At 36.5% G+C, this 288,358-nt stretch overlaps 1 protein-coding gene across 1 annotated transcript; it reads left to right on the top strand.

The window, feature by feature from the left end:
- The first annotated feature begins 55,094 nt into the window (after positions 1-55,094).
- Positions 55,095-155,503, top strand: CDH19 (cadherin 19). The gene is made up of 12 exons (XM_042911188.1): positions 55,095-55,168; positions 81,767-82,006; positions 85,562-85,856; positions 101,411-101,530; positions 102,917-103,081; positions 110,078-110,259; positions 110,816-111,069; positions 116,696-116,817; positions 125,647-125,768; positions 148,749-148,866; positions 151,110-151,361; positions 153,974-155,503. The coding sequence occupies exons 2-12, from the start codon at positions 81,803-81,805 to the stop codon at positions 154,462-154,464; spliced, it is 2,325 nt and encodes a 774-aa protein (XP_042767122.1). The 5' UTR covers positions 55,095-55,168; positions 81,767-81,802; the 3' UTR covers positions 154,465-155,503.
- Positions 155,504-288,358: the final 132,855 nt, after the last annotated feature.

Genomic DNA, 288,358 nt, shown 5'->3' with positions numbered 1-288,358 from the left:
GAGGGTTCAGAGCTGATGGCCAAGAATGAATTCTTGAAGATGTCTTTGGTGCAAATAAGTGATTTTATTTAAGCACGGGGACAGGACCTGTGGGCAGAAAGAGCTACACTGGGGTCATGGTGACAGGTAACTGATTATATACCCTCAGGTTGGGACGGGGTTGGGGATAGAGTAAGTGTCCAAGGAATTTTGGAAGCAAGGTTTCCAGGACCTTGAGGGACTAGGTTAGGAAAACGCCATTTATTACCATTTAGTAAAACCTCAGTCATGAGACCCTTAGGGTGTATATCAGGGGGCTATAAGCTTGGAGTACGATTGCCAGCACATGTTTTGGGGCAGCTGAGATAAAGGAAGTAGACTTACAGGATCTTTGAGGGATCAGGATAATATTAAGCTAAGATTCTCTTTTGCCCCTAGCAAAATGTCATCATTGAGGCAGCTGAGCTCTTAGAGCGGGGTCACTCTGCCTGTTTCAAGGACTTGCCAATGGGCTGTAGGCAGTAGGGGGATTTAATTTTCATTTGCTTTATTTTCCCACATCACCGTGGCAAGCACTTAAAACCCTTTCCTTTATTCTTGGGTAGCCAGGAGTATCCAAGGAATATCACACATATTCCACCTGGGGGGTGGTGTGTGTGCTAGTCTGTACATTGCCCTCCGCTTGCCCCACACTCCCTCATCAATTCTAGAAAAGACAAAATGATGGAGACAGAAAAAGATCAGTGATTGGCAGGTGTTAAGGGTGAATAGATGAACTCTAGAGGATTTTTAGGGCAGTGAAACTACTCTGTATGATATTATCATACATGTCTTTATACCTTTGTCCACACCCACAGAATATGCAACACTGAATGAACCCCAATGTAAACTATGGACTTCAGATGATAATGATGTCAATGTACATTCAATTTGTGGCAAACATACCACTCTTGTGGAAGCTGTTGATGTTGCAGGAAGCTGCGGGTGTATGGGGCAAGCAGTAGATGGAAGTTCTCAGTGCTTTCTACTCAATTTCGCTGTGAACATAAAACTTCTCTAAAGTGGGGTAGGGGACAGGGAAGAATTTCCAGAATAGCAGAGTAAGGAGCTTCATTGTCCTTCTCGAGTTCTACCTCAGTGCTCTATTTGGGGCAGGAAGCCAAGAAGATCGGATTACATTCCCCTCCCAGCATTCAGCATGAGACCACATTTACCTTGTGAGGGCAGGCTGCCCACTTTCCTCATTCACCCAGCCCTCTTTGGCAGACTTCATGTCAATCAAGCGTGATTGAAGATTGTGTTTCCATTTTTCCACCAACGCTGCCAGATAGACCTTAAAACATTTACTAGAGATAAAGAAGGGTATTTCATAATTATAAATATGTCAATCGTCAAGAAGCTACAATTATAAACAAACATGAACCTAGAAATGGAGTCCCAAAATGCAGGAAGCAGAAACTGACAGAACTGAAGAAAGAAATATACAATTCAACAGTTACCACTGGTGACATCATACGACCATTTCCAACGATGAATAAGACAATGAGGCAGAAGATTAAAAAGGTAAAAGAAAGTCTTAACACTATAAACCAATAAGGTGTAAGACACCTATGGAATTCACCACACTCAAAGCAGCAAAACTCTTTTCTTCACAAGTGCCCATTGAACATTCTGTAACATAGACAAATGCTAGAACTTAAAAGTAGCATAAATAAATTTAAAAGGGTTGAATTTTGCAAAATATGTCCTCTGAGAAGAATGGAAATACATGAGAAACTACTAACAAAATGATATTTAGCAAATTCACATGTATGCAGAAATTAAGTGCACATCTAAATAACTAAGGGACCAAAGAAGAAATCATAAGGAAAATAAGAAAATATTTTGAAGCAAATGGAAAGGAAAATGCAACATACTAAAACATATGGCATAGAGAGAATTCCTTTCCCTGAAAGGAATTTATGGCTCATAAACATCATATTAAAAAAAGGAGAAAGGTCTCAAATCAATAACCAACCTTCTAATTTAAAAAAAATAGAAAAAGAAGAACAAACTAAACTCAAAAGAGACAGACGGAAGAAACTAATAAGGATTCAAGGAGAAATAAGGGAAATAAAACAAGAGAAGCAATAGAAATAAATAAAAAGTCAAACCTTTGTAAAAATCAACAAATTGGCCATCCTGAGATTGTGCAAGAAAACAAAGGAGAACACTCAAATTCCTAAAATCGGGAATAAAAGAGGTGACATCACAATGGAACTTACAAAATTACAGAAGGTAATAGTATAATAGTAATAATATAAGGTAATAGTATGGACAACTTCATGCCAGCAAAGCAAAAGCAAATTAGAACAGAAAATCACATAAAAAAAGAACAGATACATAATCATTTGAGTCGGGCATGCAGGTTCTGTTTTCTGTTGCCTATTTCTAATAACTAGTTAGGGAAATTGCATGTAAAAATATAATATTTGGTCCTTGATAAATTCCACCTCTGAATGTCTACAACGACTATACCGCCACTCTGCTCCCTCTGTAGACTTAATTATTGCCCAACTCACATCGACTAGTTATTGCTAGATGAACTTGCCATAAGTGAATATACGATTGTCATTGAAACAAGGGCCTTTTTGAGGGTGTAGAAGTTGTTATCAAAAGTATGTGGATACAACACTTAACAATTACCATTCCAAGCACACCTACCAGCAATAAGTTTCAAGGCAACTTAATCGTGTAATATTTAAAGCAAGTCCATGCTGCATGTTGAATAAAAAAGAATTAGGGGCACCTGGGTGGCTCATTTGGTTAAGCGTCTGACTTCGGCTCATGTCATGATCTCGTGGTCCGTGAGTTCGAGCCCCACATCGGGCTCTGTGCTGCCATGTCGGAGTCTGGAGTCTGCTTCGGATTCTGTGTCTCCCTCTCTCTCTGCCCCTTCCCTACTTGAGCGCTCTCTCTCTCTCTCGCTCTCTCTCTCTCTCTCTGTCCTTGCAGAACAAATAAACATTAAACAAAAATTAAAAACGTATACAAAAGAATCATATTAATCTTTTATAAAGCTCGAGAAATGTATACACAGTCCAGCATTTCATGTCCTGTGCTTGGAACAGAGTTATGGATTCAGAGACTATCAATCTCAATAGCACAAATAGACACAGACCTTTATGTTGCAAAATTGGTGAAAGTACCAAAATATTTCTTAGCTTTAACTTCAAACAAAACTACCTTCTATCTGCTAAATGCCAGGAATCTTTGAAATTCCTAAAAAAGTCAGAAGTCCTTTCAAGCCTGCATACAAAAATATTATCTTTAAGAGATCGTTTTTCACAGTCCTGAATCCCCCAGTGAGATGCTATCTTCTTCAGATAAAGGCTTGTTTTTTTTCTAATGTGTCCTTGACCTTAAAATTAGCTTCCGTCTTGAAATTTCCTTTAACTAATTGTACTAAACAAGGCACAATGAGAACAGACGTGGACCATATGTGGTCTCATATGTGGCTTGTAATTTGTGCGAGACGGATGTAAGATAAATAGAGCATACCTTTTTTCTTCTCGTATATGACCCATGCATTTTCCTCCTAGAAAGCCTGAAATGTGCTCTAATACCTGGTTGTATCTTTCCGAACACACTTATGAACGAAGCTGGAGCCGCAAATCTTTAAAAACAAACAAATGGAGAAAAACAGACAGAAATGTTCCTTAAAAATGGCATGGTATTACCTATTTTTACTTTGAAATTCCTTGAAATTTGTAAGCAAGTTTTATCAGCCCCTCACTTTCATGTTAGGTGGGATATCCATTGTGAAGGGGTTTGTGAAAGCATGTGACATTATTGCTGTTTATAAAAGGGTAGACATCTCTTTGCTATTTGGTATTGTAGTCATCTTGTGATAACAATTTTTTTAATGTTTTTATTTATTTTTGAGACAGAGCATGAGCAGGGGAGGGGCAGAGAGGGAGGGAGACAGAATCCAAAGCATTCTCCAGACTCTGAGCTGTCAGCACAGAGCCTGATGCAGGGCTCGAACTCACAGACTGTGAGATCGTGACCTGAGATGAAGTAGGACACTTAACCGACTGAACCACCCAGGCGCCCCTTTAGATAACAATTTTTATTTTGGGGCTATATATAGCATAAGTTTAAATCATCGAAATAAATCTTTACCTTAGTAAAGATACCTTATTTATGGAATGAATACATTGAAATATTTAATATTTAAATGTTTAATTGAAATATTTAATATTTAAATATTTAATTGAAATATTTAAATATTTCAAAGATGAGCAGGCCGTACTTACTACTTTTGGTTGAAGAACCCACATTAATGACATGAGTGAAGAAAGATTCGACATCACTTCATGTTAGTATCTCATCCATTTATTGTGTATTTACCTGATGCTAGGGACAGTTTTTAGGCATCGGGTATCTAAAGCCAACCACCGCAAATTACATTTTAATTAAGAAAACAAACAATAAGTAAATCTTTATATACATAGATACAGATATAAACATAAGTTTAGGGATAGACCTAAACCATGGAAACACATAGAGATAGATGCAAAATAGAGACATGCCTTTAGATAATGGTCATTATAGTAAGAAGTCAGTCTGGGAGACTGGAGACATATGGAAGCTAATTCTATGATGCTTGATAATCTTCCTTCTCACAGAAATGTTTTCTTCTTTCTGAGGTTAAGTGTTGCCAAGTTGAATTACGAAAGAGAATTTCTAAAAATCTTAACATTTCAAAAATAACTGAATCTGTCATATATACATTTGTCCTTTTTTTCAGACTGTGCAAAGATGATATATCCCTGCTTTCTGAAAGTGGGTGTGTCGCTGCCTTTCAGTTAGTCTTTATTAAAGATTATATTCATTTATGTCCTATTCCTCTGCCTGCTTCCAAGCCATAGGGATTTTTTGACATTTACGCTTCATACATTTAAGGTCTTACCTTATATCTAGATTAGCACTGGCCATGTTTTATACCCAATAAATACCTGATGAATGTAACCAAAATGATTTTAATTAATTCCAAAAGCCTCATTACTTGAAATGTTAGGAAAAACAATTATAGTAAAGTTGGAAAATATACATATATAATTTGGTTTTTATTAGTTATGTAAAATAATACTTTATTGAATTATTAAGGGGGGGTGTAAATTTAGAAGTAATTTTAAGCAGCAGCAGCTTCCGATTAGTCCCCAAATTTATGTCTGAAAACATGGTAACAGATTAGGCTATGCCTTTTCCATCCCATAAAATAAGTGGAGAAGCTTGTCCTTTGACTGCTTGTTTATTAACTTGGGACACAAAGCCTGGAGAACTCAGTCTGTAGAGCATTGGATTCTTAGTCTTTAAGATGTGCTGGCACTACTTTGGTTAATCAGAGAAGTCAACAATATGAAGGACCCAAGAAAACTAGCGACCATAATATCATTGAAGGTGAAAACAATGGGATCTTATGTAGTTACTGTGTTTACTATTCTGCACTTGATCTTAGCCAAAAGGTGGAGAAGCCATGTGTGTTCACCATTCTGGATTTAAAAGATAGTTTACAGTTCTTTGGAATAACATCCATCCATATCATCTTTCCTGGCAGTGGAGAGGTGGAATGTCCAAAAATTAAAAACCCAATTGTTACTGGAAATCAACAGGCATGGATAGCATCCACCAAAAGGAGAGACTCAGGCTAAACCCAGAGTTGGAAGAAATAAATATCTGCACAGATTGTTAATGTTTGTTATGAAATATGTTAGCAATATCCTATATTTTGCTTAATATTTATTGTTTACATTTTTGAGGACAACAAATAGAAATAGAAATGTTAATGAAGAATTTGAATTTGAAATATTTTTTGGAAGATAAGTTGTGTATAAAGCGTGTATTGGCTGAAAAAAGAAAGACAGAACGTGTCGTTAAATAGATACCAGTATTTTAGGAAATCATGGAAAGACATAGGAAGTGCCTCTACTTTTTCTTTTCAAAAATAGAGCTTGCTTTTACTAGACTCAAATTTATATTTCAGTGTTGCTTTTATTTTGAAAACTATGACAATAATATTGATTTGACATCTTGCTCAAGAAGTTCAACTTTATCCCCCAAGTGGAGGCAATGTTAAAGCAAAGTGATCCCATAGTAATTTAACACTGGGGAATTTGGGAAGGGAAGGGAAGAAAAGGACTGGAAATTGAAAGACAAAGAGTACAGAGGGCTGAACGTACCAGTTGGTCACGTTCATTTGTAATCTCATGATAGATTTTGCGTCGGAAACGGAAATCCTAATGAGGCAAAAAGCAAGCAAAATAACTAAAGCGAAAGCCACACACATCTCTCCTTTGACTAACGGAAATGCATCTTTCCTTTACAAAGTTTATAAATCGCCACTAAGATATAAAGGCAAAATTGATACGAAGGGATGCTTAAGTGACAAATGTGACTTAATCATCATCTGCGCACGAGTAAGCGGCTCATGTACCTTTTGTAGTTTTTGAAGACTGTCTTACACACGAACACTGCAGTGACAGAACTGTATGAACGTGTGAACGGTTCAAGAGCAACGTGATGTGTGGCGTCAGGAAGCCTTAATATCTGTACTGAACCCCATAGTGCACTATTTAAATTGTTGGCCTAGTAGTACTGATCGGAAACATGAAACAGAAGACAGACCTCCAGTGAGGAAAAAAACAAATCTGTAATACTGAAACCAGGATGTTAAGGGAAAGTTGTACTTCTTTCTTTAAAGAGAAATTAAAGCATTTATCTAGGATGATCTCTGCCTACGACCGATCGCCTCGCTTCAGGGAAATAATCCAATGTCAGCAAATAACACTAAATCATAGTCATTGTCATCTGTATACTGAATATTTCACAGGAATTATTTAAGATAATTGGATATACAGCGGCATTGTTTCCAATTAGTATCTGGAACTGAATGTGATAGGTGCAAGATAAATACTACTTCTCAAATAGCTTAGAAATGAAAAGTTGAAAAGTTATGCAAACTAGCTGGCTTGCCTGACATGTAATAGACGCTTACTGAATGTTGGTCCCTTCATGTTAAATGCTAAATGTAGCAAGAATCTCAAACTTCATAATGTCTCCTTCAGTCTTCTGCCCTATGCTCTATTGGCATAGTCCAAAATACTGAGCTGCTTGCATCTGTTCACTTGGGTATTTATTCAATTAAAATTATGGAACATTCATGTGTCCGAGACCGTGCAAGGCTCAGAATATAAAATGAACTACCCTCATTGTCTTTAAGTTCTCATGATCTTTTTCTCTCTTTTTAATTTTTTTTCTTTTTTATTGTTTATTTTTTAAATGTTTATTCAGAGAGAGAGAGAGAGAGAGACCGCTCGCACTCACGTGCACGAGTGGGGGAGGGGCAGAGACAAAGAGAGACACAGAAATCGAAGCAGGGTCCAGGCTCTGAGCTGTCAGCGCAGAGCTTGATACGGGGCTCGAACTCACAAACTGCGAGATCATGACCTGATCTGAAGTCAGACACTTTACCCACTGAGCCTCCCAGGCGCCCCTAAGCTCTCACGGTCTTGATGAGGGACCACAAGGCAAGCTGAGGACAAACCAAAAGCTAGCACCCACCCCACCTCCCCCTAAGTGGGGTATGTGTGATATTCCTCAGGCACTCCTGGCTGCCCAAGAACAAAGGAAAGGAAAGGAAACAAATGGTTAACTGATAGAGATCACAGCCATACAGGACAGGAGTCTTGTCAGTTTACAAAGGTCTTAGTCAATTATAAGAAAAAGGCAATCTGATCAATAGCCTAATCTCCAGAAATCTATAGACTCATTTTCCTGGAGCCCCTAATATCACCCTCCCCCCTCCATAGTGACGTGGGGAACAAAGGCAAGAAGGAAATGGCAGGTAAAATTAAAATTCCTTATCACCTGCAGCCCATTGACAAACACTGGAGGCAAGTGTAAAGTATTAGCATTTCTCCAGGAACCCCCTACCGTTAGTGCCTTACTAGAGGAAGAAACCTTAGCTTGACAATAGCAAGGCCTCAGGTATCTTAGGAGTCCTCGTTAGCACATCAAAGTCCTTCTGGAGGCCTCCCTTGTGCCTTCACCTCCCCAACTCCACAGTATATAACCAGACACTCTTCACAACCCCAGTGCAGCTCTTTCTGCCCAAGGGTCCTGTCCCTCTGCTTTAATAAAATCACTTTTTGCACCAAAGATGTCTTCAAGAATTCTTTCTTGGCCGTCAGCTCCAAACCTTCTACCGCTCCGAAACTCCATCGATTGGATAAAAATCTGAGGGGAATTATGATTTCCGGTTATCATTATTTGTACGTGTATTATTTATTGCATTTATTGTTACTAATTTACTATTTAAAGAAGAAACTGAGGGAATATGTTGAAATGAGGAAAGCAGGAGTTGAATAGGTGGATTGAGGAGAGGTATGGACTTTGTAAGCAGTGAGAGGGCACTAATCATTAAGAAGAATTATACCTAACAATGTAAAGCCAATTAGAATGAATAAACAATATTTTCTTCAATGTAGTCATTTGCATTTATAAGCTCACTGGGTCAGATTGGTATGAAATCTATTAGCTTGTATGTGATTGGTAACTATGGGAATTATATCAGAATAACAGTGAAGTATGTTGGATTTCAAGTGATTTTCACCAGGCAGGATTAGCCAGCATAGGGCCAAATTATAATTTCCATTAGGGCAAAAACCACACAAACAACCAAAACACTTTTAGCGTTATGTTGTGGCAAGGAATACCAAGTACCTTCAAATGAATGCTCTCTTCCAGATCGGGCACCCATGCCTTGTTGGTCTGATACGTGCTTCCTTTAATTTCAGCCCCCCATCTTCGAGCTTCATTTAATTTGCCTTGTCTCGGGGCTCTAAGAAACACATTGCCAAATTTTCCACATTTTGCATCGTTTAGTTTGAATATCTGTTCTAACATTCTCTGCCGTCTTGGAGAAGTTCAAGTTACTTCTCCATATTCCAGTTTTTGGTAGTGTTTTGGTTGGAAATTTTCAGAAGTTTGAGAATGCAAGTTTCCCACATCAATTCCGTTTTTTACCAGAAGCTTTGCAGCCCGAATAGCAAACAGGGTGCATCTGAATTGCAAACAGCAGTAACTTTTGATCCACACTCAAAAGTGATTTAGGGGTATGTGCCACTTGTACTCACAAAGATTGGAGCTCATAACAAAAGCCTGTGGCTCTGCTAAATATCTCAGCAGAGATATTTAGGATTTTAGAGCAGAGTATGTCCAGGCACAGTGGTGTGGCCCAAGCCATTTGAGAGATAATTATTGCTATCGATCATTAATTGAAACTACTCTTAGGACTGAAAGACATAATCTTGAAACCTGAGGAATGCATAGAGTCTTGGGTAGTGCTAGAGAAACAGTCGAATAAGAAAGGTGGCTCCCCAAAGATCTCCAGAATGAAATGGAATTGGTTTATACAGGAATGTGCTACAGGAGGAAGGCAACGAGGTACTCATTGTATATCTGAGCAGGCTGCCTACTTTGGGACCACCTAAGGAGCTGACTGCTCCCATTGCCACAGTGGATTGTATTTCTCAGCTTTTCAATTGAGAGATTTTTTTCAGGAATTTATTTCACAGCAAAAATGGCGGTATCCTTAAGGTAGAATTAAAAAAAATACTTAAAAATATATATTTATACCTCACAGACTTACTATTCTAATATATTGTTCTTCATTGAACTTTGGAAATATCCTTTCTTGAAAGACATCTTCTCCTTTATTGTCTTGTATCATCTGTGTATTAACCCTCAATTCTGTCCTTCACTGTGGCTTACTGTTACATTTCTTTTTACTTATTAACAATAATGGGATGCCAGGGGGAAAAAGACAGACGTTTAATGTCTCCCAGTGGAGCTTATAATACCATCTACAGCAATTGATAGTCACTTGAAAAGCATTTTGTTAGCCTCATGCACTCATATGAGCCCTCATTGTACTCCCATCCTTTTCCCGGGTCACTGCTCTCCACCCTCCAAAGTAGCCAGTCTATAAATCGTTCAATATGAAATGTAGGGATTACAGGGCTCCTGGGTGGCTCAGTCGGTTCAACTTTTGCTCAGGTCATGATAGCACGGTCTGTGAGTTCACATCCTACCTACATCAGGCTCTGTGCTGAGAGCTCAGAGCCTGGAGTCTCCTTTGGATTCTGTGTCTCCTTCTCTCTCTGCCCCCACCCCACTCTCTGTCTCTTTGTCTCTATCTCTCTCACAAAAATAAATAAACATTAAAAAAAATTGAAATGTAGGGATTACAGATAAACAAGGGATAAAACCATTAATTTAATTATTCATTGGACATTTCCTATTGGATGTTGGGAATACTGAGAGGTTAAAAAAAAAGAAAACACATTGGCCATTAATATTGACAACTGACTTACAAACATACTGTGAATTGTGGACCTTAGGATCAGTTTCACCTGCTTCAGTAATCTTGCATTCTGTGACATGCAGAGGCTAACAAATGAGCAGTTTATTTTTCTCAAGCTGCCACATGCACACTGGCAAAGAGTATTTGCCAATATTCTTTCATTTCTTTTTTTCGATTTTCTTTGCATACATAGTATCAAAGGAGATATCAGAGCTTCACCAAGAGTTCATTTTTTTTTTCCCCCAGAGGAATAAGACAAAACAGAACTTTTCTTAACATTAATACAATTACAAATCTAACTGCTTTGATACAGTTGGGCAGGGCAACTGAATTGTAAGATCCTACCAGAACTGTAAGAAAATTAAATAGTTTTATATGTTGATGACTGTCCAACACATCCTGTGACATGGAACAGAAAGATCCATTTGGGAAAGAAAGAGATTCTTCAGTTATTAGACACACTCTTTTTTGGGCAGAGAACAGACTCATTTTTGTATGTGATATTCATGAACGTTTCCAGAAAAATTTAATAGGATAAATCAGTGTATTTTTTTTCTAATTTAACTTTTTTTTTAATTGATTGTTTTACCTGGAAGTGAAATTCATGTCTTTGGTATGATTCGTCTGGGATAATACATCTCCAAATGTAGTATATTTTGAAAGTCATCTATTTCTAAGACCTAGTTCTCAGAGCATTAGCTACCAGAGAGGCATTTCCATCAGAGTCTCATATGGGTGCTGTTCAAGGCACCCGGGTAGCTGATCTCTATGTCTGGTTCTGTTTTTATAAGGTATGAAATTTTGCATCAAACATGCGTCTTTAAAGCAGCCACACTTCGTCCATGCATTCACTGCTCTTTTATTGGAATGTGTATAATATATTTCAGGGAAATTTAATCAATAACATGGAAAATAGCATTTTAATGAATCGTCCAAAATACTATGTTTATATTACACAGAGTTTCTAGAATACAGTTAAAACTTCTAGTTAGTACCTACAAACAATTTAGGGATTTGCGTAAAATTGTATTTTTATTTTCTTACACACGGTAATACAATAAAACCACATTAATGGGGATTATATTACCTTATAACTCAAACTAATCTGAAGCTTACTCTCTGGACTTCTTCCCTAAAAAATAATTGGGAATCTAAACTCTGGGAATATTGAGTTAAAAAAATTCGGGCACAGGGGCGCCTGGGTGGCTCAGTTCGAGCCCCACGTCGGGCTCTGTGCTGACAGCTCGGAGCCTGGAGCCTGCTTTGGATTCTGTGTCTCCCTCTCTCTCTGCCCCTCCCCCGCTCATGCTCTGTCTCTTTCTCTCTGTCAAAAATAAATAAACATTAAAAAAATGTTTAAATCTGCCACTATTAAAAAAAATTCTGGTACATCTTTTTATATTTACTCTTAATTTTTTAAAGAAGACATTATGGTTAAAGATCAGAAGCAGCAAATGATGTTCTTTTAATAAGAGCTTTACTGACTTATATTCCAAACAGTGCATAATTCTCCTACTTGAAGTCTACGATTCAGTCTTTTTTTTTTTTTTTGTAATTCACAAGGTTGTGCAACCATCCCCCAAATCAAAGTTCAGAACATTTCTGTTTGCCTGTGAGGAAACTCTTTACATTACAGTAGCCCCCATTTTATTTAGATTCCCAGATCCAGTCCTTGGCAACTAGTAATCTCTTGGCAACTAGTAGATCTGCTTATCCCGACCATTTTACCTAAATGGAGGGAATCCTCCCTCCTGCCTCTCTCTCTCTTCCTTTCTCTCTGCCCTTCCTCTGCTTATACTGTCTCTGTCTCTCTCAAATAAGCTTAAAAAAATAAAATAAATAATACAGTTTATTGCATGTCAATTATACCTTGGTTAAAAATAGAATAACAAAAAAAAAGCAGAGGAACATGGGACATTTCATTAATGTTCTCCTTGATTCTGAACTCCCTCTTTGGCTAGAGACAGGCTATGGAATTAACCAAATACCTCGTTTTCTGGCCCCTAACAGAAATGGAACTGTCCTCTAGTTTCATAATCTTGAAATAATCCTGTCTGCAGAGTGTGGTGTCGTCCTGTTCTCTTGATTTTGCATAGGCCAGGTGACACAGAGGAAGGTTAGTCAATGACAAGAAAGCTTGGGAAGGTCTCACCACTGCAAACCACGGAACACTGGTTGTCAAAACAGAGAAATCAAAAAGGTGGAAATGAACCTTTGGCTTTTTCTCCTTCCGGCCCTATTCCTGCATACGAGAAAGCTACAACTTGGACAAACTCATTATTTTAACCAGTATCACGGAAGAATTTAGACTTGTTAACACCCCACACTTCTTGTCCTGGGACACAGGTCCCTGTCCATATAGGTGAGGGTACTGAGAGGATCACTGCCATCAATTTTGTGCTATCATTGATGATGTCAACTGCCAGCCACCATGCCCTTCTATAAATAAGAGCCGTGTTTTGTTTCCATCAATGAAAAGGAATTGATGGTGTTGAGTTACGTGGGGAAATAGAAGGGATTTGGAGTCAGAAAGTGCCCTGAAAAAAAGTGGTGAAGAAGAAATGAAGGAATAGTTGGAGTTATCAATACCGTGTCCAGAGGATAAATGAATGTTTCATTGAGGGGCCTGACCAAGACTGCTGAAGGACAGATGATCAAGTTGAAGCATCCCACATTCTGAAACCCTCTGAAAATTCTCTTTAATTTTCTGGGTCTTGACCTGATCCATCAGACTTTGGAAGTTATAGATGGCCCTGCCAAGTAGCAGTCTATAGACTCTACATCCCTCGATGTTACTTGAAAAAAAACCACTGTCCCCTGAAGGACAAGCATTTGATGAAAAACTTTGACTGGTTTTATGAAGTGGAACACAGCTCTGAGAGACCCACACTTCCTTCTTCTTTTACTTGATGCTGATCCATGGGGAGGCATCTGAGTCCTGGGAAGGCTGTGTTTACGTGCCAGGGATCCTGCAAGATATACAGGGGGTGTGTGCTCACCTTAAACGCCTCAAAAAGCATAGCAAAACTGTGGTTGTAACACAATTATTTGGCTTTCAATATAATTTCATATAAAAATAGTGTATTCAGAATGAATGTTCTAAAAGTATATATATTTTTCCATGTTTGGAAAATTGATCTAAAAAGGAAGAAATCTTTAATTAAATAACTATCAGCTCTGAGAAAATGTTTGTCACCTTCTCTTATCTTGTATTTATTACTGTTACCCTAATAATATGGAACAACAGAGATTTTAAAAGTATAATGGGGGAATTCTCACAAACTCGCTACTGACTCAAGCATTTCAATTGTATTTCCCACACACTCAAAGTGAAGTAATTGCTTGTTTCAATAACATGATTTAGTAATGTCTAATGATTTTGTTGTTGTTTGTTGAATTGTTTCTGTAAAATCAAATACCAGTCAAATCTTCCTAGTTAGCTATAGGTTTAAATTTCTTGGAATCTTAAAGAATTAAAATTATATCATGCTTTCCTTCGAAGCCTTGGAAATTTAATTTGTAATCTGTAGACACATTTGTAGAATATGCAAATCAGTGTTATAAGTATATGTGCAAATAATATACATATGGTTATATAGTAAGATAAAATAAAAATTAGTCACATGACATTTCATTATCAGAGATAGATTTCATTTTATAAAATTTAACATTTATCTACTACAAATCAAAAACTTCTACAGTAGATTTAGGTAAACTTTAAATTGTTTTAACTGAAAAAAATAAAACCTCACCTAATGAGAAAATATTATACGGAATATTTGAAAAATTAATGGAAATATCTAATGATTTTTACCACCATAAAATATGATGTTTTTCTCTAAATAACTGAATGTTATTCTGAGAGAGTTTATTCTTATTCTGGGAGAATTTTTTTTTTTCATTTCATCTGTGGATTATGTAAAGAACACATAAAAGGATATAAGAGGCATTTTCCATCTTCTTGCAGTCCTAGACCCAACTAGTCGAGCATTTAACAGATACAAGCAACAACAGAAGGAGACAACAATTATCCTTTAAAACTACAAATGGAGTCTGAGAAGGGAATGCAGACCAGTCAAAGCCATTACTCAATCACTGTGTACACATTTCAGCACTGCCCAATACCCAAGAGATTCACAACAATTGTAGTAGCCAGACTATTTATCATCTGTCTATAGTAGAGAAATCACTGCCTAGTAAGTCAACAAATTGGCCATGCTACATTTACATACATACATGTACATACATACATACATACATACAACAGTAAATAAATAAAAAAGTTAAAGACAAAAATTATTGGTAAGGCATTCAACGCTCACCATTTTTTTTTTCTGCCTCTTGTGTCTTGAGTCTTTTGCTTAAGTTTAAGTACAGAAGTATACTTAAGTATACTTAAGTATAGAAGTATCAGTATTTGGATTTCTACACGTAATTCTAAAAAGAGCATTTAATAGCCCTGGATGGACCATGGAATTTGCACTAATTAAGCATAGATGATCACAGTGTTTGAGTAGAGGAGACAGATAATTGGTTGTTTTAAAATTAAATTAATTTATATTCTATTGTATAGAATGTATATAGAAAAAGAGAAATTGTGATCATTAATGATGAATACACATATGTGGGTTTAGGTAGGCATATCGATGCATATTAACATATATCAATGTATCTTATATGTATAAAATCAGTAATGGAGAATTAGAGTTCTAAAAATATGTTCACCCTGGCCACTGATTAGAGAAAAACCTACTCTTATGGCTTAAAATATTCAAGATTGCCCCTGGGTGGCTCAGTCGGTTAAGTGTCCGACTCTTGATCTGGATTCAGGTCATGATCTCAAGGTTCATGAGTTCGAGCCCCGCATCGGACTCTGTGCTGAAAGTACGGAGTCTGCTTTGAATTCTCTCCCCCTCTCTCTCTGTGCCTATCCCACTTGTGCTCTCTCTCACAAAATAAATAAATAAACTTAAATAATATTCAAATACCTGTCAATGACTGGAAATATATTTTTTAATGTTTTTTAAATATATCACAAAATCCTTTTACGCACGGTATCCCATTCTAATCCACCATGTAGTGACTCAGACCTGTGCTTTGAATGCTCAATGTTATAAAATTTCAGATGAAAATCGAGCATGGTCAATCAGGTGAGTGAATTACTCAGAAATTTAGCGTCTATATTTCATGCGAACAATATTGCTACTCCTTTTCTGTGTGCAAATCTCTGGAACAGTTAGGACTTTTTTTTTTTCCTTAATAAGAATATTTTAAAGCATGGTGAATATTACTTCAGAAGAGGAAAAAAACAAAACAGATATTAAAGGAGCATAGCTACTCCCAGTGAGATTTTTGGATCTGAAAAAGTCAAGAGGTATTTTGAGAAGACAGCCGATACGTGTGTGATAAGGAGAATAGGAATAATTAAATAGGAGAAAGGCCTGTTTAAGGGATGATTTGTGAGTGGCCTACAGGAAAACTCTGGCATTCCAGGAGCATGAGTTGAACTGTTGGATTTTTGTAATATTTCCGCTGACGGATCGTCTTCTCTCTTGATAAAACAAACAAAAACTTGTACGTTTATGTTTAGACTTTGATAGTGGGATTCTGCGCAGCATATAGGGTCTCGTATTACAATGAGATGACCATTTAGTGGAAAGGAATCACTATAACTGCAACTCTCTGATAGGAAGCATCTTCTTAACTGCATTTCCCAATGGGCTAAACTGCAGGTCGGCAAAGCCAGTGTCCCAGACTTATTTCTATGGCCGCCTTGTTTTGAGCCTTAGTCCTGGGTTCACAGTGATGACTGAGAACAGGAAGTCCCCTCCTCCTCCGCTGCTGCCTGGAATTGCTCTAATTTGTTCTGGTAATGGGCACCAGATGTCAGAGTATGAAAGGAAGCTGGACCGGGCGAAGAGATTGCTGTTCTGACCTTCTATTGAGTTCCAGAGCTCTTGCCCTTTTTTTGTCTTCTGTGAAAATCAAATAGTCACAAACGTACGGAATGAAGTGGGGACAGACTGTCTCCTGCTGCAGAAGCTGCCACGGCAGAAGAGAGACAGCTGCTCCACCCTGCAGGGGGAGGGTGGCATCTGATCTGTCACACTTCTCTCAGCTTCCCCCCTTTTTTTGGGGGGTGCAGGAAAAAGAGGAAGGGGGGAAGAGAAAAACCTGTAACCTCCACATCCTCAGACATATGTCCTGTGTCATGTGGCCACGTCTTCAAAACTGCATTCACTCAACTGGGTCTTTTGTGTCTCATTTTTAGTAAAGATGAGAAATGGGTCTGAGGTTTTGTTTTCCTTTGCCTTTTATTTTTCAATAACTAGAGGGCTAATTTTTGTTCTTTTTTTGCTCATATAATAGGTATGTAATTTATTGCATTTGTCACTCCATTTGTCCTGGTAACATGGTGTAAATCTGAAAAAGTCTCCAGGGAGTAAATCAAAGTGAACATAGTCTGATGCCTGTTGCCGTTGATAAGAGTACAAAGTGGTGATAAAGTCGATCAGCTAGGACGAGATTTACAAGTCGGAGCATTTAGATCTCATTTTATTTACTGATATGCTACAGGTTCACAGGGTTCCCTGCTATTTCTTTTCTGTTTGTAGTGAAGTTTATAATCCAAAAATTTTTAAATGGTAGTGTTTTTGGTTTTGTTTTTTTTTTTTTTTTTTTTGGTACAAAAGAGAAATTTCTGTTTCCAAGTAATGTTCCTACAGCAGGCATCTTTGTTTTCTTCTATGAAGGTTAAAATTAGAGGAGAGAAATACCATCCTTTATTGAGGGAATAAAAAAAAAAGGTATCTTTGTCATCCAAACACCATTTAATGTCATTTGAAATTTTAGACAAAGATCTAAAATTATTTTAAAATGTATTTATCCACTATGTTCTTGACAGTGTTAGGAGGAATAGAATTTAAGCTTAGCAAGAAATGTGAGGCTTATGCAGAGGTTGCTGTCCATATAAAATACTGTGCACCTTCGTTTAATTAGACTCGTCACAGTTGCTATTTTCCTCTTTGATTTTTGCCCCCAAAATATGAAAAGATCCAAGTACATTTTAGTTTTTCCTGAGGTTTTTCATAATTTTATAATGTGATTTTTTTTCTGTAGTATTTTGTTCTATTTAGGATTTCTCTGAGAAGAACAAATATTCTCTAAAGAAAGATACTAAAAGCCTCTAGAAAACACAATTATCCCTGTAGGTAGCCCTAATTCTACTCATTAATGTTGCAAATGTTATAAACTTGTAAATGTTAATTTACTCATTCAGTGCACCCCCATGGCATCCAGAAGCATCTTCTATGGTTTGCTCTGCATGATCCCTGTGGGAAACTAACCCATGTGCAGGGAAACACGATGGAGTATCAGGTCCCTAGCAGTAGGGACAGAAGGAAAGACGGTTCTCAAACCATGGTTCCCTCTATCCATGTAGCTTTCTTGATCTCTTTGACACTCACATCTTCTCATCTTTAACACAAGATTAATGTTTTCCTCAATATTTCCTCAATATTTCCTCAATATTTTCCTCAAATATGATATATTTGAGGAAGCCCTTGGAACATAATAGACACCCTAATTTTATTGGAAAACAATTGTTAGATTTCAATGCATTAGAGATTAGTGATCTCAGCCTGTTAGCTGGATTTGTACCATTTTGTGAACTTTATGAAAGTTTTATGGCTGTAAATGTTATGTATACAGTTACTTATGAACAGTTTCACAGTGTTACACCATGTTTTGACATCTCTTAAAACATATTTAGTGGACTGAATGTAAATGTCCACACCAGCAGCCACATTGCCTCTTTGGAATGCAGAGGAAAATAGAAAAAAAAAACAACTGATATTTCTTCAGATTAAATGGCAGACAGAACTTCCCAGGTCCAAATATTTTTAATCGTATGGCCATAAGGGGAAATCGACAGGAATAAAGTTAACCTGTGGTATTTCTTTCTAGGCTTTCGTTTGGAACATTCTACTTTCTCTGACTTAGCCTCCACACCACCTCTGTCTTTAAGCACCACCTCTACCTTTAAACAAGGCAGCACTCCTGGAACTGACCATTCCCCATTCCATGGTTTTCAGGTTTTGCCAGTACTGGCTTTTGATGAGGCAAAGGGTGCTCATTACCCTGTGTTGTGTTGTTTTGTGCCCTGTTGTGTTGTACTGTATTTTGTTACTTTCCTGCTGTTATTGTTTATTTAATAACTTAATTTTTTGTTCTTTTGTTTTTCAAATTTTTATTTAAATTCTAGTTAGTTAACATACAGTGTATTATTGGTGTCAGGAGTAGAATTTAGTGATTCATCACTTACATACGATACCCAGTGCTCATCCCAACAAGTGCCCTCCTTAATACCTATCACTCATCTAGCCCGTCCCCCACCCACCTCCCTCCATCAACCCTCAAATTATTCTCTGTCATTATGAGTCTCTTATGGTTTGTTTTCTCTATCTTTTTTCCCCCTCCCATATGTTCCATCTGTTTTACTTAAATTCCACATATGAGTGAAATCACATGTTATTTGTCTTTTTCTGACTGACTTATTTTGCTAAGCATAATACCCTCTAGCTCCAGCCATGTTATTGCAAATGGCGAAATTTCATTCTTTTTGATTGCCAAGTAGTATTCCAGTGTGTGTGTGTGTGTATCACATCTTTATCCATTCATCAGTTATGGACATTTGGCTTTTTTCCATAATTTGGCTATTCTTGGTAGTGCTGCTGTAAACATGGGGGTGCACATGCCCCTTCGAATCAGCATTTTTTTTCTTTTATTTTTAAAAATTGTTTTTTAATGTTTTATTTTTATTTTTGAGACAGAGAGAGACAGAGCATGAGCAGGAGAGGGGCAGAGAGAGAGGGAGACACAGAATCCAAAGCAGGCTCCAGGCTCTGAGCTGTCTGCACAGAGCCTGATGCGGGGCTCGAACTCACGAACCGTGAGATCATGACCTGAGCCGAAGTCGGACGCTCAACTGACTGAGCCACCCAGGCTCTCCTCTATTCAGCATTTTTGTATGCTTTGGATAAATGCCTAGTAGTGCTGTTGCTGGTTCACAGGATAGTTCTATTTTTAACTTTTTGAGGCAACTCCATACTGTTTCCCAGAGTGGCTGCACCAGTTTGGATTCCCACCAACAGTGCCAAAGGGTGCCCCTTTCTCTGCACGCTTGCCAACTTCTGTTGTTTCCTGAGTTGTTAAGTTTAACCATTGTGACTCGTATGAAGTGGTATCTCCTTGTGCTTTTCATTTGTATTTCCTTGGTGATGAGTGCTATTGAACATCTTTCCATGTGTCTGTTGGCCATCTGGATGCCTTCTTTGGAAAAGTGTCCATTCATGTATTCTGCCCATTTCTTCCTTGGACTATTTGGTTTTTGGGTGTCGAGTTTGATAAGTTCTTTATGGAGTTTGGGTACTAACCCTTTATGCAATATGTCATTTGCAAATATCTTCTCCCATTCTGTTGGTAGCCTTTTAGTTTTGCTGATTGTTTCGTTCCCTGGAAAGAAACTTTTTATCTTGATGAGGTGCCAATAGTTCACCATTGCTTTTGTTTCCCTTATCTCTGGAGAGGTGTGTAGTCTAGACGTTGGTGCAGCTGAGGTCCAAGAGGTTGCTGCCTGTGTTCTCCTCTAGGATTTTGATGATTTCCTGTCTCACATTCAGGTGTTTCATTCATTTTGAATTTATTGTTGTGTAAGGTATAAGAAAGTGGTTCAGTTTCATTCTTTCGCATGCCACTGTCCAGTTTTCCCAGCACCATTTGTGAAAGTGACTGTCTTTTTTTCATTGGGTGTTCTTTCCTGCTTTGTCAAAGATTAGTTGACCGTATAGCTGTGGGTCTTTTTCCGGGTTTTCTATTCGGTTCCATTGATCTATATGTCTGTTTTTGTGCCTGTACCATACTGTTTTGATGATTACAGCTTTGCAATATAGCTTGAAGTCCAGAATTGTGATGTCTCCAGCTTTGCTTTTCTTTTTCAGGATTGCTTTGCATTTTGGAGGTCTTTTGTGGTCCCATACAGATTTTAGAATTGTTTGTTGTAGCTCTGTGAATAATGTTCATCACCTTCTATTTTAGACTCTTTTTTTTTGCTTTATTCTCAGGTTATGAATATTTTAATCATTTCCTCCCCATGAGAGGTTTTGTCTCCCAGGTTTTTCTCACTGCAACAGACAGACTCTCTTCAAGTAGCCCTGTTTGTTTCTGTGAAGAGAATATTCATATATGGAATATGCTTTTACAATGTTCGTCATTACAATTTTCTTTTTCATATTTTTTTTATGATTATATTTTCTTTCCCATCAGCAATCACTTCTGTTGGGAAGAAGAGAACCAGAGGAAACGAAACTCTTATAATAAATTTATTCCAACTAAATCCGTCTATTTAGAGAGAAGCCATGGATCTCCAGGACTGACATAATAACACTGGAATACAATGCATAGATTTACACATATACAGATATGCTAATCTCACTTGGTAGTATTGGGAAAGTTTTAAAATAACATAAGGTCATTATGGTAAGCAAGCACTTGGGAGATGGCAGAAGGTCTTTCATTTAGAGAGAGTGCTCTTATTTATCACCTGCTCTACTCCCCCAATGCCATTTAGTTCCAATAGCAATCACGAAATGAAAATTTTGTCCGAAAATTATTAACCATTGTTTCTCTACCCTGTCTCATTAGAGTCCTTTAGCTCTTAGTTAATTGAAAAAAAAAGAGCAAATATAGAAGAGCAGTAAAAATAACTGATATGTGAAATTGCATCTGCATAAGACTGACAAAAATACAGCCGTTTCTTCTGCCTCAGCTTCATCTGGTTAAGCAGAGAAAGATCAACCATCAGCACTGAGTCTTGAATTCTTAAAAAAATAAAAAGAGAATACTTCTAAAAATAGAATCTTGTTAAAATTGAAAACACACTATATTGTGTGTGTAGGAGCAGTCTGATTCAGGAATTTTCTCTTATAAATAATGTACATAGCAGAAGGCATTGGTACAAATAAGCAAAGTGATGGAAATTAACTGCCATTAATCTTGGGTAGTGGAATCAACAGTGGGTTCAACTATAAAAACCACTAAGCATATGCTCTTGAACACATTACTCAAAATCCCTGGTGAAAGTTGCTTCCTATGATAAATGAGAAGGTTAATAGTGTTAGTATCAATTTACATAATTGATGCTTTAGCATTCTAAGTTTTTAAAAACTAATTTGGTTTCTATAGCAATACTAGTTTTCTATAGGGTGATATATTATTTGTGGATGAGTTTGTGATAATGCACTTAATTATAAACTAATTTATAACTAAAACTGTCATAGGGAAACCTTTTGTCAGATAATCAGTAGATAAAAAAAATCAATTTCTCTATTTTCCTTAGGAAAATGTTTTCCAGTTAACCTGTACTTGACAATTACCATGTTTTCTTTCATATAATACTTCTTTTTAAAACCCGTTCCTCATTGCCTTAAATGCTTTCCTTTTACCCTTTCTTCTCCTGTATTTTTTTAAGTTTATGTATTTATTTTGAGTGAGAGAGAGAAAAAGTGTGAACGGGGGAGGGCCAGAGAGATAGAGCGAGGAGAATCCCAAGCAGGCTCCATGCTATTAGCTCAGAGACCCACAAGGGGCTCAAACTCACAAACCATGAGATCGTGGCCTGAGCCGAAATCCAGAGTCAGATACTTAACCAACTAAACCACCCAGGGCCCTTTCATTCTCCTTTCTTAAGGAAAAAAAATATATTTGTACGATTTGAGGACTTTCTCTAAACAAACACACATAAAGAAATCTTTCCCACTGAAGAATAATGATGGAAGAAATTACTACCATTGGGTAAAGACATTTTTCCCCTCTCAGAAGGCTTAGTTATAATATACTTTTATCATTATGAAGAGATATAATAATCTATTAACATTTACTAATAATGGCGTTATAATCAACTTAGATAAGGCATTAAGATACAATCAGAAAATAATCTAATACTGCATTTTGGCAATCACTTTGACTCTAAGACAAATGCATGGTTTTAAAGGAAGATGAGAAACATGGTCTATACCTATGACTATAAGATGGACCCATGATATAGTGGAGAATAATAATGCCTCTTCCCACCAATCACCATGGAAATAAACACAGGAATGGATGTGTAAGAGTTGCCTTCCTTTTCCAAGATTTTCTGGGTTGAGTTCCTTATGAAAAAAAAAAATTGATTTTAACTGTCTTGCAATGACATTATAAGGTTAACATGGATGTTGTCTGTGGCAACTTTTCATACACTCATAAAACCTGCTCAGGCACTCATACACACACACACACACACACAAAAACCCCACACATTCCTACCTTCAACAAAAGAAAATGGACATAATGTCTGTAGAAACAGAAATAAAATAAACTAACTTGGACGTCCCAAAGAAAGTCAGCTTCACCTCTTTCTTTCCCTTATGAGTAAATAAATTACTTAAACTTGTCCTAGTTGGCTTTCAGTCACTAGACAAGGAAAGCCCGAATAGTTCATTTTTAGACAAGAAACTCTGCTGCATTTTGGATCAACAAATAGAAACAAATATCAATGTGACTTCTAAGTGTTTTGTGCTCATTAGAGAGATTATTTACAAAGATCACTTGACAGTATATATGTTCCTGTGTAAGAGATAAAGGGAATAATTTTCATGGTGGTTCACAGGAATTAGAGAAAGCACTGAGTCCATCAGGAGCCTCCGTGGAAGATGCGGGATTTTATTTAAACTGAAATGAGGTCAAATATTAAGATTGGATAAAAAAGGAAAGACTTATTCTTGAAGTCGGGACATTTAGGAGTACAGTCTATTAATAGTATAGTAGGATTAGGGATACTTTACAATGATTCCATGACAACCATGGCATCTGCTGTAAGGAAAATCTGAGGGATAGAAACCAAATATTCTTACACACATTTGAGGTCATAGGGCTCCTTCCCAGAAAAAGATGGGCATCTGTGGAGTCCTGAGGCTCTCTGTATAGCCAGGGAGCCATGGATATTTACCTTAATCATGAAAGAAAGGGGACTGAGGACTATCTCCTGGAAAGGTACTGATGATTAAGGCACTTGGACAATCTTCACTCTCCTTGAATATGAACATATAGCCCAAATTTGCCTTAATGAAGGACATTCAGGATCACCATGGTGCAAAGTCAGAGTGCAGGCAGAAGTTGATACACATTGGTTAGAATAGACCAGTCAGTCCACAGGGACCCACGTGCGACCTGGTACATTAGGACCAGCTGAGGGATTGGGACTACAGAATGAGATCAGCCCTTTTGATTAGTCCACTATACTAGCCATGGTTATGCCACTGAATTACTGAGTGTCAAAACCGGTTATAACTCAGGTCTCTAATTTCAAATGGGAGACTCTGAACTTAGTGTTAAGTCAAAGAGGTACATTTGTAATCTTTGAAAATATTAAACTTTCTCACAGCATATTCCCATTTGTGAATATGCTCACATGTAACTACTGACATGACATATACATGATTTTAGGTGTGTTAATACATAGAATCTGAAAGTCTTTACAAAAATATTAATAGTAGTAGTCTATGAGAGCTGGACATATGGGTTGTTAGCATTGTATTCATTCTTCATAGTTTTCTATAAAAAGTAAATATTTATGGTACGTACATATTGTGTTTATAGGCAGGAAATATTTTCTTTTCCCATATATGGAAATTAAATGAATCTTTCGGTAAACATAACCACAATTAATGGTGTGCAACCTGATGTCTTGAGTTTGCATTCATCCATAGCCATCCATAGCTATGTTTCCCCAAACTTGAGAGTGGGGGTTCTCCAACATCTCACAATAACACTATATATAAAATTCCAGTGTGTTTTCTAGCACGTAGTAGGTCCTAAATAAATATCAGTGAAATCTATTTCCAAATCAACTGTATTTTTAGATATAACACGTTACCTTTTTCTCATCTTTAGGTTCACAGCTTGAAATTGCATAACCAAAAGCGATATGTCCAAAATACACGGAATCCATTTATTCCTTCTATGTTACTTCACGCAAAATTATCGCTCCCAGTCTCTCTGTGGCAGCGACTAACATCTGGAACAGGCTTTCTCTATCTTTTTGCATCATTGGAGCTGCCATTTCAAATCCCATCTAAAACCCTATCTTTTTCTTTCTACTTCCATTATTGCATCCCATAATTACATTACTTAACTCTGTCAAAGGCACTGGGATACGGTTTTCTACGAAAATGCCTTGCACACAAATACAATGCAGTCACATACTGTTTTAAAATTAATTTCCTAGAAACGACTGTCCCCGAGTGAGAAATAATCTTGTGTTTATTAGCTTTCAGAAAACCAGCCATATACCAGATAAAATATTTTTAAAGATAGACAGATTTTTTAAAATGCTGGAAGGGTGAAAGCAAAAGATACATTGCTTAATCTGTAAATGTTCTTCATACAGTATTATGCTGTGTCCGTGTTCTGGCCACATGTACCAAATATTCATTTGGTACAGAAAAAATACATCGTCTACTTCTGGGCTGAGAGTACTTAGTTCGGAGAGAAAACACAGAGAATAATAGAATCTCCTTGTATTCTTTTTGTGGCTATTTTTACCAAACTGTATGCATTTCATCCGAGATAAAGAAATTCTTTTCAAATAATTACATTTGTAATGTGGAAATAAAGATGATCCAAGTGAGAAAAAAAAAAAAAACAAAAAACAAGCAAACAAAGGCCATTCATCCAGAGTTTATTATATATATATATATATATATAGGAAGGAAGTCAGCCACCATCACTTGCATTCGGCAGAGAAGCCAAGGCAGACAGGGAAGTGTGTAAGTTTCATAATAGAATAAATGGAAGGCTCAGGTATGCTCTGATTCGCAGTTGTGGGGAAGCTGTTGGCACACCAACCAGAGGCAGGGTGGTCCCTGTAATTGGCTTGGGCAGCGTGTTTGACTTTCTCTGGTTGGCCCTCAGTTGGAAGCAGGAACGCACGTCAGGCAAGCTGTCGGTCATGGGCCAAGTTCTAACCTTCTGGATAGATCACCTCCAAGGTGGTTTGGCTTCCTGACTGGTTGCTGCAGAAACTGTGGGTCAAAGTTGTCACATCATATATGGTCTGCCCATTTGTGCATTAGTGTATTCAGCCTTTCAATTAATTCAAAATCTAAGTGAACGTAGGAACTTTGAAAATGAATATTAATGCTTATTTTTTAAGTCTATTTATTTATTGTGAGGGAGATCGTAAAAACATGGTAGGGACAGAGAGAGGGAGAGAGAATCCGAAGCAGGCTTCATGCTGCCAGGGCAGAGCCCCATGCGGGACTCATTCCCACAAACTGTGAGATCATGACCTGGACCCAAACCAAGAGTTGGGTGCTTAACCAACTGAGCCACCCAGGTGTCCCAAAATTAACCTTTAAAGAAGGTTTTTCTTGAGGACGATATATTTCAGTTCACATTTGAAGGAAAAGCAAGAACTAGCAGAATTAAAGGAATTGGGTTAGGGAATGGAAAAGAGCTTTGGAAACGAAGTGAGGAGATTTTGCGAAGACTGTAAAATAGGAACATGCACAGAATGTGGATAAGCAGAAAAGCTTCGTGGTCACATTCACAGCAACTCATATCTGTCTCCAGTGAGTCGGCTGAGGTGTGCTCAAACTAGAACACATACGGCCTTTCAGTAAGAGGGAGGGTCATCCACAGTTAGGGTTGTGAACCTAAGCCTAAGAATACTGAGATGGCACTAAAAGGATTGGTCAAATTAAATCTCTTCTTTTCAAAAGAGACTTATTTCTACTTTTTCAAGAGTGGACTGAAGAGGAACACGAATTGAAAGCATTTAAACTCTTGCAGAACCTTCCGTAAAATATAAGGATTAAACCATTACCAGTGGAAAAGGAGAGAAGTAGATAAATTAAAATAATGCTTCTCAAATACCAGCATATATATGAATGAACTACAGATGTTAAAATGCAGATTCTGTTTGGACAGAGTCTGGCGTAGGGTCCTGATAGTATATGTTTCTAGCAAGATCCCAAATGATGCTAATACTGTTAATTCAAAAACTCAACATTGGTATCTGAGCAGCAAATGTTTCTGAAACAAAATTCGCTGATAAAAGAATCTATTGAAACATGCACAAAATTTTAAATGGGTCAGTAATATGCCCTTATAAATTAAAGGAAAGTTAATTATAATAAAATATTAATTTCAGTATGAAAGTATTTGGATATGACCAAGATAGAAGACAGATAGTCGTTTTGCACCAGTATTTAAAGTCAATGCTATTGTTAGCTGCAAATAGAGGCAGAAATAAACATGCTGTTTTTGTAATAAAGAAAACCGGCAGCGTTGCCATTGTTGACCTATCTTTGCAAAATGTTCAAAAATTGTGAAGGCGTTCTAAAATAAAATGCATTATCATCTTCTCTCCATTTACACTAGATTTCTATTTCTAAGGTATGTATGCATCCCGTGCATTTAAAGTCATGCAACACTTCGTGTTTTTTCTGCAAAATGGAGTAAGGTTCAAGACTCAAAAATTATAAACATGTATAACAGGTGTGAGACATTCTACATATTGTGCAGGGCAGAAGAAAATTCTTCATTCTTTGCACTGCAGACATGGAATATCCATGGCCCTAGTCAAATATTCTATTATTCTCTATTCCATCCCTAGCCTTATTTGCGGAGACTGTTTCCAGGCCTTTTTTGCTAATACAAACAACATCGCAAGGAAAATTGTGAGCACTTATTTGCTTGTAGCAAAAATTGCCTTGTGAATTTGACAGATATTGTCAAATTATTCCCACAAAGTGGTACCAATTTACACTTCCATTATCAAACACTTTATATTTAGAGGACAGCCTTTAGGGTGTTTTCTATGTTTCCTGCCCCTGTAGCAACCATGATGATCAGGACTTGGGACAATTGGGATACTGAGCCATGAGAATATCTAGAGAAAGAACATTCCAACAGGTAAAAACAACAAACACAAAGACTCTAAGGTGGAAACATGCTTGTTGTGTTTGAGTAACAGCAAGGAGCTAGGACTAGGCTGAGTGAGAAGGAGGGAGCATGGCAGGAGTGGAGGTTATCAATTAGGCAGGCCAGATCTCTAAGGTCTTTGGAGGGTTTGAAAACGAGTGTGGAATTTGTTTCTGCACGTAATGGGAACCTAATAGTTTTGGATTCTCCTCATCAGTCTAAGAACCTCAAGTGCCAGTCTTAATATGTTTTTTTCTAAAATCGTCAAGAGTCTCTTCAGCATTTTGCTTCTAATTCTGAAGGTCTATATTTTTCTTCTCAAATTAACATTATTTACAATTACAAAATCTCTTAATTTTATTATTAAAAGCAAATGCAATGTGGCAATATTTTTGTTGACTCCTGGTAATCAACAGTTCAGCAGAAAACATAAAGACTCTTGATAATTTCAAATGATGTATTTTTTTCTTTTTTTTCCCCTTTGGCACGTGTGTTCACACAGTACTTTGCTGAGTTTGTACAGAGTTAACATAAACCTATTCCATCTATTATGAACATTGTTTTATTTACTTTTTAAAAATAGAATATTTGATACAAATATTTGAAAGCCTATTATTTTTATAACCTTTGAGAAATGAAAATAAAATGAACATCATCAATTTACTACATAAATTAAGAGTATATTACTGATATTCACCAGGAGTTCCTTCCAATTCTATTGTTCATTGTAATTCTTTTAATGTCTTTATTAATTTTTGAAAAAGAGAGAGAGTGAGTAAGTAGGGGAAGGGCAGGGAGAGAGGGAGAGAGAAAATCCCAGACAGGCTCTGCGCTGTCAGCAGAGAGCCCCACGCGGGGCTCGAACTCACGAATGGTGAGATGGTGACCTGGGCTGAAGTGCGATGCTCAACCGACTGAGCCAACCAGGCACCTCTGTTCATTGCAATTTTTTTATCATTCCATATTTTCCTAATTAGATTTACAACAAATAGGTTATAGGTAATAAATATGCTTTTTAATAATGCTTACAGTGAACTTTTGGCAATGTGCTATCATACTGCATTTTGCTTTTTCAACTTAGCATTAAATATCTAAGATTCAGCAACGGTACGCAGTGAATTGACATACTGCCAGGTTAATTTTCACCGATACAAAAAGTTCTACACACGCATCAGCAAACGTGTTCCGGAAAGTTAGGAAGGCCACTTTCAAGAAGTTTTCTGCAACTTTTGTCTGTTTTAGATGGTCCAGACATACCAAACACCTATCAATCAGAAAGCTCCTTTGTCATGCCTTATTAAAATGAAGGAAGTCCGATCTGCATACGTGAGGGGGGGCAACAATTTTAACTTTCATTCAATGTCAATTTAATTTCAGATTCCTTCCCACACCCAGTTTATGGTTTGTACAAATTGCAGCATTGATGTGTTTGCTAGGGTAATGGTGATGATATGTCATTAATTCCCCAGAGCGTATCATATTTTCTGAACACATGGTGTAGGAAAGGTCACATTGAATTCATCCATTTTGCTCTACTAAAAATAAGCTATCACCACCAAGCTGCTATAATAGAGGAAGGATACAGAGCAAAACTGTGAGCATATTATCATGATAATTATATTTATGTCTTCTATAACTTATCACAACTGGTTTGCACTTAGATGATAACTTCATAAAATGTCGTTGTATTAACTTTTGATAATTAAAAACGTAGGAGAAAAATAAAGAACACTGACTCATAAATTTTTCTCACTCTATTAGAATTTCTCCATCCTTGGGTAAGAAAGACAAAGCGGCCTTTGTCACTTGGGCTTTCGTTCCCAACAACAGCAGGTTTCCAGCTATGTCCACAGGACTGCTAAGATTCTCTACCGGTCAGTCTAAGTAACTTAGGCCTTAGACATATATAATATATTGCAAGTCAGGAACTTAGGAGGTCCTTGTTGACTCAAACATAGATCTGATCTAAGTTCAATAAAGAGAATTTCTAATGGAATAGTCACGTTAAGGTGTCCCACGGACATATGTCACTGCAATTCTTAAGGGGTCATAAATGTGCCCCTGCTTCCCCTGGGGATTAAGTAATAAAATTCTTACTTGGATTTCCAGTTTAGGATTGAAGTGTATGACATGGAGATTGCTTTGTTTCTCACATCAGAAATTTCAGTCTTGGCCTCCAACTTACTCCTCCCTCACTCAACTTCAGATTTCAAGGATTTTCCAAACGTGACAATTCCATCCCCCGTTTTTGAGAAAATGGAGTTTATTAGATACAACCAAATGAGTATATAATTAATTGGAGACTCATTTTAGGTGTGATGCTATAGCTTCAAACTGTACTTCTTTGTGACTGTTGGGGTCCGTGCGGTAGTCGTGGCCCCCCATATTCCTGTTGTTGTTGTCGTATGTCTTTGCTTCTCATTATTTGTTCCGGTCTTCCTTCATATGAGAAAGCAGGTAATTACACCAACTCAACACTGTTCTACTGTTATCCATGTGGTGTCACCGTGGGTGACACCGTGGGGAGATGTGATGGCTTCTGCTTGGTCATGGGTACTGTGGACATAAACAGTCCTTGGACTCCGGTTTTGTGATAGCCAAGTTTAGTTTCATGCTCAGGTTTCCCTGTCTTGGCATCAGCATGACTTTGGGTGCTCAACCAGGGAAAGCCTACCGTTTGCAGATAACACTTGTGCAGATAACTCCTTGATTCTCAAGGAGACCCCAAGTATGACCCAGAGGTATGGGAAAGTATCTGTTGAGCCACATAAGCAACAAAAACCAGGCAGAGACAAAGAAATGATTGAAATGGTGCCTGGTGTTTGGAAGACAATAGAGTGACTCAGATAGAAATACACTTTATCTCAGAAGACCCTAGATGATAAGGTTATTTATCACCCAGGTCCTAGTTTTGAGCTGTGGTCAGATATGGAGGCTTAGGCAGTGGAGACCATGGTTAGAGCAGATCAGTACTTACATTTACAGTTTTTAGATAGGACCAAAGAAGCTTTCAGTAAAGGATAAAATGCTAATAAGCAAACTATACCCTATTGGGTACTCTATCCACATCCCATGAACTATAAGTTTTCTACTCTGACTGCTGAGGATGCAATATATTCCTGGCCCTGTGTGAGTCCTTTGCTCCTTGAGAGTGATGGTCTCTCCGACATTAAGAAGTTTCAGCTCACATATACTCTCATAAGTCCTGAGCTAAAGATGCATGAGACCCTCCAGTCATAAAATTGGGGAAGTCTTAGGCTCACCTAAGTTTTCCCCCTCTGTTTTGCCTGATGTCTGATATCTGAAAACCTTTGTTTTACAGATTTGTCCTTTATTTGTAGTTGTTTCATAAGTTATAATCAACCCAGCTTCTGTTACTTTATTTTGAAAAATATCCTAGAACAGAGTTTAACATATTGCTATTTTGGCTTTAAAGCATTCAAACCTTGCATTTTCCCCAAGTTTAATAATCTATGTTATAAATACATCCAAGAGCAAAACATATCATGCCTTTGGAAAAGAAATGGAAAACACTGTCCAAAAAATAATTTATCTCTAGTACCTGCTTTTCAACATATATTTATTTCCAGTTCCTTCATGTTCATTTTACGTTAATTTATTATCATTTTCTTTTTAAAATATATGACTACATATATTTAATGTTATACATTTAACTTTGACTAATATTATTTCCTTCTTTGTTTTGTATACAACGTGTCCATTTAAATCATTACTGTTAATAATTCATGCATATAAATTAAATTGGTAAATAAAGCAATAAGAGGTAGTCTGAAACTGAACGTTTTTAATCCTCTTAACTATCTATAACATGGAATATCAATAAATGGTTTCCAATATTTTATATAATATGTTGTTTAATTTTTTTTAACATTTATTCATTTTTGAGAGACAGAGGTGAGTGGGGAGGGGCAGAGAGAGAGGGAGACAGAGAATCCAAAGCAGGCTCCAGGCTCTGAGCTGTCAGCACAGAGCCCAACATGGGGCTCAAACTCACGAACAGTGATATCATGACCTAAGCTAAAGTCAGATGCTTAATCAACTGAGCCACCCAGGTGCTCTGGTGATGAAATATATTTAAATAAATGAGTATGATCAATATTGTATTGATTGATATTGTCTCCATGTTTATTCTCACATATTTCTGTGTGTTATATCATAGCCCTCATTATCTAGCTTCATTTACAATTATGTTACAGTTGTTGTGTGAAAAACATGGTAAAAAATTATCCAACTTTCCAATTTTTATTATAGTTGGCAGAAATAATATTAATGATAAAATACGTAAGTCCAAAACTGTACATCTCTGGTTGAAGATCAGACATATAACTAAAGAAAATCCTGTAGTAGAAATTCATTTCCTTAGACAACCTGACACAACAGTGATAGCAATGTTAATAAAAACATAAATGAGATCAGCAATTCAGCCTTCCTGGTTTGTGAAAATTTGCATTTTCTTTCTACATTTGGAAAAATCTAAGTCATCTTCAGACTATTATATTGGTTTCTGGTAAGAGGCATTCAACTCTTTAATTGCCCCGCTTTCCAAAATTGTGTTATATTACCCAGTGCAACTATAGGCATTCAATTTTCCTCATTCTCTGAAAAAAAAATACTTTGAGAACTCTGCATACCACAAGGCCCCTATCATGGTTGGGTGGAGAATGAGAAAATAAAGACACCTAGCAAATTTAGGAAGACGATTTAAGAAAGAACTGTTGTGCTATTGGCTTGTAGATCTAACTAGAAACAAGCAGAGCATGGGCCAACTTGGGTTTTGAGAGAACTGTAATGTGAAAACATCCACCATCACTCTCAAGCCAGCATAAACTGTGATTGTGGAAGACAATCTCCAGGTGACAAGAGGCAGGAAATGGGGTGAGAAAGGGACTGAGCCCCGTGAAAGTATCTTCTCCAGTCCAGTTTAGACATAGTCCAGGAGAATAATGCATGAGAAGAGACGGTCAAAATACGATGCCATCATCTACAGGGAAAAGCTGCTGGGTGATATCCTTACCTAGAGGACAGAATTAAGATCTAACCCTGGAGCATCTGCCGTCTCCAGGGTTAGGGCTCTTGCCATGCGCACATGTTCAGAGTTGCCGCGTGTTGTTGATGCTCTGGGCACCTGGTATTCTTTCCAAATCCAAGAATGTATTTATGGGCTCTATATCTGCTGATCATTGAGTATTGTTTCTTTAAGTTTTGAGAAGGCTTGTCTTTCTGGTATGCAGGTGTCCAGACCAAGAGGAGTCAAATTTGAACGTGATTAAAAAAAAAAAAAAAAAAAATAGATGTCACTTAGAGTTCCTAGAATTTGAACTGAATCACAGTAACTGGATAAGAATTTTGCAGTGTCTCCTGGAGGAACGAGGGAATGTGTCTGCACATAGCAAGGAGAGGAACCCGATATTGGGAGGACAGGTAGACAGCCTGTGGTCGTCATTAAGGCTGTCCCTCTCACATCGCTGGCTCTCCTTCCAGGAATCTAATATGATTTCAGTGTCCTGCTCTATTGAAGGCCCATAAAATGTAAGCAGAAGTGACATTGTTAGGTCCAGGTGGAAATTTAAAGAACCAACAGACAACCTATCAGTCTTTCTTTACCCAGCCCTGACAGCAGTCATCAATTCAATATAGTGTCTGCCTTGATAACTTCAGTTCTGGAGTAAATACATACAAAGCGGAGTCCCAACTACTCTTTATAAAACGTAGGCTTCAGAGGAAACATCACTTGTTTTTAAGACACTAACATAATACAGTTTTTGTTTTTTAAAACTATAGCCTGTTTTAATCTCGATAGATACAACCATTTACTGAAAATTACTCAGTTAACACAGGAAAATTAAACAAAGTGAATAATTTTCATCCAGTGCTATTTTCCATGTTAATTAATTCAGACATTAGTCATAGTCCAGTATGACTTTTTTTAAGCCAGAATATACCTCTTTCATTACTATTGCATGCAAAAGAAACTGTTACCATAGGACCCATTATTTTTGTGGTCCATATTAGGGGAAATACAGTCATAGTCAAGGGAAAATTTCACTATAAGAGGCAGGACAGCCTGGCACACTGTGAACTGGCGTAGAAACAATCCGGCACACAAATATTGAGGTAATACACAAAATATTGAAGTAATACATTTTGCATATTTTTCTCCCAGTGACAATGTTTTTTTTTAGACCCAGAAACTACATAGGTAGTGCATTTCCCATTTAAGTGTGTTTCCCAGTGAGAAGCAATCAGGGAAGCAATTGTTATCTTGTTGCAAAAATACCTACCAAGAGAGCACAGAGCAAAAAATATGGCTTGCATTGTAGCCATCAATTTTATTGGTGAAGAAAACAACTACTATTCATTGGTTTAGGTTAGAAATACTTTTGCTACAGATTTTCCTAACATGAAAATGTTCTTCTTGGGATTTTCTAGAAGATGTATTGAAATGGAAACAAAGTAAGTGTTTGGACGTAAATCAATCTCTACAAGTTAAGTTGCTTCCTAGGAACTGAATCTATTATTTATAATATATAGTGAAAGCAAAAATTTAGTAAGACAGATCAAAACAGTTTTGGGCAGTAAAGCTAAATTTACTTTACTGAGAGAATACCGGCTTTTTAATTAAAATTATTTTATGTTTCTCCAATAAAAGCATATACCAAATAATATTTGAATCGACCAGATATTTAACATAAAAATTCTTCAACTGCCCTTCAATTAGTGTATTCTGGCTATATGTGAATGAGGCTGTGATTCAGTGGCATGACATAAATTCACTCCCATGAATGTAATTATATGTTAGATTTCATTTTTTTTTTTGCATAGACTAAACATCAATTTTATTTGAATGTAAATGAGAAATATGCTACAGTGTTCTTTTCCTCACACCTTTGAAATAATTTTCGGAGAATAATTTTTATTTTGATCTTGAATATTAACGTGAGGTCTAACGTTAATATAGGAATCCTTAAAAGCAAACCCAGAATGTTCGAAAGCCTCAGAGTGCCATGGGTCGGATTACTCTGTGATGTTTCCCCGTATGAATGTTCACGTGGCCCACTGCCAATCTTATAACAAGTAGTGTTAGCGCTTGTTACACAGAACTGTCTTTATCGTGTTTTATAAGCTTTCATATTTTGGATACTTTATTGAATACAAAATATCCAACTAAGTCAAGTGCCTCTTGTTTAGTGTAGAGTTCAAGTGTAAACATGAAAACTAATGGATTAAGACATTCATTCTCACATGCAGAAACTTTGGTTTGTGTACCTTTGTGAAGTGCACTGTAATCATTTTGATATGAAGTGCGAGTTAAGTTGATGAAAGTACCATTGATTTTAGAATGAGGGCTTTCAACAGGGCTTGCTGGCAAACAAAATTACAATATACATACAATTGCAACGCAGGCACAAAAACCTGAAAATAAAAGAGCTAGATCCGAAGTGGAAGAAGCATAAGATGGCCTATTTAGGAAAATCTAAGTGCTCATCTTCCCGAGATTCAAAGAAAATTCTAAGATTTTTAGATTCTTTATCATTCCAAAATTTTAAATCCAGAGTAAAATTTCCCATAAAGGCATACTCATAGCTTCTGCATCTTTTCTTTCAGTTTTAAATTAGGCTCCAGAGGAAACAGCCTTTACTGCATATCGCCCTCATGCTTCAGCAGAAAAGGTGTGTCAATCCCATTGATGCACTAGAGGGTGGGGTGGAAGTGATGATCTCTCATAGCAGAGAGCAGAGACCATGATGGCAGAAATTCCCACTCTCCTGGTGGAGCTTTCAAGGGAAGATAATGTGTCAGAGAGACAAGGATGAGAACAATGGTGGTTTCCCTTTTTTAGTTCATGCTACTCAAATCCTAAGTCAAAGGCAGATGCAAGTAAATGACTTGATTTCACAACTATCTACCATAAATCATACTTGATATTTTAATACTTGATTTATGAGTCTATACATTTTTTTATTTATTTTGAGAGAGAGCGTGAGCAGGGGAGGGGCAAAGAGAGAGAGAGAGAGAGAGAGAGAGAGAGAGAGAGAGAATCCCAAGCAGGCTCTGTGCTGTCAGCACAGAACCCATCGTGGGGCTCTATCTCATGAACCGTAAGATCATGACCTGAGCCGAAATCAGGAGTCAGATGCTTAACTGACTGAGCCACCCAGGTGCCCGAGTCTATACATTTTTGGTAGGGAGGAAATAATGGTATTTCTGCCAACTCCATTTGGTCATTGTGGTGGCCATGAAAATCCCCCATATGATCTCCTGCTGTAGGGAGCACAGTTGACTGCCAGCCCCCACTAAGACCCTCTGAACTCTGGATCCACAACAATATGTTTGCCAGCTTCATGATTCCAAGAGGCTGCTCCCAGCCGTGATTGACAAAGACAAAGCTCCTAGCACAGGCCCATTTTTATGAGATTTCATTTGCAGACTGTTCTGAGTCAAATACCTCCCATAAGCTCGACCAAAACTTTACCAGAACGGTGCCACAGTGTTAAATCTTTACCATTACAGTGGTTTGGTAAATGTTATCTGCATGAATAGAATAATTATGACTGTGGGCAGCTGAAAATAATAGAGCTCACCAAAGGGGAAAGCTAAGGGACTTAGGGAGCGTGTACGTAATCAATAATATGCTCTAGAGGTGTTGAAAATTATCACTGAGAAGTCTGCGTAGGAGCATGGGGAAATATTTTGGTATATTATTAGGTTAGAAAATGCTATTTAAATTTAGATTGCAAGTAGGTAAAGATACAATTCATATTGCCAGAAACTTGAAGTGAACAAATTTGGAAACTTGCTAGGGTAGTAGGGATGATGGGGGTTTTAATTTTTACTCCTAAAAAAAAAAAAAAAAAAAAAAAAAAAAAAGGTAGTTTTCGGTCACCGAGTTTGGAGTGTTGTTTTATGCAGCCAAATAACTGGAACACTAGGGTAATATTTCATTTATTGCCCTGCCTGTGTTAGTTCTGGTTCTAGTGTACTGGAAGAGAATGAAAAGAAGTTGGTCGTTAAAAGAATTATTTTCTCCTACTATCCCCGGTGGGTGTAGTAAACAGAAATGGAGCAATGTATTTTGTACTTTTTTGTACTTTGAAAAATTCATAAAACCCTGTAATACACAATCTGGAAAGGGGAAGGCCTCATTCTGGCCAATGCATGGTTTTCTCCATTAATTCTAATTTGGGCGTTGTTAATATAATCAGCATAGTTAATCTGGACACTGAGTGACAAGGCTTCATGTCCTGGCTGAATTCATACGAAGTTTCACATCTGAGGCATGACATACAAACTGAAATATGGAAGTGTGTCAGAAATCGGGAACAACATCTTATTTTGCAGGTCCTGAAAATATTGAAAATGAAAGTAACTTACATGGCTTCTCACTATAAATGACATTATGAATTTTCAAGAAAATAAGAACAAAGCTTTAGCTTAAGCTGGACATGGGTGGACTCCATACATCATGGCCCCAGTAGTGAGAGATTTCACTTCTGTAATGCACGGCATGTTAATAGGGAACTTCCATGTGACTTACAACACAAGAAGTTCGTGATTGAGGAATTGAACTCGTTGGAAAGAGAGATCTCAAGTTCCAAGGGGCTCGTATCTTTCTACCCTTTAGCAATGTAACTCAGACCTGCTGAATCCGAACTATGTTAAATGATCGTTGTGAGGAAGACAGTTTCTATGGATATGTTTCTCTTCATCTCTGAAGGCGTATTCCTGGATATAGAGCAGATTTTAAAGGAAGGCCCTACAGTATAGTGGATGTCGTTAATCTGTCAGTAACTGGCACTTAACGATTTAACTCGTAGTGAATCTCAAACATTTCCATTATAAGTACATTCTCCTGGTGCCAAAAATTATGAGGAGCCTCACCCGCAGTCCAGTCCATTCTATGCTTTCACTATTATCTGTTGAGTGACACCTCCCTTTTGCTTCACATTCTCTTCAAGCCACCCATTTCTTAACTCTGCAGGCAAAATTTCTCAAAAGACATATTTATATTGACTCTTCTCTTGTTCAGTTTGGTTGGGCTGCCAGCCCCACTCTTCCATGGAACTATCTTTTGACATCAGAAGTACTTTTTAATTTATGTTTACTTATTTATTTATTTATTTTTGAGAGAGATAGAATGAACAAGAGAGAGGGAGAGGTAGAGAGAAAGAGAGAGAGAGAGAGAGAGAGAATCTCAGGCAGGCTCCCCACTCAGGGCGGAGCTCGACTGGGTGTGCCTCCCATAGGGCCAAGATCAGGACCTGAGCCAAAAGAGTCAGACACTCAACCAACCGAGCCACTGAGATGACCCAAGAAATGCTTTTGATATACATAGTCTATCAATAGCATTTGACACACTGTTTTGTCATTCAATGTACACTCACAGCCCCACCTTTTTTTAACTTCTTAAAAATTCACTGGACACTTGCCCTCAGTATTTTTTGCTAGTTCCCCTAACCATCGTAAACTCTGTTGTTGGAGAGCCCCAAATACCCTGGGTCTCTTTTCTTGTCTTCATTCATTTAAAAATACATCTAAACTAAAGGAAAAAGTCAAGTCAGAATAGGTTGCAAGAGGGTAGAGGAATAATACTGTTTGAATCGTGGTTTACACAATATTCATAAGTCATGTTTTTTTTCTCTCCCTTGTCAGTTGTCTTCCCGCCAATGTGGTCACGAATTGGATTTGAGGACTGAGCGTGGGGACTCAAATGACGGACGGTGCCTGGAACTAACTCTTCTTCACCAGAGAGCTTCAGGAACATGGAAACCCAGCCTTACTGGAAGGTGCCAATTAGCTTGTGTTTTTGTGTGTGTGTTTTGAGTAGAAGACAGTTCTAGAAAAAAAAAAAAGGTTTACCTAATGGGTTGCAGATTTCAAACAGCAAGCATTTGGAGAGTCTCATATACCTCATATATAATGAGTACATCATGAATATTGAGGTTTCTGGTGTCTCAGGTAGGTGCTTATTGGTCTTTACATCTCTTTATATCTACGTTCAGCACATATTCATATTTTCCTTACCTTATCTCACGTGCCAGGTCTCAAAAGTGACTATTTTATCATGTCTTGCATCCTCTACAAATTATTCCAATAACTCATAAGCAACTTACTCTGTTTACTTTCATGCCTGCCCTTATTTTCTTGTCTTCCAAAGAAATGAATAGTTTCACATACGGCAGTTATCACATATTAAATCAATACTACCTAGATTTTCAGATACAACAAAATACAATTCCAAAATGATGTGTTTTTTTCTCTCTCTCTCTTTAACTCTTCTGTTTCTTTTATAAAACTTTCTAAGTTGGAAGCAATAGGAATGATCGTTTTGAAGTCCTGTCACTATGTTGTATGCTGTAAGTTTGGCTAAGTGAACATAAATGATAAAATTTTCAGGATTCCTCAAGGAAGTTCAACCCCTAGATTCATTGAATCATCCATTCAACAGATATTTGCTTAAGTCCTGCAATCCAAATATGTGGCTGAGATATTACGAAAGGGAAGAAAGTGAATTGGATATCTTGTCTCCTTCAAGTTTGGCAGAGGTTAATGCATGAATCAACCACATCGGTCTCCCCTTCCTACGAATACAGTGAGATTATGTTTCCCAACCTTCAATTATGCTGGGGCCAAGGGACCAAATCCTTAACAATGAATCATGAGTGAGAGTGATCTGAGCTATTTCCAGGCCTTGACCTGAAAAAATATTCTGCAAAACTGTATATTTTCTCTTCCTCTTCTGCTCTACACTTAAGTTATTCAAAATTTCCAGAAAGCAGAGACGCAAGATGGAAACAACTTGGATTCTTGAGTCAGTGCTTGGGGAAGAACTTCTTAGGAGAGCTGCGTGGGAGCACAAAACAAATCCTCCTACCTTCAGAAGAGCCTAGTATTAAATGCTATTACCAATAGATATTCCAATGCAGTGGAAAATTGATATGAATTCCTGGGAAGAAACAATGCTAGTGAATTGAGAGCAGGGAGACGTCTCTTCAAGACAGGAATCTGATAAGAAGACATAGAAAAGATGTCATTGAGGAGTGTGTTTGGCAGATTTGAACACTAGAAATAGGGTAAAAAGAAATGAGGACAGGTAACAGTATACATAAAAACAATATCCTGGAAAACATGAAGCTTTTAGAAGTCAATTAGGCAACTGCAAGCAGCTATGTGTGGAAGTTGCAAGTGTAGTATTGAACCCTAGAGTGTACTTTTGCTTTTCTAAACGTGTTTAGGATTGTATTGAGAATGTTCGAGCAAGAGAGTGAAGATATCAGAATTATGATTGGTAAAATAGTCTAAAACTCTCAGGATTAGTTAGGTGATTTGTGGGGCCCAGTAAAAAAGGAAAATATGGGACTTGTTCAAAGATTTTTGAGCCAGTACCATACAGTCTTTGTGATTCTGAAATCCCGAACTGTGATGCCTCCAGCTTTGGTTTTCTTCTTCTACATTACTTTGGTTATTTGGCATCTTTTGGGGTTCCATACAAATTTTAGAATTGTTTGTTCTAGCTCTGTGAAAAGAATGCTGGTGTTATTTTGATAGGGATTGCATTGAATGTGTAGATTGCTTTGGGTAGTATCGACATTTTAACAATATTTGTTCTTCCATGAGCATAGGATGTTTTTCCATTTCTTCGTGTCTTCAGTTTTTTTTCACAAACTTTCTATAGTTTTCGGCACACAAATCTTTTACATCTTTGGCTCGGTTTATTCCTAGGTTTCTTAAGGTTTTTGGTACAATTGTAAATGAGATCGATTCCTTGATTTCTCTTTTCTGCTGCCTCATTATTGGTGTACAGAAATGCAACTGATTTGCATACGTTGATTTTATATCCTGTGACTTTGCTGAATTCAGGTATCAGTTCTAGCAATTTTTTTTTTGGTGGAGTCTTTCGGGCTTGAAAATTTAAAGATGGCTACAGTAGAACGTTGCACTGAGTGTGGGGGTCTAAGAAAAGACCCTCATGAGACTGCATGGGTCACATGCTCATGGAGCTGTGTCTGCATACCTTAGCTACTAGCGATGATGGGAAGGAGAATACGATGTGCTTAGATGGAATTGCAGGCAGCGTCAATGTATATATGAAGAAACAGTTCACAGTTCTCAGCGAAAGAACAGTATTGGTGAGTAAAAATTATTTGCTAAGCCACTAGGCATGGCAGATGTGGCAAACAATATGAAAGCCAGTGTCTACCCACGAATATTTACTATAAGCGTAAAAAAAACAAGTTTCTGATCTATACATATATGTTCTCCCTACTGTGGAAATGAAATCCATGGCTTTCATATGGGGAGAATAAGAACTGTGTGCTGCAGGTATAAAAGAGAACCTGTAGTTTCACTGTATTTGGAGCTTTCTGTTGAATTACATAGTTGATTACCTGACTACTGAAATCCATTTCACTACTGTTTCCCATGATTGTCTCAACTGGGTTCTACTAAATGGGAAATTCTATACATTATTAAGCTGGTCAGAATTGGTGAGAGGAGTTACTTTGATACTCACGGATGTTCTAAAGATAATCCTCTGATGCCTTGAATGAAAGCTTCTATGATTATCCCTTCTATTATTATTATTATCCCAGATCAATTTGTGGGGCTAGTCATTCCAACACACAAAATCTAGCTCCATTACGAAAATAAAGTATTGAGAGGGCAGCATACATATCCATAAGAGTTTCCTTTGTGCTTTGTGAGAGAATATTTTATTCGTTTTTGTTGTTGTTGTTGCTGTTTCTTTCTATATTAGTCTTGCAAAATTGCATTAGGTGTGAATAATGCAAGAACTTAAAAATATAACTTGAGGTAAAATAAACATATAATTTCTCCATATAAATCCATCATAAAAATAAACATAAGGTTGATCATATAAATTGTTAAATGTACAAATCAGTTCAGAGGAAGCATGCTTTGGGCAGAGAAAAACATTATAAATATTAATATTTTCTATTGCCATACTGAAAAGGCTTACATTAGCATAAGGTCCCTTATTTTGTTACATTTTAATTCAAAATATACTTAGAATAGTTTTGTGTTGTCTTTTATTTCTATCTCATTTTTCTTATTTCTGTCTCAATCCCTAATACACTGTCGTTCTTTGATAGTATTATGGCACATAAAAAATAGAGAAGCCAAAGGCTGAATGATTGCCATTTTTCCCCCAATGCCAAACTTCATGGTATATAAAAATAAAAGTTCCAAAAGCCTTGCATTTCATTATGATAGATCCTGTGGAACAATAATAGTGACATTTTTCTTAACATTGCCAACACTTATGAATATGACTTGATAAAATTGCCATAATAGGCAAAATGTTAGCCTTTTTAGTCCTTTTATTCCAAAGTACAAGTCGTCTTACCCACAAAGTTACTTCCAGTGAAATGTGTTTGTCTCCTCTCCAAGGGCCTCTGACACAGCACATTTATGTCATCAACATTGAGAGTATAGTACTTGGGTTTGGTTGGTGATATTGACTATTTGCTCTTTTTTTTTAAAGACTATATTTTTATAGCAGTTTTAGTTTCATAGCAAAATTGGGAGGAAGGTAAAGAGATTATCCCTATTCTCTCTGCTGTTATAAATGCACAACCTCCTCTGTTATCAACACCCCCCTCCCACCCTCACCGGAGTGGTACATTTGTTAATAGACAAACCTGCATTGACACATCATAATGACCCAATATCCACAGTTTAAATTAGAGCTCACTATTAGTGTTGCACATTCTATGAGTTTAGACAAATGTATAATGACATATATCTGCCATTAGAATATCATACAAAGTATTTTCAGGGCTCATGGATGGCTAGTTGGTTAAGCCTCTGACTTCAGCTTAGGTCATGATCTCTTAGTTCGTGGGTTCGAACCCTGCATCAAGCTCTGTGCTGACAGCTCAGAGCCTGGAGGCTGTCTTTGGATTCTGTGTCTCCTTCTCTCTCTGTCTCTGCCCCTCTCATGCTCTGTCTCCCTCTGAAGAGTAAATAAGCCTTAATTTTATTTAAAAAATATTTTCACTGATATATATGTATATACATATACATATATATATATATCATATATGTATATACATATATATATCACATACACATATATCACATATATATGTATATATTTGCTTTCTTAATGTGACTTGGGAGAAATTCTAAAAGAGGACTGTTTTTTCCTTATTTAGAGTTTTTTACCACTTTTTTACAAGAATATTGTATTTTACTTTCAATGTTAATCAGAAAAGAACATTGTTTTCTGTCCCTCCTCTACTCAGTTTTATTTTGTTAAACTTTTAGGACATTGTTTTTTCTTCGTTTTTACCAATATTTGCAATTAATCACAGTAGTATGTCATCCTTTGCAATATTTGGAATAACTGAGAATACTTTCTTATCTCATTACATCCTCCACTTGTAGAGTCCTATTTTTATAGGACTTTGTATTTGTGAAATACACAAAGCCCCCAGAGGGGACAAAAGAGAATGAGTTTTTCTGAAAACAAACAACAAAAAGAGTTTTTATTCTTTTTGAAATAAAACATACAAAGCACTGATGAGTTAGATGAGAGAGATTATATTAAAATCTAAGGAAATGCTAACAAAGGCAATTAGAGAGAGAACCAGTGGCATCTGATAATTGAACAACGCTTCAACCAGATGATACGCTCATACTCTTATGCCAGATATGAAAGAACTAGGATTTATATTGTCAAATTGGAAAAAACAAATCCAGCCTAGATTAGGAGAGACTTTATTAAGAAGGAAGATGATAGTAGGAGGGAGCACGCTCTGATACCAGAAATTTGCCAGTGTCTCAAAATCAACAAGAAAAAGACCTTTAAAAGAGAAAAAAAAAAGTAAGAAGAAATAAGCAAATATTAACAGATAATTTTCTGGGAAAGTTTGCCAGCCAAGGGGTAATGACCTGAGAGGTATGACATGAAAGCATCTTGCTATGGTCAGTCCCTTTTAAGGAAAAGCTGATAAGGGCGCATGGCCCACTTTTTAGGCTTGGGGGCAAAGAGAATCAGGGACACGAAGGTAGGACAGAAGTCCGACTGAAGTTGGGTCAAGGTAAAATAGAGGGCCATAACTGAGCAGTTGTGAACATTTGGTCAAATGGTATTTTATTATCTTAGTGAAATAATGAACTAAAAATTATTTTAATGAAATCATTAGTTTCGAGGAAGGAACTTCAACGGTAAGAGTTGAAAAGCTATCACTGCTTGACACTGTCACATGGTATCCCCCCTGAGCCACCTGCCCAGGCCTTCTAATCTCGGGGCCTAAAAAAGGGGACTGTGGCTTTGAGTCTCCTTGGAAATACTATCATTGTAGAGGCTCCATGTACTCTTCCTTATTTTCTGATTTTGGCTGGGTACATACACTAATCTGTCAAGGTGAACACATCTGATGTTTTTTAGAGGAAAGTGCTTAAGAAAAACCACAATCCAAGTCATGTTTCGATATTTGTAATAAGGGCCAGCATTGGAGTTTGACCGCCCAGGGCTATAGAGAATCCCCACCATACACATCACGAGAGGTATTCAGAGAACGTTAGTGTGAAAGTGGCCCCAAAGTATTTATTACACAATCTGAAAAGCTGTGCACAGTTGCTTAGCTTTCTCTAGAGCTACCTGAGAGGGAGTCTGTGTTTAAAGCAATGAAACAAGCTTCAAATGTATGTAAATGGTATTTAAAGGGTGTTTATTATCATTGCTATGATTATTCCACAATTTACATATATTATGAATATTTATATCCAGACTTGTCTCCTATATGATAATTTAGTTGAGTCATTTGATAGCAAACCACCTATGTCCGTTCTATTCACGCTTGCCTACACGTGCACGTATCTACCTCCTTAGTCACCCTCTACAAAATACCCAAAGGTAGCAGACTAAGATCACTGGCTCAGGTGTCATGCTTCCGAAGCTTGAATTCTGATTCTGTCACTTACTATCTGTGAAGCTTTGAGGGACCTGCACTCTACCCAAACGTAGCATGGGAAAAACATCTACCTAATGGGGATGTTATGCTGATTAATTGAAATCCTTACATGGAAGGAACACATAAAAGCAGTTAAGTTAAAATAAGTATCAATTTATGTCTTCCCTACCTACAGGCTTATGTCATTTAGTATACACATACAGGCAAACTTCAAGTAACAGGTTTCTAGTAATTTAATCCCAGATTAAATGGCTGGGAGAAATCTCCTACAAATCACAACTATTAATTTCACAGTTAGAATATAGAAGGTAGATAGATAGATAGATAGATAGATGGTAGGTAAAATAGAAAAGCATAATATATGTGCATGTCCAATTTTGTTATTTATTATTTACATAAACTGTTCAAAACGTGTGTATAAATGAGTGGGTGTATGCATGTGTGGGAGTGTCTATTGATTTAAAATTTTAAAATTCACTAAGACATTCGGTGCAACATATTAGAAAATATTTGGAAATGAATGATAATGAGAAACATACCCAAATGTTTGGGCAACTGCTAAGGCAGAACTTACAGGAAAATTAATATAGCATCAAATGTTCATAATGAAAAAAAATGAAGGTCTAAAATTCATGATGTAAGTGACCTATTTAAGAAATCACCTCCAGGGGCACCTGGTTGGCTGAGTCAGTTGAGCATCTGACTTCGGCTCAGGTCATGATCTCACGGTTCGTGAGTTCAAGCCCCACATCCGGCTCTCTGCTGACAGCTCGGAGCCTGAAGCCTGCTTCAGATTCTGTGTCTCCCCCTCACTCTGCCTCTCCCCTGCTTACATTCTCTCTCTCTCTCTCTCTCTCTCTCTCTCTCTCTCTCTCTCTCTCTCAAAAAATAAATAAAACATTAAAAAAAAGAAGAAATCACCTCCTAAAAATGGCAAACCAAACCCACAGTAAGTAGAGAATAGCAACTAATGAAGTTAAGAATGAAAGTCAATGAAATAGAAACAAAAGCTTGTTTTAAGATTGGTAAAATTGATAAACCTCTATTTATAATGTGAGAAAGAAACAAGATTGCAATTTTTATTACATTAAGGAAGAAAAAGGTAGTGAAAAGATAAGGAGTGTATCATGAAAAACTCTATGCCAATAAATTTGGCAATTTAAAGAAAAAAAAAACTTGATGGATGCCTCAAAGCACACAAAGTATTCAACCTAGATTCAAAGGAAATACAAATTGTGTGTAGTCTTATATCCACTCTTAAATCAAAATTTACCTACAAAACACTTCACACTTATATAGTCGCCAAGTGATTGGTGACTTTTATCAAACATTTAGGCATAAATTTCACCACGTATGGACAAATTCTCTCATGAAATAGAGAAGGAAAATAAATTGTCCATTCCTTTTTTAAGATCAACATTCCTGTGACCACAAAGCATAAAGATAAAAATCACAAGAAAATAAAACTATCTGATGCCATCACACCCAAAATCCTTAACAAACTGTTACCAAATCAAACCTCCCAGTACACACACACACACACACACATGCACACACACACACACATCTTAGTCCATAGTGAACAAGAGGGATTTGTCCTGAGTCTGCAAAGTTTGTTTTACATTGGAAAAATCAATCAATGTAGCTCATCATATTGAATGAGGGGTTTGGTCAAACTATCCTTTCCCAAAAGACTTGCAAGTATTTCAAGCTAAATCAAACACTCCATGTTCCTGCTCTGCTTATACATTCGTACTCAACTCCTAGCATTTCTCAGTATCCGCCTTAAAATCCGAGTCGGCAAATTTTTACACGCTCCATGAAGATGTTATTCTTTGTCATGGTATCGCACATACGGTTACCTTCCTTGAGGTAAGTCGACCTACTCGTTCATCAAGCTCAATATGAGCAACGTCTCTTTTGGAAAGCTTTCCTGACTGCCTCCGTGCTCCGTCTGAAAAAACATCAGCAGATTCGGCCATATGCTTGTTGCTCTTGTAGTACTCTGTGATAAATGTATCACAACACTTATCAGAGTATGAGAAATTCAGGGCCCTTTAACTAATGGATGCCATGATTCTTTTTTACAATTTTTTAACCTATAGTGTTTTATTAGTTTCAGGTGTATGATACAGTGATTCAGCAATTCTATACATCACCCAGTGCTCATCACAAGTGCACTCCTTACTCCCCATCACCTATTCATCCATCCCCCAGTCTCCTCCCGTCCCTTCTGGTGACCACCAGTTTGTTGTGTGTAGTTAAAAGTATGACGCAGGTCACAGTTGAATCACTATATTTTACACCTGAAACTAATATAACGTATGTTAACTAACTGGAATTAGAATCAAAACTTACATTAAAAAAGAGTCCATTACTTGATTTCCCTCTCTCTCTCTCTCTCTCTCTCTCTCTCTCTCTCTCTCTCTCTTTTTCCCCCTTTGCTCATCTGTTGTGTTTCTCAAAGCCCACATATGAGTGAAATCATATGATATTTGTCTTTCTCTGACGGACTTATTTTGCTCAGCATTGTACTTTCTAGCTCCGTCCATGTCCTTGCAAATGGCAAGATTTCATTCATTTTATGGCTGAATAATATTCCATTATAATACCACAAATTTATCCATTCATCAATCAATGGACGCTTGGGCTGCTTCCATAATTTAACTACTGTAAATAATGCTGCTATAAATATCAGAGTGCCTGTATCCCTTTGAATTAGTGTTCTTGTATTCTTTGCGTAAATACCCAATTGTTCACCTGCTGGATCATAGGGTAGGTCTATTTTTGACTTTATGAGGAACCTCCATACTGTTTTGCAGAAGTGCTGCACCAATTTGCATTCCCACCGACAGTGTACAAATGTTCTTTTTTCTGAGCATCCTTGCCACCACCTGTTGTTTCATATGCTGTTGATTTCAGCCATTCTGACAGGTGTGAGGTGATATCTGATTGTGGTTTTGACTTGCATTTCCCTGATGGTAAGTGATGATGAACATCTTTTCATGTGTCTGTTGATGGCATGATCCTTGGAGGGAATGGCCATACAGGAGTGAGTATATATGTATGTACGTATTTATTTTTTGTTTGTTTGTTTTTATCTACTTACAGCACAGTGCCTCATGCATAGGAACACTCAGTAAACATTTGTACAATGAATGAATGTTGTTTATCACTTGCACTCACAAATATGACGGTGTAATAGAGTGGAAACTGTATCAATTCCGGCATCAGATAGAAGTTTGAAATCTGGCTGCAGATCCTTCTAACTGCATGATATTCCCTGAGTTTTAATTTCCTCATGCCTTATGTGAGGATAAAAAGAATAGCGGCCAACATATATCACGATGCCTGACAACCCCATGTCACCTAAAAGTGCCACAGCATCCTTTAACTACTGCTGGTGGAAGACGAGGCCGGGAGAACTACTATTCATTGTGTACAACAGCATCTCCTCACTTTATAGAAAGTCGGACAAGAGATGTGAATCCAAAGGCAGGATTCACATAGGATCTTTGATGACATACAGAGAATACTTTGTCCCCTAAGAAATTTTATAGTTCACATATTGTAAGTTTTCTTCAGTAAAGATGGATCGTGTGACAATAAGTACAACACACACTTTGTCATAAAAAAATCTCTGATTTTTCAAGACCTGACTCTATTTGTCTCATGTTTTTCTCAAATGTAAAAAAGGGCCGACCTCCACCTGGCAGAGATGTCATAAGGATTAAGTAAGATTATGTGTGTATTTCTACCCTAGTACTACCATCCCATATGTACTATAAAATGGAATAGCTGGGGCTCTCCATTTCTTCTGCAAAACCGAACACTCTGAACTTGACACGCCACCCTCTAGCTCATGAGCACATTTGGCTCTTAAGCAGCGACATTTGTTTGCTAAGCTACTTGTGCCAAGGTTTCTTATTATTAAAAATATGGATCTACAAAATTTAACAAGTAAAATCTGCCTGAAAGTTACAAGCCATTCTTTTCTCTATTAACTCTAAAATACATTTTGCAGAAATGTTTATTAAAAGCAAGGTGTTAAAATGCTGTGGAAGGACACGGATGAAAACATTTAAAAATAGATACTAAAAATCATTAAAACCAAATAGGGAAAATTTATGTCCATGCAAACACCTGTACATGTATGTTTCTGGCAGCTTTTTTCTTAAATGCTAAAACTTGGAAACAACCCAGATGTCCCTCAGTAGGTGAAAGGATAAACTGTGGTCCATTCAGATAATGGAATGCTATTCAAGGATAAAATGAAATGAGCTATCAAACCATGTAAAGACATGAAAGAATCCTAAATCCATATTGGTAAGTCAAATACTCCAACTGGAAAGGTTTCATACTTATGATTCCAACTCTATTACATTCTGGAAAAGGGAAAACTCTGGAAACAGTGAAAAGATCAGTGGTTGCCAGGGGTTATGGGGGAAGGAAGGATAAACAGGCAGAGCATAGAGGATTTGGGGGCAGGGGGCAGTGAAACTACTCCATATGATACTGTAATGGTGGATACATGTCATTGTATACTTGTCCAAACCCAAAGAATGTCCAACACCAAGAGTGAGCCCTAACTTAAACTACAGACCTTGGGTAACTGTGATGGGTGAGTGTAGGCTCATTGATTGTAACACATGTGCTACTCTGATGGGGGATGTTGATAGTGGCAAAGGCTGTGCATGTGTGGAGGCCAGAGGAGTATGGGAGTTCTCTGTACTTCATGTTCAGTTTGCTTTGAACCAAAAATGGCTCGAAAATAGTCTATTAAAACAGGATTTTGTACCTATATGTCTGCATTTTTTGAATTATCTCTCCATTCTTAAGACACAAAGTGGAAAACAGATACATGATAAATGTGTTTTATGGGAAACTATACAAAGACCCATTCTGAGGATAATATCTCAAAGAAAATGCCTTGACACTCCATTTTGCTATACACACACACATATCTACACATTTATATATGTATATACATATATACATATATACTATATATATATATATATATATATATATATATATATATATATATGGTTTTTAACTACATAGAATATGTTTAAACTATTTAAAAAACTTTTTCACCTATATTCATTTACTGACTCAGTGACAGACAGGATAATATAGAATAAGATGATTTCTGCTATATAGATTTTTATATATTTACATGTGTATTTGTACATACATTCATTTATTTTTAATTTTTTTTTTATTTTAGAGAATGAGCGGGGTAGAGGGAGAAAGAGAGAGAGAGAGAAAGAGAGAACGTTAGCAGGATCTACTCTCAGTGCATAGCCTGATGAGAGGCCTGATCCTACAAGTATGGGATCAGGACCTGAGACGAAATCAAGAGTCAGACGCTCAACCAAGTGAGATACCCAGACACCCCGTATACATACATTTATTTACTGATCAAATATGCATAATTTAATTTTCAAAGAAACTGGGGCATAAACATTTAAAGTCACAATGTCACATGAATAGAAAGCAGGAGTTGGTAAACTTTTCCTGTAAATGGCTGCAAAGCAAATATTTTATGTTTTGTAGGTCAAAAGTCTCTTGCAAACACCCAAACCTGTCATTATAGCATGGAAGCAACCATAATTTGGGCAATTTGTAAACAAATGAAAATGACTGTATTCCAATAAAAAACTTTCTTCTCCTTCTCCTTCTCCTTCTCCCTCTCCCTCTCCCTCTCCCTCTCCCCCTCCTCCTCCTCCTCCTCCTTCTTCCTCTTCTTCTTCTTCTTTTAATGAAAACAGAAGGCTGGGTAGATTTGGCAAATGAACTTCTTAGTTCACAAATTCTGATATGGAGAAAGTTTGTCATTTAATTAGTATTAAAACATTACAAATTTCCAATGAGTACTTTTCATTAATTTAATATATATTTTATTATATCATCTTATATCATCTTAGATTATATCATCTAAGCAGGATTGTTATTTTCATAGCCATATGCAAAATCTTTCATAAGATGCAGAAATGTATTAGGGATAGTATTATATTTCAGGGAACTTAAGCAACACAAAGACATGTAGTAGTGCAGTGTAACTCAGTCTGCAAACAAGATGTTATGTTCTAGAATTCTCCATGATCAGCTCTTGACAAATAACATATATTTCACATTTCATCACATACCCATTGAAGGTTGACATCCCTATCTTACCATGTGATTCTATTGGGTTTTCATCTTGGTTTCCTCCTTTTTGATGCTTTAAAAAAGTATTTGTGCTTTTCATTTCAAGAAATGGTTTGGCCGGAGTCTTATTGTCCCTGTATAACTCTAACCTTAACTCAACATCTTGCAAAAGTAAAGATTATAGATGATTGATTAATAGAGATCTAAAACTAGGGGTCAAGGGTCACGATTCTACATTTCTGGGGTTATATTTCTGATTTCCAGTATTTTGAGTTGTTTATGTATTGCCAATTAAATATGTTTTTATAGAATAGGAATTTTATTATTTATGTACTTATTCATTTGCCACTTTCCTGTGTCATGGGGTTTATGGGGTTTATGATGGTTTAGTCAAACAAAATGATTCCTTGGATGCAGAGCTCCAGAGCAAGATCCACTCACAGAAGAAAACAGTAACAAAATAAGACAGAAAATACGAGAAAAATAAAAGAAGAAAATATGGATACAGATGAACAGATAGATTTTAATTATATGAAACTAAGAGCTGCTGCAACTATAATTTAAAAGATAAATCTTCTAAGACACTACACATGTTACCATATTCAGTAAAATATTTCTTTACCAGGAGCCAAGTTTTACTGAGCTTGACAAAAAAAGAATTTGTTCTTGTTTGAAATGTATGGAATAGCTAATGTTTTGTTTACTGTTGTTTTTCTTATCATTATTTTAGTTTCTCCTATTTATCATTGTGATATATGCATTCTTTTTTTTGATGTTTATTTATTTATTTGAGAGAGAGAGAAAGAGCAAGTGGGGGAAGGACAGAGAGAAAGGGGGACAAAGAATCCTAAGCGCTGTCAACACAGAGCCTGATGCAGGACTCGAACTCATGACCTGTGACATCATGATCTGAGCTGAAATCAAGAGCTGGAAGCTTAACCAACTGAGCCACCCATGCACCCCATATGTGTGCATTCTTAAAACAAGTAGGAAAATATAGCAAATTGGACTTTTAGTAAAGAATAACATCTATAAATTGTACACAGCAGGAATTATTATTTTTAATTTCAACTTTTTACACAACGTTTACAGTGAATACATTTGGTTGCCAACTAGATTCAGCTAATGTCCCCCCCCCCCATATTTGGGAAAATTAATCTGTTCCTGTATGAACTAGTTCTTACTCCTGGATGCATGAATGGCTTCATGTTTCTCAACATTTCTCTTTGGCATAATTTGTTCAGAGATGGAAACAAATAGTCATTAAAACACAAGTGAAGTGCCTTGGGGTCTCTTGGAATAAAATTATTTACTCTTTAGCACAAGAAGAGAGAATGAACCTCGATAACAAATGACAATGTGAAGACACCAGATCAACTAACCCTTAGCCTACTTTATCTTTCTATGCATGTGTCACATTTCTTTATTGTTTAAGCCTTTTTGGACATTTTCAATTTTTTCTTTTTTCTTTAATGTTTATTTCTTTTTGAGGGAGAGTGAGAGTGAGCAGGGAGGGGCCGAGAGAGATGGAGACACAGTATCCACAGTAGGCTCCAGGCTCTGAGCTGTCAGCACAGAGACTGATGTGGGGTTTGAACCCATGAACCATGAGATCATGACCCGAGCCAAAGTCGGACGCTCAACTCACTGAGCCACACAGGTGCCCAACGTCTTTGAATTTTTCTACCTTCACACATCATGCATTTTTCTCAAAACCATTCGTGAATATAATTTTAGAGAAATCTATGCTCCAAGACTGTAGTGATGAGGATGTAGACTTTATGTGCTATCCTTCTGACCACAGTTGATTAGACTATGTCTACGTATCTAATGAAGGCACTAAAATAGTTTATGCTGTGAAGTAAGTAGACCTAAAGTTTCTGATTAAAGGTTGATCTTCTAGGGGTGGGTCAGAACCTGAATAATGGGTGGTTTTCATCTTCTCTCCACTATTAGATCTGAACATTAGCTGCTCCAGTCTTCAGTTAGTCAGTAGATTTACATTCCTTAATTATCTGGTTTAAAAAAAGAAATCAGGGTGCCTGGGTGGCTCCGTTGGTTACGCGCCCGACTCTTGATTTCAGCTCAGGTCATGATCTCACAGTTTGTGAGATTGAGCCCCCACTGGGGGCACTGTCAGCGTAGAGCCTACTTGGGACTCTCTCTCCTTCTCTCTTTGCCCTTTCTCAGCTCGTGTGCACACACACTCTCCTCTTTAAAAAAAATCAGTAGTTCTTTAGGGCATTGATGAATTGTAATATTTTAATCCAAATCTTTCTTTTAGAGTAACTCAATACAGTCCTGGCTAACAACATCTGGAACATCATGCCGTGTTCCTCAGACCACTGGCAGAAGACATTTGTAGCATCTACCCAGGCGGCATGGAAAAGCTGACGGCTGTTTACCAGAATGTTTGTCTATAGTTCTCAGAATGTTTCTCTGTCTATGAAACAGCATCAGTGTCTCAGGAATTACCGCCCTCCTTCATGCTTATCCTGTGGTATGGAGACCTCCCACCATCCTAGTGTAATGGCTTTGACTCTCGTCTAGATAGTAATGTACTTAATTCTGAGACGTTCCTTTCTTACACAGCCATGTTCCATTCACCGTTCACAATTTCATGCTCTTTCTGCCTCTGAAAAAGACTTCATGTACTTTTCCTTCTGATACGAAGAAAATGCTGTAGAGCAATCCCTGAGCTTATACGGTGACTAGTCTACATTCTTAGTTGTGTCATAGGTGTGGAGCCTGCCGGATTCCAGGCTACCTCCGGAGAGGACAAACGTTTCGTAAGTAATTTAAAACACTTTGTGTCTATGTTAAAATTGAATCTAGTTTGTCACTTTGCAGAGATGTTTTGTAACATATCTCCCACTAATAAAATCACCAATCTCTATTCATGGTATTCCACTTGAAATGTATTAGTTCAGAACCCTACATTCTTTACAAAATTTACTCCTGTCTCAGTGTAACTTCCACAGTTGTGATTATCCTTTTACTGTGATTGAAGAATTGGGCTGACCTGTGTTTGCTCCCTTATGTATAACATAAGCCCTGGAACTTGGTGTTGAACATACACTCTCAGGTCGCACCAAGTGCAGTTGTGACCCAAAGTGGAGGTCAATGTGGTACCAAGACAGGAAACAATATCCCATAAAATGTTAGATTCCTACATAAACCCTGGAACAGGGATGAGTCTAGAGGATGTTGTGCCAATGGCCTAAGTCATTCACAGAAGGACGAGTACTGGATGGCCCCACTTGTATGAAGTATCTAAAGGCGTCAGACTCCTAGAAGCAGAGGAGAATGGTGATTAATTAACAGAGGGCCCGGGCGGGCAGAAATGGAGAGTTGCTCGATGGGGATAAAGTCTCAGCTATGCAGGGTAAATAAGGTCTAGACATCTGTGTTTAAAGTACATACTGGGTATTGTACTTTAAAATTTAAGAAGATAGATCCTAAGTGTTCTTAACACAAATTTTAACAAATGCTTAAGGAAAAAAAAGTTCATTTTTGCTTTTGACCCACGTTGCAGAGGCATCTAAGTTGTTTATGTAGCAAAGGGGAACTAGTAAAATATGTTGCTTATGAATTTACACATGAAGTAAGCATAAACCAGGCATCACATAATCGATTTAGTTATTACTGGCATTAGTTGTAATCCCTTTCCTACTGTCCTTCCTTTGTTATGATAAAAAGCAACGAACATGCATACAGTCCCAATACTGGAGAACACAAGTATCTGAAATCTGTGTTTGTCTCCTCACAATAATTGCTTATGTAAACCTTAACAATATTACTTGTTTCAGACATCAATTATAGTTTTAGCACTGTTTCGGCCTTAGGCCCTGTTCCTATTTTCGGACCTCTCTCATTTGGTACAAAAATACTTTAGCTAAAAGCAGCTTTAGGAATCAACAGATAGCTTATTATTACGTACTTCATAATAAATAACAATAATTATAACAAAATCTAATCATGAATTTAACACAATAAGTATATTTAGGTAATAAACCGAGGAGAAGAAAGGGATTTTAATTTAGACATTGCCCTCTTTCTGTATTTTATTTGATTCCTGAGCAGAAAGACTGACTAAAGGAGCAGCCAGAAGGCACAGACACAGATTGGGAAAGCTCTTCTGTGTTTAGTAACTTTTGTGCATGTTTTAAATCGATCATTTGTTTCATCGGCTAATCCTCAAGTGGAGGGCATGTCCTTTCCTCTCGCAGAAGTTGAATTCCCTCCTTATCACCTCCAGCCAATGCGTACTTTATTTTCCTTTTGCTTGTTGTTAGGAAACGGGAGGCGGGGGGTGGGGAGGGACTCTTCATAGCACTTGCTGGAGCTGTGTGCATTTTCATCCAAGCCTATGCACGGACGTCAGAGTGCCCTTATGGTACTTTGCACAAAAGGCTCAGTGTTCATGGCTCTACTCAGAGAACCCAAAATAGCATTGAGTAAGCAGCGACATAGTGACATAGTGGTACGAAAAACGCAGGCATCCGTAACTCCGAGCAGTAACCCAGATGTCAGGTTGGGCGAGAAGCTGGTGAAGCAAAATAAGAAGCCTTCCTCCTGCTGTTCCTTCTGCGTTCATCACGAATTTGGAAGCTCAGTGTTGGGAGACCTCCTAGGACTGGAAGATACACAGGTAAGAATGTGATAATTAGGCATATTTGACTTCTGTGAATTATCTCTTAGTGGAGAGAGGGCCCAAAAGTACTTGAAAAGCTCTTTGCTAGTTTATGGTCCATAAGGGGAAAAATGTTCTACAATATGTGAAACCATGACACGTATATTGCACTTTTTCAAAGCCAAATATTTGTGACAATATTTGCCATCTCTGCACTAGAGATTTGAGGAAAAATCTAGAACATTAACACATTAAATTTATTGGGGGGAGAGCATCACTGCTGCTTCCTTCCCTTTCTCCAGGATTTTGTTTTATCATATGTTTATCTCTATACTATCAGATGCTATAAACCATGAAAGCACCTTAAAGGGATGAGAAAAATATAAAGTAAATATTTTAATTAAATTGTTGATTTAATTAAATCAATTATTTATGATTATCAGTATGGAGCTTTCCGCGTATCTGAATAAAACTGAATGTTTCTTTAAAGGACTGTCGATTCTCAAAGTTGACATATAATGATTTTATTTTCTTCCCCTTTGCCAGTTGTTTTGGGTATCAAACTTTGTACCGACTCTAGAAAAATCTTAAAGCAAAAAGCTTCGGTGATGAAGAATATTATAATAATAATACTAATAAAAGGAATCTGTTGGGCATATTATCAATACAGACACATATTCTGGAATGTGCACATATTAATTTCAATAAATTATATCCATTACATGTGATAAAACTAATTCATCAAATGTGAAAGACTAGAAAGTCTAAATTAAGAATATATAAATTGTAGGAGATACTTAATATTGTTTCAGTTTTAGTTTATAACAAGCAATTTTTAGTAGGGTTACTAATTTTAATGAAACATTTCAGTGTAAATTTGCCTGAGGAATTTAGTAAATCTGTAACTACAATATAAGAAACACACAAAGAGCTAGCAACAAAAATATCTAAATAGAATGGCAACTGTTTTCTTGAAATACATTTCCATTTTAGTTCTATGAATTCATTTTTTGAATTAATATATCTGTAGAGAAGACATTATTAATGTGAAATATTTACAACTTTAGCAATATATATTTATATTTTGGATCCATTTGCAATAACAAATAATGTAATAAAATAATATACATTCATATAATATCCTTTATTCCACAGTTAAAAAACTTTAGATGTTTATTACACATATGCACGTATACATACTTCTAAGTTTTAATTTAAAATATTTACATTTTAATATAAAGTGTACGTTTCTGTTTTCCAAATTTTGTAACTAACACAACTATTCCCAAAAAGTAATATTATAAAATTAAAAGTGTAAAATTATTCAATCTTTACAAGTAACCAGTTTATGAAATCTAGAAGTCATCTGATCTCTTATTCTTTACACGTGTTTTAACAATGACCAAAATGTCTCAGATCATTCTGTAAATTATATCTGTATTTTCCATTGTCAATTTTAGTAAGTTCTTGTGCCTTAATGAAATATTGAAATATTTATACTATTAGTGTATCTCTCTCTCCCTCTCTTTCTCTCCTCTCTCTCTCACAGACATACACACACACACACACACACACACACACACACACACACGTTGTAGAAGTCTTAAAGGATATATTATCTATTTATATTTTTGGTTTTGTTTTCTCCTCTGGAATCTTTCCAATATACTTATCCCCAGGGAGCTTTTTTTTTAACAAATTCAGTCAAATTATCATAAATTAAGATGCATTAAAATTTTTTAAATGATGTGCACACATGCTTCTCAAGCATTCTTAAGATATCTGGCTCATCTTTCAGGAATTTGTCATAATGAAGACATATACAATTTGATAAATGATAACCTATAGCTAAATATAAATTGATATTGAATATTTTTGACACACTCTTAACATGTTATCTTTAAATATTATATTCAAAGTGTTACTGAGTAGTATTTAACACGTTATTGGGTAGTAATATAGTAGAAATAAGTGTATCACATGATTTAAAAGGACATGTTGGTCTTTTCATATACCTTTCTTTAGGTTGGGATTTATTGCTCCTGACCTAATGTTTGAGAACAATGATAATAAATATGAGAAAAATGGAACGTTTATATTTTGTTGTCATGACAATTTCCTCCTACTATTTATAATCTTCCAGTACCTATGTCTTTGCTTTGGCATAATAGGTTGAAGGTGAAAAATAAACAAACATGAAATATAATAACCCCACATGAATCCTTTCTTTCTAGCATTGCTTTTGACAGCTCACAGACTTGAGAAATGAGTTGCTTTTGCCAAAGTGACCGGAAAGATGTTTGACACGTGCTTGAAAAACCCATACTCAAAGAGTTTTCAACTCTCATCACCACTCACTTGAAAGAATCAACTTAAATGTTCTAAAACCTGCTTTTCTGCAACTTACAACAAATCAATGTCTTTCTGAAATGATGCATGCTCTGAGATGATCCAGTAAGAGCATTCTGGTCTCACTTTAAAAACCATTTTAGAATTGGGAGAGCAGAAATATTTTTGTCAGAAATTCATTGCACTAATTACTCATTAAAAAGACATTCAGAATCATCAAAGAATGTTTTAAAGTTAAGACAAAGTATCTAATTGTTGGAGGCTTTGCTTTGGCACACCAAGTCGAGTTTGAAATGTTAGTATAGGACAGTGACTTAACAAATTACAAGATCAGTACATCCACATTTTATCTGTTCCTTCATTCTAAGAACTTACATGATAAATGAACTTTGTAAATTTATAGGATAGTATATTAAAGTGGGAAAAATTCTGGCACATCAGTTATAGCTTAAAATAACCTAGGTAATTTTCTCTAAGTGCAAAATTTAGAAATGTCATTTCTGTGGAAATGAGCAAATTATACATATAAATCATAGAAAAGGAAAATGCCACCATTTTTTTTTCTGTTTTTAAACTGGATTATAGCTAAATTGTTTCCAAGGGTTTGCTACCATTTTTTAAAAAATTTCTAGTAGAGATTGACCTTTTTTTGATGAAGAGATAATGCTGCTAAATTCAGAGACAAACATAAAATGTAACAAGGAAACTAAAGAGATAAAAAGAAAAGGGTATACATGCATCTTTCTAAAAACTTTTTAATGGTATTGTTCTTTGTTATTAAGTAAATACTTCATGACAATGCTTGAGGTTGCTTTTGAACCAGAAAGGCAAAATATAATGATTTCCCCATAATATTAGATGAAAAAGAAAGGGGTCATAACATCACTTTTCAGATAGAAGTCTCTCCCTTCTAAATAGGGCTTTTGTCTTCAGGTCCATAGAGGACATTGGTTACTCTTTGGTTATTTTCTCTCTTGTATCCAATGTCTGTAAGATATGCCAATTCTATAAGTATATCAGGATTTGACTCCAAATTACTGGTTAATAATAAATAGCATATGTGTTTTCGTATACACACTTATACATGTGTCTATGTATTTGTTTATGTATTTATATATATACATTTTAAATATTCATAAATTTGAAACATACACATGTGCACACACACACACACACACACACACACACACTCATTTGATAATTTCAAGACCACACAAATTATTTGTTAAAATTCTATGCCTTTTCTTTTCCCCTCATCTTTTTTTTTTAAATTTTTTAAAGTTTTTATTTTAATTCCAATTCATTCACATACAGTGCTATACTGGTTGCATGTGTAGAATATAATAATATAACACTCCCATACATCATCCTGTGCTCATCACAACTAGTACACCTACTTAGCACACCCATCACCTACTAAACCCATTTCCACACCCGCCTCCCCTTTGGTAACCATCAGTTTGTTCTCTGTCGTCAAGAATCTGTTTCTTGATTTGCCTCTCTCTCTCTCTCTCTCTCTCTTCCTTTTGCTGATTTGTTTTGTCTCTTAAATTCCACACAGGAGTGAAATCAAGTGGTATTTGTCTTTCTCTGACATTTTGCTTAGCATAATAGTCTCTAGCTCCATCCATGTCCTTGCAAATGGCAAGCTTTCATTCTTTTTCGTGGCTCAGTCACATCCCATTGTATATATGTGCCACATCTTTGTCATCCATGCATCAGTCAGTGGACACTTGGGCTGCTTCCGCAGTTTGGCTGTGGCAGGTAGGGCTGCTCTAAACATTGGGATGCATGTATCCCTTTTGAATTCATATTCTTTCGTATTTTTTGAGTGAATACCTAGCAGTGCAGTTGCTGGATTGTAAGGTAGTTTTATTTTTACCTTTTTGAGAACCTCCACACTGCTTTCCAGAGTGGGTGCACTAATTTGCATTCCCACCAACAGTGCAAGAGGGTTCCCCTTTCTCCACATCCTTACCGACACCTGTTGTGTCTTGTATTTTATGTCATTTACATAATGGATTATGTATAAAGTTACTTCTATGAAATTTAAATTGAAACCATTTTAAAGATATGGAGTAATGTTGTCATTGTGTGTGTATAGTAAACGAATGTTTAAGACACACAGCTCTTAGGGGCGCCTGGGTGGCTCAGTCGGTTAAACGTCGGACTTTGGCTCAGGTCATGATCTTGTGGCTCATGGGTTTGGGCCCCACCTCAGACTCTGTGCTGACAGCTCAGAGCCTGGAGCCTGCTTCAGATTCTATGACTTTCTCTCTCTCTCTGCCCTTCCCCTACTCGTGCTCTGTTTCTCTCTCTCTCTCTCTCTCTCTCTCTCTCAAAAATAATAAACATTTTAAAATAAAAAAAAAACCACACAGCTCTTAAATCATAAGTATAATTTTGATGAGATTATGTGACATTGTATTAATAATGATATTATTGAGCATTTGCATTGAGAAGAGGAACAAGCAATACATTTTTAATGCTGTGTATGTGTGAGTTAAGTATCACAAATTTTAGTAAACTATTAATTAGCTGCTTTCTACATATTGTGAAACAAAATGATGTTAGGATTGCCGCATTAAGAAAATAAGGTGAAGGATTATTTTGTGTAAGAATATCATCCCTTGGGGCACCTGGGTGGCTCAGTCAGTCAAGCATCCCACTTCAGCCTAGGTCATGATCTTGTGGTTCACAAGTTTGAGCCCCTTGTCAAGTTCTGTGCTGAGAGCTCCAAGCCTGGAGCCTGCTTCGGATTCTGTCTCTCTCTCTCTCTCTCTCTCTCTCTCTCTCTCTCTCTGCCTGCTCCTCTCCCACTAGTGTGTGCTCTCTGTCTCAAAAATAAATAAAAACATTAAAAATTTAAAAAAATTTAAAAGAACATCATCTCTTCATAGAACATATTAACTTTTTACCCATTTATAAATGGAGCGGCTCATAATCTAGAGAACTTAAGTTTTAGGGAGAAAAAGGAAATTTATTCACTCATTAATTAATTCATTAATTAATTTGTCAGATTATACTGAATGCTTCTACATTTAAACACTGAAAGGAAGCATGTTTATCTTCTCTGGCATAAAATGCAGAGGAATCAAAAACTTAAAAAATCTATATCATCTTGCTTTTGAAATCCATTTTGTACATCAAATTAACTATATTCATGTTGATTTTCCTTCTTGAAATCTATATGTATTTTTAACTTATCCCATCTCTTGGAGGTACACTTTTAGCATTTTCTAGTTCTAAATATGTATCTCTTTTAATTTTTCCTATATACATTTTATTTAGAATTAAAATGATGTACCCAAATCTCTTATTTTGGGAATCATAAAGTAGAAATTTATTTACTCTGTAAGCATGATATTCATGTTAAAAGGATTTAAAAATCTCCCTTGAAAGGTGTTTCCAATATTGTATTTACTAAAATACATTACTTTGTCATTTTTTGTACATAGCTAATAGCACATAGTTGGAAAATGATATCTTCAAAATGTAAAATAGTTGTGTTAAACACTCCACTAAACTAGTCCATCTGGTTTCAAATTTTGTCTTGAAAATTAATTTTCATGACTATGTACTCTGGATAAACTCAACAAGATAAACTAAAAATGTAAGCTACTAAAAAAAAATTGTGGGCTAGTCATTAAGTTATTTGAACTTTGTATTTAAAAAACAAAACAAAACAAATGATATAGAATTTTTGGCTTATATGTTTTATATGAAGAAACTAAAAAAAATTGAGTTTTTATTATAAACTTGAAACTAAAATAGTTATTTAACAAAATGTACACAAATATTTTGTACCAAAATAATTATATATTCTCATTTACTTTTTAAAACTAGTCCTTTGAAATATACATTCCATACTGGGACTCAAAATTTATTATAATTTTAGTCCAAAATTTTTGTGGATGAATAAATACTAAATTAAGCTCTTAATCAATTAATTTTTTTTCAGTTTTGAAATTGATTTGAGTATCATCTTAATACATGGAATAATCTGAGAGATTAAAAGTTGAATTTTCTGAATTTCTTTTTTTAACTCTCAAATCACAGAGAAGTGTAAGGAAACGATTATAATTATATTACTATTATTTACTTATATATTGTTATTACTCATAATAAACAGAATTTACTGAGTGGTTACGTTGGTACTCGGTTTATTTTTTTCTTTGCAACATTTTTGCTTGTTATTGCTCATTTATTTTTTTTTTTTTAATGTTTATTCATTTTTGAGACAGAGCATGAATGGGGGAAGGTCAGAGAGAGAGGGAGACACAGAATCTGAAACAGGCTCCAGGCTCTGAGCTGTCAGCACAGAGCCCGACGCAGGGCTCGAACTCACGGACTGTGAGATCATGACCTGAGCTGAAGTCGGCCGCTTAACCAACTGAGCCACCCAGGCGCCCCTGTTATTGCTCATTTAATTGTCCCAAAAATGGAATCTCAAACACTACATTTTCTATCTTAAAGCATTCTTCTTTAACTCCAAACTTCCCAGGGAAGAGTTCCCACATCTCTGCTTTTCCTCTATTAGCATCTACTTTGAATGAGTCATCCACTCTTGGAAACCAGTTCTAAACTCTAGTCATTCTTAAATCCACTCTTTTCTGATTCCTGACAATCACTCCAAAAACTTGTCTTTAGCTATTCATGAAGACGTACCACTTTTTAGTTCGCTTTTTAATTGACAAACGGTTTAAGAAACCTAATCTGGGCACTTTGGGTGCATGTTAGTTTTGGCGCTGGGTAAATTACTGCTCATATTGATGTGGCTTCCTTTGGTGACAAGTTAAGAGAGATTTCCGTTTTCATGTTCAGCTGGTAACATTGATTTTTCCAATTACATACAACTCACTATAGAACTCTACTTATTAATACTGTGAGTGTTGTCCACTACTAAATCTTTCTATTATCCAACGACCCAACAACTATCATTGTCATCGTCCTGTCTAATCTCTTTAAACATTTGAGCATATGTGTCAAAAGTTACTTAACTAGCTTTCACAAATAGATTTATATTTTTTACACAATAATATATTGGTAAACAATGTTTTGCACCAAAATTTCTAAATAACAATTTGCTTCTTTAGGATTGTGTCCAGGCATGAGTTTAATAGATAAAATGGTGTGAAATACTTAATACTCCTGAAATATATTTTCTAATTTTTTTAAAAAATATAGTTTCAGCTTATTTTACTTGCATGAAAAACAATTCATGACAAAAAGTTATGGATTAATAAATTGGAGGTTATAGGAAGTAAGTGCATATATTTGAGAGACTTAAGAGGTAGAATTGACCATAGATGAAGCTTGAATATGTGTGGAGGTAAAGCATATGTGGAAGGGGGATTCTTTATTCACTTATTCAAGTGCCAGTTTTTGAGCGGGTACTGATTTTGTTCAGTGAGAGACAGAACATAATAATAAGATGAACAAACAATAAAAGATAACGGTTTCTATGTGGGTCATAGACTTTGAAATGTCTCTTAGAAAGTAGGTCTATAAATTAAGAAAGAGATAAATATGAACTGTTGGTGATCCTTTGTGATGCTTTGGTGTCTAGATGTTAATTGAAGCCATAAAATCCGAAGATAAATTATCTCATGTATAGAATAAGCAAAACATTTCTTAAGAATGGGACACTTGGGTGGCTCAGTCGGCTAACCATCCAACTCTTGATATCCACTCAGGGCAGGATATCACACTTTGTAGGATTGAGACTCGCTTTGGGCTCTGAGCTGACAGCATGGATCCTGCTTGGGATTCTCTCTTTCTCTTTACCCCTCCCCTATTTGTGCATGTGTGTTCTGTCTCTCTCTTAAAGAAAAATGGAACTCGAGTATTTAGGGAAGAGGACAATCAAATAAAATAGAGATTCTTGAGGTGAAAGAAGAACTTGAAAGTGTATAGAGCTTTGCAAGCCAAAAAAGAGAATTTTTAAAAAGGAGTGGGGTTATGATGAAGGCCACATTGTGCTGTACCACTAATTTCAAAAAAAAAAAAAAAAAAAAAAAAAAAGTATTTATTGAAGTTTGTTAAAGAAATAAAGGGGATCCTTCTCACCCTGGATGGATTGGTTGCATTGTAGTATTGGGAGAAAAGCCAGATTGCATTTTTCTGTAGATTGGATGAGAAAATGTGGAGACTGCGAATGGCCACTTATTCTGTAATAATATTTGCCTTCCATTTCTTCCAGATCTACTTTTGTATGTTGTGCCTTTTGAATTAATCTTTTCAGTCTTTTTTTATCCTATTTTCTATATCTGTGCTTTGTTTTTGTACTTTCTTAAAGATTTTTTTTTCCAAATTTATCTTTCAAAATATCCTCCTACATATACCTTTAACAAATAGCCAGGAATTACAATTCCTGTCTAAATACTCTTATTAAGAGCAAGCTATGATCCTTTCCTGGAGGATGGAGGAAGTTTCTTTTATTTACCTAAGGAGATTTTGATCTGTCTTTCCTTTCCTTTCCTTTCCTTTCCTTTCCTTTCCTTTCCTTTCCTTTCCTTCCCTTCCCTTCCCTTCCCTTCCCTTCCCTTCCCTTCCCTTTCCCTTTCCCTTTCCCTTTCCCTTTCCCTTTCCCTTTCCCTTTCCCTTTCCCTTTCCCTTTCCCTTTCCCTTTCCCTTTTCCTTTCCCTTTCCTTTGTCCTCTACCACTCTTGGCATTTGTTTCTGCTTCTTTTCAGCTATATTTTTATGCTTTGTATTTGGTTTGAACTTTTTCTTTCAACTAGAGTCTTGCCCCAAATGGGACTTCATGTATGTATAAGAATAAGGAATGTAAAAATTGTTTGGGAAATCTCTTTTTGTATAAGTGAGGAATGGAGTCTAAATACTGCCAGACTTTATGAAACATTTTTCTGGCAAGACCAAGGTGATTGATTTAGAGATTCTGAAATATCATTTCGGTTTTTCTCTTGAGGATATATATTTCTCCATCAAAGAAAGTTGAAAGGGGGTGCCTGGGTGGCTCAGTCGATTGAGCGGCCTACTTCTGCTAAGGCCGTGATCTCACAGCTCATGGGTTTGAGCCCCGCATTGGGCTTGTGCTGACAGCTCAGAGCCTGGAGTCTACTTCGGATTCTTTGTCTCCCTCTCTCTGCTCCTCCCCTGCTCTCGCTCTCTCTCTCTCTCTCTCTCTCTTGCTCTCTCTCTCAAAAATAAATAAACATTAAAGAAAATTTTTAAAAAGAAGGTTGATAGGAGGCAGATAGGCAGGGGAGAGAGAGACAGAGAGAGACTTCAACTTACAAGTTGATAGAAATCAACTTTTGTAAATCTATATTTGGAAGTTACAATGGAACTATATGGTAATGGTTTTATCCTTCTGATATCTCTGGAGTTCTTAGGTTCTGTGACTACTTATACGCATTTCTACTCCCGTCTCCTGCCAGATCCTGGCATTTCACATAATGTAAGCTGGACGCCATTAGCCTTGGGTGTAAAAACCTGAAATTATTTGTAATCTTTAGGATGTATTTCCCATTGTCAATTGCTGTGACATTGAACAAGCTCTTTCCTGCATGATTTAAACAGTATGCATATTGACAGTTACTCCTCAGATTTTTTATTCTTGTAGCAATCGGGACTTACTAGTGATTCTGTTTTGTACTTCAGGAAGAGATTAATGAGAATTTTCCCAAGAAACCTGGGAGTATCAATATTTAAATAAATGGCATCTATTTGTGACATAATTATTACTATCTTTATTGAATATTTAAAGCATAAGCTTCAGGTCCAGCTAATTATTTTTATGCGACTTATCACAGCACACCTAGAAGTTAGGTATGTTATCTCATTTTGCAGTTGGAGAAACTCAGTCTGATAGTGTTTAAGTACTTTGACTGGTGTCATGCAACTATAATATTATAGAGGCACAAATCTTTACATTTTATACCGATTCTCCTTAACGGTCAGCATTCATTTAATAGTAAAGGAAGATTTAAGTAATATAATTAAGAAAAAGAACCAGCTGGAAATTATACAGTTCATTTGACTTAATTCCTTATTTCATAACCTACCTTTGTCTATCCTCAATCTGTATTACTTCTCATAACCATCTATTCTAGGTGTAATTTGGCAGCCAGAACGTTACTACTGCATGACCAGGGCATAAAGTAAAAGTTTGAGGACCCCTGCAAATTGTTCTCTTGAAGAAAGAGAAAAGCAGGATAAGGTGGGCGATATGGACTTGAATATTCAAAATGGCCACGTTTTCCGTCTTGCAGAGCAGTCTCCAAGGAAGTGACTCCCTGATAGTCTCCTATAGGTAACACAGAGTGTGCCCAAGAGTGTCAACTCAACTGTGACAAAATATGAGAAATTCTATTGAAGTTTTACCTCATACCATTGCATTTCAACTTTGAGAGTATTTTTTATGAAATATCTAGATAGTGGTAAAAGTTATAGGAATAAATGATTAGCACCTAAAAACGTATTACAACATTGGAGTTTACCCTAAGTATTTTTTTTTTCTCATAGGAGAATAGGGAAACTGCTCTAGAAATAAATCCTGGCCAGTATCTCCACATATATTTATGTTCTAGAATAGCATCCATATTTGGAAAATGGCTCCTGCAAGTTTAAGGGTACCAGCTCTGGAGGAAGTAAATTGCTCGGATTTAACTCTGGCCTGACCAATTATTACATGGCTAAGCAAAGCTATTTCTATGGGTTCACTATCTGCCTTTATAAGATAGCAATAATAATGGAACATACGCCATAGAATTGTTGTAAGATAAATCAGTTAAAGAATGGCGTACTCTTTGTATAGTAATAACCATGAAGTAAGTACCCAGTGTATGCTGGGTAAGATGTTGACGATGATAACGATGATGGTGATGATGGTGATGGTGAGGATGAGGATGATGGCCGTGGTATCCTTGAACTATCTGCCTTAGAATCATGCTGGAGCTGTTAAACACACCTAAATGATGAATCTGAATCTGTGGAGTGTGGTATCCACATTTCACTTAGCTTTTCAGTTAATTCTAGTGTGAATAAGGTGAGTACATCATTTTCCAAAAATTGAGTGATGGAATCAACCAAGTTATTGTTTACTTTACACTTATTTAAAGAACAAGGGATCCTTTCCATACGTAATAAACGCTTTAGGGACACCTGGGTGGCTGGGTCAGTTGAGCATCTGACTATTGATTTCAGCTCAGGTCATGATCTCGTGGTTTGTGGATATAGCCGTGCATCAGGCTCTGAGCTGACAGTGCAGAGCCTGCTTGGGATTCTCTCTCTCCCTCTCTCTGCTTCTCCCATACTTGTGTGCTCTTTCTCTCTCTCTCTCTCTCTCTCTCTCTCAAAATAAGTAAGGAAACAGTAAAAAATACTTTAGGGGGTGCCTGGGTGACTCAATCAGTTGTGCATCTGACTTCATCCTACGTCGTTATCTCATGGTTCTTGAATTCTAGCCCAGCATCAGGCTCTGGGCTAACAGGTTTGAGCCTGAAGCCTGCTTCAGATTCTGTGTCTCCCTCTCTCTCTCCCCCTCCCCTGCTTGCATCCTGTCTCTCTTTCCTTCAAACATAGATAAACATTAAAAAGAAAAAAATTTAGAAAATTATGATACTATTTTATAAATGTTTAAATTGTGTATTCTACACGCACACACATACACACACACACACAATGAAGTATATGGCTTTAAATTTTTTTCCATTCACTAAGATTTAGGTCTTTAAAAAGTCATGTTTATATTATGCCTTTTTCAATACAAAATTATATTTTCCACACCATTTGGCAGTGGTGCTTACTAAGTATTGCTTTTGATGGTAGAATACATTTATAGCTATTATAGTGATAAAAAATATGTACTGAAAACAATTGATAATTGAAGAAAGGAACATTTAGATGATATATTTGACCATGTGTTATGTAGTTACTAATACAACATCAGCAAAAAAATGTCAAATAGAGGGTAACTGTCTTTATTTACTGTAGTAAGCAATGGCTAAAAATATTTTCAACAAGTGAAAAACAAAATAATATATACTTAATGGAAATTGAAGACAAAATAAATAATTTTGTAATACATTCTTGGGACAGTAGAATGCATTGTTGGTAAGAAAAATATTTTTCCTTTCCTTGTTTCTATGGTGATACATACATTCAATTTGCCAGATATTATTTATGTGATGAAAATAATGAACTCGTAGTGTTTCATATTTATCCAAACAACGTTTTGGGGAAAAATGTCTCCCTTTGCATAATTTTATGATTGTGGAAATTCTCATGCTTTACATGCATGGTAACTGGTGATTTTGTTAAACCATGATTTATTTCATGGTTCAAGAAATCTTCAAAAGTATACTTTGTTCATCGTTCTATGAAGCTTTTATTTCCTAAATTTGTTTTTTTAGTTATTTTTACCATTGAAAGTCATTATTTATTGGTTCTATACTATCTGAAAGCTGTATATTCATTAGAATTAAACTGATAATAAAGGAAATTGGGGATATGTATTATATTTTCTAATCGGTGGATCAGTGGCATATCTGCATGAATAATAGTATTCAACCTGTATAGAACTACACACACACACACACACACACACACACAGACACACACAGCAGAAGCCTTTAAAAAAAAAACATTCTGTTTGTTTAAATTTTTTTTTTTTTAACATTTATTTATTTTTGAGACAGAGAGAGACAGAGCATGAACGGGGGAGGGTCAGAGAGAGAGGGAGACACAGAATCTGAAACGGGCTCCAGGCTCTGAGCAGTCAGCACAGAGCCCGATGCGGGGCTCGAACTCACATACCGCGAGATCGTGACCTGAGCCGAAGTCGGACGCTTAACCAACTGAGCCACCCAGGCGCCCCTCTGTTTGTTTAAACATAATTTTTGTTTTTGTGTGTAATGAATGCAACTTTGATTACTTTTATTCACAGAAACTAAAAATGAATCAGATTCAACTAATTATGAAGATATAATCTACTTGGGATCAATTAAAAATAAATCTACTCTCTAGAATATTGTATGGTGATCCAAATCACAACAGTTCCTCAATTCAGTTTATATAGGTATAATATCCTAATGCCAAAAAAGACAGTGTAGGAAAGAACTAGTAGAATCATTTTTCATATGATATTAGCTGGAAATCATCATATGCTATATAGTCTATATTATATATCTTAAAATTTATATTTTGTGTAACATCTATATACTGCCTACAACATATACCATAGGTAGTTTGTAATATATAACATATATAGCTTACACTTTATAGATTAAGTATTAAGTTTTTATTATGTATTATATACATACAAAGTGGTATGTATACATTAGGAATGCAAGAATGTCTCAATATTATTGAAACTATTCACTCTATTCTGTACCCTATCAGACCAAATCGAAAGAAAGAAACCACCTGGTAATCTCAATTCATAATCTCATTTTATAAAAAAAAAAAAAAAAAAAAAAAAAAAAAACACACCACATATTTATAACAAAAACTCTTTAAAAACTAGGAACGAAAGTAACTTTGTAGCATATTAAAATATATGACAAAACCCTCAATATTTATCTCACTTAATGTTTAAATACTAAAAGCCTTTCCCTGTGAAAATGGGGAAAAAGCAAACATTTTGGAATTTTATGTGTGTGTGTATGCATGCATGTAATGTACTTTTAGATTATTGGTTATTAGGTATTGTGAGATGAGCAAGACCTTGGCTATTTATTGCCATGTGTGTCCCATGTGCCCTTGGCTTTTCAAATTTTTCTCTCTGGCACTCAACTCAAGCATGTGGTTATAGCCTCTGGGCTTGAAACTGGGAATAGAAATCTACAGGACTGAACATCCAAGTGTCTACGCACAATAATTCAATTAATTTTTCCTGAAGTAAACAAGTTGAATTGAATCCATCAGTCAGATAATAGTTAGGAGGGTCAGATTTAACAGTTGGGCTAGTGGGCAGGAGAGGTATGATTAGAAAGGAAGAAATATAATTACTACTATTATTGGAGATTTAGGTATACCTAAATATTTTACTGTCTAGAATATCAACATAAATAAAAGGTTAATATTTGAAAGCAAAAGAAAAAATTAAACTCAGTATGAAAGAGTTTAAGTATTTGCTTCAAAAATAGTGAGGAAATGGCCAAATAATTAATTCAGTACCTAAAATTGTGGAGAAAATATCCTAAAAAAATCCAGACTGGGTTGGGTTCAACTAGAGAGGCCATGGCTTGACATATACACAGGAAGAAATTAGCTGAATTATACAGACTCTGGAGATTTGTACCCTATTCAACTACCCTTAATGTCTTAACTTGGAAATGGCTTAACTTGGGCCGCTGTCTGAAATAATGTTTTTGAAATTAATATGCAAATGTACTTGTCCCTGGGCACATCATCTTTCTCCCCCACTCTGACCCTATTCAACTTCTTGTATTCTTTCAGGTCAGGCATTTTTATCTCTTTTATTACTCTGACAAGACTTGATTCCAGCTACTATCTATAGCTGGCCTTTGTGACTCCTTTTTTTCTCATTAGTTTATATAACCCCACTTTGGCCTTCTTCCTTCTCTTTTTAAACGGAGGTTTACAATTAATATCTCACTGATTACAAAGAAAATTAACAAGAGGAAACACGAAGTACCTCGTATGGTTCCAGGAATATAGTTGGGGGTTTTATTAAGGTGCTAGGCTATGTAGTCAAGTAACCTCGTACCACAAATATTTAATGAGACTCATGGGGGTACAATATTCAGTTCCACACAGTTGCCAGTGCCCCTGCCTTGACTGAGGTTCTATCATCTCATAACTACAGCATCTGATTGCCAGAGAAGGGAGAGAGAAAGACAAAATAATTATTCACAGGTCTTTCACTGCTCCAGGTCTGAAGTGATAAGCCATCACCTTTATTTATAAATGGTTAGAAAGCTAATCACATAACCCAGCCAAATTGTAGGAGAGATATTGGTATACAATAGTATGTGTACCACAGTGACCAAAAGATGTTAGTTCTTTTTTTTTTTTTTTTTTTTTTTTTTTTTACTCTCAGGTCATGTTCTCCTCCTAACCATGTCAGCTTGCTAATCATCCCGGGGTTAGGGATGGATTACGTCATCCTAAAGAATTAAAAGTAAGCCTTTCTTACAGCAATGGAGTGAAAGGAAACATCCCATGACAACAATTACAATTCTGAGTATGGAATCCCCAAGTGCCCACTTAGAATCTTCACCTGTAAGTTTTGCAGGGAGATACCTTAGTATTTCGAAGCCTACCTTTGACATTCCCTAGACAGTCTCTCTTGAAATCCAGTCGGTCATCAAACGTTGTCAATGCTGTTTCCGTATTACCGATTCTGTGACTCATCTCTTTTTCCGCAGACCGTGATTAGTCTGGGATACACTGGGATACACTGGCACCTTGAAGTGAGGGACAAACAGTCATGGGCCTGAGTCAGTAGATCCAGGGAAGCAACATCCCAGGGTCTGGAATTGCAGATGGCCTTGAAGCACTGATTCAAACATTCAAAATATTTAATTAAAAGCTAATATCATATTAAATGATTAATTTAAAAAGGATTAAAATAAAAATATATATGTATGTGAGTTAAATATAAAGGCAGACATTAACATGGGAAACAACATAATAGACGATACAGATTTCCCAAGATTTTTCAGCTGAAAGAGTACAACAACCTAACAGTTTCAAGATAGTTGTTTTTGTATTTCAGTAAGTGGACAGGGGTTAAATAGATTTCCACAAATATACAGTACCTTTTTTTTGGAGTGAATATTGAGGTAGTGTTTGACAAAAAAAATTCGAGTTCAAGATATAGTCTATAACCTGTCACCAACCACCCATGCTACTGCTCTAACAGTAATTATAAAGGTACTTATGGAATAAAAGGGGACTGTTAATAGACATTTCAAAGTCTGCATTTTTCCCCCTTTTATAAACACATAACTCCTTAAATTAAAAGAAAGGTGGGGGAGCGCCTGGGTGGCTCAGTCGATTAAGTGCCTGACTCTTGATTGTGGCTCAGGTCATGATCTCATGGTTGTGAGCCTGAGTCCCGCGTTAGTCTCTGCTGATCGTGAAGCCTGCTTAAGATTCTCTGACTCTCTCTGTTTCTGTCTCTCAACCTCCCTCTGCCCTCTCCCCCACTTGTGTGCTCTCTCTCTCTCTCTCTCATTTTGAGAGAAAGGAAAAGAATACTTCCCCTGTAATAATTTAACTGCTCACAGCCCTAAGAGCTGTATTTTATTATTTGTTTCTCACTGAGGTTTTATAAAATTTGCTTACTTAACACATTTGGATCTTAATATCAGAAGTTAGACATGCTTAATTAAATTGTGGGAGAGAAGTGTTTTATCTTACTTTTATTAAGTAGCATTTTAGAAACCATGATTTTGGGAATTTTCCTTTCTCCCCTAAGCTTCAGGATTTCCTGACCATCGCAAATTATTAGGCTTTTGATATATCATTTTGACCAAGCCACTCAACGGTTTTCTAAAGATGGAGACATTATATTAATGGCCATCTGTTTTTCCCTATGAGGAGCTGGCTTAGTTGAGCTTAGTTTTTTAGCTTTCCACAAGCCTTTCAGAAGACATTATATTTTTATAAGTTTTCACAGATGGAATAATTATCTTTATGTAACTAAGACGAGGTCATAGAAAAGACAATTCATAATTAGATTCAGTTACCAACTGTATAAGTGCATAGATTATAATATTTTCCATCCCTTAAGTCATAATTAGTCTTCTTTGAAAACATAATTGTTCTGAGTCACGCTGGGATTGCTTTCTGCCCGTATACATCCATACACTATCACATACTATTGCAAGCATGACAATGTTTATTTGTCAGTCACATAGCCATGTTCCAGAATAAAAAAAAAAAAAAAAGACTTTCAAACCATTTGAGAATACATGTAGAACCCATGCATTACGTGCCATGTATCCTACGCATTTTGTGATGGCCATTTATAACGGCTTTTATTTTCATATGTCTGTCTTGTTTGAAGAAATAACAGCTGAATATTTTGAAGTTGAGAAATAGATTGTCATCACCCACTTATAGGTAGCTACTTTTATGTAGTTAAAATCACTTACATAACAATAGGTGCCGGACAATATCTAGGCACATGGACCCATTTAATCAAGATGACTCCATGGGAGTGTCGCTGGCGTGGTCTTCGTTTTTCAAATGAGATGAGTAGGCAGCCAGAGTTTAGACTTCTGTCAAGACACACAGCTAGTGGTACGGCTGGTGTAGTCATTCAGTCCTTCCTTGGCTCGTCAACCCACCAACCTGCCTCTGGAGAACAGCCCCAGAGACAGCCGATAGTGGTCTCTTGATCGTCACGATGGTACTAAATAAACCCCAAATAAACTCGTGTAACATGTTTGTTTGTTTGTTTGTTTGTTTGTTTGTTTGTTTTTAAAGAGGCTCCCAGCATGGAGCCACATATGGGACTTGAACTCATGACCCTTAGATCAAGACCTTGAGCTGAGATCAAGAGTCAGATGCTTAACCGACCTAGCCACCCAGGCGTCCCAGTCTTATAATTTATTACATAATTATAGGTAGACATGTAATAAATATTAAAATGTGATACACATGAGGAAAATTTTAATTGATCTATAATTTCTCAGTGCAGATATGATTACTACCTGTATTTGAGGGCATCGTCTTTCAGGCTCCCTCCACTGAATTTGTCAACATAAGTTTTTCCTAAATTAATGGATTCATTTTCTTTGCATTTAACTTATTTCCTTCACCTATCGAAGCATTACAGCCATATTTCCATATCATTAAATGACTTTACAGCACCATATGTAATGGCTGAATAGCATGATGTTAATATGAATTTTGAAATTTGTTTTTATTCACTTGTTTCTTTGTTAACTGTGAGACCAATTTTATATATCTCTCCAAATGAATAGATTTAGAGTATTCAGGGAATTCCCAGTGTTTTTCAATTACACAGTGAAACTGAAAGCATGGATAAATATGTGCAGTTTTATCTCCTCGAATAATGTAAGTGATATTTTGTCAGATATTGGAAGTAAAGTATTGCTTTCTCGTTCTTGTTTTTTTTTTCTTTTTGCTTTGTTGTTCTATGTTATATATTTTCACAAGAACATTAAGAGAAAAAAGAAACTTCACTAAAGAAAATATTTTACAGGTTTGACTGCAGCCACACAGAAAAGTAAGTGTAAGAAATAACATATGTACATGCAGTGACCAAATTAAAATCACTACAAATATGGCAAAGATATAATTAAGTCCCATGCAGAGTAATTGCATTGGCAACGTGTAATGAAGGACACGGTCCAAAAATGGTTTTAGGCAAATCTTCGGTGCGCAGACATGTAGCAATTCAGCCTTGAAATGATGAGACATCATGTTTTGGTAGCTTGTGGAAGGTGGAAAAATGTGGGATACCAGATTTTTTTAAAACGAGAGTTTGCCAGTGGGTGTTTCATCGGTTGGAATCTGTCTCTTCTCCTTCTAGAATGTTTTCACATTCAGGCTCAATCTTGTCATTGTTTAACACTGAATATGGTGCTCAAGAATCCACAGTCCTCTCCACTGCTGAGAACAGAGTTCCTAGAAGCCAACCCAGGGATGAAATGGCTCCACAACTCAAGACATGACACAAATAGTGAATGGGGAAGGCCGTGATGCCAAAGAGGGCTTGAGAGACTCTTACACGGGCACTCTGACTTCGTATTGCTTTACCTGTAGCAAAATGCTTTTATTTGTGCCAGTCAATATGCAAAATATGTTTCACGAGAGTTTATAAATGTGACAAAGAAAGACCTTTTACGTCTACTTCTACAGAGAAAGAGTTGGCACACGTTTTATTGCAAATTTGGTCCAGAAATATCGCTTCTTCTCACTTACGTATGCAAGCTATATCCACTTACATTTCTTTCTATATTTCCTATTAGCGGTTCCGAGAAAGCCCTTCGAAAGCCTTTATGGGTGGTGTCACTCTATGAAGCTGCCAAGTTTCACTTGATTTTTAAAAAGATCACAAATAGGATCAAGTTTCTACATTTATCCAATCCACATTCTTCTAGCGTCAACTTTTATCTTCTCCCACACAGACACCAAATCCATCATTCTGACTTATTCTTCCCTTTTTTTGACCTCAATGATCTTTAGAAGAAGCGGGGAGAGGTACTCTAAAAGGAGATAACGGAAAACATTTTATTATGTCTAGTTTCAAGATTGGTCCAGACGTTAAAATGCAATTTATAGATATTTAGTTAATTCAAATACGGTGAACTATCACTGACAGATGTCACGCACATTGTTAGGTATCTACGTGTTTTCTTTCTTCCGTTCAGTAAGGCACAGTATATACTCTGTGCCCTTAAGATTACATTTCCAGTCTTATCTCTACCGGTAAATAATTATTTGCTACTGGACAGGTCACTCAAAATGTCTCGATATAAATTTCTTCATATGGGGATGCAATACATTAGAGAAAATACAGTTTCTAATATTCAAATTATATGATCCTACTTGGACATAATATGTTGATACTTACTATAATACTGTTATTCAGAGATTAGTATCATTTTATTATGTAATTTTGTGTTAATAGCAATGTCATTTACTTTTTATACATTATGTATTTTGAAATATAGTTCATTCTACTTTTTACTTAATATTTATAAATATGCCTAGGGACTGGAAATGAAATTAATCTAAACAAATTACCAGGAGACACAGTATTAGCATTTTTCCATATTGAAATATTATGCGGGTTTTAACCCCCACATTCACCTGACTGGAAAATATAACAGGACTGCAGATTTAGGGCGGAAATGTCACTCCTTGTTTCTCTAGGACCCATTTCAGACACACTAATTGATAACATTTTTCCTTATTAGCCCAGACTCTGCCTTGAACTTTTCTCAGTCTGGCCCTGCTGACAGCTGTCAACACTCTTCAATCAGAAGTGGACCATTATTTGAAACATTTTCCCTTCCCCTGAAATGTGTGACCATTACAGATAATTTGGCATCTAGAAGAGTATAAACAAAGCCATAATATTTCATAATTCACACATACCTACTGCATTTCATTATTGTATTTGTATAGTAAGAGGCTCAAATAAAAGTGTATTCATGTCTGTTTTATTATGATTTAGGACTATGAAATAAGATAGTTTAACTTTTAACTTTAAATTTAGTTGTAAAACACTTCAGTCATATACTTTATCTGAAAAACATATAAGATAGAAATTTAATGAGTGTTATTATTTGACATATTTACTTGAGATTATTTAGAGGGAGAAAAACGTGACAGAGATTTCTCAATTTCTTTAAACCCGTTTCTTTTCCTACTGTCATGGTATAAATACCATAATAAATCTTGCATATCATTTTTCTTTTCCTAGACTTTACAAAATCCGTGTATGACAATAGTCTTTTAGGGCATCATCTTATAATTTTGAAACACTTTATAATTGGTATCATATAATACCCTGATTAGAACTTTTTTTTTTTTCACATATCCTTTTTCCAAATTAATCCAATTTGTATTTGCCTCATAGTGGACAAATTTGAAGGTTTCTCTATGTATAAAGCAGTAAAAAAAATAGCTGTTAGTTTATACATTCAACTATTTTTTAATGTTTATTTTTGAGACAGAGACAGACCATGAGCAGGGGAGGGGCAGAGAGCGAGGGAGACACAGAATCTGAAGCAGGCTCCGGGCTCCGAGCTGTCAGCACAGAGCCTGACAGGGGGCTCAAACTCACAAACACAGGCACCCCTAAACTAATTTTTAAATATAATAGATTTGGCCAAACTATTCCTCAAAATGATTGCCCAAATTTTCAGTTTCATCAGCATTGTATTGGAGTCTGTTCTTCATGCATTTTCATCAATATCTGATATTAAACTGTTTAATGATTTTTGTCCACCATATGGATTTAAGAAGTACAGAATAAATTATTATTGTTGTTTTAGTATACAAATTTTAAATACAAGTGAAGAATAAAATAATAGCTATGCCAATGCTCATGACCCAATTTCAAGAATTAATTATCAAGACTGTGCTTGGTTTTACCTGCTCCTAAATGCTCCTACTCTTTCTGAAATGCTTTAAAAAAAATTCTAGATGTCATGTTATATCCAACACCAACATACTTCAGTATACATGACATGACCAAAAATAGGGTATGTTTTTATATAACCACAAAGAAACTTCCGCAACTAATGAAATTCACAGTAGTTTCTCTTTTATCATTTAAAGATATTGAATTATCATGAAATATTTTCACAGATTGATAAAAAAATGTAACTATAAAAATAAGTTTGTACAAAAGAAACAGCAAATGAAGCCTAAAGCCTAAAGCCAGCAGAAGAAGTGAAATAATAAAGACGAAAACAGAAATAAATGATATAGAAACAATACTGTAGAACAGATCAATAAAACTAGGAGTTAGTTCTTTAAGAGAATTAGTAAAATTGATACACCCCTAGACAGGCTTATCAAAAATAAAAGAGAAAGGGCTCAAGTAAATAAAATCATGAATGAGAGAGGAGAGATCACAACAAACACAACATAAATACAATTATAAGAGAATAGTATGAGAAATTAGGTGCTAACAATTGAACATTCTGGAAGAAATGGATAAATTCCTAGAAACATATAAATGACCAAAACTGAAACAGGAAGAAATAAAAAATTTGAACAGAACAATAACCAGCAAAGAAATGAAATCAGTAATCAAAAATCTCCCACCAAACAAAAGTCCAAGACCAGAGGGCTTCCAAGAGGACTTCTATCAAACATTTAACAAATTAATACCTATTCTTCTCAAACTGTTCCAAAAAATTAAAATGGAAAGAAAACTTTCACAGTCATTCTATGGGGCTAGATTCCCTTGATTCCCAAACCAGACAAAGACCCCAAGAAAAAGGAGAATTACAGGCCAATATCCCTGATGTACATGGATGCAAAAATTCTCAACAAGATACTAGGAAACTGTACCCAACAGTACATTTAAAGAATTATTTGCCATGATCAAGTGGGATTTATTCCTAGGCTGTAAGCGTGGTTCAATATTCACAAATCAATCAGCACGATACACCATATTAATAAAAGAAAGGGTAAGAGCCATCCGATGTCAATAGATGCAGAAAAAGCATTTGACAAGGTACAGCATTCATTTTTAATAAAAACACTCAATAGAGGAGGGATAGAGGGAATATACCTCAACGACATAAAGGCCGTGTGCAAAAGACCCTGTATGCATTAAGACCCACAGCCAATAGCATCATCAGTAGGGAAAATTGCGAGCTTTCCCACTAAAGTCAGGAGTAAGACAGGGATGTCCACTTCCACCAATGTTATTTAACGTAGTACTGTCAGCAGACAACATAAAGAAATCAAAGGCATCCAAATTGATGAGAAAGACGTCAAACTTTCACTATTCAAGACAACATGTTACTCTATATAGAAAATCCAAAAGACTCAACCAAAAAAAATTGCTAGAATTGATACAAGAATTCAATAAAGTCGCAGGATACAAAATCAGCATTCAGAAATCTGTTGCATCTCTATACACAATAATGAAGCAGCAGAAAGAGAAATCAAGGAATCAATTCCATTTACAATTGCACCAAAAAACCATAGGATACCTAGGAATAACCTAACCAAAGAAGTAAAAGATCTGTACTCCGAAAACTGCAGAACACTTGTAAAAGAAATTGAAGAAGACACAAAGAAATGGAAAAACATTCTATGTTCGTAGATTAGAAGAAAAAATGTTGTTAAAATGTCTATACCACCCAAAGCAACCTACACATTTGTTGCAATTCCTGTCAATATAACACCAGCATTTTTCACAGAGATAGAAGGAATAATCCTAAAATTTGTATGGAACAACAGAAGACCCCAAACAGCTAAAGAAATATTGAGAAAGAAAGCAAAGCTGGAGGCATCATGATTCTGGACTTCAAGTTACAGTACAAAACTGTGGTCATCAAGACAGTATGGCACTGGCACGAACACAGACACATAGATCAATGGAACGGAATAGAAAACCCAGAAATGGGTCCACAACTCTATGGCCAACTAATCTTTGACGAAGCAGGAAAGAATATCCAATGGAAAAAAAGACAGTCTCTTCAACAAATGGTGTTGGGAAAACTGAACAGCAACATGCAGAAGAATGAAAATGGATCACTTTATTACACCATACACAACAATAAAAATGAATGAAAGACCTAAATGTGAGACAGGAAATCATCAAAATCCTAGAGCAGAACATAGGCAGCAATATCTTTGACCCTGGCCACAGCAACTTCTAACTAGACACGTCTCCATAGGTAAGGGAAACAAAAGCAAAAATGAACTGTTGGAACTTCATCAAGATAAAAACTTCTGCACAGCAAAGGAAACAATCAACAACACTCAAAGGCAACTTATGGAACGGGAGAAGATATTTGCAAACGACATATCTAAAAAGGGTTAATATCCAAAATGTATAAAAACGTGATACAACTCAATACCCAATAAACAAATAATCCGGTAAAGACATGGGCAGAGGACATGAATAGACATTTTCCCAAAGAAGACATCTAGATAACTAACACACGTGAAAAGATGCTCAACATTGCTCATCATCAGGGAAATACATCAAAACCACGGTGAGATACCACCTCACACAAGTCAGAATGGCTAGAATTAACAACACAGGAAACAACAGGTGTTGGTGAGGATGTGGAGAAAGGGGAACCCTCTTACGCTGTGGATGGGAATGCAAACTGGTGCAGCTACCCTGGAAAACAGAATGGAGGTTTCTCAAAAGGTTAAAAGAACTCTGCTACGAGCCAGCCATTGCACTACTAGGTATTTATCCAAAAGATACAAAAATACAGATTCAAAAGGGCACATGCACCCCAATGTTTATAGAAACATTATCAACAATAGCCAAATTATGGCAAGAGCCTGAAGGTCTATCCACTGATGAATGGATAAAGAAGAAGTGGTATATATATACAATGGAGTGTTACCATGCCATCAAAAAGAATGAAATCTTGCCATTTGAAATGGCATGGACAGAGGTAGAGTGTATTATGCTAAGTGAAGTCAGTCACTCATAAAAAGACAAAATACCATATGATTTCACTCATATTTATGATTTAAGAAACCAAATAGATGAACATAGGAAAAAAAAAAAAAAAGAGAGAGAGGGAGGCAAACCATAAGAGACTTTTAAATACAGAGAACAAACTGAGGATAGCTGAAGGAGAGGTAGGCAGAGGGAGGGGCTAAATGGTTAATGGGTATTAAGGAGGGTGCTTGGGATGAGAACTGGTATAACATGTCAGTGATGAATCACTAAATTCTCCTGAAACTAATATTACACTATATGTTAACTAAAATTAAAACAAAACCCTGAAATATTAAAAAAATAGGTTTGTGCAAATCCGGTTCTAGATAATGTCCTTTTTTATACTTATTCTTGTGTGTTTTAAATATCTTTGAATCTAGTACAGCATGTTTCCTAAAACCCCTCACTTTTTTTTCCTAGATGAATGAAAATATAATAACATAAAGTTGACATAAATGTATTTACCCAACACTATAATTATAACTTCACATCACTGTTAGTGATACTTTTCCAAATTTATACGAAATAGCATCCTCATTAGGAAACTGAGCTTGTTCTGACTGCTTTCATTATTTATTGGGTATCAAAAATATAGATTCACAATTTCTAAACAATAGACATTATTATTTGGATTTCAAATATTCAACATTAGGATGAAATCCATCTTTAGTTTTCACATCAGTTGAATTTCATGACCTTCATTAAGTAAATATATAACGAAGAATGCATCTGCTTGAAGGAGAGGCACCACAGAATGCCCATTTATGACAATGTGTTCTGTCTTAATTAGGTGTTTTTTAACAACTCTTCTAACAAGAGCCAAAGCCCTAAAATATCTCTCAAGGGTTGTTCAAAAATATGTGGAGAAGATTCAAAGTGAAATCATACAGGAAACTCGTAACAGAAATAGGGACTCTGAATTTTCTGTTGATTGTATAGTGTTAAACTCTTTGTAGGTTTGACAAAATTATTTTTCTTCATGAGTCCCAAAGAAACAAATCCAATTTGGTTATATCGAGGTGCTGTGTCAATGTGGTAAGTGCAAAGATATTCCATTTCCTATAAGGGTGAGAATTACCAGTCATTTCAAAGAGAATTGCATGATCAGTATCCATTAAATGGAAAGTTTTACCTGTAAAATTCAATAGTTTAGAGTTTCTCTTTTAATATTTAAATAATAGAAGATATCTTTCTTTTTTTATTATTTTGAGAGAAAGAGAGACAGCTCAAGGAGGACAGGAGCAGAGAGAGAGGAAGACCGAGAATCCCAAGCAGGCTCCACTCTGCTAGTGCAGAACCCGACATGGGACTCAATCCCATGAACCTGAGAACATGACCTGAGCTGAAACCAAGAGTCAGATGCTCAACCAACTAGATGCCCCTAGAAGATATCTTTTTTCTCCATCTTCTGTATCATAAATAATCAGACATTTGTACTCAGACACAATATTTTTGTATTTATTTTCTAAAAATAGCATCGTCTCTTTGTTAAGATGAAAACCATTTCATACCCTTCATAATATAAAATGGTAAATATCTTGCACGGGTTTTCTATTCACAGAGTGTTTTATAACTTCAGCATAACTGATTATGAAATCCTCCAGGTTTCAAGATGAGTTGTCATTTTGTCTAGTTAATACTAGATAAAATGCTATAACTTGGGAAATTGGGTAAGAAAATTTATTGCTATTGAAAAAGGGGAGTAGAAGATTACATTTTCCCCCTGCCTTGACTTGTTTTAATGGGGTAGTTTGAGTTTTACGGAGATAGAATTTTTAAATTAAAGAAAAAAAATCTAATTTCAGTATCAACTGTCAATCAAGGAGATTGCCAGATCAACTTTTCAACCTTCAGGCAGATTTATGACTACAGCTTAAAATGGACAGTGCTTGGGCAGAAGTTTCTAATTATGCCATTCAAATTATTGCTGAGCTGCAAAATATAACAAGCGTAATTGGATGATAAATGTATATTGTTGTTCCTACTTTTATGGATGCAAAAGTTCTATCCTTTCTTTAGCAATTATGTGAGCAAATGTTATTTTAAATGTAAAATTTTGTTGTGTTTCTTGTTCTTTCGGAATATGTAAGATACCTAATGCGTAAAAAGATTCTAAAGGAACACACAATTTTTGTTTGCAGCTACTGTTTCCTCCGAAGAATACCAGTTGGAATCAAATGAGCAGAATGGATTATTGCTTATTGCTGCCTTTTACGTTGGGAATTTCTCTCCTATGGCCTTGCTTTATGGCAACAGAAATCTCTCAAACAGAGGAAGTTAAGCACCCAGTGGATTCTCATTTGAGAGTGAAGCGTGGTTGGATGTGGAACCAGTTTTTTGTACCAGAGGAAATGAATAAGACTAATTATCACATTGGCCAGGTACTGATTTTATCAGAGTGTTACAGGAAATACTATTATGTAAATCTAAATGGATGGGTTGAGGAAGTTTTAAGGCATTTGATGCGTCGTACATTTTCTCAGTGGAACCCTTAGGAAGCTTTAGCCATCGGCCTAATTAATTGTTTCTGATTTTCAAGCACCTAAAATACCTGGAAAACTTAAGGAGGAAGGAAACCTCTGATTTTCGAATTTCACTTTTGTCTCCCATATGAAAATAGAGCCCTCATTTATCAACATCTGGAAATGTGATGGTGTTATTTTTGGTAATGGATCAAAGCAACCACACTGAGAATAATAATGTTTACCAACAGTATTTAGCCTGAGTTTCTACTATGCTCAGTAGGTGTTGATTTACCCATCATTAATTTTTCATGAAGCAGATTAATACCAAGCCCTTTTACAGTTAAGTAGCTTCAAGAGCATACACACTTCATTTGATTATGAAGTATAAAGAATAATTATTTTTTACTTTCTTGTAGGATATATGTATATATCTTTAAGATATATATATATTTAAATTTCCTAATGAGAAAGAATGTTCCCTATTTATGTTTTTGGTTTTTATTATCATTCAATATTCTTTAAACAGAGGTAATTACAATACCGTGTCCTTTTTCTAAGGATCTTTCTCTAGATGAATGAACTGAAATAAGTTTAACCACTAATTAACTGGCACTAAAATTTAATTGGGCCCAAAGGGTGAAGCACTCAAAATTCATGAACTCCCTTTCCCTGGCCCTTTCAGGAAAGCTTCAGCGTTAGCACGATGTCCAGATTCCAGAGGAGTTCGTCTATCACCTCTGGTGAATGTGTATGTGTATACTCTACCAATGGCTTAGGTTGGGATCTTATGCAAACAGATTTCAAACGTTTGTGCATGTATGTGTTCCTGCTGTGAGTCAGATTTCTCATCTCTTTATTCTCTAAGATGACTCCAGGTAAATCACAGGCAGGATGGCACAAATGAGGTCCATAGTTAAGTGTCTGCTGGTTAACTGAGTCTCTAGTCGCATTTGCGGTGGAGCCCACGGAGTACCATATGCTCTGCCATCAGTGAGTGGGGTGACAGACTCACACAGACGGGGAACTTTTAGTGAATGAGACTCTGCAGGGAAGTGCCTCAGTACAGTCAGAGCAGAGACTACCTCCCTGGCTAACTGTCACATTTTCTAGTTTGTGTTTTTGTGCTCCCGGTGCTCCCGGCACATCTCCTGTTCCGTTCACGTGGTGGTTGGTTTTGCCTATTTTTTCATTCTATAAAAATACTTGTGAAAATATTCTAATGGATGTTTTGCCTTGAAACACTGTCATTCGACTTAAATAACACACAGGTAACTGCTTTAAAAGAGAGTAATAATGAATACCTAGGTGTTGTCATTAAAGAGCTGGTGAAAATAAAATGTAGCTGATGTGTCCAAGATGACTTTCTTTTTGCACTATTTGTTAACAGAGATTAGGTTTGGAAAGCACAATTAAGTAAAAATGTAAAGGCATACTGATTTGCCAAATCAATGGTAATTGCCTGATTGAAAAAAGTAGTTTTGAATAGAAATATAGAAAATATCATGACACTGGAGGGGCGCCTGGGTGGCTCAGTCGGTTGAACGTCCCACTTCGGCTCAAGTCATGATCTCCCACTTTGCGGGTTCAAGCCCCATGTCAGGCTCTGAGCTGACAGCTCGGAGCCTGGAGCTACTTCAGATTCTGTGTCTCCCTCTCTCTCTGCCCCTCCCCTGCTCACGCTCTGTCTCTCTGTATAAAAAAATAAATAAAAACATTTAAAAAATTAAAAAGAAAGAAAATATCATGACACTAGAATTCATGAAATTGAAATGTCTTTAACTTACGAATTTTGTGACCTTAAAAGGCAGATACTTAATATATATTCATGTATATTTAAGTAAATATATATATACATATTTTTTTTTATTTTTATTTTTTTTACTTCAAATGGGTCCATGAAAGGACCAAACTCACTGATCTATGAAAATTATACTGTGCAGATACTTGGAATACATTTACTCATTACTAAATTTGACTTATCATCATCCTAATATTGAATCAAATTTTCAAATTATATTAAAATGATACCTGAAAAACATAGGACATACGTAACTTTCCTTTGATATAATTATTGGAAAGGACACTTGTTTCCCTTAATCTCTTATCAGTAAGGCATGGAGACTTCCTTTTTATCTTATGAGTAGTGAAGAAACATCACATTAAAAGAGCTATAGATCTTTTATTATAGCATTATTATTACTATTCCCAATCTGTTTCTTTCATTGAATAGCCGTGTTATTCAACACATTATTAAAATTACTTGTTGTAGCTACCTTCAGGTATTCCACACAATCACATAGAAAAATATTAATTAGTCCACTGTACCTTGAACTATCAGAAAAGTTATGAATTTGTTTAAGATTGTGTTTCTTGGTTAGCTTTGTAAATTTTCAGGAAGCTCTTACTGTAAAGAAGGGCTTATTTGTAAATGATGAATCAAGAAAACCAGGGATTCACAATAATTTCAGGATGATGGCATACTTCTCTTTATGTAAAGGTAATTTAGATATGAACAAGCAACCAGCGTTGCCTATATCATAATAACCCTTGTTTTTATATAGCAAATTCAGAAGTCCATTAACATTATGAACGAACAAATTCACTTTGCTTTTAAACATAAAAATAATTAGGATCCAAGAAGAAAAGACATATTTGACAATTGAATAGAACATGTTGGGAAGAAAGAGTTAGATCTAATTTGGCAAAACTCAAGCCATAAAAGACCATTTTACCTAGTGGTTTGCAGGAGAGGCTCTTGGGGTCAGACAGACCTGTTGTCTAAATCATAAACTTATACAAAACCATGACTCTGTGAACGCTTAAACATTTTTCAGTCTCTCTTTCTCTGTAGAAATGATTATGTCAATAGTTTTTATCTCATGATACTATGAGGATAAATTGGGAAATCATATAGAAAACGATGTGTACATTTTATAGCATGTTGTAAATGCCAAAATGGATGGCTCAGCTATCGTTACCTTCCCAACATGCTCCCTTATTTTCTTGGTAATATTTTCGTATTTCCTACATGTTTTTAGCCTAGAGATAGAATACCACTGTTTATCTAGACTATTATCTGCCTATCAGTCTCTAGGTCCCAATCTAACGCAAATATTTGAGAGCATGGTTTTAGTGACTCAGAATGTAATCATAGAGTAAACATGAGCCACCAACTTTGGTGTGCATCATTTATGAAAGGCACTTTGTTTTTCAATTATTAGTTTCTAATTAGAATAATCTATTTAGAGTAATAAGATTTGTACAGTTACTTATACTGAAATATCAGACTCCTCTGCTTGATGACACAATTTAATCTTAAAATTAATATTTCACCTGATTTAATATCCCATGGGAATTGCATGGGGTTATTAACATGGGGGAAAATGAACAGACAGGAAAATAAAATCATTAAAATTAATTTGTCCATTTAAATATGTCTGGAAACTAAATTATCCCTCTTTGCACTTGCAGCTAAGATCTGATTTAGACAATGGAAACAACTCTTTCCAGTACAAGCTTTTGGGAGCTGGAGCTGGAAGTATTTTTGTCATTGATGAGAGAACAGGTGACATTTTTGCCGTCCAGAAGCTTGATAGAGAGGAACGATCCCTCTACACTCTAAGAGCCCAGGTAATAGACAGCACTACTGGAAGGGCTGTGGAACCTGAGTCTGAGTTTGTCATCAGAGTTTCGGATATCAATGACAATGAACCAAAATTCCTAGATGAACCTTATGAGGCCATTGTACCAGAGATGTCTCCAGAAGGTATTGCATATTAATTTACATCAAAGATATATTAACAATTACAACAGATTGAAATTTTTGAGCTAATGTTTTGGAAGCGAATTAGTTAAAGTTCCACACTCGTACTTCCTTCTATAAACATGTTAAGTCAAATAATTTTAAAAATTAGACTATCATTTAAATTTTGTAAACAATGGTACTATATTTTAATACATTAGTTGTCTTGTTAAAATATCTCAGTCTTCAAGGCAATAGAAGAAAAGGGTTAAATATGTGGTTTTTAGTGATTTATAAAATTCTTTAGCTTATTCACTTACTAGTTTCTCCATTACAAGAAGGTATTTTCCAAAACAAGATATAATTTTGTCTCTGAAAAAAAGTATGCACAGCCATCTGGAAAGATATGCACGTATAAATCATAGAATCCAATTTATAAGACAAAAGTACTATATGTTTCAAAGTCATGGAACATAAAGACTAAAAACAAAAAAAGGGGTCGAACGCCTCTGTGCAACTGTATTTATTTTCAAAGTTCCTTTCATACCTACTGTTATTTTTATAAATATCTTCAATATAATGCCTGTAGAAGCAAGTGGTTTCCATAAGATATAAGAACTGACTGCACTGAAAATCAGAAATGTCTTTCTAATAGAGGGGAATTATGGTGTGGCTGTGCAAAGTTTGTCCACTCATTCATTCATTCAGAAAATGTTGGCAGCACAATATATAGTAAAATTAAGTTCATAAAATTTTCTTAAGTGTGATAAATTCTATTCAGTAATGGTCATTTTAAGTTATACTAACATGCTTTAAAACTGCTTTACCTAACCACCTGATTGATTAGCCAACAATTCCAAAAGTGTATATTCTACTGTATATTTTCCTGATTCTTTGTTTTTTAACAGTCCGGGAAGCAATTTAAAGACTTCTTTCTACGTGCATTCAGAACATAGGTCTTTACAACATAAACAAATTTAGCTGTGAATATGTATCAAGACCGATTATTATTAGACGTAAACGACACATGAATATTGCGTTTGGTAGCCAGGCAGTGAAACATTTCATTTCTCCCCTCCCCCTCCTCCTCCTCCCCCCCCTCCTCCTCCTCCTTTTTTTTTAAACAGCATACATTATGGACCTAACATTTACTAGCAAATTTTGTGAAATATAATTTTGGAAGTAATTGCTAGTATGAAACCTATATCTTAGTTCTAACACAGCGAACAATAACTATTTTAAATAAGGTGACCCTTGATGCTTTCCATTATGAAAGTGTTAATTATGAGTGAAATATGATGATGATTAATTGACTGGAGAAGGTGGGACTTTTAGGAAATGATATTTGAAGTGGATTACAAAGAATACAGTCATGCCGTATTCTAGAAAAAGATTCACATTGCAGTAGGATAAGAATTGCCTATATCAATATGGGAGTGATTGATAGAGCGAGTCTGTAAGCATGACGATGGGTGAGATCCCCTTGGCAGAGAACGTAGGTAGAGAAGAGAAAAGCATACTAGGTGAGCAGATTAAAAAGGGGGTTGACTGGGAAATTAGAATGAATGAGATTGGTCAGTGATAGAGGACAAAGAAAGACATGAAAAGAGGAGTTACAAAGGAAGAGATCCTCCAACTCTGTTAAATAAAATCAAAGTGTACTGACTGTAGTGACTTTTGATTTGGCAAGTAAGAGGCTCCTAGTGATTTTGGTTGAATTGATGCAGCTGCAATATTCTGAAGATTATTCTATTGCGTGAATGAGTGGAGAAGAGGAAGTTACAGCGAATTTAGCCAACTTTAAAAGATGTTATGCCACAGGGAAAAAATAGAGATGTAAGGCACTAGGTAGAAGGAGATAAAGGTAAAGAGGATTTTGTTGTTGTTACTTATCATTATTTAATCATTTATTAAGATGGGAAATTTAATATCACAGTGATATACTATAGGGAATGATCCAAAGAAGAGTATTTTTGAAGAAAAATAAGGGGGCTTTAACTGCTGGGAACCTATTCTCTTTTTTTTTCATGTTTATTTTTTTTATTTTGAGAGAGAGAGAGAGCATGAGGGTGAGGGGCAGAAAGAGAGTGAGAGAGAGAATCCACCTGTGCTGTCAGCACAATGTCTGATGCAGGGCTCTATCCCATGAACCATGAGATTGTGACCTGAGCCAAAATCAAGAGTCAGATGCTTACTGGACTGAGCTACTCAGGAGCTCCTGGGAAACTATTCTTGGGAAAGGAAAGACCCATGGAATCCAGGGCAATAATAGAGGAGACAGATTGCAATAGGTTAACACTTTGGTTGATATCAAACCAGTTCATAAGTGATTTTTTCTATCCATTAAGTATGAGACAAAGGCAGTAATTGAGAGCAAAGGATTGCAGTGTGTGCATACAGTATTTGCATCATGACATCAAGTGTCGCCACGAGGCTGGTTGATTCAACAGAGATCACAAAACTTTGGTTTGTTCTATATGGTATTTGGCTAGTGCATATCTCTTTGCTTTGAAATTCAAGGTTAATGTGCATATTAACTTAGTTCATCTGTGTAATTCAGTATATCCTGTGAGAGTGCCAGTCAGGGTTCAGACCCGGTATGGAATCATACTAAAATCAATGAGCACTTTTTATTCCTTTCTGTGGGAGGAAGGGACAAAGAGAACAATAGTCAACTGTTGTCAGAAATGTCACCTACTATGGAGAGAGAGGAATATCCCCATTGTTGTGTCAACTGTTGTGTAGATGGTTTCCCTCTGAAGCATTCCTGTAATTCTTAACTTTGCCTTGAAGAAACCACTTAGAAGTATATGCGATTTTTTTCTGTTTTTCTCAATCTCAATGCTTAAATAATGAATAATATGAATGATTTTACCTGAACCTATACTTAGTTCTTCATGTTCGTTCCATATCATTGCCATTTTATAGGTTCTTGAGTTTTGATCTTGCTTCCAAATTCCCTACTCACCTATTTCATTCTTTACAAAGCAACAGGTGCAAACATTTTATTATCTGTTGTCTTAACTATTTAGTATTGTATTATAGTCATTTACCAATTATTATATTTGAATCTGTACTTTGAATTTATTTGGTGAAGCACTGAAAGGAATCCACATTTGAGCATTGTCATCATAAGGGAGAACCAAGAAAACTACAAACTACTTGTTGCTTATTAAACACATAAATAAACATATTTATTCACAAGTAACAGTGGACTTTTACTGATTACATTTCTATTGGAAATGCAATTACTCTCAAAACTAGAACTACCAAGTAGAATTGAGAAAAAAAAACATGGTTTTTCTACTTGTCGGTCTGGAATTATAAAATTATTATCTTTCTTCCACACAAAAAATACAAGATCTAATAGGCTAAGAGTCCCACAATACCTTAAGTTTAGGGTGATTGAGTAAAAGAATGAGTACATGGATAGGTGAAAATCCTACAGAAGTGAATAGATGAGGTTTGGAAGATGAACAGAGGATATTGGTAGATATAAAATCCAAGGAGACTCTGTGGGTGTCAGTTGAGGCACACAACGATCAAAAGTGCTGCAGATAGCCTTCGGATAGTGATGACTCCATTTTGAAATTTCTTAGTGCAGAATTCCTAGAAACATACAACCTACCAAGACAGAATCATAAGAAATAGAAAATCAGGGGCACCTGGGTGGCTCCAGGTTAAGCATCAAGCTCTTGATTTTGGCTCAGGTCATGATCTGATGATTGTGGGATCAAACCCCATGTTGGGCTCTGCACTGGGTGTGGAGCCTACTTAAGATTCTCTCTCTCTCTCTCTCTCTCTCTCTCTCTCTCTGCCCCTACCCTACTCATTCCCACTCTCTTGCTAAAGGAAAAAAAAAAAAAACAAGAAAAAAAAATCAGAGCAGATTATTAGTAAGATTGGATCAGTAGCTAAAAACATTCCAACAAACATAAGTCCACCATAAGTTGGCTTCACTGGTAAGTTCTACCAAACATTTTAAGCAATAATTGATACCAATCCTTTTCAAACTCTTCCAAAAACTTGAAGAGGAGGGAACACTCCCAAACTCATTTTACAAGGGTGGCATTGCTGTGAGACCAAAACCAGGTAAGGGCACCACAGGAAAACTACCTGTCAGTATCTCAGGTGAACATTGATGCAAAAATTGTCAACAAAATTCTAGCCAGCCCAATTCAACAAAACATTAAAAAGATGATATGAAGATGATATAAAGATGAAGTGGGATTTATCTCTGGGACGCAAGGATGGTTCAACAACAGCAAATCAAATATGATATACCAGCTTAGTAGAATAAAGTATAAAGATCATATAATCCTCTCAACAGATGCCAAAAAAACACTTGACAAAATTCAACATTTTTTCAGGATGAGAAAGGCTCTCAGTAAATCAGTTACAAAAAGGACATACCTGAGCATAATAAAAGCCACATATGACAAAACCCCAGTGAAAATCATACTCAATATTGAAACACTGAAATATTTTCCTCTAGATCATGAAAAAGACAAAGATGCCCACCCTACTTTTTTTGACATAGTATTGGAAGTCCTGGCCAGAGCAATACTCTCTACCTAAGTATACTCAGTGGGGAAAAACAATGGTCATTTCAACAAATAGTGTTAGTGTTGGGAAAACTGGATATTCACATGCAAAAGAATGAAATTGGACCCTTATACTACTCATAAAAATGAACTTAAGGACTGGGGCGCCTGGGTGGCGCAGTCGGTTAAGCGTCCGACTTCAGCCAGGTCACGATCTCGAGGTCAGTGAGTTCGAGCCCCGCGTCAGGCTCTGGGCTGATGGCTCGGAGCCTGGAGCCTGTTTCCGATTCTGTGTCTCCCTCTCTCTCTGCCCCTCCCCCGTTCATGCTCTGTCTCTCTCTGTCCCAAAAATAAATAAAGAACGTTGAAAAAAAAATTAAAAAAAAAAAATGAACTTAAGGACTAAAGATTGGACATGAAAGCATAAGAAAAAATGTTGACATTGGTCTTGGAAATGATTTTCTGGATTAGATACCAAAAATAGAAGCAATAAAAGGAAAAATAAGCAAATTGGACTGCATCAAACAAAAAAGGCTTCTGCACAAAGAAACAATCATCAAACTAAAGAGGATACTTCCAGAATGGCAGAAAATATTTCTACACCCTCTATCAGTTAAGAGGTTAATATCCAAAATATAGAAGGACCCCATACAACTCAATAGCAATCCCCCAAAATAATCCAATTAAAAATGAGCAGAAGGTATGGATAGACATTTCTCCAAAGAACAATACATATGGCCAACAGGTACATGAAAAGATGCTCAATATCACTAATCAGTTCAGGGAAATGCAAATCAAAACCACAAGAAGATATTACCCCACACCTGCTAGAATGGCTATGGTCAAAAGGACAAATAAGTGTTGGAAAGAATGAAGAGAGAAAAGAGAAACTGAGCGCTGTTAGTGAGAATGGTAATTGGTGCAACCGCTATGGACAAGAGTATGGAGGTTTATAAAAATTAAACATAAAACTATCATATAATCCAGCCAACTCACTTCTGGGTATGTATCATAGGAAATGGAATCACTGTCTCAAAGAGATATCTACACCTCCCTGTGCATTCCAGCATTATTTACAATAGACAAGACATGGAAACAACTTAAGTAAGTGTTCATCATGGATGAATAGATAAGGAAGATATGGTATACACACACACACACACATATATATATATAAAGAGAGAGGGATAGATATATATACACACAATGGTATATTATTCAATCATAAAAAACATGAAATATTGCAATTGGTGACAACATGGATGGACCTTGAGGGCATTAAGCTAAGTGAAATAAGCAAAAGAGAGAAAGACAAATACTATATAATTTCACTTATATGTACACTTTTTAAAAAAATTTCAATTTGTACAAACAGAGTAGAGTGATGATTGCTGGGACTAGGACTTGGGAAAATGAGGAAGCATTGGTCAAACTGTAACATTACAGTATTACATACTGGAAGGTTACCAAGACATTAGGTCTTAACTATTCTCACCGCAAGAAAGTAAAATTGTAATTATGGAGGTATTAACTCACTTTATTGTGATAATCATTCCTCAATATATTTGTGTATATCAATCATCACATTGTATGCCATAATGACACAATGTTGTATGTCAATTATATCTCAATAAAGCTTGTAGAAAAAGAAATTCACTTTAGTAACATTTACCATCAAAATGACATAAGTATGTTACCCACTATCAAAAAAAGTGGTTGAATTCAATTTAGATAATTTTACTCCTTGACCTCATAAATTATAATAATAAATTTCAACACGTAGCAGAGAATTCTCAGAAACACAAACACCCTGATTTCTTAAAATATATCTAATTTGAAAATTAAACTGTATGAAATTTATATCTTTGGACATGTGAGTTTGAATGTGATTGATATTGGGATGGATTGCTCTTTGTATGCTCTCTGAACATATTGTTTGCTTTCTTAAACACAGTTTATTTATTTGACTTAAATTTTCTAACATTATGAAAAGTAGAGGTGTCAAAAATACAACACAAGAATAATAAGAATGACCTAATTTTCAGGTTCTTGTAGACAGGAAAACGAAAAAAAAAATATTTGAAGAGTATTTTTCACATTTAAGGTGACAAGTGGGAAAATATCTGTTTTTTGAGCTTCACTTGGAGGTTCTAGATTGTAAAAGTAATTGCATCTCAAATATAAACACAAGAGGGATGGGCCAATCAGTCCCTGTAAATAAATAATGATCCTCATACTAATAAAATAAGTTCCCAGTGTGAAACAGTGAGCACATCCACGATTAGAACATTATTTCTATCATGAATTTGAATTCTGAACATTATGATTTGACTAAGTTATCTACTGTCTTATCTGTTTTAATGTCACAAAAATCACAGAATCAGAATGTAGGTCAAAATATTATCACTTTGGTCTTCTTTAAGATTGGCCATTATGCAATTCAACATCCTGTCAGTAAATTTGCTTCAGAGTAATCAAAGTGTGCTCGTACTAGAACTGCATGTAAAAATAGCTTTCCTATTAGACAATTTATATCTTCATTCTAAGAAAAGTCTGCTTAATATTTTTACCACTGAACTTGACGCACAAAAATTACACACTAAAATAAATGAGTCATTTTGAAATCTACCAGTTCAAATCTTAGCATTCAAACATATATTTAACTAGGGCACACTGTTTATTGAGTATTCTAGAAAAAATGGAAACTTTGTATATAAAATGTCCTTGTCACAAGTTGCTGTCTTTTCTCCTGCCTACATGATATCTCAATTAGCCTGCATATCAAAATTTATCACTTTTACATTTTTATGGATATCTCCCATAATCTCTATAAAGAAGATAAAGTATTCAGTGTGAAATATGAGATATCATCTAATAAAGTTTTGTTACTAATATTAAACTACACTTTTGAATGAGAATCATTCAGTCCTCTGTAATACCTCTGCTTAAGACTGAATTCCACATAAATCAATATTGATGGAGTTATACTATTCTTACATTAGGTTTTACTCTTGATGGGAGAATAAGTCTAACATGTCGAGAAATCGTATTCATGCTGTCAATAATGCTTTTGACCTTCAAAAATTTTATATAGACTTGTAAGTTTTAGCACTTATGAATAATTACAAAGTGTCATTTCTATGTAGGTTCTCACATACAATAAATATTTTGTCTTACGTTAATATGCCATTATCTCACCATAATTTTGTAACTTGTGTCACAGCAAATGAAGCATATTGGCAAACTGAAGTATATTTCCAGTTCCCACGGTTTAGGCTACTAAACTATGATTTTCCTCTCAAGAATTTAGTACAAGTTTATGTCCTGTGTTACCTATGTAATAGTATGTTTTTGCAATATAGTATTGCTGAGAAAATGGGTAAAGTCAAATATTGTGTTAAATTTTTCATAAAGTCCTTTTGCAAAAAAAATAGCTTTAAAGAGTGAGGATTTTAAACATGCCTGATTTTCTATGGAAACTGCATCTGGCTTAACCCAAGATTTCCCTGGTCACTGAGTGAGCCAGGAGATTAGAGAAGCTGAGCATTGTGTATGAATAGATAATGATGAAGGGCCACATTTCAAAGGTCATGATATGTAAGACTGAGCAAAAGGACATGATATTGAATGGAGGTTCCATCTCCCCTGTAGTGCACAAGAAACGGTGAGAAGAAAAAATTGAAATATAAAGCAGCAGATGAAACTACTAACAAATAAAACTACCTTGGCCAAGTAGACTAAAGTCATGACCCAGACTCTAATAGATTTGAATGACCCATCAGTAGGGTCTGTTGCCCCGTATGCCAGACTGGGGGATCCAGCTAAGGCAGCCAATGCCCCGTACCTTAAAGGTATGGAAGTCAGGGGACATAGCCATTGCCCCAGTTCTCACCTTGAATTAACATGCTGTGCTTCTGAGAACACCAAACCCCGTCATGCCTAAGGAAAGAGTTGTTTACTGGAATTTGCCATGAGATGTCTCACCAGGATGGGTAAATTACTCCACCCCTCTGGTTGAAGGAAACGATTCACTCCTCACTGGGATCCCATTGTCCTGCTGCAAGCCGGACCTATTGAAACAGAATATCCCTGGAATGGAACACACACCATTAAAAGAAAGGGAAAGGTTAGGGTCCTGAGCTGGCATATCCCACCCCCAACTCATCTCCTTATACCTGACGGTGATGCCTCCCCCCTCCGTTGGCCTCAAGGACGTTATGACACATAGAAGCCCCTACTAAATTTACCCAGCAAGCCTGGAATGATAGCCAGAAGAGTCTGCCCTTATTGAATACTAAAATGTCTCTGATGATAAAAGCTTCCCACCCACCGCCCCCCACAGTAAAACAGCCGTGAACACTTACAGCCTCGCAAGGAGGCACCTGTGCCATTATTCAAACAAATGTTAGGTGCTCATGCCTGATGACTCTTGTGAATGTGCCATATTCATTAAATCACATGAAGATATAAGTGTTCTGACCCCAGCTCAGAGGACTTAGTAAATCAATGGTTCAGGTCATGGGATTCTTGGTGGTAAGAGCTGTCACTTATTTGGGAATTATTGTCTTAATCAGTGTTTTTCTTGAATGTGCCTGTATTACCTGCCTTCGGTGCAGCCAGAGATGCCAAATGAGCCACCTCCATGCTAGAGAAGCCCCTTGCTGATGGCTGAGGACACGCTACGGAAGAGGGGAGCGTATAAGATTGCGAGAATCAGTCGTGAGGTTGTGGACAGTTGAGGGAGGTCACTGAGAGGATGTGTCTGCCATTCGACCTGCATGCTGGACATGGGAGATCGGAGGCACCTAAGCCCCTCCCCTGTCCTTGAAATGTGACTTCCACTAGTGTTTTCCTCTCCCAGAAGCTACCCCAGGATTCCAGCTTTGAGATAGAAATGTGGTGTTGTCACTGTCCGAATATTACATAGGACTGAAGCTATATATGACTGACTAAAAGCCTTTATGACTTTCAAGACTTGGTGGGCAGGTCCAAAAAACTACTCGTCTTGAGGACACCCAAAACAAGCCTCAGGAATGAGTTCTCTTGCTCAATACAACTACCACCTGCCAATCTGGAGTGGCATGTGTCATGTTTGGTCTCCTCCTGTCCTCCTTGTTCAGGGGCCGGTTTCAGATTACAGCTAGGAAGATCTGGAGGAGTTTGTGAAACTAACAGTGACCAGATGTCCAATTTTACCCAGGACAACTCTGCGTAATCCTGTTTGGTTGTTGTTGTTGTTGTTGTTGTTGTTGTTGTTGTTGTTGTTTTCCCTGGCATTTTGTCCGGAAAGCACTTGGCCCAGAATGTTTTTTTCTTTTATTATTATTAGTAGGTGCATCATAATAAGCCAGAGTGAATTTGGGAGACATTGACTTTGTGCTTGTACCTCTTAACATGGGGTGTGACAAGTAGTGTCCGAGGCATATGGCTAGTGAGTAAAGTGTCTCCTTTTAAGACATGATTAAATCTGAAAGGCGGCTAGTGATAACCCGGGACACTGTTCATAAAAACACAATTAAGCCAAGAAGCTGATTAAATAATGCAAATACATGTGAAGAATATCTATCTGGTGATATATTTAATGTGAAAATAATCTGTATAAAGCATTTTTCATTAATGTACATATATATATATATCAGTTGTCCTTTAGAAATAACTTTATTATGGGGCGCCTGGGTGGCTTGGTCGGTTAAGCGTCCGACTTCGGCTCAGGTCATGATCTCCCAGTCCGTGAGTTCGAGCCCCGCGTCGGGCTCTGTGCTGACAGCTCAGAGCCTGGGGCCTGTTTCAGATTCTGTGTCTCCCTCTCTCTCTGCCCCTCCCCTGTTCATGCTCTGTCTCTCTCTGTCTCAAAAATAAATAAATGTTCAAAAAAAAAATTAAAAAAAAAAAGAAATAACTTTATTACTAGGATATACTTTAAAGAAACTTTAATTAAATTTTTGTAATGTTTCTGTGTTTTCCAGAGGAAGAGAGACAGAGAACAAGTAGGGGCGGGGCAGAGAGAGAGAGGCAGCCACAGAATCTGAAGTAGGCTCCAGGCTCTGAGCTGTCAGCACAGAGACGGATGCAGGGCACAAACCCACGAACTTCAAGATCATGACTTGAGCCGAAGTCGGAATTAACCGACTGAGCCACTCAGGTGCCCCGAGAAACTTTAATTTTTGATCCATTAGTGTAGTTAAACTGACTTTGTCAGGTTTTAGTGAGAGCACAGTAAAATGTTGATGAAAGGAATGGAGACGCTAAACAGGTTGGTTCATACGTAGGGCATGCACCAGGCTTCTTGCACTGATGAATAATGAATGCGCTGTTAACAACAATATTCTACTGAATTCCATTTCGGTAGGGTAAGAGCAACCTGTGCAGGCTGGGAGAAAGGCATCAATGGGTATGTCTAAAGACATAAAGAATTTGTGCCTTGAGACAAATATCAGGTTATCAGTCACCCAATCCTAATCAAGAAATGCTGGCTTTTGTTTTCTTTTTTCCCTGATGTTATGCAAAATAATTCCCATCTTTATGGAAGTTTCATTATTCTATTTTTGTTATATACTTCTCACCTTTATATCTAGAATTTATTTTAAGCCGATTTTTGTGAATGGTGTCAAGCAAGTGTCAAATTCTAGATCAAAAGAGAGATGACTGATGGATGGATGTATAAATGGACGCAGATACCCAGGGGACCCTGTAGCATTTATTGAAACGGTTCTCCAGTGCTCACCTGTGCCATCCTTGCATGAGTGAGCTCTCCATATGTGTATGATTTTGTTTCTGAATCTCTAGTCAGTTTGTCCTCTTTTGTTCTTCCAGGGGCTAATGTTCTATTGTCTTTATCGCCACAGTTATGTCATAAGCCCTGCTCCCTGTTAGTACACGTCTTCCAGATGTTCCTTATCAGAGATGTCTGTCTTGCTTAATCCTTTGCATTTCCATGTATATTTCAAGTCAGATTTTTAATTTATCCAGTAAGACAACTTGCTAAGATTTTGATTAGGATAGCATTTACACTATGGATCTGTCTGTTGGTATTTCTAGATGGTCATTTCATAAACCCAGTATTTTGGTCCATGTTTGATCATTAATGTCTCTTTACTTTCTTTGTTGAGGTCTTTAACAACTTTTGTTTAGATATTCCTGAGTATATTTGTTTCTTGTATATATTAGGTATTTAATTGAACTATTTTAGAGATATATATTTCTGGTATAAATAAAAATGGACTTTTGTGTACCTTGTTGTGTTCCTATGACCTTCCTAATGTAATGATTTAATATTCTCTAAAGTTTTTATATGTATATTCTGCTTGATTTTCAAACAAAAATATTGTTTTTGAATCACTAAAACATTTTTTTAATGTTTTGGTTGTTTTGGTTTTTTTTTTCATTTTTGAGAGACAGAGAGAGACAGAGTGCATGCGGTGTGAGGCAGAGAGGGAGGGAGACACAGAACTGGAAGCAGGCTCCAGGCTCTGAGCTGTCAGCTCAGAGCCTGATGCGGGGCTTGAACTCACGAACCGCGAGATCATGACCTAAGCCAAAGTGGAATGCTTAACTGACTGAGCCACCCAGGCGCCCGTCATCATTTTTAATATTCATTTCTGTATGCATGGCATTGCCTCATTTCATTGTCTAGGAGCTTTCCTATAATGCTGCCCAAAATAGCGTGATAATAAAGTTGCTTTTTAACTACCTCAGAAGGAAAAGTTTTCACATTTCACAGGTAAATATGATTGCTGTCAAAGTTTAAAAATGCCCTCCATCAGACTTAAGAAGGTATCTTTTTCTTGTAATTCCCTGAATTTTTATTGCAAATGGAACTGGGATATTTTCAGGTGTGTTTTATGTATCTAATGAGAATTTTTGTCTTATGTTTTTCTTTGTTAAGCCTTTAATGCCACGAATTATATAGGTTCATTTTCTAATGTTAAAACATCCTTGAATTTTTGTAATGAAAAATTCAAAATGCCTTCTATGAAAATAAACATTCTAGGGGCGCCTGGGTGGCTCAGTCGGTTAAGCGTCCGACTTCGGCTCAGGTCATGATCTCGCGGTCCGTGAGTTCGAGCCCCGCGTCGGGCTCTGTGCTGACTGCTCAGAGCCTGGAGCCTGTTTCAGATTCTGTGTCTCCCTCTCTCTCTGACCCTCCCCCATTCATGCTCTGTCTCTCTCTGTCTCAAAAATAAATAAACGTTAAAAAAATTTTTTTAAAAAAGAAAATAAACATTCTAAAACAGTTCCATAAGCATGCTGACTTGGGTCTCTCTGAACTATGTTCTTATCTAGAATAGTCCCCGTAATATTTTAGAATCAACTTCAATTTATAGTGATGGGTGGGTTGTTGTTGAGAAACGGGATGGCCGGGAGACTGGAGCCACAGTCTTCATAAAACAGACCAGAGCGATTCTTGCACTAAACAATAAGCATGTCATAAAAGCAGTGATTATGTAAGCCTGGCAAAGCTGCTCTATGCGAAAAGGGCATCTTGGTGCTATTCATTTTGATTTCAAATGTGAGTATGCAGCTCTACGATTACTGACAGATACAGGAAGAGTTACACATGTTTGTATGAGTAGAAACTGAAAAGCTATTTGTTTCAATCACCCAGTGTCCCTTTACCTATATTTAACTGGTAACAGAAGGAGGAGGGGACAGGGGGACTTTGGAACAATTTTGATTTTTTTCACTGAAGGACACGTTATTGGTCTTATAGTGATATTTTGCTTAAATTTTGTGTATGGCTAATTCCTAACTGCAAGTGAATGTACACACGTGTTCTCTTACAAATGACAAGGAAAATATAAATGGAAAATATATATATATATATATATATATACATATATATATATATATATAACATATCAATTTTTTTTTAATTTCTTGACTACTCTGACATTTATTTATTATTACAGTTTATGTTACTTGACTATTTAGTGAAGATTTCTGCGGTATTTAAATTTCTGATTAGGAAAATATGTAAGCTTCTCTCTTTTGACTTTATATTTTTTTAATGTTTTATTTATTTTTGAGAGGGTGAGCACTAGCAGAGGAGGGGCAGAGGGAGGGGGAGAAAAAGGATCTGAAGCAGGCTCAGGGCTGACAGCAAGGAGCCCATGTGGGGCTCGAACTCATGAACCAACCCTAAGATCATGACCTGAGCCAAAGTCAGCTGCTCAACCAACTGAGCCACCCAGGCACCCCCTCTTTTGACTTTTTTTTTAGAAAAACCTTTTAGAAAATATCTAAGAAGGTTTAAAGTGGTTTAACCTGTATTTAATGAATTGTGATGTCATTGAAAAAGCAGCAACTAAAGCAAATAAAACAAAATCAGATAATTAGAATGATATTAACACTAGATAGCGTTGATAGCATCTTCAACACATCATATCCTTCTGTGTGTGTGGCCGGGGAAGATCATTTAAGATCAAGTCTTTTAGGAACTTTAAAGCATACAATACAATATGGTGGCCTAGAGTCACCATGCTGTGCACTTGCTCTCCAGAACTTGATTTCCTAACCGCAACTTTGTTGGCTTTGATCACCATTTATCCAGGTCTCCCAGCCTCTGCGAGTCAGCAATTTACCCTTTGTTTCTAGAGCTCAGCTTTTCTAGATTCCACATATAAGTGATATCTTTGTCTTTCTCTGTCTGCCTTATCTTGCTTAGCATAATGCCCTTAAGGTCCATCCATGTCATGGCAATAGAAGAGAACGTATTGTAAAACACTTGAACCTAAGGTGTTTACATTTTGAGTGGTTATACAGTATAAAGCAAGTGCTAAATGACTAATAAAATACTACCACATACCACAAATAATACCACAAATAATACCACAAAGAGCAAATGCTACATACATTTGAGGGCCACGGTAAAAGTTTCAACAACTTTATTACTGACAAGTAGAAGGGCTTCCCATTAGAATGTCTCGGTTTACAAAATAAGATTGTAATGGAAACGTGAATGATGTTGGTAGTACAGGAAATCGCATAGACTATTTGATTCTGTGATATTCATGTTGCCATTCTTACTGACCCAGAACATGATGTTTCCATAAATGCAGATTTTCAACAAGACCTATAATGCTATCCCAACTTTACATAAAGATGATTAAAAAGCTCAATACTTTTAAAGGAAGATGTTTAATTTAAGCATTAAGTTTAAATGTACAGATACTTCTCATTGTGTTTTACTGATTGTTATTGAATTTCAATTAAGAACATTTTATGTCATCAATATGTGACAGGGTTTTGCTTTGTACTATACCAAAAAAAAAAAAAAAAAAAAAAAAGAATTCTTCAACGTAAGTATGTTACAGAAGGGAATTAAATAAGGAAGATACTTGTGCCCACCCTCAACTTGATACTATTGCAAGCTCATTTCAATTTTATTCACATTTTATCAGCATTCTGTGACTTTGAGTCACAGTTCACAGAGCGATTTTTAAAGTAAACTGCTTCCAATTTCCTTTTGATTCTTCCACTAATGATATAACAAACTTCTGAAAGATCGTGAAATGGACATTGTAATGGATTGTTAAATAATTATATTTCATTATAGCTTAGATCTTTGTTTAAAATTCTAAATTGTATATAGAATTCATATATACGTATATATAGATATGTATATATACACATATCATATATATATATACATATCTATAGATATGTATATGTATCTATATATGTATATAGATATGTGTATATATACATATCATATATATATATACATATCTATAGATATATATATATGAATTCTATATACAATATAGAATTTTAAACAAAGATCTAAGCTATACACACACATACACATACACACACACACATATATATATATATGAATTAGGGCTCTTTTGTATGAGATTATATTCTCTTGTCTATGCAGAATGATATCAGTTTTGTAATTCTGAACAAGGAGGGCTAGGTTTTCATTGTATGTCTTCACCTTGCTTGCTAAAGAGAAAATGCCGTATAGAACTGAATTCATTGTTCGATAAGACCGCAGTCTTAATTTCTTGTTACTATTCATATTTTCTTCAGGAACATTAGTCATCCAGGTGACAGCAAATGATGCTGATGATCCTTCAAGTGGCAATAATGCTCGTCTCTTGTACAGTTTACTACAAGGCCAGCCCTACTTCTCCATTGAACCAACAACAGGTATTTCTAAATGAAACAAAGTGCAGTTCAGCGGGATTCTAAGTAGGCAAATGGCAGAGCAAAAAAAACATCTGCTTCCAAACGTGCTGTACAGTAGACCTGAAGTTTCCAGAAATAAATGGGTTGTATTTTAGACACTTAATTCTTTTTAGTCCTTTAGCTGATTTTTCTAACTTTCAGAGATTGAATTTTCCAAATCCACACTACAAATCACTTGTATATAAGGTATAAAACATATGCAAAGACTATAACAAACCACTTAGAGAAAAAAAAAAAACAGTTTAAAAATAACGGTGAAAGACCTTTAAAGCAGTTGACCAAAATTTGATGTACAGAAAGCCTACAAGCATATTAAAAATGCTCATCAACCGCAGTAGTCATGGAAATGCGAGCTAAAACCACAATGAGATTCACCTTCACTCCCAATTCTCTCTGGAGTCAAACCTAGGGAGAATACTGGCAGTGTCTCTTTCAGACATTCTGTGTTTTCTATAAGGATTCATATAACAGATTACAGTTATAAAACACTTCAGTCCACAATTCAAATGCTATCATAATATGGTCCAACTTATCTGTTTTTGTATTTACGGGTCTCACAATTTTTAATGAACACTTTTCCACAGATACATTGAGGATTGGCCATTCTCTTTCTTATGTTTGTGTTCATGGTCCCCAAATCTTTAGCCCAGCATCCTGTTGTCTTCTGTTCTGCCCTTTCCTAGTTTTTTTTTTTAGTGATAATAATTTTTTTACTAAGTAATTTTCTAGAAAATTTTCTATAACATTTTCTAAAATGTAGAATTTTATAGAATAAATTTACAGAATATTTATTATATTTATTATAGTCCATCTTGAATTTGAAAATCTGTTTATAGTTTGATCTGTATCATGAACAACCGTCGGTCAAAAACAAATCCTTCTTCATGTATCATAACTTAAAATAGACTTTAACATCACAGGTGCACAATATATCTTGCATAAATTTGGTGTTGTAATGTACACATTTACTTATAATTAACTTCTTTCAAATTTAAAAGAGAAGTTAACTGTAGCACACTAACATTATGTTAGAGAAGATAGCAGAAAATCGTTTGAGGTAAAAATAAGACATTCCTCTTTTTTACCCAAGAGTATATGAACATAGCATTTTATTAGGGGTCTACTAGTGTTCTTAGTATTGTGTTGACTACTCTAAACTCCAGGCAGAGTTGGTGTTTAATTTATTATTTTATTGTTATTTATGTTCTCCAGGGCAGTGTCTAGCACATTGTAGTCATTTAAAATGTATCAAAAGAATGAGTGTATGATGGAATTCTTAGGAAATTAACTGGAAAGATGCATGGTTAATAACGAAATAATAATTGAAGTTTTATTACATGTTTTAAGGAATCATAAGAACATCTTCTAAAATGGATAGAGAACTGCAAGATGAGTATTGGGTAATTATTCAAGCCAAAGATATGCTCGGTCAGCCAGGAGGACTGTCGGGAACAACAAGTGTGTTAATTAAACTTTCTGATGTTAACGACAATAAGCCTATATTTAAGGAAAGTAAGTAGAAAACACCGTGAATTTTCATTACAATAAAACTATACATGCGCTAAATACACACAGATGTTAGGGTTTGCATCTAAAGCACTGCCACAGCGCTATATAAAATAAATGTATTAATTATTCGAAGGTGTGATTATTTTCATTAGTGTGAAAAGTCAAATACAAATGAAAAGGTAATGTGTTTTTTTTTTTCTAATCGCTTTCGTAACAATTTCCACAAACCTCGTGCCTTAAACAAATTGTTACCTTAATGAAATATGTCACAGATGTCACCAGATTAAGTTCAAGGTGTCTGTAGGGCTATTTTCCTCTCTAGAGGGTCCAGGGGAGAATCCATTTCTTTGGATTTGGTTATTGGCAAAATTCAGTTCTTTACGTTTGTAGGAATAAGGGCTCTGTTTCCTTGAAGGCCGTCAGCGGCAGGACACCGTTAGCTCCGTGAGGCGTCTTTCTGGTTCTTGAGTATAACTCACACACCTCAGACACATCAAAAGGTGTCAAGTCCTCCACACGTCGCCGTCTCTCCAACCCACACTTTGCCTCTTCTTCACTTTTATGGAGTCATGTGATCAGATCCAGTCCCCTTGGACAAACCAAGGCAATCTCCACATCTCAAGGTCAGCTGAATAGCAATATGAATTCCACCTGCAACCTGGATTGCTTTTTGTCCCTTTACATAATATATTCATAGGTTCTGGGGTATTAGAACACGGGTATTTTGAGGAATTCATTTTTCTACCTACTACAAGTGATGATTTCAAATGATAATTATTTTTTATGTTTTATGTTATCTTTATTCACTATATTCAGACTAAGAACAGAAAAAAAAATTGCCCATTTCTATATTCACCTATGATTTATATTACATATACGTATATGAAATTTCACATGTAATAGAGATCATATGGTATTTGTCTTTTTCTGACTTATTTCACTTAGTATAATGCCCTTGAGACCTGTTCATGTTGTTGCAAATGACAAGATTTTATTATTTTTTGTGGCTGAGTAATATTCTAGTGTGTGTGTGTGTGTGTGTGTGTGTGTGTGTGTCTGTCTGTCATAATTTCTTTACCGTTTCATCCATTGATGGACACTTAAGTTTCCACATCTTGGCTATTGTGAATAATAATGCAATAAACATGGGAGTGCAGCTATCTTTTCTAATTAGTGTTTTCATTTTCTTTGGCTAAATATCCAGAAGTGGTATTACTTGATTGTATTATATTTCTATTTTTAATATTTTAAGACACCTTCATACTGTTTTCCCTTACTCTTTTCCGTAATGGCTGCACCAATTTACATTCCCACCGACAGTGCACAAGGGTTCCTTTTTCTCCACATCCTCACCAACACTTGTTATTTCTTGTCTTTTGAATAGTAGCCATTCTAACAGGGGTGAGGTCATATTTCATTGTGATTTTGATTTGCATTTCCCTGATCATTAATGATATCAAGCATCTTTTCATGTACCTGTTAGCCATCTGTATGCATTCTTTGGAAGAATGTCTATTCAGATATTTTGCCCATTTTTAATATTATCATTATTATTAGTAGTAATAGTAGTAGCATTTGATATTGAGTTGTACGAGTTTCTGTATGTTTTGGATATTAGCCTCTTATCAGATGTATGATTTTGCAAATATTTCCTCCCTTTCAGTAAGTTGCTTTTTCATCCTTTTGATGGTTTACTTTGCTGGGCAGAATTTTTTTAGTGTGTTATAGCCCACTTATTATTTTTTTTTTTCTTTTCTTGCTTTTGCTTTTCGTATCAGAATAAAAAAAGGATCACCGAGACTATGCTGAGGAGCTTGTTGCCTATGTTTTCTCCTAGGAGTTTTATGGTTCCAGGTCTTAGTTCAAGTGTTGAATACATTTTTAGTTATTTTTGGGGTATGGTGTAAGACAATGGTCCTGTTTCATTCCTTTGCATTTGGTTATCCAATTTTCCTAACACCATTTATTAAGGAGACTGACATTTTCTTATTGCATATTCTTGGCTTCTTTGTCATAAATTAACTGACCATATATGTATAATATGTGTAGTTATTTTTACTTATGTATTATGAATATGCCATACCTGCTCTGATAATTTAAGTACTGAATACAAGCTAAGTCATTTGGTATGCTCCAGAAGGGATTTCTTCTGAAATTCTTAGGAGAAATTCTTTTTTTTTTTTTTTAAAGAAGTTCTTCCCACCCCTTCCCCAGGGCATTCTGTCCTACCTACAGAAATACATTTACAAGCAATTCTGGAAATCATGACCAATTATCATGATAGGAAAAATGCATATACATGTGTCAAAGAGAAAAGTAGATCAAACACACACATACAAATGCACACCCACCCAACACCCCCCCCCCCAACACACATACACACACACACACATGCAGATACTGTTCAGTTCAGCTATTTTGTGCCAGGCCCAGAGTTAGCAGATATTCTGAATTTTCAAGAAATATTAGAGAGGCCCCTGGGTAAAAAGACGATGAGCATTTTTTGTGTGTGACAAAAATCTTAAAGTGTGTAAATGTGATGCACCTTTTGAAGTGTCTGAAGACAGGGGCACCTGGGTAGCTCAGTCAGTTAAGCACAGGACTTTGGGTCAGGTCATAACCTCAGGGTTTGTAAGTTTGAGCCCTGTGTTGGCCTCTGTGCTGACAGCTCAGAGCCTGGAGCCTGCTTCAGATTCTGTGTCCCTCTCTCTCTGCCCCTCCCCCACTTGCACTCTGTCTCTCTCAAAAAATGAATAAACATTAAAAAAATTAAAGAAATATTGCATATCTGAATGCTTATTTGTATGCCATTTTCATATTTAACATTTTCAGTATAATGCCATTTTTAAAAATAAAAATCATATATATTTATTGTATACAGCACGATGGTTTTTCTCACGTTCATTTATTTATTTGAGAGAAAGAGTGTGAGTAGGGGAGGTGCAGAGACCGAGGGGGGTACAGAGGATCTGAAGTGGGCTCCACGCTGATCGCAGAGAGCCTGACATGGGGCTCAAACTCACGAACCATGAGATCCTGACCTGAGCCAAAGTCAGATGCTTAACCCACTGGGCCAACAGGGAACCCCAGCGTATGTTTTGATCTCATATGCATAGTGACATAATTATTACAGTCAAACTAATTACCCATCTACTCACCTCATTCCCTCGTGTGCAAGTGTGTGGTAAGAGTGCCCGAGGTGTTCTCAGAAAATTCCCGTTATACAGTATAGTATTATTGGCTATAGTCACCTTGCCATATGCTAGGTTTTTTTTAATACACTAGATTTTTAAATGTATTCATCCTTCATACTTGCAAATCCAACCATTTGAGCAGCACCTCCTCGGTCCTTTGAGTCCATGAAACAGCTCCTCCTTAGATGGAATTTAGGCAGCAGGGCAGTAGTTTGTGACTTGCTTCTCCCTGTTATGAGAGGTATTATGTACGTGACTATCTCTACAAAGTGTGCGTCCTAAAGACAAGAAGATCGTGGGTAATTCTATTTGAAATACCCAGGACTTGACAAAAATGATTCTCAACTAATAAATGTAGAAAAATAGTAGGTTAACGTGTGGAATACATCTCGTCTGTGTTTTAGCCAGATGAAGGGAAAATCACAAGTTCAAGACTCCAGAAGGCAGAACTCACAAGGGATTTTTATTGAGACTAAATGCCCTTCAAACTTCTCTCGCCATCCTTATTTATTTTAATTTTTCTCAACTTTAATTTTGTTTATATATATATATATATATATATTTCGTTGTGCATATGTAATTATATAAATGTTATATATAATATATAACTATATATTATACAAAACAATGTGTATATATATAACCGTATATAACCTCTATTAACATCGATAAACATAACATAAATAACAATGTGTATATATACGTATAATTTATATATATATCCAAATGAACTAGAACATTTGAAATAGTTTTTAAAATTTTTGTAGATACCCAGAATCCTCGTGTAAGATGATAGCATCACTACGTTCACATTTGAGTGTAGGTGAACATGATTCTAGCACCATAAAGTTACCTCACTCTTTAAACAGCTTTCTCTATTTCTTTCCCACACCATACTCATGCGAAAATATGTGTGTTGACTACGCTTCCATTATCAGAGCATGCTGGTCTCCTTACTCTTGTTCAGGCTGCTTTCCGTAATTGGAATCCCATTGCCCTCGTCTGAACGTAACTATGTCATATCTCCTCTGATATGCCCAATCTTCCCTGACCTTTCAGTCAAGGGCGTCCACTCGCCCCACTAATTACTGTCAGCATTCACACTGTGATGGGTGCTGTTGTTTTCATCTAAAAAACAAAGTAAAATAAAATAAAATAAATACATTATTGACTCCACTGCCGTATCCATCTAATCATGCTTCATTTTCTTTCCTTTAGAGAAGATAACTTTTAAAGAGTTATCCAATGCATCATCCTATTTACTGTCTTTTAAACTCTCTGGAGCCCACTCCAGTCAAGGCTTTACCTGTACTACTTAGCCTAACTGATCTGGTCAATTCTATCAATATCTATGTGCAACTAAATCCAATCAATTCTCAGTCCTAATATAGTTTGATTTCTCAGCAGCATTTGACAGCGGTTGCTCTTTCCTTATATGCTTTTTCTTCTGTCTTCCTAGTCACTTTTAACAATCTTCTTTGCCTTCTTTTCATCTCTGCATACTTTAAGCTTTGGTGTATTTCTGGTACCAAGCCCTAGGGCTTCATTTCTCTTCCCTTTAGAGTCACTCCTTTGTGTTTCCCTATAGCCACCTGACTTTAGATGCCGCTTCTATGCTGACAACTCCCAAATATATAACTTTAGTATGAGCCTCTCCTGTGAACCCCAGATTTGTATATCCAACTATCTACTCAATATCTTGATTTATAAGTTATATACATTTAAACTGGGCATATATTTGACTTCCTGGTCATACCTGCCTCCTCCTCTAACCCTCTTTTTACAGATTTTCCCCAGCCTTCATATCGCTCAGGGCAAAATCTCACCCATTCAATTCTAATTCAATTCAATTCAACTGATCCAACTCAGATTGCACTGGGTCAAATTTAGGTCAATTCTAATTTCTAACCCAGAGTGAAATGATGATCAATCCTGCATGATTTTCAATATTCTGTGACTGCGCGCGCACACACACACACACACACACACGCACGTACACACATACATTATCTCCTGATAATAGAAACTTACTTTGTTTAAGATTTTGAAAGTCACCTTCCCTTCTGTTCTTTCTCATATCCAAAACTCAATCCTCTGCGGATCCTTTTGGCTCTACCTTTTAAAAATATCCATAATCTGAACATTTCTCACCAACTTCCATTTGCAACCTTCAATCATACCACCCTCTTAATCTGGCCCCCATCTAGCCTCTCTGCTTCTACCTTTGTTCCCCTCTGCTCTACTCTCAGCACAACTTTAGTGATCTTGTCGAAATGCATACCAGATCATAGCACTTAAACGTTTTACCACATCACAAAGAAACAGTCAGAGGCCTTCATATAACCTCCATTGTCCTAAATAATCTGCCATCATCCAGTCTTGTTCCATTACGTCTGGGAGCTCCTGTGTTAGCGCTCTAGCCCTTGCTTGTGGACAAACCAACACGAGGCAACTGACCTACTCTCGGTCACTGGCTTGGTGGCCTTTTGGCTTGCTCTTCCCTCTTCCTGAAATTATATTTTCTCAACTATACATTTTCCTGCAGTGGAGGGGAAAAAAACACTGCAGCACAATTAAGCTGTTACTTCCTGAAAATAGTAAAAGTATTGACACCTTTTAAATCACATTTCTCCCATGCCAAAAAATAAAAATAAAAAAGGAAGGACAATCTCACAAGGCAATCTGTGAAGTGACTTGCTCTATACGTCTAAAAAAATCAAGAATCTGTTTTTTTTATTTTTTTTAACGTTTATTTATTTTTGAGAGGGAGAGAGAGGACAGAGCACAAGACAGACACAGAATCCGAAGCAGGCTCCAGGTTCTGAGCTGTCAGCACAGAGCCCAAGGTGGGTCCTCAAACTCACAAACTGTGAGATCATGACCTGAGCCTAAGTCGGACACCAAACCGACTGAGCCACTCAGGCACCCCCAAAAAGCAAGAATCTCTTTGAAAAAACATTCTATTACATGCTCTTTTTAAAATTCTACAAAGTTTCATTCTTTAGAATATAGACATACATGATTATTTCCCACATTTTAACAGAAATCACAAATAATAATTTACAAATAGCTAACTCCTTATCAGTTTTATGCAAGTCAATTCTGAAAAATAAACAGAGCTCAATTATTTATATTTATATCTATGTATTTCAAATATAACTGCCATTGTTTTCACATGGCCAAAACAATAGGGTCATGTGATTCCAGCACGGTTGTCTTACCACATCCACTCACCGACTCCCATGGATCTATCTTTTTTGTTTGTTTGTTTTCATTTCCACTATGGCCAATGCACTCAGGCTCAGAATGTAAAAATCAAACTATTACACTTAGAGTTCACTTATTTGTTTTAGGCTTTTCCAACTTTAATCCACACTTACATTTACTGATAACTTTAGATATCAGAGAATGAGTGAAATTAAAAACTCTTTTTATCAATTCAGATGGTTGAAGGATATAATAAAAAAATAAATTCAAAACTATTGACGAAATATGCATGTGGATAGAAATTTGGAAATTATATGTACTGGTGATAGGACTTCCAAGGGTATATTTGAGAGAAAATAATAGACGCTCAAGTAGGATATTAGGGAAAATAAAATACAGATTACAAAAATAAAGAAAGTATAGATAGCCCAATAGATCGATCGATAGATATCGATTTAAAAAAAAAAACAAAAAACAAGTGACTGGTGGAAAGTGAGGATATGGGTTTTCTCATAGTCCACACAAAAAAACGGTGCTATATTTGGGAGTTTCTTATATTTATTATTTGTGTGATATCTCTTGAATTTTACTTTTAAAGGTTTTTACCGTTTGACTGTCTCTGAAGCTGCACCCACTGGGACTTCTATAGGAAAAATCATGGCATACGATAATGACATTGGAGAAAATGCAGAAATGGATTACAGCATTGAAGATGATTCTCAAACATTTGACATAATTACTAATAATGAGACACAAGAAGGAATAGTGATATTAAAAAAGGTAGCTGTATGGACAATATTTACTTTGCAGCATAACACAAATTCAAATCAGAAATACATGAAATCATTTTGTTTAGCCAGTTAGTTATCGCTTTATTAAGTAATTGAAATGAGAACCTGTGATTTATGATTTAGGGAGCAAAGGAGCTGAGAGATGAGAGAGAGTTATTGCAGACTCTCAAATTACTCAAAGAACAGTCTTTTTTTAATTTTTTAATTTTTTAATTTTTTTAAAGATTTTTAAAGGACAAACTTTTGGGAAAGATTTAAATTAATTCTCAATTCCGTAAGAAATTTATGAACAGAAAAGTATAATTTTAATCCTAAATTAAAAATAGAGCTATTATTCCAAAACATTAGATGTAAATAACAAAACACGTGGCAGGATTTGCTATGCAGCTGCTTAATGATACTATCAGAGGGATCCTACCAACTACCTAAAGAGCAAAACCTAACTAAAAAACAACTGAGACTTAACAACCCAAACTTTTTTTTTCCAAGTAATGACTTAGGTTACTGAAGCCATTTCTTCTTGTGTACACTGTATTTCTTTGTAGAAAGTGGATTTTGAGCACCAGAACGACTATCGTATTAGAGCCAATGTTAAAAACCGCCACGTTGATAAGCAGCTCCTGAAATACCATGAGGAAGCTTCCAGCACCCTCATTAAGGTCCAGGTGGAGGACGAAGATGAGCCTCCTGTTTTCCTCCTCCCATATTACCTATTTGAAGTCTTCGAAGGCGGACCACAGGGATCATTCGTAGGCACGGTCTCTGCCACAGATCCGGATCAGAGGAACTCTCCTATCAGGTATGTTTGGAAGGCTAGTTCTGGCTTCCTAAATGAGTGAATCCAAGTTAGCTTGAAGATAAAATTTCACACAAATGTAACAGAGATGAATCTCTCTTTCTCTTCTTGGTAGTTTTCAAACTCGCAACAGTTTAACCTTGTGAAAACAGGGAGCTCACTATTGATAAAGTTGCAGTGAAATAAGCAACTGCAGTTGTGCAAGCAATAGGCAATCCCCAACCAAACTTCAGTGCGATCAGCTCTATTAATTGGGGGCAAGTAGGTGAGGGAAAAGAAACCATTGACTGCATCAGTTCAGAAGCAAAGCTGATGACCTATGGTCCATTCAAATACTATTTAATTTGGGACGCCTGGGTGGCTCAATCGGTTAAGCATCAGACTCTTGATCTCTGCTCAGGTCATGATCTCACAGTTCATGAGATCTAGCCCCGTGTCAGGTTCTGTGCCGACAGTGTGGAGACTGCTTGGGATTCTCTCTCCCTCTGAAAATAAATAAATAAACATAAAAAAATAAAAAATATTATTTAATTTATATTCCAAAATTGAGAAAGCCTTCACAGGATACCACTTAAAGTAGTAAAAATGAAATCAGTCCAATCAGTTAGAAATAACTATTAAACAGTATTTGCCATCTATTAAACTAGTCTATTTTCAGGTACTATACCTTCATTTTTTTCCCCAGTATTTGTGCTGTAAGCCTCATTAGACAAAACAACAACAACAACAACAACAACAACAACAACAACAACAAAACCTGTTACATGTTTCCTTCCACTACCTTCCTTTACTCATCTGCTTTCAACTCTTCACAGTTCAGAGAATTATACAAACTTCCATGTACTTAGTAGATGCTGGTTACTGCTTTGCACTTTGTAGGGGCTATGATACAAAGAAGAAACTTCTTGAGAAAGAGGAATGCTCCCACTTTTCCACTGTAATCCCTAACACTGCCTTCTAATATGTCGATATAGTTCTTATTTAGTAATAGTAGTTTGAGTTATAAATGTAAGTATATATGTGGTATTACTTATATGTGTATACAGTTAAACCCAGTAAAGGAATGTAGATGTTTTTAGAAGTAATATATCTCTTCACCTACATATTGTTCTTTTGAGAATACTGAAGAATACATAACTCTAGAAAATGCTTTAAGGATCAAGATATTTATATATCATAATTTATTTTTTATTTATTTATTTTTTTAATTTTTTTTTTAACATTTATTTATTTTTGAGACAGAGAGAGACAGAGCATGAACAGGGGAGGGGCAGAGAGAGAGGGAGACACAGAATCTGAAACAGGCTCCAGGCTCTGAGCTGTCAGCACAGAGCCCGACGCGGGGCTCGAACTCACGGACCGTGAGATCATGACCTGAGCCGAAGTCGGACGCTTAACCGACCAAGCCACCCAGGCGCCCCTATATATCATAATTTATAATAATAAAGGGTTGGAAACAATGATCTAATTGTAGTGGTATAATTAAGGCAATGGATGATCAATGCTTGACAGTGATGCTTATGAACATAGCTAAAAACATTGCATGTGGGAGAGGGGCAGAAAGAGAGAGAGACAGAGGGAGGGAGGGAGGGAGGGAGGGAGGGAGAGAGAATTGCAAGCAGGCTCTGCATTGATAGCATAAACATAAAACTCGATCTCACAAACTGAGATCATGACCTGCTCCAAAATCAAGAGTCAGATACTTAATTGACCGAGCTAGCCAGGCACCCAAAAGGACTATCATTTAATGTCTCTAATGGATATTCTTTCATTTAGAGGTACCTTTTAAATAAGACTGTTTTTCATATGTTTGTTAGGATGAAAATAGCCCCTTGAACACATTTCAGTTGGTACTCATCCTTTCTTTCTTTCTTTCTTTCTTTCTTTCTTTCTTTCTTTCTTCTTTCTTTCTTTCTTTTTTTGGAAGCACAATGTCCAAAAAAATGTTTGAAATCAAATACTAAATGATTTCAGTTTGAGTTTTAATGGGGTACATCTTCCTTAATACTCATTCCATGGCAAGCCATATGGATACCAAAGGAAATGATAGGGCATTCTATTTTACCCTCAGCAGTGTTCCATTGTTTGGAGGAAAGAAATTAACACATAGTAAACAGATTAAATTATACATAATTCTAATAACTCGTATTACTTAGTTTTTCCTTCCATATAGGAATTACCTGTTATTTCTCTGAAGGGTGGAGATTCCCAGGCCCAGTTTCAACAAGTATTGGGTGAGATAACTGGCTTAACAGCTTGTTCTTGCCAGGTTGTCATTATTAAGGACAGAAAAGCTTGCGAAAATGTGCCTTGATATAAATTACAATAATAAGTTATGTGGTAAATGTTTAAGAAAAACCAGGGTGCACGTATGAAGAAAGAATGTAAAAATTAGACCTGAAAGGCAGGTGATGCGGTTGTTTTAAGGGGCCTCGTGTGCTAGGAATTAGAGTCCAGAAATTGTCTGTGATAACATTTCCACCCCAAAATTAATGAAGAACTTCATAAGGAATTTCCCTTAGGATTTTCATTTTTATCCCTAAGACTATGTATTACTGTATTGTTTAGGGTCCAGATATAGGGAATGTACCCTTTTGCCACTTCTGTGTATGACTCATTCTTTGGACATTATTGAAGTTTCCTTTTAACTGAACCCATGGTCAAAATTTGAAACATTTTATCAATATCACAATGACAGTATATTCTTTTCTGATAGAAAAACAAAAGCAGGTTCAACCCAAAGCAAGCGGGGGTCAGAGGGGAGCGGTAGTGGTGAGGAAGGAAATAAAACACAGCAGAAGCAATGACTTTAAAAACAATAGAGAAATGCAAGGAAACCAAAAACTGATTCTTTCAAGTGTTTGTTTTTTTTAATTAACATTTATTCATTTTTGAGGTGCAAAGAGAGACAGAGCCTGAGTGGGGAAGGGGCAGAGAGAGAGGGAGACATAGAATATGAAGCAGGTTCCAGGCTCTGCGCTGTCGGTACAGAACCCAATGCAGGGCTTGAATTCATGGACCCAGAGATCGTGACCTGAGCTCAAGTGAGAGGCTTTACCGACTGAGCCACCCAGGCTCCCCTAGAAACTGATTCTTTCAAAGCACCAATACAATTGATCAGTCTTTAGCAAGACAGCCAAGTGGGAAAAAAGAAAGAATGGACAAAAGTTACCATGATCAGAAATGAAAGAGGGAACATAACTATTGTTCCCATAGACACTGAAGGATACTATAGGGAAATACTCTGAACGACTCCAAGCCCCTGAATTCAGACCCATTCCTTGAAATCCCTCCGAGGAAGCTACTGAAATTCAAGTAAAGAGGAAGAACAATCTGAGAAGTTATGTATGTGAAAAACAGGGAGAAACAGGAAGAGCTTTGGGGGTATCCAAGTGTCAGGGGTGTTCTCCTGTGGAAGGGGACTGTCTTTCACGTTTCAGCTGTGCACTAATGGGAGCACTTAATCCTTGAGACACCCAGGGGAGCTGTAGCCTGGTTGGAAAACTCTGACTTTTGTGTATGGGGTTGGCTATTATGTGTCTCAGTTGCTTTGTCTGTGACGTGGGGGTAGTACTTCTGTAGAGGTGCCTGAGGATTAAGGACGAGAGACACAAGCATCTGCAGAAGTATGCATGGAACGGGCCATTTGTTTATTCCATGTAGGCAAGAGCTGTTAGCAATGGCAAACTCATGCAGTGACATTTTATTCATTCAGCACTTTTGTAGGAATAAAGAGTTCCATAAAAAGGAATTCTGAAATGAACCAAAGATTGATCTTTTACACATCAAATCTTCACATTTTAAGCTTTTTTAGCCCCAGCTCTTTCTAAAATCCCTTGCACACATCTTTCCTTTCCTGAATGGTATGTATTGGCTATTATTTAAAATGTTCCTGATGACTCAAGGTCATCATTTTTAAAAACTTTTATTTGAAAATTTTATTTCAAACATTTAATCGGTTTTATTTGGAATGCATTATTATAGAAACAGGATATTCTAGATGATTAATACAAAATATTAACTGTTAAACTACGGTTGCTTTTTTTTTAATGTTTATTTATTTTTGAGAGAGACAGAGATAGAATGAGAGTGGGTTAGGGGCAGAGAGAGAGGGAGACACAGAATCCAAAGCAGGCTCCAAGCTGCCAGCACAGAGCCCGACGCGGGGCTTAAACCCACAAGCTGTGAGATCATGACCTGAGCTGAAGTCGGACACTCAACCGACTGAGCCACCCAGGCGCCCCATACGGTTGCTTTTTGTCAGCAAATCTCTTAAGGAGGAAACGTGACCATTTGGGGATATGTAAGTAAATTGCTTATTGAAGGTTTAAAAATGAATAGAGTTAAAACCAAATTCCTCTAAAGCTTAATTCTCTGTAATTTCTATTTTAATTCTCCCCTGAACACTAGTCTACAAATCAGTGTGATATTTTTAGAGACCTGTCAATTCGAGATTAAAATATTCTCATCTCTTGCCACATAATTATGGAAAAACTTACTGATGTCTCATCAAAGTCTTCAGAAATATACATGCAATGAGAAGTCATCACTGAACCCAAGTTATTACTCTTCTTTAATTTTTATTATTAATCATTTGCAAGCAGATAAGACATGCTGAGTACTTCAAAGGCTTCTTTCATTGTGGAGTTTGAGATCATTTTCCAGGCTTTGCATGAGGGAATTTTATCATCTGGCTTCTTTCCATGCATGCTCTAACAATAGCATATTCCATCTATTATCATTACTTTATATGTGTGTATAAATATATGCATATATATGTGTATACATGTATATGTATATATACACATATATATATTTTTTTAAAAAGTATCAGAGTGTTTCCTTTAAACAAACAAAACCAAACATTTCTCATATGTCAGCAATCAAGTAATTAAAATATGACACACACATTTAGCAAGCCACTGTATGGTGTAGGAAAGAGACTCAGAGCAGCCTAGGGTGAGGATATGCTTTACGTGGCTTCGAGGGAAAAAACAAAGGTTGGCAAGCATTCATCTTTACCCATTTATTTGGATTTGTTAATTTTGCAAATGACATTTTCCCATTTATTTATTTACTTTTACGTTTATTTATTTATATTGATAGGGAGAAAGAACAGGGGAGGGACAGAGAAAGAGAGAGAAAGAAAGAGAGAGAAAGAGAGAATCCTGAGCAGGCTATGCACTGTCAGCGTAAATCCTGACACGGAGCTTGGTGCTGGTCTCGAACCCATGAACTGTGAGATCATGACCTGAGCAGAAATCGCGAGTCCAATGCTTAAACCAACCGAACCACCCAGGCGCCCCCTTTTACCATTTATGTTTAAATAAGTCATTCACATATTAAAGTTGTCTTTTGGGAATAAGAATGAATTACATGTGTTTAGATTTAGCGTACATAAGCTCGAACCTCAGACTATTTTAGTTTTGTTTTTTTTTTTCTTTTTTCCTCTCTGAGTTAAATCTTAACCATATTCATGTACCTTTCTAAACACCGTTTGGCATTATGTCATTTAGCTATATGGAGCATGCATTTAATTTGTCTTATTGCCTTAAAATAGCTTAAATATCACAGTTCCCTAGGCAAAATAATAAAATTAAGGAATACTTTTTTGTTGTTGTTTTTGCAGGTATTCTATTACGAGAAGCAAAATGTTCAGTATTGATGACAATGGCACAATAATCACAACCAATGCTCTCGATCGAGAGATTAATGCTTGGTACAACCTAAGTATCACAGCCACAGAAAAATGTAAGTACTCATTTAGGAACCACACAGTGGTTCACCGAATATTGTAAACCATTCGGTAATCTCCAAATGTAGGGGGAACAGCTAGTTTAAAACGTTGTTGGAATTGGACTTAAATGATACATAATATGTCAAAATTCATGTATGTGTATTTTATTTTATTATTTTAGATTACCAACGTCTGTCTATTCCTTTTACAGCTTATGTGTATAGTTACCACTAACTGATTGATTAAGCTTAGCATAATACCCTCTAGCAGTCAGAGAAAGGCAAATACCATGCGATTTCACTCATATGGGGAGCTTAAGACACAAAACAGATGAACATAAGGCAAAGAAAAAGAAGGAAAGGAGGCAAATCATAAGCCACAAGAGACTCTTAAGAAAAGAGAATAAACTGAGGGTTGATGGAGGATGGTGGGGGGAATGGGATAATGGGCAGCAGTCATTAAGGAGGACACTGGTTGGGATGAGCACTGGGTGTTACACGTAAGTGATGAATCACTAGAATTTATTCCTGAAACCAGTATTACACTATATGTTAACTAACTAGAATTTAAATTAAAAATATGAAAAAATATACATATATTTGCCACTAAATACTTTAAGACTTTTTATTATGACAAATTGAATATAATTTTTACAATTTTTTAAATGGGATATAGTTAATATATATTTTCTGTGGGTCCTCTTATAAGTTATGAGTTTAATGAAAATAGAAAGTCTTATGTACATTCCACACAGAAAAAAAAAAATCCACCCTTAAAAAAATTCTTATGGGTGGAAAGAAGTTGGAATTTTATTGCGTAGGAATCTTTCCCTTAGAGCAAATTTTTTTAATTTAGAGAAATGTTTAATTAATGTTCTACATTATTTTACTACTATCCAAGGAATAGTAAACCTAATGAGTGGGAATTAAAATTTTAAATTTAATGTTATTTAAAACTGACTAGTAATATCATTCCATTTAACCATAATCAGTTTAAACTGACTCTGTTAGTTCACAAGGGGACTATTCTAGAAGTCACATACAGGATGCCCGCGCCTTGTTCTATTTCTGGAAGAAAATGTTCGCTATACTCTTGGACATTAGGGACAGGATAACACTCCAACACAGCCTTTTAGAACTTAGGCATTTAAAAATAATCATATATCAATGAAATTATGAGAAAGAATATGAAGGATTCCAACAACAAATATCCATTAGTACATTGCAAACAGTAACATGTTTCCAAATTAAACACATAGTGAAAGTCGTGTTGATAATCACATCTTCAGGAATTGGCGGTGACCAGTATTGTTTGTGGTATGGCGTCGTCGTCGTCGTCGTCGTCGTTGTTGTTTTCAGGTATAGGTAGATGATTCCATTTTCAGGTTGTAAAAATTAGATAAAATCATCCTAATTTACTGCTTGGATAGTGTCTTCGCGATGATCAATTAATTTGTTATTATTAAGTCAACCATTTTAATTCAAGCTCAAAGGAATAGATATAACACAATATAAAAGACTATCAAAATCATTACTTTAATCCAATTGATAGGTTTCCTATAGTTCAGTAAAGAATTAAATTTGTGAATATGAAATGTTCTAGAATGCATCCTTTAACCTGTTTTGCATAATTTTTAATAATCTTGTTTGCCTCTGTGGCTTGTTCTTTTTGAAACCTTTAAACGTATATCTGATTCCTCACTTTATTGAGCACTTGGCAGGTGATATGGTGGAGTAGAGAGTGGAAAGCGTCTGTTGCATATTTTTTTGTCTTGCATTGAATAGCTCTATGGCAACACAGCAGGAGAACGGAGTCTGGGTTTTGAATTTTCCATTTAACTTAACAACAAAGGATGAGAAGCAAATGTTACAGGGAATACAAGTCTGCTGCAACAAAAGAAATGCCAAGGCTCTTGGTGTCAGAAAACACAAAGATGCTTATTCTAAACCAAGAAACTTTTATTCATTGGGCTTTCTGAGAACAAATTATTTATAATATCACTATTTACCAAACTATTGAGGAAAAGAATTCAAATCAGTTCAAGGGAAGAGTGGATAGCTTGGAAAAAATGTGTTTCTCTATAAAATAGTTTTTTTTTTTAGCTATTATAAGAGCATGTTTTAACAAATTGGTAGAACCTGTAGGCTTATTTTATATATAAGGGATAATTTTTGTAAAGATATATCATTTACTTTTTGTTAAATTAGAAGTGATGCCATGTGAGTTATGAGAAAGCAGAATCTTTAAAATAAAACGTATTATGTGTATTCTGAAACACAAAATATTCTAATATTTTATGAAAGAATACAAAAAAGGATGAATGAGTGATGGATATGAAAAGTTTGCAAAATAATCCAATTAAACCAAACCCATTAATTACATGGTTACTTTTTATCAAAAGGATGCCATGAAGATCTCTAAGGAGATATTGTTCGATGTAACTTTTTTGTTGCCCAACCCCCCCCCCCCCGCCCTTTTTTTAAGAACATGGAAGTAAATGGTAGCATTACAAAATGAAGCAAAAACAGTACACAAATCTCTGGGTTGCAAGATCACTGCTGTCCATAAAAATTATTAATTCAACAAATATATGTATATTTACATATATACTACAGAGTATATTATCTAATCAATTTAATTATGTCACGGCATACATACTGTGTTCAGAGGTGATATCCCAAGATTCAGTGACCAGCACAACGGAAGTAGTCTTATAAACTGTTCCTCCTTACCAGCTTATCAACAGGCTTCACCTTATTAAGGAAAACAGTGGCTCCAAATGTTCTATGTAATGTACTTTTATGTATGTGTGTAGGTGTGTACGCATTTAATATTCTGGCAATAAAACTATTTCAATTGATAGTTTACAGTATTACTTATCACACAGGTTTACACTAAGGGCCGTAGATATTATAATAGTGTGTGTGTGTGTATATATATATATATATATATATATATATATATATATATATATTAGGGAAAATAAAGAGGTAGTGACAATGGCTATAAAAACTGAGTACCATTTGTGATTCACAAGAAAAAAAAATGATAGCTTTGTCATATTGTATCTTTAGATATTTGTTTATAAAACCTGTATTTTGCAAAATGGTTGTGAGTATTGTTGACTACTCAGGAATTATATTTTATTAAATACGTTACTTTTATAATGACATATGCATATACACCTTGTGTGAAAGTACATTTAGTAGCACTTTTACGGCTCTTAATAAAAAATTGAGGCCACTTTATTCCTATTTCACAGAAGACAAATCTGAAACTGCAGTTTATTTGCCCAACTGCTAAGTGATGAATCCAGGGACCGATCACCATTAGATCTTATTCCCAAGCCTATGTCTAAATCTCATGCCACACTAGGCCACACTGTCTCTTACTGAGAACATGAAAAATGGTACTTGCTCTCAGTATTTTCTGATGTAAATATATGCACAGTAATCTCGATCAAATTTGATTTTTTTTCATTTTTACTCTTAAAAAATAAAGTTTAGGGACACATGGGTGGCTCACTGAGTTAAGGGTCTGACTTCGGCTCAGGTCACGATCTCGTGGTTCGTGGGTTTGAGCCTCGCATCGAGCTCTGCGCTGACAGCTCAGAGCCTGGAGCCTGCTTCAGATGCTGTGTCTCCTTCTCTCTCTGCTCCTCCCCGGTTCATGCTCTCTCTCACTCTCGCTCTCAAAAATAAACATAAAAAAAATAATTTCAATTACTCAAACATGGGGTTTAAGTCTGTTTGTGTTGTACGACTTCCTCAGGGCCACCCACTGATCATCTCCATCAGTATGTTAGCCAAATTCTCCTTTGATACTGATTCTGACCGTTCTCTGAGGTTTGCTCATCTCATTCTGTACTGTTGTTTCGGCCATTTGTTGTTTCATTTGTTGATGAAAGCATGTGTGGTTGGTAATTGATGGGCTGGTCATTGAAATGTGCGGTACAGTCATTAAAAGGGAGTTTGGAGGATGAATAATTTTTTGAATACATTTTAAAGAACATTGTCTTATTGGGCAAAAGTATGTTAAAACATATTTTTTAAAATAAATTTGCTCTTGGAACATTAAAGTCAGAACCTATTCATATCATAATAATTGTTTTAAGTTTGAAGATGGCAACATAAAATACATGTGACATTTAAAAACAGTAAGTTAGTGTGGGCTTGAAAACATTTTAATTCTGTTGAGGAAAAGCAAGTAAATAGGGTTTCAAATAAATTCAGGTAAAAATAGAATAAAACAAAAGATTTATTAGATATGTAATTTTAGATACAGATATTCATAAAATATGATTAGATCAACATTGAAAGCTGATCACTTGATGCAAAAAGTACCAATTTATTTAGTAAATTTTTACACTTAAAATTTTGTGGATCATAGAATATTGTATTAAAACAAATAATTATAAATAAAAGAAGATTAAAGTGCAGTCAAGGAAAACAAAGTTGTAAATGCCTGTGAAAGGCAAACTGAATATAAACTGAATATATTTATTTTACACAGAATTTAATACTTAGAAGTTAATCACTGTTTCAGAAATAAGTGATTAGAAATGTTATCAAGAACAGGAATTATACAGTTCATGCTGATCTGCTCTTGGCATTTTAAATCAGTTTCTTAGACTAAAATATATACATATACATATATATATATGTATATGTATATATTTTAGATAAAAGAGACTTGATAGTCCCACTGTTATTTTTATTATAAAGCTAAAAAGTTACACGATTGGGAATAAAATGTCAAAATAAAATATAATTAGATAAACCTTTGCAGAACCCCAAAGTTAGTGTATATTTAATTCATCCTTCAAGACGTGTTTGAATTTTTTTTTCATTTTTTTTAATTATCTAGAAGGAACTTTATAACCCCAAGTAACCAATTATCACATACTTTTTCTCTCTCTCTGGTATTTTTTTCTTACTCCACACAAACACATGTTACACAATTTTGGAGAAAATGTTCATAGGTGCCAAATTCTTATCCATCTAAAGACAACTGTTTGACCATATAAGTCTCCACAGTAATATGAACAGAACACCTGAATGTTGGAAAACCGGGAAGTCACAAAATCGTTACCGAGAACATTTGCTGTGCAAGGTATACACCATAAAGCTTGCAATGTAACAGTTATGCTGATTATAGGAAAGAGATGTTCCATTTTAACATTTGTTTCCCCAGCAAATGAAGGTCATTGTGCTTAGTCTCTTTCCTGGAAACATTCCCAAATTAAGCACCAAGCTATTTATCAGTATGCCAGCTAAGTGAATAAAAGTCCTAACTACTCTTAAATGAACATATATATATATATATATATATATATATATATATGAATATATATATATATTCATAAGTTCATATATATACATATAATAGTAGTTATACCAATTACCAATTATACCAATTTTGTAGTTATACCAATTTTAAACCTAAGTTTAAACAGAATTTCCAGGAAAAAAAGATAAAAACCTTAAATGAATTTCTTACTACTTTAAAAAAAAATGTAGCAGAAGTAGTTTTTCTGTTTTACTTAAACAAAAATTTGTTCTGTGGCTATATATATTACATGGTTAAACCATAAAAAAATGTAAGCTCTATTTTTTTAAGTTTATTTATTTTGAGAGAGAGAGAGAGTGAGAGAGAGAGAGCGAGCCCAAGCCGGGGAAGGGCAGAGAGAGAGGGAGAGAGAATCCTAAGCAGGCTCTGCACCGTCAGTTCTGAGCCCAAGGAAGGGCTAGATTCCATCAACCATGAGACATTGACCTGAGCTGAAATCAGGGGTTGGAAGCTCAACCAGCTGAGCCACCCAAGCACCCTAAGCCTTAATCTTTGAATAGTTCTATCTTGAAATATCTAGAAATAACTATATCATAATGTTTTATTTATTTATTTTTATCCTGAGCATAACAACAACAGAGAAGAATCTCAGTGATAATTCTTAGGGTAAGCCGTCACCATCCTAAGGTGATAAATGGTAGAGGCTGGATTTTTTGGTATGTCATAAACCTGGCAAATTATAATTTTAATTAATTATAAGTTACACTTTTTATCATAATTGCAACTGTCATTTATTGGAAGAAATAATTACAGACTCTCATCCCAATCCAGAAAGCAATCCATCATAACGGAATAGAGAGAAACCAGTTTTATCGTTGAAAAGCATTAAACCAGGAATTTCATGTGCATTAGAGAAATCTGCTGAGATTTCCAAGACCGGAAGAAATTTCGCCCTATTATAGAATCAGACATCATGCTCTCAAGATAACCAAGTACTAGCCTTCAAGTAGGAAGACTTCACACGACGTATCACACATTGTTCCCTCTATGTTCACCGGGTAGCTGGCATGACCATCTGTGTTTGCTGCCCGGTTTTATCCAAAAGAAAACTAAAGTTCTCATACTTTGAGGACAAGAGGGAGTTTTGGACTTGGGTCAAAGCCTTTGCTGAAATTAGTTAGGCTCCTACCCTCCAACAGAAACTGGGAGTGCTATTTTCCTCTATAATTATATTTTAAAGAGTTGGCTCCCACTGCTTACGAAGATAGGCCTGAGTTGTAAAGTTGGCAAGACATTTATTTAATAGCTTTTAAAGGGTTACGTACATTTCAAAGAACACAAAACAACACAACAAACAAACAAACAAAAACAGAGAACACAAATTACAAGTTTCCTAAAGTAAATACTTTAAGAAGAGGAAAGAGGGAAAGTCTTTCCCATTATTTTCAACTGGAAGAATTAAGCCTCATTTTTGTTTTTTAATGTATTTGTCCTTACAAATGACAACTGCAAATATAATGCTTTTCAAATAATGAACATGATATTACAAAGACATTAAAACAACAAAGATACCTTCCTCCCCTTGTTCTTTAATTATAGGTATCTTCCCACAGCATTAAAAAAACATTTAAGATAATGATATGCAAATATACAATATATCATGCTGCAATTTGCTTTATTATTATTTCACAAAATGTGGTGTCTATCACTCCTGATTAGTAGATAAATAAAATAATGATATTTAATATTTACTGCTTATGTATATCCTAAGTAATTTTATAAATACTTTATATCTTTTAATTAATTTAATCTTTATAATGGTTCTATAAGGTAAGTTACTAGTATCTTTCTCATTTTACAGAAAAGCCACTGAGACAGTGGCTTTTTCTCAAATTGAGAATCAAGATTAAAATCTATTTTTATAGCTCATGGACACTGATACATTTATTACATTAACTCATCCATTTTTAATAAGCACACACAATTTCATAGTATGGTTGTAATTTATTTGTCAATTCCCTTTTGATATGCATTTGGATAATTTCCAGTTATTTGAGATGCAAAAATAATGTAGAATAAATGAATCGGATCCCCTACTCTTTCTTTGTATGTATTAGTACCTTGGACCATAGCACAGGTTTCCCTAAGGAATTATGAGGTCAAAGATACCTGTAGTTTAACTCTTACCATCTACTGCCAGATTAGATTCTGGAAAAGGTTTACATCCTTGTTATTTTTCAGTACTCCTCCAGCACTGTCTCTGTTTTCCACATTTAACATAGAACCCATGGACTAAGGCATCATTGTCCTCACTGCTGGTGAGCCAGAGTGTTTGTTAATATTACGATAGAGCAGTGTTTCAAATGTGCACAGTTTTGCCTCCTAATACCTTTGACAATGTCTGAAGTCAACTTTGATTGTCACAACTCGGGGCATGGATGCTACTGGCATTTAGTTAGTGGAGGTCAGAGATGATGCTAAGCACAGGACAGCCCTCTCCCACCCTCACCCCTGCAAACAGAACTGTCCAGTCCAAAATATCAGCAGTGATGAGGTTGAAGAACACTGGCATCGATTATTTGTATATTCTCATCCACAAATTTCTGGTTTGTGATTATTTCCCCCCATTTTTTTTCATATCGACTGTCAGAATTTGAAAATTAGAGCTATTAAAATTTCACGTTATGATGCAAACCTTTTTCCAGATCAGTGGTGTTTTGTTGTTGTTGTTGTTGTTTTTACTTTTTTTGGGGGGGGGGGCACATTTAAAAAATGTATTTAACCATATATTTCCATCCCTTCATAGTTTCTGTATTTCTTGACTCCAGAAAATCTTCCCAATTCAATGTATACATAAAACTTTACCTAGATTTTATTGTAATTATTTTCAAATGTATTTAGATCCTTATTCTTTTTTTTTTTTTTTTTTTTTTAATACTTGACCAAACAGTGCTATTTAGAGACCTTACTGCTGGCTTTTTTAACTGCCTATTCTACATCAGCTATAACCTTAGGCCAGCCATTTAACTGTAATTTGTGGAACAAAATTCTCAATGTTTTTATCAGTAAAGTTGGGGACGATTATATATATATATAATTATATTTAATTTACATTTAATTTAATTTATTAAATTTAATTAATTTAATTTACATTTAATTCTGATATAGTATATATATAGCATATATATATATATATATATATATCAGAATTAAATGCATTGATATACATACGTTCAACAGTTGCTAGAGTTAGGAAGGTGTTCCTATACCTGCCCATCTTTTTCACTACTTTTTCTCATCAGCTCTAACTAGAGTCCTTGGCAGGTAAAAGGTACTTGATTAGTATTGGTTGAGTTGAATGTGTTGAGGACATTTTTTCCTCGGCTACTATTGGTAAATATATGATTGATAAATAGATCGTGTGCTTGGATGTCTTTTATTCAAGGAAAATAAAAATATACCATCCAGTCTCTAATGCAATTTTCATAACCATTTTTCCCCCCTAAAGAGAGCATTAACATTCTTTATTTTCATTCTGTTTAATCAATTTGCAGACAATGTGCAACAAATTTCTGCAGTTCCTGTGTATGTGCAAGTTCTTAATATTAATGATCATGCTCCCGAGTTCTCTGAATACTATGACACATATGTTTGTGAAAATGCAGACCCTGGTCAGGTAAGGACTTGCAATAAATTGCTAATGTCTAAACATTGCCATATATTATATATAATAGCTTTTGTCACTATTCCTCCCATTTTGAAATGATAAAAGTAAGTTTTATTTAACTGTATGAATTACATGCTCTTATGTCATAAGTTATGTATAATTTAAATTTCTTTTTAAAAACATAAAATGTAACCTTCAAGCTTTCCACTTCCAGATTCCTCAAACTTTTGAAAAATCTGCTAACACTGGGAATTCGTAGTAAATCTTTTACATTTTGTCATTGTGATAAAGAAATGTTCTTTTTTTTGTAATTCTATAAAATAAATAATCACATATTAATTAATTTTTATTTTTTCATTCATCATGGCATAAAGAAACATGATATACAAACATAAACATGAAGAGAAAGTGCTGGGATTTTTCTGTAGCTTATAACTATTATGTCAGACATATTAATCCCCCCAAAAACCTAATTTCAATTTAATTGCTAGCTATGTAAAGAATAGAAAGCATACTTAGTTTGAGATATATCACCGTTACTTCAAAGTCCTTCCCTCCCTCTTTCTTTCGTTCGTTCATTCATTCGTTCATTCTTGCTCGTTTATTTTTACTTCACTATTTATTTCACATATTTTCTCTTGTGGAACTCGCTCTTTTCATTTGCAAAAAGTAGAGCTAAAAACAGATGGTTCTTTGTTTTCAGTTCCACTACACAATAACCTTAAGTATCGTTTGCAACTGTGGGAGCTTATTAAATGTCCTAAAACATTTTTAAAAATATATAAACTAGTTTTCAGAATACTGAATGTATGTACGTATGTGTACATATGCATGTATATATGTATGTAAGCAATTATATGTATATATATTTAGTATAAAATCAATTATTTCAGTAGATTCAAATTTATCAACAAAGCTAGTTGAAGACAATTTGGATTTTACAAAGATCGAAATTTTAATTTTCTACCAATAAATAATAATAGCCAACATTATGCTTTATATTCAGATACTTAATATTGTAAGAAATAGACATATTTTAAGAATTAAGCTTTTCTGAATTGTTATGGATTGTTCAACGGTAACATAAAGGAAATCATTAGTAGCTCTTAAAATGTGTTCTGAAGTTTATTTGGCTATGTTTATTTTAGAATATGTTTTATTCCAGAAATAATTCTCAAGTCTTGCCTAAAGCATATCCTAATTTTAAGATAATAATAAAATTATAATAAACATACAAATGAATTTAAACTTGAGCTACTTGTTTTGAATTGGTTAGGATCCAGGGTTTTTGATAAAGTAGAAGGTTAATATAAAACTTTCAGAGAGACCCTGCCCCCAGATCCAGAATCAAACTAACTTAGAAACTAGTGAACGGACAGCATAGTTTAAAATGAATCACAGAAACAGAATGCAAATGACCTGCTTGCTACCCATGACTCCTATAGAAACTGAGTTTAGACAGTTCTTTGAACTTGGCATTATAAATAGATTATATACTTAGAAATTTAACATATCTGCTTTTCTCAGACTTTTCAAACACATCTGTCTAACTGGACACATCAACACATATCATAAACTCAAAATTAAAATAATATTGGAAATAATATATCTTATAATTTTCTAAATCTCTACATCTTACATTTCCATATTTAGGATAACTTATATTTTTACAATTATTATAAGCACGATTACAGTTTGTAGTTACTGTAATATAAGTTCTTTAAAGTTTAAATATTTTATGACTTTACATAAGTGCACATGTGTTCAGAGTGTCCCCCTGATTAGACAGCTATTTCCAAACTTAAAAAAATAAGCTTCACTTACTGCATTTTCTGTACACTTATGTCTATAAATGTCCAGGGTGGTAACTCCACTTACCCAGTAAAGCTGCGTGTTCATTGATCTCAGCCGGGCTGAGGTGGAGGGAAGATTTGGGAGATAACACAGTTCACATCACAAGAGACTTGAGACCAGCGCCCCAGCCTTAGGTGATGAACACGTCTAGGGTGATGCTACTTAACTCTGATGATGACACCAGCGCCTTTATTCTTACTCCTCAACTGTTGTTTGTAACAACTGTCATCAGTCACGTTTAGAACAACCTTTTCAGTTTTTGCATCATGTGAGAAGATGGAAATACACATTGCTAGTAGGAACTGGCCCCCCCCCACCATTGCATTAGAGTTTACTCGTGTCTTTACTCTTTGCCCAGATTCTGGCTCAGAAGCAAGAACTCAGAAGTCAGTACACTTGTAATATTGTGGAATACTCACCTCTTTTGAGAAGAGTATTTGTGGTTTGGTTTCGTTTTGGTTTCTTTTTTTTTTTTTATTTTTTTTAATGTTTATTTTTGAGACAGAGAGAGACAGAGCATGAACGGGGGAGGTGCAGAGAGGGACAGGGGAACACAGAATCTGAAACCGGCTCCAGGCTCTGAGCTGTCAGCACAGAGCCCGGCGCGGGGCTCGAACCCACGGACCGCGAGATCATGACCTGAGCCGAAGTCGGACTGAGCCACCCAGGCGCCCCTTGTTTTGTTTTCTACTCACTGCTCAGGGACAGTGGCGCCATCATCACAGGAGGCCCCAGGCATTAGGGCAAAGACGAATTCACAGAAAAGGGCAGAGCAGCTGGAATTCCCTACAGCAGTTTTCTGACTTCAGTGCTTACAAATTTCAATGGATTTTCCAATACCGGCACATAGAAGTGTAAAACTCACTGGCCTGGTATTTAACATTCTCTTTGATTTAGCCACAATTTATCTATCTTGCTTTGTAAAAAAAAAAAAAAAAAAAAAAAAAAAAAAATGTAGATACTTTCCTCTTCATACTCTGAATTGCTTGTCATGCAAAATAGAAATTCCAGTTTCTACTTCAGAGTTCTTTTTCGTATCAAATCTTCTTTCTGGAATGCCCCTGTCTATTCCTATTGGAATTTTAACTGTACTGCAAAAGTGAACTCACATGCCACATAATCAAACTGTTTTAGAGAAACCAAACAGATAAAGATAGGGGAAAGGGAAAAGAGAGACGGAGAAACAAAGAGAAGCAAACCATAAGAGACTCTTTTTTTTTTAATTTTTTTAATGTTTATTTATTTCTGAAAGAGAGACAGAGCATGAGAGGGGGAGGGGCAGAGAGAGAGGGAGACACAGAATCTGAAGCAGGCTCCAGGCTCTGAGCTGTCAGCACAGAGCCTGATGTGGGGCTTGAACTCACAAACCATGAGATCATGACCCGAGCTGAAGTCGGTCGCTCAACGGACTCAGCCACTCAGGCGCCCCAAACCATAAGAGACTCTTAACTATAGAGAACCAACTGACAGTTACTGGAGAGAAGGTGGGTGGGGGGTTGGGCTAGATGGGTATTAAGGAGGGTACTTGTGATGAGCACTGGGTGTTATATGTAAGTAATGAATTACTAAATTCTACTCCTGAAATGAATATTACATAATATGTTAACTAACTAAAATTTAAATGAAGATTTGAGGGGTGCCTGGCTGGTCAGTTGCTTAAGCGTCCGACTCTTGATCTTGGCTCAGGTCATGATCTCTCCGTTTATGAGATCTAGTCCCACACTGGACTCTGCACTGATAGCATGGAGCCCACTTGGGATTCTCTCTTTCTCTCTGCTCCTCCCCTCTCAGCTCTCTCTCTCTCTGCCCCCTTTCTCTAAATAAATAAATAAACTTAAAAAAAAAACTCTTTAAAAAAAACTTGAAATACTATAGTAAATAAATACATAAATAAATAAATAAAATACAAATAAACAAGTATATATTTACAATGTCCCAGACATGATTCTAACAACATTATAAACATTAAACCAATCCTCAAAAACTTGAAAAAATGTGAGGGAAATATATCATTTTCCAGGTGAAAGGGCCCAGAGAAGTTGTTACTTCCTAAGAGAGAGAGATTTTATCCCAAGTGTTGGCATCAGAATAGATGCATAGAACCATTATATTTTGTTGCCTCTCTATTCCTAGTTTGAATAGACCTTATATATTTGTGAAATGTGTCATCTCTAGTTTAGCATGTTTCCTGGATTCCAAGTTACTTGTGAACAGTGAGTGAGTTTATTTTTGTATTCTCGACAACATGCAGTGTGGTTCCCAATAATAACTACTTGAATAAATGAACAAAGCATGAAGACAATAGTTCTTGAAACAAAGAGTATTTTTTCTATAATTCTCTGGGGATATACATTTGAATTTATTAGCCTTGCATAGTATGTTTAAAACATTGCAGTATGATGAGATCCCTTTAGGAGAGAGTATGGACAGAGTCAAGAATCAGTCTAAAGACTGAAACCTGAATGCTCCAATACTGGTGTTTGGGGGTCGGGACGCACTAGAAAATGAAATTTGCAAGGAGCAAACCAGGAAAATATGATAACATCGAAACCAAAAAAAAAAGTGTTCTAAGGAGGAAAGTGTTATAACCTGTTTTATTTTCTGCTTACAGTTCAGGTAAAAGCAGAAAAGAAAAGATCCCATTGAATTTAACAGTAGAGATTTTAGACTTACTAGAATATTTGTAGTCAATATTTGTCACGTGCCTAATGACACCCAGGAAGAAAATGTAAAGTGAGAGTATGAAAGAACATAGGGCAGAGCCTTTGGGAATGGCAATATTGAAGGATTCAGTAAAGAAAGAGAAGACAACAAAGTAGACTGAGTAGGCATGACCCGTCATGTAGGAAAGAAACAAGACTGTTGATGCAGAAGTGCATGAATGCAACATTTTTTGAGGAGGAAGTGTCAGTAGACTTCATTCCCACTATTCTAGGAAAGAAAAAAAAATCATCCTCATAGTTTACCATATGGTCAAATTTATTCTTTAAAAATATGTAATTTGTATAAGTAACTCACAGCTCTATAAATAAAATGACAGTGCAAAATAACTTTATTAAAATGTGGCAAAGAGAAATCTCACTGGATGCTTGTTAGGAATGCAAATCATGACAGAATTTAATGGTAAATCATATTACTGCAATAAAGGCCAAGACTATTGGAATAGGGGAGACAGATGCACTTAACTTTGAAACAAAACGCAGGAGAGTTTTTAACACTGGGCTGAGTTAGTGAAGAGAAGGACTAGGGGACACATTGGGGGAAGGGGAGGTTGGCCCATGTGATTAGGCCATCTGTGTAATTGGCTCTTACAGAAGTTAACTTCCCACGCTCCCATAGAGACTGAGAGATAGGGGTCCTATCTTAATGGATGTCTACATTTCAAAGGGATGGTTTTCAGGGTGTTAAGAAAGACCAGCCTGATTTCTAAAATTGGAAGTTTGGGAGAAGATTTATCTACATTACCAAGGGGCAGAGAAAGAATCTGCAAAAAGAAAGAATCTATTGTAATTGGTCTAGGAAAATGGAGGGCAGGAGCCCCTAGTCAGGAAGAAATGTGTCGAAAATTGAGTCAGGCTGAAGGCAATGCTATGGTCCTCTTGGTCAATGTTAACAAAATATAAACATGATAAATATGCATTTGTGGGTATGTAATATTTCAAGAAATTTAAAATATCTTTCACAGCTCATATTTTTGTTGAAGAAAGAATGGCTATATTCTTTCCTCCATGATTGCAAAGCATTTAATCTTTAGATTTATAAACAGCAAATATAATAATCACTCTAGTTAAAGAAAATTTCCATTGCATTTCCGTCCTTCCGGTTACATTTAGATACATTCTGCCTTCAGTAGTTTTCCATTTGCAGGATAAATCAAGTAGATTTTGGTGCAAAACACTTATAAAAGACGAAAAACTACTGTCCTGTTTATTTTTAGCAAAAGAGAACGGCCCAGATTCTTATCACAAAATATCGTGTGATGAAGTCCTTCCTGTTGAATGACTAAAAGGATGATTACTATATTTTCCCTTTATCCTTAAATTCATATTGTTCATTTGCTGATTCTTGATTTTGGAATATTCATCTGTTTTATCTTCATCTGACGACTCAGTCTCAAACACTCTTTTTTAATACGTGATCGGTTTCTCCATCGTCTTGTGTCTATAGTGCTGGTTTCTGCTTTTGGGTTTCATCTATTCACAAATTACTGTGAGATGACTTCCTCTGTCAGTTTTTTCCCTCTGTCATTATAAATGTAAAAGGAAGCATTTCGAATTTTCAACTGTTTAAAAAAAAAAAATAAAATCAAACTAAGAAGATAGTGTATAAGTTTTTTGATGCCTTTTTGAGCGATGATGTAAATAAGCAACGCATTTAAAGAACAGGAAGGAGAGAATGATACAATGGGGAAGATTTATTTCATTATTATATCATCCTTCCAGGCCATTCATCTTGCAAGTTTCATGTAAGTCTTTTAAAAGCACATTAGATTAGGAAATATTTATGAGTAATGATGAAATGATTTGCAAAGATGATGAAATTGCAAGATGTTCAAGGCATCAAAAGGATCACTAAGTTCCTTTAATGCATTCTTGATTTACCAAAGTGTCCAATGTACCCCTTCAGTAATGGAAGGTAAGATTAGTTATTTATTTCATAATAAGTTAATGTTTCCTTATTATTAGGAACAGTTCTAAATGAAAAAAAAAATGAAATACCAATCTTTAAAAACTAAGTAGAACTGCTCAACAAGAAACTCGAATGCTAATTTTTGCTGCAACAAACTTGAAAGGTATGTTGAGAGTTGAACTCTGTGGAGGAAGAAATATGTCTGTCGGATGTAGCGGCATGGAATTCTTATGTGACTTGCTAGGGGTTAAATGCTATATGGGAAATCTACGGCATGCTATACTTTTTTATAATTTTACAGATGTATAAAAGTTTGGTAACATTTTCAACATCATGTAGCCTAGGAGAGATTGAGCAAGGATTATAATTTGTGTCTGTGTCCAAGAATGATGCTTCTATTAACGATGCCCAGATAATTATAGAGACTAGCTATCCTTAGATTATTTGCACAATAAAAAAACCAATAGAAAAAAACGTGGTTTTTTTTAAAAAAATTCTGTACTCATAAATCATTACACCTCCAATTTTAATGACAAAAATAAACGTGAAATCAATACAACTGAATCTCGCCTCCTTTCTAGGATATGCATAGTTCAAACTCAGAATAAATGACACTGGTCAGTGCTATTTCATAATCAGTTTCCTTTAAGGAGGAAGGCCGGGAATCATCAAAGAAGTCAGGAGACTCCCATATGTCACTATTGGATTTAGAAACTTGTCCAAAGTCTTTAAGTACCTGAAAGAATGATACACAGCATGGCTACTTGCAATGGTCCTCCACTCAAATCTAAGGGGAAGCCAAAGCCCCCCACCCCCAACATTGCTACACACACTGTGGTTTATGAATTGAAATCAATGTACAGATTACGAGTGCTGCCGATATATCCAACAGTACCATAGATATTTTCTTCTTAACACGTGGTGGGTGATGCCTTATTTAATAATGTGGGTGTTAGGGCGCTTATGGCTCCTGAATAGTTATCGTTTGTGCCACGTTTACTCAGACATTACATGTGGAATCCGATTGAGTTGGGCTCACATTTCTTGTTTGAAATTGACTTGGTAGGCTTCCTTCAAGTACAGTCGAAGCCAAGCACCTAAGATCAATACGTACCTCCCTCTTTCAAAAGTGCTCTTAATCTCTTACTTGTTCCTAAAAAATCAGATAGCAATGTGCGAAACTTACAACTTAATGGAGTAAGCTCTCAAAAAATATTTGCTTTAACAGATAATAAAGCATATCCTGTGTAACTGAAATGATTTGTATGCAGACAACATAATTATTTTTAACTTAATAGTGTTTATAAGCAAAATAGTAGAAGCATTCAGTTTATTTTTTTATTATTTTTTGACGTCTATTTATTTTTGAGAGACAGAGACAGATCATGAGGAGGGGAGGGGCAGAGAGAGGGAGACACAGAATCCGAAGCAGACTCCAGGATCTGACTGTCAGCACAGAGCCCGACACGGGGCTCGAACCCACAAACCGTGAGATCATGACCTCAGCCGATGTCAGAAGCTTAACCAACTGAGCCACCCAGGCACCCCAGCAGAGGAAATGCATTTTACTCCATTTAAAAATAAAAAGAGTTGATTAATAAAGTAAGAAAGCAGCTACACCATCAAAACACAAGTTGGAAAATATACGTCACATAGTATGAATTCTTGACTAAGCCAAGGAAAGACGCAGGAGCAGAATGTACTTCTCCAGACTGCAAACAGGAAATTGGGGTGTGGAGGCAGACAGGAAAGAATCTCTTCTCTGGACTCAGGAATGAGAAAGTGAATGGAACGCAAAGAAAAAAAGGAACCATCTATGATGTACCTCCTGACCTGAGATACCCCTAAGTAACTTCCAAAAACTAAGGTGGCATAGAATGAAATATGGAAAGCATAAAATTTGGAAAATGGAAAATTTGGAAAATTATGAAGAGGTAACCTCATAATAGCAAAATTTGAGGGAGACTTTGTGCCAACAAAGATGGAATGTGGTGTGAATTTGTTTACATTAAACATCCCAAAGTGAAGTTCCCTCTTTCTTCTCCCACTCTCTCCTTCCCCTCAACACTCTTCACAAAAGAGCAGGCCTCTGTGATGGTCAAAAATCCCCACACGGTATAGTTTAGAGAATGCACACCTGCGCTCACCTATGTGTACACACATACACACGTGGAAACGAAACAAGATGTAAGCAACCTACATCACAAAGAGAATTATAAATGGACCAAGAATGGTACGACAAACAGATCTTCAGGCATTCGTATCAGTTTCTGTGTACTTTAGACATGACCCGTTAGTCTTTGATTGCTTTCATCGTTTCTGGTACAGAAATATGTTCTAGGCTCCGCCATTTATTAATTTATTGCTTTGTAGCTTCACAGTCATCCTTCAGTACCTGCTTAAAAAGTACCTGCACTGTGATAGTGCGATAATGAATTGGTCCCTTTAGAGCATTTCTTCTATTGTGAATGCAACATTGAGCCTTGTCAAAGGAGGGCACTGAATGAATGAACACCGCAGAAGAAAAAGGGCCGCTCTTCCTGGCTCCCGTGTACAGCATGTTTGGGTTTCCCTCTCATGCTGCACAGTTGGCTTTGTCCAGCCACAAGTACAGTCCCAAAGGTCCCGAAGGTATATTCCCTCGGCAACCATACAAGTCTTTCCCAGGCCTGATGAGTTCTATGCTGCCCTCCCAGCGCGGATGCCGTGAGCTCTAGACCTTGCACCTGCAGTGACCTCCCGGCTTTTTCTGCATTTCTGCCCACCGGCATACGTGTACCCTGGAGGTTTGTTCTGCTTGCCTGGAGAATGTGGACTAGCTCTGGCCTCGGCCACCCAGTGAACTCCTTTGTCCTGAAAGCAAGACGCTGCGAGCATACGTTCTCCAAGGAGACCTAAAGCTTGTTTTGGAGACAGGCTCCCTTCCATACTTGTCCATCTGGATAATTTCACTGAACTTCCAAGGACCCTTTGGAGTTATTCTATCTTTATAGTTACTCTCGTATGGTAGCTTAATCATTCTTTATATTAATCTTCCTCCTTTTAAGTTGCTGTGTGCTTCCTGTCCCTCAGTTGGACCCAGACTGATACTTAAGCTCGTCTTTTTATATTTCCTGCCTCAGATTCGGAAGCAGTCATTTTCCTAAGATTTTGTGATATGGCAGTGGAGTGCTGCAGCACATACAGATAGAATGGGCAGTAAGTAAAGCTGAGATACCCACCCCAGAAAATCAGGAAAAATCCTGCTTCCTCTTCCTCTCTTGCTCTCACTATGTAGCTCCCCTATTCTCTGTCTTTCAACAATGTGGAAGATCACTCTAAAGGAAACTCTCCCACTGTTTGCTCTTTCTTTGTTCACTTGCTTCAGTTATTTAAAATCATGTACTTTCGAGGGACACAGATATGATAACTTTCAGAGGGCTTTCTTTAATTAGAACTTTTATAAGTATTCAGAGGTAAATAATTTTCACTCAAATTGCAAATCATAAGCCCACCCATCATTCATGAGTTGGGATAGTTCTGTCATACGTATGTGCATGTGTGCATAGAGGCACATATATATGTATGAAGCTATGCAACACTGTGGCAAATGATGCTTTTTTTTTAACCAAATACTTTGAATTTCTAATACAGACATGCATCCTAGGAGTATTCCAGGACTCATTACCTTAAATATGATTGAATTAATGCGGACAATATTTATTTATTTAAGTTTATTTACTTAGAGAGAGAGAGAGAGAGAGAGGGAGAGAGCACACAGGGGAGGGACAGGGAGAGAAGAGAGAGAGAATCCTAAGCACGCTCCACACTGTCAGTGCAGACCCCGACATGGGTCTCAATCCCAAGAACGGCAAGATCGTGACCTGAGCCAACACCAAGAGACAGATGCTCAACTGACCGAGTCACCCGGGTGCCTCTAATATGGACAATATTTAAAGGTGACAATACCAAAAAGAGGCAAGCAACGATTTTAAACATCAGAAGTGTCAGAGAAGACCGAGGATGCCAAAACAAATGCAATAAAAAATATAATGCTTGAAAGCAGTGTCGAATTTAGTAAGTCTTTTTAATGACCAATAATTATATTCATAAACTCTATACCTTTTTCTTGAGATCAGTAAATTTTAATGAAATATAAAGCCAAAATATAGATGGGGAAATAACTACTTGCAAAGATCTGAAAAAGTCATTCTGTTATTATTATACAATAGCTCTTGCCGGTTGATAAGAAATCATCTTGTTTAACAGCTGGTTCCTTGGTATTGATGTAGTAAGTGATCTTTCAGAAATACTATGAGTGAGCTTGCCAGTGAAGAAATATTCACCTCCATTATACCCATTATAGATGACACCTTCATTATTTCTGACAGTGAATTTTCTCTAGTATATGTTGATCCTACTGTGTTTACCCAAATCATTTTCTATAATTTGCTTTTCCTAAAAATTGCATAATTTTTATTTGTTATCAAGTACTGAATTCTATTAGTCCTTTAAAATAGAATGTCTACTGCTTATATTCATCAAGAGTGAGCATTTTTAATGAATTGATTTATAGAAAACATATTTATGAAATTATTTATGGGTATAGAAATACAAACAAAGTAAGTAGGTGAAAAATGAGTATAAAATAAAATGTGCACATGTAGATGATCTTACTTAAGTTAGGAATAACAACCAGAGTAAAAGGTGTTTGGGGATGCCAATTATCCAATAAAGCACCTTAAACCCAATAAAGGAAAAGCAGTCTTTCTTTTATTTTTTTTTATTTAATGTTTACTTATTTTGGGGAGAGACAAGAGTGTGAGTGCGGGAGGGACAGAGAGAGAGGGAAACAGAATCTGAAGCAGACTCTCGGCTCTGAGCTGTCAGCACAGAGCCCGGTGCAGGGCTCAAACCCACGAACCGCGAGATCATGAACAGAGCTGAAGTTGGATGCTTAACCAACCAAGCCACCCAGGCACCCTGAGAAAAGCAGCCTTTCAAATTGGCTCCTAGATTAGTAGAACAACCAGATTAATGAGTCTTGAAATCACACAATTTAAGGCAATTAGATTCCAGAATAATCGATGTTATTCTCTAAAAGCAACATTCTCCCTCATTACCTTCATTTTCGCACCAAAATTATCAGATTTTTTAAATTTGTATTTACAAATAATTAGGGTGAGACACTTTGAATTGTGACACTTGTTTTTTAAAGCTTGTGATGTGACTATATGTGTGAGACTTTATGAGATTGTCATGAGCTAAGCTGGTTCACTTTTATAATATAAATCTATGAATAAGTGGGTAGGGCAAAAGTGTAGCATTTTAAAAACTTTAAAATTTTCCAAATGCATTTCAGTGAGGATCAGTATGTCTTAAATCAATGTTCTATTATATACAATATTGTTTTAGAATTATTTTAGATGGGATTTTGCTTGTTTCTTCCTAAAATTTTAATTTCCTTTCTTTTTTAAACTCCAAATAGTAATTTCTTAATGACAAAGTTATTTGGGAATGTTGGAGATTGACTGCTTGACTTCATTAGAACATTAGAAAACTAAACAATAAGTCACTTTTTTCTACTTAGTTATCATTCTTGACACCAAAGTGATCAGAGTTAAGGAAAAGATAGGCATTTGGTCTTTCTCTTTCTTTCTCTCTCTCGCTCTCTCTTTCTTTTTTTTTTTTTCTAGTGATATTATCTATTAAACCTTTAATGTAGTCTTAAGCAATACAAAGCACACAGCTTTCCAATGATAACTGAATGTATCTGTGTGAATTTGATGAATTTGCCTCTTTACCATTTGAGAAAAATTGACAGAGGAGGAAAATAATTTTCCTCCCCTTATTTGTTCTTTAAATCTTCCCCTTGTTTTTCATCTGTCTGGTTTTGTCCCAATTTTTAGAGAGACAAAGGGTACTTTAGAGAGGAATGCAATGAACGTTTGCTTTCTGGTATTAATTTGGGGGCATTTCGTGGGCTAATTGGTATTCTTCATTATTGTCCAAAAATCACGTATGTAGAAAACCGTGGTTTTTAATTCAAATATGTTTCCCCTCGTGTGGGAGTGAAACCTCAAAAACAACAGTAAACAACAATGGCAGAAAGATTGCCTGATATAATAGCAAGAGAATTTTACTAGCTCACACACTCCCCAGATTAGATGATGATCTCACCACACTGACTACCGATTTCCTCATTTGAAAAAGAAACGCACGTTGGCCCTATAATTCCTATCGTGTAAGAAGTTAGTAAGGATAAAATATTATTAAATGAAAAAATGGGTAGCCCTGGCCTTTGTTAAAAAATAATTGTGTTACTATTAAAATGAACAGTTAAGAGTAGTTTTAGAAGTTCTTAACATGGGGCTCATTTTCCTTCTAAAGAGATTCTAAATGAGCTGTAAGGTGTCTGCGCACATGTGACATTACCCAGAAACAAAACTGCCAATGTGGATTGCTACATGAGGGTGCGAACAGATTAATAGTGTTTCATTCCAGGCTTAAAGGAATCCGTTATTTAGAAACTAAACGTTAAAAAGTTACAAATTTCAATATAAACATTATTGTGGTTGGTTTGGTTTGGTTTATTGGAGTTTTGATTTTGTCAGATTCTTGATTTTTTTTTTTGATTGGTTTGAAACAGATTAAGTTGTTGCTTTTTAAATCTTTGGAGCAATAGCTCAATAAATTGCATTTGCCATTTTTTTTTCCTTAAAGTAATTAAATACTTCTTTTTTTGTTGACCAGATTATTTATTTGTAGTACAAGAAAAATGAAGCCTTTGAGTATGCTAATGAAAACAAATGAAATAATAATTAAATCAATAGGGGTACAGAAAACCCATATTTTATAATACAATATTTGTGTGTTCTAAAAAATGTGGAAATCTGGATCACGTGAACACTATTGCAGAGAAAATGCATAGATACATATAAATTCTCTAGTCTTTTCAACCAATTTTGCTGAGCCAATTAGATATTCATAGGAAAGAAATAGAAAAATCCACCTAAACCTCATACCTTATACAAAAGTTATTTCAAAATGTATCATACATTTATATGTACACCTAAAGCTGTAAAACTTTTAGAAAGAAGTAAACACATGAAAAAACTATTCTCTATGGCTACACAGAGTTCTTAGATATAGCACCAAAGGCCCAATCCATAAGAAAAAAAAAAAAAGTATTGACTTTGTAATAATTAAAAAAAAATGTGGAAATCCCTGTTAAAAGGATTTAAAAAAACAATCTACAGATTGGAAGAAAATATTTGGAAACCAAAGATTACTCAACGGATTTATATCCGGACTATACAAATAACTCTTAAAACTCATCAGTAAAAAATTAAATAACACAATTATAAAATAGGCAAAAGACATGACAAGACATTTCCCTGAGAGGTTATACGGAAAGCAAAAAAGCACACGAAAAGATGTTGACCATCATTAGTTATCTGGACAACGCAGTTAAAAATTACAATGAGATGTTACTACACACCGACCCGAATGGCTACAAAAACAACACCCGGTGACATCATCTAATGCTGGGAGGTGAGGGGGTGGACGTAAAAAGTGAATTATAGTTTGACAGTTTATTATAAAACTGAGCATGTACTTACCGTACAATCTAATAATCACACATTTGGGCGGAGTGTGGCACACGTCAGAGAATTACTGACATTTACATACAAATATTCATGGCAACTCTATTCATAATACAGCCGAAACTGGAAATAATCCACATGTCAGTTACCCGGAGAACGATTAAATAAAGTGTGATACATCCATAAAATGGAATACTACCTGGCAATAAAAAGGAACAGATAATGAATACATGCAGAGCACAATGGATCTCAAGGGCATTATGTTTCATGAAAAAGGCAATACCCTAAACCTTATGTGCTTTATGATTCCATTTATAGTACATCCTCCAAAAGGAAGGAGTGGGGGTGTGTGACAAGAAAGAGGGGTACAAAGGAGTTCACCTGTGGTGACAAAACTCTTCTGTATCCTGATTGGGTGTGGTGACACTGGTCTTTACATGAGATCAAACTGTTTGAGTTACTCACACTCATGCCAACACACACATGCACAGGTACATGGATGTAAGAACCAGTGAAAACCGACGAAATTTTCTCTTTAACACTATTGTACCCATCTGAATTTCCAGGAATTGAAATTGTACTACAGTTAGGGAAGATGTAACCACTGGGTTCACTGCAACAAGTATTTAAAATACTCTATGCGGGGTGCCTGGGTGGCTCAGTTGGTTAAGTGTCCGACTTCGACTCAGGTCATGATCTCGCGGTCCGTGGGTTCGAGCCCCGCGTCCGGCTCTGTGCTGACAACTCAGAGCCTGGAGCCTGTTTCGGATTTTGTGTCTCCCTCTTTCTCTGACCCTCCCTTGTTGATGCTCTCTCTCTGTCTCAAAAGTAAATAAATGTTTAAAAAATTTAAAAAAATAAAATAAAATACTCTATGCACTGATTTTGAAATTTTCTGAGAATCTACAGTTATTTCAAAATGAAACTTAAAAATCATTTGCTGGAATGAAAGATAAAAGACAAAAGAAATGATGTAAGAAAAATAAGAGTTTCAAAGAATAATCATTAATATTATTGAGAATACTTGAGGCCAAGAAATCCACGAAGTTGAATAATATCAAAATTATAAATTACAACTAATCCCTATGCTATATAAACTTTCCCAAAGCATCCAAAACAAGGGAGGCTCCTCAGGTTACTTTAAATAACTTTACTCATAGTAAAAAAAAAAAAAAAAAAAAATGGCAGAATTAAATACCTGCAAACATAAAATCAAACACAAAACAGTTAAGAATACGGCTGTCTGTAAGCATTATATGTGAATTTCAATTAAAAACAATTTATTAATGTATAGTGCTGATACACAGCACAGAAATGATATCCTTAGGAGAATAACAAAAAAATGATATCTATGAATATTTTCCATTATATCAATATCTCAAAGGAACAAAAAGATACACACCAACTTTTCATTTGATGATGCTAAGAAGCCCTTTGATAAAATTAAACTTAAATTCTGGGTAATGAAATGCAGCCATAATAAGTATTGCAAAAAAAAAAAAAAAAGATAAAACTAACACTCAAATCAATAGTCAAGATCTCAATATTGAAACAAGTGGGGTACCATACTTTAAAACAATGATGGAGGGCACCTGGGTGCCTCAGTCGGTTAAGCGTCCGACTTCAGCTCAGGTCACGATCTCGCGGTCCATGGGTTCGAGCCCCGTGTCGGGCTCTGGGCTGATGGCTCAGAGCCTGGAGCCTGCTTCCGATTCTGTGTCTCCCTCTCTCTCTGCCCCTCCCCTGTTCATGCTCTGTCTCAAAAATAAATAAACGTTAAAAAAAATTAAAACCATGATAGAGAAGAAATGTCTGCTTTCACGCTGTGATTTTTCATAGTGTTCTGAACCTCAGGTCCATACAATAATATGTAAAATATATTTTAAAAATTACTGAAAAGAAGGACATCTGTTTGAGGAAGTGAGATCTAGTGCAGGACTGTAAGGAAATATGGTGGACTTTTAAGCACTTGAAGTCACATTTAAAAATGTAAAATCGGAGAGTTGCTGTTCAACCGGTATAAATTGTGGGTTATACAAAATGAGTAAGTCTGTGCCTGTAGTTAACAATGTGGTGTTGTGTACTTAAAAATTTTTAAGAGCATAGATCTTAACAATGTTCTTAGCAAATTAAAGTTTAAAAAATTAAAAAAAAACAGATAGAAATAACTCACTGTGTATTTCTATGATATATACCGAATGCTATCATTTTCACAGGTAATGAATTAAAAATCATTAAGGAAATATTTTATGTGTTTTCTCATACTGTGAAGATCATTCTTGGTCTTATTTTCCACAGGATTAATTTCTGGACAAGATGACAAACTAAAAAGTGTCTATGTGCTTTGGATAGGTCATACATACATTGTAGAAAATCAAAATGACAGAATAGGTGCCCTCAATTCTGGAGAAAATCAGGCATTTCCTTGATGATCCACATGGCTCTGTTTTTGTTCTTGGTGTGTAAATGCCCAGGGTGGGGAGCAGAGGAGGGAGAGAATACTCAGTAGTTTGCAGAATATGAATATAATAAATGAGCTGACATTAGGGCAATTTGCCTTTCCTGTTTGGTGGAAATAGTTCTAATTTTTCAAATTAATGATTCCCATTATCTTGACTGATACCAAATATCTTTTTGAGAAGTAAAGTATAATATCAGTGATGTTAGATTCTTTTATATCAATATTCTGTCTAATGTAAAGACATGTTGTCTCCATGTAAAAACTTTCTGCTGCCTAAATTTCCATGATCCTACATTATAATCTGGTTTTCTTCTCACCTTCCTTTCTTTCTTGTGTCCCGTCCTTTTAATTTTTTTTTAAGATCACTCTTTCATGATAACTTCTAGATCTTTACTCCTGTTCTTTCTCCTGTATTTCAAGCTGTATGCCCAGTTAACTAGAGAGTTCCGCCTGTATGTCCTAAGGTTACACCACATTTTCTTCTAAGCCTGCCCTGTTTTTTTCAATATCCCTTGCCAAATGACCATAACTCACCAAATTGTGCAGGAAAGATGGACGTGTGGACATCATCCTTAATTCAGTCTGGTCGTTTCTTCTTCATATTTAATCCGTCATTAATTCTGTTGATTCCATCCCCGGAGTACCTCCGTACTTTAGCCTCACTCACCCTACCAGAGACCTAACATACCTTCTGGAGTGAATCATGGATGGTTCTGCTGAAGGACCGTCCTATAAAATCAAATTTCTCTTCCAGTCTCACAGCTCACATGCAGGGATACACCACAGTTGTTGCTGTTATCAGTTAAGTCTGAGAGCATGGAGACAATTCCACGGCAGTTTTTAGTGGTGGGAAAACAGTCAGAAGAATACATCCTACGCCCTCTTGGAAAGGGTGAAATGTTACGTTGATGATGTCAACATTCCCTATGGGAAAGTTGGAGTCTGGGAAACCTTCACCTGAGAGCATGCTGTTACCATCTTCAGCTTAGGCAAACACTTCAGCAATCTCCATATAATTTCTCATTTAAAATAACACGTTCTGTAACTGTGGATGTTGTTGTCTTTATGTATCACATCAGGAGGTTTTGAATACAAACCAAATGCTCCCCTGGATCATGGCAACAGCTTGTTAACGAGGTTCCCTGTTTCCAGATCCACACTAAAGGTGTCTTCAGAATGAACATTCTAAAATGCAGAAATTTCCCAAACATTTGGATCATGGGATCTCAGATAAAAAATAAAATCTTTTTTTTTTCCAATTTATAACTTGTGAGTGGACCTCGGTATAAAGTACAAACTTGGTGATATGCCCTTCTAGAACATTCATGGCATCACCACTGCTCACCTCTGAAGTGTAATCTTTTATTTTTAGGTTAGATGCCAGGTCCTCTGACCCCCAAATGTTTAAGCATTATGTGCTTTGGGTGTTTTATTCTGCACTTTTGTTCTTCAGGTATTCTGTCCCTCTTCTCCATTAGAATGTAAACTGTGGTGACAGAGACACTTGATCCTGGCCACTGTTGCACCCCCAGGGCCTGAGATGGCTTGGTGTGTTCCAAATGCCAATGAATTATTTGCTAAACAGATACCTTTGGGATATTAGTCAAATATGTTTATACATTAATTTTTTCATTTATATATTATGTTATATGAATTTTTAGAAAGTATGTTTTTAAAATTCATTTAACAAAAGGAATATATATATATATATATATATATATATACTGATATACAAATTTAAGAAAGTACAATTTTTAAATGAATATAAGTAGATATCTATAAGTAAACGTCAAAACATTATATATCTACGGCATTTAAATGCATATAATTTTGTTAAAAGTCCTTTTTAGAAACGTAGAGTATCTCTGTCTCTGTCCAGTACCAAAACATTAGAATACTATGAGCTTCTCAACATTTTCTCCTAATAACATGCTAAACAAAGAAAGAAAACAGACTATCGACTAGATTTTCTTGTTAGCTCTAATTCTATTACTGTATTAATTAATACTTTGGCCTTTTGAACAGATATTCAACAACAATTTTGAATCCTTTATTTTCTCAAAACAAGTCTAATTTGTAATCATGTTCTCAGTGGAGTGGTACAAAAAGTGACAGTCTTACACAAATTTGTTGACTATATTTCCAGACAGTGGGAGAAAGAATTTGCATTTATAGCTTGATGCAAGGTACAACTACCTAGGATAACTAAATAAGCAGCAATTTAATTGAAATTTTAAAAATCCTTCCATGTATTCATTTATTGCAGCTCTCACTTTTTGTTTAATGTGCATTAATAGAAATTGTTTATTAAACACATTCCAAGGAATTCAGAATTTATATCAATACTCAATACCTGTATTTTGATTCATCATTTATTTTTTTAATTCATCATTTATAATCTTATTTGAAAATTCCTCAGCTAATCCTGGAAGTAGATTTCACTGAGATCTGTTCAGGTAACGAAACAGACTCAAATGTATTAACTGTTTGCTCCAAATCCATGTATAATACTTACTTCTTTGCCTAGCTATCAAAAAATTGCATGTTTAATAAAGGCCATACCTATATTCTGTGTCAAAAATGAATGTTGTACTGATTTTTTTTAATCAGAATAATTAATCTAGGAATGGCATTTTAGTAAGTTGGCCCATGTGTGCCTCTTTTTTTTTTTTTTTTAAAGAAGTCATTATGCATGGTCATTGACAGGTGCAAAATGATTATTTTTTTTCCATGATTATCTTTAAAGTCAAATACCATTTGTAGTTCTATAAAATGATTAAATGGAAACTTATGCCAATTTTTAACTACCTTTGACCTGTAAATGCAAATTTCTTTCATTTCTACCTAATAATATGTTCTCTGTCTGCATTCAGGGTTTTCACATGGTATTTCTTTGTCTGGATCACACTTGCCCCATTAATTCATGTTTTTTACTCAAGTATTCGTTCACTTCCACCTTGGAAAATCATTTTCTTTCTCCTACGTCAATACTCAGATTATTTTCTTCTTTTTTCCCTCAACCGTTATTTTTGGTGTCTCTCTTTTCTATAGGAATTATATTACTTATTTCTGTGCATGTGTCTGTCTTGTATGAGACTTCGTTTTGTTTGCTTCTTGTATGCCACATCCTTTACCGTGTTTTTGTTTTTGTTTTTGTTTTTTTGTATGCAAACTTCAGGAACAAGAACAGGTCCAGGGCTTGAACAATGTGTTCTGTGGGGGAATAGAAAATGGTGGCCAGGGGCTTGGGGGTGTGAGATAGAGGGAGAGATTGGTAAAGGATAAACTTTCAGTGATAAGATGAATCAAGTCCAAGGATCGAATGTGTAACATGGTGCCTATGCTGATAAAACTCTATACATTTGCTAAAAAAGTAGAACTTTGAAAAATGATAAAGAAGTAAGGTGATGGATGTGGTAATTAATTCCATGGAGAGAATCTTTTCACAGCGTATATGTGTATCAAATAATCCTGATGCACAGTTTAAATATTTTCCAATCTTATTTTTCTCAATAAATCGGAAGAAAATGTGCTCTGAGGCCCACGTTCGCTACTCATTTCACGCTAGTGGTAGCGTCAGCTTGTATTCAGATTCTGACCCAACCGTTTTATTTACCTGAGATCCTTAGGTGACCTGAAGCGAAATATAAATAAATATCAAACGGGGACAATAATAGGATTTATCGCATAGGATAATTGTGAAGATGGCCTACGGTGATATATAAAACAATCTCAGGCCCTTAGGTGAGTTCCCATTGAGATGTGGTTATTTTTAGATTTTCTAGGCTGTCACATAATGTTTCCATATGGATTTTAAAGTGTTATAAATGGAGAATCACACGGATTGGGTCAGAAAAAAAATTAGAAAAAACTCTACCCAAAACAAAGAGGACTTTAAAAATCTGAGTTCTCAGAATTTGTCATCACATGGCCATTCTTCTTTGTCTAATCTTTGCTTTTTGATTTGTCTCGTCCCCTCTCATCAATGTATATGACCATTGATAGGCTCCAGGTAAGTAGATAGAAGGAAATCATTTAGAAATCTAATCAATGCAAAAGATTTTTTCTTAGAATTTTATCTGAAAATGAAAACCAAAACCCTCCCATTGTCGTATGAAAAGGAAAATTGAGATCCCTAGTCAAGATTTTTGTGTTCAAAAATGTCGGCCCTGTTTGAGAAATGTGTGTTCTCAAGAATAATGTACATGTTCAGGGTTAGTTCAAAAGAATTAATGATACCTACTATGTGACTGATTCTGTCAGTGGCTTCCTATTTTTGTAAAGTGGTTCATATGTAACTTCAATTTATAAAGCAAGTGTAAGTGGAGGCACATACATTAAAAAGGGACCAGGGTTGGGGCGCCTGGGTGACTCAGCCAGTTAAGCGTCCATCCGACTTCAGCTCAGGTCATGATCTCACGGTTTGTGAGTTCGAGCCCCGTGCCAGGCTGTCTGCTGACAGCTCAGAGCCTGGAGCCTGCTTCCGATTCTGTGTCTCCCTCTCTCTCTGCCCCCTCCCCCAACTCACACTCAGTCTCGCTCTCAAGAATAAACATTAAAAAAAAAAGGGGGACCAGGGTGCTGAAAGCTATGCATATTCAGTTTGCCTATACATATGTAGAGAGTAGTTTCATTAATTAAGATTATTTAAGAATATATATAAAGTGAAAATCTCACCAGTGTGCTTCAGCCTTCATTCACAAAACGGAAACATATTCAACATTTAGTCTGATGCATGTATTTAATACAGAGTCAGGTAGTGAGATACATTATTCATTGTCTAAAAATCAAGTCTGCATAGGGCAACAAGATAAACATGAATTTCTGCAGTTTGCTATCAGTCTTAATTAAACAAATATGCATATAATGAGATTATGCACACTATTCCATAGGATACCACCTTATCTGTGCAAATCCCAATAAGACTATGTTTTCATGAAGAAAACGCATATAAACACATACTGATTGTGTGAAAAGCACTTTGACAAGCTATGACATATAATTCTACATTTTTTTTAGTGTTTATTAATTTTTGAGAGAGAGAGAGGGAGACAGGGTGCGAATGGGGGAGGGGCAGAAAGAGAGGGAGACACAGAATCAGAAGCAGGCTCCGGGCTCCGAGCTGTCAGCACAGAGCCCAACATGGGGCTCAAACCCATGAAACAGTGAGATCATGACCTCACCCGAAGTCAGATGCTCAACTGACTGAGCCACCCAGGTGCCCCATGACATATAATTCTAAAAACGCATCCTAAAAGTTAAGTTAGTATCTCCATTTTTTAAATATAAAAAAACTAGTAAGTGGCAAAGCCAGGGTTCAACATATCCGTGTTTCAAGTTTCCCCTCCCTTTACCCTAGCTATGATGATAATCCAAAATAAAAGCACTACCCTAATACGACACACATTTATTATTATAGGCATGGATTGAATGGAACTATGTTTCGTTGCATTGTTTAACACTGTATGATTATGATTTAATTAGGAATGCGTTATAAAGAAAAAGATAAGTCAAGAAATAGAGAAATAATGTACAAATTATGTTAGCTCTTTAAGCAGGTGGATCTGTATCTATTCTTTGAAGTATAACATTATAAATTTTGGGCCTGTCATCTTGCAGCTAAAGATATTTTTGTCTGACACATGGTTAAAAGCACTTGAATTCTAGAAAATTCAAAACAATAACTTCTATAATCAATTTACTTTAATTTCCAGAATGAATCACAATCTCACTATGTGATCATGACAGCATATCTCTTTTTTGACAATAATGAACTACTTGACTGACACATTCATGTCTGGAAAAAAAGAATTAACTGTGAATTGATGTGTTCAAAACTGCACTATTTTACTTTTTTTTTTATGATCTGAAATAGGAATTTATTTGATGTGGAACACTTTTGCCATAATCTTTATGGGTCAAAGGAAATCATGTACATTGCCCCTAAGCTCTAACTGCATTATTTCCTCAAATCAATTTAAAAACTCATTAGTTTAGCTAATACTTTAGTAAGACAATAAGTTTACCGCAGCTATGCTCTCAAATAAGCAGGGAATATATAACTGCAACAAATCATAATGGCCACTATTCAGAAAAGGAAGGGAGAAGAAAAAAAAAAAAGGAAGAAAGGGGGAAATCAGACAGAGAACATGGGAGGGAATCTTGACTTCTAAGCAGTAATACTTTGAGAACTTCTAACAAACTTAACTGATGGAAATCATCTTATCCATCAAGACTAATTTATTACGCAATATCAAGTCACTCTTTTAAAAGGTACAAGTGAACTTATTTATAATCTGAGAAAATATTGTAATATTCTCCCAAATTTGAGTTATCTTCTGCAATATCCATAAAAAATTGGTAAAACAGTTTTGATGAAAGCTAATGATGACGATAATCTTTCTAACAGTAGTTAGTTTCTGGAATCAAAAGCTAGCAACCTATTTCTGTCTTTTCTAGGTAATTCAGACCATCAGTGCAGTGGATAGAGATGAATCCATAGAAGATCATCATTTTTACTTTAATCTGTCTGTGGAAGACACAAAGAACTCAAGTTTTATAATCATGGATAATCAAGGTAATGGCATTCGTCATAATGGCCTTTTATCCTTTCTTTGAGACATGTGTTTGGTTTTAAGGGAATTTATAATGCTGCTGCTTTTTATATGGTTCTTGGGATATGATAACGTTGAGAGAGTAGGGAGTGGCAATGAAAATGGTAAACAAAACTCAAAGTCAAGTTCTGAATACTAACCCCATTTCTCACTGGATTCCTTTAAATGAAAAACCCTTTTTCAAATCATCAGTGGCTATAAGACCTTGCAAACTCTGAAAGACCCTGCAAATATAATTGCATTTCTGACAGAATGGTTCCTTTCACGTCCTTGTAGAACTCAAATTTCAATTTTATGTCTGGGGAAGAAAGTGATATGTACTTATAGTCATGTTAGCTCGATGGATCCACAGATATTTGGAGTCATTAATTAGAAGCTATAAATATATAAAATTGGTTTAAGATTATTCCCTTCCTTTCAAAATGGAACGATTACATCAATCTCAGGACACAATGTTCCCAAGGATTTTGTTTGGAGAGACAGAATATTTTATCGCTCCATACAGATACAGAAGTGGAATGACTTTATATAAAGCAGCTCTGTTCTTTTTTCCTTCCCTTCAGTAAAAGTTTTTCTTGTCATCCTATGGATTTCTATCTTAATTTTACTTTATATCTTAAAGATAGGAAACACCACAGGATTTATTGCACAAGCTTCCTTAGTCAAATACCTGTAGCTGTCCTTTCTCACAACTGAGTTTAAGCTTCGAGCTAGGGGAGATGTTTATTTAATTTTTAAAAATGTTTACTCATTTATTTTGAGAGAGAAAGAAAGAATGAACATGAGCTGGGGAGGGGCAGACAGAGAGAATCCCAAGCAGGCTCCGTGCTGCCAGTGCAGAGCCCAACGTGGGGCTTGATCCCAGGATCCCGTGAGATCATGACCTGAGCCAAAATCAAGACCCAGGAGCTCAACCGACTGAGCCCCCCACCAGGCACCCCTGGGGGAGATCTTTTACAGGAGAATAAATGCAGACATGTTCTCCTCCTCTCCTCCTGGTCAAATTCTCCAGTGAAGGAAACTCAAATACTCTTAGGATAAAAAATGCATATAACAATATAAGAAATTAAGTTTCAGCTTAGATTTATTTACATTAATATAAAATAAGTTGCTGAGGAAAAAGAAGTATATAAAATTGTAAAGAAAATAATTTGATTCAATGTTTGTGATTACAAGTAATCTAATAAAATATATATGGAAAAATGTAAACTTTCTTACCTTTCCAATCTGCCAAGTAAATAAAATGATATCACAAGAGTTTTATAGGTTCCAAGTACATGATGGAGAATTTGCTTTTACAAGATGATTTGGGAAAAGTCGTTAGCAGGCACACATTTTGAAAGACTTCCATTTGTTTGCATTTTACTGATTGTGTCTTCTAAGGTTTCATTGATACACAAAACATTTGGGTGGATGACAGGCCAAAAAAAAAAAAGGGTTGGGGGGGGAGAAATATAGTACCCAGGCACAAGACTGCACCAAAAAAAGATTACTTAGAATATTTTGGGATTCAGGGAAAAACCACTTCAAAAGTGTTGAAGTATATATTGTTCATCTTTGTTAAGCTTTTAAAAATGTTCTATCTAGATGAGTGATCAGTGCTACTAAGGTTTAACTATTATCTGGGTTTTATATAGAAAATGGGTTAATAATGTCAAAGTGAAATGAAACATCCCAACAGAATTTCTCCTACCAAGTAAAACGAATCGTTTTGTCTCATTAGTAAATATATGATTTGAGATCACTTGCTGTGCTACTTGTAAATGACTTTGAAAATCTCGTGTATTTGTAGTATTTGTGAAAATAATGAGTTTCTACTAGTAAAAGAACTGTGTCATGAGTAAATAACCCAAATGAAACTGACTGTCAATGTAAATTTAATGCTGGTCCCCCCCTAGAAAATATTGACATCTCATTAAAAAGCCACTTTGTTTTCTTTGTTCCACATTTATGTTTTCTACCTTTATCAAGGACGTTTTGGAATTGATTGGTGTAATTCACCTAATTATGTAATTAGTGTTAGGGCCAAGTCAAATCGATAATGACTTTTTGAGTGGATCTTTTGTCTTTTTATCAGAAATTGCCTCTTTGTTTTTTGTTTTTTTAACCTCATATGATACATCTATACCATGACTTCTAGTACATGTGACTGGTGTGAATTTCTTTTGTATTATTGAAAAATGATGCACATGGATTTCTGTTTTAGATAACACAGCTGTAATTTTGACTAATAGAACTGGTTTTAGCCTTCAAGAAGAGCCCGTCTTCTACATATCTGTCTTAATTGCTGACAACGGGAGCCCATCACTTACAAGTACAAACACCCTTACCATACACGTCTGTGACTGTGATGATTATGGCAGTACACAGACCTGCAGGAATAAAGACCGTATGCTTTCTATGGGATTCAGAACAGAAGTCGTACTTGCTATTTTGATAAGCATTATGCTAATATTTGGTAAGTAGTGCTGAACAGAACCTATCTTCGTTTATTGAAACTAAGAAATATAAAAAAATAGTTAATTCCATTATCACGGCACAGTATGGGTTTGTGTGTGTGTGTGCATGTGTGTGCGTGTGCAGGTATGTGCGTTTCATTGCTCTTCTGGATGTGTTGCAATTCTTAAACCAGTGGAGTCAATAAAAAAAAATAGAGTGGCTGTGGATTTCAAGATGAAAACCAATGATCCTTGAATTCTATGAGTATGTCAGCATGGGTGTCCACTTCTGTTTAGGGATGTTTTTGTCACAATGCATTTCAGCATATACAGTTATATAACAATCGGTCATAATAATGGTGACCTTCTGCTGAGTGCTTATTACACTCCAGGATATTGTCTTGAGTGCTTTACACACAATATGCAATTTGATCCTCATAATAACCTTACGGAGTAGAACTATTATCACCTGCGTTTTATGGATGAGGAACGTGAAACTTAAAGCACTAAGTACTTTGCAAAGGGTCATGTAGCTGGTACACGAGGTGCTGAAATTTCGTAACTGCACACAACTCCCTTCAACCCTATACTGCAACTCCCTAGGGTCCTGTGGCCATTAAGAAAGTAAATGTTAGTGTGGACGAAGGCAAAAACAGGGTTTTACTTGATCAAAGTGCTAAACACGAAAGAAATTCCAATAAAATAGTTCCCTTTTTTTGTTTGTTTGTTGTTTTCACAAGCAGATAAGTTATACTCATTTTACAGGTGAGGCAAATGAACCCCAAAATGTTTTTTGTCAGGCTTTCAAGACTAAAAAGAATTCATTTGGCAAAACCTTTTCTCTTTCTTTAACATACCCGTGTATAATCTAAACCCTCTCTTGCTTCCCTTGTAACTTCATGTCAAAAGTCAACACAACTTGACTGCGTGTTGAGGGCAATCCCATCAGCCACTGGGTCTGCGTCCCAAACTCACGGCTCAAATTGACATCTATGTTTCAGGACTTGCTTGGCCTTCACTCTCGTTTTTCTCAAAGCTTCAAAAATCATGCCTTTTTCTTTCCCATACAAATTACCATTATTTCCTACCTCGCCTCAGTCTTGACAATAATTTTTTAATGGTCTTTGATCATAAAACTGAAACGAGAGTTACAGAGCTAGGTATCAGAATCAAGTGAAATATGGCAAGTACTGATATACACACAGGTACAGACCTACACCAAGTCTCAAAACCCTATAAGGAAACCAAGGGCAGCCTCACAGTCAAGGGCATGAGTAATATTTAGAGGGTTGGAAATATGGGTCAACCAGTAGTCAGTAGTTTCCTTTGAAAGTTTTGTGAATACTCTCTCCAATTCACAGATTGAAAAATTATTTATTAGCTCCCTTTCTATAACAACCATATATCTGAGCTGCATTTTATAGTACCTGGATTCAAACCTAATGGCCTTATTTCAAGAACACGATTTCAATTTTTTTAAATGTAAGGTTTATATAAAGTATTGCCCAATGTATTTCTCTTTATGATAATATGGATAACATCACTTCATCTTTGTTTCAATTCCTATAGATGAAATTCTGAATACATCCAAGGCTGTGAAAGGGTTGGCTAGCCTTCACACACACACACACACACACACACACACACACACACACACAATTTTTATATTCTAAAATAATAATAATAATAATAATAATAATAATAATAAAAAGCATTCTGAAATTGTTCTATTTCTCCATGATGTTAAAATTATCTTAGGTCACAAACATTGATTGTGGGCATCCCAGTGTTATGTTTTGTTTTTTTTTTTTAATGATAGTTCGGGATTTCTGAAATGACTGTGGTGTCACAGAGCACAGGTAGCAAACCAACTATGGTGGCATATACTTTCTAGTCAGGAAATATTAACTTAGAAAATAATTATGCCGCAGAATTTTCCTCAGTGGGGAATTTCAAACTGCTCCGTTGTGCTTACCTTCTCTTAACGTGGATCATTGGTTACTAAAATTGACCAATGCATATAGGTTGGAAAATCTTCCCTTTCGCTGCTTTTCTTTTAGTTTTCAATATCTAAAAAAATAAAATTTTAAATTATCCTCAAAACACAGTTTGCTATATTCTTATGGTTTTCTACTCCAGAAAGATTGTTAGGCTGCCTTGTGTCCTCTGGCCTGCCTCTATTGTAAATTTTCAACAGCTAATACTGTATTTAAGTTTGGAGGGAGTCAAAAGTTATATGGGGTTATTCCACTGCCCAGGAGAGGAAGTCCCCAACCCCTGCACCGTTCAAGGGTCGACTGTATGTTTTGTTGTCTTATAATCATAAAATCTAAGCTCCTGTCTGAAGCTTATAACAAAAGCAAGGATTGTAAAGTTTATTATAAATAAGATATTAAATGCTATGTAATATCTGTAAACACAAACTTATAAGTATAAACTCATATTAACATATTATACTAACATATTATATTGTTATATTAATTATACTATACGATTATATATTGTATTATATATTGTATTATATTATGTTATATTAATAATCATTATAAATATTTATAAATCATTGTGAATAATTATAAATTATTATATCATGGGTTAATGGATATTCTGGTATGCTTTCTTTCTTTGTTAGGGTTTATCTTTTTGATCCTAGGTCTAAAACAGCGAAGAAAGCAGACTCTGTTTCCTGCGAAAAGTGAAGACTTCAGAGAGAACATATTCAGATACGACGACGAAGGGGGAGGAGAAGAAGACACCGAGGCCTTCGATGTCGTAGAGCTGAGAAGCAGCGCCCTCATGCGGGAGCGCAAGGTGCAGAAGACCGCTACAGCCGAGATCAGGCGCCTGTACAGGCAATCTTTGCAGGTGGGCCCCGACAGTGCCATTTTCAGGAAATTCATTCTAGAAAAGCTCGAAGAAGCGAATACTGATCCTTGTGCCCCTCCTTTTGACTCCCTCCAGACCTACGCTTTTGAGGGAACGGGGTCATTAGCTGGATCCCTGAGCTCCTTAGGATCGGCAGCCTCTGATCAGGAGGAATATTATGATTACCTTAATGAATTGGGACCTCGCTTTAAAAGATTAGCATGCATGTTTGGTTCAGCCACTCAGTCATATAATTAGGGGCCTTTTATTATTAAAAAGTTTTTAAGAATGCTAATATGTGTTTGGGCACACTGGTAGTCACTTGAGTAGAGTGGTGTTATCTGGGGGGAGTATATAGATACATATAGAGCATCTTCTGATTTCCTTGGAGTAAATACCCCTCGGTTATTTCAAGCTACCCGCAAGCTGTCAGTGAATGCAGATATGGAGTGATGCTAACACTCGGCTCTCCGGTACATGTAACCGAAATATTCCTCTAGCATTTTTTTCACTACCATCCAATACAAATTCTCAACATTTTTGGATGTTTAATGTGAGAAAGGCCCTGAACTACATCAACTTAATATTAGTTCATGTATCCATTTTTTTTGTAAGTCTTACCGAATGAGAGAAAAATGCTTCTCTATTTTAAGTTCCGATGCTATATGGCTATATGAAGATAAACACTTACAGGGAATCTGAATGATTATATAAAACTTTTAAAAACTGTTTCTTGCTAATGAATATGCAAGTTTCTGGCTGAGATTCTACGATGATGGGTAGTAGTTTGATGTTTGAAAATCATTGTTAAGACCTCACTTGAAAACTGATCTCAAATTTAGACAGATACTTGTTATATGTTACTTAATCAAGGATACAGTGTAAATTTGTATTATCTTTGATATTACAGATTTGTATAAAAAAGGGGGCATGAAAAAATGTTTGGGAGTTTTCTATAAGTTATTTTTCTACGTAACCAAAGCAGAGCTTTGGCATGTCACAATACAACAAAATATATGTCGACGTTTACACAACATCCAATTTAAACTTTATTATAATTGTGGAAAGTGTGAAAAACCGTTAAGTGAATTTTATTGCTACTAAAAATGATAGCAATAAATGAAAGGAGTATTTGATTCAAAGTTGAATTACTATTCATCCAAAATATTATGATCAACTGTATGGATTCTCACCACTCATAGAATAAAACATGATAAGATTCTCAGCATTTCCTTTTCTATTAAGAGCTCAGACTGTAACTGGTTCTTAAGTGTCATATTTTTATTATGGAATATAAAATTAGGTGCATTGGTTACTTTTATTGTAACATTATGAAGAAAGTATGGTAGGCTGCCGGACCTGGTAGCATCCAGATAACAAGATTTATGACAACATTAGATAATAAGGTAATAAAACACCTTAAATTTAATGAACATTTTAAGAATGATCCTTATTATTCTATCCCAGTGAAGATGGAATTCAAAACTCATAGGTTGAATGGAAAGAAAAGAATGAATAAAATGTCCTCAAAATTGTTTTGTATCATCATTTCTTATTAACAGCATGTGAAAATGAACGGAACCAAATTGACCCTATGTATTAAATAAAATATTTTGGATTATTTTTAGCTGAAGATAGAGGAATTGAATGGCTATAGTATTTTGCTTTCTCTGTACTTTCAGACATATGCACCATACCATGTAATAGAAGAGTGGTTTTTCATCATTGTCAATTCAGGTACCGTTGTGTAGGCAGCATAGAGATCTTGAAAAAAGCCCAAGACTGGAAATCAACAATTTAGGAAAATATTAAAAGTAGATGAGAAGTCATAAGCTGTAGAAAATCCTTATACATTCGTATCATTATTTACTTAGGGAAGTGTAAGAATAGGAAACAAGGCAGAATGTTAAAACAGAAAAACTTGCAAGTAAAATAGAAATGTATGAGTTGAGAGAACATTTGTATTTCTATCATATGGACATAAAAATTGGAAGAGTATAGTTAGGGATATTTTCAGGAATTATTCCATACAGGATTATTCCTTGTATTTAAAAAATAGTGCTCTGTACTCTTGGTTGAAGAAATGGCAAGTGTGATGAACAACAGATAAATCAATCTATGGAAAATGGGTGAGAGAAAAAAAAAGGGGTTTCTGAGGATCTAATAGGTTCTGTCATGGATGAAAGCCTTATGCACAACTTACCAATTTTGGATGAAGACTTTATAAAACGTACATCTGCATTAACAGGGTTTCAAGTTTGAGTCCAATGGCACAAAGCGGTTGTGTTAAAATAAGTTCTGGCTTAGTTAATGATAGGATTGTTAATCACAGGTACGTAGGAAAAGCACATACATGGAGCTCTAGCAAATATCCACCTGATAGTTGCAAAGTGTCCTTTTAAGGTATATCAAAAATACTATCTGATTCTAGTATAGAAGTTCCAATTTCCTGGAAATTATATTTGGTCATATTTCAATAAAACTTAACCTTTTTTGTGGTGTTTCAGGAACAGGGCTGTATCCTAAGCTAAAGACACGGCATTAAGATCTCATCTTTGTGAATTTTAATAAAGGCTAAATCAATGCAGATATTTATGAAAATAGCACACCTTCACACTAATAGCTGCAGTGCTTAAATATCATCCTTAGTTAACTCACAGGTTCACGTAGAAGTCTTCAATTACTGACAGTTGAAACCAGAAAATATGTAAGGTCCTTTATAGGGATCAGAAAACCGCTAGTGATACGAGGTGTTTCCGAAGCCTGTGCGGTTGAGCCCGCCAGAGCTGAGCATGAATGAGTTCACTTTTGTTTAAATCACTGTGTGAACTTTGTCAAACCGCCTTCTGCTTCCAGATCAGAGATTGCAATCTGGAACATAAGGTCCCATCCACCTGTTTCACATGGTTGTTGTGACCAATGAGTAAAAATAGTGCCAGCAGCACCTGACCCAGTAAATAACCCCCTTGTGATGATGGCTGATGTCATTCTGCTGGAACACACAGACCCCTTTATCTTCTAGGACTGAGGGATCTCGCCGGCTCCACGGCATGTTGGAAATAGAAACCAACTTTCTGACCTGACATATAAGGTCATGTGGTATTCTGTCCTTCCCATTTCTGTATTTTCTTAACTCTTCTGGTCTCATGTTCTAGGCCTGAAACAATCTGTCCCCAACATTTCTCCTTTTCATTCCCGCCCTTCATTCGGCTCTGTGATCAATGGTGATTTTCTCTGAAAGGCCTGCCTGACTCTTGTCCTCTACTGTGGCCCATGCTCTGTCTTGTTTTTATTCAAATCACTTAGCCACCTGGTATCATAATACATACATACATTTTTTTACTTGTTATGTCTTTATCACTGATTAGAATGTAAACCCTAATGGGTAAGGAATTGTCTGTGCCGTTCATTTGTTCTTGTCTAAAATTGTTTGTAGCACATAGTAAGTGGACCAATAAATATTTCTCAATATAACAATGAATCCCAATCTGTTTTACTTGGTTATGTATAGAAGCCATATTGGATTTTGTTAAATAATAATACGCAATTAACAGATTTTTTTCAAAGTAAGTCACCACTGGGCAGTTCTTGGGTACGATAAGATTTTTCAAAATGTTTCTAGTAATTATATGAGTTTGGAATTTTAACTTGTTTGGACATATTGGTATTATCCCCAGGGAGGAAAAAAGATAATGACTTTAAACTGTTCAGTGAAAACTGGTCCTATCCTGAAAGCTGTGGAAATTCTCATATGACTAAGTTCCCATGATGTGTCATGAATATGAAAACATGTGCAATGCATGAAAATTCTGCTTCCTGTTTATAATACAAAACTTAGTAGCAAATGCATTGTTAGACTTACAAGGCTACTCAAAATCTCCAAGGTAGCTTTGTGTTCTTTTATAGGATGTAAAAGGACATTGAATAGCAAAGGCTGGGAGACCAACTAGAGAAATAAATAGAGGAAAGGAATATGTGGCTTTTTATGTTTCCAGTTATGTCTGTCTGTCATCTACCTACCTATCATCTGTCATCTATCTATCTATCTATCTATCATCTATCATCTATCATCTACCTATCTTTATCATCTATCATCTATCATCTACCTGTGTCTATCTATCATCTATCTATCATCTATCACCTATCTATCTTTATCTATCATCTATCTATATCTATCTATCTATCTATCTATCTATCGATCTATCTCATCTATCACCTGTCTATTGAGATAAATTGTGATTTCCCAGAGGAAGGGAGACTAGTATCTCAATCACAAAGCGGATCCTTAGGGCCTGTTAGAATGTGTCACTGCCTTCTTTTCTGAGAAAGCTCTCATGTTGGAGGGCTGACCAAATGGTATGAAATGGCGAACAGATAGAGTTCAGGAGCTGGGCAAATGCAGTTCCTAGCTGTCGACAAGGCAAAATTTCATGAATTTCCCATAGGTTAAGAGGTTACAGCTGTAGAAACTTTCCACAGAAGGTAGGAGCCGAGAGGGAGCTGAAATCAGTCATCCAAAGAACATATAACACAGGCTAACGACAAATGGGAACCGCAAGTCCTTAAAATGTCTCCAGATACCCCAAGCATTGGCCCACGATAGAGCGCCAACAGTCGCATGCCTGACGTCACACAGGACCCTGGCTGTGAGGTTTTGGAGTCATGTTTATTCTGCCCCTTCCCTCTGTCTCCAGACAGCAAGTGTCCAGAAGCAGCACAGTAAGTGGGAGAGGGTGCGACAGAGCACTTTATATTGGATGCAGGGAAAAATAAATTAAAACGATGTTTTGGACAGTGAACAGAAGCTATACAAACTGTCTGGGATTGGGCCAAGGTAACCATCAGAAAGATCAATGCAAACGTGTGTAAAAAGTGAATAGTATAAAACATTTTCATGATGTTTCTTTCAAGTTCAAACTAATCAATAACCCAGCTGGATATATTAACATACCAAATCAATTTGGCATTCCATATATTTTAAATAATTCAGAAATCAATTTCCTCATCTAAATCGGAAGCAAATACAAAAAATGAGTAATTTATAGTGTTCTTAAAACATTTGTGAGCATATGAACATAGTTTATACCACTTTATTTCATGCCATTCTTTTGAGCTTATTCACTTTAATGCTTACAATGTGATATGTTCTATTGAGTTCTGCAGTACTAAGTGATTTATCTCAGCAACAAATAAGGTTGGACATGGAAAATATCCCATATCCATGATTACATAAAGGTACAGAGCCACACACAATGTTTTGTCTAGAAAAGGGAGCGGGGCTGAGGTACGTATTCACATTTCCATAATATTATGTCCTTTGGATGCTAGAGAGAGTAAGTGGTCTATGAAGTACATTTTCACTTATTTTCCAGTTGCTAGCATTTCTTTGTTGTGCAAACTTTGATGAATTATTTAAAATGTTCTCTTTTGGTATCTTTATTTGTACAGTGGGGACATTAAGAATAGATAATCAGACTATCATAGGAATTAACTAAAATAATACATATAAAGAATGAATTATGCCTAATGTAAAGAACACATGACATTTTATCTGTTATTGTTAACGTAACAATTATTGTGATATTATGAAGTTTATCTTTGGAAATGCTCACAGACCAAGCTCATTACTCTACAATTAATATGGACAAGAGGAAAATGAATTAATGCAGGACAATAATTAGCTTGCTGTTACTTAACTGCCTCCCCACCTTGACCCTTCCAAGGTAATGTTCCATTATTACCAAAGGAAAAAATTAATTGCTCAAGTCATGCATTATGTATGAGATGTTCTGATTGAAAATCACTCCCCTATGACATTTATTTGGGGGGAATATACTCTGGTAAGTTATAACCACAGATCACGGCAACTTTTTCTAGGTATAGATATTTTAGGGAAAAAATATCCAAAAAAGAAAAGGGTTCACTCACTTGGTACCTAATTATTTCTATGTTATATTAGCTTTACATGAAAGAAATAAAAGAAACATGCTAATGGCTCCAAAAGAAAGCTTTCAGACCTGTGTTAATATCTAACATCTGATGCCCATAGTTCTAATTTTATATTAGTAATTTAAAATTAAATGACAAAGAAGATTGTTCTCATCGCCTCTTACACTACAAAATAAAAACCCGCACCCTTGGCTTTTACCTACATTCCCCTATCCTCTCTGTTTTGGAAAAAACAAAAGTTAAGAACACATTGCCATATGTTCTCTGCTGAGTAAATCTTAATCATCTTTCCTTTTTTTTATCCTATCTTAGGGCTCAGGCAAGTTCTAGGCAATTGTCCAGTTCATAATGAGACCTCAGTTTTCAGAAATTTCATTCTCATTCCAGATGACCTTTCCATTATTCTGGAAGCTTCCTCTGTCTACAGAACTAATTATCTAATTTTACCTTTCTTTAAAACTTACCACATAACCTGCACTTGATTAATTCAATTTACATAGAATCCCCCCGCCCCCCAGTTTTTGAAAATGTTTTTTTACTAAATGTATAAATAAAATTAGACGTGGATACATCACATAGTGTATTTATTCCTAATAACTTATCACTACCACACATTGTTAAAATAATTTGTCTCCACACAGTTTTTAAGAGCAAAATCTTCTTCTTCCTATAAAATATTGTCTACAATATATTTCTATAAATACCTAAAGATAAAATTCGCACATGCTAAGAAAAATTGTGAACTATAAAAATGCTACGTATTTCTCCCTGTTGTGTTCACTCGTTCTCAGTAAGTAAATGAACAAACACCGAAGATTATCTCCACTAGTGGTATCTACTGAGCACCTCTAAGCGGAGTGCTATGTAATAAACCCTGAAAAGAATCTCAGCAAAGAAAATATCCAGGTCCCAGCCTGAAAAATATCGGTGAGGAACACTTGGACGTGAAGGCGTGGCTTTTGACCAGAATGACAGGTTCGTGCAAACAGGAGACTTGGTGACAAGTGCAGCTCTCCTCCAGGCTTCGCAAAGAGTAGCTGCGTCTTAATGGTCTTATGAGTTATGCTAGTGGCCAAACAAAGCCAAATATTAACGATGGGAGGATTTGTATTCTTTCAAATGTTTCTGAATATACCAAACAAAGCTGTTTCCCTAAATCTCTCACACTTCTCGTTGTTGCTGTTGGTTGCTTTTAAGCCTTTGTATTTCCAGGTCCTATGCTCAGTGTTTTTCTTTTTCTTTCTTTCCTAAAAGTGTGTGATCTCGTTTAATCCTCTATTCATTCAAGGAGAAGCTGGTGTTATTCCCGGGATACTAAAAAGGAAACTAAGGCAAAGAGAGACAGAAATTCACCTTAAGTCATTCATGTAATAAGTAGTAATAATGTACACCTGGGCAAGCTAGTTTTGGTTTCCATTACACTATGCTGTTTCTCCATAAACTTCAGCTCCGTAGGTCATTAACCTAGGAGCTTTATCATATGACTTATATTTTTCTCTCTCCATAGTGACGATCCTCCTATAGAGGGTATTCAAGTAAATACTTGTGTGTGATATTTATATCATCACGATTAACAAATAAATAAGCAAAAGAAAGAAAATTGAGGCAGGAATATATTTTTTAAAACCCCAGTAAATTCACATTGGAGTATTCACGGCACCTGCCATTCGTTTGCATTGCGTTTTTAAAGTATATTTATTTATTTTGAGAGAGAGAGAGAGAAGGAGAGCACGAGCAGGAAAGGGGCAGAGAGAGAGAATCCCAAGCTGGCTCCGCACTATCAGTGCAGAGTCCCACTCAGGCTCCATCTCACAGAGAGACCTCACAGAGAGATCTCACAGAGATCACGACCTGAGCCCAGATCAAGAGGCAGATGCCGAAAGGACCCACCGAGCCACCCAGGCACCCCTCATTTGCATTGCTTTTGAGATTCAAGGGGCCAAGAACCAAACACTGAGACTCCCAGGACTGGTGAAGGATTCTAATGTGTGGGTAACACAAGGTGAGCATCATTAATGTCAGCTCTGGTTCCCTGATTTATCTTTCAGCAGTTATCTGTGTCCCAGGAACAAAAGCAAGATAATAAGGCCAACAGGTTCCTTTAACTTTTCCCTGCTGATATCAGACTCCACGGTCTCTATCTTATCAAGGAATGTAGTATTCCTTGATTAAAGGAGACAGCAAATGGCCAACAGTTGACCCAAATACCAATGTAATAGGCACCGTCACTAGAACCTGAGGTCAAGGCTGTCGATTCCTCTAGCACACGTCTACTTCACTCAAAGATAAACACTAGGTGGAGGTTCCTTTTTCCCAACAGTTCACGGTATAAAATGAACACATTGGGAAGCATATTAATCACCCCCAAGTTTTTGCACATCTGAATTGTAATTGATTCTTAACCTTCCTACAAATATATTTGATTGTGGTATTGATTTTTAAGGCAGCCGACTTAGAACAATAGAAGTCAATTTAATTTGCATTTTTAACGTGAAATTCTGTATTTGAAAATGTCTCCGGGTCAGATTGGGGCCAACACATGCAAGTCTTTAAAATAATAAACCCAGGGAAGAAGAAAACAAGAAAGAGAGAAAATGAATCAGGAACTGCGTATCTCCACCCACTTAAAAAGGGCAACTTTGCGTAAGTAACTGCTTTCCATGCTTTCTACTTTTCTTGTTGGAAAGCAAGGGGTCTGAAATCCTTTCTCTGTAATATTTTTTGAGAAAATATTAGAATATGGGGGTCGGTCTGTAACACAAAATCACTGATGTATTCCTTACCGGGCAGTTAAAATACCTTGTTGCTACTGGTAAACTGAGGCTTGACTCCTCTCTGACAAAGGCAAGGTTGACAAGCCATAAGCAAGATCTCCACCAGGAGTTGCATTCCAGCCACTTGTACTTAGAAGACTGTGTCTCCGCTTTGTGCCAAGGCACACACGAGCATCGTCAGCTCAGAGGTGCAAAGTACAATTGAATATAAGACAGTAGCACCAAGCCACAGAGAATTTTATATTACATCAAAATTCTACATTTCTTAGAGCTTCTAATTCTGCTTTATTATTGGTTTGCAACATTAATAAAAATTAATAGGTTTATTGACATCGATAGAGATAACGAGAACTGGAAGTCATAGTTTAGACTTTTTGAGTGAATCATCTTGGAGTACTTAACATTCCAGACGGCAGCAGGGTTTCTGCCCTTGTAAATCATGTGCTACTTTAAAATGCGTTCTCTTTTCTAATTAAATTGATGGCACCGGGCGGGTGAAGCCTTGGGATTTGAACTCAAAGAGCGTTATGGACGCCGAGCTATTCATTGCCAAGCTGGCGCCTGTTTTGTCACTTGCCAAACAATTCAAAAAGCCAAATGCTACTTTCTACGGCATGTATGCTACTCCCTGAGGTAGACTTCAGCCCCCAATTTTCCCTTCCCTAATCACTTTCATTTCTTTTTATACGGTATATAACATTAAGTAAATCAGAGTATTCCATTATGGCCTCTAATTGCTTTTCTGATAGGTAGGATGCTTAAATGTATTAAATATGTTAAACATGGCAACAGTCCCACGGAGAGACTTGGGATCTCAACAACATCATCACCTTTATAAAGCAATTGCAAAGGCTTCTCTTTTTCCAGGCAGTTCTTTAATTCAAGTAGAAATGATCTGAGATGTGGCTTTTATAATTAGCCTTTGCCTTAAGACATTGCCCCAGATGAGAAAAGATCAGAATAATAATGAATTTTTAAATAACATACCTACACTGCTTTGCATTAATAATAGAAGAGTCAAGGGATATTGGTTTGGAATACTCAAGTATTTAGTAGATATCCTTTGGAAATATAATAGCATTGTTAATTTTTTTCAAAAGTTAAATCTCAGACAGTTAAACCACTGTTCAACCACCTGTAAGTCAATATGTCCCTAAAGTGTCCCTCAACCACTAAAAATATCAAGAGGTGAAAATGCAAATTTTAAAAGGTATTTTACTACTTAAGCAATTATTTTCACCAAAGATCCTTTTGAAGAATACCATTAAATATCTTTAAAATGTGATATCTAGGTCATCCCTATACCATTTCATTTTTAGGATGATTTGGTTCTGTACACCAAGTAACATAAATGTACACACACACACACACACACACACACACACACGCACACACACACTTTGCCTAAGTACTACACAGAGCTGTGCACTGTAAAATAATGGTACATACATAGTTGGGTGCTGAAGCCACAGCATAAGATAGTGAGAATCTATTCTGATATATTCTCCTCCTAGGAGGAGCCCTCTCACTTATTCAACTTCCATTTTTAATCCCAAGCAGTACATATTTATTGCGTACCCGTCATAGGGCAAGCACTTTAGCGGATGCTGAGAAAATCAAGGAGAATAACACCAAGTCTCTTAACACCAAAAACATATTCTAAATGAAAGAAGGTAGGTGCACAGCAATACAATTATCAGTCCAGATGCTATTGGAGGGAAGTATAAAGTGGATTTGGAACATGGTGAAGGGAACCACTCACTGGCTCATTATGGCGTTAGGGGATATGGCAGAGGAATGTAGTGAGGGACCACTTTGCTTCACAAGAAGGTGATATTTGAGCTTGGTTTGAAGAAGATTGATAAGGATATGGTCATTCACATGATCTCTGCAGATACCATACTGTACCTCTCACACATTTACCTCCAACCCAGTGGAATTTCTTTGGATGTTAGAATTTTCTTGTGATACCTTGCTCAATTGGTAGGGACTCAAGAGTTACCGCAAAACTAGGGCTGCACCAAACACACAAGTAGTGAATACCAAAGTCATGGTGCAAAACAAACACCTTTTGCATAATCCCTTTAGAGATCATAATCCCACTGTAGAAAGAGAGCGCCATATTGCACAACTCTAGAGGCACCATTTATTTTTCAGTCAGTGTTATGTAGCGTTTGATTTATGAGGCAACTCTGGCTACAAATATCTGTTTTCAAGAACATTTTGAATATACTTACATTAAAAAAACAATTTTAGATTGACTGAAAAGTCGTGAAAACAGTATAGTCTTCCCATAAGCATGTGCAGTTCCCCCTAGTATTAACACTTTACATTTAATATAATTAATGAACCAACAATGATACATCATTACTAAAATTCATAATTTATTCGAATCTCCTTAGACTTTACCTGATGTCTCTCGTTCCAGGGTCCCATGCAAGATACCTACCACGTTACTTTGTTTTCATGCTCCTTCGGCTCCTCTTAGCTATGACAGTGTCTCAGGCTTTCATTGTTTTTGATGACCTTGACAGGTTTGAGTAGCTCTGGTTGGGTATTTCATAGAATGTCCCTCTATTTTGATTTTTACTGGTGCTTTCCTACTGGGGTCATTGGTTTGGGGGAGGAATTGCACTGACGTAAACTGCTATTTTCATTATATGTTAAAACAAGGGTGCATACTATCAGCATGGTTTATTACTGCTGATGTTGACCTTGAGTACCTGCTTGAGGTAGTGTTTGTCAGTTATCTCCAAAGTTATTCTTTTTTCTTCCCTTTCCATACTATATTTTTTGGAAGGATGTACCTACCTGTAGCCCACACCTAGGACATGGAAAATTATCCTTCCCCTCATTGAGGACAGAGTAAGTGCCTAATTTTTAAGGTAACTTTTATGGGATATGTGTCTATTCTCACAACATATTTACTTATTAATGATTGGTTTATTTATATCAGTATAGACTCATAGATATCTATGTTATATTTTGGGTTATAATACCATAGTACTTTATTTTGCGGCTCAAATGTTTCCAGCTCTGGCCATTGGGAGTTCTTATCTTTGGCTTTTGTGTCCTTAGGACATAGTCCTGTGTATGTGTGTGTATGTGTGTGTGTAGCACTTCCTCACTTTTTAGCACTACAAGATGCTCTAGGCTTATCTTGCATATTCCTTCCTCTACTCCCAGGAGTAGCCGTTTCTCCAAAGAGATATGGTAAATTTTATTGGAGAATGGTATTAGAAACCAAGATTTGGGCAATAGGTATTGTTATTGCTATTGGGATATTGTTGCTTTCCTATTAGGCTTTTTCAGCTAACAGAGCAAGGAAATATATGCATGTATTTGCATATACATATATCTTAATCATATTTCCATACATTAATATTTGCATTTGCATTAAGCAAAATATGAGTTTATGCTCATGTTTCCAACACTAAGCCACTAGCTCATATATCATTCTAGCCTTCCGCACTTGCTTATTGTATCGAAACTGTGCTCCAACAATAAGAAAACTGGCTTCTTATATCTGTCATTTATTTACTTGAATATTCAATTCTAATACACATTTACAGCAATGTTAAGATTGTGAGCCAGTTTCCCCTTTGGGACAAAAGGGTTATCACCTAGATTATAGGCCTTCTGTATAACTTCTTTTACCTTTAGTTTTACAGACTCCAGTTATTTCCATAGTTACTTGGCTCAACACCTCCCCCACCCCTGCATCTTTCAGTGAGGTTGTTTCATGGATTTACATAGTTATATCGTACACTTGTATTTCCTGTCACATGCTGTATTCAATTCTGAGATGCCCCCAACATCCTAAATATTTTTATTTACATATATTAAAGTTAATTCTATGCTATACAGTCAGTGGGTTTTGACAAAAGTGTAGTGTTTTATAACCTCAATCACATCATCACACAGAATAGTTTCCTTGCCCTAAAAATGTCCCTGTGGTTTTCCTATTTAACCGTCCTTCCCTTTCCCCCCAAATCCGGAGGCTGTTGGTCATTTACTTTCTCTATAGTTTTCCCTTCTCTAGAATACCTTATAATTTGAATCATACAACAGATAGTCCTTTAGACTGGCTCTTTTCACATGGCAATGTTCTTTTATGGTACCTCGTATCCTTTTGTGCTTTGATAGCTGATTTATTTTATTGCTGAATAGTATTTTATGGAGGTACCACAGTTTGCCCATTCACCTGTAGTGGCACTTGTTGGCTGCCTTCCTTTCTTACTATCATGAATAAAGCTCATATAAACATTCCCATACAGGTTTTTGTGTGGACATAAATGTTCAGATGGGTTGTGTAAAAACCTAGGAGCACGACTGCCTGATCATATGGTAAGACTATGTTTAGTTCACTAAAAAATACCAAACTGTGTTCGCAAATGGCCGTACCGTTTTGAATCTCCACCAACAGTGAAGGAAAGTTCCTGCTGCTCTTCCCCTTCACGAGCATTTGGTATCAGGAACTTTTGGATTTTAGCCATTCAAATAGGTTTGCAGTTGTCTCTCATCATTCGCATTTCCCTAATTATAAATTATGATGAGCATCTTTTCATATTCTTATTTGCCAACTGTACATCTCCTTTTGTGAGAAGTCTGTTCAGATCATTTGCCCATATTTTAATTAGGTTGTTTTGTTGAGTTTTAAGCATTCTTTCTTCTGTATTTTGGGTAAAATACAGAAAAAAGAGCTCTTTCTGTATTTTGGATAAAATATATTTTTCAGATATGTTTTTCAAACATTTTATCTCAGTCTGTGGCTTGTCATCTTATTTCCTTTACACTGTCTTTTGCGGAGTGGAAGATTTTATCTTAATAAAGTATATCTGATCAATTTTTTTTCATGGATCTTGCTTTTGATGTTGCATCAAAAATTGATGAAACAATCCAAGGTCACATAGATTTCTGCAACGTCCTCCTCTAAGATTTTTGTAGTTTTGTATTTCATATTTATATTCATGATCCATTTTGGAATAAATTTTGGGAAAGATATGATGTCTTTGTCTAGGTTTATTTTTTTCCATGTGTACATCTAATTGTTCCAACACCACTTGCTGAGAAGACTATCCTTTCTCCACTGAATTCTCTTTGCTCCTTTCTCAAACATCAAGTGAGCATACGTGCATTTCTTTCCCCTGGGCTCTCTTTTCAGTTCCATCCATCTATGACAATACCATGCCCATTAGCCGCATAGAATGAGCATAGAATGAGTTAAGAAGAGTTCCTTTTAGGGTGCCTGGCTGTACCAGTTGGTAGAGCATGTGCCTCTTGCTCTTGGGGTTATGAGTTTGAGCCCCATGTTGGGTATAGAGATTACTTAAAAAAAAGAGTTCCTTTCACTTCTACTTTTTGTTGAAGAGAAAGTAGAGAAATGGCATCATTCTTTATTAAATATTTGATAAAATTCACAAATGAAATAGTTTGGGCTTGTTGTTTTCCTTTTTATAATGTTATTAGTGATTCAATTTCTTTAACAGATAAAGACCTACACAGAGTATCTACTTTTTCTTGTGTGAGTTTGGTAGTTTGTGTCTCAATGAATTGGTCTGTTTTATCTAATTTATCAAATCTGTGGTCAGAGGTTTTTACAGTTTTCACTTATTATCCTTAATGTTCATGAATTAAGACTGATAACCCCTCTTTTATTTCTAATATTTATAATATGTGTCTCCACTTTTTCCCCCCTTGGTTGTCCTGCAGACATGCGTTAGTTGTATTGATTCTTTCAAGAAATCACCTTTCTTTTGGGGTGCCTGGGTGGCTCAGTCAGTTGGGGGTCTAATTCTTGATTTCAGCTCAGGTCATGTTCCCAGGTCATGGAATCTATCCTGTCCATGAGCTCCGTGCTGAGCATGGAGCCTCCTTGGGATACTCTCTCTCTCTCTGCCCCTCTCCTGCAATCACACACTCTCTCTCTCTCTCTCTCTCTCTCTCTCTTTCTCAAGGAGAAGAAGAAGGAGAAGAAGGAGAAGAAGAAGAAGAAGAAGAAGAAGAAGAAGAAGAAGGGGAGGAGGAGGGGGAGGAGGAGGGAGCGGGAGAGGGGGAAGGGGGAGGAGGGGGAGGAGGGGGAAGAAAAAGAAAGAAATTACCTATGGTCTTACTGATTTTGCCTATTGTTTTTATGTGTTTTTTTTTTCAATTCCATTGATCTTTTTTTAACTGATTTTATGCTTTGCTTGCTTTTGTCTTAAATTGTTTTTTGTCTAATTTTCTAAGGTGGAAACTTGGATTATTGATTTTGTCATTTTTCATAACATTTAAATTTAAATTTCATTGAAATGGTATCTTTAATTCACTTCTGTTAATTTTTAAGATTTTTTTGAAATTTACGGGGCACCTGGGTGGCTCAGTAGGTTAGGCGTCCAACTTTGGCTCCGGTCATGATCTCACGGTTCATGAGTTCGAGCCCTGCATGGGGCTCTGTGCTGACAGCTCAGAGCCTGGATCCTGCTTCAGATTCTGTGTCTCCCTCTCTCAGTGCCCTACCCCCACTTGCGCTCGGTCTCTGCCTCTGAAAAATGAGTAAACATTAAAGTAAATTTGAGAAAATATTTTTTGAGGTTTATTCTTTGTTCCATATATTATTTAGAAGTGTGTACTATGTTCTTCAAATATATGGGAATTTTCCAGGTATCTTTCATATAGACTTCTCTTTTAATTCCATTTGGTAACAAAATACACTTTGTAGGATTTCTATCCTTAAAGGTTGCCAAGGTGTTTTGATCATCAAGATTGTTGCCATCTTAATGAATGTTCCATGGGAGTTTGAGAAGAATATGTATTCTGCTGCTGTTGGATGGCATAGTCTATAAATGTCAATTTGATTGAATGATAAGGCTGGTCAGGCCAACTATATCACTTCTGATTTAATGCTGCCTGAACTGTCAATTACTGAAAGAGGGTGTTGAAGTCTCAAAGTAAATAATGGACTTGACTATTTATTCTTTAACTTCTGTAAGTATTTTCCCTTCCTAGGTTTGTGTTTTTTTGTTAGAGGCACACACATGCAAAATTATATTTTCATGGAGAATTGACTTATTTATATCTCTATCAATCTTCTCTATAGATATAGATATATAAGCATATAATTATTCATATAGAGATATACAGATAAGTGTACAGATCTATATATCACTATCTATCTAAAGATATGGAGGAATCTGTCTATATCTCCCTCTTCACACCTGGTGCTTTTCCCTCTTCTAAAGTCCACTTTTTCTGAAATTTATATACTGATTAAAGAGATTTTGTTATTAATATTAACATGGTACACCTTGCCATCCCTTTACTTTTAACTTATTTGAGTCTTTACACTTAAAGTAGGTTTCTTGGGGCACTTGGGTGGCTCAGTCGGTTAAGTGTCCAAATTTGGATCAAGTCATGGTCTCCCAGTTTGTGAGTTTGAGCCCTGCATTGAACTCTCTGCTGTCTACACAGAGCCTGCTTCGGATGCTCTGTCCCCCTCTCTTTCTGTCCCTCTCTCTCTCTCTCTGTCTCTCTCTCTCAAAAATAAGTAAACATTTAAAAAAATAAAGTGGGTTTCTTATATATAACATGTGGTGGGGTTTTTTTTTATATCCACTCTTACCTTTTGTTTCTAATGATTATATCATACATGTGAAAGTGATTACTGACATATTTGAATAATATTTATCGTGTTAATAGTTGTTTTCCATTTGTTTCAAATTCCTCTAGTGTCCTTTGGGTCTCCTTACATAAAGCCAATGCCTTGTGATTATTTTATCTGTAACCCACTTTCATTTTCTGGAGCTTTGATGATGTGGTGATAAGGTGTGAAGGAGAGGATGCATTCTATACTGTTAGGATTACATTTCAGTGTATGATTAATCTCTTTTTATGGCTTGTGTCCCTGTGCTGTGACCTTCGCAACGATTTCTCAGCTCTGTCTCCCTCGGGTGAGATAGAAATCTAGCGAGAGTTAGAGTGACAATGCCCTTGTCTCCAGGTAGGTGTGTTTCTGGTAAGGTCTCCCCTGGAAAGCAGACATGGTGATAGGCCGCTCCACAGGGCCATGAAGAACATTCTGGCTATAGCTTCATATGTCCCACGGCCAGAAATACAAAAGGGGTCTGGGTCTTTCAGTCGGTTAAGCATCCTACTCCTGATTTCGGCCCAGGTCATGATCTCAGGGTTCCGTAAGGTTGAGTTTGAGCCCCGCTTTGGGCTCTGTGCTGACAACAGGGAGCCTGCTTGGGGTCCTCTCTCTCCCTCTCTCTCTGCCCCTGCCCCTGCTCACGTGCACACACTCCCACTCTCTTTCTTTCTCAAAATAAATAAACATTAAAAAAAAAAAAAAGAAATACAGGAAAGCTTTCTTCCTTTCCTTCCATTCTTTATTCTTTCCTCCCCTTTCCCTTTCCTTTTCTGTTGTTTGGCTCTTTATCCTGGGACCCAGAGAGGAAATCTCCAAAACAATGCAACTCCCAGGATTTTTAGGCTCTCCTGCTGGCCCACAGGATCTCCAGCAATTCTTCCAATTACCTTGTAAGCCCTCCAGGCAAGCAGAAGGAGTTGTGACTGACTGGGTTCACCTGTCTGCAGATTTCCGTGGGGGCAGTCTGCTTGCAAGATTCCCTGCGGTGCAGCTCTCTGATAAGAGAAGTCAAGGACTTGTAGTTGGCTTCACTTTTGTTGCCGTGATTGTCACAATAAGGGTGACATCGTCCAAATTCTTGACCCTTTGTTGCTTGTGCCAGAATTTTTTTTCCCCCAAGTTGTTGGCAAGGCAGCGGGGATGCATCAAGTTGGTACTGGCTGGAAAGAAGACGAAGAAATGGTGGTTCCCTCCAGCCTCCCTCTCAGGAGCACATCGACAGGCCCTGACCCTCAAGCCATGGCTTTAAGGTTAGCAAATGAGCTTCTTTCACGGAAAGTCTGGGAGTGTTCAAAGGGCTCCTTCAGGCTTGGCCCGGGGGCGTTTAGGCCCTTTAAGAGAGGTTTCTCAGTTCGCTGTTATTTGTGGGTCTTGTGGTGGCTTTCAAAGCTTATGTTTTGGCGGCTCATCTCTCAGGTGTGGAACTTAAAAGTTGGGGTGCCCCGTGTGGAGTTTAAGCCATTTACTCCTCAGGGAGAAGCTCCGGGTTTTGAAATCCTTCCGGATTGTGAGCTGCTGCTTTTTACTACTATTGTGTTGTAATTTGAAATTGCTGGCAGCTCTCGTGGATTCCAGGCAGTGGTCAGCAAGTCTTTCCTGAAAGGACCAGATGGTCAATGTCACAGGTGCCCTGTACAGATGGTCTCTAGTGTTACTTTTCAACATTTCCTTTCGTGGTACAAACCAGCCATAGACAACACAGAAATTAGTGGATGTGGCTATGTCCTAAAAAAAAAACATTACAGTATTTGTGAAATCGGGCAGGTGGCCCACAGGCCATGGTTTGCCAACATTTGTTCTCAGATAGTCTTTGGCAACGCAATAGGCTTACCTCTATGTGTTAATACTGTAGTGCTTTAAATCGTGATTTCTTTTCAGTGTCCTAAGAATTAAACAGTGTGGAACTTTCCTGGATTATGATGGGAGAACAGGTTCTAGTATGAGCTCTGTCACATATGAACAGGCAGTTTAAATTTTCTGCTTCAGCTTATTCGTGTGCAAAATCAAATATAGTCTATCTGAGAGAGGAGGACAGAATCGAGGAAAACAAATTAGATTGTCATAGCTTCCCTGTGTCTGTTACAGTTCTTTGTAGGAATTCATTAAACATGCCTGCTTTACATACTTGGCTATTTTAAGATCAAATAAGAAAACGTGTCTGAAAATCTATTGTGAATGATAAGATACTCGATACTTAAGATTTGTTATAATTTGACAACTAGCAAAAACATTCTGTCTTTTGATATACAGGTAAATATTATCTAAACTTGCCACTGGATATATTCAAGGGAATTGATGCACTATCTGATCTATTTATTGATCAGCAATTACTCTTTCATTGTGGGTTCTCTGGTATGTTCATCCCTTAATGGAGACAGATACTGCTGTAGTACTCATTGGTCAGATTTGCTTTAACTTGACTTGGTTCGGAGGCGATTGTATGACTTTGAAATAACCTAGATTTCACATCCAACTCCACATTTCATTGATAATTTCTCCCAATGCAGCCATTCTTTTGAATGGACACTTTTGGTAGAGTGATTATCATATACAGTGCTTCCCGTAAGATAGTGATCTTCTTTAAGTAGTGGCCATCCCTGTCATTTCTTTAAAGCAAAAGCCTGTAGATCATTTTGTTCTTTTATAATTTAACAGTGAAGTGAGTTTAATGCTTTACTAAAGAATTATGGAAACTTTTGTAAAACAGGAATTTGTCAGGATAGAACTGTATATTTATGGGCAATTTTATTTTGAAACATAGTCCGGTGCGAATCAGCCTTCTTCATTTCAGAATTAACACCAGTGGAGCATATTCTGAAATGGTTTTAAAGCACTGTTTCCATCCACATTCACTTTTGGAGAAACTTGTAAATGCATAGAGAGTACATTTAGAACGGGGATTAAATTCAAGTCACTTCATTTGCAAAGTCCCATTGTGACACTTCACAGGACATAGGAAGATATAGTGGTTACTTATCTTTTTATTTCTAGTTCACTTCGATTTTTTTACTCATATCTGTTACTCCTTCCTGAATTGATCCTAATTTATCACACCAAAAACTTATCTCTTTAATAATCACAGGGCAGAGTACAGAGCTCAGTGCTTAATAGGTCACCAGTGAAATCATAAATTAAGCTCTTAGGATAGGTATAAATTATTCTTACAAAATTCACTTATTCAAAAAGCAGAATGGTTAAAACTGGGCTGACAGAGATGATTGCTCTTTTTGGGTCATAGATGCCTCCTATTTCAAGTTAATAAGAATTAAATGAACTGCTGCAGCCTGAATGCTCTCTTGCATTTATATTGCATGAATTTACACCAATATTATTTTGATATAGTCTTATGTCAAACATAAGAAAGAGTGCCAAGCAGGTGAAAGATCTCCCGGGACTTCTTATAAATTAAAGTTTTGGATCTGACAGGTGTCAAAATAAACTTGAGTAGTAAACTGGCAAACATCACAAGGCAAAGAGAATTATTAACAGTATACAATTTATTCTTTCAATCTCTCAGCTTTATGGCATCTGATAATATGATAAAATATCTCCTACTTTTTGATCAAAGTGTTGGACAAACATTTGGAGAGTTTAGAGTTCAATGGCAATCTATGAAACATCATTAGTATCGCACGTTAGGGTCTCAACTGATGAACAATACAGTCCGATTCTCTCCTTAACGTGCAAACCTCTTCTAAAAACAATATCGTCGAGCCCATATCATTCAGAGGGATCCTTAAGAATACCATTGGAAGCACTGTCAAGGTGTGGTTATTTTTGTTGTTAGTATCTGGATGATTATTCTCTGACTCTATGCCCTAATCTTGTAACTGTTAAATATAATTTACAGGACTGGGTGATGAGTCTATTGAAGTTTACAACATTCAGGGTAAGCCAAAGAGAGAAAAGGTCACTGGAGGAATTAAATGCCTGATAATTACTGGAAGAGTTGATTTGTAACAGTCTAGGAGAACCTTTCCTAGGTCGTTTCCTTTTAGTTTTCAGGAAATCAAAACAAACAAAAACAAACAAACAAACAACACAATCATCAAACTAGCAGGAAAATGCCAATGATCATAGGTGCCTATAGTGCTGGACAGAAACTTTGTGGTAAAAAATAATAAAAGCTGGAGGAGTTGCAGAATATTACCTCCTTGGAAGCCCACGAGTCTGCCCACTACTATGGGAGCAATTGCTTTTGTTTAAGCTTTTTGGTTCCAGCTCTCACACAACTGCCCTAAAAAAATTTTTATTGTTTATCTTTATTTTGTTGAGACAGAGAGGGACAGAGCATGAGCAGGGGAGAGGCAGAGAGAGAGGGAGACACAGAATCTGAAGCAGGCTCCAGGCTCCGAGCTGTCAGCACAGAGCCTGACACGGGGCTGGAACTGGTCAACTGAGAGATCGTGACCTGAGCCAAAGTCGACGCTCAACTGACTGAGCCACCCAGGAGCCCCTCGCACAAATACTTCTTATCCGTAGAGTTAGAACGGAAATAATGCAGTCTGGGGGGAAGTTCAGCCAATTTCTGATTTGGAGCTGAGTTTAGCCAGAGCCAGGAAAAAAAATAGAAACCACTCTTTTCTGCAGATGGATATTTCATACAAGGAATTTTATTTTTATTTTTTTAATGTTTCTTCATTTATTGAGAGAGAGAGAGTGAGTGCACAGGGGAGGGACAGAGAGAGAGAGTGAGAGAGAGTGAGAGAGAGAGAGAGAGAGTCCCAAGCTGGCTCCACTCTGTCAGCACAGACTCGGGGCTTCATCAATCTCACAAGCTGTGAGGTCATGACTTGAGCCTAAACCAAGACTCGGTCGCTTAACTGACTGAGCCACCCAGGCGCTCCAAGGAATTTCATTTTTAAAATTCCTTTGGAGTGCTGGAGAGGTCAAGGCCTGGAAAAACATTCCTACCTTTCAATTTCAGTCTTCGTTTTTAGAAAAATCAGTAATTTGTGAAACACAAGGAAATTTGTCACAATAATTGTCATTGCCTATAGCAGCATACAGGGACATTTTTAGGGGAATGCCAGAAGAGCTTCACAAATTATGCCTGCCAGAGCCCTGGTTGATGCCTGAGACCAGGAGAATATGAGTTTTAATTCTCTTTTGCCGTCAAAGTTGTCTTTGCTTTTCTCCCTTTCCAAGTTTCTCATTGGCAAAACCTCAAACCTGAAATGTGCTGTCAGTGACTTCTTTCCTAATTCAGGGAGTGTCGGGGGATGTTGAGGGTGACCTGCCAGTTGTGCATAGAATCTTCCCCATTTCTTACTCATCCACACATGGCCCATCATCAAGTTCTATTGATTCTGCATCTTTATTTTCTAATGTTTATTTATTTTTATTTTTGAGAGAGAGAGAGGGAGACACAGAATCCAAAGCGGGCTCCAGGCTCTGAGCTGTCAGCACAGAGCTCCATGAGGGGCTTGGACTCATGGGCTGCAAGATCATGACCTGAGCTGAAGTCTGGCGCTCACCCGACTGAGCCACCCACGTGCCCCTGTTGATTCTACTTCTTAAGTAGATCTCAAATATATTCACTTATCTCCACATTTATCATTATCCTCTTGCTACCAGCCATTGTTCTTTCTTACCTGGACTATTGCAATGATTCTTAATGAGTCTCTACACATTTCTAATATAGAATTTGTCTTCTTCAAATTTGCTCAGCTGGCAGAGTCATCGTTCTAAAATGTTCATTACATTATATCCCACCGCTACGTAAACTATTATTTCATATCTGCCTTTGCATTTCAAATAACATCTAACTCCTTAAAATAGTGCCAGCAATAACATTTGTTAAATATTTATTATGTGCGATATATGCATAGTATATATATATTTTCTAATCATATTAAGTTTTTAGAACTATCATTTCGGCTATAGAGTATTGCTGCATTTTTGTAGGGAGAGGCTTAGAGATGAGTTAGTTTGAGAACCTCTTAGGGAGGAGCTGATAGTTTTCATCACAGGGCAGCTTTATGGTGGTGTTCAGAAAATGAGATCTCTAAATTTTCTTTTTTTTACATGGGAGATGATCACTTATTGTGACAGGCTTCAGGGTATGATCCTGAGAGCGGGTGGGTAAAGTGGAGAGTATGAATCATCTGTGTTAAGACTGTAGACATCCACAATGCAGTAAGATTTAGGTAGAAAGAGAGATGCAGTGAAAAACGGGATACAGTGACCATAAAATTGGTAGACAACAGTTAAAAGAGGTAGAAGAGGTAAATAAGTCAAATTCCGCAAATGAAGGTGGTAAAAGGGCAGGGTGAGAGGTAGTTGATTTCTGAGCAGCTTAATAGTAGAGTTGACTTTTAATTAAACAGAGATTAAAAAGAGACTGAGGAATCAATGGATAATTTAGATACTCCACAGATGGTCCATCATCATGGATAACATGATGTGAGCTTTATTCACCCATTTTTTTTTTAATTTTATTTGAATCCAAGTTAGTGAATATATAGTGTAATAATGGTTTCAGGAGTAGAATTTAGTGATTCATCATTTATATGTAAACCCAGTGCTCATCCCAACAAGTGCCCTCCTTAATACTCATCACCCATTTGCCGATTCTCACACCTGCCTCCCCTCCAGCAACCCTCAGTTTGTTCTCTGTATTTAGAGTCTCCTATGGTTTGCCTCCCTCTCTGTTTTTATTTTTCCTTCCCTTTCCCATTGTTCTGACGTGAGCTTTAAAATAGGTGCTGAACAGATGTGGGTAAATGAATAAATTCGTTAACTACAAGGTTATCCCCTTTAACCTAATACTTTAGATTTAGTCATTTTAATATCAAGACTATATAAATTTATCTCACTGAGATTTGAACATTCTTTGTGTATTTTATTAAGTATTACTATTGTCCACATGACTGAAAGCATTTGATACTGGCTTGCCCTTGGAAACCATCCAAAAGTGGTACCCAGTTTTTACAGTAGAAATGGTGGCTATTCATATTTAAGCTGGGATTTCAATTTGAAGTTTGAAGTTTATCAAAAGCGTGGTATGAAAATAAATGAAAATATTGTGAATTACTTCTATGAGAGCATTCTTCATACCTTACTATATTATGGATACTGAAATGATTTAGGTTAGTAAATGGTGTTCATATTTGCAATGGAAAAACACCTTAGTTAAAACTTGGAGGTCAATCTTTATAAATTTCTAACATTCAAAACTTTTACACACAGGAATCACTGTATTAACCATATAAAATGTAGTGCATAAAATGCAAAGCCAAAAATATATTTGTTAATTTCAACAAGAGTCATTCAACAAGATGTAAATTGAAAGTACTTTCCATAAATGAAAACTGAAAAAAAGACGGGGAGGCGCCTGAGTGGCTCAGTTGGTTAAGCATCCAAATTCGGCTCAGGTCATGATCTTGGTTCGTCAGCTCAAGCCCCGTGTCCAGCTCTGTGCTGACAGCTCAGAGCCTGGATTCTGCTTCAGATTCTGTGTCTCCTTTTTTTTTCTCTCTCTCTCTGTGTCTCTCTCCTGCTCTCTCTCTCTCTCTCAAAAATAAATAAACATTTAAAAATTTTAACAAAAAAGAAAGAAAGTATTTTCTACGGCACCTGTGGAGTCTCATAGCCTGAATGTGAACCCAGTTCAACTATTTCCAGCTTGAGCACATCTGAGTTTCTCTGTGTCTCTGTTTTCTCACAGGTAGGAGGGAACTAATAACAAATCTACAATCATTTGGGGACTTACTGTGTGTAAAGCAGACAAACAGTTCTTGGCAAAAAATACTATTTTATGAGCATTGGTTACTTGATGTAGTTTTGAAAATGAGTTATGTTTAAATTCATCTATATTATTTGTGTACACTGATTATTGCACATAAGCAACTACATATCTCAGATTTATTTGGTAATGGAGATAATTTCATAAACATGATTGGACTAAGTTGATTTAACCTAAATATTCATGGAGACATGAAAGAGTGCTCAGTTTTAATCATCAGGAATACTTGCCAAAGTATGTAAGTCCACATGAAAATTAATTAGAATCACTTTTCCCCTAAAAATAGTATTAAAAGTGAGAGATGTGCACAGGAATTGGGGAAGGAGGAATTAGAAAAACATGGGGGTGGAATCTTAGTATTTCTTTTTCAGATCTTATGGCTATTTCTTTCAGCTGCATAGAATATTTAATATAAAACTTTCTTAGGTTCGTAGAAAAATTATAATAAAGACAAAGAATAACTTTTAAAAATTGTGTTACTTATTTCACATAAAAATTTCATCGAGTCCTGCTGTGAAAATATGTCTAAATAAGCACCCATTCCCTTTCTCTGAATGTGATAAATTCTGGTAGTGTTATTCAAGTATTTCTAATAAAAACTAGTAAATAATTCATGGTATAAACATGGCCAACTTGCGGTAATTGTCCTTTATCTCAAATTTATTTGCCAAGATGCTGAAAAGTTTGAAAAATTCTAACTCCGCCAAATATAAATTCAAGAAACAACAAGATGAATCATCATCTATCTTCTAATTTTGAAGAAGAGAGCCAAAACATTGTCACCAGGACTTACAAGTGAAGTTTGGATTTAGGCTTTCTCAGTAACAAGGCAACAATACGACAAATGCCATCATGTTAAAAGTTTGAAGGCCAAGAGAGTTCATAAAACCCAATACCACATGACTTGCTTAAAGGCACATTAAGTCAGGTGGGTGGGATGGGGGTACATTTTTGTATGTAATGGCCCTTCAGATACGTAGATCCCATTGTCAACCACCATGTGCAATTTTTCTCCTCAGATCAAGTTTTGTCTTCTGCAAATAAAGTGGGTACCATTCTCCAATAATATGTCACATACAAGTGTTTGCTATTCCTCTGACTCTGGAAACAAACTATGATCTTCTCTCTCTAAGGTGTATTGTACAAAGCTAAATATATAAGACAGGTGTAATCTCATATGTTGGAAGAAAAATGACAATAGCCTCATTCTAACACACAGATGGATGCAGACAAACATCATTTGAGTTTGTTTCTGGAGTCAGATCTTCTTGTCACTTATTTTGTTGCGCATCACCTTCAGTAAAAGCGCTATATATTATTACTGGTAGCAAACCTAAAACACATTCAGTTTAGGGTAATAACTGGAGGGAGTTAGAGTCATTTCTATTAATATTCTTAATCTCCTTAAACATAATCCCTTTCTTATCATTTTACTTAATATAGTTTTAAATCCCTCCAGACATCTTGTCCTCTGGAAATTTTCGGTTTCTTCTTTACAAGCAGATTATACATTAAAGTTAAAATAGGGGCAGTCATCATAAAACTGTCTATATTTGTACATGCCCTGACAGTTTAGGTAGAAAAATCCTATGAAATTGACAAAAAAAGAAGCTACTGAACCTAATGTTTGGTAAAGCTATAGAATACAAGATTAATACACACAATCAGCTATAGTCTATATATAGTATCCATGAACAAACAGGAATTGTTACTAAAACGAAATAATTTACAATATTATCAAAAATCAAATACCTAGGAAAACTGAGAAAAATGAACACTTGTACGCTGAGAACTAAAAATAGTGCTGAGAAATACTAAAGATGACCTATGTAATTTTTAAAATTTTTCTGAAGTTTATTGATTTCGAGAGAGAGAGAGAGAGTGAGCAGGGGAGGGGCAGAGAGAGAGGGAGAGAAAGAATCTGAAGCAGACTCCATGTTATCAGCACAGAGCCCGTTGCAGGCTTGAACCTATAAACCGTGAGTGAGGTCATGACCTGAGCCAAAATCAAGAGGTGGACATTTAGCTGATTGAGCCAGCCAGGTGCCCCAATGATCTATATTGAAGGAGATATATCCTATTAATGGGCCAAAAGATCGGTGCTATTAAGCTGCCCAATATGTAACAATTAAAATGAAATACATGTTGGTATCTTAGTCTGTTCAGGCTGCCATAACAAAATATCATAGATGGCATGGTTTACAAATGACAGAAATTTATGTGTTTCAGCTCTAGAGACTTGGCAAGTTCAAGATCAAGGTGCCAGAAGATCCGATGTCTGGTGAGGGCCTGCTTCCTCCTAGCCAGCCGTCTTACTGTAACCTCACATTATAGAAGGGGCAAGCTAGCTCTCAAGGTTCTTTTTTATCAGGGCCAATCACGAGGCCTCCACCAATGATCTAGTCACCTCCTAAACACTCCACCTCTTAATACCATCACCTTGGAGTTTACGATTTCAACATATGAATGCTGTGAGGACACACATTCGGTCCATAGCAGATGGCAATATATGCCATTTCTTCAATCTTGTAGCTGGAGATCAAATTGCCTTGCCACTAATTATTAATAAAACAATGTTTAATTTTGATAAAACTGGTGATGACAAAATATATGGCTACCCAAATTTTGAATAAAGGAATTTGGAATTGTGGACTTTAAAGACCAGTTCATTATATCAAATGTTGTTCTGTGCCTACATGGCCTATTCTTACTTGACATTTTTATTATTCATCATTTATTTTTATTATCATTTATTATTATTATTGTTATCATCATCATTATTTTATTTCTTATTATTTTTATGAACTTTTAGGTGTAAGTAGATTTGGTAAGCCTTGAAAGGCTTGGTCTCATATAGGCTAAGAAGAGAATATACTTTTAATTGGCATAGCACGCGTAATCCCTTTTCTTCTTCCTGCTTTCCTTTCTTCTTTAGTTCCTACCTACTGTCAGATCCAACTTTCTCTCTTGCTTTGAAAAAATGCAAACGATGGCATTTCTTTTCTCCCAGAAAAGTAACGTGTTTTGTGTTTGTTTGTGATTCATTCATATTGTTAAGATCGTTAGAAAATCAACCAGTGCTGAGAAAATGATACCTTCTGATAGCCTGTGAATAGATGGTAACATTCTCCAAACAGAATGTTTTTCCCCTGAAATGTTGCAAAGAGAAATCATCATTTGAGAAATGGGATTGGTCATCTGCAGAATTTAGCATTTGGAGAAATTGTTATCAATATTTCGTTTTGTGGTTATGGCTCAAAAGGACTACTAAAGCTGAGCATTTAAGTTCACATAATATTCCCTTCAAATTGGAACCTCATCGAAATAACAGTGTGTTTAAAAACATTGGTAGGTTTTGTGTAGAGAAAGAAGGAAATCACTGAGAAACGATAAAGGAAATAGTTTCTTCATGTTTCTTGTTGTTTCTAGTTTAACATAAAATTAGGCCTGAGTGTACAGACATAATATATATATATATCGTTTCATAGAGATATTCTTTGGTGGTCTTATTTTTTTTTTTTTTGTTTTATTTTTTTCGTCATTTAGCACCATTCTTGTCTTTAATTTGGTCTCTGTCAAGGATCTTCTTCCAGGAGATAGTAGAATGAATTAACAGAATACAGGTCTCATTCTAAATTAATAAATTAATCTTCTTTGAAATAAATAAATAACTTGGGATTTGGGTCCAATACGTTAGTCTTTTTAAACACTAACTAGATAAAATGGGATAAATGACATTGCATACGTGTGGCTCACACTTGATTTGGATTTGCTCCAATAAATGTATTTCTAATTTTTAAAATCCATGTAAGGGACTAAACTTGTCTCTATACGTTTTACATCCCTGTAGTTTCAATATTATGCCATGTAAATTAAGGAAATCCAAGGGTCCCACTTCGACTCAGGTCGTGATCTCACAGTTTGTCCCGCTCTGTACTTACGGCTCGGAGACTGGAGCCTGCTTCAGATTCTGTGTCTCCCTCTCTCTCTGCCCCTGCCCTGCTCACACTCTGCCTTTCTTTCTCTCTTAAAAAAAATTAAAAATTAAAAAAAAAAAAAGAAATCCAGAAATCCAGAGATTTCTCTTTCTGTGCTGTATTGTTTCGTTCTCATCCTCTTGAGTTTGCATCGAACACTTTTCTCTTCTTCAAGTTAAGCTCGATCTGATTTTGTGTATCTGGTTAGGTGTATAAGGAAATCTGACTCTGGTTATGTGTATAAGGAAAAACAGTCATGAAGTTTTACTTTTCATTCCAAGTCGGGTGACCTTATCTCAATGACATAAACAGAGGTCGTGTTTACCATTAGTAGAAACAAAAAGTATTCCCAATGTCTGTAGGTCATGCAACGGAGGTCATTTCAACGTATTCATTTATGATATTAGATGGTGAAATAACAGTGCATTTTTGGTACACTTAGTTTCTTTTACCGAGGATGCTGATATTGATTTTGCAGATCTTTAGTTCATATTTATATCCCGTTTTCTCCCATATTGTATTTCTACCTTCAGAGCAACAAAAGTCTTTCTGCTAATTACTAGAAAATTACCACATAATTACTAACACTGGTTCCTCTATACACCTACTTGACTGCATCCCATATGGTAAGCAAATGAAAAGCTAAAAGAAATGTTTATATATTGGTAAAATTTTGTATAGGTTTAAGTCATGGAGTTCATTATTTGTAAGTGAAGTTTCATATTATTCAGCAGGGTAAAATACTGCCACGTGATAAAATTTTCGTTGACTTACACGTCCTTACTCTCTCAAGTTAAAGCATTACGTACCGAAAGCATATTTTGCCTCTTGAAGATTCAACTTTTATGCTTCCTCCCATAAAAACATGGCTTGAGAAAAGAACTTCTAAAATATTAGCTTAAAACAAGGCAAGTCCATTTCAGTATATTAGAGACTTACTAGTCAATTACATCCTTACAAACTTAGGGTTGTTTACTGAGTATATGTTTAGGGGACTGGTTCGAGTGCCTCTTTGAAAAGTTTATTCAAGCTTCTCTTTCTGGGAAGAGAAAGTTGATAATATTGAAAGTACCAGATGGTCTAGCGCACCATAAATACTTTGCACTTTGTTCTGTTATTTTATTTTCCTGGCTTTGATAGTATTCTTCAATTGAGACAAAGGTGAAATTTACATTATCATTTTCATATGTGTGGCTAATAGACTATGACAAGAGCAAATAGTTTTGAAAGAAACCTCTTCTTCAAGCACTGTAATATCATCCAGGTTGTATGTGAAATGTCACTTACTAGCAGTATTTGACTTTTCTGTCCATATTCATCATGGCTCTTCCGTGTTTTCCTATTTTAGTATCGAGCACCTGAAGGATATAAACAAATTATAGATAGGCAACACTCTAAAAATGCTATTTTCAAGAGCCTCTGTTCATTTCACATAGATCACTGGATTGAACATATGGATTACTTCCTTTGCCTCAGAAAACCCCCCTAAAATGACAACAGTGGGCTTGTTAAGGAGATGACTCCACACAAAAAAAATGGACAATATAAATGAAGAAAAATATGGGGCCCCTGGGTGGCTCAGTCGGTGAAGCGTCCGACTTCAGCTCAGGTCATGATCTCACCATTCCCGAGTTTGAGCCCCGCGTCAGGCTCTGAGCCTGGAGCCAGCTTCAGATTCTGGGTCTCCCTATCCCTCCTCCCCTCCCCTGCTCACACTCGGTCTCTCTCTCAAAAATAAATAAACAGTAAAAAAAAAATTAAAAGTAAATAAGTGAATGATGAAGACAATAAAATATCAAAAGCCGGAAGGCAGTGGAATAGTCCCAGCTGACCTGGCAGATGCAAGTAAGTGGAACCCTAAATTCATAGTGGAGAAGGCCACGTGGAACCCTAAATTCATAGTGGGGAAGGTCAAGATGCTACCTCATTGAAGAAGAAAACTCACAAAGGCTTAGGAATGGTGGCCAGAGTTGTCCCTGGAACTGAGCTGAAGTTGTGCAGAAAGATAAGGCAAATATCTACGAAGGAAGAGTTCAGAGCCTCAGATCCTTTCCCCGTCTGGTACCTTGAAGTCATTTCACCCTGCCTGAGGACTAGCCCGTTTTTCTTACAGAATGAAAAAAACCCAGAGAGTCTGTGGATTGAAGCTGCCGGGGATGGAAGAGAGTGAAGTTATCACTGCACACAGGGCAGTGAGTGGATATCCATCAGTTCGAATTCTGCAGGATAGGCCAACAGGCTGAACACTTAGAGTTGATGTTGCCAATCATTTGAAGGCAGTTTGTTGGGACACTTCCCTCCGGCTCAGGACATCAGTCTTTATTGTACTCGGGTCTTCAACTGATTGATGAGGCCCACTCATGGATGATAATCCACTTCGCTTGAAGTCTACTGATTTAAATGTTAATCTTATCTTTAAAAAAATCTACACAGAAATTTCTAGAATGATGTTTGACCACATATCTGGGTGCCATGGCCTGGCCCAATTGACACATAAAATTAACCTTTCACATCAGGTAACATTTTCATTTTCAGTGTTGTCATGTCTCACCCATCCCTCTGGAAATTGTTTAAGGCATTATTTTATTTTATTTTATTTTATTTTATTTTATTTTATTCTATTTTATTTTATTTTATTTTTTAATGATTATTTATTTTTGAGAGAGAAACAGAGACAGAGCAGGAATAAGGGAGGGACAGAGTCCAAAGCAGGCTTCAGGCTCTGAGCCGTCAGCACGGATCCTGACATGGGCTCGGGCTCGAACTCACAAACGGTGAGATCATGACCTGAGCTGAAGTTGGAGGTTTAACTGATTGAGCCAGCTAGGTGCCCCAAGGCATTATTTTAAAAAACAAAGTTATCACAAATAAAATCAAGAGAGGTAGAAATATTTTGAATGAGGGATAATTGCTTTAAGTTTCTAGTAATTCTGTAGCCAGTATGCTTCAGGCTACTTGTAGATAGGTATGTGGTAAAAATGCATGAAAATTTTATTCGCCAATATTAATTTAATATATTTACTAACTGGTAGTAAAATAACAGGATTCAAATGGATGAAAACTTCCTGGGTACAAATTCATTTAGAAATTTGAAATAAATATTTAAAGTTTTCATTTTTTCTTGGCATTTTATAAATGGTATTTTGTGTAAAACTTTAATCACTATTATGTGTACCAAAGCCACGTCTCATAAAAACAGAACAAAATAAACAATGTCGCTTTAGTTTAAGTTACTTTAACATTGATTAATAGTAGAAAAATAAATCTACAATAAATAAAAGGCAAAATGGAGAAAACATCAATACATCTTAGCCATGACTTTCAGCCATACTGGGTGTGAGAAAATAGTGTAACATTTTGTATTTATTTTTATAAATGAATCCATACCTCTAGGCTGTTTTGAATTTGTCAGTGATTATTTATTTTTCTAAATGAAAGTGTGATAAATATTATGGTACAAATCATTTTAATAAAGAAATGCATATTATGTATATTAATATTTCTTGTTCCGGAATAGTCCATTAAATATAGCATGACTTAATTATAACTTATAATGGGGCTTGATAAAATACTAGGATCTCATAATCAAAAGTTAATTGCTTAGAGGAGTTTTAGTCCATTTTTTTCTGTAGTCTCAAGAATATTATCACTTTGATACAGAATTTTCCACATCATAATTTGTACCCATCAATTTTAATTTTCTCATCTGGGATTTTATTCTACACTTCCAATAGCTCTTACAAGAGTACCCTTTTGATTACTTAAAAATAATCCTTGTGCCCACTCCCCACTCCCCTAACTTTTTCTTCAAGAGGTGAAATTAATCATCATCATCATCATCTTTTGTTTTCCTCACAAGACTTTGGGGCACATTCTATGTAAGTTTGTCATTTATTTCATACCTAACTCCCACATTGCAACCTAAAATTCCAATAATGAACTGATTCTCAATTCTCTTCCATCTCTCTCTAACCCTTGAGCAATATAGGAGTCAGGGGCCCCCAAACCCTGTGCAGATAAAAATCCACATATAAATTTCGACTCCCCCCACACTTTACAACTAATAGTCTACTTTTGACTGGAACCCTAACTGATAACACTGTCTACATGTTTGTATGCTATATGTATTATATATTTTGTTCCTGTACTAATCCAGAGAAAAGAAAATGTTATTCAGAAAATCAAGGAAGAGAAAATCACTTCCTGTACTGTATTAATCTTATTTTTAGTACTGTACTGTATTGAAAAAAATGCTCCATGTGAGTGGACCCACACAGTTCAAGTCTTTGTGTTGGTCAAAGGTCAATTGTATATATGTATATGCATATATGTGTACATAGATATCTAGTATATGTATGTAGATTTTGATAGAGTGTATATAGTAAATTCTCTCTCTCTCAAATGATTTCCACAGTTCATATACAAAAGCTGAGATCTGGAGAGGACTTACAATGTGATCAAAGTTCACATGCCTACTAAGTAGTAGAACTAGGGCTCAGAGGAAATTGTGGTTTCATACGTAACAGTATTGATTCCTTTTTTTTTTTAATGTCTATTTTTGAAAGAGAGAGAGAGCATGCAGGGGAGGGACAGAGAGGCGGGGTGGGGTAGAGGATCCAAACCAGGCTCTGTGCTGACAACAGAGAGCCTGATATGGTGCTCGAACTCACGAACTGTGAGATCATGACCTGAGCCTAAACCAAGAGTCAGATGCTTAGCGGACTGAGCCACCCAGGTGCCCCAACAGCATTGATTCTTATCTAAGTTTTGCTCATCGGCCCTATCACTTCTATTTTGACATTTTGAGACGTAAGGTTTGCAAGACAACGCTTTCCTCTCAAGAGTGGACCCCTACCACCTCTTTTGGCCACAGTCCAATGATGAGGTCAAATCTCTGCTGGCATGACTGAAGAAGCTCTGTACACCGTAGCATGCACACCAAAACAACTCTAGTAATTCACTAATATCAATCATTAATGACTTGCATAGCATGCTTGTGAGTGGACACCAAGGGCTATAGAATAACAGGGAATGAGAATTTAAGTCTACAGAAAGGACAATTTGTTGATCTAGGTAAGAGGACTCTCTTTTCATTTAGGATTTTACTTCCTTTCTCTAATACCAGTAACCAATCATAATAGACTACTAGGATGATCCTGGAAGCTCAGAATGGCTCACCTTAAATGAGTAAAAATATAAGAACTCCCTTGGCAGAGTATGGGAAAATGATCAAATAACTCAGAACGCGGACATGCAAGGATGGATCTGTTGTGTGAGGGAACCCACAAGATGACTTCGTTCCTTGAGCAAGCCAAACAGTCCTCTGTTCACTGAGCTTGTGAGAATGTTGCTGGGGAAACGCACTCTGACTTTGTCGTTTAGGTCAGTCTCTGGCTTGTTTCCGCAAGCCACAGCTGATAGCAGGGACACAATTGTGAACTCAGGCTTCCTTTTGTCAATGGAGACGATAGCATTCTCAAATACAGGATGTCAAGTTGTATCACTTAAACTCTACCAGCAAAGTGGATGTAATTATTGTAAAGGTGGAGAGGCAATCAGAGGTTAATAAACTACGGTGTTTCCAAAGATAAAACAGATGGCAATGTTTTAAAGAATTAAAGATTTTTTTTCTTGAAAACCACTAAATAAATGTTTCACTTGCTTGAAAAGCTTGTCTCTCTTGTGATGGCCAACTGCAGTGTAACCGTTACTGCCATTCAAATATCAAAATTAAATCTACAGTGAAGACAGGAGAGTAAATCGGATACAGAGAATAAACACATTTGTTGGAATTGCTTTGTGTCATTGTACCAGTGTAGATCACTACTCGCAAAGATGAGGTGTGATTGTAATTGTGCAGTTTATGTGAAATTGTCCAAAGGAATTTAGCAATACAAGCGTGGGGTATGCAGGCTCACCTGTTGAGAAAAGGCGTAGCAGGAAGACGAAGGAAGTAAAACAACAGATGGAGAACCGCATCCCTGTGACAGTTTTCCCAGAGTACTAGTAACGTGCACTATTTTTAAGTGAGGAAGCCTCATGCCATTCTATTTGGCAAAGCTTTGCTAGATATGACACTAAAAGCATAAGCAAGAAGAAAACACAAATTGACTATATTGAAATTGGAATTTTTGTGAAAAGGTAACCCACAAAATGGGAGAACTTATTTAGAAATCATGAATGTGTAAATAATCAATATCCAGAACAGATAATGAACTCCTACATGTCAACAGTGTACACAAGAGAACAACACGGTGTAAAAAAAAAACAAAAAAAAAAGCAAAAAAAAAAAAAACAAAAAAAAAACGGAGAAAGGACTTGCATAGCCATTTTTCCCAAGAAGACAGACAAGTAGCCAAGAAGCACATGAATGAGGCTAGACATCACTAATAATTTGGACAATGCAAATCAAAACTACAAAGAGATACCCCTTCACATTCACAAGTATGTTTACTACCAATAAACAGGAAATAAGCACCGGCAAAGACGTGGAGAAATTGGAACCTTTGTGTACTGTTGATGGGAATTCAAAATCATGCAGCTGTTATGGAAAATAGTATGGGAGTTCCTCAAAAAATTAAAGAGAATAACCATGTGATCCAGCAATTTCACTTCTGGGTATATCCTCAAAAGAATTGAAACCAGAGTATTAAAAAGATATCTGTACGCCCATATTATTGCAGCATTATTTGCCATAGCCACAAGGTGGGAGAAATTCAAGTATCTATTGATGGAAGAATGGATAAACAAAATGTACCCTATGCATACAACTGAATAGCACTCAATGTTAAAAAGGGAGTAAATTCACTATTATAGTATCATTGATTGTATTCCTTGTGCTGTGCCTTTAAGTATAAAGTGATCATTATTACACCTCACTTATGTTTGTTTCTTTGTAAATTTTTTTTGATGTTTATTTATTTTTGAGGGAGACAGAGAGAGACAGTGCATGAGCAGGGGAGAGACAGAGAGAGAGACAGAGAGAGAGAGAGAGAGAGAGAATCCGAAGCAGGCTCCAGGCTCTAAGCTGTCAGCACAGAGCCCAGTGCAGTACTCAAACTCATGAGCCATGAGATCATGACCTGAACCAAAGTCAGATGCTTAATCGACCGATCCACCCAGGTGCCCCTGTTTGTTTCTTATTTCAAAGTTTAGATTAAAATATCTGTGTTATATTAAGAAAAAATATGGGATTTCTAGGTTGCCACCTGAACTAATGGAGACATACTAGCACATAGTAAGTTACCCAATGTGCATGCTGTATATGTAGCATATACATACATACATGCATACATACATATACACAAGTATACATGCATGCACATATGAACACACATTCATATATATGTTGGATATACAAAACTAGTCATATTTCAAGCATAGTTACAATTGTTATTTCAGATATTCATTCCATACAATTAATTATTTAGATACAAATGCATATATGTGTATATACTTTTATAACTTAACATGTGTATGGTGAGCTGTGGTTTATACTTTTCCATATGAAAACTTCGCAAGAATTCGGACCCACCACTCAGGGACAATATAAGTGGTCCTGACAGGGACCGACGACCTTCATGTTTATAGTGATTTCATACTTATGATAGTTATGGATGCCATGCTTGACTGTCAAGATTTGTCCTTTAAGACTGAGACATTTGTTTCTCTAGGTGGTAGAAGCAGTGGCATGTCAGGGCTCTTAGCCAAATCATCCTGTGGGAACTTTCTCAGCCTTCTTCAAGCTCATGCCTTCTTCTTATAATAGCCTATATCCAATGATTAGTCAAGGTAGAGCACATAAAGCTCACCACTTGCCTTTAGGTGGGACAATTTTGAAGAGCTATACCACTTCTAAAAGATCTTGTAGATCATCTGAAGTCTTTGCTGCATCTACTGGGGTTTTCAACAATTTTTCCCCTCCTATTTCCTTTCCTTCTCCACAGGCCCTCATTACGAAGGAACCTCCCAATAAACTTCCTGTACACACCATCTCCAGATCTTTTTTTTTTTTTTTATAGGAAACCCAACCAAGACAAAGGTCAATCTAATGATTCTCTAGATATTTCTGTGACTGTCTCTCCCAGCTCTTAATAAATTTTCATGAAGACATAGAGAATTATCTAAAATACTGGAATGAACACTGGAAATTGATAAAGCACAAAAACATTGACAAAAATCTGGGGGATTTTTTTCATGAACTTCAATTAGAAGTGATTACTTACAAAATATCATCCCATAAAATATCAATATTTTGGCAATAGGACTAGAAAATTGGACAGTTAGGACTTCGATTGGAAACGATTGTCCTCTAAACTCCAGGCCTAAAGAAAAGACAAATGCCAGAAACTTAGCAACTGCATTCACATTATTTTACAAGGAGATAGTTTCAAACTTTTGCATTTCAGTCACTTTTGAAAGAACTTACCTTTCCAGTTAGCTCGAGATCAAAGATGCTGCTTGTTGTATACATAAAGGGAAATCGTGGGAAGAGAAGGATGATGATATAATGCAGTGTGGGTTATGAAGCTAATTCAAGACAAATATCGATGATAAAGATGGACAAGAGTTCACTAATCTCTCCTCCCACAGTCAACACACAAATGATAACTGAAATTAAACATTTTATACCAGGTACAATAATGATAACAATATTTCATGTATGCTTATATTTAGTGTATTCTCAAATATTTTTCCAATATATAATGAACTGTGTTTATTTCCAGAGTTAGCGTGGACTCTCTCTGTTTGCAGCTGAGCCATGGACAATTTATTGGAAATCGAGAGAAAAGCTTTTTATAGTTGTTCCCATATGCCTACATATTTTATGCTTTTAGTTGCATTTTATTTATGTTGTTAACAGATGCTTGCCTTTAAATGTGGAGATCATTTGATACACTTCAAAAGGGCATTATTCCCTCATTGCGTCTGAAAATGGAGGTTCTTGAAATAATGTGTGCGGGACAGTGACACATCTTCTGCATCTACACTTCTTCTGATTTTCTTACTATTGTCTTTAGTTATAACTTGGAGAATTAAAATTTAAGGCAAGAGTAAACAAAATAAAAATGGCTTGTCAGTTGAACTGTGATAAATTCAACGATGGAAGGTAGTTACGGCAGTATGTGCAATGGATTTTTTGTGTGTAGGTTTGATTTTACTTTCCCTTTCATGCAGCGGACCAAACCTATTTTTTGGGTGCCATTTAAATTGAGAAGGAATGCCTTCAATGTAGGCTAATATCGAAATATTTTTTCCATAACACAATGTGTAAGGAAAGTCGATTGTTATCCAATGATTTGAGCTAAAAATACATGTCATAAAAATTGAGGAATCTGTTATAAAAATAAAAGTTGTTGCAAAATGGACAAAGCCAAAAAATCGAAGCCTTCATTCCCAGTCCCCCTTTCATGCAGATGTGACTTTTTGCCAAGGAAATACAATGTGGGCAGAAGTGTTCGTTTCCGACTGAGGACTTTTATGTCATCAGCATACTACCTTCACACCTCCCCTTCCATTTTGCCTTCTGCAGCCTAGACATGGCACCCAGGTCTCAACCCTGCAAATGGTGAGTAAGCCCGGGGAGAGAAAGGAGTAACCAGGCAGATGGGTCCTGAGTCTTTTTTTTTAATGTTTATTTTTGAGAGAGAGAGAGAGAGAGAGAGCAAGCACAAGAAGGGAGGAGCATAGAGGGGGGGCAGAGGACCTGAAGTGGATTCAGCGCTGATAGCAGTGAGCCCGATGCAGGCCTCGAACTCAAGAACCACGAGATATGATCTGAGCTGAAGTTGGAGGCTCAACCAACTGAGCCACTCAGGCGCCCTAGAAGGGTCCTGAGTCTTAATCAACAAATGAAGGAGAATTGCCCACAGACATAGAGCATTCACACTGAAGCATCATATGTGAGAAAAAATGATCTTGTTTGAGTATCTCATGTCAGAGTAGGTTAGCACCCCTTCACTAATGTAACAGAAAAACAGCAGATTATATGATAAACAGTACATTACATGATACGATTATATGTCAAATAATAATTTCATAAGCTGGATTCTGAAATCAATGGGTGAAGTCAGGATTACATAAGAAGACTGATTAATCATAAGCATGCACCAAGTACAGTTTCTATCACATAGCGCCACATTTTTTTAATGCAAACTTGATCATGTACACACATTTTTCCTTTGGATATGCGCCAAAAATGTTCTATCGGAACACTATGCATGTTAAAACATGGGAGAGTCCCATGTAGCCTAGAGTGAACAATGAAAGCCAGAATTTAAGATGGCAACGGAAGCGAAAATGTATAGTATTGCACTTGTAAATAACCTAAAAATAGCAGTTCTCTCAGTCATCGGTAGGGAAAGAAATGTAACACATCGATACCATTAAAACTCACACTAAGAAATACAAATATAAAAAAATTTTCTTAAGGGGTTTTTGATTACAAAATATTTTTCATCCGTTACTTGTCAATATATTTTTTTCATAGTTCTCCTAAGAAGATTTTCCTGTTAATGCTTTTTGAGGGAGCGCCTTATGGAACCACCTTAAAGTGATTTTACTGTAATTGTTCCCTTTATCTCTCATAAAATTCAATTTCAAGTTTCATCTGCTTCCTCAATTTCCTGTGGTTAAATAGAAAAATGTATTCTTATCTTCTAAAAAATGTACAGAAATCAACTTCACCAAATGGATAGTTTTGCAGGATACAATCCATTTATTAAGGAAAAATACTAAAAAGCTAAAAAAAGATGTTGGTAACAATTTTGTAACTGCAGTGATTTGTATCACTTTATTTTATTTTTTTCCTTTCCAAGATTTTATTTAAATTCAAGTTAGTTAACATACAGTATAGTGTTGGTTTTAGCAGTAGAATTCAGTGATTCATCACTTACATATAACACCCTATGCTCATCCCAACAAGTGCCTTCCTTAATGCCCATCACCCATCTAGCCCATCCCCTCAATCTCCCCTTCAGCAACCCTTAGTCTCTTCTCTGTATTTAAGAGTCTCTTATGGTTTGCCTCCCTCTCTGTTTTTATCTTATTTTTCCTTCCCTTCCCCTATGTTCATCTATTTTGTTTATTAAATTCCACATATGAGCAAGATCATATATTATTTGTCTTTCTCTGACTGACTTATTTTGCTTAGCATAATATACTCTAGTTCCATCCACGTTGTTGCAAATGGCAAGATTTCATTCTTTTTAAGGACTAATATTCCAGTGTGTGTGTGTGTGTGTGTGTGTGTGTGTGTGTGTACATTCTTTATCCTTCTTTATCCATTCACCAGTCGATGGACATGAACATTTGGAGTCTTTCCATAATTTGGCTATTGTTGATAGTGCTGCCATAAACATTGGGGTGCATAAACATTTGAATCTGTATTTTTGTATCCTTTGTATAAATACCTAGCAGTGCAATTGCTGGGTTGTAGGGTAGTTTCTGAGTAACCTCCACACTGTTTTCCAGAGTCACTGCATCAGTTTGCATTCCCACCAACAGTATAAGAGAGTTCCTCTTCATATCTTTGCCTGTATTTAATACTTATCTATAATAAAATGTTTATCTATAAATATTTTAGCCATTCTGACAAGTGTGAGGTGGTATCTCATTGTGGTTTTGATTTGTATTTGCATGGTGATGAGTGGTGTTGAACATTTTGTCCTGGGTCTGTTAGCTATTTGTATGCCTGTTTGTATAATCATATTTGTATGTCTTCTTTGGAGAAGTGTCTGTTCATATCTTCTTCCCATTTCTTAACAAGATTATTTCATTTTGGGGTGTTGAGTTTGATACATTATTTATAGATTTTTGATACTAGCCCTTTATCTGATATGCCATTTGCAAATATCTGCTCCCATTCCTTAGGTTGCCTTTTAGTTTTGTTGATTGTGTCCTTTGCTGTGCAGAAGCTTTTATCTTGATGAAGTCCCAAGAGTTCATTTTTTCTTTTGATTCCCTTGATTTCAGCAATGTATCTAGTAAGAAGGTGCTCCAGCCAAGGGCAAAGAGGTTGCTGCCCGTGTTGTCTTCTAGGATTTTGATGACTTCCTGTCTCAAACTTAGATCTTTCAATCATTTTGAATTTATTTTTGTGTATGGTGTAAAAAAGTGGTCCAGTCTCATTCTTCTGCATGTTGCTGTCCAGTTTCCCCAACACCATTTGTTGAAGAGACTGTCTTCTTTCCGTTGGATATCCTTTTTGTTTTGTGGAAGATCAGTTGATCATATAGTTGTGGATCCATTTCCTGGTTGTCTGTTCTGTTCCATCGATCTGTGTGTCTGCTTTTGTGGCAGTGTCATACTTTCTTGATGATTATTGTTCTGTAATATAGCTTGAAGCCTGGAATTGTGATCCCTCCCACTTTGGTTTTCTTTTTCAACATGACTTTGGCTATTTGGGGTCTTTACTGTTTCCATACAAAATTTCAGAATTGTTTGTTCTAGCTCTGTGAAGAATGCTGGGGCTATTTTGATAAGGATTGCATTGAATGTGTAGGTTGCTTTTGGTAGTATTGATATTTTAACAACATTTGTTCTTCCAATCCATGAACATGGGATATTTTTCCATTTCTTTGTGTCTTCTTCAATTTCTTTCATTAGTGTTCTATAATTTTCAATGTACAGATCTTTTACCTCTGGTTAGGTTATTCATAGGTATCTTATGGTTTTTGGTGCAATTATAAATAGGATCAGTTCAAGTCCTTGATTTCTCTTTCTGCTGCTTCAGTATGGATATATAGAAATGGAATAGATTTCTCTATGTTGATTTTTTTATCCTGCAAATTTGCTGAATTCTTGTAATAGTTCTAGCAATGGGGGTGGGGGGAGGCTTCAGGTATTCCGTGTAGAGTATCATGCCATCTGTGGAGAGTGAAAGTTTTAATTCTTCCTTGCTGATTTGGATGCCTTTAATTTCTTTTTGTTGTCTGATTGCTGAGGCTAGGACTCCCAGTACAATGTTGAACAACAGTGGTGACAGTGAACATCCCTGTCGTTCTCCTGACCTCAGGAGAAAGTTTCTCAATTTTTCCCCAATGAGGATGATATTAGCTTGGGTCTTTTGTATATGGTCTTTATGATGTTTAGGTATGTTCCTTCTATTCCTACTTTCTTGAGGGTTTTTAACAAGAAAGGATGCTATATTTCATCAAATACTTTTTTTTTTTTTGCATCTATTGAGAGGATCATATGGTTCTTATCCTCTTATTAATGTGGTATATCACGTTGATTTTTTTTTGTATCACTTTAAAAAATTTGTCAGTCAGTTGAATAAATAAGCTTATGTTCTAGATTAGGTCATTTCCTATGCTATATGCTGAAATGAACTATTTTGTAAACATTTTATCTGATAAGTGACCCATCAGGAAATTTCTTTTAAAAATTTAAGTCTAATTATTAATTGCTCATGTTTAATTATTTATATTCAATGATTCATGATAATAATATAGAAAGGGATATACTTTCATTCATTCCAGGTGAACTCATAGGCATTTAGCACTTAATACTCAAGTATCCCTGTCATAAATGTGACAGAGAGTTTAAATAACTTACCCAATTTCACACAGTTATTAAAAGGAAGAATCAGACTTCAAAACCAAGCAAGTTGATTCCTGAGACTGTGGTTTTAAACACTATGCTATGTAGTTTCCCCAAACTCTACTGATTTAGTGCAAGATCATCATGTTACACAAAAGGAAATTGAGGCTCAAAAAATAAATATGACATAGCTAAGAATAAGCAACTATTAAATACTGGTTTCTTTCCTTATCAGGGCATTTCAGTAGGTCCAGTATCCTGTAATATGATTTTAAATACATATATTTAAAAATTTCCTGTTATAATATTTATTTAACAAAGTATTTTAATTATAATAATTGAAACAAAATGTTCATTATTGCCTGCTTAGTGAAATAAAGTATGAGAGATGAGATTTAAGTGTAAATATGTCTAATAGCAAAATTTGCACTAAAGAGCATATAGTTTACCATAAATATGCAGTGATGTGTGCCATAAGTTAAAGAGATTTTTAAAAAACAGAATATTTTCTGGGTGGCTCAGTAGGTTAAGCATCCGACTTCAGCTCAGGTCATGATCTCACAGTTCTTGAATTCGAGCCCCGTGTTGGGCTCTGTGCTGACAGCTCAGAGCCTGGAGCCTACTTTGGATTCTGTGTCTCCCTGTCTCTCTGCCCCTCCCCTGCTCACACTCTGTCTGTCTCTGTCTCAAAAATAAGAATTAAAAAAAATTTTAAACAAAAACAATATAGGGGCACCTGGTGACTTAGTCAGTTAAGCGTCCCACTCTTGGTTTCAGCTCAGGTCATGATCTCACAGTTTGTGGGTTTGAGCCCTGCGTTGAGCCTTGTGCTGCTGGTGCAAGGCCTGCTTGGGATTCTCTCTCTCTCTTCCCTTCCTCCACTCGTTCACACACTCTCTGTCTCTCTCAAGATAAATAAATAAACTTAAAAAAATTTTAAAAATTAAAAACAGAATCTACCAATTCCTGTTTCGCTCACGGAGTCCACAGGGAAAGATTCATTAACAAGAATGCATTCTGCATCATAAATCACTTAGACACTGCATCATGTCCAGACTCATGCATGTTTGTCCGTGTTGTTCAGTGTCTTCATTTGCAGGTGACCAACTCAAGATTTTGATAGAAAAAGCAAAAAATAATATTCCCACAAAAATTATATGAAATTTCTTGGCATTGGTATAATGTGCTCTCTTCAATGTCTCTTGTCCTACCCGGAAGGTACAGAAGACATCAGTCCAACGCCTAAACAGACATCTTGCTGGCAATGAGTAGACAATAACTCCCTTGAAAGCACCTCAAAATCTGCTCATGATTCTATTTGAACTTGGCTGGTTGGAACATTCTACTTCCAGTCAACAGGTGAACAGGATGAAAAAGTTACAATATTCTCAACTTTTCCAAAATGTATGCTTCTAATTCTGACTGTATATTTGCCCAGTCACTCCCCTCTGTGAAATAACTGCTCATATGCATGGGTCCAAGAAAGGACTCCATAGTGGACTCCATTTTGGACATCTGGATGAAGTTATGGTAGACAGGGTAGGAGAGTTAATTGGCCTGACAGTTAATAACCCTTGGAGGAAATTTTAACTATTTGCAGCTCTGTTTAGAATGTAGGATTGTTAATGTTTTGTTTTGCTCTGTTTTTCAGCTCAGTCAAGTGTTCCCCCCGCCCATTACCAAAGCCATGCAAACGTCCACCCTTAATAGACTGTTATTTGATAAGTTGTGACAAAACATCTTGTTTTGAAGTGTTATCTAAGATCAATATTGAAGCCACCATAGTTTTGGAGGTGGAAATTAGGTCCTTTTAGTGTTGAAAATACATATATTGTTTTCTATCCATAATCATTTTTCTATCCAAATCAATTTTCTATCCAAAAAAAATCAAGGGATTTTTTTGTGGTTGTGTTTGTTATTTTCACTCTGCAAAAACAAATGAACCCTGTGGCATAATTTGGTTTGGATGTCAAGACTGATGATGCCCTCCCCCCACCACACACACCCCAAGCATGTATTAAAGGGTTATTCGGTGCATAATTAAGGTATTTGGAGAAAACAGGGCAGGCCTCCAAAGCAGGTATGAAATGGCTTGAGAGCAAGAAAGAACACTGGCTGGGGTTTTCATTCTGGTTGGGGCGACGGTCAGAATAAGAGTTTCCACACATAAGCAGGGACTTTCTGATTGAATTTCCTGCCTACACTAAAGGAGGAAGGACCCACGGTTTCTATCAGCTTGTTCAGATGTGGGGTAGAAGGGAAGAGGGATGGGTGAGGTTAAAAAACTGCCAGCAGTGAAACATCAGAAAACATCTTATTACATTCTTTTAGTATTTAAACAAATACAGGGAAGTGTAAGTACTCTTGATGATGTCACCACTGCCAGACTCAAGACAGTAAACAACAAGGTGTTAAGGCATTCAGAGTCAGGTGTTTTGATAAATGTTGTGCCAGGAATCCTATAAAAAGATGTGTAGGCTCTCAGGTCCTTGGATAAATGGGCTTTTCTCTGGCCAGGACTCCACTACAGGGACCCTTCAGGGAAGCCCACCTGAGCCGACTGGTCCCTGTCACAACTGTTTCTGGTTTTAACACGCGGCCTTCCTCTTTATTTTAACTATCCAAAAATAAAACAGAGGAAGGAGAGAATTGGTAAAGTTAAAATTGATTCCACCCATACATTCTCCCCGAGACGTCATCACATTGATCCCAGCATGCCTCCTAAATCATCCTTCTCAGTCATGGCAGAAGCTTCAGCTTCTCTGGGCTGTCATCGTTGGATGAATTCGTGCGTCTGCGTTGTTCGGCAATACATCAATGGGGCCCCACCCCCAGGGCCTCTCTGATGCTCCAAAATCACCCCTGGCTGCTTTCACACTCGCAGTCTCCCATTTGCAGAATTCTCTTTCTTTCTTTCTCTCTCTCCAGGTGAGTTATATCCTTTTCTCTTTGCACTTAGCTACTCCCTGTGAATATCACTTCTTTCTTATAGCCCTAAATAATGTCCTTCTATTTTCCTCTGCGTCACATCCTGTGCTCCATGTACCATAGGGCATAGGGACAATGTCCCTTTTGTTCTTCTGTGATGTTCCAGGAGACTGTATGTATTCCCTGATATTTCTCTCTCTGTCTCTCTGTCTCTCTCTCTCTCTCTCTCTCTCTCTCTCTCACACACACACACACACACACACACACACACACACACACCTGTGCCATTTGCTATCCCCCTTAGGAAGGATGAGGTTGGCTGTGTTAAAAGATGGTAGTTTTGCGTGGTGGAAATTGACTTGATATTTTAAAACTTTCTTTTGTCTTTTCCTATATTCCTGGTTTCTTAAAATTCCTGATAATTACTTTTTTTCTCTCACAAAAACAATCCACTTATGTTCCTTCAAAAATAGACATAGACAAACAAGCTTAATGATTCACTATATTGTGCTTACATGCGCTCTGGCTCACGCCGGGTGCAATTTTTCATTCTGTGAGGGTTTTTTATTTCATTCTTTGAGTTTTGAACAAAGGCACGTTCATAGGCATAATGAAAATAAAGATTAATTGTCTTCCAATTTACCGAATCTTTGGAGAATTCACACACCTTGTTGATTTATTCTTTGTGCCCTTTCCTGAGTTCAAAATGTAAAAGTGCCTAGCTGTGTTTGAAAACATGTATTTATTTTTTTCCTAATCCTATACTGCGTATATAGCGCGGTTCTATCCTTGTACAATCTCCGTACAAAAGGTCACCTGTTAAAATGATTTTTTAATATCGATGTGCCTCACGTATGAACGTAAACATTCCAAACATGTTCACTTGCACACACACCTGATATTCCACGTGCATGTCTGACGGCAGTACTGTGATCAGCATACGTAGGAGTTTAAGTGTGGGGCCTGAGGCTTGACGTCTGCTGTGCCGGGCACGCGGCATAAACATGTTTCACAACCGCTGGAAGAGACCCTGGCTTGCGCACTGACACTGACTGGGATAAATACACCGCTCCCAACTGCTTTTCCTCGGAAGCCATCAAGCAATTTTAAAATCAATTCGGTATTTGACAGGGAGCCATTGCAGTTCCCACAGGAAAGCAGTGACATGCTGAGGCCATTTAGTGTGAATAAAATTCTGACAGCAGCACTTTGCTGAAGTCGAGCTTTTGTGGCATTTTCCCCCCTAAAAGATAATTTGAAAAAGGGCATGGTCGTCGTGTAACTTAGAGGTTAAAATGGCAGAATCTATTGTCTCCGCATCAGCAGGAAGGCAGGTGCTGGATGGTTTCTCTTGTTAATGCAGTGATAAAATTAAATTCTTGTCCGAGATCTGGAACTGTGATTCAAAGACAAAGGTTGTTTCCAAAGGAGCTGCCAGATGTTTGGCATAAGCGAGGTGACCACTGCCATTAAAGTTCCAAAGACAGGAAGCTTCGGGGAATGACATATATTCGGCAATAATTTTAATCTAACCATTCAGGCATCATTGTCTATACCATTTATTTTATATGGAATGATAATACTAAGCCAATGTCTTTCATTTTGCGCCTACTTTTAAAAATAAATTTTATTCGTATTTAAATTACCAGCTATATATTTCCTGATCAACATTATCTGTTACAGCATTAATCCTATTGAATGCTAGAAATTAACCTTACCTTCTCTAACCTTTGTAATTCTAACATATATTGGATACCCTTTCTTTTCCACTTCTCAGAAGACCATTATATCTCATTCATAAATGAATGCAGTAATATTACAATAGTAAAACCTTTTTCTCTATGTCTTTATAATGTTTGACTTTCATTCTAAATGTTCTAAAACATTTTAGGCTATAATTGAAATTTGCGAGCAATTTCTGATTTTGAATATAGATTACATTTTCACTACACCAAACTAATGTTAATCAGTAGAATGGAATAAAGGTAAATGTGGTGTGTGTGTGTGTGTGTGTGTGTGTGTGTGTGTGTGTGTATGGGCAAAGAGAGAGAGAGAGAGAGAGAGAGAGAGAGAGAGAAGACATGGAAATAATTAGAAAGAAATATCTTTTAGCTTCAAAAACACAAATCAAAAAACATCTCAGAATGGATTCAATTTAGCTAATGTAGATAGTCTACACATAAATGATTTATTTTCTAACATTTGTGTCTCAATGAAGCAAATGGGCTCTGGTGGGAAAAATTCACTAAAAATAACGTTTCTATTTCTGCAAGGATGAAGCAGTGGGATTATGTTAGGGAAGATTGTTGTGGATAGTCAGAGTTAAATAAAAATGCATGCAGGTAAAAGCAAGGTAAGAAAGGCTTTTGTCAGTATAACTAAATAGAAGCCTACTTATTTTAAAACTGTGAGTTCACTATGACCACCCCTAAGAATATGTCACTTTTTATCATTCATAGCAATTCTGGAGTCTATTTGGTTACAAATTGTCTAGTTAATTTTGGAAGACAAATATATTAGTTTGATTGCTTTTATTGATATTGATTTATATTAATATCAGTGTATAAATATATATTTACACTAATAACCATTTCAAAGTGTAGACTTCAGTGGCATTTAGTACATTCAGTATATGGTACAAACCACCTATATCATGTTTCAAAACATTTTCATCACCTCCCCAAATCACCATAACCACTCAGCATCCATTCTCTGTTTCATGCCTCTTCAAGCCTAAGCAATCATCCATCCACTTTCTGTCTCTTTTGCTTTATGTATTTTTAATGTTTCATATAAATAGAATGACATAATATATACCATTTTGTGTTTAGATTCTTTCATTTAGCATAATGCTTTTGAAGGCCATTGATGTTGTAGCATATATCAATACTTAATGCATTTTATGGTTGAATAATATTCCATTGTAAAGATATGGCACAGTATGTTTATCCATTCACCTACTGATGAATTCTTCTCTACCCTTTGGCTGTGGTCAGCAGTGTTGCAATGAGCACTAACATTCAAAGTATTTGTTTGAGCACCGTTTTCAATTCATGTGCTGTTTGATCATTTGCATATCTTTTTTGAAGAAATGTCCACTCAAGTATCCTGCCTATTTTTTCAGTTGGATTGTTTGTCTTTTTGTTGTTGAGTTTTACATGTTCTTTATGTACTGTAAATACTAAACCCTTATCAGATATCTGACTAGAAAACATTTTCCCCCATTTTATAGATTGTCCTTTCACTTTCTTAATAATATCCTTTGATGCACAAACCTTTTTATTTAATTTGATTATTTTTAAATAAGGCACAGTTTGTCTGTATTTTCCTTTTGTGGCATGTGTTTTTGTTGTACTATCTAAAATCCACTGCTAAAGCTAAGATCGCAAGGATTTACTCCTGTGTTTTCTTCTAAGAATTGCATGGTTTTAGATCTTACATTTTGGTCTTTGATCCATTTTGAGACAACTTTTGTCTCTTGTGTGAGGTATAGGTCCAACTTCATTTACTGGCAAGTCAAAATCCACTTGGTCCAGCACATATGTTGATGAGACCATTTTCTATTCATTGAATGGTCTTGGATACCTTTTGAAAATGAATTGGGTTCATTTCTGGACTGTCAGTTCTATTCCATTAGTCTATTTGTCTATCCTTAGGTTAGCACCCTTTGTTTTGATTATGACAGCTTTGTAGGCAGTTTTGAAATTAGAAGACGAGAGTCCTCCAAATGTGTTCCTTTTTAAAATTGTTTGCTTATTTAGGGCTTCTTGAAATATCATATGAATTAGTGATTGACTTTTTCATTTCTACAAAGAGATCATTAGAATTTTGATAGGGATTTCATTGAGTCAAGATCATTCTAGGTAGTACTGTCATCTTAATAATATTAAGTCTTACAATTCATGAACATGGAGTGTCCTTCCACTTATGTGAATATTATTTACTCTCTTTCAGCAATATTGTGTAGGTTTCAGTGTACAAATCCTTTACTTCCTTGGTGTCGTTTATTCCTAGGTATTTTATGTTTGGGATGTTATTGAAAATAAAATTGTTTTCTTAGCTTCCATTTCAGATAATTTATTGTTCATGCATTGAAACACAACAGGCTTTTGTATGTCAAACTTTTTATTCTGCTACTTTAAATTTTTTTTAACGTTTATTTATTTTTGAGACAGAGAGAGACAGAGCATGAATGGGGGAGGGTCAGAGAGAGAGGTAGACTCAGAATCTGAAACAGGTTCAAGGCTCTGAGCGGTCAGCACAGAGCCCAATGCGGGGCTCGAACTCACAGACCGCGAGATCATGACCTGAGCCCAAGTCGGACGCTTAACCGACTAAGCCACCCAGGCGCCCCAGTTCTGCTACTTTACTAAACTTGTTGGTGCTTTCTTTAGAATTATATATATATATATATATATATATATATATATATATATACACACATATACATATATATAGTTCTATATAAATATAATATATAGAATTACATATATAGTTCTATATAAATATAATATATAGAAAATATATATATATATAAATATAATCTATATATGTGTGTGTGTGTGTGTGTGTGTGTGTGTACAGGTATAAACTCTCATTTATATTATATATATAATTATGTTGCCTTCAGATAGTAACCCACAGACAGTTTAAAACAGACAAATATAATTATTTGAGAATAAGGTCCGCTCTGCTTCTTCCAGGATAGGGACTAGGGTTCCACTTTGGCTATATAGGCTGATTTCTTCAGTACCACTGCAAAGCCTGAGAGAGTGTAGGGCAGGGGAAATAATCACACCATTGAGCTCTCTTACCTTTTTAATTTGCTTTGTTGTTAGTGTTGTTGTTCAAGATACACATATATATGTGTAAATGTTGGACTAGTTTTCACAGATCTTCCAAAGTTGATCTTGACAGTTTTAGTGCAAATTTGTGATGTCTCTGAGAAAATATTTGTCCTTAGAATACCTAGATTTGTTTGATTTTTTTTCTGGAAATCCAGTTAAATTCAGATAACATAAAGCAGAAACAGGTGTTTTCTGGAGTGTCCTTTGGTTAACTGAAGGAATTAAGGAATGAAAAATGACCCCAACAGATTATCGCAGAGCGAGAGCGATTAGCTCTAATAATCTGAAACGCTGAATGAGGATTCATCAGGTGGATATTACAATCATCATAATTCAGATACAACTTTAACATCTGAGTATGTCTTAGCGATATTTAAATTCTAGGGTTTAAGGATCTTTTTTGAACCTATCTCCACAGGTCTTTGGGTAATGTTAGATGATTGCTTCTTGTGGCAATAACATGGAGTAGAAGAGTGCACATTGCCTACAGGAAAGGATGTGACTCAGAAATTTGTAAAAATGAAATGTCCCCTAAAATACAAAGGGCTAAGGATGGGGAAATACAGGCTACACAAAAAACCCCGTTTCAACCCACGAGTCCTCTGAATACATGTGTACAGTAATCTATTTTTCCAGTGCAGAGCTGCAAATCCATTCCTATTCAATTTTAGAACCCTCTTTGGGAGCCTGAGAAGGGAGGGCGACTGTCCAATTAGATTCTGAAGACAATACTGTTGTGGTCCTGAGATTCAGTGAGTACCTCAAGGCTCATGTCAAGTTCACAGAATGATGGTACAGACTGACAACGTTCTCCGAGTCTGCCCTGAAAACAGTGTGTGTGTGTGTGTGTGTGTGTGTGTGTGTGTGTGTGTGTAGCCGAAGTCTGTCTATACTATCCTGAAAAGATTATTTCGTTGAAAGTTGACTCCCTAAATTCTGTTTCAAAAGCATGCACCTTAATCACAACTGTTTTGTTATCAAATATAAACCCATAGTGCTAGTCAAAAGTAGAAAATAAACAAGAAAATATAGTCTTATAACATGACTGAGGGAGGAGAATGTGGATTAAGGGTGAAGTGTCAACCTTTACTTTTAATTTTCCTTCAGAATATCCAGAATTGTCTTTTAAAATTTGCCGAATTATGCATGCTGTTCTCATTCTACTCATTTACTATTCCAGTATTTTCTTCATTACAGTACATTATTTTGGAGATGTTACTATTTCTACACATGGGGCCTCGTAGATGTATTTTTCTTCATTTTTAGTACATTTCTGTTTATGCTTACAACAATTCCAAAGAAAATGTTTTTCTTTGTCATAGAGAATAAATCAAGAATTTCAGTTTTTATATGTACAAGCTACAGATTTATTACAGGGAAAAAAATACATTAGTTTCATGATATTTGGCTTTAATATTTTCTGTGTGTACCATCACACTCTGGATATTCATAATCTCATAACTCAAAATATAACTAGAGAGAAAATGATTTTATATTTGGTTTTACCCTGAGTATGTATGTGTATATATGTATGTAGTATGTGTGTGTGTGTGTGTGTGTGTGTGTGTGTATCTATCTATCTATCTATATCTATATGCCTTACTATACTCTTTGTATTTAGAACCATTCCCACTAACATCTATGTGCAGTAATGACCACCAGAAAAATATTACAAGTGGTATCAGTTATTTAAGGATTAATATATATCAGACTTAGTTGGCAGTTCTAGAAATAATAACTTGACTATTCTTTAAAATGCAAATTAGGACTTTTATTTACATTTAATTTACTGTGTCACAGATATTTTTTTTTATCTACTTAAAGCAATTGAGATGTATGTATTTATCTAGAATAATACTTTATGTAACAATCTGATATTAAAAGTTGATCAACTGAAAAAAATGCAAATCTAGAAGTAAGCTAATGAATCTCATCTGCAACATGGAAAATAAATGCTAACTATTTCACATGTTTTGTTGTGTAAGAAAGATAGAGCATAAATCGTCCTTGTATTAATGGGGAGAATGTATTCTCCTATAGTCAATTCTTCGGTTGTGTTTTTCAGGATGGAGAGGTTTTGTAAAGATAATTTTTGATTCATTTCTTCCTTACATTTGCTTATTACCCCCCCACCCCGAGGAAGGTTTGATTTACTGCTTGGTCAGACAGGAAAAGAGGAATCTCAACTAGCTTCTGTGAACCGAGCCATTCAAAGGAATATACTTTTGAAATAATAATCCCCACAACACTCAGCTCCTTTCATAAATGTAAATCTTAAAATGCCTCAGATGTGAAAGGGAGTCTTATATACCTAAAAAACAAGCATAGCTGAGAGGAACTTGTAACAGGGACAGAAATGGAATGAACAGAAAACGTAATTCTGTGAAAGGGTTGGTGGGACAAGACCTTGCTGTCCTGTGCCTTTTCTTCCCCATCCCACACCGTTGTCTGATTCTTCTTCATATCTAGCCAGAAAATAACTCTCTGGGTTTGGAGTAGGTGAAGCACATATAAGTGAGCTCTTGTCCTCTGGAAATCTCTTCTGAACCCCTTTCAGAATATATCCCCCTTCCTTGTCAGGGTAAAAGGACTCTCAGGAGAGTGCCCAAAGGAAAACAGAAACATTTCTAAAGAAGCAATGCTGCCTGTCAGAAACAAGACCAAATATTGTCTGCCTGAAGTTACATCAGTCAACTATTTAATATCAAAAGGTTGGCTTCATAGCTGATGCCCATTACAGAATATGTGATAAAAGGAAATTAAAAAAAAACACTTAAGAAAATAGGTACTATAGGAGAGAGGCAACAGACAGATAAAAGAGAATTAAAGAAGCAGGGATACAATCTCAGAATTAATTTATCATAAGGATAAATGTTCTCAGAGAATTGTAAATTCGAAAGGCAATATTGGAGACATTAATGATATGGGATCTTCGAGTGCAATGGCCAAGAATTCTTGAGATATTTTACAGTGCAAAAAAGGTGTTTTTATTATAACGCAGGGACAAGACCCCTGGGCAGAAAGAGCTGCATTGCATTGTAAGGAGTGACTGATTATATAGGGTTTTCTATCCTATGGAGGTGAAGGTGATGTTAGGGCTCCGGGAATTGAGTCTATAGGTCCTGGAGGTCTGATTATTATTAAGATTGTGTTTTTTCTTGTAAATCATTAAGACAGTTACAAACTATAGTGTGATTTCCTGTCTTGAAGGACTTCAATCTTTATCAGTTGACCATTTGTTTCTCCCTAGCCTTTGTTCTTTGGCAGTCATGAGTGCCTGAGGAATGTTATACATATTCCACCTGAAAAGGGGGGTTGTTGGGTGTCAGCTGAAGTTTTGCCCTCAGCTTGCTTTTTGCTTTCTCATCAATTAATAAGGATCAATAAATCTTAAAAAAAGCAAATGGAAGGTGATATAAATTACCAGAATAAATGCTAAAAAGGAGACTAGAAAACATCTAGAAATATTATGATAAAATATAAAGACATCCATGACAATAAAGAAAATTCAATAGATTCTGAAAGAAAGAAAGATCCAAAGGAGACAGTTGGAAACAGACTTTAGGCGTATAAAGATTTAGAAGGTTTTAATGGGAAGACACCTGAAAACACCTTTTGATGAAACAATCCAATAATAACAAATGCTTCAGAATGCAATAGTTTATCTTGGTAGCAAAAGATGATTAAATAATCTAGTTATCCCATAAAGAAAGCAATGGCCACAGAAGGAAAATGCCAACATCACGCAGGAAGAGGACCGGGGGAGTAGAAGAAGAAGGAAGAGATACAAAGTGTATTATGGTACTTGCTTCTCTGGAGATAGCTGAGTGTCTTCAGTGGACTGTAGATGCAGCAGCAGAAGACTGAGGTGATGACTGTGGTCCAGGAAAGACCGCTTGCAGATACAGGCATCACTGAGCAAGAGGGGAGTTTAGAATAAAAAGTGGAGGAGAGGCTGAGTAGGTGGCCAAGACCATCCAGCAATGGGGGTTGCAGCTTGTCTCAAACATCTACCTCTTCTGAGTCTCCCCTCAGAAAGAGAGACCTAGCAGAACCTTGGAGGAGCTGCTCCTTGAACGTGAGTGGAAAAGTGGATTCATGTATTGCAGCCAGAATTTTTCCCGCGAGAAATAATTTGCCAGTCGGCTGTGATGAGTGCAGTTACTGGACAGCCTCCAGCTAAGGACATTTGTTATCTACTGCAGCATTTGAGCCCAGACGCTCCTCTTCCTGGTTAACCTCAGCCACTATCTGCTCATGGCTCATACTAAAGTTAGTTGTAGGGACATGCCTAACGGTGTAATCCAAACCCTCACTCTTGAGAGATCTGCATGCCTGGTAACCGGAACTTCCTTACATTAAGATTTCTGTGCATGTCCAATCACAGTCGCTCTGAGGCAAAGGAGGATTAGAGATGCCTAAGAGGTTCATCTGTATTCCACATATAGTCCTCACTGCCTTCATATGTAGCAGCAATCTAGCCTCCCGTGGTGTTGAGAGTCAATTACCCCAGCTAGGATGGTGAATTCGCTTCATGTCAGCCGGTCCCAGGATGCCACAAATCAAAATACTCAGTTGACGCTTGATGGATTTCCATGCCCCCTTAGACATAGAAACACTGTTCTTTTTTTATTTATTTTATTTTATTTTATTTTATTTTATTTTATTTGAGAGAGATAGTGTGATCAGGGGAGGGGGCAGAAGGAAAGAGAGAGAGAATCTTAAGCAGACTCCATGCTTAACTCAGAGCTCGATTCCACAATCCTGGGATCATGACCTGAGCCAAAAATCAAGAGTTGGACACTCAACCGACTGAGCCACCTAGGCGCCCTGCACTGTCCTTAAATGTGAAGTGTGTTGCCTTCATCACAAAAGAGGCTTAACAGGGAGCATCATATGTCCTTCTTGTGATAAGGGATGGGAAAGTCAGGGGGGTGGGCAGATGTCCTGACTACAAGAATCCTAAAAATATTCCCAAAGTGGATGTTTCCTGGATATTTGTAGGGTTTATTCCCAGCATCAAGGGCACATATTTTTCTTTTTTCTTTTCTTTTCTCTTCTTTTCTTTTCTTTCTTTCTTTCTTTCTTTCTTTCTTTCTTTCTCTCTCTCTCTCTCTCTCTCTCTCTCTCTCTCTCTCTCTCCCTTCCTTCTTTCCTTCCTTCCTCCTTCCTTCCTTTCTTTTCTTTCTTTCCTTTCTTTTTTTCTTCCTACTTATGCCTCCAGAAAGCCACCTCTTTTAGTCACCCAGCCCAATCAAGAAGATGCTCTCAATAAAATAAATCAATGCAATGTGATGCGAGATATCCTGATAGACATGAGACAGAGAGCTGGAGAGTTAAAGCAGTATCAGGGAAAGCCGTAAGTGTATGTTTTGTCTAGTCCCGGTGAGTGTAATCTATTTCTGCTTTTCTTTTCTAATTGGTGTAGGAAAAAATACATTTGCCCAATCAAGTGATCACAAACCATGAACCTGAGGCCATATTAATTTGATCTCACAAAGGTTCCACATTCAGTGCTATAGCTGCAACTGTTCCCACTACTTGGTTGAACTGGAAGTAGATTATAGCCATTCTTCAGGATCCAAGCCAAAAGGTTCAGTAAGTGTAGATATAGTGGGATCATTACCTCTGTATCCTCTTCCCACTTTCCTTTACTACCATCTGGTCTGCATTGTGACTGGAAGCTTTCCCTGATTGCTGCCACTCTTTCTCCCCATCACCATCCAGAGGAGTTAATGCCAATATATTCGTTATATGTCTAACTCTCTTTGGCATCTGCATTCCAGAGGACACAGCTGACAATATAAGCACTAAAAGGATTCAAGACCATAAGCAGTAATATGAGACATTAAGATTAGTTCACTCCCCATCTCGTTAGGAGAATCATGTTGAGAGGTATGTGGAATGTTAATATCACAGAAGGCAACATTGTATGTGGCAAACTCCTTGAGTGTGGTGGTTGGACCCTGAAAGGCTGAATTTTGGATAGTTGGTAATCCTGAATGAAACCTCCGTCCTCAGGGGAAGTGACTCAAAGCTAAGTCATTTGACTCACCATAAAATTCTGAATCATGATATTGAATTCATATAATTATAGTTGGTACTACTTTTGCTTCCAAATACAATGTCCATGAAAATCTCAAAAATAATGATCGAATGGTAAAGAAGGGCATGAAGATAATATTTTATTTCTTAACTAGGTGGTAAATTAATGTTTTTTTTTTTCTAATTTACTAAGCTATATGTTTCCTGTATTGGGTTACATTTTCTCAATGCTAAGTTTTCAAATAGCAATAAATAAAAAAATGTGGAAGAAAACAATATACACCTTCCCAAGTGCCCATGTATGATTCATATTTGCCCACCAGAAAGTTCTCATTAAGTCCCCCAAACTAGACATGACCATCTTGCATCCAAAAAGAAACAGAGACTTAAAACTGAAACATAAATTTAGAAGCAACAGATAATTTCATTTTGAATTTAAAACCTCTGCAGAAAATAAACAAAATAAAGCAGAAAATTTCAGGTCTATTTGGAAGTACAAATTGAGAAGTATGATTTAAAATAATAATAATAATAATGAAAACACCTCATATTAGAACCTATGGGTAGAATGAAAGCAAGAAATAAGTATCTTGAAACACTATGTCATTATATATGTGTGTATATATATAAATATTTTTAGATACTTTTTTAATAAAAATACATGAATTATTAATCTGAAGTTAGAAAATATTTAAAAAGCTATTAGAAAGCAGAAGTAAATAAGAAGCAAAGATAAAAAAGTAACTAATGAGTTAGAAAAAAAGAAACAGTGTAGACTGTATATATCATTGTAAAAGTTTGTCTCTGGGGAAAATCTAAGACATATATTTCTCAGTGACCTAATCTGGAGATACAAGAAGAAGTATAAACACCCAAAATAAGAAGTAGCAAGGGAGAAATGAACATTCAGATAGATCAACCTTTAAACAAAAATTCAGCTCTGTACTGGTCTATGCAAACGTTTACAATGTAACTCGCCAAAACTAATCTCAGATGAAATAGAAATGTCTGAATAGATCAATTTCCATTCATAGGCTAGAGAAACTTTTCTAACTCATCCCAAAATACCAACCAGAGACAGTTCCTCGAGGGATTTTTGCCAAAGTCTTAAAAAAAAGAATATTCCAATATTCATTAAATTATTTCATATTATATGAAAATAAGAAAAATATAATTTTAATGAAGTAAATATAACATCATTACTAAATTATTTAAAATTTGGATTAAGAAGTGTCCAATCAATCATGCTTAGAGATTAAGGAAACATCAAACATGTACAAATATTGTTGCAGAAATCCTAAGAAAATATTTGCAGATAGAATCCAATGTCATAATCAAAAAAGTAATACATCATATTCAAGTAGAACTATCTTTAAGAATGTATATATCTATATTATAAAAATGGGGAAACTATTAATATAGTGAATCATTTTATTTTTTAAGGGGACATCTATCTCCATATATGATACCAACGAATAATAGAGGAATGGAAAATGGTTACTTCTTTAACAATTTCTTTTATTTTTTTATTTTTTTAAAATTTTTATTTATTTTTGAGAGACAGAATGTGAGCGGTGGAGGGGCAGAGAGAGAGGGAGACAGAATCTGAAGCAGGCTCCAGGCTCCGAGCTGTCAGCAAAGAGCCCAATGAAGGGCTCAAACTCAGGAGCTGTGATGTCATGACCTGTGGGGCTCAAACCCAGGAGCTGTGAGGTCATGGCATGAGCCAAAGTCCAATGCTTAACTGACTGAGCCACCCAGGCACCCCTAACAAGTTTTTATGAATATAAATATATATAAATATCCCCAACCCCCCATCTTGTCTATATAGGACATAGTAAACACATTCTTTGTATGTTCAGGAACAAGGAATCATGCTTATAACCACCACAAGTATTTAAAAATTAAAAAAAAAAAAATTCATGTGTTTTTATTTGAGAGAGAGAGAGAGAGAATGTGCGTGTGTGAGCAAGCAGGGGAGCGGGAAGAGAGGACAAGAGAGAATCCCAAGCAGGTTCCACACTGTCAGCACAGAGCGCCACATGGGGCTCTGTCTCATGAACCTTGAGATCATGATCTGAGCAGAGGTTGGAGAGTCTGATGCTTAAGCAACTGAGCCATTCAAGTGCCCCACAAGTATTTAACATTTGATTTGCTGTTCATGTTGACATCAGTAGACAGGAGTTTGAAAACAAAAGGCAGATACAATGATCAACTTGAAAACTATTGTAAGCACTAAGAAAGAAAAGTATCCATTAGCAAGATATAATATTAAGATACAGACATAGACTTTATTTAAACCAACAAACGACACAATGCATAAAATACCAAAGAATGACTTTAACAAATGTCTGAATTGTAATCATAAATCTCAAGGTACTTGTGAAAGTCTCCAAGGTACATTAGATCACATGTGAAATAATGTGTTCTTGAAGTGAGAAACGTTACAAAAATATCTCCAAGTTAATGTATAATTTTAAAACAGTTTGAATAAAGATATGGTCTGGTTTCCTTTACTGGAATTATATAAGAAGTTTCTAAAATATAAATGTTAATGAACAATAATAACTTGAAACTTTCTAAAAACAGAGCAGCTAAATCTAGACCATCAGATAAAAAATGTCCTAAAACGTTAATAATTAAAACTCACTCATAATTAAAATCCAATGTGGTATTGGATTATAAATAGGCAAAGAACAAAATAAACAATTCTGAAAAAAATCACATATACAGAAATTTAAAACGTGATAAATGTGATGTGTAGAGTCTGCGGTACATAAAATGGACTTTTGGAAAACTGGAAAGGTACAGCTGAGCAATCATTTCAAAAAAATCAAAGTTGCATCCATTCCATACATGAGGCCACCAGAAACTTCAGATGCGTTGAAGACCGAATTGTAGATAGGATTTCATAAATGTTCCAGAAGAAAATATTGGTAGATTTAAAAGGAAACTGGGACTTAAGAAAACTGATTTTTGATTTAATTAAAATTAATTAAAATTAATTAAAATTTAATTAATTAAATTAATTTTAAATTTAATTAAAATTAATTAAAAATCTGAACATATGTTACAATCTTGACTACAGTGATCAGATAACATGTCACAAATCAATCAGGGGGACACATAAACAGGTCAACGGAAAAAGCCCACGTGAAACTGCAAATATATGTTCATCAAAATTCATAAGGCCAGGGCACCTGGGTGGCTGAGTCAGTTAAGTGTTGGACTTAGGCTCAGGTCATGATCTCATGGCTGGTGAGTTCAAGCCCCACATCGGGCTTTCTGCTATCAGCTTGGAGCCTGCTTCAGATCCTCTGTCTCCCTCACACCCCTCCCCAACTCATGCACATGCTCTCTCTCTCTCTCTCTCTCAAAAATAAATAAACATTAAAAAAAAACTTAAAAAATATTCATAAGGCCATTTGACATATTACAAAACCCATAATGACCAGAATTAGAGCAATGAAATATAAGATCAAACTTTCCCTGCTTTGTGAGTCATAATATCAAAAATATGTGACTTAAAAAAATTCTATTACATACTTGACTCTTGAGGAACATGAGTTTAAACTGCCTGGGTTCACTTACAGGCAGTCTTTGTTGATAAGCAGACCATTGTCGAGAACATATCTTTTCTCTTCCTTTTAACTTTCTTAATAACATTTTTTTTCTCTGCTTCACTTTATTGTAAAAATACAACATATGATACATACAACATACTAAATATGTGTTGATTGACTGTTTATGTTATTAGTAAGACTTCTGGTCAAAAGTGGGCTATTAGTAGTTAACATTTTGGAGAATCAAGTTACACATAAATATTCAACTGCATGGGGTTTGGGGCCCCTTAGTCCTTGCATCGCTCAAGGATCGACTATATGTTCTTTGCCATTTCATTTAGATACAGCTTTATCTACTCATAATTACTTTAGAAGTTCAAGTTATTCTCAAATATTTATAATTTTTATCTTAGTTACTTATACTTTGGTTCAAAATTAAACTTTGCCATGTATGAGTTCAGATAAGAGAACGCGATTATGCTGTGGAAAAAATACCTGGCTGGTAATGAAGTCTTGGAGCATTTTCAAATATGTGTGAAATACTGTATATCAGGGTAAAAATATGTGGGAGTATAAAAGAATAACACCAGTATTTTTCAAGAGATGAGTTGATCTCCAGAGAAAGGGCTTTTCATTTTAATTTCAGCATGTACTGTCACAACCAGTAGAGAAGAAAGTGCCACCCCCATCCCTCCCCAGGACAATATTCAGTCTCTGGTCTGGCTGGAATACTCACTCTGACGGGGTCAGGGCCCTTGGGGGCGGAGGAGGGGACAAAGCAACACTGGAGCAGGAAATTGCCTCTGTGACTCAGCAGCTGCTAGAAAATCCAGGGCCAGTCACTAGCTGGGAGAATTGTCCCTGTTCCACTATCAGTCCCTGGCCATCGACTGATAAAAATCTGTGACCTTAAAACAAAAGAAAATAAAGGAAATTTATAAGACTACCTACTGTGGAAGTTAGAAAAGTCAGAAGGAAGGCAAAATCTGGACAAAATATTTGTGGTTCATATCACAATGACTAGTGTGTGTGCATATTTAAACACACGTGTGTGTGTGTGTGTGTGTGTGTGTATACATATAGATATACATATATGGTGCGTATACAAACATAGGTTTGCTAGTCATTGAGAAGAAAAAGTTTCATGTCAAAGTGGTATATGTACAAAATGAATTATTCATCAATGATTACAAAATTAAGAGGTTGGAAATAACCTCATATGAAAAACTTAAAATGTGTAATTTGGGGAAAAAAGCAGTTCTGAATATATGGAAGTGATGACATCTTCAGATTGTATTGATAAGTGACAAAAGTAACGCATAGTATCGTGCATATTGTGTACTGCCTCGTGCGTAAAGACTGATAGCATGATTAGACAAAGTTTGGTAATGAGACATCTTATGCATGATTTGTCATAACCTTTTGATGTTTGAAAATTGAAACATTTTATTAATGTAGATAAATTTAGAAAAAGGAAAATAAGAGAAAGGGAGAAAAGTCTGAAGATATAAAATGAACGATGAATGAAAATAGGTAAAACAGGTGTGCAGAAACAGTGACCATCGTGAACTACTGTTTACTTACTAATAAATTAGCAAATTTAAATAATAGTGCTAGAAAGTCCTGCAAGAAATTTCTGGAAAATTCTCAGTAATTGGTAATAATGGGAAACATATACATGATACATGCAAGTGTTATTAAATGAGACGTATTAAATGCACCCTGTGTGTATGGTATGTGTGTGGTTTGTGTGTGTGTGTGTGTGTGTGTGGTGTGTATGTGGTTTGTGTGTGTGGGTGTGTGCACGTGACATATGGCTTTATAGTTAAGTTATAAAAATATGTCAAGAAACCAAAAACTTCTCTCTTAGGAAAGTTTTCTTCAAAAAAAAAATAAAAAGGGAGTGAGATGACTAACTCATTCTGTATAGAAAAAAATAAACTTGATGTGGCAGTTAATTTTATGTATCAACTCATCTGCACGTCAGGGGGCCCAGATATTTGCTTAAACATTATTTCTGGGCATGTGAGGATGTTTCCGGATGAAATTAGCATTTGAATCAGTAAAGCAGTTCGCCATCTCCTGTGTGAGTGAGGATCATCCAGTGCAGTGTAGGCTTAAATAGAATAAAATGTCTGAGAAAGGAAGAATTTGGCCTTAATGACCGACACTGCTCTTCCGCTCTCCACACTACTGGTTCTTAGGACTTCACACCTGGACTAGCTTCTCCATCCACCTCCCCCGGTTCTCAGGCCTTTGGATACAGACTGAATTAGCCCATCTACTTTTTCGGGTCTCCAGCTCACAGACAACACATCATGAGACTTCTTAGTCTCCAAAATTACACGAGACAATTCCTCATAATAAGTCTCCTTTCATATATACATCTACAGTGTATTGATTCTGTTTCTCTGGAGATCCCTGACTAATACACTTGATTTCCAGAATGAATAACTATAGTATGAGAAAATAAAATATATACCTGTTTTCATTATAATTGTTGACCCAATATCTTTAAGAAAACAGTAGATTGGGGCTTAGTCAGTTGAACATCTGAGTCTTGATTTGAGCTTAGGTCATGATCTCACAGTTGTAGCATCGAGCCCTGTGTGGGGCTTGATTAAGATTCACTCTTTCCCTTTCCTCTGCCCCCTTCCCGCACACTCTCTCTTTCTCTCAAAAAGAACAAAAAACAAAACAAACAAAAAAACACAAGAACGTAGTAGGTCAATGTGTATGTCTGTGTATTTACAAAAGAAGTTATCATAATCAAGTGTGGTATATCCTAAGAAGGCGGAAGAGCTCTATCGGAAAATCTATCAGAGGTACGTGTCAGTTACACTTGAGATTAGACACAGCTTTCTAGTTCGTTTATGAAAACGTATGTTTGGTTCAGTGAATTAAGGGGTATCTTGCTTTAGGTTGCGGTCCCAAGAATGGTTGTTAGAGCAACATCCTAGAATTAGTCCTCTGAGGGAACAGCTACCCCTACCATAATTGTGAGACTGGAGAGCCGGGAAGTCTAGCTGCTGAGTCCGAATGACGCTGCCTTAGTCACAATATGGAGAGCAGGAAGGAGCTGAGGGAATGGCCACCGCACCTCCACTGTAATCCGTGCACAAAGATTCAATGAGCCTGCATTGCTGCCTGACAGCCACAAAGTTGGGAAGCAAAGGCCTTTGTTATCACTGCCACCTTCCAGTCCTACTCCTGTTTCATACATTAGACGGTGGGAACTTGGTCACATGTGGGGCAAAACCGTGAGCTACACTGCAAGAGAGAAAAGGGTCGAACTGGAGTTGAGGGAGCCAATAATGAATATATGCCCTCAGCCAGCCTTTAATTAGTCAACTTGTATAAACAAAATCACATTGTATTCAAACTTCTGAAATATAATAGTAATGAATCTTCACCTCATATGATGCAACTACCCATTTAACAAAAAAAAAAAACCAAGCAAATGAATGAAAAACAAATTCGAGTGCTTCCCTGAAGGAGAGTCATGTACTCTCACTAATCAAAAGTGGCCGTTTCTGTATAATATCCTGTTCTTCTTAAGTATAGTAACTGGAGATTCTTTCTATTGCCTCCTGGGTCAATTGGTGTCACTCTTGACACCTGCCGGGTGTAACATTCACACATGTTCCAGCAGGCTGATCTTCCTTATATTGCTTTGCATATGCATGTGTTTATACGTGACGAAACGATTGATTATAACAAAAGCTCCTTTGGTTGATTATAACACATGTCCCTTTTTAATTATTTGTGATTATTCTTTCTAATGTCCAGACGGTCAAAGATTCCTCCTGCTGTGCAGAAAATTTATCTACTCTTCAAAGGTTCCTGGATAAAGTGGACTTTTTCCAATTTGGTTATTCTTGATTCAGACTCATGATTCTCTTTGCCTCATGGGAGCCTGAGTTTCAATTACCATGACTATTATCTCTTTTTTTTTTTCTATTAAAGATACATCCCTAGACTTCCTAGGAAGTAATGTTAGATATTTTCTCCTGTTACATTTTTCACATCACAGGGTCTTTTGCAGTCCATGGGAGGCTTAATGAGCCCAGTTTCCATTATTTACATTTCCTGTGGCAGATTATGCCATTTTCCTTTATTTATTCCCTCCTAGCTTGTTACCTTGCAAAGTAAGAAATTGTGCAGAGTCTATTTCCCCCCACACTGATGTTTGGCTCGGCCATGGACTTTTTTTGGTCAATGGAATTGGTAAAGAAATTGAAGTCTTCCTAGCTCTGAGCCAAGACTTCAACAGGTTACTCATGTTTCTGCCTCTCCTCTTGCTCTTCGGGGACCAGCAATGAGAAGAATGGACACAAACCAGCTGAAGGTCCAAAGATGATGTGGAACCAATATAGAGCTGATGTAAATGGAATTTGAAGCCTAAAATCAAGGCCAACTGACTGCATGCCTGAAACAAAGCTCCTCTACCCAATCCACAGTGAAAGAAAACAAAATACTTTCAAGGTGTTTTGTTACGCAGCGTGATTTTAGCAAAAACTGAATCATGGGCTTGGATAAGCAAAAACGCGTATTGGTTCTTTACTTGGACAGTTAGTCAGGAACAACCTTTTCGGGTGCGAATCTACCCTTAACTGTGATAATAAATAGCTAGTCGCTATGGTATCAGAAGTAGTTGTTTTGGCAATAGTAAATCTCAGTAGTATAAATCAAGTTGTAGGAGAAATAATTTGAAAGGAAGTTGTTCAAAATCACAATGATGTTGTCCATAGGATGGGGTCACTCTCCCCTAAATCTGTCACCAGCCCTTGAAACTGTATCCACACAATGATTATGAACAAACTAGGACTAACTTTCTTTCTGCCATTGGCGATATCCTTCTACTTCAAAGAATCTTGGTTCTTTCAAATACCAGATCATGCAGTGACAAAAATGGAGTTTGTTCCTAAAGAAATGAGGGATGGACAGGTGAGGATAGTGGCGAAAGGTCTTTTTTTCCCCCCATAAATTCTGGTTTGTCACACAGCCATTTATTTGTATTTTTAAGGTGGAAATGGTCTGAGTCAACCTGGGAAGCATTCTTGAAAGGTTTACAATTTAACTTATTCCTTTGATTATTTGTTCTAATAGGAATTTCTGTACGTTCTGATCATGTTCACCTAGAAATTTCCATCCGTTGTTATAGGGCAGTGCACACTTTTCTCAGTGAGTGGATTTTTCTGAAGTGTGGGTGGTCTGATTTAGTAAAGTTATCCCTACTAAGATTTTAGGGAACTAATTAAGTCGTTAAATGATAAGGGAAGATGAAAAGGCTAATGACAGGTGGGCAGGCTACCATTCGTGGCACTAACTAGCCTTGCAACACGATACCTGTAAAACGAGGGTTCTTGGTGATGTCAGTCTGGCCAGCCAGAATCTTTGGTGTCAATCAACTCCTTACGGTCAGGGCATCCCTTAACATCACTTAACTGAAGGCATCTGCATCTAAGAAAATAGAGAGCTAAGGAAGAAATGTAAGCAGTAAGAAGCTATCAAGCAAGTATGTTTATAAGGGCAACTGATACCACACAGAAGAATAATTCAGCAGACTGAATTTCATCAGAATTTTCAGTGCATCAGGAAAGATGCACTCCAATCTGGAGTCCATCGTCCCAACGGAAAATAGTCAAACAGAAAGTCACTACTTATTTTTTTGAAAGCCACTACTTATCAGAAGGATGAATTCAGTTTAGTTTTGTTTATTTAATGCTAAACCCACCATATCTTTGATGTATTTATCCTGGACTCAGTTGGCCAGAAGGAGCTGATAGCCAAGGTTAGTAAGGGAACTGGAAATATTTGTCAGATATATCGATGGTAAGATTTTACATTACATGCAAGTTATAGTAGCTTGCAACATAGCTAATAAAATTTAGGATATGATAGAGAATGAGAAGCGATGAAGGTAATCCACTGGGTTCTCCTACTTATGATTTTGTGGGGCTCAGAGGAATATTTCCTGTTGAGAGTTTGCTCTCTTTCTCCTTAGGGCCAAGGAGATTGCCTAGAAGAACTAAATGGCATATTCTTTTTTTTTTTTTTTTTTTCAACGTTTTTTATTTATTTTTGGGACAGAGAGAGACAGAGCATGAACGGGGGAGGGGCACAGAGAGAGGGAGACACAGAATCGGAAACAGGCTCCAGGCTCCGAGCCATCAGCCCAGAGCCCGACGCGGGGCACGAACCCACGGACCGCGAGATCGTGACCTGGCTGAAGTCGGACGCTTAACCGACTGCGCCACCCAGGCGCCCCTAAATGGCATATTCATTACCTAACATGTATTTTATCATTTAATTTCTTATTCTTATGCGTCTATACTCTATGATGATAGAATGAACAGGATTGAGTCCCTAAGAAATCTGTGGCTTATAAATTTTACATTGAAATGTGTCCAAATCGCCTTATGTGGGGGATACATTCCCTTTCTACCAACAACCTAGACAATTTGGGGGCAGGTCGAGAGCACTGAACCTGAAAGCAGATATTTTTATTTTTTCACAACATAGATTAATTAGCCTTATGTGCATTTACTGATATGTATTGTCACACTGGAACAAGGAGATCTAATTTCTAGAAACACAAATGGAGGGGAGTTAAGATGGGTTCTCTTTTTAGATTGTGCTTGTAGCATTCAAATTTCACAAGTCCCTTTTTTTCCCCCCAGAACAGCTTTTGGGACCGCTTGACAAAACCACTTAAAACAATGGGTTTTCTAGTGTCTCTACTGCTTACTGTAGTATTAGACACACACAAAAATAAATTCCATGAACCATTTTCGGATTTATTGACTTTTTCATACTGACAGTTCCTCCCTTGATCCTGATGGTCCCAACACTTTTTTTTTTTTTTTTTTTTTTTATAATTTAGGAATGCTAAATGGAGGGTCATCAATTTTGACTCGATATCTTCCCCAATTTTTGACTGAGAGCTTACACAGTGATCAGTCTTCTGTCTCAGTGTGCACAGAATCTCTGCATCTCAGCTCTGCTCACTAAAATGATTTAAAATTGCTTTTGAACTTTGCAGGGGGGAGGCCATGAACAAATATGGCCCTGAAGAGCATTTTCTGTGGTTTCAGTTCCAAAAAGGCGTTCAAATATGTTAGTCATTCTCCAAAGGTACTCTCCTAAGCCTTTACCTTTGTTCAATTTACGAATGTTTATTTTTGTCCCATCTGACCTACTGGGCAAAATGCAAAAAAACTGCCCCTACCAATTTTTTTGAGACTGCCTTTACAAATTGCTATTTTCTAGACAAGTTGGTTATCTATGCAGTCAGCTTGTACATACAGCTGGCTGTGCATGGAGTTTATCTGCCGGCAAGGCAACCCTGAAAACCTGGTTGAAATCCTGCTAATCATGTTTATAACGGTTATAAACATGGAGAACACACAAAATATCGCTGTGACTGTTCCCATTGGAAAGAATCTGAACTGTGACTCCGGGACAGTTTTTACTTGCGCATTTTGCGCCCCTCTGTGAAGCTGTTGGCTACAGCATCCACCATGCCTCCAGGTTCTGCTGTGCGTTCTCATCTAAGGTGAAAGTAGAGTTTGGGGTCCCATTTCTCAGAGTCTGTGTGTACAAGGACTCTGGAGTAGAGTCCCTTGAGCAACTACAGTGAAAAGTGGAATTAGAGGGCTTTGCACATAGGGTTGAGCCACGACTCAGTTTACAATTCTTCTGAATGGTCTAGGGCTTAGATTTTTAGCTTAAGATTACGAAAGATAGAGGGAGGATGTAGGGTTACTAGGTGCTAGCAAGTACCTTTTTTAGGTATGAGAACTCCAGCTTCTATGATTCGAACATTTCTATTGTGATTCCGTGCGTCTCTGACTCTGTCGTAGCTGAACACCATCCAACTGAAATTTTACATCCATGGCTTTTGCAAAGCCTCAGAAGTGTGTTGACTTAAGCCACGTGTGCCAATCTGTACCAACAACTGTTTTCTTTTCTTTTTACTACGCCAGGATTTCAATTTTGATTGCATTTGTATGTATCTTTTCTGTAACTCTTCAAGAAATCAGCAGGTATGCTGTAAAAAAAAAATATTTGATGACACTTATCAATAGTGGTAAGGCAGGCTTTATTCGGACCATTGTGATAGGTATAGGGACACTGCAATGAGGTTTTACAGTGGGGGAGAGAGATTGGGCTCAGCTCCAAATATAGCATGGACAAGTGGGAATTTATTGCCAAGAGCAGGTTGGGGTCCAGTGGAAAGAAGGTTCTTAAGAGGAAACTTCCAGGGTAAGGAAGGTTCTGGTTATACTGACTTGCTAAAACTGGGTTTTCAAAGAAAATGCATTAAATGGGGTTCACAGAAGGTTCAGAAGCCTGACTAAAGTTTGAAACTTCGCAGTCTTCCCTTACATAGAATTGTGATAACGAGATTTATTCTGCATGTCATGTGTGTTTTAATTTAGGTAGTTGTTCATTATACATAAACAATTCAGATTTCTTTGAGAGTTGTTTTTTGTTGTTGTTGTTTTACTTTAAACAATGTGTTTATTTAAATTCAAGTTAGTTAACATACAGTGAAGCATTGGTTGCAGGAGTAGAATTCAGTGACTTATCACTTACATACAACACCCAGTGCTCATCCCAACAATTGCCCTTCTTAAACCCTATCACCCATTTAGCCCATCCCCCCACACAACACCCCCTCCAGCAACCCTCAGTTTATTCTCTGTATGTAAGAGTCTCTTATGGTTTGCCTCCCTCTCTCTTTTTATCATATTTTTCCTTCCCTTCCCCGATGTTCATCTGTTCTCTGTCTTAAATTCCACATATGAGTGAAATTATGATGTTTGTCTTTCTCTGACTGATTTATTTCACTTAGCATAACACCTTCCTAGTTCCAGCCACCGGAATTTTAACTTGGCATCATTCTATGCATAAAAGATGTTTACTTTATACCCAAATATACCTTTACTGATAACACCTCACCCTAGGCTAATACCTACTCTTGAATTCTACTTCCAGTCATAAGGATTTAAAAACACTTAATGACTTGATGGCTTACCAATCCTAAAAAGAGTTCTGAACTATGCTATTTCTCAGTGGTCCTTACAAACCATTTTTCTATCATTGGAACTTTCTATTTATAAGATTCCCCTGAATCTGACTGAATGCATAAGACAAACACACAGGCAAATTTATAAACTTTTCTTTAAAACAGAATCACATGGCACCGTGGAGGGGGGGATCCTATGCTGAGTACCATTCATCAAAGTGGTACCACCTCATATTATAAAGTCCTCCTTATCTTTCTTTGAATGCATACTTGGAATTTCTAAAGGAAGTTGGTCATCCATTTTTGCCACCAGTGGATGCTTACAGTATGAGATCTGGACCAATTAATTACGGAGGCACAATGAAAGATAACTCATGCTCAGTTAAACTGTCTCAAGTCTTGGCATTTATTGCCACAATAGTGCCAAAAGAGTCAATCATCAATCAACAGGTACAGCTAGAAATCTAGTCCCCTGGGTCTCAGGTGCATGATGTGCCTCTTTATGCAGCCAGACTTACAACTTTAGATTTCATATAATATACACAATAAAACATAGCTTTCACGTAGCATACACATAATATACACAATATGCAGAAATGCTATCTGCAAAATCCATATTTTCCATGATTTCATTGAAAAAGAGGGAGTTTGTCTGACTGGTTTCTCACAATATTTTATACTTGTCTCACTAAAGTCATAGCACGTTACACTGGTGTTAAGATGCATGTTTTTTTTCACACATTTGCATCTCAGTAGTACAGAAATATTTCACAATCAACAATTGACAATTATAATTATAATTTTCTCTTATATAATGTATTAGCACAAATTATAGTACGTGGTGAGTAACTAGGGGTTGAAATATGATATCTGAATATTTAAATTATTGCACAAATAAATTGTCAACTAAAGGACTTTGATATGGAATATATGGTATAGTGGCCAGGGAATGCTAAAATAGATGAAAGGAAACTTCTTGGGAATTCTGAACTTTTTAGTGGAACATTAAAAGTGTCTCTGCCATAGGCTATAAGGGTCTCTCAGGTTCCTAAATCCGCCCATTTTAGCAGTGTATATTTTGTTCAGATGTGATATATATGGCAAACTGTGAGTCATAAAGCCTGGCATATCAATCATAACATCCATTAACATAAGGGGTTTTTTTTTTGGCTGAATCATTCATCTCAGTAAACTATGTAAGCTTCTCTAAGATTCCAAAATAATAAGCAGAAATATGCTCTTTGGATGGCTTAGATATGTCTTCCCTGCCATTGACAGAAGCATTTTAGAGATGCTTAAATTCAAGAGGTAGCCTCATTTGCCTAAGGACCTTAGGGTCCATGCTAGAGTGAAGAAATCACTCTAAATCTAAAGTGTTAGAAAAAAAATCAAAAGATAATCTGATAAAATTCTGTATTTGTATCCATTTTCCGGAGACATCCAGGGAAAGTCATGACCTACTATAACAGAATATTGGTGTAGAAAAAAAGACCATGACTCTGGGTATAGCCAACATAACAGAATCCTGCAAATTGTAAAATCAACTTGAGCAAGGCTTCCGTTATGTTTTGTCAAATAGAATACCGCATCTGATGGAAGCCCAGATACTACTAACACACAGGTAAAACTAAAAACCAAAAATAAAGCAGCAACAAAAGAATGATGCTATCATTCACATATTGTAATGGAACACCGCCACTAAAAAAAAAAAAAAAATTTCTCAGAAAAAAAAATCATAACACTAACACACAAAGGAGTAAAAAGACAAATAGCATCTCTATGTATGTATGTATACATATGTGACCTTATGCTTAAATTATGATAATGTAGATTGAAACAGTTAAGAGCAATTCTTTCTTCTTCATGTTATACATTCTTTAGCAATTTTTAATTTCATTTTTCAATTGCTTTTCATTAGTATAAAACTATAAGAGATTTTTTTTTTGTATATTGATTTTGTATCTTGCAACTTTACTGAAATTATTAGTTCTAATAGTTTTTTGGAGGACTCCCTAGTGTTTCCACATATAAGTACATGTCACCTGCGGGCATTTTTTCTTTTGGTATTTCTTTCATTCATTCATTCATTTGCCTAATTGCTCTTCCTGGGACTTCCACTACTATGTTGAATAAAAGTGATAAGAGTGGGGGTGCCTGGGTGGCTCAGTCGGTTCAGCATCCGACTTCAGCTCAGGTCATCCTCTCACGGTTCATGAGTTTGAGCCCCGCGGCAGGCTCTGTGCTGACAGCTCGGAGCCTGGAGCTGCTTCAGATTCTGTGTCTCCCTCTCTCTCTGCCCCTCCCCTGCTCGCACTCTCTCTCTCTCTCTCAAAAAATAAATAAACATTAAAAATATTTTTAAGTGATAAGAGTGGGCAGCCTTGTATTTTTCCTAATCTTAGAGCAAAAGCTTTAACATTTCACCCTGGAGTATAATGTTAACTTACCATATTTGGTCTTTATTGTGTTGATATACAGCCCACTTATACTTAATTTATTGAGAATTTTTATCATGAAAGGCAGTTACATTTTGTGAAATGTTTCTTCTGCATCTATTGAAATTATCATATGATTCTTATCCCTCATTTTTTAATGTGGTGTATCACATTGATTCACTTACAGATGTCGAACCATCCCAAAATCTCTAAAATAAATCCCACTGATCATGGTGTAAAATCCTTTTACTGTACTGTGGAGTTTTGTTTGCTAGCATTTTGTTAAGGAATTTAATACTTTCATTTGTTTCCCTATTACTAATTAATATCCATTTATTTCAGCTTGAAGAACTCCTTTTATCATTTTTCATAAAGCTGGTATAAGTGATGATAAACTTCTTTATTATTTGTTTGTTTGTTTGTCTGGGAAACTATCTGTCCTTCAGTTCTAAAGGGTAACTTTGGTAGAGTGTTCCTGGTTGACAGTTTTTTTCTTCAGTGTTTTGAATATATTTTCCCACTCCCCCCTCCCTTCCGGCCCAGAAAGTTTCTGCTGAATAATTCTCTAATAATCTGTATAATTAGTGACGGGTAAATCATTAATATGTTTCGTAAACATTAGATTTGAAGGTTTTTCATGTTAGTTTGTAACAAATTTCTTCCTTTCTTCCTTTTCTTTCTTTCTTTCTTTCTTTCCTTCTTCTCTCTCTCCTTTCCTTTTTCTTTTTCTTTCTCTTCTTTCTTTCTTTCTTTCTTTCTTCTTTTTCTTTCTTCTTTCTTTCTCTTCTTTCTCTTTCTTCTTTCTTTCTCTTCTTTTTCTTCTTTGTTTCTTTGTTTCTTTCTTTGATTCTTTTCTTTCTTTCTTCTCTCTCCTTTCCTTTTTCTTTCTTTCTCTCTTCCTTTTCCTCTTTGTTTCTTCTTTCTCTTTCTTTCTTTTTTCTTTCTTTCTTTCTTTCTTTCTTTCTTTCTTTCTTTCTTTCTTTCTTATCTCTTTTCTGTTGGTTTCTGCCCATTAAATAAAACAACCACCACTCCCAATCTTGACAGACTATTTTCATCTTGGTCCTAGCTCCTGATTTGTCTCTCAAACCTTTTTAATTATTCATGCCTCCCTCTGTTCTTAGTGTCTCACAATGATAGAGGGTGTGCTGAAATCTGTCAGTTTCCTCAAGGGAAAGACCATAATCTGAACCTGTATGCAGACTTATTAGAAACTGGACCCTTAAGCAGCATGTGGGAAAGTTAAGTACTCAAACCTCTCCCAGGGAAAGATTGGGAGTTGGGCATTTTGGCCTCTTCCTCTGTGCTGAGCCCTGGAGGGAGAGCTATGGTTAGTGCTTCTGTGTCCATCAAAAACTATTTTCTTGTATGCTGTAGTACCTATGGGATTCCTGAATGTAAGCCCCATTGGCTTTCAGAGCTAGGTGATTTGGGGCCCATCACTTAGGTGGCAGCCTTAAAAGTTGGGGTGGTAGATGTGTGGTCCAAACCCTTTGCTCCTCAGGGAGAAGCTCAGAGGTGATGATTCCTTCTCACCTGGATGGTGCTGTGCTGAGTGTGGGGTCTATGGTGAGAATGTGTCTCAGCCTTTTCTCTCCATTTTGATGCGGGTATTACATTAGTTACCTGATATGTAGGATTTGCTCACTCTCTGAATTTCTTTCAGAGAGAATTAATCCATGTGTAGCTGTACTTTCAACGCATGCATAGGAGGAGGGAAATTCCGGAGCCTCCTGTGTGGTGATTATGGTCCAAGTCCACAAATCTAAACTCATTGCTCTTAGTCATTCACCCTGTGGTAATGAACTTCCATTTCCCGGTCATAATAACTGGATAGTTGAAATTTACAAAGTTATTTTGAAGGTGAAATAAGATAATGCATATAAAATGGAAAGTACTATGTTAAATACGTGCATTTCATTAATAAATGTGCCTACTTGATGGGAAACAGTTTCTCTCAAAGAATGTCACAATTAAATATAAAAGCAATATTTAAGGCTCTAATTATGTGGTCCAGTTTTTCAAATAACCGATTTAGAATCTCTTCCATTTTACCATCATCGGTTATAATTATTTTCACCTGATTTTTTTTTTTTTTTTACAATGGTGACCTTACTAATTTGGAGAGACATGGAGACACGATCGCTTTCAACATCTGTCCAAAGAAGACAAAGACAACCCAGAGTGTCTTTGGACACTGGGCATGTTTTGTAGCATATAAAGATAATACTTCAGGTTTTGACCTAAAGTATGGCATTTGCTCATCAATCCATGCTTAAATAACGCTTCCTGTTATGTAATTTAGAATAAAGAGAGTTGCAAAATTTCATGGCCCACACTTCATCCTATGGTCTTTTTCTCCTCCCCTGCAAACTCTCCTCTCTTTCAGTCGATCTCTCATACTGCTGTAAGGACTATCTGTTAAGTTCTATTTACGATCATATTAACATATGTTATTTTTAGTCGCGGATCTCTTTCTATGCTTGTGTTGTGATCCTCCAGTATGTCCACAATGATTGCTAGTTGTTTTAGATTATTAGAAAATGCTGTTCATAATCTGGTGTTAATATGTTGACAACAAACTAAAGTCAGTTCCTTGGTCATTTGAAACACGGCTTGCTCTTTTGAAGGTTTGGTACCTACCAAAATATCCTGGACCATTTAAGGGCCAAATGTTATAAGAAACTTTAGAACATGATGCTTGATAAAGCTCCAGGAATAATACTTTGGGATTCCTGGCATTTGACAACAAGTGATATAATTAGAAAAGAATCTAAGAAGGCAGGATAAGATGTGTAGGAAGAATTTTAGTGCGGGACCAAAATTAACATATAAGGATATGTCACATATTTTAGAGATTTTTATAGTTCAAAAGGCCAATAAATCTATCCCCCAAATGGATGAGTATTCTTTCTCTGCATGTTCCTGAAATGGTAAGGCGTCGAAGGACTATTTGTCAGAATTTGCTTAGGGAAGCATTCTTCCTCCACTGGGCACTTTCTTGTCTTTCTTCACTCTAGAATGCTGGGTACAGAACCGTGCTGTTCTCCAGTACCTTTTAGTCTTTGCCCATGCTATCATAATAATGCAACAGTACATATAATAAATAGTTTATCTATTCTGCCGTGTGACCCTTGGTCAATTGGTCACTCATCTGAATGTCTAAGATGTAAAATTACAAGGCAAGCAAAGTAATAGAAACAATAAATAAAAGACATACTGAGGAGAATAATACATTATTGAAATCATTCCACAATTGACTCCATTTTAAAATTAGCGTAGAGAAACATTAAACATTTATTATAAACTTAGTGAAAATTTATGAAGATATTTGATGTAGAAATGGTAGTTCTCCAAGGAATGAAAGTGGAACAGTTGAAAGTTCAACAGAAGAAGGAAAAAAAAAACCCTTCAATCTAACTCATAATCAATCATAGACCTAACTATACAAGGTAGTTTTGTAAATACTCTAAAAGAAAATGTAGGATACAATGAGTATGACAGTGAGCTATGCAATATTTTTTTAAGATATAACACCAAACACTAAAAGTGATTGTAATGACTGGCATCCAGTTGGAACCCACTAGAATATATATATATATGTGTGTATGTGTATATATATATATATATATATATATATATATATATATATACAGAATAATACAAACCATAATTAGAATATAAAGTGGATTGAAATCAATCTAGAAAAAACACAGATATTAGAATTAGTAATAAGGAGGCTTCAAAAAAATTTTATATGTGTGTTCCTGATATCCAAATAAGTAAAGACACAGTAAATATTAAAAGTGATAGAAATCAAACTTTTAGAGGATGAAAAACAAAAATGTTTCAGAGAAAAACTTCACCAGACATGGTCAATAGGAAATTCAATGTTTTAATTCAGAAATCAATATAAAAATTAGAAATTACTTTAAACTGAAGGACAATAAAAACACAATATGTCAAATTTTGATATTAGAAAAAAAGGAAATTCTCATTTGACCCCAATATCCTCCTTAATAAACTAGAAAAGAAGAGAACATTAAATCCAAAATAAATTGATAAAGAAAAAAACTAAATATCAGAGCCAAAAATCACTGAGTACAAAATAGAAAAAAAAAAAAAATAGAAAATCCATGAAATCAAAGACTGGTTCTTTGAGATTAACAAAATTGATAAACTTCTATCCAGACTATCAGGAAAAAAGAAAGATTGCCCACATTATCATTATTTGTATTGAGAGAGATAGAATCAGTATAGATTCAACAGATATTAAAATAAAAATAAGAAAATGTTATAAACAACTTTCTGCCTATACATGTAATAACTCTGATACAAGTGAAAGATTTCCTGAAAGGCAAAACCACCAGGACTCAATAAAGAGACAACCGGAATAGTGCTCTATCTGTTGGGCGTTTTGAGTGTATATTAGTTTTTGTATTTTTGCCCCGTGCTGGACTTTTCAAACCACTAATACTGACACACATTTAACTATCTAAAAATTTTGTGTGTGTGCCAAATCATTTTTTAAGTTACAAAAAGTTATTTAATTTCTTCTCAAATCAATGAATTTATCCTGTTTTCTTTATGTTCACATGCTGATACAGTGCATCTAGTGGTTATTCCACTGGACATGTGATCTTTTTATTCATTAGGAATCCTTTGCCTCTGACTTCTAGCACGCAAAAGATAAAAAGAGCAACGTTCTCTGTTAGGTCATTTGGTCTGATGGTTCAGGTCGTGTGCCTGGTAGTTGGACAGTTTTTAATATCGGGGATCCCGTAATGATTAAAAGGCAAGGAAGCTAATTTTCCACTGGTCATGTAGTTTCAGGCCGGCTGTCATGTCCTATTGACCCCCATGCCATAGACATTTCCTGGCTGTTCAGTGTCCCAAGGATAGAGAGTAATCAATCTCCTTGTTGGTTTGATTCGCTACAGAAATTTGAGAACCCAGACAGACGTGGCACGTCTACAAATTGGGGTGATGTCGTATTGCCTCCCTGGGTTAAAAGAATCCCCATGTCCTGGGCTCTACCCTGCCCTGGAGTCTGTGCTTTGATGCTGCTGCCCAAGTGATGGTCAGTTCCTGGGAGGCGGATTTCGGCATTTTTCCGCAGTTCCCTCGACAGAGTTCAAGGCTGCCGAGGCTGAAAACAGAAGCGTTGCCCAAGTGCCTTGGCCAACTGGCTAAGGAGAGCGTGCGGTGCTGAGTCTGCGGTGGAGGGAGTGAGCTACATTTAGGCAGGTTACCTCTCATCAGGAGTTGCGTCTTTTTAACAAAAGAAGTGAGAACGTCCCTCACCCTGCATTCCTAAAAAGACCTAGCACCTTGTCCCAGTAACCTGTGAAATCCTCATCGTCGTTCTTGCTTTTATAGGAATGTCTGTAGACCTCTGTGCATCTACTCTATTAGGGTTTGGCTTCATTTCACCCATAATCAGTTCGTTGTCTTTTCTGCAGCTGACTCAACTTTTTTTCTTTGCTTACGTTTTGGTTACATTATAAGAATAAATAAATGCATGTGTACAGATATATGTGCTTTGTAGAGATAGCCTAGGACTTAAAATTTCAAAAAAAAATGTCAGAATACACTTAGGATCCCTTTTACTTGACAGCTAGTTTGAACAATATTCTGTTATACTCTTGGAATATTTTAAGCACGTTTATCTCTACATTTTAATACTCAATTTTATACTTGGTGCTTCCAGTACTGGATAGCAATCTGATTTCTGGTGCGCAGGTAACTTTTTTCCTTTTCCCTTTTTTTTGTTTTAATTTCTTAAATACTTGTTTATTTTTGAGAGAGAGACAAAGTGTGAGTGGGGGAGGGGCGCAGAGAGAGGGAGACACAGAATCGGAAGCAGGCTCCAGGCTCTGAGTTGTCATTACAGAGCCCAAGCGGGGCTCCAACTGTGAGACGATGACCCAAGCTGAAGTCTGATGCTAAACCAACTGAGCCACCCAGGCACCCCAACTTTTTTCTGTTTCCTTATATATTTACCTACTTAACTATCCAGCATCTGTCTATATCTTTAGAATTTAACTTTATATAGAATAGAGAAAACTTTTCTTGGTTTTGTTTTGTTTTGCTTTCTCTCCCCTCGTATTTCTCTAGCCAGTAATCATACACAATCTTTTTGTTGTTGTTGTTTTTTGTTTTTTGTTTTAGGAAATCATCCTCTTTTGGCTTTGGAAAAATCTTTCTATTTGTTTATATTTTTCTATCTTCTTTTTCTTTTCTGGAATTATTAAATAGATGATAGAACTCTCTGATATTCTGTATTTTCTAAATTTTTGTATGGCATTTTCTAGCATGTTTATATTTTTGTTTTCTGTTCTGAAAATGTTCTCAACTTTCTCTTCCAGGACTTCATCTTACATTTTGTACTTCAACAATGGTATTGTAATTATCATGAACGGTCTCATTTTATAATTGTTCCATTTTATGCCAGCTGTTTTTCTTTGTCTAAACTAATGTATTTATGAATATCTCAGAAATTGTACATTAGTGAAATATTACATTCTCACAAAAAAGAATGGTGGAAATACTATTCTTTATTTTTAATTCTTTTTAAATGTTTATTTATTTTTTTGAGAGAGAGAGAGAGAGAGAGAGAGAGCAGGGGAGGGGCAGAGAGAGAGGGAGAGAGAACCCCAAGCAGGCTCCACACTGTCAGCGCACAGCCCAATGCAGGGCTCAATCTCCTGAACTATAAGCTCATGACCTAAGCTGAAATCCAGAGTCAGCTGCTTAACCAACTGAGCCACCCAGGTGCCCCATGAAGTACCATTCTTTAATCACAGATTAGAAAAAGTACTCAGCAGGGTCAAATTGATTTAGTCATCTAGACAAAGGCAAAAAAGTTGCAATGTGGTTAGAAACAGGCTCTGATTGGAACAAGGGAAGTATCTCATGTTCCTGTTCAAAGATCCAAAAGAAAGCAATACATAAGAGCTTGGGCCACACATGGATAGTCACCCTCAACCTATTGTTCCATTTGAACGTGGGACAGCACTCTAAATGTTAACCTTTATTCGCATCAGTCAGGTTAGTCTCTCTCCCTGTTACCTCCTTTTAAAGGTCTGCAATATTCACATTACGTATAAGTGGATACTAACAATTAATTGAATAACATGATTATATCCATTATTTTCTGCAGTTTGAAATACTATCTTTCACATCGTAGAAAACACAGTGGGTTTTGATTGTATTGTTTATAGAGGGAGCTACAAAAGAATGTCAAGTAATATTGTTGACTATTTGTGTGCTGTAAATGTTGCTTCTGACACATTTTTGCAGAGATATGAACTCAGAAGCCTGTGTATGTTGCAGAAGAATGAGACTTTGTTACTATTAATAAAATATTCTTGAAAGAAAGGGCTATAAGAAGACATGTGGTAGCAGTTTGATAGTTTATTATGTGTAACTGCTGAGAATCTTTCATGAGTATATTTCAAATCTCTGTAGATACATCATGATCAATAACTGCATTTCAATCTTGAAGAGTAGTCACAAAGGAAAAGTAATTGAAACATCTCTGTCAAGAAGTGCGGGTCAACCTGTAAAAATAAGCCAGGGAAATATTTGATTTCTACCCCTAATGCTTGACGGATGTGAGAGTATGGGCAGTTTCCGTATCATATGATGCTGACACTAATTGACAGAAGGGATATTCACAACCGATGTAGCAACCTGAAGGTCCAATTGACTTGTGGGACACAGATCGCACATACCGAGAAGAAAACATACCTGTGTGATTCTTCATTATTAACGGAGAAAGTTACATATTTTATATCTTACTGCTTACAATTTTGTAACAGTGGTTGTGGTAAGAGATGTGATATGTTCTTTTTTTTTTTTAATTTTTCTTTTAATGTTTACTTGAGAGAGAGACAGAGAGAGAGAGAGAGAGAGAGAGAGAGAGAGAACACGCATGCACGGGGGAGGGGCAGAGAGAGACAGAGGCACAGAATGGGAAAGTGGCTCCAGGCTCCAAGCTGTCAGCACAGAGCCTGAAGCCTGGCTTGAATTCACAAACCATGAGATCATGACCTGAGTCAAAATTGGATGGTTAACCAGCTGAGCCACCCAGGTACCCCCGTGATACGTTCTTTAATATCCAATGAGTAATACAAGAATGATGATTAAAAATTTCTCTCTCTCTCATGGAGCTACCTAAAGTCAATAGCAATGTAGAACTCACATACAGAAACTTTATTTTTCTAATACGGCTTGGAATTGATGTCATGAAATATAAATCACCTTATAAATTATGCCGTATATAACTATTTCATTAACTCATGTACCATTTGACCCAAGATTTTCTATTATTAAATATGCAGCCCTCCTTAAAACTCAACGAAACAGATTTTTTTTTCTGAGTACTGTTTATATAGGTAGTTCCTTGTTCCAACTCAAAAGTGGATATTTTTATTTCTTCATTGGTGATGGTTAATATTTTATTAGATTTTTATTAGAAAGTTTAAACTAGTGGAAAAAACCTTACAATTGACATTTAACCACATGAATATTATGGCTTTCTCTATCAAATTTGTTTTTCATGACATCATTAATAAAGACCTTTCTATTATAAAAGTTTTCATTATTTTGTACTAAAGGAAACCACAAAATATTTAAAATATATATAAAGCCTTGGAAATGAGTGTAGTAGGCCTTGTGTTTCCATCAGACAAATTAGTAAACATTAACGTTTTATCATGTTTATTTCAACTATTTTTTTAAATATATACATCACTTGTTGTGTAGCTATAGCAATCCCCAAACCCTTTTTCTTTCTTTTTTTTTCAACAAACCCAGAGATAATATGTGTCTTTTATTATGTATAATTATTCTTTTGCATTAGATTCTGGCACTGGAATCTTATGGCATTTTCCTTTGGGGCCCTATTTTAATTGCTTAATTTATAATGCTTCCTTAATTAATAATACATATGGATATACCTCTTTATTTCTCTTTTGTTAAATTAGATTGCTCTTTCAATTAAATAGAATCCTAAGTCTTACAATTGTGAGAATTATCTGAAGAATTTTTACAAAAAAAAAATCGCCTTTCCATTACAAATGTTCAAACTGTCTTCTTGAGTAAGTACCATTGTCCTATGTCAAATTTAATAGATTTTTCTCATTGCTCCCTGGTGAATGTTTGGATGAGATGACTCTTCTTCCAGCTGTTAATCCAACTCTGATGAAAACTCAAACCAAATTGACAACCTAATAGAAACAGAGAGAGATGGTGAAACTCTAGTGATTTCCTCCTCGGAAAAAGTGACTGATAAAAACATATAGGCTTCCTTTGGAGTTAAAGGAGAAATGATTTGGTGTTTTATTTCCCAGGGGTCAGTATGTTATGGGCCATTTTTTCCCCCCTTTGAGAAACTACATTCTATTTATGAATAATATCTTTTGAAACCCTAGCATTCATTTGATATAAGAAATAAAGGCAGCACATTTACAGAGAGGTTATGAATGTGTCACAGAAATCTGCTGGCCTATATTCTGTCCCTTTAAAATCGTCTCTAGTTGAATGAACATCACTCATCCAAGTCAGAACTTTATCCCACACTACAAATGTGCTTAAGAGCTTATTACCAAGCATAATTCCCAATTCCCAGCTATATTCTGAGCAGTAGAAAAGGCAGAGTCTAGTCATACTTAGTAGCTTCATTTCCCTCAAACTTTTGGAATATTAAACACTGATGATTGTTTTCCTTTCTCCCCAGTGATACACAATACATCCTTGCCTACTTGATAGCTCATGTGTTGCTAGTAAGCCTGAAAAAATGATTTTCTTCAAGCTATCAACACCAGAATATTTCGAGGCTACAGTAACATCCTGTAGCTAATGTTATTGTCTATAATTTAACGTTCCTTTCAAAGAAGTTTTAACAATCGGTGTTAACTTGAAAAATGAATTTCAAAAATCAGTGTACATTTTTTTCCAATATAAGATGCCTTTAGTCTGATAGTTCGGGCTTGCATGTTCTTAATCAGCCTACCCTATAGTGTTTTCTGTCATATAACAAAGTTACATATATTTCTTGAGAAATAAAAAGTTGTGACAGAAAATATCAGATCAGGAAAGGGATTAAAAATAAAGCTAATCATTTTTAAATGAACATGTGAGCCTCAATCCCTAATTGATGTATTAATTATTTATTATTATTATAATTATTCATTCCTAATTATTTATTGATCTGTTAAACAATAGGTGTATTTAAGAAATGCATTTCAGGCTTCTGCTATCTAGATTGAACTGACCAAACCTCAGCTCCTGTAGGAAAGATCTACCAGTGGGTAGAATAAAATACAATGTTAATTCAATAGCAGGGAAGGGAGACCCAACAGAGCAAAAGGGAGGGGAGGACGTAGTGGGGCCGGTGTGGAGACGACAACCTCACCGTTGATTCAAAGAAAGGTTTTCACAGAGCCACGTGTTTTACAAGTCAGTTCCAGACCAACATCCTGGGCCACTGTGCTTTCCTGCCATTTTGAGCGTGGAACACATTGTATCTTCTCTGCGTTGTATCATGGCTGCGTATGGTTTCCTACCACATTAATATCTGTCTTAGTTTCTGCTGACAACCCAAGCTTATGTAAAGAATAATCAGATGAGCAACTGTCCAAGGCATCGGTTATTAAGGCGTACCAAACAATCCCTGGACAAAACCGAAATCGTCATCGCAGCCAACTCCCCTAACCTGTATGTCACTCTTCCACGCTAGTGGAATGTATACTGGTTTTGTCCCTGTGGGGTCTTTGAGCAACCAATACCACTACTGTTTTGTATTTTGCAGCACACCAAATTAAAGCGGGTGATTATAGACAGGGCCACCAAAATCTAAATCTATCGGTCACTTGTATGTAGCAGGGGACTTCCAAGAGGAAGAGCTCTCCTTGCTGTATCCACTGCAAGAATGACTGTTCTCAACAATTGGACTGTGGGCATTTCAGAAAATGGTGACGTCACTCTAAGGGACACACAGCTATTGTGAAGGCCTCTAGACAACTTCAGTCCCATCAGTTAGAATTCACTCACCTTGGAAAGACAAGGAGGCTTCGGACAGGCAAGTGATGGGGATATAGTAAGGAGCAGACTACGGTCCTGACTATCTGTCATCATGTGAAGAACATGGTCGGGGTGTCATATCGGGCTCCCTTTACCAGATGACGTCTCTGTAGGCTCACTTCTTCATCAACACTGTTGTTCAGAAGAATGAGTCTCTTCTTCAAATCTGAAATTCCTTGCATGAAAAAGCAGGGTTCTGAGGAGATCAGGTATTCTTGTTCAGTATCTCAGGGCTGAAAAGATGAGTTAATTCTTGAGGGAAACAGCACTGAATACATATCTGAACAAATTCAGATGCTTTGATTCAGTAGGCCACAATACTTAAAAACAAGGGTTATTGAAGTATTTTGGATAGTATCTATGTCTCTAGAAAAGGAACAGTTCAGCAGGCCAAGTTCAGCATCTAAGGGTTGTCCAGCTCTGAAAAAAGCAAGATGCTTGATAGTTCTTAAGATCTATTTGTGATATGTAAAGATGTAATAAAAGCCCTCCATTGAAAAAAAAAAAAGAAAAAGTAATAATTGTTACAAGGCTGTTTGTTAAAATAAGTTATTAATTAATTATTTAACTTAAAGCATGCATGTTCCTGTCCCTTCATTTACTCAACAAGTATTATTGAACACTTAATATTCTAGACACTGTTCAACAATCTGGAGATGTCAGAAAACAAGATATAGCACATGAAACTAATTGAAAACAAACATATGAGGAGCCTATTAAATATTTGAGAACTTATTAAGTATTTATACTATCTTGGAGACATGCTCTGTCAGAAATAAAAGCAGTTTCTCTGAGACAAAGTCTCCTGGTAGGTGTGATAGAAAGCTTACAGAAATAAACTCCACCCTGGACCCTTGAATACGTCTCTTCAAAACACCAGGGAGGAGGGACCGGGGCCTAAGTTTGAGAACATCTCCCAGCAAGGGTACCCTTTACCAAAATAATAATTGATACCCATAGAAGAGTATGAGCTAAAGAGAAGAAATGAGAGTATTTCTAGAAAGATGAGAAAAATGAGAAAAATGAGAACTAGAAAAATGAGAGCATAACTACTATGAAAAAATAACAAATTCAAACAAATAATCTACATCACAAAAGAATTTGATGACCAAAACTTGGATCAAATGTGCCAAGTTATTTTTTTTAAATGTTTATTCATTTTTTGAGAGACAGAGAGACAAAGCACAGGCTGGGGAGAGGCAGATAGAGAGGGAGACACAGAATCGGAAGCAGACTCCAGGCTCTGAGCTGTCAGCACAGAGCCCAATGCGGGGCTCGAACTCACAGACTGCGAGATCAGGACCTGAACCAAAGTCAGACGCTCAACCAACTGAGCCACCCAGGTGCCCCAAATGTGTCAAGTTAAATATGTAAATACTCCAATGAGATGAGACAAAATATTTGCTATTTATGGAAAAACTATATAGAAACACCTAGTTTGAAAATATAGACTGATACGCAAGATTCAATAGATGATAAAAGGTATGTATACAGAGAAGTAATAAAGAACTGAAAAACTGCACCAAAGCAACAGAAAGCAGAAAAGTAACAGAAAATAAGTAGAGACAATGTTGAAGTTAGAGGGAAAATTAAAACCTCAACATCTGTATAATAACAGTAAAAAAATAGGTTTAGCATTTAGGTAAATATACTAACAGCATATAAAAAAAAATAAAAGAAGGAGTTGCCTGGGTGGCTTAACAGTTAAGTGTTTGACTCTTGATCCCAGGTCAGTGGGATTGAGCCTGTGGGATTGAGCCCCACATCAGGCTCCATGCTGATGGTGTGGAGCCTGCTTGGGATTCCCTCTCTGTCCCTCCTGCACACGCTCTCTCTCTGAATAAATAAATAAACTTAAAAAATATATTGTAAAAAATTAAAAGAAGACACTTTTCCAGGGAGTAAGATCTTTTATATGACTTATAAAATTGACTGAATGCAAAGCATCATGGCAGTCATGACTTCTCAACCTTGTGGATAACTAATGTGCATTTAAGTATAAATCAAATATTTTATTCCTTGATAGATGTTCTGTTTCAGAGTCCAAGAAATTAAATTACAGTAGCAGGCACAGCACACACATGTTCTGCATATTATTTGTATATGATATTTGTGCCACCAGGACCATATTCAGCTGCATTTACAGTCCATTTTATCTAAATAAGTTGATCAAATGTTAGAGGGGAAAATGCATCTTCATTTTAGGAAATTATTTGTCTTTCAAATGGGTGCCAATTTGCTTTGAATGAGGAGAACACACTGACAGACGTATGGGTAACAGTTTTCCATTAGGCCAGATTCAGAAAGGAAAAAAGGCTGATATTGATGGAATCCTAGGAAGGATGTTCTATTTCATGCCAATTCGATGCCCACCAGAATTTCCTGGTGCGGAATTTCAAGATGATGGTTGGTATAGAGTGTGAAGTACAAACAGAGCCATTTGCTTGTTTGTTTGCTTTTGTTTTAAAGAATCATGCGCAATTGGTCCAGTGTGGATTTATTTCTTTCAAAATTGTTTTGCAGTTTTTAACATACAGGCTGCGAACACACATACTCACACACGGTTTAGATTTATGTCTAACTAATTGACGTTTTTGGTGTCATCATGTGGGTTTTTTTTGTAGCTTCAAGTTTTTGTTTAAATTCCAGTTGGGGCACCTGGGTGGCTCAGTGGGTTGAGCGTCTGACTTCCCCCCACAGTTGTGGGATCGAGTCCCGCATCAGGCTCTGCACTGACAGGGTCCAGCCTGCTTGGGATTTTCTCTCTCTCTCCTTCTCTCTTACCCTCCCCTGTCTCCACTTTCTCTTTCTTTCTCAAAATAAATAAACTAAAAAAAAAAAAAGCTCCAGTTAGTTAACAGACAGTGTAATATTAGTTTCAGGAGTAGAATTTAGTGATTCATCATTTCCATACAATACTCAGCGTTTAAATGGTCTTTTTTGAAAAAAAAAAAAAACAACTTTGAATTTATGATTTCCTGTTACTAGTTTATAGAAACACAATAGGTGTCACTTATTGACATTATATTCTGTAAAAATGCTCATTTTATTTATTAGATTCAGTAACATTTTAAGAAATTACCTGAGATTTTCTATGCAGAAAATCAGATGGTCTGTGAATAGGAGAAATTTTCCTTTTTCCTTTTCAATCTTCACACAATGTTTTCTTTCCCTGTTGTTATGATGAGTTTTCTAAGGGATGTGTGTCCATGTCTAGTGTCTGGGTAATATTGGCATCATAAATTTACCTCAGGAATGTTCTCTTCTGGTTTTGAAGATGTTGTTAACAAAGGGTATTATTTTTTGCTGAATGTTTGAGAGAATTCACTTAAGAAGTTCTTCCAACGTGGGATTTTCTTTTTAGATATCTAGACATTTTCCTCCTTGCATGTGTGTTAGAATCTACCATTATGATTTAATAGAGCCTCTCAAACTTTCTCTTAATTAATGGTACACAGTATGTATATTCCATAATTTTATTTACAATCTGTGTATGTAATTTTATTGAAAGTGTGATTCTTGCAAGCAGAATATACCCAACCTATTTTTTTTGTAATTTAATATGAATACAACACTTACACTCGATGCAATTTTTAAATTGTTTGAATTAAAATCCATCTTGACAGTTGTATGCAGTTTATTCCACCTTTTTTTCTTTTTTCCCCTTTTTAATGGATTTTTCTTTATTATCTCTACATTCCCATCATCTAGGATTTACAATACAGTTATGTAACTTATCAAAACATAGATTGAAATGAATATTACACATCTTCAAACGGAGTGTGTGTCTTACAACAGGATATTCCCAAGTTTTCCTTGCCATCTTTGTGTTCCTGTTGTTACACATTTTATTTTTCACACGTTTCAAACAATGCATTGCTACTTTTTCTTGGTTTAGACATGCAATTTTCATTTAGAGAGACGAAAAATATATATATATATTTAATATTTATTTATTTCTGAGACAGAGAGAGACAGAGCATGAATGGAGGAGGGTCAGAGAGAGGGGCAGACACAGAATCCGAAGCAGGCTCCAGGCTCTGAGCTGTCAGCACAGAGCCTGATGCGGGGCTCGAACTCCCAAACCATGAGATCATGACCTGAGCTGAAGTCGGTTGCTCAACCGACTGAGCCACCCAGGCACCCCGACAAATATAGTTTATATCTACCTTTATTTGAATCATTTCTATTGGTCATCATTTCTTTTTAGAGATGCACATGTCTGTTCAGTGTTTTCTTCCTTCAGCCTAATTAATTTTGAACATTTTTGTAGAGCAGCTCTCTTGGTAATAAACTCTCAGCGTTAGTTTGTCTGAAAAGCCAACTTCTACATTTTTAGTGAAACATACCTTCACCATATATAGAATTCTGTGTTGACAGTGATTTTACTGTTAGCTGAGCATTTTTGGAGATGTCAATCCATTGTCTTATGACTTAAACATTATTCCTTTTAATTAATATACATTTTATTCTCAAGCTGCCTTCATGGTGTTTTTGTAAACTGTAATAGGTAATAATGTGAATATGTTGTGTGTGTGTGTGTGTGTGTGTGTGTGTGTGTGTGTGTTGATACTTATCTTCTTTAATTCACTTAGTTTCCTGGATCTATGGTGTGGTTTCCTTCATTATTTTTGGAAATGTCTCAACCCTATGTTCTCTGGGTATTTTTTCTACTACATTCTCTCTTGCGTCTAGGATTTCACTTATGAATACGTTACATTGTTCAAAATTTTTCCACAGTTCTTAGAGACTCTGATTTTATCTGTTTCCATTTTTTTAAACTTTTTATTTTGTGTCGCAATGTTTGGTTGTAGGTAATTTCCATCTACCTATTTTCACTCATTTTTTTCTTTCTGCTGTGTCAAGTTGACTGATCAGCCCATCAAAGGCGCATTCCGTCTCTGCGACCCTACCTCCCTCTTTTCCGTTTGATTCTTCTTAGAGTGTCCATTTTTCTGTGAAATCCCCCAACTGCTTTTGCAAGCGGGACACCTTTTCTACTAGAAACCTTAACACATTAATCATAGTTATTTTAAGTTTCATGTCTGTTCCGACACACAGATCATATCTGAGTGTGGGATTTGTACTTTGGATTCATAACTGAAAACGCGTTTGCATATCGTGCTAGTGTGTTAATGGGCAGAGTTGAATTAATTTATCCAAGAGTTGAATCACATGTGGGTTTTGTTGTTTCAATATAGCACAGGCTTCCAATTCCTTCACTGTTACCTTGTCCTTAGGGTGGTGGCTGGTTTGCTGAATTTTTCTTAATGACTCTTCCCTGCTTTAGGAAGAGTATACACTTGTACACCTGTATCTCAAAATGCGTCTCTCTCTATGCAGTTGTTTCTTTCTGAGCAGTAGATTGTTGGTACCTGTTACTCCTGTTTTGCTAGCCTGCTTCTGGGGAAGGACATTTGTCTGTTTTCTTCTTTCCTATTCAGCCACTGTGTTTCTGCGTCTCAGCACTGGTCTCAGTGATCTACCTCCTTCCCAAGGGAAAGCAAAACTGTACAAGAGAGTTTTCTCTCCTGTCCCCTTTTCCAAGCTGCAGTATGCCTCCATATGTGCCCTGCAGGCAGTAAAGCTTGCTGGCCATCCCCCGATGGCTTAAGATTTCTTTTCCCTTCTTCCAGATCAACACCAAATAGAATGCCTTCTCCTGTCTTTAGTACCCTCCCTAATAGTGTGTGTGACTCCCAGAGGTTCTATGCTTTCACTGTGACTCACACTCAGCATTTGCTGCTTTGTGAGCAGATTTCACTGTTTCATTATTCACTCTGTTCCTGCTCTATGTTTATTGAGAACTTACTCCACACCAAGCAGGAGGCTAGGCTCAGAGGACTCAACCGTATGTAACGTGCATGCGTCCCATTATAGTACCAGTTGTTTCCAATTTTGTCTGCATATTAGAGTTTTCAGGTCTCCAGGTGTCTCCAAGTAGCATCCGAGATAAATTAAACTGGATTCCCTGGAGACGGGATCCTCGTAATTGTATTTTGTAAAGTTCCCCAGGTGATTCTGTTATAGATCCAAGGCTAACCATTAGACACTCTGCGATCCTACCTCCTGCAACCTCTGTTTCTCTTCAGCATTGCACCGAGGGATCTTATCAAACTATAGCTTCGTATGTGGTAGGACAGCTGTCTCCCAGGGAGCAAAAGGCAGTTGCTGAATTGAAAATGGAAGGCACACTTTTACAAATTATTATTTCTTTTCCTCTAACTGCGGTTCTGTGATATTTACCTGGTGGGTCAATCTTGGTGATCTGTTTTCTATTTGTTTCAAGTTGGGGAAAACTCTGCCTCGTGTGTTGAATCAATGGTGTGATATTTATGAGATGAAGCATGATAAACAAATTTCAGACATGATCCCTGATTTCCCAAGGTGGGCTTTAGGCATTTCCAATGAGGTGGATTTTAAAATGTATTGCATCTAGTTATTTGGAGACAGAAAGGTAAAAGTTGCAATCAAAAGACTCCCAGTACTATAAATCCTGTTTTTGAGCAGCCGAATTATTTCCCTGGAGGACTTTGACATAACACAGGTTTCAAAGACAAAGGAAAGCACAGGACTGTTATTACTTGTAAAGACATTGGCCTAAAAGTTCAAGGTAAGATTTTAGTGAGATATAAGACAACTCTTTTTTACTGTCCTGTTGAACCAAATTGACCAAAAATAACAACATTTGGAGTATATTGCTTTGTCTGCCTTTATGTCTCTGGCTTTACCACTCCAAAACGCTGCAGCCCAGGCCTGAGAAAAAACAGCAAAGGAACCGAGAGCAAGAGACCTTGTTGGCCCAACATAGACTCATCATGTATGATCGTTGGCCTTCCTTTCTCTGCTTTACTACTTTTTATCGTTCAAAAGACAAAGGCATTAACACATTCTACGTTTAGTACATTTTAGAAAACTGGACTTTCTACCTGTTCAGATTTACACATGTAGACAGGGCACAAAGAATCAGAAAATTCCAATTATTGAGGCAAGAATAAAGGGAATTTTGATAGCAAAATTTCAAAGAGAAGCCCAAGTATGAACCCAAGTATAGCTGGATGAGCCCTTCTCCCATCTGACTGAATCTCATCCAATTTTGAGGGAATGATCCTGCCTACAGAGCAAATCTCAGGGTAAGATTAAATAACTTTACTGTCTGCAGGATACCAGGTATATAAGCAGTCACAAAAATATGAAACTGATTTTGAACCCCTGCCCTATCCCTTTCCCTATATCCTCTATTAAGTTAGCTTTAGAAAGGGAAGGTGATGAAGGTCCCCAAGTGCGACTCATTTACTGAGTTAAAAAGATGCAAGATGAACTCCTGTGAATTATTTTTATCAATATTATGGGAGCAAAATAATCTGACCAATCTTCCCACTTCAGGATCAAGAAAAGTGTCAAAAATATCTTTTTGAAGATAAATATTTTGATTCATTGTTGCGTTGGCCAAAAAAAAAAATCTCAGAGATCAAAACTAGTGAATGTAGAACTCTTATCAGTTAAGGAAGGGCTACTAAAAACACCTAAGCTTATGTGGAGACATACCTCAATAGCCCTTTTTGAAATAAATACATAATTGTTGAAATTAAAAGTTAACTGGATTATTTAATAACATACACAAACATAATTAAAAATTGGTAAATTGAAAGTAAAGCTCAAGAAGGCAGAGAGAAAAAGCCACAGTAGATATGAATAAAAAAGGAAAGAAATAGTAGCTCAAATAAGAAAGCTTTTATCTTCTTTGAATTCCAGATGAGAAAAGACAGAATGTAAGAAGCAATGTTTTAAGGGATAATGAATGAGAATATTCAAAATTAGTTTTTAAAAACTCATTGCTACCTATACTAAAGCTCAACAAATCACTAGTAAGCCGTGATAAAAGCAAACACTCCTGTCCCCACCACCACAAACAGAAACACCTAGAAAGATCAGTGTCACCTTGATTACAGAATTCTATGAGAAGATGTTAGCAGCAGCTAGCAATTTCAGAGAGATGATTTTAAAAAACAGTATGTGAACTAACAGCAGACTTTTACCCAGGAGTAACGGAAGCCAGAAAAGAGGGAGAAAGTGGTGCCTGGGTGGCTCAGTCAGTGAAGCATCCAATTCTTGATCTCACCTCGGACCTTGAACTCAGGGTCCTGAGCTCAAGCCCCAAGTTGGGCTCTGCACTGGGTGTGAAGCCTACTAAATAAATAAATAAATAAATAAATAAATAAATAAATAAAAAATAATAAAACCTCCCAGAAGAAAATGGGAGAGAAACTTTGTTCAATGTGCTACTTAAAAAAAAAATATGCCAGCTTGGGGTGTCTGGGTGGCTCAGTTGGTTGAACGTCCATCTTTGGCTCAGGTCATGATCTCACAGTCTGTGGCTTCAAGTCCCATGATGGGCTCTGTGCTGACAGCTCAGAGCCTGGAGCCTGCTTCAACTTCTGTGTGTCCCTCTCTTTCTGCCCCTCCTCCACTTGCCCTCTGTGTGTGTCTCTCTCTCTATCAAAAATAAGTAAACGTTTAAAAAATTTTTTTTTAAATGTCAGACTAACATTACTATAATTACCTTGCTCTCTTTGTGTTTTCACTTACTAGAATACATTTTTCCATTCCTTCGCTTTGAGCCTATCTATGAGTGCCCTTACAGTTGCAGTGAGTCTCTTGTAGGTGGCAGATAGCTGGATTTCATTTTTATTTATTTATCTATCTATTTATTTATTTATATCCATTCAGTCATATTTATTTATATCCATGCCTTGATTGACTGGATAATTTAACCCATTTACATTTAAAGTAATTATTGATAAGTAAGGACTTACTAATGCCATCTTATTAATTGTTTCCTGGCTGTTTTATAGTTCCTTTGTTCCTTTTTTGCTGTCTTCCTTTGTGAACTGATACTTTTACATAGTGATATACTTTGATTTCTCTTTCTCTTTTGTGTATCACCTGTAGGTTCATGTCCCTGAAATATGCTAAGAGGGAGAACTTTAAGCATTCTCACCACATACACAAAAAACATGGTAGCTATTTGTGATGATGGATGTGTTAACTAACCTGACTGTGGTAATTATTTCACACAGAATATGTATGTCAAAACATCATGCTGTATACTTTAAATGTATACAATTATATTTGTCAAAAATATCTCCATAAGTTAAAATGTATATCTATCTATGTATCTATCTATCTATCTCTATATATATCCCCCAATATTTTTTTTAATACATCAGCCTGGAACATATAGACAGTGAAATTATTTTCCAAAGAAAAAAGAAAAAGAAAGATTTTTCAGATTAACAAAAGTTGAGCTAAACTTTACCAGCCTTGGATAATTACTAAGAGCATGCTCCTAGGTAAGCCTGACCCTCTGGGACCTTCAGAAGGGTGTGCATTGTCTACTGTTGAAAACATCTGGGGAAACAAACAGAAACTACTTTTGCTCTGAGAGGCTAATTGTGAGAGTTGAAAAATGCTGATGAGAGTAGTGATTGTGCCTACACTAAGAACAGCCTATAAATGCATGCTACTTTCATCAGACTTATCCAGATAAAGAGCTTAGATACCAATCCTCCCCAATTCCCCCAAACCCAGGTGCACCTGCTTCAGCTGCATGAGGCGGCTATAGCAGAAAGAAATGGATTTTTGAACGAGGTGTGACTGAAATAGTGATCCTGAATTACCAGTTAACCATTGCATTTCACTGAACACGGCAAAATCCACGTTGATCAATTTGTGCATCCTATAGAAGTCAGGCAACTTTCTAAAGATATTTTAGCTATGGAGTTTAAGTATTACATTTACAATTCTGTGGCTTTTAAGTTTTACAGCTGTTATTATTTTGTAAACATCAATGCTATCAGAAAAGGGCAAGCATGAGCTTTAGTGATATGATCAACGGGGAAGTCTAAGGTACGGGATCGAAGGAAAGCAGACGTGGCCTTTACGTATCAACGTTGCAGTTACCAAAGTTAGAATTTGATTCAAACTCCACTCGGGACTTGGTAGTCATGATCAACATGTACCACAATGCTTTGCACGTTGTGTTGTGGGCAATCAGTAAACATGGAGGGAACAGATGAATTTCACAGCTGTAGGGATAGATAGGCAGTAAGTCATTTGACAAAATGTATAGAAATGTTAATTGATAAAAGGCATCAACCAAAGTTGAGACACACAGAATAACATCTAGACATTTGTATTTAGCTCTGAAGTGCTATTTTGTATAAGTCTTCTCTCCCCAAAAGGTAAGAGTGGGAGAAGAGAGTGAACATTTTAGGTTGGTTGTGGGCGTGTTCAAAATTAGTTTGCTAAAATAAGGACTGAACTCTTATTTTAGCTTTGGTGTATTGTAACAGAATCGACTGATTTTATGTTATAAATGAAGAGCATGTTACACAAGTACATGATGAGTATTCTACCTTTACAATGGAACATGATTTTATTTAATAATGATTCAGTACACTACTCATAATCCCTATGAGTACGTGCTACATTGAGTGTCCAAACATTCTTGTCACACTTCTAAATTATTACTCAAGATTATATAGCAAAACAGGAAAACTTTGGTGATTACACTTCTAAATAGTAGTATTGCCCTCCATAGAAAACTTTAGTAAGCCAATTAGGAAATCATGCGATGAAAAAAAATATATTTGTTAGATATTTTTGTAATTCCAGGAGTTATTTCCCCAAAAACACTCTCTTTCTATGATAACCCAAATGTTGACATCACTTGTTTTGCAGAAGAGAATAACAAGCTTTTCTGTGTGTGTTTTTAGGCAAATCCATTAGCCCTTTTATAGGATCATTCTAGTTGTCTCTATGCAAAATATAGTGAGGAAAACCACTTGCTTAAATTAAGGATAACAATTTTATGCACTTTTGCTTTACTCTGAACATACAGCCTTCAAGAAAGCAGTGGTCTTTGGCTAAAACAAACAAAACACTAAAGAAAATATCCACGGTGGCAGCAGACTGTGTTTCTTGATAGACATGTAATTCATGACGCTGCAAAATAGGATAATACAGCCCATGGAAGTTGGTTAATCCTCTCAAGGACAGAGTTCTATCATCAAAAGAAGGTCAGGAGAGAGGAGGAGGGAGATGTTCTCTTGTTTGGTCCCTGGTTCACCCATAGGAAGAAGTCTGTATTGTTTATGCAGCAACAGACGCCTAATCATCTTTAGCGACATCAAGTACAATTTCAAATAAAAATCACCACTCTTATTATTTCTGAAAACTACACTATGTCTATTACCTCGAGAATTAAGTCTCTTTCCTATCTCAGGCCCCTTAATGTTTGTTTTGTTTCTTCATTCCCAGGGATGTAGCTAAAGCTTTCGAACACATTTTTGGTTGCGATGCTGTTGACCTCGCATATTGCGTCTGTAATTTCCACTCAATAATAGAATGTTTGCTTCTGTTACTTTCCAAAATTGTCCGACTGCTGAGCTGGATTCACATCATTAGTTCATCAAACCGCTACGTAGAATAAATAGCAGTGCTTTAGTTTCAATTGCAACCTAATTTTACAATTTTATTCCAAACCAGCTTGTTCTAGTTGTATCTTGATTGCTTTGTGAAATGTTGTGTTCATGCTCCATTAGACAAATGCCAACACTATAATTCGTCTAACAGAGACCTGGAGGTGGGGAATGACACCAAAAGGTGCTTCCCGGAAGCATCCTATTCAGATGGGTCTTGCTAATTGCCACGGAGGGGTTTTCTGCTGATCCCTTTGATAGTTTTTATACTGAGAGTTATTAAAATAAAAATGTTTTGCTCCTGAATAGCATGTAAGGGTTCCTTTTCCTACCAAACACCACCGATGGTCAAGGAGGAACATAAAGATAAGAATACATATGGATCCTTTTTTTTTTTTTCCTGAATATATTCTAGACCAAGGGAAATAACAATGTAAATTTAGTAGAACAGAAAATATATTTAAGGAGTGTTAATTGCATCTTTTAGAAATCTCCAGTTTCTTTCAGTTGATTCATGAATGCTGACTATTTTAGCAACATAGTGCATTCACTAATATTTTGAGTTTTTTTAATGGGTGGCTGACACTCATGACCAGTCTAAGTATATGGATTCTGCTTGCCTCTCACTTTAACTCTGTCTTACAGGATATTATGTCAGTTTTTCTTCATGTTTTACTATATTGGAATACCTCTTGCCAAAGTTCTGTTTTGTGAAGTAGCTAATCATTACCCAGATTTGTGATTGATTTAATGTTTCATATTCACCTGGTCTTTGCCCTTTTATCCAAGCTGACCATATGCCTCTTAAAATTATATATAGTAGAAAAAGCAAAAACTGAATAATATAAAGACAGAATAGCTTAAAAATTCCCTATGACACGAAAATAACGTACAGTACGAGTTCAAATACAGAGCTCTTACTTTCGATGTGCTTTAAGTGGAGGTTGGCATGATGAGTTAGAGTGTGACTGTAGACATGGAAGAAGAGTATTCTAAGAGAAAACGATAGTATGAGCAAAGGTCCTGAGGCACAAAAACTTAAAGATAGTTAACTAAATAACTATCAGCAATTTGAATGATGCAGACATGATTCTGCATATGGAAGAAAGAGTGTTTAAGAAATGTTTATCAGTTGTGTCAAGTATTTTATTGATCAAGGAGGGGAAAGACTGGGAATGATTGATGATGTACATTTCAGCTATAGTACAGAGAATATTTTGTGATTGAGGCCAAAGACAAAAAAAATACCTTTATGTTTTTCCTTTATGTGCAGTCTGTCTTAATATATACCCAGGATATTTGTTCTACTATTTTCCCTTATCATGTAGAACCAGTAAATACGATTATGAGTGGAAATGGTATGCAAGATTTAAACACAGTCATAGAGGGCAGAAATAGACAAGAGTTCTTTGAAACAGTTGCACTTGTGATTTTCAAATGTGTTGCTCAACTCACCCCCCAAAATAAATAAAATAAAATAATAAAATAAAATAAAGTAAACGTACAGGTAAAATAAAATGTGTTTCTCCCATATCTAAGATATATTGCTTTCATTTTTCAAACAGTAATTTACCTGGTAGTTTTAGTAGAGGACTGGAAATGGTCTCTGAAGAAAAGCACTGCTAAATGAGCTTACACCAAAGTACCACTGGCTGCCTCCGCATTTTTCTCTTGGAGGTGAGTTTACTCCCATTCAAAGAAACAGGTACACTGCACACAGCCTTTGTGGTCAAGGAGACCTCTGCTTGTTTCTTCTTGTTGTGCCAGTTGCATTCCGTCTGGACCGCGGTTCAGAGACTGCTCACATTACTAAGTCAGTAAGAGCCTCTTCTGATACATGTCTTTTCATTTATCCACTTAGTCGCTTACTGGCTCACTCACTCTTCCATTTAATTATTATTCACTCATTCAAGAATCTGTGCCCCCGCCCGCTGCCAGGAACTGAATGAGGCAATGGGAACACGACGGCAGACAAAGATGGTCCCTGGGTTCACAAAAAGCAGAGTCCCTTGCAGACTACATTAACCTCACAGGACAAACAAGGTCTTGAGGTGCCAGGAATAGATCCTGGGGTTAATGATATTATTTATCTCCTCTTTTCTTCACCTTTTCATCCTTGACCGTGGCATCAGTATATGAGGGATACACAAGGAATGGCATAATGTTCTCTCTGGATTCATTCGCTGACTCTTCCTCTTTCATCTTTGTCACTCTGCCTATTTCTACCTTGGATTTACAATTTAAATGCTAAAATAAAAGGACAATGTGCATATTGACAGGCGTATGATTGAACATATTTTTACCCAGAATAATTTAGGATTTGGGGATTATTATAAGAAACTGGAAGATGTATACTATTTCTTATCCAATAATACTTTATATATTCCTTGTGAGGATTTAATGATTAGCAAAACAACTAATATTTATTGTATGTATTATTATTAACCTGGCATAGTTTTCATCCATTTAATCTCCATAAGTACTCTCTGTAAGTACATATAGGTACACATTTAAAATTGAAGAAACTGAGGTTTTAAGGGTAAATAATAGAAAATTAACAGGTTTTAATAGTTTCTAAAATTGCCTCTCATTTGTTGGAGTGTTAATTTTTTTCATTTTCTTTAAAACTATAAGGCACTTTTATATCACCAAGATGAGCAGAGATTCTAGAATGCCAGCGCATGTCAATCCTTTGAAATTTGTTTTATCTAAGGAATATTGAACAGACTCAGCTTTTAAAAGGAAAACATAAGGGGCACCTGGGTGGCTCAGTCGGTTAAGCGTCCGACTTCAGCTCAGGTCATGATCTCGCGGTCCGTGAGTTTAAGCCCTGCGTCGGGCTCTGGGCTGATGGCTCAAAGCCTGGAGCCTGCTTCGGATTCTGTGTCTCCCTCTCTCTCTGCCCCTCCCCTGTTCATGCTCTGTCTCTGTCTCAAAAATAAATAAAACGTTAAAAAAATTAAAAAAAATAAAAGGAAAACATTAACAGTCTATCCAGATATATCAAATCCCTGGACCAGTCTAAGGGTTTAGATCCCAGCTGTAAGTTAAAACCTAAAAAACGTAAGACTTTTTTAGACTGAAAGTTTACAATGGAATGCATTACATCAGTAATGCCATACAGTAGATGGCTTCAAATTCGTCTCTGCTCCACCAGCCCAGAGGGGAAATAGAGTGATTTTCAATAATGCTGCAAAATAATGGACTCAATTCTCCCCTGCATCTTAGGGAATATGGGTTTCCTAAACACAAAAAAACAAATATCTGCCATTTTCATTCCCCTCCTATATCCCACAATTGAATCTTTCCAAAATTAGATTATGAAAAAAAACCAGTGATTCATGCCGAATGGAACTAACCATTCTGTTGTAGTTTGTATCTTTGTAAAATGTAGTAATGGTACTTCAAATCTACATGCATATATTGAATTAAAAAAAAAAAAACTACATTGGAGTAAATTTCAATAGTAAGTAATTAAAATATTTAATTTTGAAAGTGGAAACCATCAAATCATTAAAAGATATATCAAGGGGCACCTGGGTGGCTCAGTCAGTTAAGCGTCCAACTTGGGCTCATGTCATGATCTCGCGGTTTGTGGGTTCGAGCCCCGTGTCCGGCTCTATGCTGACAGCTTGGAGCCTGGAGCCTACTTTGGATTCTGTGTCTCCTTTTCTCTCTGCCCCTCCCCCACTTGTGCTCTCTCTCTCTCTATCAAAAATAAATAAATGTAAAAAAAAATTAAAAAGTATATCAAGAAGATGGATAAAAAATTAAATAGAAGACATAAACTATAATATGACATGTAACATAAAGATAAAAGGGTAGTTTTAACATTGATGGCAATATTTTATGGATTATTTCACATCTTCTACCTAGTATATGAATTATCATCTAGTTGTATATCGTTTGATTCTTGCATAAACCATATAATGTAGGTAATTATTATTATCCTTATTTTACAGGTGAGGAAGCCATGCTTACAATAATAGAATTAGAAATGGACTCTTTTAAATGTATATCTGTCTCCAAAGTCTGGGAAGTTAAACAGTCCTCAATAATGGGTTGGTGCATAATGAGCACGTGTGTGTGTGTGTGTGTGTGTGTGTGCAGGCATGAGTACATGCATGAAACGTTGCTTTTCCAAATGACTTCATCATATACATCTATATGTATTTGGCATATTTATATATTGAATACACATAAATTTTATCTATGTATCTATCATCTATCTACATAAGCACACATACATAAAAAGGGATTTATAATGAGGGAAATATAAATCAAAATAATATTGAGATACTAAGATACGATCTTATATAATTGGCATTATCAAAAACCATGCATTTGATAATGCTAAGTTTTTTTTAACATTTATTCATTTTTGAGAGTAAGAGAGAAAGAGCATGAGCAAGGGAGGGCAGAGAGAGAGGGAGACACAGAATCGGAAGCAGGCTCCAGGTTCCGAGCTGTCTGCACAGAGCCGGACGCGGGGCTCGAACTCCCGGAGTGTGAGATCATGACCTGAGCTGAAGTCGGACACTCAACCGACTGAGCCACCCAGGCACCCCATGATAATGCTAAGTGTTTCAAAGGAGGTGTGTCAAGCACTTAACAGAACGTAAACTGGTATGATATCTTAGGAAAAAATGTTATCTTGTAAAGTGAGCATAGCTAACCAAAGAATATACATAGGAAATACTCTTGTTTTCATACAAGAGGAGAGATATATTTTATTTTTTAATTTTTATTTGTTTTTCTTTTTTTAGGTGATTCATTTTTGAGACAGAGAGAGACAGAGCATGAGCGGGGCAGGGCAGAGAGAGAGGGACACGGAGTTTGAAGCAGGCTTCGGGGCTTTCAGCTGTCAGCATAGAGCCCAATGAACCGTGAGACCATAACCTGAGCTGAAGTCGGTCTCTTAACCAACTGAACCATCCAGGTGCCACTAGGAGAAATATATTTTTTTAAAGCCCACGGTAGGACTGTTGATAATAAGGGAAGAAAATTGGAAACAAGTTAAATATTCATTGAACAGAACATAGTTAATCAAATATCCTATATTCACCCAATGAACATAATACAGATCCATTCTATGATATGAATGGATCTCAGTAACATAATACTTAGAAAAACATACATACCACAAAAGACTATTTTGAATATAACTTTTAAAAAAATTACGTTAGTGGGGCACCTGGGTGGCTCAGTCGGTTGAGTGTCCGACTTCGGCTCAGGTCATGGTCTCACAGCCTGTGAGTTCGAGCCCTGCGTTGGGCTCTATGCTGACAGCTCAGAGCCTGGAGCCTGCTTCAGATTCTGTGTCTCCCTCTCTCTCTGTGCCTCCCCTGCTCATGCTCTCTCTCTGTCTCTCAATAATAAATAAACGTTAAAAATTAAAAAAAAGTTAAGTTAATTTAAAAATAAGTAAAAGTAATATTTTGTCTAGTAAAACATACACACATTTGGCACATTAATTAATTACATGAGGGATGAACTTAGGGAAACTGGTTGCCGGATTGGCAGAGTATAAATAGGTCTATGTAACTTATTGGTAACTTTAATTTATTGTGTTGCATGATGGGTCTTGCCTGCCTATTGTATTAGTAAAATAAATAACACAAAACAGAATCAAAATGGATAATGGTAATTCTATGGCAACATATAATAGTGTTTCATGAGGAAAGAATCATGGTCAGTAAAACGATGGATTGCGAGTGACTTGTTCTGTGAGTGTCCTGTAAGACAAGCAAGCATTTTTAACCAATTTTAACTTCATAAGTGACCAGTGTCTTGCAATAAGAGTCATACATGATGTGGAACATCCCATGATCACATCTGAGCCAATGGTTCTTGAAATTTAGTTTGATATACGAGTGCTTTGGATTAAGGCATGTTTCCAGAACAAATTATGCTCACAAACCAAGGTTCTACTATATTTTCTTTTGTGCCTCTGACCCTACCCCTAAAAAGAGAAAAAAAAAAAATAGCAGAATTGTTCAAGTTCAAATTTCCAGTTTGGTTGGGATGTATTTCATTCTGGATGTATCTGTGACAAGATTTGACAATAGCCATCCTACTGGGTATCTGAACAAGGTCCTATGAGCAAATACCAGCTTTATTCCCAGCGCACACACAGCTTTCCCCTTTCTCTACCCCTATATCCTTGAATATCAGGATGTTTCTTACATCTATATCAGATGGTTTTAGGTTGGTTTCTCAAGTCACAGAATCTGAGATAAGCTTTATATGAAGGAAGTTGGGTAGTAAGTGCTTCTAGGATAAAAACAAAAACAGAAAAACCTCTAATTGGGGTGCCTGGGTGGCTCAGTCGGTTGAGGGTCCGACTTCCGTCCAGGTCATGATCTCTCCGTCTGTGGGTTGGAGCCCCGCGTCGGGCTCTGTGCTGACAGCTCAGAACCTGGAACCTGCTTTGGATTCTGTGTCTCCCTCTCCCTCTGCCCCTCCCCACTGATGCTCTCTCTCTCTCTCTCTCTCTCTCTCTGTCAAAAATAAATAAACATTACAAAAAAATTAGAAACACCTCTAATGGAGTGAGGAGAGCAGGGTTTGTCAGAAGGAGTGGTTGTAATAGAGAAAACCTGCCATAAGCCCTGCAGAGGGATGGCTTTTAGGATGTTTCCCATAGAGGTAGGGACCTTTGTATCACCCACAGATGACTCAGTGGATGCTGAGTGCACAATGTGGCTCCCTTTGACGTCTAAAGAGGGGCTTTGGTGTGAGCTGTCTGCAGCAGAGATTTACCTGGCCGGGGGATGCATGCTTATATCTTGAATTCTGGAAGGCAGTCTCCGGGCAGCACACCCCTTTCACACCAGGGCCCCCCTGGATTTCGGTTGTGTGCACAGGCATGCCTCGTCTGTTTGCCACAGTGTCTTGCATTGGGACCCACTCAGTGAGTCACCCACACATGGTTGGTTATCTTACTATGCATTACATTTGTACAGTTGGATTTTTATAGTTCTCACCCTACAAAACATTATTATAATCTTATCACACGTCTCCATCTTCAACACATTTATTTCCCCAATTTTGAATGGCACGAACTGAGTCCCTAACTGGTTAAGTAGTTTGCCTCCTAGACAAACGCTGATTGTGCCTGAACTGCAACACTCCCGATGGCTTTCTATATTGAAATCCAGTGTTTTCAGTAAAATAAAATGAAATTACTTAGATTCAACAGGAATCAAGACAGACTTCTGGAAAGCCCAGGAGAACTAAATGGAGAATCATCACCTACCAAATGTATGAGAAACAGTTCAGCAATAGGATCTAGGGAAACATCTTGCCACCCAGTTAAAAGATACCTTCACAGAAGCATGTTAAGAGTGCATTTAGAGACAAGATAACAAAATCCAAGCAGTCTACTACCCTTAGTTGTCAAAATGACTACCATCGTATCACTTTAGGAAGTTGTATTCACAGGGGAAAGATGTCCCATTCTGAAAAGTAACAATGTTAAATAAAAAGCAATAAATTAAAAAAAAAATGCAACAGAATCATTTGTACAGAGAATAAAGGACAAAAGTAAGGCAAACAACAGGCACCCCCGAATCACTATGCCAATAGAGAAGTGAATGAGAATAAAATAAAAAGTGTTATAAAACATGTTTCTTTTTTAATCAAAAGCTGAAGAAAAAGAATAAAATTTCAACAGATTACAGATAAGACAACAGACGGAGATAAAAAGTGAGTTGCCATAAGTGAGGAGAGGAATGTGGAATAAAAATAAAATCAACACTAAAATGATTGCAGAACAATAAAACAAGGCACTCTTGAAAACATAAGATAGATGATGAACAATTCTGTTTGGAAAAAAAAAGCAGAATTAAAATTATATGAAGAAAACGAAACATATTTGTTACAGGCAAAAGTAAAATCAAAATAAAAGACTAGAATTTCTTACAAATGGAATTCAACAAATGGGAGATAAAAATGTTTAAATTCCTTGAAACCAAAGTTGCCCGACAGACATCACCTGAATATTTAGATTAAGAGGACAAAACACGAACAAGATAATGCAATGTAGAAAATTATACACAGCCATCCAATTAAGGGTTTTAGATTCAAGAACGTGGAAATAATTTGATGGATAATCAGTGCTCACCAGCCATGAGTCACCCATACTAGAAAAATGGCTGATGAATTTTGGACATTATTCTAGTATCCAATTACCAGTGGGGAAAGATAAACTGAAGCGTATTACATTTTTAAGAGTTTATTTGAGCAAAATGCATTTCCAGTTGGACAGCACCGATCTGGAAGTGTTTGGGAATGAGTGGTCCATCTACAGGAGCCAGGGATAGCCGTTTGATGTGAAACAGCAGAAACAAAGCAAGGTAACTTTTTGGCTATGATGAAGCAGTTGCATTATTTGAGAAAGCCTGGCCGGAGGTTTGCAACGGGTTGTCCTTAGATTTCAATTGCTTAATTTTGAGGCATGACCCGCACAGGTTCTGGTTTGCTTACTCAGGTCCCTGACACGGTCAAGTCCCCTCAGTTTCAAGGGCTCTGGTTTCATTAATGTAACCATAGGCTTTCACCAATAAGTAACGACGCATGGGACAGCTATTTCTGAGAAATAGAAATGGAGAATTCCCTACATCACAGACGGAGGAGCCGTAAGGGTCAGAATTGAATTCAGGTGTCTGTTGAACCAGTGTAATGAGCGGCCATGATTAGGTTATAGATGTTATGACCATTATGACAGTGATTTTTTTTTCCCTAAATCATGCAAGTTCATTGAAGCAGTTCACAACGGTGCACTGTACCTGAAGACAACTGTCCCTCACCACTCTGATGTCATTGTGGAGAAACTGGGTGGCCAGCACCATGAGCACTCCCAGCAACAGAATGTCTGGTTAAGTCGCTAAGCATATCAGGGTGAAAATCTTGAAGCCGGTGGACATCCCCGCCCTCACGTATGCCGTGTCACTGATGAATAAGGCAGCCTGTACTGCCCCTCAGGTCTGCTGCCCAACCTGGGGCAGACCCCCAAATTAGTCCTCTCCTGGCATTGACCAAAAGTCTATCAAAGGGCTCCTGTTCACCAAATCTGTCCCCAGGATGGCTAGTTCTTTCTCTCCCTCCACCCCCTTCTCTCTTTCTCCCTTTTCTTCCTGCCTCCTCCACTCTTTCTGGCCCCCTTCCCTTCCCTTCCATTCCCTTCCCTCTCCCCCCTTCCCCTCCCCCTCCTCTCCATAGGCATAAGTAATAAAAGTCTCTACCATATAGATTTAATAGAGGTAAATAACTTCAAGACCATAAATGACAGTAAAATGTAGGCAAAATCAGAAATGATTAGAGCATTCATTGTCTTTGTATTAAAGTCATTTATTGTATTGTAATCTAATAACAGTTCATTTTCAATAGTGGCAACGAGCTTGCACAAATTCTGACAAATTAACAGTGGGTTCTCCTTAGCCTGAAGGAGCTGGCTTGATGTGCTGCTCAGTAAAGTTGTGGGCCACTGGCAAGCGGGGACACCAGGGGACAGCAGATGGCTCACACAGATGACCAGAGGAGATATAATGGTTCTTTTACCACAGTGATGTCACAGAGAGATTTGTGATATATTTTTGAAGGTAAAAACAAGACTTGTTGATAAATTAGATGAAATTAAGGAAAAGTGTACTATATGCAGTGTGAACAGGAAAATATATTTATCAATTAATTCCATAAAAAACAGGTCCACAATCTCTTATACAAAATCAATGGGACCAGATGCCATTCATTTTTTTTAAAGAAGTAATCTGGTATGTATAATATACGTTAAATGATACCCCCAGTGGGGTAAGGACAATACACTTAAAAATATAACTGTCGTGAAATGCATGAATATTGACATGAGTTGGGTAAAAAATAACCATAAACAGGTCTCCATCCATTCAGGTCAGGTTTTGCTACAAAAAGCTAAATACATGTTGTATGAATGGAGATATACTCTATGTTCTTGATGTAAAGATTTCACAAATTAATAGGATATAATACACCTATGGTTGGAGTACTAATAGGGATCTAGTTTTTATATATTAAATAATTTCAACATTTACATCTAAATAGAAATGCCAAAAAATATCCATTCTTGTGTCCAAGTGAAACACAAAGCAGAGTCGTTCAGTATCAAGCAAAATGGTAAGGAAAATTCATATGGGATGCCACTGAAGCAAAACCTTTAATATTTAGGTAAATCTGGGTTGCCTGGATGGCTTGGTGGGTTAAGCGTCTTCGCCTGACTTCGGGTCAGGTCATGATCTCCCGTTTCTGGAGTTTGAGCTTCTATCGGGCTCTGTGCTGACAGCTTAGAGCCTGGAGCCTGCTTCAGATTCCGTGTCTCCCCCTCCCTCCGCCCCTCTTCTGCTCACGCTCTTTCGTGCTCTCTCTCTCTTAAAAATAAATAAACATTAAAAAAATAGAATTTAGGTAAATCTGTACTCGGAGATATTTGTTGGGGTACCACAGCGCAATCATCTAAAAAAATAAGTGTACACAAAATTAAATCACAGATAAAAATAGCATTTTAAAAGGGAAACTATCAAAGCATCAGAATATAACAAAGCCAATTGAACGTGTATTAAGATTGGCCTCACACTGCAAACAAAATGTAGATTCTATAAGTGAAAAGATTAATACCTTTTATCATATAAACATTAAAAAATTGTATAGTAAAATATCTTATTCAGGTCCCAACACAATGTAAAACTTAGGAAATATAATATAAATTAAAGACTAACTTCTCTAACATATCAAAAATTCCAATCATCAATAAGAGTAGCAATCGTTAAAAATTAAAGAAAATCGCAGAAATTGACAGAAAAATGGATAAATGCATAGAGAATGTGCATGACGAATCAGCTTTCTTCATTCTACAAAGTCCCTTCCCTTACTTTAGCTGCTTCCTTAGGTTCAAAACTTCCTGTAGGTTCCAGAGCCCAGCTGGATATACAGATACCAATTCTCACCAAAACTGGAAGGAGCTTGGGAAGGCTGAGTTCAGTCCAGTGAGAAAGGATAATCATGAGACGTAAGAATTTACGTCCCATGTTTTATCAACAGGTGCTACTGAACCACCAGTTTTTGTAATAATGACATTAATTATAGTATATCCTTCAAAGCATATGTCATTTTTTTTCTCACCGATGACATAACGTAAAACTGTATGAAGGGAAAAGTGGATGCCCGGGGTTAGGTGAGAGGGAGGAATGAATAAGAGCACCGAGGAGTTTCAGGGCAGTAAAACTACTCTGTATGAAATCATAGTGGTGGATACATGTCAATATACGTGTGTCCAAACCCATAGACTGTACAACACCAAGAGCGAATCCTGATGTAAACTCTGGTGATAATGATGTGTCAATGTAGGTTCATTGACTGTAACAAATGTATCACTTAGGTGGGAGATGTTGTTAGTGGGGGAGACCGTGCATGGGCAAGGGCAGGGGGTCTATGGGAACTCTCTGTATTTTATGCTCCATTTTGCTCTGAATCTAAAATAGCCCTAAAAACTAAAATGCATGAAGAAAATGTTTACCACCTGGTACACACTAATCCCGCAATAAATGGTAGTGATTATTATGTCCAACGCAATATTTTTTCTACTGGATATGGATTAAAAATGCAGAGAACATCGTATTGTGTTTTTATGCTTTCTTCCCAATTTATAATCTGCATTCATTAAAAAGTCATCCAGTCCCATGGGTAAGATTCCTAAGTTGCGCTCCATGTTTGCAAAAATCTCTAACGCTTAAGAATATCAATATTACAAACATTATAAATCACGCAGCCTTCGTGAAAATATGTATGTATATGTAATATACATATATAATTGCCAAATTTGTGGTAAAAGATTTTAGAAATTATGGTTGCTGACATCATTCAGTAACACAGTCACTTGTATATGCTATAGAATAGGACCCTTGCCTGGCTATGACTCTCAATGTATACTTGAAGCTAAATATTTCTCTTTTACATACTGATATACATGTGTTTACATGTGAAACAAGAACAATGAAGAGAAATTATGGCTAGACATCTCTACACAATATATCTCATCAAAGGCAATTGTATTTAGAAGAGATATATAAAACATGTATACTCTTTTTTCCTCACTTTATCAGATGGTGCTTCTCTTCTTAAAAACAAAACAAAATACAACAGAACCAAAATTCTATCGGCTCTACATGGTCAGCAGGCAGAATTCCAAACCGATAGCATGACATCAAAAAGTACTTCACAATTTAAGCTTCAATCTACCTCGCCAACTTCATTTCACACAACTAGCCACTGACCTCCATGGGCCAAATGATTTGGCAGCTGTGAACTTACATTTTCTCATTTTCTCTAAAACAGGAATTATTATGTATGGGCTACTGTCAGAGAAAAAGAAAGATGAATTTTTCAACAAATGGTAGCTGCTGCTATCCACCTGGAAATTAATTATTTACGTCTCTGGGGTGCTAAAAAGTATCATATATAAAGGAATCTTGCACTAGTAACTTTTTCCTGAAAAAAATATATAATAATATATATATTTACATATATATATATATATATCTATATCCATATATATATATATATATATATATATATATATATATATATATCCCTTCCCCCCTCCCCCCTAACATTTCAGAAGGATGGAATGGAGGAAAGAACTGAGTTTTGGGGAAAAAAAAAGTTTTATTTTAATTTTGTCTTTCCACTAACAACTAAATCATTTCAACCCAGAATTATGGAAGTTTCCCTTAACTTGCTAGTCATTAAATTGTTAGCTAAATTTTAAACGTTGAAATATAAAAGCCTTGCAACTCTGAAACATACTACATTTTCTTAAAATCAATTGCATCGAATGAAAATATAATGCATGTTTATGTATGTTCATTACAAAAGAAACAGAACAATGGCAAAAAAAATTGTCTAAAGCCACAAGCAATCATCTATTTACCAAGGGGTAATAATTCCTGTTTATGCTTTGGTAAATGTTCTTCCATTGTTTCCTGTTAAATGAACATGTGTTTAAAACACATGTAATACATAATGTGCATGTAAAATCAAAGTGACTTTGGAAGCAAATGTTACTTTGTAACATGCCCTTTTCTTCCTCACCTAGTATTGAATAAACACATCTACATAGTTCATTCATTCAGCTTAGCAATGATCTGTTAAGGGCCTACTGTGTGCCAGATACTTCTCAGGCACTTGAAGTCAATAAGTAAACAAGAAGATAACCCTTCTGCCCCTAACATACAGTAGGTGAGAAACAACGTTCTACCAAAAACTAGAGCGAGGAAATGGCCTGTTTTTCAGTCTTTACTAACTAAAGATGAATCAATTTGATAGATACATAAAATGATCCCAGTGCATTTGTCTCATCCATATATGTGGCCTTGAATTTTTGTATGTTTCTCTAGAAGAGAGATTCGTAGATCTAAATTTTCACATTGATCCAATGTTGTTTCATTAGGCTGATTTTGTTGTTGTTGACTTGCTAGGTATATATAAAATATATCAAACAAAATTGTTCTTCAGAGAATTTTTGCCTCGTTTTATACTTAACTGCAGATTCTGAGTGTCCCTGTGTTATAATCCCTTCAACAAAGTGGTTGGCTACAAACATAGTTTTGAGGAGCAAAATAGGAGAATATTATATTCAGTTTTAAAAGACATCTATCATAGTTCCTGGGACTTAGTCAATGTTCCATGCATGATGGTTTTCTTCCAAATGCCTTTTTAACAAGAATGAATAAGTTTCCACGCAAATATCACCAACACACACACACACACACACACACACACAAAAGCCAGACAATTCTAAGTTTAATTTACACAAGTGAGAAAATGTGTGCTTCTGTCCTTATGAGATGACCAAACTATATAACAAATGAAAACCCAAAATGCTTTCTAGCATTACAAAAATAGATTCTAATAATTATTTGACATACACATTGTTCACAGTATTGGATAATTGCTTTTTAAAAAGTATTCTGTTTGTCCTCCATAAAATGTAGACATGGTGTATATTATAAAATGCTTTTAAACAAATAGCGTAAGGACTTTTTTCTTGTTTGCCTTACTGTGTATTTCTATGCAGGGTTTTTGGATAGTATTACTTCTGTTGAATGTTTCCAGTGTTTACCACTGGGATTTAAGCATGTTCAATTAGGATAAGAAACTTTTCCTTACTTGTATTATTTCCTATTTTCCTGCAAACTTTTTAAATTGCAGCAATATTTCTTTTGAATAGATAGCATTCTTTACCATTGAATTTTAAAAGAGTTTTCAAGATGAAATTACTCATAAACTGGTACATCAACTCTTCCTACATTAGAGGAACCAACCAGCCTTATACTTGTTGATTGAGCTAATAGTATGTTTAAATATACTTCTGTGTCGATGAGAACTTAAAGATTTGGATCATTGAATGAGAATTAGATAAAGATGCTTTCGGAAAGTTTCTAAGTTATAATTTTATTTTAAAATGAGTCTCTTTTATTATCTTTTCTTTTGGTTCGGCTACTTGTGAAATATCACATCAAATTCTGTGCTGAATGTCTGTGTATTTAACTAGGTAAATTTTATTTGTAATACCAGCCAAGGATGAATCAGAAATGACTGAGAATTGAGGGGAAAGAACTAAATGAAACACATATAACTGGAAAAACAGTAGGAAAATAAGATCATGAATGACTGTCAAATGAATTCAAAGCTTTCCTTCAAGTTTAATTTTGGATAAAAGTTATTCTTTAAGGTTACCCGCAGACTAAACTCATCTTGTTTGTTACTCGGGCCTAAATTAAAAGAGGAAAATCACCAGATTTACATTTTTATTAAAAAATGTATTTTAAATTTTCCTTTGGAATTAAAAAATTTTTTTTTACATTTATTTATTTTTGAGAGACAGAGAGAGAGAGACAGAGCACAAGCGGGGGAAGGACAGAGATAGAAGGAGACACAATCTGAAGCAGGCTCCTGGCTCTGAGCTGTCAGCACAGAGCCCGATGCGGGGCTCGAACTCACAGACAGTGAGATCATGACCTGAGCGGAAGTTGGACCCTTAACTGACTGAGCCACCCAGGCGTCCCTCCTTTGGAATTTTAATGAAGTAAAACGTAAATACTTCTCTATTTCATTACATACTTAAATTTTTCTACATGCGGTCACTGCATAGGTTTTCTACAAAGGTAATAACTGAAACCTTAAATCAAACAATTTCAGAGAAGAAATTTTTTTTTTGTAATGGTTGGTGGCACTTTGCTCAAAACTATGTGTCTTTTAAAAATGAAAGCAATAGATGAAAATATCTGAGACAATTTGGTTTTAACTTTTTACATATTGTTATGTTTCCTAACTCATAATATTATTACTGATTTGAAAATGCTTATGGAAGTTGAAGAAAGAACTTGTCAATAGCAATGTAGGTAGAAGGCATATGGGACTATTAGATATGTATCTGAGAATCTATTTAAATCTGACCTTTTTTTTGCATTAAATATTAAGTACACATTCAGTATTATTAATCCCCCTATATTGCCAGTCCTTCAGTAATCCCTAGAACAAATGGAAATTCTTACTGGTCAATCTGACTTAATTTCAGTGAAAACATTACTCATTTTTGCCTTGTTATGAATGAATGCTCTCTTTGGGTCCAATCAGGAGAACAAAACTTCAGTTTCAGAAGCAAGTTTGGAGGCAAGCATAGAAAATCAAAGCAACACCAAATCAACACAAAAAGTTTTTACAACAGCATCAAAAAAGCAATTAAATTCTTAGATATAGATCTAACAAAATCGGTACAGGATCTGTATGCAGCAAATTATAAACCTGAGGAAATAACCAAAGAGAGATTAGACATCTTGACTTTGCTCCCTGCTTACTTTACCTCGGCAAATAGAGCTTCCTTCCACCCTCCAACCTGCCAAGCTGACTGCTGTTCTCTGTGTACATGCTCTCGAATGGGATTTTCTTGACCTCTTGTCCTACTTAAACTCTTCCTTCTTACGGAACTATGACCTTATGTATTCTCTGTGAAATATTTCCCAATCTTTGAAGTTGGTCGTTAATTTTCTTTTTATAATTGATTGTTTGCCACAAGCAATTAATTGAGTGGCTAGCCTTCATACTTTTTTCAGACCCATTCATGCATTTATTCTTTCACTAAATCAAGAATTATTTGTTGATCACCTTCTGTCTTCATTCACTCATGATGTCAATGGACATAGCACGTCTATCCCTCGTTCTTTCATTCCTGCTTCTCAAATGGTCCTGGAATCTGCTGTGTGTTCATGCCTTACTCCCAGGGTAACTCCTAGACCAGGTGATTTGTAGTAACAGCAATCTCTCCATCAATTCATCCTCAGGTATCTCACACTTTGATGACTAACTCCTATTTCCATCTAGTGTCTCTAGTATCTGTACTCTAAAAACCCAAGTCTCCCTTTGTATTGCAGTGTTTCCATTCTCCCTCTTTCCACGTGTGTTCTTACTTTCCTGTTTACCAGCTTCAATTCCACTGCTTGCCACCACAGCTTTGCTCCCCACTCTCCCCTCTCTCCTTTTCCACTTGCTAGATAGCAACTTAAATTGACCTGTCTGCCCGATCAGCATGAAGCATGCGGCTAGGCAGGTCTAGAGAAAACTCCAGAGCCACAATGACCAGCCTCACTGGAAAATCATAACCCTGAGCCCTAAGTGGACGTCTTTTGCTTCACTTCCCGAGTCCTTTAATATCCCCAACCCTCCAGCTGGCTATTTCATGCCTCATCTCTACTCACAACTTTAGTGTCAGAGACTCTTCCACACTCATTTTCCACTGATGTTCTTATTTACTGGTTTCCTGAAAACAGGAGAACTTACACGTATTTCCACCACTTTTGCTACTGAATGACCACAAACATCTTAACCCAAAGACTGCGTCCACTGCTGTAAGGAGAAGTACGCTTTCCTTCTGCTGTCTCAGGCCAACACTTTAATTTATGCTCAGGTTTCAATCTCCGGTTAAATATCTAAGAATATTGCTCTACCAGTCCTACCTTCTTAAACTTATATTCTCATCTTTGTCTCCAATGGATCATTTCCAGCAGCATTAAAATATGCTGCTACTGACACGTTTCCTCTTTGTTGTAAGAGCTGTTGAATTGATTTATTTGATAGCTTCAACTCCCCTTCCATTTTGTTCTATGTGCATTTCAGATCCCTTCTAATGGCCGAGTTTTAAGTGTCAACTTCATTAGGATATAGTCTCTAATTATTCAGGTGAACACTAATTTAGATGATGCTGCTGTGAAGGTATTTTGTAGATGTGATTCGTGTTGACTTTAGGTAAAGGAGATTATCCTAGGTTACCAGGATGGGCCTCATTTAATCAGTTGAAAGGCCTTAAGACGAGAACTGAGACTTCCCAGGAAAAGAAGAAATTCTGCCCGTGGACTCCAGCTTCAGCTCCTGCAAGGAGGCTCCAGCCTGCTCGTCTTCACAGCCGGCCCTATGGACTTCACATTTGCCTAACAAGCCCTTCCAATTGCATACGCAGATACCTTGCAGTTAGTTCCTTACTCTCTATCTCCTACTGGCTCTGTCCTTCTGGCGCTGGTATATCTGCCGTACCCACTATTCTACCACAACTGCTTTGAGGATGTCAGCATTAAGTTCAATGCCATCAAACCCAACCCTTCATTTCAGTCTTCATCTTGATTGATTCGTCTCATCAGCATAGTCCATTGATCTCCTTCTTTGATACAACTGACTCACTTGGCTCAATACCTCCACACTCTTCTGATTTTCTTCCTTATTGAACAGATACCTCTCTCCTTTGCAGATTCCCTTCAAGTGTCTGGACAGATTGATGTTGTCACTTTATTTATTTATTTATTTATTTATTTATTTATTTATTTATTTCTAATTTCAGCCATTCTGATGAGCATGTAGTATATCTCATTGAGGTTTTCATTGTATTCTCCTAGTCGTAAATTATGCTTGTATGTGTTTTTAACCATGTGTACATATTTGTTAAAATGTCTCTTTAGGCACTACCACTATTTTCTAACTGCACTTTTATTGTTGAGGGTTAACAATATTCCAGATATTAGTATTCCAGATATTAATATTTTGTCAGCTATGTGGTTTGCAAATATTTTTCCTCACTTTGATTGTTGAATTTTGTCAAATGCTTTTTTTCTACATTGATAAATCAGATCACCTGATTCTTCTTTTGGATTAAATTGATTGGTTTTAAAATATTGACCCAGCATTGCACATCTGGAATAAACCCTACTTGGTTATGGTGTATAATTATTTTTATATATTACTGAATTTTCTTTGTTAATATCCTGTTAATGATTTTTACATGTATTCACAAAGGATACGGTCTGTCTTCATTCCACAAGGCAGCATTTTCCTTTTTTTTTAAATTTTTAAATTAAAATTTTTTTTTTTTTTTTGAGAGAGACAGAGAACTGGGAAGGGTAAGAGAGAGAGGGAGACATAGAATCCGAAGCAGGCTCCAGGCTCTGAGCTGTCAGCACAGAGCCTGACATGGGGCTCGAACTTCCAGACCACGAGATCATGTCCTGAGCTGAAGTCGAACACTTAACCGACTGAGCCACCCAGGTGCCCCTAGCATTTTCTTATATTTATTTTACATATAATGGCCAATGTTGTAAGTTTACTTCGTGGAAGGAATAGGAGAAGTGAATCTACTTCACCTCCCCAGGAACAAAAGTCCTGTCACAGCATTTGAAATCCACCTCCTCCCAACGCCCCAAAAAAGGAGGAATGTATCTCCAATTTTTATAAGTATATATCAGCAATGAAAACTATTTCTTTGATCTTGTATTCTTCATCTCATTTACTCCAACCAATATTTTCCAAGGGATATTGTTACTGCCACTTTACACATTAAGATGATTCTTATGAAAATTACTCTACATCAGGTCAATGATCACTAGGAGGAGATAGAATTTGAATCTGGAGAAACTGTCTTCAGACCCTGTTTTATAAGCACAGTGCCATGTTACCTTTCTTATTTAAGTGATGACTACATTTTAATTACGTCACTTATATTTTAATAAGAAAGTTGAGTGAAAAGGATCACTGTTATTTTCTGAACATACAGAATAAAATAATATATATGTATTATGTATGTATATAATATTATATATATATATATATATATATATATATATATACACACACACACATTCTATAAAAATATCTTTGGAGGAAAAAAAGGTTTAATAAAAAATATTTGTGTAATATACTTATATTAGGGTCACATAAATATAATTAAGCCTATCTTTTTCTCCTAGAAATATATATATATGTATACATATATATATATATGTATACATATATATATATATATATATGATGCATTTAAATGCAAATGCAAATGAGGTGATATAACCAGGCATAAAGCAAGCTTTAAATTAATGAATAAAGGTGATAATGAAGCTGCATGCTATGTTAATTTTTATAAAACACATTTATATTCTAAAACATGTTGTAACCTCCAACCATGCTATATATTCTAACATTAAAATTTCATCTTTCAAAATAGAGCATTTTTCAATTACTCATATAATTATGTTTCCTGAAAATGTCAGTGACCTATTTTATCACTACAATTTTCTCAATTCAATTGGGTGATGAGGGCTATTATTTTCAATTTATAGGTTAAAATTATTTTTCAGCATAAGCAAAATTAACATAAACCGATAGAATACAGTTCTTTAAAAAGTAACTGTTAAAAAGCTGTTTTAAGTTTCTCTTCGTAATCTGTTTATTCTAAAAAGTCATAACAATAATTAATAGTGTTCTCTAATGTATTCTTAAGAGACCACATTTGACCAGTAATTTTCCGTTACTCTATCCCTCCACATTTCCCCTTTTTTTCCTCAGTCTATATGATTTTTTGAAGTAGATGTTTAAAATGTAGACTATAGAATGGATAATATATATGTCTCATATTCTTGACACATATATGCAATTTTAAACTAAAACAGAGTCATCCTAATTTACAAGGCACATATGACTTTGCATATAGTACTTATTTTTAGAAAGGAAATCTTAAGAGAAATCTCTTCTGAACGATAATTCTAATGGCTAAATATGGCATATAGTACTTATTTTTAGAAAGGAAATCTTAAGAGAAATCTCTTCTGAACGATAATTCTACTAATGTTATAATAATAATTAAGCATGCCTACTAATAGCTTAATATATTTGCACTCCTTCATTCATTTACCAAGCATTGATTCCTGTCAGAAATAAGGCCAGTCACTGGGGATGTAATTATAAGTAACAAATATTTCTATCTCTCAGCCTACAGAAGGTTTTTAGTCAAGGGTCTTAATGTATAGAAAAATAACTTATTAAAATATTTTTTACAATGGTCTAGGTATGAATATATATTAAATGCTGTATAAGGTGTTTGTCTGTTTGTCTCAACCAGGGGTTAAAAAGAGAAAGAAAAAACATGTAGTCAAATTTCTCCTTTCATCTAGGTGTTTGTCTCTCTCAGAGCGTGGAATCATTCTATAAACAAGGTTTCTCCATGTGGCAGTTAAAACTTCAGAAACATTTATTTGCTTGTTTGTTTGGATCAGTCTTTTCCTGATAAAATCATAAAGGTACTTAACATAGACATTTTTCTCAAGCAGGAGTGGAAGGAAGGCTATTTCATTAAAAAAACAGAAACAGTATAAATGTTCCATTGTTTCTTTCTATACAATTTGAATATGATTCTCAGTGTTTATATCCAGAATATGTCTTGAAATTAAAAAAAAAAAAGGAAGGCTTAAGGAAATGGAGACGTGGAAACTAATAAAATCGGTGATACATTCGTTGAGGTATTTTTAATTGACATTTTAAGCTCTGAAGTGACACAAATCTTTTTTGGTCCTGTGTTCTTATGCTGCTGTGCTACATTGTGCTTCACCTCCATGAACCTCAAGCTCCTTGGATGTAAAATTTAGAAAAGAGTAGCTGTCTGAAAATACTTTGTGAAAATACATTGTGAAAATAAAATGGCATAACTCATACAATCAACATTTTTTCAATTGTTTTTCATATTGAATCAAAGATAACTCCTATAAATGCCAATGTTTTTTTTTTCTTGATATATAGTTCCTTTCAAGCAATCTTTACAGTTAAAATTATTTGAAATAAAACCTAGAAATGTTTCATTAGTTCATAGATCTATTTCTATTAGGAGAAAAAAAAGGATAAGACCATTAGCTGCCTTGAAGTAACTGAAATTCAGTTGGGAAAACAGAACTGGCAGAAAGAGAGACAGTAAGACATAGAAGAAGAAAGTGTGGTGGCATTGAAAATTATTGCACAATTGAAAAGCGAATTTTATGATGTGCAGTTCCAATCATCAGAGGAATAAAAATGCTATCAAATAGGCAAGTCTGTAAATGAGGCCTTTGGATATTTACCATATTTATTTGGGTTTTGTTGATAAATATAAAAAATAGTATTCAGTATCCGATATTGTTTTCATCTCCAGTGGAATTATCAACATTGAAAAATGATACTTTGCTTAATATTCAATAACATAAAAAGATCTGACATTTACTGATACATGCACCAGGCATGATTCTAAGTGCTTTGCATCAATTATCTTATTTAATCTTTGCAACCACCTTTTATATGGGTTGTTTTACTAACCCTATTTCTTAAAAAAAGGAAATTGAAGACAGAAAGTTTCACAAGTTCCTAGAGGCAGGAAACAGTAAAGCACTTATGAGTACAATCAAGGAGAAGAATGTATCATGACTAGTGATTGCAAGGATGACGATGGATATGTACTATTCTTGCCCCCGTTTCTTCCATGGAATCACCAACAGTGACCCTCAAGCGAATTAGGAAAGACTTATTTTAAAATGTTCTTTCTTGTCTTTTCTTTTTTATGTTTATTTATTTATTTTGAGAGAGAGAGAGCATGAGCAGGGGAGAAGTAGAAGAGGGGGTGAGAAAATTAATCCCAAGGGGGGTTCCACGCAGTGAGCACAGAGCCCCATGTGGGGCTCAATCCCAGGAACCGCGAGATCACGACCTGAACGGAAATCAAGAGTCAGTCACTTAATCCACTGAGCCACCCAGGTGCCCCTTTCTTTCTTTTTTTTTTTTTTTTAAATCGCCACAGAACACTTCCAGTGAGTGCCTTTGGGAAGGAAACATTGTCTTTATTTGTCAATATATTTGTCAATATTCCAGTGGCTAACATAATGCCTGGCATCTAGGGCTGTGTGATACACATTTGTTAATTAAATGAAGACCTGTCTTCAAGGAGATGCTACTAAGGAGTGTATAAAGGATAAGCACTTTAGCATTCACTGATTACCTAACTGATAAATATCTATGTCAAAAGTGCACACACACACACACACACACACACACACACACACAAACTGCTCCTTTGAGTAAAGTGTAAAAGAAAAAAAAAAAACTATTTCAAGTTGTTTATATAAAATGTTAAATGCAACCTTAAATATACTAATTGGAAAACATAGTAATAGTTTATTCAATCATAATTTTCCATCAACTAGAAAACATGCTCATCACCTGTGTCTGTGTCTTTGTCTAGACATATTGTCATCATAATGACTATTTACACCAGAAGGAGACATAGTTTAAGGAATGAAACTAGAGGCCAGGCAGTGAAAGTAGCCTATTTTGATTCTGTGGAATGGGTTTCTTGGCTTTATCATTCATTTGAAAGTAGTTGCAAAATTTAACGAAACATTAGTTAACAGGTTAAAATGGCTGTGTGTGTAACTCGCTCTTATTTTTAACACTGACCTATCTACACATCTATCTACAGTTTAACAATTATATAAAGAAGTTATACCCTAAAATAGTATTCCATGTTTGGTATAGTTTAAAAGCTGTCATGGGTTTGTCTCCAGCCCCATGTTTTTCAAATATATTTTGAAAGAAATATGCGGAACTCATTTATCCCATGTCATTGCCTCAAAGGTCTATGATTAAATGCCATCATTTCTTTATTTAAGTTTTTCAGATACTGAAAGGAACAAAATACATCCTTAAAGGACTAAAAATCAATGCCCCTCACCATCAGGAATGGTGACTCATTCTGGCAATTACTTGTAACCTATCTATTACACAGGTACCACACTTTTCAACTTTTTATTAAGCATTACTTTGGAAAGATTCGGTCACATCAGTGAAAAACAATCCTGAAATAATGCAATTACAGAATAGCTTGAGGCATATCGTCAATGCACTTGAAAACAAAGGATTTTTAGCCCAAAATTTGTTTTGCTATCATAGCAATGTATCTCCTAAGGCATAGTCACTCTCCAAAGGGGTATGCAAGAATGTGATGCAAGTCTTAAATTCTCCAATTCCGCTTGTAGGGATGCACAGGTTTCTCCAAACCTGATTAATTACAGTGGTAGAAAGATTAGACATCCAAAAATTCTTAAGTTTTTAAGTAACTTAAGAACATGCTACTCCAGCCCTTTATCTAGAGGCTCATATCTTATATTCCATGCTGTTCTGTAGTAACCTCCAAGTGATCTGATGAAAGAAAGCATGTGGGCCACACTTTGCCAAGTTTTTAGGTCACATGTGCCTTAGCCATATGGATATCCCATAAACACTTGATTAATTAAATGAATTTGTTTTGGTTACTGAAATCCTACATACATTCTTGGTGTAAGCCTTTCAAGTACTTCCTGAAGTGGGACTGATAGAGAAAGTATTAAGCATATGTAACTGCATAGGCACGGACCAATCAAAAGAATAATGACAGGGTGCCTGGGTGACTGAGTCGGTTGAGCGCAGGACTTGATTTTGGCTCAGGTCACATGACCTCATGGGTTGGTGAGCTGGAGCCCCTCAGTGGGCTCTGGGCTGACAATGCAAAGACTGCTTAGGATTCTCTCTCCCTCTCTCTCTACCCCCTCCTGTGCTTGCTCTCTCTCTCTCTCTCTCTCTCTGTCTCTCCTTCCCTCCCTCCCTCTCTCTCAAATAAACTTTAAAAAAAAATTAAAAAGGAATACTGGCTAATCAGAAACACACAGTCAAAAACAACAAACCAGTCCTCACCACCGGACTCTCAGACAACTTTCTTTGCCTTTTCTGCATGTTATGTTTGACCGACTTTGCTTGTCTATTGTATATTCACGTTTATGTCTAAGCCTAAATCTGCCTTAGCCTTTCAACTAATATATTTCTTGTCCTCTGATCATGTGGAACATCTAGTTCTGTTCGCATATCATTTTCAACTTTTATTGAGGCATAATCAACATGAAATGAACTGCACATATTTAAAGTGTAAAACTACTGATTTTAAAGTGTAAAATTGAATTCAACACCTTGCAACTATGACCTTTCTGAGTTTGTTTCTTTGTCATTAAATAGAGTGTCATGATGCCACTTAAAGATTTCTTGGGGGGGGGGGGGTCAGGTGTTAAATGGGACTACCTTTATAAAGTGCCTGTCTACACACACACACACACACACACACACACACACACACACTCACCCAGAATCCATTATTACAAAAAAGGAAGCAAAACTTTTCTATCATCTCCCAAAGCTTCCTGGAACCTATTTATCCTTTCCTCCTGCTCATTCTGGACTCCCAACAAGGCAACCACTGAGCTGCTTTCCATCAGTATAGATTACACAGAATTTTCTAGTAGTTCATAGAATTGAATTATGGACACTGTGTATGCTTTTTGTCTAGCTTCTCTCCCTCTATGTACTTATTTTGACATTTGTCTATATTTTTGTGCACATTGACTTGTATTGTTGCATAACATTCCATTTTATGGGGAGACGGCAGTTGTCATCCATTTACCTGTTAACGAATATTTGCATCTGGATTTGAGTTTGTTTATAACAATTTATAGCTCCGATAAGCATTCCTGTTTTTTTTTTTTTCCTTAGATAAATGCCTAGGAATGGAATGTCTACTAAACATGGTAAGTGTATGTTTACCTTTTTAAGAGGCTGACAGCCTGTTTTCCACGGTCGTTGTATCATTTCACTTTTCCCCTAGAGATGCCTGAGAGTTTCATAGGGTCCACTATCTCAAGATATTTTATAATGTAATGTTAGCCATTCTAATAAGCAAACACTGGTTTCTCCTTGTGATTGTTATGTGTGTGTCCTCACGGACTAAAAATGTTCCATATCTTTCCACATACTTGTCACTTGCATATCCTCTGTAGGGAATTACTTGTTCAAACAGTTTGCCCATTCTATATGGGCTTGTTTTATTATTGACTGTTGAGGTTCTTTACATATTCTGAATATAAGCCCTTTATCGGATATGAATTTTAAAATATGTATTCCAGTCTGTGCTTTGTCTTTTTATTTTCCTAAGAGTGTCTTTGAAAGAACAGAAGTCATTGTTATCATTATTGTCAGTTTTTACTTTCATGACTTCCAGATTATAATTCTATGGATTATGCTTTTTTCTTTAAATTTTTTTAAAGTTTACTTATTTTTGACAGAGACAGAGTGAGAGCATGAGCTAGGAGGGGCAGAGAGAGAGGGAGACACAGAATCAGAAGCAGGATCCAGGCTCCGAGCTGTCAGCACAGAGCCTGACGCAGGGCTCAAACTCACAAACTGTGAAATCATGACCTGGGCTGAAGTCGGACGCTTAAGTGACTGAGCCACCCAGGTGCCCCGGATTATGCTTTAGTTGTATGCAAAAATTATTTGTCTAACCCAAGATCACAAAAATTATCTCTTATGCCTACTTCTGAAAGTTTTGTTTTATTTTGTTTTGCCTTGTTTCAGTTTAGGCCTAGAATACATTTTTAGTTAATTTTTGCGTACGGCACAAGGTATGGATACAAGTTTATTTTTTGTATATGAATATATCTTTGTTCTGGCAATTCTTGTTGGAAAGACTGTTCTTTCTTCACTAAATTACCTTCAATTATGTTTCAAAAATCAGTTGTCTATACATGAATGACTATTTGTAGACCTCTGCTACAGACTGAATATTTGTGTGCCCTCAAAAATTCATCGTTGAAACCTAATCTCCGTAGTGATGGTATTTGGAGGTGGGGCTTTGGGAGTTCATTCAGTCATGAGAATGGAACCTTAATGAATGGGACTATAAAAGAGACCCCAGAGAGATCCCTGGACCCTTCCATCATGTGAGGTTAGAGCAAAGTGACTGCTGTCTGTAAACTAGGAAGCGAGCTCTTACCAGACACCTGATCTGCCCAGCACCTTGTTCTTGGATTTGCTAGCCTCCAGCACTTTGACAAATATATGTATATTGTTTATAAGCTCCCCAGTTTGTGGTATTTTTGTTATAGCCAACTGAAACGGACTAAGACAACTTTCTTGTGATACTATAATTTCTAATAAGGAATATGTATTTGGTCCTCCTTCCCATTTCTGGCACAGAGCTTCTGAAACACTAGAAATTTCTAAGAGATGAGAGCAGCAAACGTATCTTTTTGTTAAGTTAATGAGATGGCTTTGGACCATCTGAGGACTGGTCATCAGGGGAACCAACCATGTAATCAGAGGGTTGAAATTTATAGTCCCACCCCCCCTACCTCCAGGGATGGGAGAAGGGCTGCTGGTCGAATGAGTTGCCACTGGCCAATAATTTAATCAACCGCTCCCATGTCATGAACCTTCCACCAAAATCCCCAAAGTGCAGGATTTGGAGAACTCCCAGGTTGTAGAAAGTATAGAGATTTTGTTGGGAGAAAGCATGAAAGCTTTACACCCTTTTACCACACCTTTCCCTATATATCTCTTCCATCTGGCTGTTGCTGAGTTATGTCCTTTCATAATAAACTTGTACTCTGGTGAGTAAACTGTTTCTCTGAGTTCTGTGAGCTGCTCTAGCAAACTAATCAAACCCAAGGAGTGGGTCACTGGAAAGTTCTGCCTGTAGGACCTATAGCTGGTGGATCAGAAGGACAGGCAGTTTTCTCCCATCTAATATTTTGTTTTATGAATGCTAGCTGACTTTTCGTCTCAGTCTAGCTGCTTGTTCTCCCCAACTCAGTCCATGCTACTTTCTTTCCCTAGTTTAGAAACTCTGTCAAGGCTGTTGGGTCAAATAATAGTAGACTCACCATGTTAGTTTCCTTTTCTGAGGGATTACTCTGTCTTTGCCTCTTGTCCAATATATTGAATTTTTGTTTATTTGTTTGATCCACTTTGCTCCATTTTTTTCTCAGTAGCATCAATATCAAATACAATTTTGTACTTTACAATTTATGGGGAAATTACAAAAAAAAGAGGATTTCTATCTTAATAGAAAGTCTACCCTTAGTCGATTCAACTTTTTTGTGTGTGTATGTGGGACCAGGGACTACCTATTTTGCTCGTATTACATACACAGAATTTAGAAAAATGTCTTGTCCATAGAAGGTATCAACATCTACCATTTACTTATACATCATGTATATATGGGATGATGCTACAATGAACTTTGCATAAAGTATGCTAAATAAGATAAAAATTCTACTCTCGTATTTTTTAGGGGTTATAGGAAATAAATATTATATAGTATATAGATATGTTATGCCCAGAATTCGTGATCCCCAAATACCGCCAGGGAGCCGAGTCCGATGTAAAAGCAAAAGAGCCTTTATTCAAGCTAGCTCGAGCTCAATCCCCTACCTGCACCGACGCAGCAGTGAGATACCAGGGAGAGAGAGCGAGTTTCAAAAGGACAAAGGTTTTATTGGGGTCTAGGGGCAGTTGGTGAGGTAATGGCTATGGCCTCAGCCGATTAGCTGGGGAAGGGTCCGAGTCCTGTAGGCAGGTGAGGGGGGCGGTTACTCAAGGGGAGGAGGTGTGGTCAAGGTGAAGGACACAGAACAAGATGGAGTCGGCTGGAGTAGGCCCGCCCTTTCATTCCCCCCTTGTCATGTAGCTTAGGGACCCAATCATGGGACTGGCTGCATTTATGGTGACAAGGGGAACAGAGTTTGGAGGTTTACGCAAAGTTTTGGGAACCAAGTGTCCCTGGGGTGGCTCTGGGACGTCTGATTAAGTATTGTCCCCAAGCTGGTGTCTATGATCTGCCAGGTGATGTTTTGGGGGGAGTGGGGACTCCCAGCAGCATGAGCAATGACAAGCAGAGTTAACAGAGTTACCAATATTAGGTGGGTCGAATGCGCTGTAGCTTGAGCTCGAGCGGGTTGTGTTGGTCCCGACTGATGGCCCATCGCGTGACCAAGTCCTTCCGGATCGAGGAGGGGTCCGCTGGCCGAACGTGGGTGTGATGGACCCAGGTCGCGATGCCGTCTACCTTGAGAGCGGTGGGGGTTGTCAACACCACGATGTAGGGTCCCTTCCAGCGCGGCTCGAGGGTCTCTCGGTGGTGCGTCTTGACGTAGACCGTCTCTCGGCCTGTACTGATGAGGTGTCGGGGTCGGGCCAGCCTCGTAGATGGCACGGAGGCACAGCCAAATGTCCTCGTGCACCCTCTGGAGCCCTCTCAAGAAAAGAAAAAGTTCTTGATCTTTAAACTCAGCAATAAGTTCAGCTCGAAGGCTGGGAATAACAGGGGGTGGCCTGCAAAACATGATCTCGTAGGGAGTAAAACCCAGAGTGTAAGGAGTGTTTCTAACCCGGTAAAGGGCGTACGGTAGGAGAGTCACCCAGTCCCCGCCAGTCTCCATGGTTAATTTGGTAAGGGTCTCTTTTAGGGTTCTATTCATTCTTTCTACCTGTCCTGAGCTCTGGGGCCTATAAGCACAATGTAATTTCCAGTTTGCCCCCACCGCCTTGGCTACTGCCTGTGTTACCTGCGAGATAAAAGCTGGTCCATTGTCTGATCCTACCATGGCAGGAAAACCATACCTGGATAAGATGTCTTCTAGTAGCTTCTTAGCCACCGTCTGAGCCGTTTCATGCTTGGTTGGGTATGCCTCCACCCAGCCAGAGAAGGTGTCTGTAAATACTAAAAGATATTTAAAACCATACTTTCCTGGTTTGACTTCAGTGAAGTCGACTTCCCATTGGGCTCCCGGTCTGGTGCCTCTGAGCCTGGTTCGTTTTTTTTTTGATGTGGCTCTCGCGTTGGTGAGTTGGCAGGTCTTGCAGGCAGATACAACTTGCTCTGTTTTGGTGCCCTGTTGGTGAGTCTTGATTCCGGCATGTCGGATTAAGTCTTTTAATTTTCAGGCCCCCATGTGAGTAGACCAATGCAGGTGCTCTAATATTGAGACTCCGAGCTGGTCTGGCAGCACGAGCTCCTTGTTAGGTGTATACCACCGTCTCTTTATCTCCTGGGCCATGGGGAGTTTCTTGATCCGCTGTAACTCCTCCTGGGAGTATTTGGGCTTGTCTGGTAAAACTGGGTCTCCTGGGTCCAGTAGTTGTATGGTCATGGTGGGGACTGGAGTAAGGGCTACTGCCTTGGCTGCCTGGTCAGCCTTTTGATTACCTCTAGCTACTGGGTTATCAGCTTTTTGGTGCCCTTGGCAGTGGATAATGGCTAGCTTGGCAGGAAGCCATAAGGCTGTAAGCAGGTTAAGTATCTCCTGCTTATTTTTTATAGTCTGTCCTTCTGTCATCAGTAACCCCCTCTCCTGATAAATTGCCCCATGAATATGAACAGTGGCAAATGCATAACGGCTGTCTGTATAGATGTTAAGCCGTTTTCCAGCTCCCAGCATCAGCGCCTTGGTGAGGGCTATGAGCTCCGCTCGCTGGGCTGACGTTCCGGAGGGTAGAGCCTCCGCCCATACGGTGTCCGTTTCGGTGACCACCGCTGCACCCGCATACCTGTGTCTGTCCAGCACAAAGCTGCTGCCATCAGTGAACCAAGTAGCCTCGGCATCGGGGAGGGGCCGGTCGGTCAGGTCCGTCCGGAATCCATGTACTTGTTCCAGGATTCCCGCACAGTCATGTAGTGGAGCACCCAGGTCCTCGTGTAGTGCCTCGTCGAAGATGGTGGGCGAATTTTTGAATCCCTGAGGTAGCCGTGTCCAGGTGAGTTGCCCACTGTAGCCCTCCTCCGGATCATGCCACTCGAAGGCGAACAAAGGTTGGCTCTGGGGTGCCAGTAGCAGACTGAAGAAGGCGTCCTTTAAATCTAGTACAGTATACCAGACCCTGGAGGGCGCCAAAGAGCTCAAGAGAGTATATGGGTTGGGAACAGTTGGGTGTATGTCTGCAACCCTCTTATTTACTTTCCGGAGGTCTTGTACCGGTTGGTAGTCATTTGTGTGAGGCTTTTTGACCGGCAGTAAGGGGGTGTTCCAGGCAGACTGGCAAGGAACTAGTACCCCTAGGCTTCGTAGTCTCCGGATGTGTGGCTGGATCCCCTTCCGGGCCTCCTGAGACATGGGGTATTGTTTGATCCTTACCGGACTCTCTCCTGGCTTGAGCCCTACCAGGACTGGTGTCCTGTGAGCGGCTAGTCCCATCCCCCCCCCCCAGTCTCTGCCCAAACCGAGGGGAATTCTTGTAGCCATCTGTCTATATTATTCTCTCTCGGGAGCGCCTCCTGGTGGAGGAGGTATTCATCCTCCAGTTTCATGGTCAGGACCTGGATGGGGTGGCCCTTGCCATTGGTGACCTGAGGCCCCCCTTGTCTGAAAGTTATCTGAGCTCCAATCTTGGTCAGTAAGTCCCGTCCTAACAGCGGGTAGGGGCATTCTGGTATTACCATAAAGGAGTGGGATACCCGGCCCGTTCCCAAATCTACTGTTCTTCGGGTAGTCCATGAATACTGGCTCATACCAGTTGCCCCTTGTACCCAGGACTTCTTGCTAGTTTTCCTTGTGGGGTGCAGAGGACCAAATGTTGTGCTCCGGTGTCGACAAGGAAGTCAATAGGGGTCCCCTTCACTTTAAGAGTTACCCTGGGTTCGGGGAGAGGGTCCGAACCCCGACTCCCCTAATCACTTAGTTCATCTAGCTCTAGGACTTTTACTCGATCAGTCTTGCTTCCCTTCCCGCCGGCCCTTTTTGGACAATCTCGGGCCCAATGCCCTATCTGCTTGCAGTATGCGCACTGATCCTTCTGCAGCCTCTGCTTCCCCCCTTGGTGGTTCCTTTACCTTTTCTTGCGTCGTCTGCCAGCTGCCGGAGATGGTGGTCTCGTTCCTCGGGGAAGTCAGCAGTGGTAGCTAGTAGTATTCTGGCCAGGTCTCGAGTCTGCTTACTGCTGGCAGCTGCCATGGCGCGAGCCTGCTTGTCCTTAGGAGGCTCCCGGTTATTATATACCTTTTTGGCTACCACCAGTAAGTCCTGCAGACTTTTTTCTCCTAGTCTATCTATTTTCTGTAATTTTCTCCTAATGTCTATGGCCGATTGGTTTACAAAGGCCATGATAACAGCTGCCTTGCTTTCCGGAGCCTCTGGATCCATGGGGGTATAGGTACGGAATGCCTCCATGATCCGTTCTAAAAAGGCAGCCGGAGATTCATCTTTTCCCTGTTGTACATTTCCTACCTTGGCCAAATTGGTTGGCTTTCTAGCAGCCATTTGGAGCCCCCCCATTAGAGTCTGGCGGTAGACCCGGAGCCTCTCCTTACCTTCTGCCATGTTGAAATCCCACTGGGGCCGAGTTAAGGGAAAGGAGGCATCTATCTGAGCCTGGTTGGTGGTGGGATTCCCTTCTGCACCCGGAACTAGTTTGGGGGCCTCATTGAGGATTCTTTCTCTTTCTTCAGTCGTGAATAGGACCTGCAAAAGCTGCTGGCAATCGTCCCACGTGGGCTGATGGGTAAAAAGAACAGAGTCTAATAAGTCAATAAGCCCTGCCGGTTTCTCGGAAAACTTAGGATTCTGAGCTTTCCAATTGTAGAGGTCACTAGTGGCGAAAGGCCAATAGCGATGGGGCTGATTCCCCTCCGCGTCTGGGGGTCCGGTGGCTCGCGGGGGCAGAATAGTGGAGTCGGCGGCGGAGGCGGGTTGCTCCCTCTGAGCCCTTTGTCTGGTGAAGGGCGGGCTTCCCCCTGGAGCGTTTCCGCCTCCCGCTCTCGGAACAGTGTCTGCCTCCCCCAAAGGGGGAGGATGGTGTTCTTCCGGCATCCTAGAGGGGTTATACGGGGGAGGAAAAATTAATTCTTCTTCAGTACCCCCCCTGTAGGACAGGGTAGAGGGGTGCTGAAGGCTGGGTAAGACTTTTTTTCTTCTTTGTCCCCTGCAAAGCAAGAATGGGTTTGGCTCCGGAGGGAGCGGGGCTAGGAAGGGCTTAAGCCAAGAGGGTGGGTAGAGGGGTAGTCTGAGTCTGTCCCATAACGTCCGTCCAGTAAGTCCACAGAACAAAACAGAGAAACACAAAAACAGACAAACAGAGGGCCCCTAGAAAGTCTTTCAACTCCATGGAAGCAAAACTGAAAGCTAGCTTAGACCTTCGAGGGGATTCCACGTCCCTCCAAAACCGATGAAGGGATTCCACGTCCCTCCAAAGACGATGGCCTCACGCCGACCAGCGGGAGCGACCCGCCTCGTCTCAGACCTTTGAGGGGATCCCACGTCCCTCCAGAAGGGAGGATCGGAATGTCTTCCGAAACTCCCGGCCCGTGGTCCTCCAGTGCGTCCACTTAGACCGCGTCGGGCACTACCAGAATTCCAGAAATGAGCTCACACAGAAAAGACAGACCAAACAGACAGACACTAACCGTGGCCAGTCAGGCTCTCCGGGTCGGGGGTCCCTCGGGGGTCTTGGGGATCCCGGGCTGAGCCCCCAAATGTTATGCCCAGAATTCGTGATCCCCAAAGACCACCAGGGAGCCGAGTCCGATGTAAAAGCAAAAGAGCCTTTATTCGAGCTAGCTCGAGCTCAATCCCCTACCTGCACCGACGCAGCGGTGAGATACCGGGGAGAGAGAGTGAGTTTCAAAAGGACAAAGGTTTTATTGGGGCCTAGGGGCAGTTGGTGAGGTAAAGGCTATGGCCTCAGCCGATTGGCTGGGGAAGGGTCCGAGTCCTGTTAGGCGGTGAGGGGGGGGTGGTTACTCAAGGGGAGGAGGTGTGGTCAAGGTGAAGGACACAGAACAAGATGGAGTCGACCGCCGTAGGCCCGCCCTTTCAGATATAGTCATCCATATATCCATGCCTATATTAATTTCATAATGAATGACAAAAATAAGCCATTTTTACAAATGGTACACAAAAAATTCACATAATTAGTAATATATATGCTGTGTTATGACTCCTATTAGTGAGATACTGGAACTTTATTGTATTTTGCTTAAGTCTGAAGGTAGTTGCAAACGATTAACCTAAGAGCATCGCCAGAATTTTTCAAAATATATTACCCACTTGTCTAATGTTCAAAATTTCTAAGGAAACACAATATGTCAGTTCACTTTTTAAAAGGAAGCTGCATTGTTAAACGAATTCACGCTAGAACACGAGAGATGCCAGGTGTACTGATGTTACTGCTCAAAAGATAAAGTCCATCATGTATCCCATGCCCTACCCATGCTCTTCTAATCCACAGTGCCACTCTTTATTTCCTTTTTTGGCAAGAAAATTCTACTATTCAATTTTATTGACATACACTAAGTAGAAAACTAAAATGGTGCATTTGGTCTTAAAGAACAAACCCCAGTAATTGTTGTCGGTGTCCTATTTGGGAAGGCCTGCAGAAATTAAGCAGTAGACACAATCTGTAAAGAAATGCAAACCTAAAATTCTAATAGTATATAGTTTGAGGCAGGAAATGGAGGAAACCTCAGAAGTTATTCAAAGGATGGCAGTCATTTTACTGGGCAGTAAGATACATTAACAAGAAACAGAAAAGATTCTATCATAGAAAAATTGTGAACATCATCATTGCAGTCCTGGTTAAGCATAGCGTTGAGAAGAAAGGTAACTTAAACAGTCATTTCTTTAATACCTGATATATGAATAAAGAAGAAAACATGGATGCCCTTGAAAGTATGGAGACCTGAATGTAGGATGATTCTAGAAAACAAAATGCTACATCCACGGTGTATAGATGATCATCTAAAGGATGGAAAATTATTGTACTTTTTTTTTCTATTAAAGCTTACATCTTTCTTAAATATAATTTTCAAAATCAATATATTATTTAGATTACATACTTATTTACAAATGAATATGCTTTTATACAGTCGCTGTGTGACAAAAAGGATCGATCATAGGTGAGTAGACAGGCATTTAGAATTAAAAGGTTGAATTTTTATTTTCCTAAACATCATGATATAAGTAATGCAGGGACAGTTAAAATGTGTTTGTTGTATAATGTTCTCCTCTGGAGACACTGTAAGTGCAATTCAAAAGGCTACTCACTTGCTGTGTTTCAACTGTAAAGATTTCTTCCTGGTGGTAAGCGTGTGAAAATGCCTATATCTGCAGTATGAAACATTTTTACCAGGAAATACAGGCCACTGAAATTTATCTTTACATAAAGAGTTTAGATAAAAACATTTTCCAAGATAGAAGCATACTAATTTTTTATACCAATATTATCGTCAAACTATCAACTCTAAAGATAGTTTTGTTTTTATATTTTGCATTTTCATTAAGGTATAGTTAAATTAATATTTTACAGATAGATAGGTTTAATCTGAATTTGGATGTAAAAAATCTGATAAGTGACTCAATCAGAAATAAATTTAATAAAGAGGGTATAGAGCTTATAAAACTGTTGAAAGTTGGAAAATCATGTTCTAGCCCATGTACCTTAGAATTATTCCCGGAATTACAGGAACATATTTCTCAGATCTTATGCCAATGTAGCCTCCTAACACGGATAGACTAGAGAAGGTTCATTCAAAGTTACAATCCTTAGCTTCATGACTTATTTGAAGATGTTATCTCTATAGATACTATTTCATAAAAACCAGGATATGAACCTTATCTAGAATGAACATTAGAAACTGCTGATGAAAATCCATGAATTTGGGAGACAGTGACAACTATGAACAATCAGAGAATGATCATCGTTCCTCTTCTGCCTTCTAAATCTCTAAATGAGTCTAATTGGTAGACAATAATTCATATCCAAAACCTTACTGGCAAGGGCATTAATGAAATACAGTTTTATTTTTTTTAGCCTCTATAAAGCATGGGGGTTGAATAAAACCATTCCAGTATGTTCCTCATTGTTATGCTACTTTGTATAATATACACAAAAGGATGAGGGGTCCTTTGAGAAAACTGAGATATTCTTAACAATTTAAGACTTATATAAAATAATTTTTGATTGGTTAAAATTCTTGATAGTTACAATTACCTGATTCAAGTAAGTAAATGGTGGCACTGTAATTAAAATGTCTAGGTAGTTAGTGTAAATCTCAATTAAGATTGAAAGCTGGATGTGTGCTTTTCTAATTATATGCCCTTTTTACAATCATTGAAGTGTGGATTTATATAAAAGTATAAGTGAAGAACCCTCCACCAGTCACAGTGCTAGGGAAGTTTGAATTTTAATTGTAATTTAAATATAAGATCCAAAAATACTCTGATACAAAGTAGTTCCTACCATACTTTATGGTATATTTTATCATTTCTTTCTTATACTATAGCAAAACAAACCTAGATTTCCTCACGTATAAAGAAACATATGTTTTGTCACTCTGAAATCTTTTTCACAAGTTGCCAGGCCACAATTTAGACATCTCTACTGAACAACATAAATGTTAATGTTTCCATGGTGACTCCGTTCACATGACAATTACCAGATATTTTGCTTTTAAGGTGACATTTAAGTAATTCTGAAAATATTCACACTGGAGTCAGACAGGGCCTATGTAATTTGAAGTGAATCTGGGCATGTATATCCACAAAAGTTCCATAACCCAAATTGACTAAATATCTTCATTCCCCATTGTGGATATGAACAAGTTTGTTGATTTGTTAAGGTGTTGTAAATGTATCAAAGATACCTATATGTAAGGTCAACAAAATATAAACATTATTAGCAATAATTCTTAAATTATTAAAGTGCATTTTAATGATAAATGGCTATACACAGAGACACAAATATTTACTTAAACTCAGAAATACTCATCAAAAAGTATTACTTTGCTATAGATACCAACTTTGAACCTAGTATTGCTTTGTTTTGATCCATTCAATTTTTTTAAAGATTTTCTTGTTGATTTATTTATTTTGAGAAAGAGAGGGAGCAGGGGAGGGGCAGAGAGCGAGGGAGAGAAAGAATCTCCAGCAGGCTCTGTGCTGTCGGCACACGGGCAGATTCAGGGCTCAATCCCATGAACCGTGAGATCATGATCTGAGCCAAAATCAAGAGTAGGATGTTTAATTGACTGAACCCAGGTGCCCCTCATTCAATTTTTTTTATTTAAATAAATAATCAATGTTAACATCATTTGACCCGGAAAAAATATTTTTTTAAAAATAAGGAAGAAAGAAACAAGGAAGACAATTTCTCTAGCATATACTAATATTTTACTATTGTACTTCTTACAAATCAGAATTTAGTAGAATTTCTCGAAACATGTAAATAGTTATAGTATTCAGGCATTCTTTATTAAATAACTGATTTATTGTCCTTATTGTAAATGTTTAAGAAGAAAATTAAATATTTTCACTTTAGACAAATAAAAAGACTGAAAGGAAATTTAGGAATCATGGAAACTTATGACAGCTCACTTAGTTATCTGTATGCACCAGAAAATTTGGATCTATCACTATAGGTTTTAGTTTACTTATTTGTAAAATATTCAGATGAAGAATTAATTATTCTATTATTAATATTAATTATAAAGTTATTAATTAATAATTAAGTTATTAATATCATCTCTAAAACCCATTAAAGAATGAAAATTTATTCATAGATTATTTTATACATTTGACATATTTTCATTGTAAGTAAAATTTTATAGTATCTTACCAGAGAGCAAAAGGTTACTCAGATCGAGAAATAAATGTTTCCGTTGTCATATGAAAGGCACACTACTTATTCCAACTGCACAACTATATCCTACGTATCTGAGACTTCAAGAAAATAGCAACATGGGCTCCCAAATCCCTATGGTACTGGGATCTGACACACAAATGCAATAAGTAAATGTTTGCAAAAACAATGAGGGAATTCATTTAGGAGAAGTAAAGAGGTCAACATTCTCTTCTCAAAAGTGTAACATTTGGGAAAATTGTAAACACACACACACACATACACACACACACATTTTAGTACTTTAGAAAACAATGAATTCAGGCATATTTGTTAATGAAAAAGTCCCCAAGTTTGGTTAAGAACCTCAGGTATCTTCAGCCTCCTTGTGTGAGCCTGCCGTCTTCCCACTCCCTGACCAAATAGGTGAAAATGATAGTCTTTACCAGAGTGGAGAAAGCCATAAAAATCAGCAGCCTTGTTGATAGAGGCGGCTGAGTGGACTTACCACAAAGGGAAAAAATTACCCCCAGCAGCATTATTAATAATAGAACCAAATATGGTAAGAAACTGGGAAACACAATGTGAGCTTGAGATGGAGGTCCTGGTGGAGGTAAGTAGCAGACAGCCAGAAATTCAGTGGGGAGATCTTACAAATGAGAACATCTCTTCAAAGGATTAGAGAAAGTCTCCATACATACCTGGCTAATTGGAAAGGATGCATTTGCACAGGGGAGACGATCAAACCTGACATAAAGTTAGAGCCAAGCTATATTGGAGAATTGGCTGCAAGTTAAGTAGACATCTCAACTCACATCGAAAAGAGCTGAGAGAGGGTTGAAGCCTTGCAAACTCCCTAGGCATGTGGACAAGCCCCTAGGAGAAAGACAGAACAAAATACAACAAACAACAGCATAAAGAAGCACATGGCAGTTACACAGCATGAGGGAAAAAGATTCCAGAGTTTTAGTCCAGACACAATATGGAAAATAAATTAAAAAAAAAAAGTATACCCGCAGAAGAAAAAGTAGAACCTAAATTGCTAGACTAACTATGCTAAAAGTCCCAGTTCCCGGCCAAAAATAGATCTGTAAATATGTGAAAAAGTGATCCATACTCAAGAAATAAAAAGTGAATGTAAGCTCACTCTAAATGGACCAGATTTTGGATTTAGCAGAAAAATATCCTGCAAAATAGTTAGTATTAATATATTCAAAGGATTAAAGAAAACTCTAACTGAAGGTGTAAGGAAAAATTAAATCCAAAATTTAAATAAGAGAAAAATATTCATAGAACATTATAAGTTGTAAAAAGTACAAAACAAAATTTCTAAAATGGAAAACCATGAAAACTTGGGGTGCTTGGCAACTCAGTCAGTTAAGCGTCCAGCTCTTAATCTTGGCTCAGGTCATGGATCTTATGGTTTGTGAGTTCGAGCCCATGTTGTGGTCTGAACTGACTGTGTGAAGCCTGCTTGGGATTCTGTCTCTCCCTCTTCTGTCCCTCCCTGCCTCTCTCTCTCTCTCTCTCTCTCTCTCTCAAACTAAATAAATAAACTTAAAAAAAAAAGAAAATCACGAAAACTAAAATAAAATTACTAAAATTTCAGAAAGGCACTTTCTACCAGAAGATTTGAAATGGCAAAAAAAAGGCAGTACTGAATTTAAAGATAATACAATAAAACTTATTCAATATGAAGAACAGAGAAGAGAAAAAAAAAGATTGCAGAAAAATTAGCGGAACATGAAAGACCAATGGAAAAATGGCAAAGGAACCCATATACGTGCAATAGAAGTATTGATTGGAGAGGAGAGAAAGGAATGAAAACGTATTTGAAAAAAAAATGGTAAAAAAACTTCTTAGATTTGATGAAAACCTTCCAATTCTTAGACTGAAGAAGCTAAAAACAAAAACAAAAAGCACCTCAAATAAGATAAATACTAAGAGATCAACATTTAGACATGTAAATTACTGAAATCCAAAGAGAAAATTTGGAAACAGAAAAGGAGAACAAATAGGAAAAATAAAAGAACCCTCAGTACATGAGAACAATACATTTACCTACATACTTTTTACCAGAAGTATTGGATGCCAGTAGACAGTAAAATAACACATCCAAAACCCTAAAACAAAAAAGAAAAAAAAATAGAAGAAGCCATCTACAAAGAATTCGATGTTCATTGAAGATGCCTTTCAAAAGCAAAGGTGAAAAAGGACATGTGCATATAGACAAAAACTAATAATTCATTATTAGGATACCTTCCTTATAAGAAATACAAAAAGCTTGGGGCTCCTGGGTGGCTCAGTTGGTTGAGCGTCCGACTTCAGCTCCAGTCATGATCTCACAGCTCGTGAGTTTGAGCCCCGCGTCAGGCTCTGTGCTGTCGGCTCAGAGCCTGGAGCCTACTTCGGATTCTGTGTCTCCCTCTCTCTCTGCTCCTAGCCCACTCGCATTCTGTCTCTGTCTGTCTCAAAAATAAAAAAATAAAAAAAATTAAAAAAGTATAATTAAAAAAAAAGAAATACAAAAAGCAATTAAAGTCCTTCAATTTTAAACAAAATAATACCTGAGAGTAATTTAAATCCATGGAAAGAACTAAAGAACAGTAGAAATAATTATGTGAATGACTTCGTAAATATGCTATTTTTTCTTCTATTAATTTCTTTAAAAATAAAAAAATGCATAAAACAACATAGATGTGAGAAAGAGAGACACAGAGAGAAGTAATACAGATGATAAAGCACAAAAGGGTAGAGAATGAAGCCATATTGGAACAGAGCTGCTCTATGTGGTATTTGGCTGGAATTAAGTCAATATGAACCCAAAGTATATTGAGATGAGTTAAAGGAATCTAAATAGTACACTAAAAACATATTTTTTTAAAAAAGCTTTTTTTTAAATTTTTTTTAACGTTTATTTATTTTTGAGACAGAGGGAGAGCATGAACGGGGGCGGGGCAGAGAGAGAGGGAGACACAGAATGGGAAGCAGGCTCCAGGCTCTGAGCAATTAGCCCAGAGCGTGACGTGGGGCTCGAACTCATGGACCGCGAGATCATGACCTGAGCTGAAGTTGGACCAACTGAGTCACCCAGGCGCCCCACTAAAAACATATTTTAATGAAAAGCTAGCACTTAAAAAAATCAAGACAAAAAATGTGAGAAATATAGAAAACAAAAAATCAAATGGCAGATTTAAATACAACAATATCAGTAATTCCATTAAATGTGAAGGGAATAATTGCATTTGAAGGATGGAATTTGTTAGGCTAAATTAAAAAGCAGGATACAGTTAGCTTCTCTATAAGAGACACACTTAAATTCAAAGACATAGACCTGTAAAAAGTAAAGAGATAGAAAAAAAAAACACCATAGTAACCATATATTAAGTATTAGAGACTACAATAACTGTATTTATTTCAGACAAAATATACTTTCAGATGAGATATGCCACTAGTCAAATAGTACGATTTCATGATGTCAAAAGATTCAATATATCAAGTAGATATAAAAATTACAAATGCTTATGCACCTAACAATGGAATCCCCAAATAGCTGATGTGAAAATTGAGAGAAGTAAAAGAAAAAGAAAAAAGTCCACCATTGATATTAGAGACTTCAACACTCTGCTAATGGTAATTGATACGACAAGCAGGCTCAAAATCAGTGAAGATACTAGAGTTGAAAAACATTACCAACCAACTTTGCCTTATCGATATTTATAAAATATACAACTCCAAACTGAAAATATATTATTTTTAAGGTCATATAGGATACTCTTTAGGATAGACCATATGCACAATGTGAGTAAAATACTGGCCCAAACCAAATTATTATGTTGATAGATACAGAAATATCATTTGACAAAAGCCAATACCTATCACTTATAAACACACACACACACACACACACACACAAAAGCTGGAAATGCAAGGGAACATCCTTAACCTATTAAAGAGCTCCTGCAAAAAAAAAAAAGCAAGCAAGCAAAAGAAAATCCTACAGGTAATATCATAGCAAATGTCCAAAATAATAATCTTCCTCTAAAATTAAAGCCATGATAAATGACATTTGTTGTCATTATTCCTATTCAAATTGTACGGAAGTGCAATTAAGAACACAGATTTAAAGGTATACCAATTAAAAAGAAAAGTTAAAGTAAAATTCTAGGGGCACCTGGGTGGCTCAGTTGGTTAAATGTCCAACTCTTGGTTTTGGCTCAGAGCATGAACTCACAGCTCTGTGCTGGCAGGGCAGAGCCTGTTTGAGATTCTCTCTCTACCTCTC

This window comes from Panthera leo, chromosome D3 (genome assembly GCF_018350215.1).
Source record: "Panthera leo isolate Ple1 chromosome D3, P.leo_Ple1_pat1.1, whole genome shotgun sequence".
Lineage (NCBI taxonomy): Eukaryota > Metazoa > Chordata > Mammalia > Carnivora > Felidae > Panthera > Panthera leo.
The sequence above is the reverse complement of the archived record's forward strand: the minus strand, read 5'-3'. Positions and strand labels throughout refer to the sequence as shown.

Bases quoted from the DNA above. Each gene is read 5' to 3' on its own strand.
- CDH19 (XM_042911188.1), top strand. From the start codon at position 81,803: ATGAGCAGAATGGATTATTGCTTATTGCTGCCTTTTACGTTGGGAATT. The intron at 103,082-110,077 runs GTAAGTAGAAAA...TTACTTTTAAAG, and splicing joins TAAGCCTATATTTAAGGAAA to GTTTTTACCGTTTGACTGTC. The intron at 110,260-110,815 runs GTAGCTGTATGG...ATTTCTTTGTAG, and splicing joins GAATAGTGATATTAAAAAAG to AAAGTGGATTTTGAGCACCA.